Source organism: Aotus nancymaae, unplaced genomic scaffold (assembly GCF_030222135.1).
Source record: "Aotus nancymaae isolate 86718 unplaced genomic scaffold, 86718_ANA_hifiasm-v0.15.2.pri h1tg000049l, whole genome shotgun sequence".
In the NCBI taxonomy this organism is placed as follows: domain Eukaryota; kingdom Metazoa; phylum Chordata; class Mammalia; order Primates; family Aotidae; genus Aotus; species Aotus nancymaae.
In genome coordinates this window covers 34246337-34490129 of record NW_026988463.1, presented here as the reverse complement: position 1 = coordinate 34490129, position 243793 = coordinate 34246337, and the positions used below count along the sequence as shown (strand labels likewise).

At 45.6% G+C, this 243793-nt stretch overlaps 6 protein-coding genes and 2 pseudogenes across 14 annotated transcripts; 3 read left to right on the top strand and 5 right to left on the bottom strand.

Annotated features, from left to right (window-relative positions):
- Nucleotides 1-22026: 22026 nt before the first annotated feature.
- Nucleotides 22027-24231, bottom strand: LOC105718436 (beta-hexosaminidase subunit beta-like; annotated as a pseudogene).
- A 6315-nt stretch (nucleotides 24232-30546) lies between these two features.
- On the bottom strand, nucleotides 30547-133502 carry LOC105718472 (protein HIRA). Of its 3 annotated transcripts, XM_012454168.2 has the most exons (25): nucleotides 133209-133502; nucleotides 112274-112336; nucleotides 110095-110205; nucleotides 108804-108894; nucleotides 107107-107201; nucleotides 98978-99073; nucleotides 97776-97936; nucleotides 95351-95518; nucleotides 93422-93535; nucleotides 90189-90259; nucleotides 89426-89531; nucleotides 87373-87591; nucleotides 85801-85886; nucleotides 80819-81016; nucleotides 78621-78782; nucleotides 64574-64778; nucleotides 64110-64214; nucleotides 62238-62386; nucleotides 59735-59896; nucleotides 59104-59162; nucleotides 58633-58738; nucleotides 56902-57024; nucleotides 56261-56424; nucleotides 54207-54295; nucleotides 30547-31405 (listed from the first exon to the last, which is right to left on the bottom strand). In XM_012454168.2, the coding sequence occupies exons 1-25, from the start codon at nucleotides 133243-133245 to the stop codon at nucleotides 31289-31291; spliced, it is 3057 nt and encodes a 1018-aa protein (XP_012309591.2). In that variant the 5' UTR covers nucleotides 133246-133502; the 3' UTR covers nucleotides 30547-31288. The 3 variants fall into 3 exon arrangements, with proteins under 3 accessions (XP_012309591.2, XP_012309590.2, XP_012309592.2); XM_012454167.2 differs by lacking the exon at nucleotides 54207-54295 and having other exon boundaries at nucleotides 133209-133286; XM_012454169.2 differs by lacking the exons at nucleotides 54207-54295; nucleotides 112274-112336; nucleotides 133209-133502 and having other exon boundaries at nucleotides 109886-110187.
- Nucleotides 133503-134249: 747 nt separating this feature from the next.
- On the top strand, nucleotides 134250-138138 carry MRPL40 (mitochondrial ribosomal protein L40). Its single transcript, XM_012454170.2, has 4 exons — nucleotides 134250-134365; nucleotides 135038-135121; nucleotides 136800-136958; nucleotides 137701-138138. The coding sequence occupies exons 1-4, from the start codon at nucleotides 134313-134315 to the stop codon at nucleotides 138023-138025; spliced, it is 621 nt and encodes a 206-aa protein (XP_012309593.1). The 5' UTR covers nucleotides 134250-134312; the 3' UTR covers nucleotides 138026-138138.
- Nucleotides 138139-141193: 3055 nt separating this feature from the next.
- CUNH22orf39 (chromosome unknown C22orf39 homolog) lies at nucleotides 141194-149745 on the bottom strand. 2 transcript variants are annotated; one of them, XM_012454172.2, is made up of 3 exons: nucleotides 149722-149745; nucleotides 149411-149578; nucleotides 141194-143880 (listed from the first exon to the last, which is right to left on the bottom strand). In XM_012454172.2, exons 1-3 carry the CDS (start codon nucleotides 149743-149745, stop codon nucleotides 143830-143832), a joined length of 243 nt encoding a protein of 80 aa, XP_012309595.2. In that variant the 3' UTR covers nucleotides 141194-143829. The 2 variants fall into 2 exon arrangements, with proteins under 2 accessions (XP_012309595.2, XP_012309594.2); XM_012454171.2 differs by lacking the exon at nucleotides 141194-143880 and adding an exon at nucleotides 145321-146526.
- A 2877-nt stretch (nucleotides 149746-152622) lies between these two features.
- UFD1 (ubiquitin recognition factor in ER associated degradation 1) lies at nucleotides 152623-181463 on the bottom strand. Of its 2 annotated transcripts, XM_012454173.2 has the most exons (12): nucleotides 181369-181463; nucleotides 177744-177876; nucleotides 177346-177378; nucleotides 174366-174487; nucleotides 170348-170478; nucleotides 167297-167369; nucleotides 159599-159667; nucleotides 158702-158767; nucleotides 158428-158475; nucleotides 157561-157649; nucleotides 156612-156693; nucleotides 152623-152744 (listed from the first exon to the last, which is right to left on the bottom strand). In XM_012454173.2, the coding sequence occupies exons 1-12, from the start codon at nucleotides 181369-181371 to the stop codon at nucleotides 152670-152672; spliced, it is 924 nt and encodes a 307-aa protein (XP_012309596.1). In that variant the 5' UTR covers nucleotides 181372-181463; the 3' UTR covers nucleotides 152623-152669. The 2 variants fall into 2 exon arrangements, with proteins under 2 accessions (XP_012309596.1, XP_012309597.1); XM_012454174.3 differs by lacking the exon at nucleotides 181369-181463 and having other exon boundaries at nucleotides 177770-177859.
- Nucleotides 181464-182090: 627 nt separating this feature from the next.
- Nucleotides 182091-225483, top strand: CDC45 (cell division cycle 45). 4 transcript variants are annotated; one of them, XR_001107777.3, is made up of 21 exons: nucleotides 182166-182285; nucleotides 182420-182479; nucleotides 183227-183319; nucleotides 184577-184714; nucleotides 186417-186548; nucleotides 196484-196539; nucleotides 198149-198197; nucleotides 199533-199594; nucleotides 202803-202853; nucleotides 209520-209639; nucleotides 211275-211406; nucleotides 211652-211750; nucleotides 212348-212509; nucleotides 218512-218650; nucleotides 218728-218811; nucleotides 220182-220300; nucleotides 220472-220548; nucleotides 222449-222514; nucleotides 223971-224029; nucleotides 224874-224950; nucleotides 225372-225483. XR_001107777.3 is itself a non-coding variant. In XM_012454175.3 (19 exons), the coding sequence occupies exons 1-18, from the start codon at nucleotides 182235-182237 to the stop codon at nucleotides 222511-222513; spliced, it is 1689 nt and encodes a 562-aa protein (XP_012309598.1). In that variant the 5' UTR covers nucleotides 182166-182234; the 3' UTR covers nucleotide 222514; nucleotides 223971-224099. The 4 variants fall into 4 exon arrangements, 3 of the variants coding, with proteins under 3 accessions (XP_021529614.1, XP_012309598.1, XP_012309599.1); XM_012454175.3 differs by lacking the exons at nucleotides 224874-224950; nucleotides 225372-225483 and having other exon boundaries at nucleotides 223971-224099; XM_012454176.1 differs by lacking the exons at nucleotides 224874-224950; nucleotides 225372-225483 and having other exon boundaries at nucleotides 182197-182335; nucleotides 223971-224099.
- LOC135269185 (5S ribosomal RNA) lies at nucleotides 207628-207746 on the top strand (annotated as a pseudogene).
- A 1208-nt stretch (nucleotides 225484-226691) lies between the features above and the next one.
- Nucleotides 226692-231475, bottom strand: CLDN5 (claudin 5). Of its 2 annotated transcripts, none has more exons than XM_012454177.3 (2): nucleotides 230133-231475; nucleotides 226692-228199 (listed from the first exon to the last, which is right to left on the bottom strand). In XM_012454177.3, the coding sequence occupies exon 2, from the start codon at nucleotides 227910-227912 to the stop codon at nucleotides 227256-227258; it is 657 nt and encodes a 218-aa protein (XP_012309600.1). In that variant the 5' UTR covers nucleotides 227913-228199; nucleotides 230133-231475; the 3' UTR covers nucleotides 226692-227255. The 2 variants fall into 2 exon arrangements, with proteins under 2 accessions (XP_012309600.1, XP_064218901.1); XM_064362831.1 differs by lacking the exon at nucleotides 230133-231475 and adding an exon at nucleotides 228707-229038.
- Between the last annotated feature and the right edge of the window lie 12318 nt (nucleotides 231476-243793).

Sequence of the window (243793 nt, the reverse complement as noted above, 5' to 3'; positions counted from 1 at the left end):
TCATTGTAGAAATGAGAGGCTGAATATCTTTTTCTAATTTTGCTTTTGAAATATAATTGTATTTTGGAGAATTGTTACATTGTGGTTTTCTTGGCATTCTGGTTTCTTTCTAATGAGCTAAAGGTTTCTACTCAGGCTTCTGATCTTCTCTCAGACCTTCGGAAAGCTCAGGGGTAGGAGCCTCCCTGCCCTCCACTCTCATCAGTGTGCACACTCCGTGGGCAGTCGCATCTGGGCCTGTCACATCAGCTCCCCCTAGGATACTGCGCCTTAGATGCAGCTTCAGACCCATGCACAAAACCACCTCCCAGCTGCCCTTCCTGGACAACCCACAGGTACCTAATTTACTGGGTGGAAATCCAGGCTCACCCTGCATCTTCTCCCCCGTCTTCGCTACTCTAGAACTAGAAGGTCCTGTGTCTCATCCAAAGGCGCCAGTCATCTGCTTTCCCTGTTAGAAGCCCAGGACTCATCCCCAAGGTCTCTCCCTCACTCCACACACATAGGGAGACACGAGTCCTGTGGGTTCTTTCACATGAGTCTCACCTGATCCACTTGTTCCCACCTTGGAGAAAGACTCCACTGCGCATGCCTGCATCTCTACTCACACTGGTTCACCCTCTAAGCAGTACCTCAATCTGCCTCTCTCTCCATTCTCACTCTGAAGCCTCAGCAGGGCCCTGTTCTCTCCTGCCTGGATTGGTCTGATGGGCTTCCCAACTACTCTCTTTCTCTCCCATCCATCCCCTCCACCCCTGCTAGCTAGGGCTATGCTAGGAGGCCAGTTAGATCACATCAATCTCCACACAAGGTCTTTCAGTGGCCCTCACAGCTCCAGAGCTTAAATCAATCAGCACACATGGCTCCTTTGGTTCTGGCTCTGCTTCCTGCCTAGATTCACCCCATGCTCCCCTCCAGCTCTTCACCACATCTCTACTTATTTATATAAATTGTTTTGAGAGGCGTCTCATTCTGTCACTCAGGCTGGAATGCAGTGGTGCAATCACAGCTCACTGCAGCCTTGAACTCCAACCTGCCTCAGCCTCTGGAGTAGATGGCAGTATAGGTACACAGCATCACAACTGGCTTTTTATTTTTTCTGTACAGACAGGACCTCACTATGTTGCCCATTTTACCCAGGCTGATCTCCAACTCCTGTCCTTTAGCAATCCTCCCACCTCAGCCTCAGCCTCCCAAAGTGCTGGGATTATCATATATATACTTTGCTTCTCACTTTTGATTAGTGTAAAAAGCCTAGACTGGTTAGAAATTCTGAATTTAAATCCATGCTCTGTGACACTGGATGTTCACTTTTCTTTTTCTGAACTTCATCTGAAAACTTCATTTTCTTTTTTTTTTTTTTATTGCATTTTAGGTTTTGGGGTACATGTGAAAAACATGCAAGATTGTTGCATAGGTGCATACGTGGCAGTGTGATTTGCTGCCTTACTCCCCTTCACCTATATGTGGCATTTCTCCCCATGCTATCTGTCCCCAACTCCCCACCCCCCGCTGTCCACCCCCACTCCCCACCAACAGACCCCAGTGTATAGTGCTCCCCTCCCTGTGTCCATGTGTTCCCATTGTTCAACACCTGTCTATGAGTGAGAACATGCGATGTTTGATTTTGTGTTCTTGTGTCAGTTTGCTGAGAATGATGGTTTCCAGGTTCATCCATGTCCCTACAAAGGACACGAACTCATCGTTTTTCATGGCTGCATAATATTCCATGGTGTATATGTGCCACATTTTTCCTGTCCAGTCTATCATCGATGGACATTTGGGTTGGTTCCAGGTCTTTGCTATTGTAAACTGTGCTTCAATGAACATTCGTGTGCATGTGTCCTTATAGTAGAATGATTTATAATCCTTTGGATATATACCCAGTAATGGGATTGCTGGGTCAAATGGAATTTCTATTTCTAGGTCCTTGAGGAATTGCCACACTGTCTTCCACAATGGTTGAACTAATTTACACTCCCACCAGCAGTGTAAAAGTGTCCCCACTTCTCCACATCCTCTCCAGCATCTGTTGTCTCCAGATTTTTTAATGATTGCCGTTCTAACTGGTGTGAGATGGTATCTCAATGTAGTTTTGATTTGCATTTCTCTAATGACCAGTGATGATGAGCATTTTTTCATATGCTTGTTGGCCTCATGTATGTCTTCTTTTGCAAAGTATCCATCCATATCCTTCGCCCATTTTTGAATGGGCTTGTTTGTTTTTTCTTGTAAATCTGTTTTAGTTCATTGTAAATTCTGGATATCAGCCCTTTGTCAGATGAGTAGGCTGCAAAAATTTTTTCCCATTCTGTTGGTTGCTGATTCACTCTATTGACTGTTTCTTTCACCGTGCAGAAGCTGTGGAGTTTGATTAGGTCCCATTTGTCTATTTTGGCTTTTGTTGCCAATGCTTTTGCATGGTACTGGTACCAAAACAGAGACATGGACCAATGGAACAGAACAGAGGCGTTGGAGGCAACACAACATATCTACAGCCATCCGATCTTTGACAAACCTGATAAAAACAAGCAATGGGGAAAGGATTCCCTGTTTAATAAGTGGTGTTGGGAAAACTGGCTAGCCATATGCAGAAAGCAGAAACTGGACCCCTTCCTGACACCTTACACTAAAATTAACTCTAGATGGATTAAAGACTTAAACATAAGACCTAACACCATAAAAACACTAGAAGAAAACCTAGGCAAAACCATTCAGGACATAGGCGTAGGCAAGGACTTCATGACCAAAACACCGAAAACTTCATTTTCATCTGAAAAATGGAAATACAACCTGTCACCCAGGAAAGTCTTTTAAGGACTGAAGATTTGTTTAAAGCATGTAGCTCAGAGTAGGTATACAATACACAATGGCCATCATCATCTTATTAGTCATTACCCAATGATTATGAAGCTTCGCTTGTTCTTCTCTCGAGATAAGTTAATTTGAGCAATATGTTTCCATACTGCCCGCTCCCCATGTCTCTCTTTTCTGATGTCATCTCACATACTCGGTGATGGTGCTGGTCAATTGTGAGTGTACATTCACATCTGGGTCTTTAGCTCCAGTTCTTCAGCCACCTCTGTGGCCTGGCATAAAAGATTCATAAGACAAGGTGGGTGAGGTTGGGTGCAGTGGCTCATGCCCATAATCCCAGCACTTTGGGAGGCCCAGGCAGGTGGATCACGAGGTCAGGAGATCGAGACCATCCTGGCTAACACTGTGAAACCCTGTCTCTACTAAAAATACAAAAAAATTAGCTGGGCGTGGTGGTAGGAGCCTGTAGTCCCAGCTACTTGGGAGGCTGAGGCAGGAGAATCGCTTGAACCTGGGAGGCAGAGGTTGCAGTGAGCCGAGATTGCATCACTGCACTCCAGCCTGGGCAACAGAACGAGACTTTGTCTAAAAAAAAAAAAAAAAAGAGACAAAGTGGATGAAAAGATGTGGCACCAGAGGCATAACTAATCCAGAGAAAGGCCACTGGGAGCACTTCTGGACCTACCAAGTACACAAAATTGTGTATTCAAAAAAAGACTAATCAGAGACTCAAAAGAATGCAACCATTTGTCTTATCTACTTATGACCTGGAAGCCCCCTCCCACGATTTGAGTTGTCTTTCCTTTCTGGACAAAATCAAGGCACATCTTACACATATTGATTGATGGCTCACATCTCCCTAAAACATGTAAAAGCAGGCTGTACCCCAACCACCTTAGACACATGTCCTCAAAACTTCCTGAGGGTATGTCACGTCCATAACCTTGGCAAAATAAACTTTCCAAATTTATGGAGATCCGTCTCAGATATTTTGGGTTCACAGTGGAAAAACTTACTCTCGAAGTCCTCAGCCTCCTGCTGGACAGTGCTGACTCAAGTCTTCTTTGGTGATCCCAGGGAGTTCTCATCAGACCCCTTCCGGTGGAAGAGCACGCGGGTATTCAGTATCTTCGGCATACACAAGTGTGTGTGTTTGCTTTACTGCATGGCATTAAGAAGTCTAAATAAAAGAGGTTTTCTTTTCTTGACAATCTAAACCAAATGGTCCGTGAATCCTGCAAGTAACTACTCACTAAATGTGTTATGTGCAAAGTACAGGTAAAATGAGGGTCTTTTCAGGGTATTGCTTAGAGTGGAAGTCAAGGGACCTCAGCTCTGGCATTAAAATTGATCCTTCATTTGGAGGGTGATACTGGGGAGAAGGGGCAGGAAACAAGAGAGTTGTTCACTAACAGCATGAGGGAAAGAGGGTAAATATCCTATGGAAGGCAAATTTCAGCAAATGGCAATTAATATTTAGAAGTAAGTTCTGTGGCACTAGGTGGGATCAACCCTGGCCTCATTTGGCCATTTCTGCAGACCGGCCAAATCTAGGTAAATTCTGGCAGTGATACTCTGTGTAATCCTTAAAATTTACCACCATCGAATGCCTGACTACAGAGGCATGATCTAGAACTCTAATATAGTGAATCTAATATGGTGGACATTTGGAAATGCCCCTAGAATATCTCAAAATTAGGCTTCAGATAGCAAATTGTGGTTGGTTTTTTTGATGTACTTTCCCTCATACATTTTTCGTCCTGGGAGTGGGGGGTTTGGAGGTAACGACTGCTTTGCCACACTGATGAATCAATACAGTGGTAAAAGGCAGGTGCTAAAAATAGGTTCTCTAATTAATTATGCTCCTACATAAGTTAAAAAGAAATCTGAAAATTTTAGTGGACAACTACTTCTTCTGAAACTACTTTTAAGGTTAGATTTCTTTATTAGTTTCTCTTTGATACTCATTTCATCCCTTTACAGCATGCCTCCCCTCCCCCACCTACTCATGGTTCCACAGCTAGAGCAGCAGTACTAGGAAAAAATAAAGTCCATTCCATTTTCAATTTAAAGAATCCTACTTCCAATTTTATGGAAAACTAAATTAAAAACCAAAACTAATGGAAACTATCCGTTTGTAAATCCTTACCTTGATCATAAACTTGTGCTCTATTTTCTTCGCCAAAGCATTCACACTCCAGGGTCTCATCATTTAGGTCTAAGTCTTCTGTAACTGTGTCATTCAATTTATAGCACTTTCCTTTTCCATGCCCCATAGAACCCAGAGATCAGACAAACACGATAAGGTTAAAAACAAGCAACCTCATCCCCACCTTTTATTTCTATGCTCTGTTTACAAATAAAGCAGCTACCTACCATTTTAAACATCTAAGAAAAATGTAGCAACAATTATTTCAATTTATAGAATAAACTTTTCAAATTGAAAGGGTAACCAGTTACATCAAGCTTGAAAAACTGAGAATGAAATGAGGTCAAAGAACAAAGCCAATGTGTCCTGCACCATAAAGGTGAGTGTGGATGATAAGGAAGGCAGAGAGAGCAGGGGAGAGGCTGCTGGCTGGTTAGATGAGTGCACACCATCTCCCAAGATCCTCCCAACCTGTCCTTCATGAAGGAATAGCAGGGGCCTGTGTGTGCTGCCCATTGTATATAATGACACTAAGTGCGTAGTTTTCTGAGGGTATCTTTTTATTTTTGGGGACCCTCCACCTTTCTGGATCTACACTTGGCCCATCGTCACCAATTTCCAAAGAGGAATTCTGCCAAGCCATTCCCGAAACTGTAAGGCTAATTTTTGTATTTTTAGTAGAGACAGGGTTTCACCATGTTGACCAGGCTGGTTTTGAACTCCTGACCTTGTAATCCTCCCACCTCAGCCTCCCAAAGAAAAGTTACCTTTATTTGTTCATCATATTTAGTGGATCATCTAATCTCCCAGTCAAATCCAAATCTCATTAGGTCAATTACCAAGACACCAGGCTAAGGCTTAATGTAGGTCCTTTCCACTGAAACAGAATTCACAGACACAAGCAAATACAAAGAAAAAAAAACTCACCAACCCCAATCTATGACGTAACTTTGAACTTGATAAATGAATGTGTAAAGGTGATTTTAATGAATTATTGTATACTACTCCTACTGCACGTATCTTCATCTTCCTTCTAAATGGTCATGACCCCAAATCTCCTTCCTGGTTATAAAGTGATGTGGTAGAAAGATTCCTTTTGTTTTTGTGGCTTTTTGACTACAGTCCCCTGAAGAGACAATACAACGCTCATTGCATTTTAGGGGTCTCTTCCCCAGAACTAACCTTTGGAGGGCATTTATTGGAATGGCAAATCTTCCTTTAATTAGAGTGGATGTGAATACTGAAAACACCTATATGCATAGACTCAAATGTGAAGAACAACAATTTTCAAGTGTGCTTCAACATCTTTGAGGCTTCTAGGCCTCAAAGGGGCCCCATGAATTCCCTTGCTCCCTGCCTGGTTTGTTCCTCTGTTGGCTGAACCAGTGTCCCCTATCAATCCTCAACCTTACGTGTCTCCAGCCCCTGCCAGCCCATAACACAAACAAGCCAACCACATCCTCCCACAGGCACCAGAGGCCACCACACCCCCTTGTTCCTATAAAGCCTGCCTCTGTGTCCCTCCGCTTTACTCTGTTCCTGAATGCACCCCTCATGTGGCTCTGCCTGGTGCGTAGCCATGAGGATATGTCACTCACAAACTGCTGTTGATGACATCTGTCTAGTGCAAGTGTCATGTTTTCAGCTACCTTGTGCTGCTTAGGGTGGGGCATTCTTCCTTCACCAGCATGGTGAACGATGATGATAGAATGGGGTGCAGCTGGGAGCCACCAGCAGCCAGGTGATGGGTAAACCATTTCTAGAAAGGATCTTGGCAAAGCACCACAGTATTCACTAAAGTTAATCCCTTCCACTGCACAGATCAACTTGTTTTTGACATGAAGTTTGTTTCATTTGAGAAAGCACTGGATCACTGAGTACCAAGTAGATTCTTCCCTATGCTATATTGCGTGGCAGCAGGCTGACCTCCCACTGATAATCAGAGTCAATTTTCCCTGCAGGTTGTGAATTTTTCTCTTCTGAATAGTTTCTTGGCACCAGAAATAAAAGTGATCAGGCAGCAACTATAGCTGAAAGTTCAATGAGACTCTTAGGCCCACTGAATTTCCTTCTGGAAGCTGGGACCTCTTAACATGTAGAGCTTGAAATTGCAGGGACCAGAGCACAAATTTCAAGTGAGTCACAAAGGGTCATGAAGAAGGTAGTACCGTCTCTATTTTCCATCCCTTACACCAAGTGAAGACACAGCAGTGTTACGTAACAATAATTGATTTAAGGTGTATACTCTATCTTGGAAAATAATACCCATGGTAAATTAAAAATGGCTGAAGATTTTTTGCTACTGGTCCCACTGAGATGTCATTGAGAGGGAGAGTCTATTTTCCTTCCTTCTGAATTTGGGTCAGGTCTGACTCGTGCAGTTAATAGTGTGCTACAAAAGTGATACCCCACGAGGCTGGGCACAGTGGCTCATGCCTATAATTCTAGCACTTTGAGAGGCCAAGGCAGGTGGATCCTTTGAGTCCAGGAGTTCAAGACCAGTCTGAGCAACATGGTAAAACCCCATCTCTACAAAAAAATGCAAAAATTAGCCAGATGCAGTAGCAGGAACCTGTAGTCCTACCTAATCAGGAGGCTGAGATGGGAGGATCACCTGAGCCTGGGAGGTTGAGGCTGCAGTGAGTTGTGACTGTGCCGCTGCACTCCAGCCTGGATGACAGAGTGGGAGGCTGTCTCAAAAATTTAAATAAATAAATAAATAATAAAACAACTGATGAGATAACGAAAATCTATTATATACCACAGAACCCTATGCAGCCATAAAAGAAAGGCACTTCCTTGGCAGCAACATGGATGGAGCCGCAGGCCATTACATAAGTGAACTAAGGTCCTAACAGAAAACCAAATGCCGCACGTTCTCACTTACAAGTGGAAGCTAAACTATGAATACACCCGAACATAAAGAAGGGAACAACCGACACTGGGAATAACTACCAGAACAAAAAAAAAAAAAAGGGAGGGGGAGCATGTGCTGAAGACCCACCCTGTGGGGTCCTCTGTTGGGATCCCAAGCCCTGAGGCAATCAACAGATGTAACTAACCTGCATGCGTACCTATTTATCTATAATAATAACAGTGAAGAGCATTAAAAGAAAAAGTCAAAGTTAGAAGCAAAGAAAATAATAAATGAAAAAACACAATCTATAATTATCCAAACAATTCATGACTGTCACAAACACAGAATGAGGACCCAATAGACAGAATGAGGCAGCCAAATACTCAACCCAACATGATATGTAGGGAACATGTTTTTCAAAACACCAAAAAGATACCATAATGGGAAAGGGAGAGTCTGGTTTAATCAATGATTTTGAGAAAACTGAATATCCACAGGCAAAACACTGATATAGGACCCTTACATTGCACAATACACAAAATCAGCACAAAATGAATTAAAGACCTAAATTCAATCTTGAAACTGCAAAGGTCCTATAAGAAAACATAGGTTGGGCATATATTTTAGAAAACCTGTATCTACACACTTGGGCTGCAAAAGGTAAAAATAATCATAACACTAAAGGGAAAATTAGGGGAACTACACCCATAGACAATGCAGTGGCTTGGCTCTGTGTGTGTGTGTTTTGTGGGGGAGGAGGTTTGGATTAAAAAATTACTGCTAACATGCAAATATAAACAATGACACTATTGACACTTTAGAACTTCTACGGGGGAAGGAAATAATGAAACGATGCATCCTAAAGACTGGGAGAGAATTATAAAAAATTCCACCTCTGAAAGAGGTTGTTATCTAACACCTACAATAAACTGACACTACTGAGTGAAAAACAACAAAAATAACAACAAATACCCAAGCTAAGAGGATCTGAATAGACATGTGTTTAAAGAAGACAGGAAATTGAAATTGACTCACAGGTAACAGCTTCTGAATATGACTAATCTTCACAAAAATGTGAGTCAAAACCATACTCAGGTACCATATAATTCCACTTAGAAAGAATATTATAAAAGACAGAAATCAAAATTGTTGAAGACAATGGCTGGTGTAGACTTGCAGAAAGGAAAACTCTTGTACCCTCTTTGTGGAAATGTAAATTAGTATACATGCTATGCAAAACTGTTGGAGGCTCCTTATGAAAGTAAAATTTCAAAGTAAAACTGCCACTTCAGGTAGCAATCCCACCACTGGGTACACATTTAGAGAAAACGAAATCCCTGTGTTGAAGAGGTATCTGCCTTCCCATGTGTCTTGAAGCACTAATCACAATAACCAAGATACGGAATCAATCGACCTATCCATCCACAGGTGAAGGGATAAAGAAACTGCAGTATATATACACGATGGAACATACTTCAGTCATATCACTTCAGGAAATCACATGATCTGCAGTCATGTGGAGAAACCTGAAGACAATTAGGTGAGATGAAATGAGCCTGCTAGAGAGAAACCCACGCTGCATGACATTAGGCAAATAGAATCCAAAAAAACACTGTCTCCTAGAAGCAGAACTTTCAAGAGGGGTTACTAGAGGCTGGAGAGAGGAGGGATTGGTAACGGGTACAGAGTGACACTCAGAGAAGAGGAATCCACTGCGGTGTTCTATTCCACAGCAGGGTGAACACGGTCAACAATGTCTAAGGGAATTTTTCCAAATCAGCTGGAAAGGATGGTTCTGAATGTTCTCTCCACAGAGAAACAGTAACCATGGAAGGTCACAGACATGCCAGATGCTATGATTTGATCATGAAACTGCGTATACATATATCAAAATGTCCCTTGCACTCTCTGGTTATATACATATACTCTACAGCAATGAAACTGCCATCAAATCTTGGTAGTACTCATTCTAACTGGAGTGAGACAGAACTTGAGTGTGGTGTTCATTTATGTTTTTGTGTGCAGTAGCCGCGTGGAGAATCTTCTCTTTTACCTGTGCATCAACCTTATGTTTTCAGGTCCTCTACCCAGTTTTACACATCAAATTAAAAACAAATTCACAATAACTTGGCAAATACAACTAATCACACACACACACACACACACACAATCAAAACCACCACTCAGATTCCATCTCACTCTAGATGGGATGCATACCACAAAAAAAGTTGAAACATATTAAAAGACAAAAAATGATGGTGTAGATTTCCACAGAGGGGAACTTGTCTTCACAATTTGTGGGAATGTAAACAGTATCCACACTAAAGAAACCACTTGGAGGTTCCTCCAAACCTTAAACCTAAGCTATCATTTCATCCAGCAATTCTACTACTAGGCATATATACAGAGTACATGAAAGCAAGCCACGGAAGAGATCATCTGCATTCCCAGGTGGAATCCAGCTCTATGCAGAATAGCCAAGATAAGAAATCAGCATACCTGTCCATCCATAGATGAAAGGATAAAGGAACTGTCCCATGCGTAGACACTGGAATCCTCTTCAACCAGAAAAATGCAATGAAATCCCATCATGGGAACTAATGGTTGCACCTGGAGGACATGATGGTAAGTGAAATGAGCCAGGCAGAGATAGACAACCTTTGCATCCTCTCACTCATGCAGAAGCTGAGAAACTTTACCTAAAAGACCTAGAAAGCATAATCATGGTTACCAGAGGTTAGGGGGAGGAAGGGGAATGGGCAGGGATTGGAAATGGGTACAAAGTTCCATATAGATGAGAGGCAGGAAATCCTGTTCTTCTATTCCACAGCAGGGTGACCAGGGTTAACAGTATCATTGCATCTTCAAAACAGCCTGAAGAAGGATATGGAAGCTTCTCGCCACAAAAGAATAAACAATGGTACAAAATAACAGAGACACTAAACACCCTGATTTCATCATTCTACAATGTACGTAAAGACCAAAACATTGCACTCTACCCTCTCATTGTATTCCTTTACTGTTTGGCAAATTTGTTTAAATAAATATAAATACATGATGCTAAAATTCACATGGGACCATGAAACACCCTGAATTTCTTCCAAAGCAATCCTGAGACAACCAGACTACATCAGATATATCTCATCCACTGATTTCAAATTTCATGGAAAACCTGGGGACCTGCTTCCATACATAATGGTGGAACACAAGAGTGGACCCAGAAGTAAACCCACACACCAAAAACTATCTGATCCTCAACAGAATCCACAACAATAAGCAATGGGGAAAGCATGCCCTATTCAATCAATGGTGCTGGAATAAGTGGCTAGCCATAGGCAGAAGACTAACGCTGGGCCCCACCTCTACCAGGCACAAAAAGAAACTCCAGATGAATAAAATATTTAAATGGAAGACCTCAAACTATTAAAATCCTTCAAGAGAACATACAAAATACCTTTCTCCACATAGGCTTTGGCAAAGAATCTATTTGGCTATGTCCCCAAAGGAAATCACAACAAAAATTGACAAGTCAGGCTCAATACTCTAAAGAGCTGCTACCCAGCAAAATAAATTAGCAACAGAGTAAACACACAGCCTACAGAGTGGGAGAACATGTGCCCAAACTGCATCTGACCAAGGTCTAATATCCAGAATCTTCAAGGACCTTATGCCAATCATTCAGCCAAAAACAACAAAAAATCCCATTAATACATGGGCAAGGGATGAGAACACACACTTCTCAAAGGACAATGTGCAAGTGACCAACAATGAGGAAAGCATGCTCAAACTCACTCATCAACAGAGAAATGCCAAGCAAAAGCAGGTCGAGACACCATCCCACACCACCCAGAATGGCAATGACTATGCAGACAAACAGAACAGATCCTGATGAGGCAGCTGAGGAAAGGAAATGCTGATATAGTCTTGGTGGGGAGGCAAACTAGTACAGACACTGTGGAAAGCAGTTTGGAGATTTGTCAAGGAACTAAGAACTACCATCCAACCCAGCAATCCCACTCCTGAGGATCTACCCAAAGAAAATATATCCTTCTATCCAAAAGACACAGGCACTTGTATGTTCACGGCAACATCATTCACAATGGCAAAGAAATGGAAATCAACCTAGGTACCGTATATACCATAAAACACTACACAACCACACACACACAAAAATCACTTTTTTGGCAGCAACATGGATGGAGCTACAGGTCATTATCCTAAGTGAACTAAGGACAGAACAGAAATCCAAATGCTACACATTCTCACTTATAAGTGGGAACTAAGCTATGAATGTTCCTGATCATAAAGAAGGGAACAACAACACCAGAATGACCACCAGACCAAACAGAATATGCAAATGGGAGGGAGGGGGCGTTGCATCCTGAAGACACACCTTGTGCATCCTCTGCTCGCTGCCTGGGTCATGGGATGGTTGGGACCCCAAGCCTCAGTATCATACAATCAACAGATGTAACTAACCTGTGTGTGTACCCTTTAATCTAAAATAAAAGTAGAAATTATTACACACACACACATACACACACAAAGAAGCTTAAGAGCTACATAAACAACAACAACAACAACAATATATATATAAATATGTAAAACCTATAGTGATCCAAACAATCCCTTACTGGCAAACACACAGAAAGACTAACTTACGGACAAAATGAGAAAGCCAAAAACAGCCCAAAATTTCATATGGTGAATGCATTTTTCAAGAGAACACCAAATATCACAACAGTGAAGAGAGAAGTCTGTTCTGTAACTGTCTTTGAGTAAAATGAATTTCTACCGGCAAAACAGTGAAATGGGCCCTCATGTTACACAACACACAAAAATCAATATAAAGTACATTAAAGATCTCCAAACCCAAAAACGCACAATTCCTAGAAGAAAACATAGGGTGAGCGTTTACTTCAGTGAAACTTGAATCTATGCACACAGATTGCCAAAAGGAAAGAAAACAAAAGGGAAAAGCAGGAGAAAAAACCCACAGACAATGTAATCTTTTTTCCCTTTTTTGTGATGAGACACCAAAATCACTACGTACACACGCAAATATAAACATGTAGGACTATAGAAACCTTTAGGTTTCATTCATGGGAATGAAACCAATGAACTGCAAGAGAAGATTTCCTACAGATTTGGAGACAGATTTGAAAAACTGTAACTCTGATAGCAGTTGTTATCTAACATGTCCAAGAAACTAACATCACTGTGTCTGGGGGGAAAAGAAAAGACAAAACAAAACAAAACAAAACAAAAAAAACAACACTAATGCTGAAGCTAAAACTGGGCAAAGGCCCTTAATAGACATTTCTGAAAAGATGACATGAATTGACTAACAAGTCAAAAAGAAGTTGCTCAACTTTATCATTTCTCCCACAAAGGTAAGTCCAAACCACAGATCCTCTGGGATCCTGGAGAATGTGAATTCTGACTCAGTAGGTCTGGAGTGAGCCTGCGATTCTGCATTTCTAAAAGGTTCCTCCCCACCAAAATCCACATACGTGTATTAATTACCAAGTTAATACAAACGGTCAAAAATAAAAGGGGAAGCCATTAGGAGATAACCTCAGTCTTCCTCCTCATCCTCCTCCTCCACTGCATAGGTTAAAGGATGGTCCTCAGCATCTTGATCCCCCAGGTCACCAATACCAACTCCAAAACTCATACCAGGAATGTCCTTCCCTTTTCTCCTTCCTTCAGGCCATAATGGGTGTCTATTTTTCCAGCATCTTTCTCCCAACCTGTCCCGATTCAGCCAACCTCTGTATCTGCCTCCCTGGGACAAAAGGTCAAACTCACATGCACCCCGAGCAGGAGAAACAGCAGCTGCCACGTAGACTGTCCCCAGCAGTGCTCAGCGATGGGCACCAGGTTCACGATGCCAGTGGGGAGTGGCACTGTTATTGCATCCTGTGAGGATGGAGTGGTTGTCCAGGCACAGACAGACAATCACACAGCAGGAACAAATGCACATGCTGAAATTTAACCAAGATAGAATTATGGACACTTGGGGAATAAAGGCCACAATTGCAGAAACGAGTGCCTCAATAATTAGAGAACTGAGGCTGTCTCTGCCATAGCCAGGATTCCTCTCTCCTTCATCTTCCTCAGTTATCAAAGAGATTCTATTAGGGTGTAATCAAAGGATGCTGGGGCCTGCTACTCACTCCCAAAAAACAGCAGCAAGCATTTTCCTGGGGAGAAAAAAAATGCTCAGAAGGATGGTGTTAGATTTAGCCATAAACTAGATTGTGTGGCAGGAGGGAGTTACTACTCTGGCTGGTACCAGCAGGCCATCCCCCTTTAATCACTCAGAAATTGGGGGAGCTAATCTGGGGAAAGGTACCAACACCTGTTCATCAATGTCTCAGTCCTGTGTGGTCACAGGTCTGTGTGAGGTCTCAGCAGCTGCCTCCCTCAAGGTCTCCCCAGGGTGAACCCGGGGGCAGGAAAAGAGGGGAAGTTGATTTGCATAAAGAACTTTTTTATCCTGTTGGGTCTGGGGAGGCATGAAAAGGCCCTGAGGAAAAAAAACCCCTGCTGAGAAGCCTGAAGACACTTAGCCTTCGTGAGTGTCCTCACCATGGCCTGGACATGTAGTCACCATGCTTCTCCTGGGACTACTTGCTTATGGCTCGGGTCAGGGAAAGGGACTCTATCCTTGCGGGGACCACAGAAAACAGGGTCCAGGTTACTCTCATCCTTATGATAGCAACTGTGTCTCTCCTGTTGGTTTTAGGGTGGATTATCAGACTGTGGTGACCCAGGAGCCATTGCTCTCAGTGTCCCCCGGAGGGACAGTCACACTCACCTGTGGCCTTAGCTCTGGCTCAGTCTCTACCCAGTCACTACCCCAGCTGGTACCAGCAGACCCCAGGCCAGGCTCCACAAATGCTCATCTACAGCACAAACATTCACCCTTCTGAGGTCCCTGATTGCTTCTCTGCGTTTATCCTTGGGAACAAAGCTGCCCTCACCATCACAGGGGCTCAGGCAGATGATGAATCTGATTATTACTATATGCTGTATATGGGTAGTGGCATTTCCAACCTATGAGGAAGTGCAACTAAAACCTCTTTACAGAACAGTTCAGCCCTTAGAGAGGAGGGAAAGGGAGAGAGTAGAAATGGTCAACGCCACCAGCGAGGAGTCCCCTTGCTCCAATCTTATGCAGGGGTTCACTGCCAAGTGCCTCATCCAGTCTCTCCCTGGGTGTGTCCACCTCCCCAGTGTGACTTTTCCATAGCTGTGCTTCCTCTCTTCCTCTCTACCTAGAATAATGTGGAAGGAGAATTATCTACAAAATATATAAGCTCACAGCGAGTCAGAGAGACCCCAGTGCTCCTTAAGTAAGACACTTCTTATTCAAAGAGAATTAACAGGTACATGCTCATTCATTAATTTGACCATGGAGGCTGACTTAATATTTTATTTATCAATGAAGTGGAAGCATTTTCAGGGGGCTTGTTAAAAAATGCAATTCTCGGTTGGGTGCAGTGACTCACACTTGTAATCCCAGCACTTTGGGAGGCTGAGGTGAGTGGATCACAAGGTCAGGAGATTGAGACCATCCTGGTCAACATGGTGAAACCTCATCTCTACTAAACATACAAAAATTAGCTGGACGTGGTGGCGCACATATCTAATCTCAGCTAATTGAGAGGCTGAGGCAGGAGAACCCCTTGAACCAGGGAGTCAGAGGTTGCAGTGAGCTGAGATCGCACCACTGCACTCCAGCCTGAAGTCAGACTGAGACTCTGACTCAAAAAAAAAAAAAAAGCAATTCTCCAACCTAAACCTACTAAGTCAGAAACTTGTGTTGGTGCCAGATAGCCAGTATTTAACAAGCTGTACATGAGATTTTTATTAGCGTTAATGTTTGGGAAGAACCTACTTTTATTATTATAAAAATTATTCCTAGGTATCTCTGTTTAAAATGATCTCAGGTAATATTCCATGATCCTACTCTCCTAAATTCCCATTCAAGCCCCGCCCCCATCAAATACTCAGAAACAGATTTAACATCTCAAGCCAGAGCAAAAATTATAACTTGATTTATGCAGAGTTGGGAGGAATTTCTAAAAGCATACATTCTTAGGTGCCAGGTGTGGTGACTCATGCCTATAATCCCAATAATTTGGGAGGCTGAGGCAAGAGGATTGCTTGAAGCCAGGAGTTTGAGACCAGTATCTTCCACATAGCAAGACTCTATCACCATGAAACAAAAAAAAAAAGATATAAGTACCTTCAGGAATTTCAAAAACCTGTTACCTTAAGGTATATTTAGTGGTGCACATGAATATCTGTTATTGAAAACCATCCCATGGAGGACTGGCTTCCAGAATCCCTTCTTTCTCCCACTGAGCTCACCTACCTGTGGCTCTGGCTCTCAGGGTCTTTGTAGGACACAGGGCTCAGCCTTTCCCATCCTCCACCTCTTACCACAGACCACAGATTGTTCCACAGGATCACAGTTCCACTGAGATCCTCTCAGCATAGATATGTACTTGTTCTGAACAGTTTCTCTTAACATAATGCTGGCAAGACGGGAAGGACTGAGGGGTGATTGGGCCTTGGAGCCGCCATAAGATGGCAGTGACCTCACTGCTGAGCTTTGCCAGGCCAGACTCAGGCTCCCACCCTCCTCCCTTCCTCTGACTTTTTCTCCTGGCCACCAGGGGTCCAGGAGCTTCCTCCACTCAATCTGGACGTTGGGGTCACCTCAGAGAACCTCTCAATAAGACAGAGGAGGTGCTTCAGGGACTGTAACACAAGTAAAGGCAGATTTTAAGACTGTCCATTCACAGAAAACCCTGTGAAAAGAAACAAACCAACCCTACTTGTGTCTGTGCACCTGAGTCCTCAGGACTGTTTTCCTGATCTCCTGGCTGTGTTGAGATTGCAAATTTGTGGTTTATTATCCAGATAAAGAGAAACCCATGACAGTTTATGAAGACAAAGACAACAACTACCCTATCTACTTGTCACACAATTAAGACACTGGCCTTAGATCTGTCAGTGCCCTGAAACATTCTAGAAGAAGACCTGAGTGACAGAGAGAAACTCCATCACACACACACACATACACACACACACACACCCCTTCTTACTTATCAATTCTGGTTCAAAGCAAGCAGAACGATGAAAATAAACATAAGAACATAAATCAATGGAAATTGAGACCAGGTACAGTGACTCACACCTATAATCCCAACACTTTGGGAGGCCAAGGTGGGTGGATCACTTAAGGTCAGGAGTTCAATACCAGCCTGGCCAACATGGTGAAACCCTGTTTCTACTAAAAATACAAAAATTAGCTGGATGTGGTGGTGCATGCCTGTAATCCCAGCTACTTGGGAGGCTGAGGCAAGAGAATCGCTTGAACTTGGGAGGCGGAGGTTGCAGTGAGCCAAGATTGTGCCACTGCACTCCAGCCTGGAGGACAGAGTGAGACCCCATCTCAAAAAGAAAATTGAAAGCAGAAAAGATTTGGAAAATTAAATTAAAAGCTAGCTCTCAAGGAGCAATAAAATTGACAAACTTCTAGCATGACTGACAAAGGGAAAAAGAGTGAAGAAAAAATTAATAGGAGTTATCAGTACAAATCATGCAGACATCAAGAAGATAAAGAAATACTACAAATAGCTGTACAAACATCATTTAACATCTGAGATGAAATGGACCAATTCCTCAAAACAAAACAAAACAAACTATGACTTCCCATCTATTATAAAATAGATAATCCAGTTATATAACTATTAAAGACATTGAATTTGTAGTTAAATAATTCTTGAAATAGAAATCTCCAGCCCCAGATGGTTTCACTGGATAATTCTACCAATTGCTTAGATAATTAACACCAATTCTAACAATCTCTTCCAGAAAACATAAAACAAATCACTTCCAAATTTATTTTAAAGTTAAGAAAAATAGTACATGCTGGGTGTGGTGGCACACACCTGTAATCCCAGCAGTTTGGGAGGCTGAGGTGGGCATACCACTTGAATTGAGGAGATCAGCCTGGGCAAGATGGCGAAATAATGTCTGTACAAAAAATACAAAAATCATCCAGGAATGGTGGCATGCACCTGTAGTCCCAGCTACTTGAGAAGCTAAAGTGGGAAGATTGCTTAGAGCTAGGAGGCAGAGGCTTCAGTGAGCTGAGATCATGCCTCCACTCTCCATACTGATGATAGAGTGAGACTGTCTAAAAAAAAAAAAAAAAAGAAGAAAGAGTAAGAAGGAGGAGGAGGAGGAAGAGGAGGAGGAGGAGGAGGAAGAGGAAAAGGAAAACAATACAAAGAAAGAAAACTATAGACCATCATGAGTCATGAATATATGTGTAAAAATTCTTAATAAGATAATATAAATGGAATTCAGCAATATATAAAAACTATTATACACCATTACTAAGTGGAGTTTATCCCAGGAATGTAAGGCTGGTTCAATGTTCAAATATCAATCAATCAATGTGGTTCACCATATTAACAAGCTAAGTAAGAAAAATCACATAAGATTATCAATTTAATTCTGCAGAAAAGGCATTTGACAAAGTCCAACACCCATTGATGATAAAAACTATCAGAAAACTTAGAGAAGAATTTCTTCAACTGAATAAAAAATATATCCAAAAACCCCTGTGGCTATCATTATATTTAATAAAGACTGAATGCTTTGTCTCTAAGATCAACAACAGGGCACTCATCACTACTATTCAACAAAACACTGCAAGTTCCAGCCAGAGCAATAAGGAATAAGAAATAAAAGTTACAACAGCCAAGATTTAGAATCAACCTATCAACAGACAAATGGATAAAGAAAATGTGTTACATATACACGATGAAGTACTATTCAGCTACAAAAAAGAATGAAATCCAGTCATTTGCAACAACGTGGATGAAACTGGAGAACATTATGTTAAGTGAAATAAGGCAGGCATGGAAAGACAAACTTCACATGTTCTCACTCATATACAGGAGCTAAAACTTTAAATAAGTGAACTCATGGAGAGTAGAACAGTGGTTAACAGGGGTTGGGAAGAGTAGTAGCATTGGGGTTGGGGGGAGTGGGAATGGTTAATCAGTACAAAAATATAGTTAGAATGAATAAGATCTAGTATTTGATAGTGCGACAGAGTGACTACAGTCAATAATAGTTTATTGTACATTTAAAAATAACTAAAAGAGTGTAACTGAAATGTTTGTAATACAAATGATAAATGCTTGAGGTGATGATGGATATCCCATTTACTCTGATGTAAATACTACACATTGAGTGCCTGTATCAACATAAGTATATGGACCCCATAAATATATACATCTTCTATGTCCTCATAAAAATTAAAAATAAATTTTAAAAAGAATTAAAAAGCATACCAATCAGAAAAGAAGAAAAAATTGTCCCTATTTACAGATGATATGATTGACTACATGAAAAGCCCAACAAGAAACTCCTAAAACTAATAAGCGAATTTAGCAAGGTTGCAGAATACATCAACATATAAAAATTAATTGTATTTCTATATACTAACAATGAACACGTGGACACTGAAATTAAAATATAATACTATTTGTAATTGCTCCACAAAAATACTTTGGTGTGAATCTGACAATACAGGTGCAGAACTTATATGATGAAAACTAGACAGTGCTAATGAAAGACATCAAAGAAGATCTAAATAAATGGAGAGGCATAGCATGTTCATGGATTAAAAGACTCAATTGTAAGGACACCAGTTTTCCCCAAATGGGACACAGTTTTAACATTATTACTATCAAAATCCAAGCAAGTTTGTTATTGTTGTAGATGCAGACAAGCTTATATCAACATTTGTTTGAAAACATACAAGCCCTAGAAATATCCAAAAAGTTTTGAAATAGTTCCACTGGATCTTTCACTGCCTTTGTAGTTTTACCTTTTATAGAATACCACTTAGGCAGGGCACGGTGACTCACACCTGCAGTCACGGCACTTTGGGAGGCAGAGGTTTTTGCAGTTTTGAATAAAGCTGCTATGAACATTCATGTGTAGGTTTTTGTATGTATATAAGTTTTTAACTAATTTTGATATATACCTAGGAGTGAAATGGGTAGGCCATATGGTAAGGATATGTTTAGTTTCGAAGGAACTACCAGATCATCTTCCAAAGTGGCTGCATTCTCAAAAGCAATAAGTGAGCATTCCTGTTTTTCCACATCCACATCCTTGTCAGCATTTGATACTGTCAGGTTTTTGGATTTTAGCCTATCTAATAGGTGTACAGTGGTTTCTCATTGTTGTTTTTATTTACTTATTTGTTTATTTATATATTTATTTATTTTAGAGATGGGGTCTTACTCTGTTGCCCAGGCTGGAGTACAGTGGTATGATTATGGCTCACTGCAGCCTCAAACTACTAGATTCAAGTGGTTCTCCTGCTTCTGCCTCCCAAGTAGCTGGACTACAGGCACATGCCATGATGCCCAGCTAATTCTCATTATGTTTTGTATTTGTAATTCCCTAATGACATATGACGTAGAGCATCTTTCCATATGCTGTACATCATATGTCATTAGGGAATTACAAATTCAAAACACAAAAAGATGACGTAAAGCACCTTTTCATATGCTTATAGTCATATGTATATCTTCTTTGGTGAGGGCTCTGTTCAAATATTTTGTCCATTTTTAAACTGGGGTGCTTATTTTCTTATTTTTGCATTTTAAGAGTTATTTGTATATGTTGAATATAAGTCGTTTATCAGAAAAGTTATTTGCAAATATTTTCTCCAAGTCTGTGGGTTTTCATTCTCTTAACAATGATGTTCTCAGAGCAGCAATTAAAAATGTCTGTCTAGATTCTTTTTTTTATTTTTGCATGTGTAAAATGCAAAACTTCCTGAGCAGCTGGGACTACAGGTACATTTATTAGAGCACCATTTATTGAAGACTGATATTTTTCTATTCAATTGCCTTTGCTCTTTCATCAAAGATCAGTTAATTTCATTTGTTTGGATTTATTTATGGGTTCTCACCTCTGTTCCTTCAGTAATGTCATGTTGTCTTGATTACTGTAGCTTCACAGTAAGTCTCAAAGTTGAGTAGTGTGAGTACTCTGGTCCTACTTGTCTTCAATATTGAGTTGGTTATTCTGCATCTTTTGACTTTCCACACAAACTTTAAAATTTGTTTGTCAATATCTGCAAAATAACTTGCTAGAATCATTATTGGGATTAAGTTGAATCTATAGATTGGGAAGAGCTAACACATTAATGTTGAGTCTTCTTACTCATGAACATGGAATTTATCTCCATTTATTTATTTAGATTTTTTATTTCTTATATCAGAGTTTTATAGTTTCTCTCATATAGAATTTGTATTTTGTTAGGTTTATACCTAAGTATTTTGATTATTTGGTGTTTATGTAAGAGGTATTACATTTTCAATTTCAAATTCCAATTGTTCATTGTTGGTTTATAGAGAAGCAATCAACTTTCATATATTAACCTTATATTCTGTAATGTAACTATAATAACTTACTAGTTCTCAGAGTTTTTTTGTTGATCCTTTGGGATTTTATACATAGACAGTCATGTTTATCTGCAATTTTTTATACTTTTATTTCCTTCTGTCTTATTGTGTTAGCTAAGACTTGTACAATATTGAACAGGAGTGGTGACAAGAGACATCCTTGCCTTTTCCCTGATATTAAGAGAAAAGCATCTATTTTTTTTTACCATTAAGTACTGTATGATGCTAGCTGTGGAATTATTGTAGATGTTTTTTATCAATTAAAAAAGTTCCCTTCTATTCCTAGTTTGCTGAGAGTTTTTATCATGAATAGGTGTTAGACTTGTCAAATGCTTCTTCTAAATGTATTGATACAATCACGATTTTCTTTTTTAACTTAGTTGATGTGATTGATTACATTAATTAATATTCAACCATTAAATAAATATGCATATCTGGAATAAATCCCATTTGGTCATGTTGTATTTTTTTCATACAATATTGGATTTGATTTGCTAATATTTTTATCATGGATAAAACGGGCATTACATTACAATGGAAAGTGAGCTAGTAAAGGAATTTTTTATATATAATAAGAGGTTCAATCAATAAAAATATTTTATTCAAAAAAGCCTAATATCTTAATTTACATGATTTCAAAATGAAGTTGATTGTAGTACAGATTGCTATGGACTTTTTCCCCCTCCATTTTTACATGTTCTCATGGTTACAATATCCAGCAAAAAGAGTTTGTGCAGCTATTCCACATTTGACCATTCTGCAGCGGTGCCTTGTCAGTCTGTCATGGGCACAGAAATACCATCCATATTTCTGACATCTTGGGAACTCCAGAGTCTCTCACCAACAGCACTTGCCCGAGGCCATAATCTTGGAGTGAGGGTAGTTGCATCCACATATTCTCCCCATAGACAAGCTTCTCCACCAATGACAAGTTGTTTCTGTTCCTGAGTACCACCAAAATCAGGAGGTCCCACTTTATAGTATTTTCTCAAATCTTGTCCATAAATAATCATACCAAGAAGCAGAAAGGATTACAGGGAAGCCAGACGCTGTGACTCTACTGAGTTCCTCAAGATACCCACTGTCTTTCCACATTTCAAGTATTGTGCTCGGCTCAAGCTTCACTTTATCATCAAAAACCTCCTGCCAGACAACAGATCCCTTGTTTATGGTTGCAATAATATCGAAAAGCTTTTGAATGTAGAAAGATTCTAGTTTTTTAAAATCTGTGCCAAAGCCTTTTTGCCTCATGAAATCTTGAATTTTTGGATTTGATTCCCAACACTTAAATTCCACTTCATCTTCTCCCAAATGAATGAATTGATTTGGAAACGCCTTACTAATTTCTTTGAAAAATGCAGTAAGGAAGCTGTATGTTGTATTCAGAGTAGGGTTTATAGGTTCAAAGGAGTTCAACTTGTTTTTTCTACTGTAACATGGAGTCAGGAGGGCTTTCTGACCTTTTCCCCAAGGTAGTGTATCCCCCAGGGGTTTCAAATTCTGTCAGGACTGGAATTCCTCATAATCTGGCATATTCAATCACCATATGGACATCATTTGGCATATAAACTGGAGACAAAGAATAGCTTTCTTTATTGCTTAACTTAGGAAAAGCGATGCTCTGATAGGGGAAAGACTGGTCATCAACTATGTGCCAGTGAAGAATATTAAACTTATTAAAAGCCATGGCATCCAGAGTTTTAAGAAGAATCTTAACTGGCAGATAGTGTCTGGATGCATCAACTAAAATTCCTCTATGAGAAAACCTTGGAGAATCAATAATGGTGGATCCATTGATGGTGAAAATCCCATAAGAATCTTGAAAAATTAACTGGCAAACCAAACTCTGTTTGTTCCCCAAACTCCGTTGGCCTTAAGGACAGCCACTGGTTCTTTCATAAGTAAAGTATAGGACTCATCTGCAGATATGTTGGGGAAAGCATCACACTCTGACTGAAGGATGATAGAGACAAGAAGTTGCTGAAGTTGGATTCTAGCCTGGAATTCAGCAGGTTTGTGATGCCACTTGTAGAAACCAAAAATATAGTTCATAGAACTACTCTACGCTCAAAGGGAGCATGATCCCTGTGACAAACGGATCTATTCTTTGAGAAGACATGACATAAGCTTGGCATTGTGGCTCACGTCTGTAATCCCAACATTTTGGAAGACTGAGGCAGGAGGATCACTTGAGTTCAGGGGTTCGAGACCAGCATAGGCAACACAGTGAGATCCTGTCTCTACAAAAACAAAAAATTTAAATTGGCCAGACATGATTGTGCCTACCTGTAGTCCTAGTACTTAGAAGGCTGTACTGGGAGGATCGCTTGAGCTTAGGGGGTCAAGGCTGCAGTAAGCTGTGGTTGCACCACTGCACTCCTGCCTGGGTGACAGAGTGAGACTGTCTCAGAAAAAGGGGGAGAAGACATGAAAATTATTGTATTTCATTGAAGATTTATGAATTGCAAATAAGCACATGAAAAGATGTTGAGCATCATTAGGTATTACAGAAATGCAAACTAAAATTACACCAGTCAAGATGGCTAAAATTAATAGTGACAACAAATGCTGATAAGCATGTGGAAAAACTTGGTCACTCATCCATTGCTGGAATGTAAAATGGTACAGCTTTGTGGAAAATACTTTGTCATCTTGAGAAAACTGCACATGCAGCTACCATAAGACCCAGTAATTGCCCTCTTGGGAATTTATTCCACAAAATCAAATGCTTATGTTCACAAAAAAATTTTAATTTCAGGGTTTAACTGTAATCACCAAAAACTGAAATTAGCCCTGATATCCTGAGCAGATGAATGGTTAAATAAACAGTGCAGAAAACCATGAAATACTCATTAGCAATAAATAAATAAAATAAATAATAATGAAGTAATAATACAAACAACAACTTGAATTAACTCCAGATAATTATCCTGAGTGAAAAAGAAAATTTCAGTAGGTTAGGTAGGCATGGCATTAACATTAACATTGTTGAAATGAGGAAATTACAGAAGTGGAAAACAGATTGGTGGTTAGCATGGGTTAAGAAAGTGGAATGGTGAAAGACAAGCGGTGTGGCCATATGTGAGCAACACAGCTCCACTTAAGTAGAATACACATCTTCTCAAGTTGACGTGGAACATTCTCCAGGGTACAGCATATGCTACGCTGTAAATCAAACCTCAGTAAATGTAAAGGGTAAAAATAATACAAAATATTTTTTAAAACACAATGGAATACAATCAGATCAATAACAGAAGGAAAGTTGGGAAGTTGGGAAATTCACAAAGGTGTGGAAATTTAACAGCACACTCTAAATGACCAACGGGTCAAAGAAGAAATCAAAAGGGAAATTAGAAAATACTTTGTGCAGCCAGGCGCAGTGGCTCACACTTATAATCCTAGCATTTTGGGAGGCCAAGGCGGGCGGATCACCTGAGATCGGGAGTTCGAGACCAGTCTGACCAACATGGTGAAACCCTGTCTCTATTAAAAATACAAAATTAGCTGGGTGTGGTGGTGCATGTCTGTAATTTCAGCTACTCAGGAGGCTGAGGTGGGAGAATCGCTTGAACCCAGAAGGAGGAGGTTGCAGTGAGCCAAGATTGAGCCATTGCACTCCAGCCTGGGCAAAAAAAGAGTGAAACTCCATCTCAAAAAAAAAAAAAAAATTAGCCAGGCGCAGTGGCACATACCTGTAATCCCAGCTACTTGAGAGGCTGGGGCAGGAGAATTGCTTGAGCCAGAGAGACAGAGGTGAGCTGAGATGACACCACTGCACTACAGCCTGGGTGATAGAGCAGAACTCTGTCTGAATAAATGAATGAATGAATGAATAGAAAAGAAAATAGTTTGAGATAAATAAAAATGAAAACACAATATATCAAAATTCATGGGTTACTGCTAAGGCAGTGCTTAGAGGGAATTTATAGCTTTAATCATGTAATCTTCTACTTAAGACACTGGAAATGAGGGGCAAACTACACCTAAAGCAAGCAGAGGAAGGAAGGAAATAGAACATTTCATGAAATAGAAAATAGGAAAACAATATAGAAAGGAAACCAAAAGCTGGCTATTTGAAAAGATCAACAAAATTGACAAACCTTGCTATATTGACCAAGCAAATGAGAGAAAACTCAAATTATTAGATCAGGTGTGAAAAAGAGGACATTACTATCCACCTTACAGAAATGAAAAGGGTTATAGCTGGGTATGGTGGAGCAAGCCTGTAGTTCCAGCTACTTGGGATGATGAGGTGAGAGGATTGCTTGAGGCCAGGAGTTAAAAGTCCAGCCTGGGCAACCAATCTTAAAAAAAAGAGAAAGGATTATAAAGAAATATTATGAAAAAAATTAATTAAAACAATTAAAAGAAATATGTGGAGAATGAGGGTTAAAAATTATATGTAGAGAATGAGGGTTAAAAAAAAGAAGAAATACTATAAACAATTGTAGCTTAGATGAAATGAATAAGGCCGGGCGTGGTGGCTCATGCCTGTAATCCCAGCACTTTGGGAGGCCAAGGCAGGTGGATAACCTGGGGTTTGAAGTTCAAGACCAGCCTGGCCAACATGATGACACCCCATCTCTACTAAAAAAAAATACAAAAAATTAGCCAGGCTTGGTGGTGGGCACCTGTAATCCCAGCTACTCGGGAGGCTGAGGCAGGAGAATCACTTGAACTCGGGAGGCAGAGGTTGCAAGTGAGCCAAGACAGCATGATTGCACTCCAGTCTAAGTGACAGAGTGAGACACTGTCTTAAAAAAAAAATCAATTAAGTAGAATTAGAAGGGAACTTCCTCAACGTAATAAAGTTCATCTGTGAAAAGCCCACAATTAGTATAATACTTAATGGTGAAAGACTGGATGCTTTCCTCCTGAAATCAGTATGAAGACAAGAATGCCCACTCTTAGCACTTCTATTCAATATTGTACTAGAGGTTTTGGCCAGAGCAATTAGGCAAGAAAAAGAAAAGGCATCCAGATAGGAAAATAAGTAATACTATCTCTATTCAAAGATGACATGATCTTGTATAAAGAAAATTCTCAAGAGTCCAGGAAAAAACTACTAGAACTAATAAATGAGTTCAGTAAGATGGCAGGATACAAGATCAATATACAAAAATCAATGTATTTTTATAAACTTGTAATGAACAATCTGGAAGTGAAATTTTAAAAACATTTCCTTAACCAGGCGTGATCGTGATGTGTGCACCTGTAGTCCCAGCTATTCAAGAGGCTGAGGCAGGAGGATTGCTTGAGCTCAGGAGTTCGAGAGTAGCCTGGGCAACATAGCAAGATTCCATCTTTTGAAAAAATAAAACACTTCCACTTACAATAGCCTTAAAAAGAATAAGATACTTGAGAATGGATTTTACAAAAGAACTATAAAACTTGTGTTCTGGAAACTTCAAAATATTGTTGAAAGAAATTAGAGAAACCTAACTAAATGGATAGATGTTTATGTTCATTGATTGGAAGACTTGATATTGTTAAGATAGCAATACTCCCGAGATTATAGATTATCACAACTCCTAGAATTGCAGCTGATTCCTTTACAGAAATTGACAAATTAATCCTAAAATTTATAAGGAGACTCAGAGGCCCCAGAATAGCAAAAACAACCTTGAAAATAACAACTTGGTTGGAGGACTCACACTTCCTTATTTCAAAACTTTCTATAAAGCAACAGTAATCAAGACAGTGTGCCATAGACATATATTTCAACAGAATACAACTGACAGTCCAGAAACAACCCATGTGTCTGTGGTCTTCTGATTTTCAACAAGTGTGCCAAGACCATTCAATGGGGTAAAACAGTCTTTCAACAAATGATGCTGGGACATTTGGATGGCCACACACAAAATAATGACGTTGAACTCTTAACATCACATACAAAACCTTAATGGACCTGTGTTCTCAATGTAAAAGCTAACATTATCAAACTCCTAATAGAAACATAAGGGTGAATTTGTATTAACTTGGATGTGGTAGTGATTTCTTAAATATGAGACCAACAGTGGGAGCAACAAAAGAATACATTCAGATAGGGTCTCAGTCTGCCACCCTGGATGAAGTACAGTGGTGCCATCATGGTTCACTGCAGCCTCAACCTCCCAGGCTCAAGTGATCCTCCCCGCTTAGCCTCCCTAGTAGCTGAGACCACAGGCATACACTACCATGCTGGATAATTCATTTTTTTGTAGAGATGGGGTCCCATTATGTTGTCCAGGCTGGTCTCAAACCCCTGGGCTCAAGTGATCCTCCTGCCTTGGCCTCCCAAAGTGTTGAGATTACAGGCACGAGCCATGACACCCAGCTGATAAGGAATATTTTTATGTAGAATGATAAAAACTCTCACAAACTCAATGATAAAGACAATTCAATTTAAAAGTTGGCAAAGGATCTGAATAGACATTTCTTCATATAAGACACACAAGTGACTAATAAGCACATGAGAGGTTGCTCAACATATTCAGTCACTAGGGAAATACAAATCAAACCACTCTGAGACATCACTTTATATCCACTATGATGCCTTTACTTAAAACAACCTGATTGATAGGCTGGATGTTGTGGCTCACACCTGTAATCCCAGTGCTTTGGGAGGCCAAGGCAGGAGGATTGATTGAGCGCAGGAGTTCAAGGCCAGCACCGGCAACAGCGAGACCCCCTTCTTCATAAAAAAATATAAATAAACATACACACATACTTGGCAATAGGAAGTGTTGGCAAAGATGTGGGAAAATTGGAAACCTCATACACTGGTGATATAAATTTAAAATGGAGCAGCCACACTGGAAGGCAGAATGGCAGTTTGTTAAACAGTTATCATACAACTCAGTCATATGAGTCATAGAGTCATCATACGACTCAGCAATTCCACTTCTAAGTCTATATATTATATATCCAAGATAAATGAAAACACATTTCCACATAAAAACTTATACACAAATGTTTATAGTACCATTATGCATAATTCTCAAAAGGTGGAAACAATCCAAATGTCCATAAACGGATGAACAAGTAAACAAAATGATGCATACAACGGAATATTATTTGGTCATAAAAAGAAGTGGAATAGTGGCACATGCTACAACATGGATGAACCTTGAAAATATTATGCAAAGTGAAAGCAGCCAGACAAAACAGCAATATTCTGTGATTCCATTTCTATGAAATGTTCTGAATAAGCAAATCTGTAGAGATGGAAAGCAGATTGGTGGTTGCCTCAGAATAATGGGGATTGGGGTACAGGGTATGATAAAGTGTATGGGGTTTCTTTTTAAGGTGATGAAAAGATTCTAATAATGGCTGTGGGGATGGCTGCACATATGATGTGACTACACTGAAAACCATTAAAGTGTAAATTGCATGCTGTTAATTATTTCAGTAAAGCTGTGTTTTTTTTTAAATGCATCATAAGCATGAGCCATCCTTTTTTTTTTTTTTTTTTTTTTTTTTTGAGACAGAGTCTTGCTCTGTTGCCCAGGCTAGAGTGCAATGGCATGGTCTCGGCTCACTGCAACTTCTGCCTCCTGGGTTCAAGCAATTCTCCTGTTTCAGCCTCCTGAGTAGCTAGGACTACAGGCATCTGCCACCACGCCTGGCTATTTTTTTAAAAATTATTTTTAGTAGAGGCAGGGTTTCACCATGTTGGTCAGGCTGTTCCTGAACTCCTGGCCTCAAGTGATCCACCTGCCTTGGCTTCCCAAAGTGCTGGGATGACAGGTGTGAGCCACCACGCCTGGCCTGAGCCATCCTTCTCTGAGGGCTGTTGGAAAAACCAAGACTTAGGAATAGAGTACATAGGTTATATAGCAAGTGTATGTTTAATTCTATGAGGAACTATCACACTGTTTGTCAAAGTAACTATTCTGCCTACCAGCAATGCAAGAGTTCCAGTTGCTCCACATCCTCACTAATATTCATTATTGTCTTTTTAAAAAATGTAAGCCATTCAAATAGACATATGTTGTTACTGTTATTTCTTTTGCTGTATAGAAGCTTTTTAGTTTGTCTAATTTGTCTACTTTTTTGTTGTATTTGCTTTTGAGTTCTTAGTCATAAATTTTTTTTTTTGAGACAGTCTTGCTCTGTCAATGCATGCACACAAACACAATGTGCTGGCTTTGTTTGGCATGCACACATCCCTGGGTCTCATCTAGCCACTTGACATCCGAGGGAGGCATGGAGTGGAATGGCTGCTAGGTGGGGAAGCAGCCAGAGATCAGTGGTCAGTTACCCAGGCCTCTGACTCCAAGTCCAGGGCTCCTTCCACACACAGGGTGGTGGTGACAAAGATCAGGACCCAGGAGTGGGTGGTGCTCATCCCTCGCTGTGCTTCAAGATTCTGTGATTCTATCTCTTCTCCTGTAGATCAACGTCTGGACCACTTTCTAAGAAAACTGCAACTTTCCTGATAATTATCCAGTATACCCAAGATTGTATATACTGATTTCCTTTCATGAAATTGTCCAGTCAGCTGCAGCCCTTGGTGCACAGTATGATCTGGACCTGGAACATAGCAAGACCAGAATCAAGAACCATGACACCTCACTTGGGAGATGATGTGTGCAAAGTGACCTATGGTGCTGCATGACCACAGAAGTGACCCCTCTATACTGTGAAATGAATTTCTACATGGGAGGTATATTAGGGCTCTCTACAGGGACAGAATGAGTAGAATACATAGAGTTTATTAAGTATTAACTTACATGATCACAAGATCCCACAATATGCTGTCTGCAAGCTGAGGAGCAAGGAGAGCCAGTCCAAGTCCCAAAACTGAAGAACTTGGGAGTCCGATGTTCAAGGGCAGGAAGCATCCAGCACGGGAGGAAGATGCAGGCTGGCAGGCTAGTCATGTCTCATCTCTTCATGTTTTTCTGCCTATTTTATATTTGCTGGCGGCTGATTAGATGGTACCCACCCGATTAAGGGTGGGTCTGCCTTCCCCAGCCCTAATGACTCAAATGTTAATCTCCTTTGGCAACACCCTCACAGACACCCAGGATCAATATTGCATCCTTCAATCTAATCAAGTCGACACTCAGTATTAACCATGACAGGGGGGGAATCAGATGACACAAAAGATGCCTTCTGGCTCTCATGTTCTGTCACTGCCTACTTCAGGAGAGAGATGCACAGTGTGGAGAGGATGAAAGTTAGAAGGAAAAGGCAATAGAAATCAGGAGGGTTTGGTATCCAATGCGTGTTCATTTATTTTACACTTACAAAAGAAATTGCCCACCCCTTTGCCCCATTCCCCCAAAACAGTCTCTTTTTACAAACATTTAAAAATTAAAATCAAATGAAGATAGACAAGTTAATTTCAGTACAATTATTTTTCAGTGTAGCTGTCATAATTAGAGTTTAAATCTCCTACAAGTAACCAATGTCCAAGTGACTTATAGGGAAATCCTGATTATCGGCCAAAGGAAATTCCATATTACAAGTTAGCAAATTCTAGTACAAAAATAGTCCGTGTGTTGGAACGGCTTTCCTTTTACATAGGTGTCAGGTCAGTCTGCTGACTGCGTAATACCTAACCGCTTTCAGATTCTCTCTCACAAATGGCTCAATCATCACTGCTGAAGCAGCACAGTGCCTGCAGCAGCAGGGGCTAGTGTCCACCTTGGGGCCGTGCTGGAGACAGCAGGCCTGGGAATGCCTTGCTGGCCCCAGGGCACCTGGGCAGAGCTCCAACCCCAGCTCCGCATAGGGGGCCTGGAGGGAGGGAAGAGCTTCCCCCTCTAGAGGCAACGTCAGGCCCATGACACAGGGCACATCTGCCCAGAGAGCTGGGCTGGCGCTGGTGCAGGACAGCACATCTCCTGCCAGTGTCTTCTTCCCCTGCAGCCTGGCCAGGTGAGAGGAGGCCCTGCGTGTCATCAGCGGCAAGAGTGTGGCCCTGCACTTGCTGCAGCCAGGGCAGGCCGGGGCAGTCTACTTGTCCCTCAGGATGTCGAGCTGTTCCTGACACTCGGTGAAGAGGCGCTGGAATCGGAGGTTCTGCCCGATGACTGGCAGCAGCTCCTTCAGCAGCTCCCTCTTCCGCAGACCCTGTGGACACAGAGTGACAGCTGAGTGCAACTGTCAGTGAGGACACCTAGATTGTGGGGACATTCCTGGCCTGGCAGAGAACCTTGTGTCTGCCCACGGAAGACAGAAAGAACCAATTCCTCTGCAGGTGAGAAACTGTGAGAGAGCTGTGGGGCAAATGCCAGGATGAAGTGGCAGGTAGAGTGGAAGCAACACAGTATGGGGATAAAGGAGGATGAGGCCAGTGCAGGGTCTGCTCCTCCATCTGTGGGCACAGTCACTGCTGATCTTATAGTGACTGGGAAGTGGCCTGAGCATCCAGGGCAGGATGAAAGTAGAACATCAAGACTGAGGGTCAGGTGGCTGGCCATTCAGGAGCGGCTGTTCCCTCATGCTGATGTTTGCCAGGGATTTGGGGTAAAGCCCCAGGGTAAGGACGTGCCTGAGGCCCAGTGGCCAGCTTCAGTTTTCCAGCAAGATAAATGAGGTGCCACTATCCCCGATGTAGTGGATGTTTGGACATTGCCCAAATTACGTTTAGTTGCCCAAACATCCTCCACATCAGGGCACAATGGCACTACAGTTTGAAACAAGCATTGCCTGGTGAGGGTCTCTGCTGCACAGACCAAAAGAGCAGACTCCTGAGCAATATGGCTGGTCCAAAGGGAAAACTATCAGCCAGACAACTTTAACAAGTTGTCTGGAAGAGAAGGCTTTAAGATCTTGAATTAACAGTGACAGATACACTTGCAACAAGACTAGAAGTGACAACAAAGAACAAGTGTAAACATAGGTTTGAATAACACAGAAGTTGCTAGAGATGGGATAAGCAGGAGAATGAGTGCTGTGATGACCAAGTCTGATGGAGGAACAGCCCATGCTCCAACAGGGAGGCTCTGACACCAGAGTGCCACAGTCACAACAGACATTGGATGGATTTGCAAAGCCTGAAATGTTTACTATCTGGTCCTTTACAGAAAAAGTTTGCCAACTCCTAAAACAGATCATGTTTTCTGACTAAAATAATTGAGTAAAACTCATAGGTCAAAGGGGAAATTAATTCTAATTAAGTGAAATTAAAAATGACTTACAAGAGAATGGTAATAAAAACACAAAATACTCCAAAACTGATGAGACTGAGCAAAAATGGGCACTTTAGAGGCACTTGGAAACAACAGCTTATACTATATTAAAGAAATGAAAGAATGAGAAACCAAGACTCCAACCTAAAGGCATCAGGGAAAAGGAAAAAAAAAGAAGACTAAAGAAAAAAAGGATATCATCAGAAAAAAAATTTTTTTAAAGGAGATGATAATAAAAATTGAAAAACAAAGATTTATTGTAGAAGATTTATAAAAACAATCTTTTTTTTTTTGAGACAGGGTCTAGCTCTGGTGTCCAGGCTGGAGTGTAGTAGTGCAATCATAGCTCACTGCAGCCTCAACCTCCCAGGCTCAAGTGATCCTCCTTCCTCAGCTACCCGAGTAGTTGGGACTATAGGTGTGTGACACCATGCCTGGTTAGTTTTTATATTTTTAGTAGAGACAGGCTTTCACCATGTTGGCCAGGCTGGTCTCAAACTCCTGAGCTCAAGCGATCCTCCTGCCTTGTTCTCCCAAAGTGCTATGATTAAAGGTGTGATCCACTGTGCCTGACAAAAGTCATTTCTTGAAAAGACTAAAGGAAAAATCTCTAGCAAGATTAATCAAGAGAGAGAGAGAAAGCTTAAAGAAATAATATCATAAATAAAAAAGTGGTGGATGGTGGGGGTTGAAAAGAAAAAAAATAATAAAATAAAAAAGAGACATAACTACAGATATAGAAGAAAAAGATATGATTACTATTAACTTTATGCTAAGAACTTTGAAAATTTAGAGAAAATGGAGAAATTCCTAGAAAAACATAATTTATCAAAACTATCTCAAAAAGAAATAGAAAGAGTTAATTACCACAAAGAAAACATCAGGTATACTATTTTAAAACTAACATCTAAGAAACTTCCAAGGATAAGATTTTCTCTTTGTCTTTCCTCTCCCACAATTTGACTGTGGGAGTCAGTGCAGGTTCCTTTGGGATTTTCCTACTTACGAGTTCATTGAGGTTTTGTATTCGTAGATCCATGTCTTTCCTCAAATTTGGAAAATTTCAGCCAGTATTTCTTCAAATAAGCTTTCTACTCCTTTATCTCTCTTACACTTCCAGAACTTCCATTATGGATACATGGGTATACTTGGATGGTGTCTGATAAGTCCCTTAGGCTCTGTTTGCTTTTCTTCATTCTATTTTCTTTTTCTTCTTCATACTCAGTAATTTCATATGATCTGTTTTCAAGTCTGCTGATTCTTCCTTTTGTCTGCTCGAGTCTGTCGTTGAACCCTTCTAGTGAACTTTTCAACTCAGTTGTTGTATTTTTAATCTCCAGATTTCTGTTTAGCTCTATTTTTGGAATTTCCATCTCCTTGTTGATACTCTCATTTTGCATTTTGTTCATATATTTTTTTCCTGATTTTGTTTAGTTGTCTGTATTCTCCTTGAGCATTTTTAAAGACATTTATTTTAAAGTCTTATGTCAGCCAGGCACGGTGGCTCATGCCTGTAATCGCAGCACTTTGGGAGGCTGAGGCAGGCAGACTGCTTGAGGCCAGGAGTTTGAGACCAGCCTGGCTAACATGTTGGAATCTTAGCTCTACCAAAAATACAAAAATTAGGCCAGGCGCAGTGGCTCAGTACTTTGGGAGGCTGAGGCGGGTGGATCTCTTGAGGTCAGGAGTTTGAGACCAGTCTGGCCAACATGGCGAAACCCCATCTCTACTAAAAATCCCAAATCAGCTGGGCATCATGGCACATGTCTATAATCCCAGCTACTCATGAGGCTGAGGCAAGAGAATCATTTGAACCTGCGAGGCGGAGGTTGCGGTGAGCCGAGATTGTGGCACTGCACTCCAGCCTGAGCAATGAGAGTAAAACTCTGTCTCAAAAAAAAATTAGCCAGGCCTGACTTCAGGTGATCCACCTGCCTTGGCCTCCCAAAGTGCTAGAATTACAGGAGCCACTGTGCCCGGCTGTCCTTTTACTTTTAAGCTATTATGTTATTATATGTAATCTGGGTTTCTCATTAGCAGCATACAGCTGGTTGTTTTTAAATCTAATTTGATAATCTATGCCTTTTAATTTAGACTTATATTTAATGATTAATGACATATTAGGGTTTAAATCTACCATCCTGACTACGTATCTGTTTTTCTGCCTTTTGAATGAATTTATTATTTCTATCATTCCATTTTGTTCATTTGTTTTTTAAACTATGATTCTTTTTACTGTTTTGGGATTTGTATGTGTATGAGTTTTGTTTTTTGGTCTTGGTGGTTGCTCTAGGGCATATAACATATAGTATATGTCTTTACTTATCATAGTTTGTTTTCAAGTATTATGTTACCACTTTGTATAATGTGTAAACATTTATTTTATTTATTTATTTATTTATGGAGACGGAGTCTTGCTCTGTTGTTCAGGCTGGAGCCAGTGGCGCGATCTCGGCTCACTGCAATCTCCACCTCCCAGGCTCAAGCAATTCTCCTTCCTCAGCCTCCCAAGTAGCTGGGACCACAGGTGCAGGCCACCACGTCCTGCTAATTTTTTTTTCTTTTGTATTTCAGTAAAGACAGGGTTTCACCGTGTTGCCAAGGCTGGTCTTAAACTCCTAAGCTCAGGCAATCCACCCGCCTCGGCCTCCCAAAGTGTGGGATTACAGGGGTGAGCCACTGTACTCGGCCAAAAATCTTTTAATGATATACTTTCATATCCCCACTCCTGGTCTCTGTGATACTGCTGTCATGCCACTTCACTTCTACCTATGTTATAATTACACACTGCATTTTCATTATTTGGCTTAAAAAGGTAGAACTTTTTGACTTTTTTTTTTTTTTTTGAGATAAGGTCTCACTCTGTTGCCCAGGCTAGAGTGCAGTGGCATGATCTCGGCTCACTGCAACCTCCACTTCTCAGGTTCAAGTGATTTTTGTGTCTTAGCCTCCTGAGTAGCTGGGATTACAGGCATGTACCACCACACCCGGCTAATTTTTGTATTTCTAGTAGAGATGGCGTTTTGCCATGTTGGTCAGGCTGGTCTTGAACTCTTGGCCTCAAGTGATCTGTCCACGTTGGCCTCGCAAAGTGCTGGGGTTACAGGTGGGAGCTACCATGCCCAGTCAGAACTTTTTAAAATTCTTAACCCTTTGGAGGTGTATTTTTATGAACTGAAGATCTACTTTTACTTAGTTACATATAGATAACCAGTTTTTCAAACTCCATTTATTGAATAGCCCCCATTTTCCCCAATGTATTGGTTTTGTCTTCTCTCCCATATAGCAAAGTGTGGGTCTAAATTACTCCTGCTTCATGATAAACTCAAATATCTGGTAGCATAGTGAATGTCTTAACTATTCTTGGCTTTTTACTCTTCCATATAAATTGTATAATTAGCTTGTCAAGTTTCATTGAAAGCAGGCATCTAATTAGAGATGCACTGAGTCAGTAGGTCTATTTAGAAATGATTGGTGTCTTTACTGTACTGCACTTTCTCATCATTTATCTAGGTTTTAATGACTTTAAGTAAATGTTTATAATTCTTAGCATATAGGCTATGCACATCCTTTGTTAGATTTATTATTACTCTATAATTCTCAAAAGAGACAATCTTGAAAGCAGCAACAGAAAAGTGACTCATGAGAGATTTGAAGTTTGTGGAGAACTACACCCACAATTGCTGGCTTGAAGACGGAGGAGGCATGTGGAAAGCTAAGGAAATGAATTCTACTATTCCAATAATGACTGAGCTTGGAAAAGGACCCTGAACTCTAGGTGAACTCAGCCGGCCAACAGTTTGAGCAGAGAACTCAGGAACCACTGCAAAAGCATACCAGGAAAACCGAAATAAATCACAGATCCTTTGAAAGAAGTGACAGTCTGCTGCAAATTCCACAAGACAGGCGAAAAACTCTGGTGCTCTCTCAAAAGTGCCACCTCATGGCTGGAGGCCAACCAACTCAGGACATTACAGCAACCTATAACAGAACAACCCTGCTCCAAGGAAGGAGAAAACAACAGCTAATTCCACTGCCTGCAACATCCTTGCTAACCAGTGGTCCTCAGTGTGTCCACATGACAACTTCACTGCTAGCATAACCAGCATTTGAGAAAGCCTGCACAGTAAATGTATCTACAAACAAGGACTCTCACAGAGTCTACTCCATTCCCCCGCCACCTCCACCAGAGCAGGTGCTGGTATCCACAGCTAGGAGATCTGAAGATGGATCACATCACTGGATTCTTTGCAGACATTCCCCAGCACCAGCCCAGAGCCTGGTAGCCCTGCTGGGTGGCTAGACCCAGAAGGGCAATAATAATCACTGCAGTCTGGCTTATAGGAATCCCCATCCCTAGAGGAAAGGGGAGTGAACCAAATCAAGAGATCACCCTGTGGGACAAAATAATCTGAACAGCAGCCCCTGAGTTCCAGATTTTTCCACTGAGATAGTCTACCCAAATGAGAAATAATCAGAAAAGTAATTCTGGTAATATGACAATACAAGTTTCTATAATACCTCCAAAAGACCACACTAGCTCCCCAGCAATGGATCCAAACCAAGAAGAAATCTCTGAACTGCCAAAGAATTCAGAAGGCTGATTATTAAGCTACTCAAGGAAATACCAAAGGTGAAAATCAACTTAAAGAAATTTTTAAAAATGTATAGGTTACGGATGAAAAATGCTCCAGAGAAATTGATAGCATAAAGAAGAAAAAAATAAAAATTTCTGAAAATTAAAGACACACTTAGAGAAATATAAAATGCACTGTAAAGTCTCAACAGTACAATCAAACAAGTAGATGAGAGAGCTTCAGAGTTTGAAGACAAGACTGAATCAGACAAAGACAAAGAAAAAAGAATTTTTTAAAAAACAAACAAAGCCTCCAAGAAATCTGGGATTATGTTAAACAGCCAAACCTAAGAATAAGAATAAGTGGTATTCCTGAGGAAGAAGAGAAATCTAAAAGTCTGAAAAACATATTTGAGAGAATAGTTGAGGAAAGCTTCCCTGACCTTGCTAGAGATCTAGACACACAAATAAAAGAAGCTCAAAGAACACCTGGGAAATTTATCACAAAATACTCATCACCCAAGTACACTGTCATCAGGTTATCTAAAGTCAAGACAAAGGAAAGAATCTTAAGAGCTGTAAGCCAAAAGCATCAGGTAACCTATAAACAAAAACCTATCAAAATTTTTTTTTTTTTTGAGACCAGAGTCTTGCCCTGTCACCCAGGCTGGGGTGCAGTGGCATAATCTTGGCTCATTGCAACCTCTGCCTCCCAGGTTCAAGCGATTCTCCTGCCTCAGCCTCCCGAGTAGCTGGGACTACAGGTGCCTCCACCAGGCCTGGATAATTTTTGTATTTTTTTTTTTTTTGAGACGGAGTTTCGCTCTTGTTACCCAGGCTGGAGTGCAATGGCGCGATCTCGGCTCACCGCAACCTCCTCCTCCTGGGTTCAGGCAATTCTCCTGCCTCAGCCTCCTGAGTAGCTGGGATTACAGGCACGCGCCACCGTGCCCAGCTAATTTTTTGTATTAGTAGAGACGGGGTTTCACCATGTTGACCAGGATGGTCTCGATCTTTTGACCTCGTGATCCACCCGCCTCGGCCTCCCAAAGTGCTGGGATTACAGGCTTGAGCCACCGCGCCCGGCCAATTTTGTATTTTTATTACAGGTAGAGGTTTCACCATGTTGGCTACGCTGGTCTTGAACTCCTGACCTCAAATGATTCACCCACCTTGGCTTCCCAAAGCATTGGGATTACAGGAATGAGCCACCCCATCCGGCGAGAATATCTATCAGATTAACAGCAGATTTCTCAGCAGATACCCTACAAGCCAGAAGGGATTGGGTTCCTATTTTTAGCTTCCTCAGATAAAATAATTGCCAGTCAAGCATTTAGTATGCAGCAAAATTAAGCTTCATAAATGAAGGAGACATCAAGTCTTTTTTAGACAAACAAATGGTGAGAGAATTCACCACTACCAAGTCAGCACTACAAGAAATGCTACAAGGAGTTCTAAATCTTGAAACAAAATCTTGAAATACACCAAAATAGAACCTCCTTAAAGCATAAAACTCACAGGGCCTATAAACAATATAACACAATGAAAAAATTCAGGTAACAACAAGCATGGTAAATAAAACAGCATCTCACATCTCCATACTAACATTGAATGTAAATAACCTAAATGCTCCACTTAAAAGATACAGAATAGCAGAATGGATACAAATCCACCAATCAAATATCTGCTAACACAAAAGACTCCCACAAACTTAATGTAAAGGAGTGCAAAAAGATATTCCGTGCAAATAGAAACCAAAAGCAAGCAGAAGTAGCTATTCTTATATCAGATAAAACAGACTTTAAAGTAACAATAGTTGAAAAAGACAAAATGGGACATTATATAATGATAAAAGGATCAGTCCAACAGGAAAATATCACAATCCTAAACATATATGCACCTAACACAGGAGCTCTCAGATTTATAAAACAATTAGGGCTGGGCGTGGTGGCTCAGGCCTGTAATCCCAGCACTTTGGGAGGCCGAGGCGGGTGGATCACAAGGTCAGAAGTTCAAGACCAACCTGGCCAACATGGTGAAACCCTGTCTCTACTAAAAATACAAAAATTAGTCCAGGCGTGGTGGCTCACGCCTGTAATCCTAGCACTTTGGGAGGCCGAGGTGGGTGGATCACCTGAGGTCAGGAGTTCAAGACCAGCCTGGCCATCATGGTGAAACTCCATCTTTAAAAAGAAAAGAAAAGAAAAATTAGCCAGGCACGGTGGCAGGTGCCTATAATCTCAGCTACTCGGGAGGCTGAGGCAAGAGAATTGCTTGAACCTGGAAGGCAGAGGTTGCAGTGAGCTGAAATCATGCCACTGCACTCTAGCCTGGGCGACAGAGCAAGACTCTGTCTCAAAAAAAAAAAAAAACCCAAACACAACAACAACAATTAATACTCGACATAAGAATCGAGATACACAGCAACACAATTAACAGTGGGGGACTTCAATACTCCACTGACAGCACTAGACAAGTCATCAAGACAGAAAGTCAACAAAGAAACAATGGACTTAAACTATAAGCTAGAACAAATAGACTTAAGAGATATTTACAGAATATTCTACTTAACAACTGCAGAATATACATTTATTTCATCAGCACATGGAACATTCTCTAAGAGAGATCATATGATAGGCCACAAAACAAGGCTCAATAAACTTGATATAAATCAAAATTATGTCAAGTACCCTGTTAGACCACAGTAGAATAAAATTGGAAACTAACTCCAAAAGGAACCCTCAAAACTATACAAATACATAGAAATTAAATAATCTACTCCTGAATGATCTTTGGGTAAACAATGAAATCAAGATGGAAATTAAAGATGGAATGATAATAATGACACAGCTTATCAAAACCTCTGGGACACAGCAAAAGAGGTGCCAAGAGGAAAGTTTATAGCATTAAATGCTTACATCAAAAAGTCTGAAAGAGCATGGTGGCTCATACTTGTAATCCCAGCACTTCTGGAGGCCAAGGCGGGAGGATCACTTGAAATCAGGAGTTCAAGACAAGCCTGGCCAACATGCTGAAACGCTGTCTCTACTAAAAATACCAAAAAATTAGCCGGTGTGGTGACACGCACCTGTAGACCCAGCTACTTGGGAGATTGAGGCCTGAGAATCACTTGAACCTAGGAGGCAGAGGTTGCAGTGAGTTGAGATGCACCACTGCACTCCAGCCTGGGTGACAGAGTGAGACTTCATCTCAAAAAAAAAAAAATCTAATTAAGCTAAATTAGAAACAGAATGTAAGATATTACAATGGATACCACAGAAATAGAAAAGATCATTCAATACTATAATAAACACCTTTATGCACACAAACTAGAAAATCCAGAGGAAATGGATAAATTCCTGGAAATATATAACCCTCCTAGATTAAATCAGGAAAAAACAGAAACTTTGAGCAGACCAACACAAGTAGCAAGACTGAAATAGTAATTTAAAAATTGTCAACAATAAAAAAAAGTCCAGGACCAGATGGCTTCACAGCTGAATTCTACTGAACATTCAAAGAAGAATTGGTACCAATCTTACTGAAGCTATTACAAAAGATACAGAAAGAAGGAATCTCCCTAAATCACTCTATGAAGCCAGTATCACCCTAATACCAAAACCAGGAAAGGACATAACAAAAAAAGAAATCTACAGACCAATATCCCTGGTGAACATAGATGCAAAAATCCTCAATAAAATACTAGCTAACCAAATTCAACAGTGTATCAAAAAGATAATGCACCATCATCAAGTGGATTTCATACCAGGCATGCAGGAAAGGCTTAACATAAGCAAGTCTATAAATGAGATAAATCACATAAACAGAATTAAAAACAAAAATCATACTATCATCTCAATAGATGCAGAAAAAGCATCTAACAAAATCTAGCATGCCTTTGATTAAAACCCTCAGCAAAATCATCATAGAAGGGTAATACCTCAAGGTAATAAAAGTCATCTGTGACAAACTCACAGTTGACTTTATACTGAACAGGGAAAAGATAAAAGCATTCCCCCTGAGAACTCAAACAGACAAGGATGCCCAGTCACCACTGCTATTCAACATTGTACTAGAAGTCCTAGCCAGAGCAATCAGATAAGAGAAAGAAATAAAGGGCATCCAAATATGTAAAGAGTAAGTCAAAATATTGCTGTTTGCCAGTGATACGAACATATACCTAGAAAACCCTAAAGACTCATCCGAAAAGCTCCTAGATCTACTAAGTGAATTCAGTAAAGCTTCAAGGTATAAAATCAATGTATACAAATCAGTAACACTGCTGTACAATGACGACGACCAAGCTGAGAATCAAATCAAGAACCGTTTATTACAACAGCTGCAAATAAATAAAATACTTAAGAATATATGTAACCAAGGATGTGAAAGATCTCTGCAAGAAAAACTGAAAAACAGTTTGCTGAAAGAAATCACAGACAACACAAACAAATGGAAACACATCCCATGCTTATAGATGGGTAGAATAAAAAATGACCATACTGCCAAAAGCAATCTACAGATTCAATGCAATTCCAATCAATATACCATGATTATTCTTCACAGAACGAGAAAAAATAACCCTAGAATTCACATGGAAACACGGCAGGGTGTGGTGGCTCATGCCTATAATCCCAGCACTTTGGGAGGCTAAGGTGGGCAGATCACTTGAGCCCAGGAGTTCCAGACCAGCCTGGGCAACATGGCAAAACCCTGTCTCTACAAAACACAACAATTAGCTGGATGCAGTGGTGTGTGCTATAGCCCCAGTTACTTGGGGGGCTGAGGTGCAAGATCACTTGAGCCTTGGAGGCAGAAGTTGCAATGAGCTGAGATTATGCCATTGCATTCCAACCTGGGTGACAAAGTGAGACCCTGTCTCAAAAAAAAAAAAAAAAAAAAAAATTGTGTGGAACCAAAAAAGAGCCCACATTGCCAAAGCAAGATTAGGCTGGAGGCATCACATTACCCAACATCAAACTATACTGCAAGGATACAGTTACCACCAAAACAGCATGGTACTGATAAAAATAGGCACATAGACCAGTGAAACAGAATAGAAAACCCAGAAATAAAGCCAAATATCAGCCAACAGATCTTCAACAAAGCAAACACAAATATATCTTTATCTTTTCCCTGTTCAATATAAAGTCAACTGTGGGTTGTCACAGATGACTTTTATTACCTTGACGATTTCCCACTCTAGGGGAACAAACAACTTATTCAACAAATGGTGCTGGGATAATTGGCAAGCCACATATAGAAGAATGAAGCTGGATCCTCATCTCTCACCTTATACAAAAATCAACTCAAGATGGATCAAAGACTTAAATCTACGACCTGAAACCACAACAATTCTAGAAGATAACATCAGAAAAACTCTTCTAGACTTTGGCTTAGGCAAATAGTTCATGACCAAGAACCCAAAAGCAAATGCAACAAAAACAAAGATAAACAGATGGCACCTAATTAAACTAAAAAGCTTCTGCACGTAAAATAAATAATCAGCAGAGTAAACAGACAACCCACAGAGTGGGAGAAAACATCTGCAAACTATGCATCTGACAAAGGACTAACATCCAGAATCTACAAGAACTCAAAGAAATCAGCAAGAGAAAAACAAATAACCCCATCAAAAAGTGGGCAAAGAACATGAATAGACAATTCTCAAAAGAAGATATACAAATGGCCAACAAATATATGAAAAAATGCTCAACATCACTAACTATCAGGGAAATGCAAATCAAAACCACAATGACATACCATCTTACTCTTGCAAGAATGGCTATAACTAAAAAAATAAAAAAATAACAGATATTAGCATGGAGGTGGTGAAAAGGAACACTTTTACACTGCTGGTGGGAATGTAAACTAGTACAACCACTATGGAAAACAGTATGGAGACTCCTTTTGGAGATGGAGTCTCACTCTGTCACCCAGGCTGGAATGCAGTGGTGTGATCTCGGATCACTGCAACCTCTGCCTCCTAGGTTCAAGTGATTCTCCTGCCTCAGCCTCCTGAGTAGCTGGGACTATAGGAATGTGCTACCACACTTGGCTAATTTTTTGTATTTTTAGCAGAGATGGGGTTTCACCATGTTGGCTCCTGACCTCAGGTGATCTGCCTGCCTTAGCCTCCCAACATGCTGGGGTTACAGGCATGAGCCACTGTGCCCAGCCAGAGATTCCTTAAAGAACTAAAATAGCACTACCAATTCATTTGATCCAGCAATCCCACTACTGTGTATTTACCCAGAGGAAAGTAAGTCATTATATGAACAATACAGTTGTACACATGTTTATAGCAGCACAATTTGCAATTGCAAAAATACAGAACCAGTCTAAATGCCCATCAACCAATGAGTGGATAAAGAAAATGTATATATACACCATGGAATACTACTCAGTCTTAAAAAGGAATGAAATAATGGCATTCACAGCAACCTGGATGGAGTTGGAGACCATTATTCTAAGTGAAGCAACTCAGGAATAGAAAACCAAACATTATATGATCACGCATTTATAAGTAGGAGCTAACCTATGAGGATGCAAAGGCATAACCATGATATAATGGACTTTGGGGACTCAGGGGGAAGGGTGGAGGAGGCGAGGGATAAAAGACTATCCATTGGGTAGAGCGTACACTGCTCAGGTGATGGGTGCACTAAAATGTCAAAAAAAAAAAGAGAAAAGTGACTCATGTAAATAGGATACTCAGTAAGATTATCAGCATAGTCAGTGGGATGATATATTTAAAGGAAAGAAAGAGGCCAGGTGCACTGGCTCATGCTTGTAATCCCAACACTTTGGGAGGGGTGAGGTGGGTATATTGCTTGAGCTCAGGAGTTCAAGACCAGCCTGGGCAACATAGCAAAATCCCACCTCTACCAAAAATACACACACACACACACACACACACACACACACACACACACACACACACAATTAGCCAGGCATGGTGGCACACATCTGTGGTCCCAGCCACTCAGACTCAGGAGGCTAAAGTGGGAAGATAGCTTAAGCCTGGGAGGTGGAGGTTGAAGTGAGCTGAGATTGCACCAATGTACTCTGGCCTGGGTGGCAGACTCAGATTCTGTCTCCAAAAAGAAAAGAAAAAAACCAGGAAGAACAGAAAGAAAAGAATCCTGACAACTGAGAATACTATATTCAGTAAAACTATACTTCAAAAATGAGGGAGAAATTGAGATATTTCCAGATAAACAAAACCTGAGGGAGTTCATTGCTACTAGACCAGCTCCACAAAAAGTGTTAAATGGAATCCTTCAAGCTGAAACAAAACAATGCTATACAGTACATAAACTTCTCCAGCAAATAGATGGATTAAATATTAAAACCTATGTTATAATTTTGGTTGGTAACTCAATTTTTTTTATTTCATAGACTCTAAAAGACAAAAGCATGAAAATGGTTGCAAATCTGTTAATGGGTACACAACAAAGATATATATATAATTTATTACATCAATAACCTAAAATATTTTAGGCGGGGTGGAACTAGAGGAGCTAAAGGAGTAGAGTTCTTGTATGCAACTGAAATCAGTTTAAGATAGACTGTTCTAACATTAGAAATGTTTTATGTAATCTCTACGGTAACAACAAAGAAAGTACCTGTAGAATATACACAAAAGGAAATGAGAAGGGAATCAAAACAAGTCACTAAAAAAACACAAAGGAAGGCAGACAGGGATAAAACATGGGACAAAAAGCTACAAAATATACAGAAAATAATTTTAAAATGAAATACTAAGTCTTTACCTATCAGTAATTACTTAACTGTAAACAGATTAAACTCCTCAATCAAAAGATATAGATTGGCAGAATGGATTAAAAAATACGATCAAATTATATGCTATCTACAAAAGACTCACTCACTCATTTATTTAGGAGATAGAGTCTTGCTCTGTAGCCTCAGTTGTAGTGCAGTGGGTGCAATCACGCCACACAGTCATGGACGCAAGGTCATGGCAGCCTTGATGTCTTGAGCTCAAGAAATTCTCCTGCCTCAGCCTCCTGGGTAGCAAGGACCAGAAGTGTGTCCCACCATGCCTGGCTAAGTTTTTTAAAAAGTTTTTTGGAGAGACAAGGTCTCACCATGTTGGCCAGGCTGGTCTTGAATTCCTGGCCTCAAGTGATCCTCCCATCTCAGACTCCCACAGTTCTAGGGTTACAGAGGGCTCACTTAGATCTAAGGACATGCACAAGTTGAAAGTGAAAGAATAGAAAAAGACATACCATGCAAATAATAACTAAAAGAGAGCAGGGATGCAATATATCATCAGACAAAATAGGCTGTTACACGACTGTTATGTCAAAAACTGTTATAAGAGACAAAGAAGGATATTACATAATGATAAAAGGCTCAATTTACCAAAAGTCTCAATTTACCACATATGTTTAAAATGTAGACAGAAATATGTAGCTCTACAATAATAGGAGACTTTAATATCCTACTTTCAATATTGGGATAGAATGACTAGACAGATAATCAATAAGGAAACAGAGGACCTGAACACTAGAGGCCAAATGGACATAACGAACATATACACTCCACCAAACAAAGCACACATATTTTCCTCAAGTGCATATGAAACATTCTCCAAGAGAGCCTATATGTTAGGACACGAATAAGTCTTAGTACATTTTAAAAGACTGAAATCATATAAATTGTCTTTTCTGATTACAATGCAATGAAACTAGAAATCAATAGAAGGAAAAATAAAAAATCTACAACATCATGGAAGTCGGAAAACAGGCTATTTTAAATTTTATGTATTTTTATATAAAGAGATGGAGATGGTTGGGTGTGGTGGCTCACGCCTGTAATCTCAGCACTTTGGGAGCCTGAGACGGGTGGACTGACTGAGCCCAGGAGTTTGAGACCAGCCTGGACAACAGGGCAAAACCCCATCTCTACAAAAAATACAAAAATTGGTGGGGTGTGGTGGTGCACACCTGTAGTCCCAGCTACTCGGGAGGCAGAGGTAGGAGAATTGTTTGAGCCAGAAGGTTGAGGCCACAGTAAGAAAAAGAGAGAGAGAGAGAGAGAGAGAGAGAGAGAGACAGAGAGACAGACAGACAGACAGAGACAGAGACAGAGACAGACAGTGACAGTCTTGCTATGTTGTTCAGGCTGGTCTCAAACTCCTGACCTCAAGTGATCTTCCCACCTCAACTTCCCAAAGTGCTGGGATTATAGGTGTGTTCGAACCACCACGCCTGGCTGAAAAAAAAACACACTATTAAACAAAGTGAGACAAATGAAAATAAAAATACAACATACCAAAACTTATGGTGTGCAGTGAAAGCGGACCTCAAATCAATAATCTAACATTATACCTTAAGGAACTAGAAAAAGAACTATACCCAAAACTAGCAGAAGGAAATAATAAAGATAATGCAGAGATAAACAAAATAGATAACAGAACAATAATGGAGACAAATCAACGAAACCAAGAGTTGATTCTTTGAAAAGACGAACAAAATTGACAACATTTAGCTAGACTACATAAGAAAAAGAGAGACGAGATCCAAATAATGAAAATAAAAATTGAAAGAGGGTACATTATTATCAATACCACAAAAATGAAAAAGATTACAAGAGAACAGCATGAACAACTATATGATAATAAATTTGATAACCTACATAAAATGGAAATAAATAAGCTATCAAGACTGAATCATAATGAAATGAAAAGCCTAGGATTGACTGGGCGCAGTGGTTCACACCTGTAATCCCAGCACTTTGGGAAGCCAAGGCAGGTGGATCCTGAGGTCAAGAGATGAAGACCATCCTGGCCAACGTGGTGAAACTCCATCTTGACCAAAAATACAAAACTTAGCTGGGCATGGTGATGCGTGCCTGTAGTCTCAGTGCCTCAGGAAACTGAGGCAAGAGAACTGCTTGAACCCAGGAGGCGGAGGTTGTAGTGAGCCAAGATCGCACCACCCTGGCAACAGAGCAAGACTCTGTCTCAAAAACAAATGCCTAGGATCATATAGCTTCTCTGATGTATTCTACCAAACATTTAAAGAAGAATTAACACCAATTCTCCTTCCAAAAGCTTGGATAGGTAGAAATACTTTCTATTTCATTCTATGAGGACAGCATTACCCTGACAAAGCCAGACAAAGATTCTACAAGAAAACTATTAGACCAATATTCTTTGTAAACAGTGATGCAAAAATTCTCAAAAAAATGTTAACAAACAGAATCAATAGCACATTAAAAGAATTATACACCATGACCAAGTTGGATTTGTTCCTTGAATGCAAGAATGGTTTAATATATGAAAACCAATCATTGTAATACATCACCTTAAGGAAATAAAAGAAAATTTTTAAATGACAATGATGATCTTGACATAGAAAAACATCTGAGAAAATTCAACACCCTTTCTTGATAAAAGCACTCAACAAACTAGGAATGGAAGAAAATATAATAAAGACCATAAATAAAAAGCCCACAGCTAACATCATACTTAACGGTAAAAGACGAAAACCTTGTCCTCTAACATCAGGAACAAGAGAAGGATGCCTGCTTCCAGTACTTCTATTTAACATAGTATTCAAAGTCCTAGACAGATTAATTAGGCAAGAAAAAGAAATAAAAGGCAACAAAATTGGGAAAAAAGTAGTAAAATTATCTCTGATCACAGATGACATGATCTTATATATGAAAAACCCTAAAGATTCACCAAAAAACTACTATAAACAAAGCCAAACATTCTGCCTGCCTATGGTATTAGGAAGAAGCTGCAAGAGGACATGCCCTCTGGTCTGAAGTCAATACGAAGAGCAACCAAGTACTATTAATATTTCCTTACCCCTCGGCTCTTAGTAAAGGATGGTTTTCTCCATTGTTTCAGGATGTGATGTACAGCTCTGTATGGCCTGCAACACACAACTAATCACCACCTCTCTGGCCACGGCCACAGGTCTTACAGCAGCAGTCCCCAACCTTTTTGGCACCCAGGACTGCTTTTGTGGAAGACAATTGTTTCACAAATTTTTCAGACAATTTCAGCTGGGGAGGGAAGATGGTTTCAGGATAAAACTGTTCCACCTCATATCATCAGGTATTAGATTCCCATAAGGAGCACACAACCTAGATCACTCGTATGTGCAGTTCACAATAGGGTTCGTGCTCCTTTGAAAATTTAATGTTGCTGTGATTGGTCTGTGGCCCAGGGGTTAGGGACCCCTGTCTTACACTGAAGACCACAGCAAAGGGAGGCTTCCTAAGAGCAGGGCCTGGCTGGGAAGGCTGGAGTCAGAACAGAGCTCAGGAACCTGAATGGTGGTTGCTTAGTGCCCCAACCTTCTGCTTACCATTTGCCTCCCGTGCACACTGAACTATGCAAAGGATCCTTGAAATTGAAAGAAATCTGAACCTTTGGCATCCCTGTGGTGCACTGGAAGCTCAAATCAGAGTATATAGAGAGCTCCTATAATATATAGAGAGTACCTACAAACCAATGAGAAAAACAAATGGCAACAAGTATTTCAACAGATAGTTTAAAGAAAAGGAAACATAAGCAGCTCTTTAACATATGAAATGATGCTCTCCTAACAAGACTTCTTGGGAGGGCTGCTGAGTCAGCATGGCTGGTTGGAAGTCAATCCTCCAACCATAGCTATATTTTCCCAGTTATTTGAAGAATCAGTTCCATTTGAATGATCAATTCTCACCATAAGAGTGTTGATAAATATGGCTGGGTGCGGTGGCTCATGCCTGTAATCCCAGCACTTTGGGAGGCTGACGCAGGCAGATCACTTGAGGTTAGGAGTCCAAGACCAGTCTGGCCAATATAGCGAAACCCTGTCTGTACTAAAAATACAAAAATTAGCTGGGCATGGTGGTGCATGCTTATAATCCCAGCTACTCGGGAGGCTGAGGCAGGAGAATAGCTTGAACCCAGGAGGCGGAGGCTGCAGTGAGCCAAGATCACGTCACTCACTGCAGTCCACACTCTAGCCTGGGTGACAGAAAAAGACTCCGTCTTAGAAAAAAAAAAAAAGAGTGTTGGTAAATAAACCCAACAAAAGCACAGAAGGCTCACGCTGACTCATCTCCTCTGCCTCAATATCTAGATGAAAAGACTGTAAAAATACAGAAAAAAAGGAATAAATTCAGTATAGTGTTGAGATCAGGAGAGGATCTGGCAGACACTGGGATTGGCTATGTCTATGTCTGCTCTAAATCCTCTTCTCCTACATATTCTTTGTACAGAGGTAGAAAAGCTGCTCATTTTCCCAGCCTTCCTTGCAGTAGGGGTGGGTGTCCAAGTGATTTAATGGTTGCCTGTGAGGCACAGACTAATTTCTGGAAGACTTTTTTTTTCTGATGAGAGGGTGAATGTTGCTGTTACCAGATTTCTCCTTTTCTCTCTCCTTTCCTGATCTTGGACATGGAAGCCACCTTGGGACCATGAGGGAAGGGCCAGGAGACCTTTACAGAGGGTGGAAAGTACACACTGACAGGTGACTCTGGGTGGGGAACCACAAATTCTCCTTCTTTACCACTTACTGCCTCAGTGAAGTGTCCTGTTTGGAGTTGGTAAGGAATGAGGAGGAAAAAAAAAATTATGGCCATTAATTGGTAGCCTGTTTGTGGCTCCTTCTGTCTGTACCACCAAAGCCCAGAGTGATTACTTTCAGGCTGAGAAAGAGAACTACTATGTTGAGCTTTGGATAGCATCTTGGGCTAAGGCTGACAGAATGAGAGCTGGATCAGATTGAAGCTCCACAACCTAACCATGAGGAGTCGTCTGCCTGCCTCCCACTCGAGTAGATGGCCTGCCCTGGAGGTGAGATGTGCTGAGCAAACAGCTGTACTTTTCAAAAGGAAACCTGAGGCAGGGCACAGTGGCTCATGCCTGTAATCCCAGAACTTTGGGAGGCCTAGGCTGGCGGATTACCTAAGGTTAGGAGTTCAAGACCAGCCTGGCCAACGTGGTAAAACCTCATGTCTAGTAAAAATACAAAAATTAGCTGGGCGTGGTGACATACGCCTGTAATCTCAGCTACTCAGGAGGCTGAGGCAGGAGAATTGCTTGAGCCCGAGAGACGGAGGTTGCAGTGGGCCGAGATCGTGCCATTGCACTCCAGCCTGGCCAAAAAAGCAAGACTCTATCTCAAAAAAGAAAAAGATAAGAAAACTTTCGTCAGCTACCAATCTGGGTCCTTCACTTATAACTTACAACCTGATAACCAAAGATTTCCAGATAGGGTAAAATGTTCTAAAGTAAACACCACAATGAACAAATCAAAGACTGAACCCAGAAAAGGCAGATAATTCAGGAAACCAGTTATATTAGAAAATGTTAGCATCTGCAGCTGATATCTGAGAAGATATCACAAGTCTTTCCTTCCATTAACAGACCACACAATTCAGAACAACCTTCCTCACTGACAACAAAGAAAAAAGATGGACAAATAGAAGCAAACTTCTGAGAGCTAACATGTTAATGACAAATGACTGAACCATGGTGTGGAGAAGATAGAAATCCAAAGAGGGATACTTTGCTTTGGAAATATTTACCCCTAAGGAAGAGGCTAAGCAGAACTTCTATCAAATCTGAGGGCCTGGGTCGGCCACAGTGGCTTACACCCATCATTCCAGCACTTTGGGAGGTTGACGCAGGTGGATCACCTGAGGTCAGGAGTTTGAGACCAGCCTGGCAAACATGGCAAAACCCTGCCTCTACTAAAAACACAAAAATTAGCCGGGTGCAGTGGCGCATGTCTATAATCCCAGCTACTTGGGAGGCTGAGGCAGGAGAATCGCTTGAACCTGGGAGGTGGAGGTTACAGTGAGCTGAGATTGTGCCACTGCACTCCAGCCTGGGTGACAGAGCAAAACTCCATCTCAAAAAAAAGAAAACCTGAAGGCCTAGGGGGACCAAAGCAGGGGCTAGGGCCCTGGCTAACCTACCCCTCATTTGTCCTAGTATTCCAAAGGTATGCAAGTATAAACTGGAAGTAAACCAGCCTCTAAACCAGCTATCACCCAGCTTTGAGTTCCAGGCAGCCTAGAAAACCTCAGTCCCTGAACTGGATCATGGTGTCCCTACAGTGCTACTGCCAAGAAGCTAGCAGAAGCAACTGGAAGTGTTCTGCAGAAGAAGATAACATCATCTTAGGCCTCAAACTATTTCTACAATAAATTTTTCAAATATTATGTCCACCAGACAGTAAAAAATAAGCAGGTATATAAGGAGATAAGACAATATGAATGAGAAACAGCAGAAATATTTATAGCCAATGGAAATAGATCTGCAAAGGCTCCCAATACTAGAATTATCAGACATAAAACTTTAAAATAAGCTTACTATGCTAAAATAGATAAAAGACTGAATTAAAAATCCATCAGAGAACTGAAAATATAAAAAATGATACAGCTGATTTTTTTTTTTTTTTTTTTGAGATGGAGTTTCACTCTTGTAACCTAGGCTGGAGTACAACGGAGTGTTCTTGGCTCTGCCTCCTGGGTTCAAATGATTCTCCTGCCTTAGGCTCCCGGGTAGCTGGAATTATAGTTGCATGTCACCACGCCCAACTAATTTTTGTATTTTTTTAGTAGAGTCAGGGTTTCACCAAGTTGGCGGGGTTTGTCTCGAACTCCTGACCTCAGGTAATCCACCTGCCTTGGCCTCCCACAGTGCTGGGATTATAGGCATGAGCTACCATTCCTGGCCTGATACAGCTGATTTTATTTTTTTTTATTTTTCCTTTCCTTGAGATGGAGTCTCACTCTGTCTCCCAGGCTGGAGTGCAGTGGTGTGATCTTGGCTCACTGCAGCCTCTGCCTCCCGGGTTCAGGTGATTCTCCTGCCTCAGCCTCCTCAGTAGCTGGGATTATAGGCGTGCACCAAGATGGCTGGCTAATTTTTATATTTTTAGTGCAGACGGGATTTCAGCATGTTGGCCAGGCTAGTCTTGAACTCCTGACCTCGGGTGATCCACCTGCCTTGGTCTCCCAAAGTGCTGGGATTACAGGCATAAGCCACTGCACCCGGTGATACAGCTGATTTTAAAAAGGGAGGATATTACATCTCTGAGATGATGGGGAAAATGAAAGGGAAGAAATAATCAAAAAAGAAAATCACTGGTTCCTTTCTCTATTTCCACAGAATGAATGAGCTTTCTGAATCTTTAAAACACCGAGCTAGAATCCCAAAGTACTTACAAAGCAATGGAAATTAGATTTACGATAGTTTTTTTTTTTAGCAATAACACTAGCTGCAAAGTCTATGGAACAATGCCTCAGCAACCTAAGGGGATTTGACTTTGAATCTAGGATTCTATTACTTAAGTCAATTAAGGAATACCACAGTCAAATTTAAAAATGGAATAAAAAATTAGGCCTCTGTACACACCAAGGCCTGTGAAGGCTGACCCTCCAGCCTTTTTGATGTCAACTCCTTTCGCCCTTCCATTACCATTCCATTGGGCTGTTCCTTTTAAACTCCAAGCTCTCCTACCTCAGGCCTTTGTACTTTCCCTCTGCCTGAATGTTCTTCTCCAAAATATATGGATGGCTTCATCCCTCACCTTTTCTGGTCTCTGCTTTTCTGTTAGTTTGGCCTTTCTTAATTGCCTAACATGAAATAGCATCCTGCCAGTATTCTGTAACTCCCTGTCCCCACACCTTTTTTTTTTTTTTGAGACAGTCTCGCTCTGTTGCCCAGGCTGGAGTGCAGTGCGCGATCTCGGCTCACTGCAACATCCGCCTCCCGGGTTCTTGCAATTCTCCTGCAAGTAGCTGGGACTACAGGCGTATACCACCACACTCAGCTAATTCTCTGTATTTTAGTAGAGATGGGGTTTCACCGTGTTGCCCAGACTGGTCTTGAACTCCTGAGCTCAGGCAATCCGCCCACCTCAGCCTCCCAAAGTGCTAGAATCATAGGCATGAGCCACCGTACCCAGCCCCCTGACCTTTTAATTTTTTTTTCTTTTTAGTCTGAATCTAGTCTGAAAGTATCTTGTTGACCAAACTGCCTCCTTGCTTATGTGTGCATCCCTACAGACTGAGTTCCATCACCACTCAAGACACTACAGATACCACTTCTCATGTGCTTAGTCTGTCTCTCTCCATAAGAAAGCAGATCCACGAATGTAGAGACTCAGTCTGCATTATTCACTGCGGCCTGCCCCATGCCTATAACACGCCGGCCAGCAGAGGCTCCCCATCGGTAACTGCTCAATGATTGAATGAAGCTGTGAGCTAACTCTTAGATCCATACCTTCTCCCATCCCCCACCAACATGTTCCTTTCTTGATTTAATCAATGATTCCAGCATCCATTTTTTTTGCAGCTGAAAACAACTGGTGGTGTCACATGTTCATTATGCTCTTTCCTTCCACATCCAACCACCCATCAAATCTTATTGGTTCTGCCTCCAAAATACATCTTGAATCTGTCTCCTTTCCCTTCTCCACGGCCACCACACTGATCCAAGCCACCTTCATCTCTTCCTGGGACTGTTACAGAAGGCATTCCCTGACTGTTTATTTTAGTTCGAGACACTTCTGCACCAACTCTGCCAAGAAGAAAACACTAGCTCCTCGCAAGGCTCTGTGGTCCACCTCTTGCCTCATCTCACACCACCCTCTTCTTTTGCCTTCTTTATGCCAGTCACAGTGGCTTCAGGCAGATCAAGCACTCTGCTTTTACTCTCACCTCTACTAGGAAACGCTTTCCCCAGGTCTCTGTATGGCCATCTCACTATTCTCCTTGGGTTTCACCCGCAGTATCCTCTTATGAGGCCTTCCCTGGTCACTCCTTCCCAGGCACTCTCATCTGAAGACCCTGCTTACTACTTCCTTCTTACTCTGAATCTAGTCTGAAAGTATCCTGTTGATCGAACTGCCTCCTTGCTTATGTGTGCATCCCTACAGACTGAGCTCCATGAAGGCAGGGAAGTACTTTCCATCTTCACAACCAAACCCAGAGCCCTGCAGGCAGCCTCCCTCAGCACAGGCATGTGGTGGAGCACTCTATGGCTCCGGATGCTGGGACCTGAGGCTGGGTGCTAGAGAAGTCTAATGGGACAGAATTTCAAAGCACTTTGGCTTATTTAAAAAATCTCCACCTTCACGTTTCAAGAAAGAATTCTTGCAGCAACAATGAAAGAAGCACCTACCACTACTGTTGACTCCCACTGGCTTCCAGTGGAGTAGTGAACCGGACCCAGTAAGTCCTTGCATATTTCTCGAAGTCGGTATTCAAACCCTAATTATAGAAAAACAAAAAAACAAAACAAAAAAACAAAACAAAACAAAACAGAAATAGGAACACATTACAAAAAGAAATAAAAATCAAGAATATGCTATGTTGTTGTATCTATCAAATCAGAATAAATACATGAGTATTTTATTGCCTACTATGAGCAAAACACCCCTGCCTGTCTCTCAGTATGGGGCACTGAGATCCATAATCACAGATTTTCACTCACTTGCTCACTCCCCTGACAACATCTGTAGTACCTCCTCTGTGTACTGGGCCCAGAGGAAAAATGAGATGTGGCCAGTTCTGTGATAAACTCCTTAAGGTGATGGGAAAATATGGGAAATTGTGGGCTGGTGAGATCTGTCTTTGAGAAGATGGGGTGGCAGCTGGTGTTGAGAGGAGGTCGGAAGGGTGGGAAGGCCAGCCTGCAGGAGGTAGAGATGGCAAAGGCACGACTGAAGAGGGGCAACTGAGTGGAGAAGGCATAGGCTCATCAACTCAAGCGTTATGGGCACCACCCAGTAGGACTGCCAGAAAGACTGGAGGCAGAGCGTGGGGGACTGTCAGCACTTCGGGCAGCTAAAGCAATAGGGAATGGATTCAATTATCCAAAAAAAAGGGTAGAGAATAAGAGAGATGAAACTGGAATCTGAGGAATTTTGGAAGTGAATGGGGTCCACTTTTACACTAGATTCCTCCTTTTATAGCCAAGGAAACAAGGGACAGAAAGGAGGAGGGGTGACTGGTGTATGGACACTGAACAGTAGTATGGAAGACAGAGAAAGAGAAGCAAGCAGCAGAAGTGATCCCAAGATGGTTGGCAGGGTCAAGAGGGGGTGGGGACTTGAGGCAGGGCATCAGGACAAGTCCCAGTCAACACCCAGGATAAAGCAAACCAGAGTGGAGTGAGAGGAGGGGCTCCCAGGGAAGATGAGACTACAGCACCACAGGAGAGGTATGAGGGCCTGGGAAGGCTGAGTATTCAGAAAAGCTGGGACCACACATAATGGCAACCACATAGACCTATTGGAAAAGGGTAAACATCAAATTCATCATTGCAGCTTGCAGGGAGGGAAGCGAGGCTTCAAGCTGATCAGTAATATTTGCTGTCGTTTACAAGTGTACACACACACACACTCATATTTACATAGTCAGAGGCACATGTGACATGTTAGTTCTGGGAATTATATTTGTGAGGGTTTGATATGATTTTCTCTGTCTTTTCTGTACTTAAATGTTTTCTAAGTTATAATCAAAATGGGGAGGGTGATAACAAAAATAAAGCAAAAAGGCCAGGAAGCTGTACAGGAGGAGCTCTGGGAGGGTCTGCCCCATGCTGTACCCTGGAGGCTGCAGTCAAGTGGGAGGAAAAGCTGGTAAGGCTATTGGAGTCACTGTGAGGACACTGCAGCCACCTCTTCCAGCACACCTGACTTTCCGCAGGGGAGGCTGCAGAGGGGTGAGAGCTCTGGTGGGGAATGCCAGGAACGGAGGGCCTCAGGAAGTCCAGGACAGCAGGCAAGCCTGTCCAAGGTAGGAGAGGCTCGGAGGAGGAAGAGAGACGAAGAGAAACACTGCTACAAGATGCCCTCACAGATTAGCAGCACTGCCACGGTGTGGTGCGGGCAAGAGCCAGAATGTAGAATCTGCTCCTTTGGGCCATGTCTCTCCACTCAGGCATCTATCCCTCCCTCCTGCTGCCTGTCCTGCTGCTTCTCTGTGGGAACACCCTCAGGGCCACTCTACCCAGAGCCTCAGAGCCTATAAGGGGCTGGGTGCCTGCTGAACTGCCTTGATTGCAGCTCAGGCTGGGAGGTAGAGGCCGCGGGGCCCACCTTGTTGATGTGAGAGCAGTAGGCTGGGATCTGGGCCATCACACCTTTTCCCTGATTTCACAGGGACTGAGCCAGGCCTGGGAAGATGAAGGGGCAGAAGGAGAAGGTTGCTCAGGGCTGTTAGGAACCTCACCTTCATTTACAAGGTACCGTGCGTAGAGGAGGAGCCAATGGCGGTACTCGTGGCTGGACTGCAGGGTGAGTGCTGCTGCCACCTGGTTCTCTAGGTAGGCCAGGGTGGTTTCTTGCTGCACCACATGAGGCACGGAGAAGAGCCGGGCAGCCTGCCTTCCCGAGCTGCAGAGACCAGGAGAGTTTCCATGATGAGGCAGCAGGCACTACAGAGTCAGGAACTGCCCCCATGTGCCTCAGGCAAGGAGCTGGCAGGGGAGGCAGGCACTAGGGCTGTCAAGGCCTCCCGTCCACCAGCCAGTCTGTCGGCAGATGTCAGAATCCTTGTTGTCTGCCCATCCCCACATCCCAGCCATGTGCCTCCTGGCACCATTGGGGTATCTCAACAGCACCTGCCTTCTGGGCCCCTGAAGTGACAGGGCCAGTGACTGCTCCCCCCAACCCCAAGAAATTACCTGACACAGGCCCACTACCCTCAGCACCCCTAGTCCGTCCTACCCAGCGTGCCTATGCTGACCAGCACCTGGGGCACAGGGGAGGGGCAGGTAGAGACCAGGCCTGGGTGGGACTGTGCATGCACTGACCCAGTCACTTCCCCAGGGCAGGACTAAGAACAGTGGCCATGGCATTCAGGTCACGTACTTGGAGGTGCGGCCCTGGATTATGGCTAACGGTCCTGAGCACAGCATGGCATCCTGGGAGGGCAGGCTGCTCCTAAAGTCTGCACACTGAGCCAGTGAGTCCTGCTTGTCAGAAACCAGGTTCCTGGGGAGGCAAAGGCAGGAACAGAGCTCAGGAAAACCAGAGATCTACCAGAGGAAGCTAGCAAGGAGGCCACAGAGAAGCAGCCCCTGGCGACACACGGGCAGGAAAGCCAGCAGAGGCTGAGCGCCCCTGCACTTTGGCACAGGTGCCTATCACCACAGCTTTCATGATAATGGGCCTGACAGATCATTGTTCCAAAGAAACAATGAATGAAGCGAAGTCTGTGGATAGGGCCCTTGCTGTGAACATTTCAGCTCCATATGTTGGTTCATGATGACTGCAGGCCTCTATGTGCTATGAGCTCTGATGCTTAGCTCAAACACGGCTATGGTCTGCCCAGGGGCCCATGTGGCCTGGGCCCTGTAGCTGGCAAGCAATGCTAGGCCTCTACCTGCTTGTACTTCTACAACTACCCCAGACTGGCAGTCCTTCCACCTTCTTGGGACCCTTCTCATCTTTGTGAAGAAAACACTCTTCACACACTTTTAGAACAGCTAGGTGTCTTTGTAAATGTGTCCAAAATACAAAGATGTCTCTAGTCAATATTTCTCTTCTTAAATAGTCAGCTTATTTCCATTATTACAGCAATCGGATATAATAGACAACATTTTGCAATTTGGGGAAGCAGGCAGTGGAGATTTCTTTTTTGAGACAGGGTCGCACTCTGTTGCCCAGGCTGGCATGCAGTAGTACGATCACGGTTCACTGCAGCCTTGACCTCCTGGGCTTCAGTTTCCTAAGGAGGTGGTACTTCAGGTGTGTGCCACTGCACCTGGCTTATCTAAAAAAAATTTTTTTTTTGTAGAGACAGTCTTACTATGTTGCCCATGCTGGTCTCAAACTCCTGGGACAAAGCAGTCAGTCCTCTCAGCTTCGCACCGTGCTGGGATTACAAGTGTGAGTCATCGTACCCAGCAGATTTTTTTTTTTCCAAATTCAAGAAACAAGTCTCTTTGTGAATATAAACTTCTGCGTGGCAGTTCTTAACAGAAAAGGGGCTAGAAGGTAGCAAGCTTTGGTTCTTAAGGACAAAAGGTAGAGATAGAAGAAAAGAACTTGGAGTGGCTAGAACACAACAAACATATTTCATGTGGCTGGGTTAAGAGCTCTGTTGTGTAAATTATTTTGCAAGTACAGAAAAGAGCTCTAAATTCCACAGTGGACAGAGGAAAGTTATAGATCATCATGCCTGGATAAGTGGATGAGCATCTTACGAATTCACTGAGGAAGTCTGAAGTGCTCACTAAACTCACAAAAATTGACTAGTGCTGGTAAGGTTCTTGTACATCTGACTCACCTATGCTCATGGTGGCTAAGGGGGCCACAGCAAGAACCATACAAATTTTTGTCCTTTTTCAAAAAGTGGCTCCTGAAAATAATGCAAGAGGACAGTGCTCCTGCACATAAGTTCTAAGGGAGAGGCCACAGGCTGCAGTGTCCTGCTAGGACAGGGGAGCATGCATGGATAGTCACTACAGCCTACACTCCAGGGCCTGACTCTCAGGAAAAGCAGGGCTAGGCAGCCCTGTAGGCCATGACCCTTTACTCTGCTGTCTAAAGTAGACAGACACTCTTCTAGGGAATAGTACTGGGGGTCAGCTTGCTTACCATGTAGAAAGTGACGGATTAAAGCAGTACGCCTTCCCATCGGACAAGTTCATTACCGGGATTCCATGCTGCGTCAGCAAGATCTGTGATACCGTCATATCACTTCCTGGGGGAACAGCACAGGAATGAGTTCTAGGTGTGTTCTGATCATCAAGTGTTTGCAAACACACCAAAGGAGAAATCTGAACTCTAGCTCCCACAGTCTTAGCAGCAAATATGTTAACACTGCCTTGGCAAAGAGGGAGGGCAAGCCATTCTCACTGCCACACACCAGGCTCTTGTTACCTCTTGGGGACCCATTTAAACATGCCCCCAGAAACTGTGTGTCTCCTGAAGCACAACCGCACCTCCTGCCTCACTGGGAGCCTTGGGCTGAGGCCAGAGCCTGGCTCTCTGAGTGGGGCCCTTCTGCAGCATCAGACAGGAACTTGGGCCCCCAGGAGAGTAGGGGCAGCCTACTGCCTGGATTACCTGCCAAGATGGAGTGTAGAGACTCTTCTTTCACCACAACCACCTGTCTATGAACATCCCTAGGAGGGAGACAGGGAACAGTTTACTCACCAACCTAGGTAAACACATCAGACTGTGCCTAAGTCACTCAGACATCCTGGTCCCTACTGCATGTGCCTCTAACCTGGCCTCTCCTGGTGAGAGGGCTCTGGGCTATAAGTAGCTTCTGTACCCCATGCGCCCCTACACTCCCTGTGCCTAAGGTTGCAGCACAGAGCCCGGGTAACAGGGCCATGGGGAACCTTCAGCACCCACACCACTTTGGGGGAAGCCAGGCCACAGCAGCGACATCAGGAACATGGCCACAATCTGCCAGCTAAGACTGCATTTCTGATGAACCCCGCCTAGGACCCTGACAGTGCAACTGGTTGCATGGGCCACAGTTGCCTCTATTCCCCTTGCACACCATCCTTCAGTCCTCAGCCTATCCAAGGCACCCAACACAAGCACTATCACTAACTGCTCAGGGCCTCCTCTGGGGCCTGATGGCCAGCCTTCTCCATTGCCTTCCCTGCCCCTGCAGTGAGGTAAGGCCTGCACAGCCCTCTCCTGCCCTGCCTGGAGCCCACTCCACCCTGTGCCTGCCTCTCACCAGACGGACAGTGTGGCTGCAGCGGTGAGCGCCATGACGTAGGAGCCTGTGCAATGCAAAGTAGAGATCGGGGACGGCAGGAGGATGGGAGAGAGGAGACGGCGACCACAGGTGGAGAACACTGACAGCATCCTTTTTTCACAGGCTACACACACCACGTCACTGGGAAGGCAGAAGTGGGGGAAGGTGTTATGGGGGTTGGGCGCTGCAGCCAAGACAGCAGCCCTGGAAGGTACAGAGCTTTTCCTCTGCCTGGGCCCAACAAGGCCCTCCCCTGAGCAGGTACAGCCAGAGGGGGAGGTGGATTGGGCCAGGGTGGGGCTGGTGGGGCTGTTGGAGCCTCCCTGATATCTTGGATAAAAAAAGACTTCTGTCCCCTTGCCCAAAGGCTGCCCGGGCTTTCCTGAGTTCACACTGATGCTGACCAAGAGGTGTGGGGGCTTTGGAGAGCCAATGCACCTGATGATCACCCAGGAAGCATGTCTTGCTCATTGGATAAAGCCACTTAGTACCCACAGGACAGTCTCCTGGCTGCAACTAGCCAGACCAGTTCTGAGAAGGTCTCTATCAAGGCAGCCTGGGAAAAGTGTGGGGATGATGGCATGCACCTCTGTGTCCAGGAGGCTGCCTGGCTGGTGTAGGAGATATATGTCGCTCCCAAACAAGGAGTGCCTTACAGAATAGTCTGGACACTGTCCAGTTTCTGTCCTGAGTGACCACCAGGGTCCTGGGTGGGCCCTGCACAAGCAGGCTGTTGCCTTTCCAGAGAGAGCCCCGTAATGCCCAGCCACAGGCCCAGGGTGAGGCTGGAGCTCAGACCCCAGGCAGTGGTAGCAGATGTGCAGCCAGTACAGTGAGATCCTGGCCACAGCAGGCCACTCAGAGCCACGCTTTGTGTCACTTCTATCCTGCTGAGCCAGTGACCCCAGCAGGCTCAAGGAGGTCAGCTAAGGAAGGAGCTCTGCCAACTGCTTTCCTAATGAGACACTGTTGCTACTGGCTCCAAACATGGAGAGGCAAGTGAGATGCTTTTGTTTACAAATGTTTACTTGGAGAGTATGAATCAGAGAACACTCTACGCAGCATGGGCAGCAGGGAACTCTCTGTAGGCTGTGACTGAATTCTTTTTTTGTGTGTGTGAGACAGAGTTCTTGCTCTGTCACCCAGGCTGGACTGTGGTGGTGCAATCTCGGCTAACTGTAACCTCTGCCTCCCCAGTTCAAGCGATTTCCTGCCTCATCCTCTCAAGTACCTGGGATTACAGGCACACGCCACCACGCCTGGCTAATTTTTGTATTTTTGGTAGAGATGGGGTTTCACTATGTTGGCCAGGCTGATGCTGTGACTGAATTCTATCTGCTCATCTCTGGTGGTCAGAGCCTGCCTCAAGCCAGCCCACTGCAAAGAAAGCCATCATTTTTGGGTTGCAGCACTGGGGAGCAGGTCTGCAGGCTGGGCCTGGACTCGGCAGGACTGAGCAGGAGGGGAGGTCTCAAGTGGCCCAGTAGGCTTGCCCAACAGCTGCTATGTCACTGTGGGAAAGGCTGTGCTGACACCCCTTAGCCCTCAGCTGGCCAAGCCACCTGCCTTGGGGCAAGGAACAGAGAGTAGGAGCCCACGGCAGCATCTGACACGTGGGCGCCTGGGATTGGGAGTTTAGTTGGCTCATCCCGAGGGGGGATTCGAGGGAGGAACAGAATAAACAGTAGGGTTCCCTAGGCCTAACAACACAAAACTCACTAAGGGCTCACAAGAATTGTGGTCTAAGACCTAAGGCCATATGCTTTGACACAAGTAAAAGTATCTACACGGGACCTCGTGGCAGATGATTAAGGGTATAATTACGATGACTGTATCTAAGTGGTCATGTCTGTAAACCTCTGCTGAGTGTCTCCCACGTAGTCCTGACTGGGACGCTACGCCAGGCAGGAACCTGAGGAGAAACACTGGTTCTCCTTCCACACTGAACACAGGCAGGGAGAGGGCTCACGTATGGTTCCTGGAGCCCAGGGGAAGACACTGGGTGACTAAATCAAGGTCCACTGAATCAAGGTCCACCCCACAGTACAGAATCTGGAAAGGGCTGGGATGGGGACTTCAGGGACAGTCAGAAACCCATCCTGACCAATTTGGATGGAAATCTGGGATCCAGAAAAGGAACCAGCTCAAGTCAAAGTGAGCCAGGCACACCTCAGTGTGGAACTCGAGATTCTGGGGATCTGGCTGGACAAGGAAATCACACCATCAGGTTCAAAGCCTGGCTTGGGTAACCCTCAAGGGCTCAGTTTCCCCATCTGTAACATGGGGATACTGATGCTGACCTTGCTGGGTGCTGCAGGGACTGAGATGACAAGCACATCAGGCCTGGAGTGAAGCTTGATGTGAACCTCTATGGGAGCTGGAGCTCCCAGGGCCATGCACCTCCCCTAGACAGGCCCAGGACCAGAATGATGGCATGTGTGCCTGTGTCACCTGGGCCGGCTGAGGACCTGCCCACCCTTACCAGCTGCCCGCAGCAGTGAGGATCCGGCTGGTGAGCACCGTCTCCCACTCCTTCCCTTCCCGGTTGCACTTCAGGCGGCTCAGCTTCACGCCCCCTACCACTGTCACTTCATTCTCCACCTCAATGTACATGGAGGGATCGGAGCTGACCTGGATGAAGTAAACACACGGGCCTGCTCAGACAAGGGCCGCAGCCCAGGTGACATGCTCCAAGGCTCTGTAGTCCAGGGCCCCAAGGCAGCAGCATGACACAGAGGCAGACTGACTGGCCAAGAGAGGAGGGAAAGGGCAGGTGGGGCAAAAGGGCTGAGTGGGAGGCCCGGAGGGCCGGACATGTGGCCCCCAGGGCAAGGAGAATGCTGGGAACTGGTTTCTACCCTGTCATCCGTGTAGTTGAACAGCCAGAGAAGAGAAGCAGTGCCAGGGCTAAAGACCCCAAAGTCTCCTAACCCCACCACCTCATCTCACAAGGGAGTGACGTGCCCAAAAGCACACTGCAAAAGATCAAGCTGGGAGTGAGACTTGAGATTCCAGCCTCCTACTTGAAAGAGCTTCAAAGACGGCAGTGTTTGGCAAGAATAGAGCCCATGTCAGTGCTTGGAGGGAACATCTAGAAAACCCCAAAGGGGGTCTCTAGTTCCTGTGGCAGTGAGACTTGGTCTGCTCAACTGACACTAAACTGGCAGAAGTGTTTCTGGCACAGCATGTATGAGAAGCAACTAGTTTAGTGTCTGGCACCAAATGGGCTCAGTCACATGCGTGTCTAACCAACAGATTTTTCCCTTTGGAAAAGTAGGCAGAACCACCAAACAGTCTGTGCTCGTGTGGTCACACAAATGGGTGAGTTGGGCCAAGGGCCAACTGCCATGTCCCAAGCAGCGCTTGGCAGGGAAGAGGCCTAGGGGAAGGGCTAGAGGAGTTTGGGAGAGTTCTGTGCCGAGAAGCAGGGCACCCAGGAGGGAACCTGCGTTAGAACACCTGTGAGTGCAAGAGCACATCCAAGTGCTGCTAACCACTGGAGGCACTTGCCTCCCCTCACACCAGCCATAAGAACAAAACCTGTGGGTCCCTACCCTTCGGCTTCCCTGCTTCATTCCTCAGTACTGTGGCCCAGAAGGACCTATGGTGGGAAGGGCTGACGCCGGCTCTCTGGTGCCCTGTGAGGACCAGCTGGGGCTCAGAGCACTGTGCAGCCAGTGGGAAGTGACCTGCACACAGGGTCCAAGAAGGCTGCTTGAAGACGTGCACCTGAGCTGAGGTACAAAGGGTATGCAGAGAAGCAGCAGTGTGTGTGACGGTACCACAGCGGGAGAGGCCTAGATACTGTACTGGGCCAAATGACCAGAGGGCTCTGGGTATAAAGGATTATTTGCTCCAGAATTGTGTTTTGGATAATCACATGCTTACAAGCTTCCATTCCAAGAGCCCAAATAACTCTGAGGATGACTGTGCTGGACACTGAGAAGGAGATAAAGCTAGCAGGATAGTTGGTAGATAGATCATGACCACAGAGTCCCACTGACATCAAGCCTGAGGTTGTCCAGGGCTGTGTGTGGAGACAGAGGTGGCTTCCAGCAGGGACACCTGAGAGGAGTCCTGAAGAGCACCAGAACATGTGGTGGTAATGGCAGCCCAAGCAGCTGGGATCCCAAGTGCAAAACTAGACAGAGGCTATGGATGGGTGAGAGTGGAGGCTGGCAATTTTGCTAAGAGTTGGTGGGTACCCCGATCACCTGTGACTTCCCCCAGAAGGTGATAGAGAGTCACCGGAAACCAATCTCCAAGGAAGTGACAAGAGAGGGTTTATATGGGATAGGTGACAGAGAATCTCTGGGTGTGCCTGAGGGAGAACTGGCAGGGTCCCAGCACTTACCTGGAGGGTGAATGCTCTCTGAGGGCCTGGAATTGGCAGCTTCAGTGCAAGTGCTGGTGCAGACAGACACATGGCCTCCTTTTCTGCGGTTAGGGTAGCTGGAGACTGGAAGAGCCAGAAAAGTTCCTGAGCCTTGCTCTAAGACTACAGGGTAAAGGCAAGTCACCCAGAAGTGAGGCTGGGCCTGTGGCCAGGGCATTTCCACCTTGGGAGGGAGGAAGCAGAGGGGAATGCTATAGGATCCTCACCTTACGGACAAGCCAGTTGATGCCATGGAACCTGCTCAAGGGCTCTGGGTGGGTCAAGGGCAGGTCTGAGGGGAAATGTGGTCAGGGGCTGCATGTCTAAGCCAGCTGGCTCTCAAGGTGCCCCACCCAGCTGAGGCTCACCACGCACCCAGGGCCTTCAAGCTTTAATTGCAGAAAGGTAGGCTAAAGAAGGCAGGATGGGCCCACTGGCCTCACCTGGACAGACAGAGACACGGGCATGAGACGAGAGTCCTTCCGAGGCCGCCCTTTCTTCTTCTTCTCTACCGTCTCTACCTCAAGCTCAAGTTTTCGCTTGGACAGTGAGGAAGGCTTAGTCAAAGGGACCTTCTCATCACTGTCACTGCTGCTCTCCAGGAGGTCTCGCGGCCTCAGCTCTTTCACAAAGTTCTGCTCTTTTAACCTGCACAAAAACATTACATCACACTTCCCTTCAGAAATCATTCATGCAAGAAAGAGTGAAGTGAAATTAAAGTATTTAAACAAACCTCCTGCCAACCTAGAATTCTGCATCCAGTGAAATTATGCCTCAAAAGTGAAGGAGAAATAATGACTTTCTCAGACAAAAGTGTATAAACAAAGAGACACCGGAATCTGTTGCCGGAAGACCTGCCTTGCAAGAAATGTTAAAAGTCTTTCAGACAGAAGATAAATGATGCAGGCCAGAAACTCACATCTGCATGAAGAAAGGAAGACTGTTAGAGAGAAAAAAATGAACATAAAATAGAATCTTTTATGTTTCCTATTCCCAACTGATCGGAGAGACAACTTTCTATTCAAGCAAATAACAGCCGCCATGTCTTGAATGATTATAGATTATGAATGAGTGAAATAAGTGGTACCTATGTCATAGGGCACAGAAGGAAAGAGTGGGGAACTCTCTCTACTACCCACGAAGTGATATAATATTATTTGAAAGTAGATTTAGGTTATAAATCTTCATTGTAAACTCTAGAGCAATCACTAAAACATTTTTTAAAAGCATAATTAATAATGCTGAGAGGATGGAACATCTATTTTTATTTTATTGTTATTTGTTATTGGAGATGGATTTTCACTCGTCGCCCAGGCTGGAGTGCAACTGCATGATCTCGGCTCCCTGGAACATCCACCTCTTGCCTCAGCCTCCCAAGGACCTGGGATTACAGGTGCCCACCAACACGCCCAGCTAATTTTTGCATTTTTAGTAGAGACAGGATTTCACTATGTTGGCCAGGCTGGTCTCAAACTCCTGACCTCAGGTGATACACCCACCTTAGCCTCCCAAGTGCTGGGATTATAGGCATAAACCACCGTGCCCAGCTGAGAAAATTTAATCATATAAAATATTCAAAACCAGAGAAGGCAAAAAAAGAAGATAAAAAGATTTTTTAAAAAAAGAATAAGGCCGGGCGTGGTAGGTAACGCCTGAAATCCCAGCACTTTGGGAGGCTGAGGCAGGTGGATCACCTGAGGTCAGGAGTTCAAAACCAGCCTGGCCAACACGGTGAAACCCCGTCTCTACTAAAAATACAAAAATTAACTGGACATGGTGGCAGGCGCCTTTAATCCCAGCTGCTTGGGGAGGCTGCGGCAGGAAAATCACTTGAACCCAGGAGGTGGAGGTTGCAGTGAGCCGAGATGGTACCATTGCACGCCAACCTGGGCCACAGAGTGAGAATCTGCCTCAGAAAGAAAAAAAAAAAAAAGAATAAGTGCTAAAATATGGCAGATATTAATACAACTACATCAGTCAACTTTAAATGTGAAAGCTCTAAATATGCCAATTAAAGACACAGACTGACAAAACAGATTAAAAAAGGAAAATGTTTTTAAGAAATGGGTTTATGTGGCCGGGCGCAGTCACTCATGCCTGTAATCCCAGCACTTTGGGAGGCTGAGACGGATGGATAATGAGGTCAGGAGATTGAGACCATCCTGGCCAACGTGGTGAAACCCCATCTCTACTAAAGTACAAAAAATTAGCTAGGTGTGGTGGCATGTGCCTGTAGTCCCAGCTACTCAGGAGGCTGAGGCAGGGGAATCACTTGAACCCAGGATATGGAGGTTGCAGCGAGCCAAGATCAAGCCACTGCATGCCAGCCTGGTGACAGAGCAAGACTCCATCTCAAAAAAAAAAAAAAAAAAAAAAAATGGGTTTATGTTTTCAAGAATTTAATTTTAACTACAAAAGACAAAGATAGATTAACAGTAGATGGACACAGTGGCTCATGCCTGTAGTCCCTGCTACTTGGGAAGCTAAGGCAGGAGGATTGCCTGAACCCAGGGGTTTGAGAGCAGCCTGGGCAAAATGATGAGACCCCATCTCTAAGAATAAAAAATAAGTAAATAAATAAATAGAAGAAAAGTGATGATTCTAACTATGTGACAACCTGTAAAAGGCAAAACTATGGAGACAATAAAAAGATCAGTGGTTCCCATGGGTTGAGGGGAAGGAGAGTAAATAAATGAAGCACAGAGAATTTTTAAGGCATTGAAACTATTATGGCTGGGTGTGGTGGCTCATGCCTGTAATCCCAGCACTTTGGGATGCCAAGGTGGGCAGATCACTTGAGATCAGGAGTTTGAGGTTGGCCTGGCCAACACGGTGAAACCCTGTCTCTACTGAAAATACAAAAATTAGCCAAGTGTGGTGGCACATGCCTGTAATCCCAGCTACTCGGGAGGCTGAGGCAGGAGAATTGCTTGAACCCGGGAGGCAGAGGTTGCAGTGAGCCAAGATCAACTATGCCACTGTACTCCAGCCTGGGCAATATAGCAAGACTCTGTCTAAAAAATAAAACCAAAAAACAAAAAACAATTCTGTAAGATATAATGGTGAATATATGTTATTATACATTGGTTAAAACCTATAAAATGTACAACATTAAGAGTGAATCCTAATGTAAACTATGGACTTTGGGTGATGATGTGCCCCACTCTGGTGGGGATGCTGACAGTGGGGGATGCTGTGTGTTGGGGCAGGGAGCATATGGGAACTCCTTGTATTTCCTGTTTAATTTTGCTGTGAACAAAAACTGCTCTAACAAAGTCTATTTTTTTTTTTACAAAAAAGCAAGGAATGGAGAAAGATATGCCATGGTAACACTAATCAAAAAAAGCTGGAGTAGTTACATAAGCAAAGCAGGCATCAGAGCCAGTAAAGTTATCAAGGATAAAGAAGGATATATAAAGTGATAAAGATGAAGGAGTCAATTTTTCAAGAAGACAGAATCCTGAATAAGTACACAGGCATACCTTGTGTTATTGTGCTTTACCTCACTGTGATACTACGTTTTTTTACAAGTTGAAGGTTTGTGGTGACCCTGCATCAAGCAAGTCTATCAGCGCCATTTCCCCAATGGCATGTACTCACTTCATATCTCTGTTACATTCTGATAATTCTCACAATATTTCAAACATTTTCATTCTTATTATATCTGTTTTGGTGATCTGCCATTAGTGATCTTTCATTTTTGTACTGTAATTGTTTTGGGGCACTGCAAACCATACCCATTTAAGATGGTGAACTTAATCAATAAATGGTGTTTATGTTCTGACTGCTCCACCAACTTGTTGTTCCCTTGTCTCCCTTCCTCTCCCCAGGCCTCCCTATTATCTGACATACAACAATATTGAAATTAGGCCCATCAATAATCCCACAACGGTCTCTAAGTAAGTGTTCAAGTGAAGGAAGAGTTGCAAGGCTCTTACTTTAAACCAAAAGCTAGAAATGATTAAGCTTTTAGAAATGAGGAAGACAGGTTGAAAGCTGAGACAGGCCAAAAGCTACACCTCTTGCACCAGTTAGCCAAGTTGTGAATGCAAAAGAAAAGTTCTTAAAGGAAGTTAAAAGTGCTACTCCAGTGAACACAAGTTTGAAAAGAAAGTGAAACAGCCTTATTGCTAGTATAGAGAAAGTTCTAGTGCTCTGGAGAGAACATCAAACCAGCCACAACATTTCCTTAAGCCACAGCCTAATCCTAATCCAGAGCAAGGCTCTAACTCTTTTCAATTCTATGAAGGCTGAGAGAGGTGAGGAAGCTGCAGAAGAAAATCTCAAGCTAGCAGAGGTTGGCTCATGAGGTTTAAGAAGCTGTCTCTATAACATAAAACTGCAAGGTGAAGCAGCAAGCGCCAATGTAAAAGTTGCAGCAATTAGATCATCTAGCTAAGACCACGGATGAAGGTGGTAACACTAAACAACAGATTGTCAATGTAGGTAAAACAGCCTTCTATGTGAAGATGTCACTTAGGACTTTTCTAGCTAGAGAAGGGAAGTCAAAGTCTGGCTTCAAAGTTTCAGCGGACAGACTGATTATCTTATTAGGGGTGAATGCAGCTGGTGATTTTAAGTGGATGTCAATACTCATTAACTATTCCAAAAATCCTAGGGTCCTTAAGAATTATGCTAAATCTTCTCTGCCTGTGCTCTACAAATGCAACAAGAAAGCCTAGATAACAGCACATCTGTTTAGAGGATGGTTTACTGGATATTTTAAGCCCACAGCTGATACCTACTGCTCAGAAGAAAAGATTCCTTTCAAAAGATTCCTGCTCACCAGCAATGCACTTGGTCACCCAAGAGCTCTGACAGAGATGAATGTTGTTTTCATATCGACTAACACAACACACATTCTGCAGCTCATGAACAAGGAGCATTTTCATCTTTCAATTTTCATTATTTAAGAGGTACATTTTTGCCTGTAGTCCCAGCTACCTGGAGACTGAGGCAGGAGAATTGCTTAAGTCCATACGTTTTGAGCTATAGTGTGCTATGCCAATCGGGTGTCCACACTAAGTTTGGCATGAGTATTGTGACCTTCTGAGAACAGGAGACCACCAGGTTGCCTAAGGAGAGGTGAACTGCCCAGGTTGGAAACAGAGAATGTTAAAATTCTTGTGTTGATTAGTAGTAGTACTGTGCCAGTGAATAATACTGCACTCCAACCTGGGCAACATAGCAAGACCCTATCTCTTAAATAAATTAAATAATAATTTTAAAAAATACATTTTGTAAAGCTATAGCAGATTCCTCTGGTGGATCTGGGCAAAGTAAGTTGAAAACCTACTGGAAAGGATTCACCATTCTAGGTGTCATTAAGAACATCTGTGATTCATGGGATGTCAAAATATCAACATTAACAAAAGTTTGGAAGAAGCGGATTCCAACCCTCATGGATGACTTTGAGAGGTTCAAGACTTCAGTGGAGAAAGTCATTACAGATGTGGTACAAATAGTAAAAGAATTAGAATTAGAAATAAAACCTGAAGATGGGACTGAATTGCTGCAATCTCATAAAAAACTTGAACAAATGAGGAGTTGTTAGGGATGGGCAAAGAAAGTAGTTTCTTAAGATGGAATCTCCTGGTGAAGATGCTGTGCACATTGTTGAAATAATAAGAGATTTATTTATTTTTAAATTCCATACATAATTTTTGAGACAGGTTCTCATTCTGTGGCCCAGGCTGGAGTACAGTGGCGAAATCTCAGCTCATTGCAACCTCCACCTCCTGGGCTCAAGGGATTCTCATGCCTCAGCCTCCCGAGTAGCTAGGAATACAGGCGTATACCACAACAACTGGCTAATTTATTTTATTTTTAATAAAGACAGGGTTTTACCATGTTGGCCAGGTTGGTCTCAAACTCCTGACCTCAGGTGATCCACCTGCCTTGGCCTCCCAAAGTACTCAGACTACAGGTGTGAGCCACCATACATGGCCTTTATTGGCATACACTGAAATATCATGCTACTGAAATCTTTGTAAGGTTGGTAGTAATGCCCCTCTTTCATTTCTGATTGTATTTGTTTATATACTAATCATACTTTAACTGTATGTCCTGCTTTTTTCAAATAACATTCCATCTAAACTATTTTTCCATAGTACAGTCATCCTTTGGTATCTGCAGGAGGATTGGTTCCAGGATCACCAGTAGATATCAAAATCCAAGGATGCTCAAGTCTCTTACATAAAACGATGTAGTATTTGCATATAACATAGGCACAGCCTTGTATATACTTTATTTATTTATTTATTTATTTTTGAGATAAAGTTTCACTCTTGTTGCCCAGGCTGGAGTACAATGGCATGATCTTGGCTCACTGCAACCTTTGCCTCTTGAGTTCAAGCGATACTCCTGCCTCAGCCTCCTGAGTAGCTGAGATTACCAGAAGCACGCCACCACACCCGGCTAATTTTTGTATTATTAGTAGAGACGAGGTTTCACCATGTTGGCCAGGTTGGTCTCGAACTCCTGACCTTAGGTGATCCTCCTGTCTCAGCCTCCCAAAGTACCAGGATTATAGGTGTGAGCCACCATGCCCGGCCTACCTTTTTTTTTTTTTTTTTTGAGACGGAGTCTCACTTTGTTGCCCAGGCTGGAATGCAGTGGTGTGAGCTCGGATCACCGCAACCTCTGCCTCCCAGGTTCAAGTGATTCTCCTGCCTCAGCCTCCCAAGTAGCTGGGATTACAGGCACGCACCACCACACCCAGCTAATTTTTGTATTTTTAGTAGAGACGGGGTTTTGCCATGTTGGTCAGGCTGGTCTCGAATTCCTGACCTCAGGTGATCTGCCTGCTTCAGCCTCCCAAAATGCTGGGATTACAGGTGTGAGCCACTGAGCCCGGCTAGCCTCCTATATACTTTAAATAATTTCCAGATCACTTACAATCCATAGTACAATGACTAAAAATAACTTCATTTGCATGGATTCAATGTATTTGGCATGTAGCAAATTTAGTTTTTGCTTTTTGAAACTTTGTGGAATTTTTTTTTTCCCAAATATTTTTGATCCATAGTTGGTTGAATCCATGGATGTGGAACCCATGGATACAGAAGGGCAACTGTACATTAGTCTTTATAAATATTAAAGAGAGGCTATATAATGAATAGCTTACTTCCTCAACAGCTCTCTTTTGAAGAAGTTGGGTAAATGTTTTCTCATAATGCTGTGTTAAACATCTCTAAATGTGACAAACTCCCTGGATCACAGGTGCTATCACTATTTCCTCAAGGAGTTCACATGAATCATGCTCCTGTCTAGTACGCAAGAGCCCTCCTCTCTGCCTGCCTTCCCCGTTAACCAGCCTCTGGCCTGTTAACCCCTCCTCTGGGCGCTGTCTTCAGCTGTTTTCCCTGCTAGTCACCCCAGGTCACAGAAATGTGGGCAGGTACACCAGTGTGTAGAATCCTGGATCCTTTTCATTTGTATCCATGTGAAAAACTGGAAAAACAAGAAGTTTTGCCTGTGTCCTTGACACTGCTCTGTGAAACCAAAGAGCCTGTTCTCCTTTCTTCTAATGTCCCATAACAGGGCAAATCGTCCACCTGTGGGTGTAGTTAAATGTTCTGGAAGCCGTGAATCAGTGCTCCTCAAAATCCTTTTTAATTATTATTTTTTTAAATGTCAGACATTTGCCTCTCCAAAGAGCTTGTTTTACTATGATAAAAATCAGGTCATGTACATTTTCATATTAAATTTTTTGTTGAATAAACTTTTGTTAACAGTCAAAAATGCTTTCTTTCAGATGTTCTGAAAATGGAAATAGAATATTAGCTTGTTCTAATTTTTTCTAACATGAATTGTCCTGGTTCAGACTGATCTGAAAGGGTTTCATGTATTAAAATGGAAGAATCCTATTGTGAAACATGGGCAAAAAGTCAGACTTTCATGTAACTATCGTTTTGTAAAATACAATAAGAATGTCATGGCAATGCCCAACTATCATCTAAGTTTCTAGGGAGTGCAGTGGCTTCTTGAGCTCACCACAGTACTGGCCCATGACGTTCGCTTGCTTGGCACTGCCAAGCTCCAGCTGCTCCAGGACCCGAGAGCCCTTAGGAGTCTCCCCACGTGCCTCTGCCAGATGCCCCATTCAGGGACCCTGGGGCCAGTGGCCCACTGGGAACTGCACCTCCCCAGCCTGCATGTGGGCTTGTACCAGTTGTTACAGTATCCCTGGGAGCACCAGATAAATGGATCTATAGTAGCTGTCTAATGGGTCCAGACATCTGTGAAGGAAGAACATAGGTGACCAGGGCTTCCCCACTTACAAACAGTCTCCATCCTAGGTTCTGTCTCTGCAGGCCTACTTGCCCTGTAGTCAGTCACTTACCTCAGGTCCCTACGTGCTTCTACCTAACACCTGGCCCTAGGACAGGGTGGAGCAGAAGACCCACAGGTTGACAAAGGACAGCTACCCTGTACCTGAGAAGCTAGCATTTGGCTCCCAACCCACCTGAGGCTCTTGGCTGGGAAGTGCCAGTCAGGTTGCAGGGGTCTCACTGCCCAACTACTGTGATGTACAATGAAGGAACAACAGCAAGAGCTGACATGTGCTGCTCACCATGAGACAAGGACAAAGATACACTTTACAGGCCTAATGCTTAAGGGATACCTCCTATGAGGGTTCTCCTGGGAGGTCCATTATGCCTGAAAGGAGATGGACTCAGAAAGACCATGTGTCTCAAGATCATCCCCGCTACCTCTTTGAGGAAATGGGGACCTGGGCCTAACCTGCATGGTGTATTACTTTGTGCACCACTCCCAACCACTGCATGACACTGTGCCTCAAAGAAAATCTCCACTGAAGGCTGGATGTGGTGGCTCACGCCTGTAATCCCGGCACTTTGGGAGGTTGATGGGGACAGATCACTTGAAGTCAGGAGTTCGAGACCAGCCTGGCCAACATGGTGAAACCCTGTCTGTATTAAAAATACGAAAATTAGCTTGGTGTGGTGGCACACACCTGTAATCCCAGCTACTAGGGAGGCTGAGGCAGGAGAATTGCTTGAGCCCGGGAGGCAGAGGTTGCAGTGAGCCAAGATCGCACCACTGCACTCCAGCCTAGGTGACAGAGTGAGACTCCATCTCAAAAAAAAAAAAAAGAACAACAAAGGAAAAAAAAATCTCCACTGATGTGTGTTTTGTTTTTGCTTTTGCTTTTTGAGACGAGTCTTGCTCAGTTGCTTAGACTGGAGTGCAATGGCACAATCTCAGCTCACTGCAACCTCCGCCTCCCAGGTTCAAGCAATTCTCCTGCCTCAACTTGTCGCCACCATGCTTGGCTAAGTTTTGTATTTTTACAGTAGAGATGGTTTCACCATGTTGACCAGGTTAGTCTTCAACTCCTGACCTCAAGTGATCCTCCCGCTTCAGTCTCCCAAAGTGCTGGGATTACAGGCATGAGCCAATGCACCCAGCCTGCTTTGTTTTTGAGACAGATTCTCACTCTTGCCCAGGCTGCAGTGGTGTGATCTCTGCTCACTGGAACCTCCGCCTCCTGAGTTCAAGGAATTCTGCTGCCTCAGCCTCCCGAGTAGCTGGGACTACACGCATGCACCACCACACCCAACTAATTTTTATATTTTCAGCAGAGATGGGGTTTCACCATGGTAACCAGGACCAGGATGGTCTCAAACTCCCGGCCTCAAGTGATCTGCCCGCCTCAGCCTCCCAGAGTGTTAGGACCGATTACAGGTATAAGCCACTGTGCCAGCCCTTCACTGATGGGTGTTTTAAAGGGCTCCTCCTGGCTTTCACTGAGAATCAATATAAGAAAATGGCCATATCAAGAAAGTACCTGCATTTTCTGTAAGGCCTTTGTTAAAGACACTGGAACTTGTTTTATTTCATTTTCCTCATATGAGGATCCAACCCAACCTCCTCTGAGAATTCAGCACCAGAATCCTGGAAGCTCACTACACTCATTCTGTCTGGAAAGCAGGAAGCTCAGCCCCAAGTGAATGCTCACTCACTGCCACTTTCAAGTGAGAAGTTGAGAATGACAAATGTGATAGCCCCTTATTATACAGATCTTGCTAGCGCTGTATTTATGGCTGGATGGTCTTGTGAGACCCTGGGGACACAGCTGCTAAAGGACCAACCCTTGTGGCAGCAGGACCCAGGATGTGGAGTCAAGATTTTGCCTCCAGAAGCCAATCCAAGGGCTATCCTCCAGGCTTCTCATTCAGGGTATGCACTTCCTGAGACATAAGGGCCACAAAAAGCCACAAAGCAAACATGAGTGTCTTCCTCAATAAGCAGGACTTTCTGTCTGTGGCACACCGTAGTTTCTCTCAGGTGGAGAATTGGTTTTATTTATTCTGTTCAGAACTTGCTCCATTTCCAAATCTGAGATTTTTTTCACCTTCTGGTAAGCCTGTTAACTCCCTCTTGACAACTGCCCTGCAGCATATCCTCTTGGGGGGACTCTTCCCTCTTGCCTCATCTTCAGCTGCACCTCCTCACCTCTGTGGCACTTTGGCCAATTCTGTAGACTGAATGTTCTTTTCAGCTGGCTCTGATCTGCTCCCTGAAATGCTTGCTGACTTTTAAACTGAAATGATTATTTTTCTTTTCTAAAAGTATTTTTTCTTGGTTCATTTCCAAATCTGTCTGGTCTTTTTTGATGGTTTATTATTCTTTTAATTTTTATTGAGATATAATACATATATCATAAACTTCGCCACTTTATAGAATTTATTAGCCTTTAGTATATTCATAAGGTTATGAAACCATCACCACTGTCTAATGCCAGAACATTTTCATAATTCCAAAAAGAAACTCTGTATTCACTGGTAATTACTCCTTCTCCTCCCACTCCCAGCCCCACTATTATTCCACTTTCTTTCTCTATGGATTTTCCATTCTGGATATTTCCTGTCAATGGAATCATACAACCTACGATCCTTTGTGACTGGCTTCTTTCTCTTAGCATAATGCCTTTAAGGTTTACCGTTACTGTAGCACGTGTAAACATTCCATTCCTCTTATTGCTGAATAATATTCTATTGTATGGATAGACCATATATTGTTTATCTGTTCATCAGCTGATGGACCTTTGGGCTGTTTCCACTTTTTGGTTACTATGTACAGATGTGAACATTTATGTATGAGTTATTGCATGGATATACGTTTTCAATTCTCTTGGGTATGTATCTAGGTGTAGGAACTGCTGGGTGAGATGATAACTCTGTATTTCACCATTTGAGGAATTTCCAGACTGTTTTCCAAAGGTGCTGAAAGACTTTACATTACCATCAGCAGTCTATGAGTGCTCAAATTTCTCCCTATCCTCACTAACACTTCTTATTATCTGACTATCTGATCTTTTAATCACAGACCTCCAAATGGGTATGAAGTATTAGTTTTGCTTTGTATTTCCCTGATGGCTAGTGATGTTGATTGTCTTTTTATGTGCTTGTGATTTGTACATATTCTCTGCAGAAATTTCTATTCAGATCTTTTGCTCATTTTAAAACTGTGTTATTAGTCTTTTTATTTTTGAATTGTAAAAGTTCTTTATATAATTTGAATTCTGGACTTGAGATAAAGTTTTTCTCTTTTGCACAGTCTAGAGTGAAGTGGCATGATCTCTGCTCACTGCAACCTCTGTCCCCTGAGTTCAAGTGATTCTACTGCTTCAGCTTACCAAGTAGATGGGATTACAGGTGCTTGCTACCACATCTGGCTAATTTTTGTATTTTTAGTAGAGATGGGGTTTTATCACATTGGCCAGGCTGGTCTCCAACTCCTGACCTCAGATGATCCGCCCACCTTGGCTTCCTAAAGTTTTAGGATTACAGGCATGAGCCACCACGCCTAGCCAAGCTTTTAATTTTTAAAATGTTTTGTAGAGATGAGGTCTTGCCATGTTGCTCAGGCTGGTCTTGAATTCCTGGCCTTTCTGTCTCAGCCTCCTGAAGCGATAGGATTATAAGCATGAGTCACTGTGGCCAGTCAAAAGTTTTAAATTTTGATGAAGTCCAATTTATTGATTCTTTCCTTTAGTTGCTTATGCATTAGGTGTCATATCTAAGAAACTGTTGCCTAATCCAAGGTCACATAGATTTCTATCTATATTTTCTTCTAAGAGTTTTATAGTTATGCTCTGACATTTAGTTCTTTGATCCTTTTGAGTTAATTTTTGTTTATAGAATATTTAATCTTTCCTCATATTTTGTTTTAGCTTTCATGTCTTTCAAGCCTTAAGCATATTTTATAGCACCCTCTGACAATTCTATGATAACAGATTTATAGGAACCTAAGTCTCTCAGTGAGTACATCTCCTGACATTTGTGTACGGTAGACTGTTTCTTCTTGTGATTTTGGATTTTATGCTCACCTAAGCAGTGCTTTATCAGTGGTAATGCTGTATACCCTGGGCCAGGGAATGTCCCTGCAGAGTGGATACGCATCTCTGCCAAATGCCTCTGGATGTCAAGTAGACCACGGTCTCCTTTGTTTCATTTCTCAGCTTGGTGATTTCTAGACAACACAGGTAGTGTTAAACTGGCCCTGAATCCACATGAGGGCTGGCCTGTGGTTACATAGCCTCAAGGGAACACTGTTCTCCCAACTCCAAAACAGGCTAAGACATTCCAATTTCTCTGCTAGTTCTTGAGCTGCCAGCTGGGTTTTCCTAGTGTCTGCCTCAGTCCTTTTTTAAGCAGCTTGACTTTATGCTGGTGACTTAATTCCAACCCCTTAGACCCCGAAGCTTTGTCTCAACTCGGTATAAGACATTAAAATGCAAGGTCCTCAGTCAAGACCCCCAGCTTTGCAACCATGGGGCAGTCCTGCCTGCTACTCTGGCTTTTTTGTTCACTCTTAAATTTTAGGTTCTGGGGACTGCCCTTTCTTGTGAACTAGTCATTCATTTTAGGGACAAGAATTGCATTTAATCCAGTACTTCAAAGTATTTTAGAAGCAGGGAGGCTGAGGCGGGTGGATCACCTGAGGTCAGGAGTTTGAGACCAGACTGGGCAACTTGGTGAAACCCCATCTCTATTAAAAATACAAAAAGTTAGCCAGGTGTGATGGGTGGCACCTATAATCTCAGCTACTTGGGAGGCTGAGGCAGGAGACTCGATTGAACCTGGGAGGCAAAGGTTGCAGTGAGTAGAGTAGTTAGGACTATAGGCATGTCCCACGACACCTGTATAATTTTTCTGGTAGAGATAGGGGTCTCACTATGTTGCAAAGGCTGGTCTCAAACTCCTTGCCTCAAGCGATCCTCCTGCCCTGGTCTCCCAAAGCATTGGGATTACAGGCATAAGCTACCACACATGGCCCACATTGAGCTTTTAATTACCAAACAAGCATGATTAGATCACAACAGAGTAGACTACAAGATTCCACACCAAGTTTATAGATACAGCATCAAACTTTCAGAAAGGGTCCTCCCATGGTAGCTTCCAGGAACTGTTTTCCAAGGAGAATAAATCTTGTCCAGACATGCAGCTTTGGACAGGGCTTTTCATAAGCAAAGCCCCAGAGACAGCATGCTGTAGCTTTAGCTCCAAATCACCATCTACTGCAAAAACAGATCAAATACAAATGTTCCTTTTATTGGGTACCTGCTGGCTGTGTGGCTACTGCAAGTTTCTGACCAGTGACCTTGTACTTGGCTGATGGTGGCACAGGCTAGGGTATGCCTGCCCAGGGCTGCTGAGCCCTATGAACCTTGCACTGGGATGCAACTCTTAAGGGACCGCTCTTAAGCCTCAAGAGGATAGCCTACATCTACCTCTCCTCTCCTAGGCTCTGACTCACTGGGATGTGAACTGAGCTCCTTGTTGTGGCAGGCTTGGAGGAAGGGGCCCTCTCAGGAGGCAGAGAACTTCAGTGCCAATGGCAGAGGCTGTAGAGATTCACTCTGGCCACCTCAGGAGGAGGTACTACTGCAAACTCCAAGAAATAAAGAACTACAGCGTGCACAATGTCACAGGTGTGTTTGAGGGGAGGCCCAGGGAATGGACAAGTAGCATAGCGTCCACAAGAGCTCAGAAGCCAATATGACTTGACAAAGACCTCACCTACATCATTTTTATTGCAGCTCTCTACCTCTGGTCAGTTTCTGAGTGGAAGGCCATCACTTCCAAGGTGTACCAATATCAGAGCCTTCCACCTCTCCAACTAATCTCTTGCCCTCTTCCGGGCAAACTCTGGGCTCCATTCAAACACCATTATTCTCAGTCCAGCCTCTGCACTGACTAATTCTTGTGTCTTTGCCCTTGTGGTTCTTGTGCTGTGTCTTCCCCCATGGCTTCCAGCCACCTTCCCACTTGAAGCAGCCACCCCTTTCTCCTCAGAGCTGGCAGCTCACTAAGGGCTCTGCAGTCTTGCTCCCATGCATTGAGTGGCTAGAGTCTTTTCCCCAACAGGAAGGCAGGCTGCTTGGTAGGAACATTGCCACTGCGCTATTGACCCATGCCTGCACCCTCCCTGGCCCTTCAGGGTCCTGCAGCTACCACCTACCTTTCCATGGCTGTTGGGGTCACGCTGGTAAGGGCAGGAGCACCTGGAGTGGCTTTGGACCGCTCTGTGAACCGGGAGTCAAACGCTTTCATGGGTTCAATCTTGGACGGGGTCGTTAACACAGAAGGTGACAATGCAGCAGGAGTAGAGGTAGCATTCATACTGGGGTGAAGAAGAGGGGAGGTATGTCAAGCACAATCCTAAAAGGATCTGGAGGTCTAGTATTTGCATTATTTGGAGACTACTAAAAAAGACACAAATATCAAACTTTCATAAACACAAAAAATTTCAAGATACAATCTACTATTCCCATTTCTTTAAAATGTTCATGTGTTAAAATTCTGGACATCTAGAAAGTTTTGAGCAAATGCATTCACATCTCCCTCTTTGCATTGTTTTGACAGCTTTTGGGAGTGGCATGAGGCCTAGAACATGGTTCTTACAACCCTTTTCTCTAGTCATACTACCCTATCTCCACAACTTGAATATAGCATCTCTACTCCAAACCACTCCAACCACTCACATTTCCCACTTAGAAAATGAGTCTCGTGATATAAGCCTGCACCTGGGTCCTGAAACCATGGTCTACTCCCGACCTTTACCCTCAGCCAGGCATCCTCCATCCTGGGTGCCCCTCCCATCTCTCCCTGTGACAGTGTCACATACTTAGCATTATGCTCCAAGTACTCATCACACAGCTTTCATCTTCTATTTCAAAGATAAAGGAGAGGCCAGGCAGGAGCCTGCCTGGTCCATCCTCCATGGCCAAGCCCACATCACATGCTGGGACCAAGGCCACTGGGCCTCCTCCTGTGCACACCCAGGCTAACACCTTCCAATCACATCTGCCCAGACCCTACACCACATGCCTGGTAGTCACCCTGGACACCCCGTTTCTCTTCCTCCATGACCTGTGGCCACTAGAATAGGCCATCCCCAAAGCAGTTCTCAGATCTGGCATGGTCTGTCCTTCCCAGGCCCCCTTCCTCACAGGATGCTCTGCTTCCTCACTGGTCTTGCTGCTCAGTCTTCTCTTCCTACCCTCTGAGGGTTCCCTCAGGGCAGTGACCTAATGTTTGGGCATGCCCTCCACAGCCACGGTGCTAGCACCCAGAAGTAGAAGGCCACAGTAACACAAGACTCCATTACACCAATGAAGAATCACTCTGATCAGCACAGGAATCAGCTGTATGTGCCAGGGAGTGGCTAATTTGGGGCACCACTGCCTACTAGAGTCACTTTCATAAAATGGAGGTCTCAAAGCTTTCTATGTCTCCACTCTGGGGAAAAGCCCAGACTACTTGGTCCAGCATAGACATCTAGGCCTTCTGCCCCTTTTTGGCCTTCCTCAGGGGATTAGGGGGCTGCTATCCCTAATCCCCATGCCACATCCCCTGGTGGGCCTGTATGAGCCGTGCACAGGGCACCCTCTGAGGCAACTCCCTGATCCCTGAGACATCAGCCCCTCTTCAGATGGCTAGCCATTTCTACCCAGGGGATCCGGAGGGCCACTTGCAACTCTGTGGCTGCCTCTCCCCAACCAGCCTACACACTCCCTGAGGACGAGGACCCATCAATTAAGCCCCTGCAATGCCTGGGGCCGAGCACGGCATGTAACCCAAAGCAAGTGCTAGGCAAATGTTCACTCCTGGCTCTCATTCGTGCTTGCCTGTTTTTTTTCTGATTTCTAATTTTGTTTCCAAGTAACGAAGGGTGATGACTCAGGCTCTCTGAGTGAATATAATTCTGAGAGTATGAGGGGAGTCTGTGACCTCCCACAGGAGCGCTCTACCTGGGATGAATGCTGTGTGATGTGCCCAGCAGAGTGAAGTGGACGCTGAGGCCCCAGAAATGTCAAGTACTTCCAGTGTAGAGCTGCCAGAAGGTGGGACTGACCCTGCTGCACATAGCACTTTACAGGTAGTTCCCACCTGTAGCAGCCTGACCCTCAGTCAGCCTTGATACATTCTTTGTGAAATCCTCATGGTCCTGTGCATCGGATCCTCATGGTCCTGTGCATCGGAGACTCACTAAGTAAGTCCTCCCCTCTGAGAAGTCCCCATTTCATATCACACACTTTTTTCTTCCTTTATTCATTGAAGGGGCCACAAAGCGCAGAGTAAAATTCTCTATCCCCAAAATTATGTGCAAACCTGAACTTTCCCCAGGGACGGGAACAAGCCTTGGCACCCACTAACCTGTCTTTATTGACAGAATCGCCCGCAGGTCTGGCACTGGCAGCCACCACAGGCTCTGTACAAGGCTTCGAGGCGCCGAAGGAGTTAGGTGTGCTGGAGTCCAGTGGCAGTAGCTGTGGACCGCTATGAGAAGAGAGCATGGTGCCCGCCAGGGAGCCCGAGAGGGGGATGCTGTTAAAGAATGCCGTGGAGAAGTCCCTGTCATCAAGTAAGAACAAAGGTCAGCCTTGAAAGTCAAGTGCCACATCCAGTAATTTATACATTCAAATAACTTTCTTTCTAGGTCCAAAGGCAATGTTTTCATGATAGAAAATTTACAAAGTTACAGAAAAGTAAAAAGAAATTTAAACCCACTTAATATACTATATTTAATTGAATCTAGGATTTACAGGATCTATATGTACTACTAAGAAAGAAAACAATGCTGCTACTTGTCAGATGCCATTGATTGTACAACACACCCTAATCTCAGAGGTGTTAAACTATGCAAACACATGTCGTAGGAGCTGCTGTACCAGGATGTAAGGTATTGTAGTGTCAAAACTAAGGATTCTGGGACAAACCAGCCAGGTCTGACTCCTCTGCCATTTGCAAGCTTGTGACTTGCTCCAACTACTCTTGTCTGCAAAATACAAAGTGCCAGGACTCTCCCCATGGGGTTGCTATCAGGACTAAAGTAGTTAGTGTAGTACACTCTTAGAACACATATTGGGTGCTCGAAGAATTATGAAATTCTAATAATTGTCATTACACCTAAGATTCACATAATACATGGGATAAATTCCTGGAAGTGGAATTGTAGCAGCGAATGGAATGTTCACTGATGATTTGGAATAAATATTTCTAAAGTGCCCTCCTTAGAAGTTTAAATTACAAGGCATGTGTGAGAGTGCCTATTTCCCCACACAGGCGCTTGGTAACAATTTTATCAAATTTCTTGACACTTAACAATCTGAAAGATGAAAAATGGTATCTTACTTTAACTTTGATATAAGTGATGTTGACATTTTTTCAAATAGAAATACTTGATTTCCAGCTGGGCACAGGCTCACGCCTGTAATCCTACCACTCTGGGAAGCCAAGGCAGGTGGATCACTTGAGGTCAGCAGTTCGAGACCAGCCTGGCCAACACGGTCAAACCCCATCTCCAATAAAAATACAAAAATTATCTGGGCATGGTGGTGGGTGCCTGTAATCCCAGCTACTCGGGAGGCTAAAGCAGGAGAATCTCGTGAACCTGGGAGGCGGAGGTTGCAGCGAGCCAAGATCACGCCTTAATTAAAAAAAAAAAAAAAAAAAAAAAAAAAAAAAATATATATATATATATATATATATATTTGATTTCCTTTTTTTGGTGTGTGAACTGCTTGTTCATAAATATTTTCCCTGGGATGTTGTGTTTCAACTCTTTATGGCCTTTTATTTATTTTGTTGTTGAGATGGATTTCTCACTCTGTCACCAAGCTGGAGTGCAGCGGCGCAATCTTGGCTCACTACAACCTCCGCTCCCAGGTTCAAGCATGAACCACCATGCCCGGCTAGCCTATCTTTTAAATCCACTAAAATTTTAAATTTTTTGTGTAGTCTAAATTGTCATTTACAGAAAATACTTTTTTGATCTGAGATTATAAAAATATTCTTCCAGGGAATCTTCTAAAGTTTTAAATAAAAATATTTTAAACAAAAAAAAAGTCAAATATTAAAAAAAAAAAAAACAAAAAACTAACTCTGGGCTGTTTAGAATGTACGTAATGGTAAATTGTGAGGTTGGAACCCAACATTGTTTCTAGAGGGTACCAGGTAGTAATGACTTTCATTTACTGAATTAGATAAGTTTTATCCTGATGTGAAATGCTACCTTTAAAATTCCCATAACTATTTGGGCCTATTTCCTGATATTCTATCATATTCCATTGCATTATCTACTCATGTGTCAGTGTCTCACTGTTTTAAGTATGATAGCCTTTAAGTTCTGGTGGGGCTAGTCTACCCTGATTAATCTTCTTTTTCAGAAATATTTCAGCCATTCCTATTTTTTTTTCCACATAACTTTTTTATTGATTGACTGACTGATATGAAGTCTCACTCTGTCACCCAGGCTGGAGTGCAGTGGCACGATCTTGGCTCACTGCAACCTCCCAGGTTCAAGCAATTCTCCTGCCTCAGCCTCCAAGTAGCTGAGACTACAGGCACACACCACCATTCCCAGCTACTTTTTATATTTTTAGTAGAAATGGGATTTCACCATGTTGGCCAGGCTGGTCTCAAACTCCTGATCTCAGGTGATCTGTCCACCTCGGCCTCCCTAAGTGCTGGGAATACAGGCATGAGCCACTGTGCCCGGTGGATTTTTCCACATAACTTTATAGAGTTACCTTGTCTAATTCCAAAAATTCCTATGGTTATTTGTACTGGTTAAATCTATCAGCTACAGGACAGCTCACATCTTTCTGATGCCAACCTAGCTAAACAATGGCACGAATTTCTAGTTATTTCTTTTGAGTTTTCCTTGAGGCCTCTCAGTAGGGTTTTTAATTTTTTCTTCATTAAGATCTGCATCTCTGGTTGCATCCTAAGTCTTTTATTTGTGAATATGACATTTCTTTATGGGCTCTGAGGGTAGTTGCTGCTACCTGACTTCATGTTGATTGTATCCAGCCACCTGACTGTCTTCTTTCATTGCCTATGGCAGTTTTTCTAGTTAATTCTCTTACAAATTATATCATCCTTAAATAATTATCCTTTTCAATTTGCTCTTTCCCTTGACTAACTACACGGGCTAGAACCTACAGAACAATGTTAAATTGTAATTCCAAGAGTGGGCATTTCTTTAGTTTTTGAACTTAATTTGAAATAATTTATCGAGTTAAGGAAGCATCTACCTACTCCCATTTAACTGAGTTTTAAAACAAAATGGCATTGAATTTTACCAAAATGCCTCTTAAGCATCAATAAAAGAGATCATATAATTTTTTTCTTTTGATCTACTGATATGTAGAATTAAATAGTTACCTAAAATTTGAACCTCCTTACTTTCCAGAAACAAACCTCACTTGGTCATGTATATTAGCCTTTTAACACGCAGTAAGGTTCTGTTTGTTACTATTTTACTTAGGTTTTGCATTGACATTCAGAAATGAGACTGATCTGGGATTTATTATGTTTTATCCTTGTTAGATTTTGATGTAAATATTATGTTCATTTCAAAATAAAAACCTGCACATTTCTTCTCTATGAACTAGAATATTTAAAATGGTATTAACAGTTACCTGTTCCTTAAAAGTTCCTGAGGTTTCCCCGTGAAGCAGTCTAACTCTGGTGACTTTGGTGGAGTTAATTCTGTGACACTGTCCTCTATCTCTTCTACAATAATTTTTTACTTTCATTAATTTTATTTTCTTTAAAAACCATGCACTTTATGTGCAAATTTATTTGCACAGAGTTCAACAAAGAAGTTTCTCAACTTTTTTGTCTGCTATTATTTCTCACTTATACCTGCTTTGCATATTTATGCTTTTTCTTTTCTTTCTTGATTAGCTCAGCTAATAAGGACCTATTCTATTGCTACTTGTTAGAACGTGGGAATCAGGAGGCCAAAAAGCTTTTAACACCAAAGGAATCCGGTCCTGGTGCCAGAAATATGCATCCTATGTCAGAAAGTTGGCCCCAGACCACCTAGAAAGCCAGCTACACCTTCTCACCAGGTAAGGCCTGGAAGGATCCACAGTACCAAGTGTCACCATCACTACCTCCCCGTCCCTCAGACCCAGTGTGTTTAGAGCTCAGCCCCACACTGGGTCTCATTTGGTCCTAGTAAAAGGTAGGCAGGGGCATTACCTCCTATAGGGTCACAATAGGAAAAAGACTTAGTCAAAAGAAAATGACTGCTCTGGGGGAGTCAGTAGACCTGGTTCTGGCTCTACTCGCAGGGACCTCAGAGCCTGCACATCTAGGACGAGGAGGTGGATCTGTACACTGTACAAGTGAAGGTTCTTCAGGAAGATTTGGAATAGCTCATGGATAGACAACTGCTAAATGCAGAGGCCTGATGTGTGTGGTTTCCATGAAATGCTTACTGATGCCCTGAGCAGATCAGTGGTATGAAAATAAAACCCAGAGTGAACTGCCTTGACAGTGGGGGTCTACTTTTTCCACCCAGGGCCTTATCATTTTTTTTTTTTGGAATCAACACACATCATTTTGTGGAGAATAACCAATTCAAAAACAACCTGCACTGATGTAAGACAACAGTAAGTGGTGAATGAGTTTCTTCCCCCATCTCTGTCCCCCAAAGGGAAATGCGTTTCAGAGCCCTACCCTCTGCCCAATAATTCTACTTGTACAAGTTATCCTGCGAGAACAACCACAGGTGAGCTCAAAGACTCATTTACAATCACAAGAAACTGGACACAAATACAAGTCCACAATGAGCTGGCTAAGCAAATCCTAGGATGGGAACCTGGATAATCAGATAGCAAACGCTTCAGAGGACTGGTTATTAAAATGGATGAATGGGCAAGAAACAGTAACAAGTGAGGAAAAAAAGACTGGAAATAGAGATATCAAATACAATGACTGTACTAGAGATACTGGATTATGGATTTTTTTTTCCTTTGGGCTTTTACTATTTTCTAAATTTAACATGTGTAAACATACCTTTCATAATAAAAAAAATAACATTATGAAAGACAAAAAAAATCAGCCTGATTGCTTTCCCTGTGTGTCCTCTGGTGCCCTGGCAACAGTGAAGTGCAGCAGATGTACCTAGCACTCCCACCCACCACATGATTCAGTTGTGCATAAGGGTTCCAGGAGGAGTGTGGGCTTTGAGACTGCGGGAAGCTGGGCTCAACTTCCTTGCTTCCACATTCTACCAGTCAGATTGTGAAGGGCCTGTGAAGATCCTCACTGTGAAAGCATTAACCGCTAAAAGACAGGAAGACCTTGCTAGATAAAATCATAAAAGGGGAATGAACCAGTACCCAGTGTCCAGCTGTGCTATGCAGAGAGGTGTGATTCTTCTCCGACCATCTGCCGTCCGAGTCTCAACTTGCTTCTTCAAAAGATTCTGGCAAAGCAGAGTTACATAAATGCAAAGTTTCTGCCGACTATTTTCAAATATTAAAAAATAAAGTCTCTTTTTTTTCCTGGTGATAACAACACGTAGCATAAGATCTATCCCATTAGCGAGGTTTTAAGTGCACAGTATTGTATTGTGAACTATAGGCACTATGCTGTAGGGGAGGTCTCTAGGACTTAGTCATCTTCTATACCTTAAACGTTATACTCTTTGGCTAATAACTCCCATTTTCCTCTGACCCCCGTATTCACCATTCTATTATCTGCCTCTGTGAGTTTGACTATTTTAGATTCCTCATATAAGATGAATATCATGCAGTACTTGTCTTTCTGTATCTGGGTTATCATTACTTTGTACACAATAAGTATGTATAACTTTTTATATGTCAATTATACCTCAACATAGTAGGTTTAAAAATAATAAGGCTTCTAAGGAAATATATTCTAAATTCCCCTTCTAAGCCCTTTTGGTACAACTAAACTAGCCACCCAAGCAAAGAACAAGCCGGGGGCACATGCTGCACTGGCCGCCCCGCACAACAGCCATGGGGCCAATGAAGGGGTTAAAGCACTGAGCCTTGCACCTGTAAGCCACATGTCTGTCACTGAGCTAAGGATTTTCTTTATCTTTCTCTTTTTTTGAGATGGAATCTCATTCTGTTGCCCATGCTGAGTGTAGTGGCGCAATCTCGGCTCACTGCAACCTGCGCCTCCTGGGTTTAAGCAATTCTCCTGCTCAGCCCCCCATGTAGCTGGGATTATAGGCATGCACCACCATGCTCGCCTAATTTTTTTTTAAGTAGAGACAGGGTTTCACCATGTTGGTCGGGCTGGTTTGGAACTCCTGACATCAAGTGATCCATTTGCCTTGGCCTCCCAAAATGCTGGGATTAAAGGTGTTAAGTCACTGCGCCTGGCCTGAGATAGCGATTTTCAAACTGACTTTCAAAATAGAATCCTTTCTTCCATAGAAAACTCATAACTAGGGGTTTTCTCTCATACTTTATATCTGAATTGCCTGAAGGAGTTTTGTCAGCCTACATATGGTACTGGAGATGGTTTATACACCCCAGGCAATAATGTTCCTTACCCTTTTCCAATCCCTTTTCATGAAACATGGCTTCCAGATGAAGAAGGGGAGCCCACAGAAGTCTCCTACGGTCAGAGCCTGAAATCCACTATTCTTAGCATCTAGGATTTCCTAGAAAGGCAGGCAGGCTAAAGTTTGTAAGTTCTTTCTAGAGATGACCTCCTCTGGGCTCCTGGATATATGGTGGCCTTTGATAAAGGGGATCCAGGCCCCATTACTATGTCATGAGGCGGTAGGCAAGGAGCCAACAAGCCTGAGGCTGGCTGACCCACAAATTCCATGCCACACTAAGCAAACACCCTCTTTACCACCACTGGTGTCTGCCCCTCACCCTGTCCCCTGGTCATGTGTCTATGTCTTTAGTACCACCAGGCAGGGCTCTCACCTTCCTAATATCTTCAAGACTCTCCCCATTGACGACACCTGCAACTGAGGAGGCTGAGCCTGTCTCCCTGGTTGAGGCACTTTTCTGGTCCAGCTGCTGCTGCTGCTGCTGTCTCCGCTGGTACTTGAGCATCTCAGGGTTTTCAATGACGGCTGTGGAGAGCTGGGCCTCAGTCATGATGGCCAGGCTCTTGCCATAGGTAGACTGGTGAATGCGGCTCTGGGGAAGCAAGGAGAGGCACAACATGGCAGTGTAAGCACCAACATGGCCTATGCTGCCCACAAGTGGGCAAACTAGAGTAGAGCTCTCCTGGCTCTGAGCGGAGAAGGGACCCAAGGCTAACTTCCCATCGCCTCCCACCCTATTCTGCTTGTCCCTCACTTGACAGCTCTGTTGATGTCTCATGCCCTCCCTTGATGTTTATGGCCTCCTTTGTATCTGTAGCTGGGATGACAGTAAATGTGACAGCCAAGAAGACAACACCTGCCCCATAGTCTGGTGCAGAACAAATGACAATCCAGTGTCCACAGTGCTTCAATGGAAAGGAAGATACTCAAGTTGCTAACTTAAGCCTCTTAAATCACCCCTAGGACCCAAATGCATTTGGGAATCAGATCCTAGAACAAGAGTCTACTTTCACAGCTCATCTGCAGCCATCAGTCCTGTGGATGGAGGTCCCCATGGGCCTGCTTACAGTGTCTCTAAGAGTATGGGAAGGCCTGGAATAGCAGAACTGGGGAGCCTCCTTTACCCCTACCCCTCCTAATATGTCATCATCCTCCCCTCCTCCTAGGTGCTTGTAGTCTTGGGCCCTAACAAGCTAGGCAGGAGCCCCATGAGAGCAGAGATGGTGTCCCCAGCACACTGTAGTGACTGCTGTGCATGAAAGCGCATGAGGAACAGACTTCTATGGGATGTGCAAATGTCCAACGCGGGATTCTGCCCAAGAACAGGGACTGTTCTTGGTTAACAGGATATCTGCTTTACACCAGAGCATGGGTTGAAAGGCAGTGTTCCAAGAGAGATGCCTTGGGACTCACTCCTGCAGGACTTGATGTGTCCAGGAACCTCCTTCCCTTGCCATCTTGGCTCCTGACCTTCTCTCCTGAGTCTATCCCCTGCAATCTCCAGGCAGAATTCAATGTTTGCCAGGTCTTCCCTAGTGTTCCTGAAACATGGGGTTCCAGTCTGTGACTTGGGAAATGTAAATGCAGTCAGCAAGGCAGACCTCTGCCCCAAAGGGGTTCACATTTAGTGGAGAGGTCACACTGCAGGTTAAGAGGAAGCTTCCACTAGCAAATGAGGTCATATGGGAGAGCCGCCAGCCTGCTCTAGGCTTTCACAGAACTCCCTTCAGACACATACATACATCCCACTAAGTGGCAGCAGGTTTCTAAGCCTATGGTAGGTGAAGCAGGGCTTTTCGCAAAGCTTGGCAGAAGAGCACGGAGACCCCATCCCCCCCACAGAGCACAGAGGGGAGGTGGCCTGGCCCAGAGGCAGTAGGCCTGGTTCACTCTTCTAACCTAAGGCTCACGTACAGACTGGGCAAAGGGCCATGCTATTTTCTGAGGCTTAGTTTCCATATCCACAAAATGGATGAGCTCTGCCTTGAAGGGTTTTAGGCAATTTAAATGAAATTGTATGTGCAAAACACATTCCCAGAGCCTGGCATACAATACGTGGTAAGAAATGACCAATATTACTACCATGAAGGGGAAAGTGATGTTGGCAGAGGCCTTTGAGGAGTCATTTCAGCTCTTTCTCAGGGCAAAAACTTCCCAGTAGATGGCCTATTATCAGCTCAAGAAGAGATGCCCAAAATAGTTCTACTCTTAACTCCAAGACTTATTTCTAAAATGAACAGAGACTCGTTTTTAAATTAATCTATGCTGTAAAGAAGGATTACAACCTATAAAAGATGAATATCCCATTACATGTTAAGAAATGACGCTTCTGTGTATCCCACAAGAAGAGGGTGTAGTAGGGGTCTCTCAGAGCTACTGTAGCTATGGCCCCAAAGCACCCAGCAGCACAAGGGCTATCAGCCTACCTTCTCCTCCTCGCTTAGGGGATCTCCAAGCTCATCCTGGGAGAAGTCAAGGAATGCCACAGAGCCATCCATGGAGCACACCAAGATGCCAAGCCCATTCAGAGTCCTGAAAGACACGGTCATCAGCAGCCTGGTAGCAAGAGCCCCAGGCAGACAAATGTCACAGGAGCTGGCCTATGAGGATAGTGGACCATGTTTCTAGGGAGATGCTGGCAACTCCTGGTTCCCTTCTGTGGCCTGAGGGTGGTGGTGGGGAGGGTGACAACTGTGTCCCATAGGGCCCTGGTGTTCTTTAGTTCTAAGCAGGTATACAAAGTATCCCTTACCATATGTTCTGTAAGAATTTTCCATTTTATTTATCTTACTTTTGAAACCATTAAGAAAAAAAACACAACTTGACAAAATATCCATACAAATCAGGTCACTGAGAAGCAGAAGGTGTGCTTCTCACTTTGTTTCATCCAATGATGGAATAAAGTGGAGCCTACTAGGATCACATAATTCTCTTTGTCTTATACAAATCCTGAGAAGGCATTTTCCAGTAGCAAATCCTACACAGGCAGGACATTCTCACAGCAGCAGGCACACCATTGCCAGTTCCTGAATCACAGGCAAACAGCACTCTTAGTCTGTGCCACTGTGACACCTGGGGATGGGCCACTGGCCAGCCACCTGACCCTAGTCACATCCAGGAAGCCTCATGTTCTAATGTGTGGCTTCTCCTTTCTTTCTAACCTATTCCCATAAGTAGAATCCACCTTACCAGGAAATGTCCATGATGGATTTGTCAAACAGTTCATGGATGACCACCAGCGGCCGTTTCAGACATGTAAGCTGGAAAGAAAGACACGGCCAAGGTTAATGAAATTACTCAAATCCGCTTTTGCATTCAGCTCAGTTAACATAGCCAGCCTAGAAGCCTTGGTCAGAGTGGCTGCTGATATTTAAGGCATCTTCAACTCTATTCAAAGTGTAGCTGTGGAGATTCCAAACTATGGGAACCAAAGCCTGCCAAAAAAGTACATACTACCTAGAGTGGACCCTGCCTCCAGGGCTTTCTGTGGTCTGACGGGGAGACAGCTTTAGACACAGACAAGCAGCAACGGAGAAGGCAGAGTGGGAGTGGGTTTTTGAAGGGCTATGGTCTGAGCAGAGGGACAGTTCCAGTGTGGCCCTCTGAGAGGGTCTATGGAACAGGAAACAGGATGCCAAAGCCTAGACAGGGGGTGAGGCACCCTGAGAGAGAACACAACACATCTTCCCTGGGCCCAAGGGACTCTGGTACACATTTAGCGAAGGCTCATTCTACACTATGTGCAGGTAATACAGAAATACACACTTGGGCCCTTAATCTAGGCACAGTTACCTACTATTAACACTTTGATGAATTATTTCCTTCTATTTTGTGCAAATATTTATTTTATTTTTCAAAGTAAGGCACATGGTTGTGGCTGCTTTTTCATTTAACACACAGTAAGTATGTCATTAAATAGCCTATAAAAGTCTCTTTTGGATGACTGCATAACATGCACCATGTACATATTCTCTATTGAGTCACCCAATTGCTGGCATGCACGCTGACTCCACGTTCCCACAACTATGGTAGGCTCTTCCTCTCGTGCACAAGTGCCTGGCTACCCTGCTGGCTGGCTCTGCACTGCAGGATGGTGGGCAGGGAAGAAACACACTTCCTCAAGGGATGGTGGGCTCCCTTAGGTGCTGCTGCACCTTCTGGGAGACTGTGCTGCTGAGTGTCCCAGTGCAGCCTGAGAGTGCCATGTGGGGAAGGAGAAGCTGTGTCCACCCTAGTGCTGGAGAGGGGCCTAGTGCTGGAGAGGGGTCTAGAGTCTGAGCTATCTGGAACCCACATTAAGAATCTTGCTTCCACCCTAAATCCACTTCTAGAAAAAGCTGCCTTGTACCTCCTCCCATAAATGTGCCTACAGACCCTCAAATCTGTAGGCTGTGTGACTGCCTGACCTGAGCATTCTAAGAAATATGGGTACCACAGTCAGTGATGTTTTGGTTGCAGCACCACAAACAGGGCCTCAGGCTGGGAGGAGACAGGGAAGGTGCCCTGAACGGCTCTCTGTGGTACTGTGGTTCAGGTTCCAGAATGGGTGTTAAGTGAATACTGGGCCTAAAAAGAAAAATCACAACACACACAGTAATAGATTTCTGTACAACAAACTATAATAAATGCAGCCAGAGGATAACCTTCAAAACCAGAACTTCAAACTTGCTCAGCTTATAGGGAAACTTTTTTACAAAGTGAAAAAAAATTAATGTGTGTGCACTTTGCTTTATCAAACTTTAAATACATTGGCACCTCGATGCTCAGCAGCAAGGCTGCTTCCTGCACTGCATGCGGAGGTGTCTCTCACCACACAGTCAGGTCACAGCACACCAGCTCCTGGCAGTAAGAAACTTAACCCTTCAGGAGCCCTCACTTACAAACCACCACAATACTTACCCTTGGGTTCTCACTCACCAACTACCCTTGAATAACTCTGCTGAGAACCTGTTCTGTGGAGGGCACTGAGTTAGGAAGGTGAGGGGAACAATGAAGCTGAAGACACATCGGGCTGGGTGCGGGGGCTCATACCTGTAATCCCAGCACTTTGGTAGGCTAAGGTGGTGGATCACCTGAGGTCAGGAGTTTGTGACCAGCCTGGCCAACATGGTGAAACCCCATCTCTACTAAACTTATAAAAAAATTAGCCGGGTGTAGTGGTCTGTAATCCCAGCACCACTGCACTCCATCCAGCCTGCTGGGTGATAGAGGGAGACTCCATCTCAAAAGAAAAAAAACAAAGAAGGTGAAGACACAGATTGCATCATCTCAGGGGCTCCTGCAAGTGAGGACTACCAGGCTCATAACCTTACCCGTCACAGCATCGTCCAGGGGTTAAATGGACTAATAAATCGAGGTATCAGCTTTCTGTGTCTTTTTTTTGTGTGGACATAAGCACTCATCTGTCTTGGTTATATGCCTAGGAGTGGAAGTGCTCTAGATCATATGCTTAGCTGTGGTAGAAACTGCCAAACACTCTTCCGAAGTGCTCACGCCAGCATAAACACCTGTCAGCAATATATCACTTTCAGCTTATCATGTCCTTGCCAACACTTGGCTCTATCTTTTTTTAACTTTAGCATACTACTCCTAGGTATGTACTCACAAATAAATGAAAACATATGTCCACATAAAGACTTATACAAGAATATTCACATCAGCTTTAGTCATAATATCTCAAAACTGGAACAATCTTAATGTCCATCAATAGGAGACTGTATAAACAAACTGTGATGCATTCATACAGTAGAATGCTACACAGAAATTATAAGGAATAAAATACTGTTAAGTGTAGCAACATACAGGAATCTCAAAAACACTATGCCAAGCAAAAGAAACGAAGACACAAAGAAGCAAGCATCAGACAACTGCATTTATATGAAGTTCAAGAGCAGGCAAAACTCATTAGTATCTGTTATACTGTCAGTATACTGTTATACTATCAGTATCTGCCATTAGAATGGTTGCTTTGGTGGTGAGGGAGGTCTTGACTCGAGAGGGACAAAGGTACAAAAAGGAGTGCTCTAGGCAGTAATGACGCTGGTATGTAAATATGTATGACAACTCACCAAGCTGTACCTTTCAGGCGAATACACTTTATATAAAGATTTTTCTAATAGGAAGCAAGCCCAACATGCTGCCCATGGCATTGACCACTGAGGGTGCTGCCTGAGTCTGGACACAAGAGCTGGTCTAGCTGGGGGTCAAGGTGCCCTCTCCTGGCTGAGCACAGACCCAGTCTTCAGCCCTTCCTTCTGGGAGAGCAGGAGAGCCTGTGAGCTTCCAAGGAGGGGCTGACCCCAGGTGCAGAGTAGAAGGTACACTCTGAGCATTACCCAAAGCAGGTCTCTCTTTCCACTGCTCACTACTTCCCCAACCTATACCTCGCGTCCTGCAACAAAAGCTTAGGGTGGCAGGCTCACCCAGACAGAAAGCGAGCGGTCCTTGCTGCCAACAGCGCAGCAGCAGTATGGGCAGCTGGGCTTCGCAGAACTCCCATTCTTCTGCTTCTTTTTGAAGATTTTTGGGTTGAATTTCTAAAGCCAAATAACAAATGTTAAAAATAATTGATCAAGCATCAGGCATGTCCCCTGTGCCCAAGTCCCAGCCCGCTGAAGGGAGTCTCCCACAGACATTCTCTGAGCCCAGGCACTAAGCATGCATTATTTCCCATCTTCCTGACCAACAATGAGGCATCTGGCTGATGATGGAAAGGAGGCTTAGGGAGGTCAGAAAGTATGTGCAGAGGTATCAAATGAGTAAGCTGGGAAATGCAGATGTAAAACCAGCACTACCAAACTCTCCCCATTTCTGCAGTCTGCCAAGTAGAGGGGATGGATAACTATTGAAACTAGCCTTCTCAACTCCCTCTGGCCTGGCAGGGCCATCCCTAGGACCTGTGGAAAGGTGAGCCTCCAAGGGGGCTTCAGAAACAAAGACCTGCTCGTTCCCTATCTCCTAAGAGAGGCCAAGGGAATGCGCAGAAAGGCTGTGAACCTCTGAATTCCTTCTTGACTCACTGCATTTGTTGTTTGGTCATAACTGTCTAGCAGAGATCCACTCAGTCAGAGTCATTTGTGATCTCCCTGGGCCAGAGACCAAGGCTACATGACACAAAGGTGCTTCATTTGGCTGCTTAGACCAGGGAGCTACCTCCAGAGTAACTTCTCTTTGTTTTTGGAAAGGATGGAAGCATATACTGAGCTCCCAGCCACCTTTCTGGATTTAAAGGGGATGGGTGCTCTGGGAATCCCCAACCTAGGGAATCTGAGGGCAGAGGAAAGAGGGTTCCGGAAAGCCTGGTGTCAGGTATAGAAATATTTTAATTCCAGAGTGCAGGCAAGAATGACCAGGAGTGCACAGAGACTGGAGAAGATGGAACCCAGAGGCATGTCCCCAGGATTACAGTCTCTAGTACCAGGAGGCTGCAGGGTCTTTCAAGCTCTGTGAGCCAACGGCAGGCGTCATGATCTCCCAGAACAGCTCTAAAGTGGTTGTGAGGATTGCATGGGAGAATCATGTAGAGCACTAACCATGAAGCAGTGATTTCCAAAGACTTTAGCAACAAAATTCTCGTTCAAACAAAATCCTATATGGACTCCAAAACAAAAAAATTAAGTAAGTAATACTTTATTCATACAAAACTTATGTTTTAAGGTACACTATATGATGCTTATTATCTATTTAAACACAGGCAAAAATAAGCCCGTTTTCATCAGGGTCTTCGATGATCCTTCACTTTTATCAACGTTAGCCCACCAATCTGTTTATTTGGCTACCCAGTGTTGAGAAAATCCTGGTTCTCACAGATTACTTACAACTACTTAACAGCTTGCCTGGGGTTCTATTAGAAGGGCTCTTTAATTAAATTCATGGAGAAGCATAAGAGGAGTGACCAGACACCTCTCCTGCCTAAGGACCCACAGCAGTTCACGCCTCTGAGCTCTTCACCTGCTGCAGCAAGATCTGGCAGCAGCTCCTAACTCAGTGATCCATGGCACGGCCTTCCACCTGTGATTGATGCAGCCAGGTATAGGGACAAGCACAGTGGTTGGTGGGTGCACCAGAATCACACCTGTATTCACTGGAGCCAGGTGAGGGGGGCACTGTGCTCGGGCACCCACGAGCATACCTGAGTATGTAAAAGGCTGATGAGGAGCTACAACGTTCCTAACCCAAGACTGATTTTGTTGATGTTCACCATGTTAAAGTTTGCCAATAAATCAACCAAGTACATACTCTATTATCTAAAATTAGTTTTAAAATATTTAAGCATAACTACTTAAAATAAATCAAGAATTAGTATGTGCTGAATCTTGAAGCCCATCCCCCTCAGTTCCCTGGGCACTCACCACAACAGTCACAGCTTTCCGGTGCCCTACAAAGTCCATGTTGGTCTTCCATCCCTCCCTTTCAATGATCTGGGCAGTGGGGCCTGAGTTGTTCATGGCATGGGCAGATACCAGGTAATGCCCATCAGGTGACCAGCTGAGCCGCAACACATGTGTCGTTCCTCCACACTGAAAAAAAGCATCTGCACTTGAAAGGAGCTCAAGGCCACCTTTGTGACCAAAACTCTGGCCTCAAGGATAAAGTCAAACTTCAATTTATAAATGTGTGATGGTGGAGCATTCACCCCAAGCTTCTGGCTACACTGACAGCTTCCGTCTCTCCAGATGGCCCAACCAAAAAGGGCTCTGTGAAATGAATTTCGAAACTGCAGTATCCTACACTCCCCCGGAGCAGCTGAACAAAGAAATATAGTTCAGAAGTGTAGGCCCTGAGGAGCTCTGCAAGAAGGCTACCTGTTTGAACCACAGCCTCTGTGTGGGCCAAATCTCTCTGGTCACTAACCCAATTCTTCTGTACAGCACCTGTTAAACCTACCACATGGCATCTGCACAGCATCCTCAAGGTATACTGTGGTGGAGAAAAAGCCCTTTTAACCCAGGAGCCTGGCAGAGGCCAGGCTGTAATGTAGCTGATGACCGAGGCACCACCTATTATCTTGAGTCTGTTGCTTCACCCAAAGGGTAGTGAGGACACCCACAAGGGAGAAGAGGTTTGTAACGTCCTTATAAACTGTAAAAGAACAGCAGAAAGGCACTGTTCCCCCGACCTGGACTGGGGGCTGAGGCAGGGCATCCTTTCACATTATTCCTCCTGCAAAATGAGATGACATGGGTCTAGAGCCAGATTCCTGAAGCTCAAGGTGGGCCCAGGGCAGCTCTAAAGACTTAAGGGTTAAGATCATGACCTCACAGCTCTAGAGCAGGACAGGACAAAGCAGGGCCCGAGTGTAGTGAAATCACCCACCTCGGCTCCCAGCCTTAGGCCATAGATCTACCCCCTACCTTGAAGGATGGGCCCACTCAGCAGAGGCTGAAGATTACTGCCAGCTCCTGCTGGTACTCACGACACTACTAAAGCCGTCCCTAGGAGTCCAGCTCACAGGACCCCACTGCCTGGCAGTCAGCCCTGAGGAACTCCAGAAGGAGCAAGTTCCTTAGGGCAAGACTAAGTAAGGTAAAAAACCAGTACTCACATATCTAGCCCAGGAGCTGCTGTCATGTGGGGAGAACTGAACATATGACTATCACTTTACTTTTGCAGCCATCCTGACCAGTAGACAAATGCCTGCTCTTCCTGCAAACTTTCACTTATGTGTCCCTTGTTCTGTGAAGTCTTCCCTGATGCACTCACCCCTCCTTGGCTGTTTCTGCACTCTGGACAACTCCATCATCATACAATTGATGAGAATGCCTGTCTTTCCTCGGGACTTTAAGCTTCAAGAGGAGAAACTCCATCTCAATCTACTTTTATTTCCCTGTGCCCAGTATTGCCTTCTACACAGTAGACATTTAATAAATGTCTAATGAGCAATGGTGATCTTGAACTCTCATTCCATTTGAAATCAGAACTCAAAGGAAGAGAGAGTAAAATACTACAGACGCTACTGCAGTCTGATCTCCAAACATGTGCAAACTGTACTGCTAACTCCAGCCAGGAAAGAAGGCCCCTGAACTGCAGGGTGTATATCAACAACACAGCACAGTCAGGGATGGCCCGAGAGACTCTTCCATCCTGCCCCGGCCTCCACCAAGCTGCTCTGCAGGAGGCTCAGTGTAAACTCCACAGTCTAAGAAGCAGTTTTATCCACGTCTGTGGCAGTGAGCTGGGTGACAGAATGATGTGGAGACATCTCTATGGCTCACTTCAACTTTAAAACTATAAATCCGAGCCAGGCACAGTGGCTGATGCCTGTAATTCCAGCACTTTGGGAGGCTGAGGCAGGCAGATCACCTGAGGTCAAAAGTTTGAGACCAGCCTGGCCAACGTGGTGAAACCCCATCTCTACTAAAAATACAAAAATTAGCTGGGTGTGGTGGTGGGCGCCTGTAGTCCCAGCTACTCGGGAGGTTGAGACAGGTTCAAACCTGGGAGGTGGAGGTTGCAGTGAGCTGAGATTGTGCCATTGCACTCCAGCCTGGGTAACAAGAGAGAAACTCCATCTAAAAAAAAAAAACCAAAAACTATAAATCCTTTCATTTCAAAGTCGGAAATTAAATGGCATCTCAGAAATGAAGGATTTTGTATTATTTGACTCTTAGGGCCAGAGTCCCACCCAAGAGAGCCTCAGTGAATCTGCTCAGACCCCTGGACTCTGTGCATTCCTCATGTGGCCTGGCCCATGGCCAGCTCCCTCTCTGCACAAAGAAGTCAGGAAGCGGTTGGGGCAGCTGATGGGGCTCAGCTTCCTGAGCTGTTCCCACTTACCTCATCAAAAGGCTTGGTGATGCTGGTCTCCAGCTGCCAATCCAGCGTCCTCCACACCTTTAGGCTGCGGTCATCAGCTTGAGAGGCTATGTATTTACCAACAGGGTCCCACGTCAACCCTTTGACCAAGCCAGAATGACCTCTCAGAGTAGCTAGAATTTCTGTGAAGAAAAAAGGAACGTGGAGAGGTGTCATCTGGGGAAAACATAACCTGCAATCCACGAGCCATGGGATAGATATCCAAGAGAGCGGACCCAGCAGTCTGCCCTGACCAGCCTCACACCAGGTAGAAGCAGAAGTGCCTCCTCATTTGATCTCCACCAAGGCAAAAGCCAACTGAAGAAATGACTGCATTAAGAAGGCAGGCACCAAAAGGCCAGTTCTAATCCAGGTCTTGTCTGTAGCTAGCAGCCCTGCCCGTGGCTGCCTTTCCTAAGCTGTGACACCAGCACTTCTGACGTTAGCCTCCCTGGCAGCTCCCTGATAAGGAGGAGGCCTACTAGCTCAAAGGGGCAGACAGTGGCTGAGTCTTTTGTAAATTATGGCTGAAGACAAAGGTGTGTATGATGGCACCCCATACAGATCTGTAATCCAAATGCTACTCCAGTCTCTAAAGTTGCCCTCTCCACGGCCAGACTGAGTGTCTCCACACTTGCTGGTGGTTTTCAAAGAGTTAAAATGACCTGGATCAAAGAGGAAAGCATTCTTCAAATACAGAGCAGAAATATGCGAAGAATTTTACTAGTTATAAACTGCAGCACTGTGCCAGGTTATGTCATCTGTTGTGACTTTAAACACAATAAATAAGAAAAATCAATCTTTTGCAAAACTGGGTTTCTGTTAGTCCACATCTGCTCAAGGGTTTCATAGAGGAGATGGTGACTGAGCTGAGCCCAGAGCCCAGTGGTGGGGGTGCACACAGCATATGTAGGAGCACCAGAGTCCCCAATAACAGCTGCCTACTCACTACCCTCATGATCTGTGGCATGCCATGCCAGCACTCAGTTACTATTTTTCTTAAGGATTAATCTCTTTAAAGCTTAAACAAATGTAACTGATAAAGAAAAACTGACAAGACACATAAATCCTAGGCCACTGTAATACATCCACTGCCACCAAGACTAAGGAGACAGCCCAACCCCTGCTCCAGACACCAACAGGTAGTATTGCTTGCTATTAACCAGTCAGAGGAGGTCCCAGACCTGGGAACTTTACAGCATTCCAGATGACGACAGTGTTATCCACACTGCACGAGGCTAGCCAGGCGTCATGGGGAGACCATGCTACATCCATCACATCTGAAAGAAGACAGAGGGTTCTGGTGAGATCTCTTACCTGGAAATGCCCTTGTCTATTAGCTGGGCCAGTGCCCCTGGGACCTGGGACCATCATAACCAGTCTGGTGTTTTTTAACCAACCTGAAAAAACTTCCCCCCAAAATTTTTCAATTGGGCATAAATTTAAAGCATCTAACTGACCTCTGTGCCCCACTCCTTTTATAGATGAAGCAACTGAGGGCACAGTTCAGAGCTTGGGCACCATATGGCAACTTACCCACGCATGAGAGCCTGCTACTTCGTGGGTCTGTGGCCTGGAGCATGCTCCTCAGCCCTGCTGACTTGCTTTGCCAATCATAACAGGGCTTTCCTCTGAGAGCTTTTTGAGCATGAGACACAGTGGGTAAAGCACCTGGCAGAATGCCTGGCACAGTCAGAGCTCCAGGGCTGCTGACACCTAACACAGGTCATCTTGAGGCCCTTGTCTGGTTCATGGACAGGGTCTCATCTCCCAGACCCTGACAGGAGCACCCCTTCACTACAGAGCCTCCAAACAGAATTAATTACATTCACTTCTTTGTGACTCTGTTTTATCGTTTGTCAAGTGCAGATTAAAATACAAAATCGGCCAGGCACGGTGGCTCACGCCTGTAATCCCAACACTTTGGGAGGCCAAGGCGGGCGGATCACGAGGTCAAGAGATGGAGACCATCCTGGCCAACATGGTGAAACCTCATCTCTACTAAGAATACAAAAAAATTAGCTGGGTGTGGTGGCGCGCACCTGTAGTCCCAGCTACTGGGGAGGCTGAGGCAGGAGAATTGCTTGAACCCGGGAGGCAGAGGTTGCAGTGAGCCGAGGTCACGCCACTGCACTCCAGCCTGGCACCTGGTGACGGAGTGAGACTCTGTCTCAAAAAAAAAAAAAAAAAAAATCTAGGCCAGGTGCAGTGGCTCACACATGTAATCCCAGCATTTTAGGAGGCTGAAGTGGGCAGATCACTTGAGCCCAGAAGTACAGTACCAGCCTAAGCAACATGGCAAAACCCCATCTCTACAAAAAATACAAAAAAATGATCTGGGCATGGTAGCACATGTCTGTATCCCCAGCTACACCAGAGGTTGAGGTGGGAGGATCACTTGAGCCTAGGGAGGTCAAGGCTACAGTTAGCCATGATTGTGCCACTGCACTCCAGGCTGGTGACAGAGTAAGACCCTGTCTCAAAATACAAACCAACCAACCAAACAAAAAACCCCAAAACCTATTCTCATAGGGTCACTGTAAGGATTATATGTGAGAAACTGCTGCAACACCATGCCAGGCACACACCAAGGCATCGATGAGGGTCTGCTATGATGATGGTGCCAACCTTGCCTATCCTGCCATCAGGGGTGAAGGGCGCACTGCTAGGTATACAGAAGAATGATTGGTGAGTTGAAGAAACAAACACAGCAGCAAGGTAATAGCTATCAAGTCCTTTATTTGTACAAGAGGTTTAAGCAAAATATTCCAAATGTCTATTGTATTTTTTCTAGTTTTAAAAAATCTATAGTGACAGCTTAACAGTATTTTTCACATTGTCTCACATGCTGTGGTTCACATATTGTATTCTAAATGCCTATGTGATCTTCACAGCTTCTTTCCTTTTTTGCCCTGCATTCTATGTGGTTGAGGCATTCACTATTATTAACTGACCTAATTTAACACTGAAGGTTAGCTGGATTACAGATTTTTGGGCCCATGTGTGTATGTGTCACTCTACACTCCAGATTATTTCTCTGAGATGCATACCCCAGAGTAGGAATCCTGGGCAGAATATCTGAGCACCCTCATAGGTCTGGATTCTCATAAAACTGCACACTGCTTTTCCAAGTTCTCTGTGGTTTTACATTTCTACATGAATACTGCTTGCTTTAAAACTCCCTTATTGGCAATAGGAGGACGACTTTTCCCCCTTCTGACTTATTTATTAAGTACATTTTTATATTTAAAATTTTTTTAATTAGATTATTACTGAAAGTAAAGATTTTTCACATTTGTCTCTTACCTAATGTCTTTTTGGACTAATTGCTCACTTATCGTGACTGTTTACGATAAGTAAACTGGGGAGTCTTTTGGGCAGTGGGTCTAACAACATCAATGCAGTATCCACAAAAATAAAGAAAACAACAACTTTCTCTAGGAACTGAGAGTACCGGAGGGGCAGACATGCAAACACACCAGGACAGGAGGGGAGTGCCCACATCCTAGAAGAGAGAAGATGTGGTCAGGTGGGAGCCCAGAAAGGAGATGGCATTTCCTTAGCAATCTCCAGACACATATAATGCAGATATTAACTGCAAATTTCACCTCTTTACCTTTTTATACTGTCGGAGTTTTATAGAGTAAAGTCTATTATTCTCCTTTGTGATTTTTTCTGTTGCCTTGTTAACCTTGAAAAATATTCTCTCTGCTAGAGGTCTGGTTCAATTCTATTTTTTTTCAATTCCATTTTTTCCTTTTGTAGTTAATTTAAAATGTTTATCTCTTTAATATCTGGATTTATTTTGGTGTGTGCTGTATTCAGTGAGGATCAAAATTAATTTCTCCTCACTAACTGCTTAATAGTTACTACATCACATGTGAGGAAGAATACATTTTGTTAAGCGATGACTCCTCTCACAACACACCAACTTCTTAGGTACACTGTAGCCTCTTTCAGTGTTAAAAGTTTACCCTCAAACCCATGATGCTTCTATTACTGGAACTTTGAATGTTTTCATCTATAACATTCTTATCCTTCCAGATGTCCTTTAGAATCACTGCTGAGTAAATCCACATACATGACATAATTTTCTGCTAAACTCCCAGTTTGGAGTTTCTGTCTTCAGTCTATACAGTACCTCCTTTTTGTTGTGCATCTACACACACTGGAGACCCTCCCCTCACTTGAAGATTTACATTTCTGGCCATGATTCTCACCATCATTCTTGGTGATTCCAAGAGGATGATTCTTCTAACACCCGAGGTTCTTGGTTCGTTAAATTCCTCCTTTCCTTCTGATGACCTTGGCTTCCACTACTTTCACCCCACGGTCATGTCCGGAGACCTTCCATGACAAATCACTGCAATCTGTCTCAATTCCAACCTTCCCACAGGCCAACCATCAGCCCATGCTCCTAGGTCACCCTCAGCTCCAACAGCACTTTCACACCACCACGAGCTCCGATCCACTGATGCTGCTGTCCTCCCACCACTTGCCACTCCCCAGTCCTTACCCCTCTCCTCCAGCTGAGAGCCCACCACCACTCCCCGTTTTCTTCTCCTCCATCTTCCTATGTGCCTGACAAAGCTCAGCTTGGTTCAATCCAGGTCTATCCTCCCCTAGTGTTTTCTGAGTACCCTCCAATGACACCTTTGGCCCAATGACACCACATGAATATTGTACTTGCCTAGGCCCTGAGCAGCCTCCCTGCTGTCAAGCCTAGCAGTCCATCCTTGGTCCTCATTTTGCCTCTCAGCAGTATGCAACACGCTGCCTGTTCCCTTCTCCTTCAAACACCCTCTTTACTGTCTATTTTGTTGTTGTTGAGACAGGGTCTCACTATGTTGCCCAGGCTGTTCTTGAGCTACTGGCCTCAAGTGATCCTCCTGCCTCAGCTTCCCAAAGTGCTGGGATTACAGGCATGAGCCACCATGCCTTCTTTTCACTGTCTTAACTGGACCCTCTTTCTAGCTTCTTTTGCTGGAAGGATGAGTCCAAGGCTCATCCTTGGACTCTACTCCTACCCAGAACCTCGTATTTCCAAGACTCATATTTCCAAATGTCTACACAGTACCACTTACATTGGCAAACTTAACATGTCCAAAGCCAAACTCCGAAACATTTTCCTTAACAAATATTTTTGTCCCACCTGCAGACTTCCTGCTTCAGGTTACAGCCACTGCATCCTTCCCACTGTTTGGACCACAGTCCAGGAAGCCATCCTGACTCCTCTGCTTATCTCACATCCCATAGTGAATGCATCAAGAAATCTGCCTCTTTTCACTTCTTACCACTTCTGTGTTATGACCCAGGTCCAAACCACCATCATCTCTCCCTACTTTGTCGGAGCGGCTCCTTTACTGGTCTCCCCAGTGCAGCCCTGAGCCCCACCATGGTAGACTCCATACTGCTGCTGCAGGTCTCAACTCCTGCTGAGCCTTCCTGTTCTTGCTCAGAGAGGAGCCTTTATCATGGTCTTGCAGGCACACTCCCTTCCGCCCCCTCCAGCTCCCAGATTCACTGGGCACACTGAGCGCATGTCCATGCTCCAGGGCCTTCGCACTGGCTGTCCCCTCACCACTGTCCAGTCTCCCCTCAAATGTCATCTCCTCACTGAGCCCCCAGCACTCACCTTCCAACTCCTCACAGCACTCTGCCCTCTGGGCTCATCTTCAAATCTCCTATACTACTCACTCATCAGTCTCTTTTACAAGAACAAGACTCCTTGAGAGAAGAACAGTGCCTGGAACATGTCAGGCACTCAATAAATGTTTGCTATGTGGATGAGTAAATATTAATGTGGGAAAAAATGTATTTCATTTAGCCTTTCAATTTGTGAAGTCATTTTCTCTCTCAATGTCATTTTATATCTTAAAACATTTGTGATTTAAATCTTAGGAATCTAATTAATTTCTTGGTAAGATTACTTATTTCTGGATATTGATAACTTTTGATCCCACTATGTATAATTCTCTTTTTATCATTAGCTATTCTAACTGGCTATTACTAGCAAAAGATAAATAATTTAAAATTATTCTGTTATGAGGCCAATATAAAGACTCCTTTTATTAGTTCTAAGTATTTTTCAGTGCTTTATTAGTTCTAAGAGCTTTATTATTTTATGGTTTTTCTTAATATGAAATAATGTCACCTTCACTTCATTTTTGCCTTGTTTTCCAGTTTCTATTTAACTGTGTTGCAGAAATTCCAGAGCAACAAATTAAATGATAGCACACATCATTGTCTTTTCTTGATATAAACAGTAACCAGAATTAAATATGAACTGTAATATTTGAAAAAGACTAAGAACTCTACCATGTTAAGGAAATAGCTTTAGACCAGCTATGGTGGCTTGCACCTGTAATCCCAGCCCTTTGGAAGGTGCAGACGGGAAGATCGCTTGAGCCTAAGAGTTCAAGACCAGCCTGGGCAACATAGTGAAACCCCATCTTTACAAAAAATAAAAAAAATCAGCCAGGTATTGTGATGCACACCTGTAGTCCCAGCTACTCGGGAGGCTGAGGCAAGAGGATAGCCTGAGCCCAGGAGTTCAAGGCTGCAGTGAGCTGTGATTGCACCACTGCACTCTGCCTGGGTGACACAGTGAGACACAGTCTCAAAAAAAAAAAAAAAAAGGAAAAAGAAAAGAAATATCTTTCTATGGGCATTTTTTAAAAACCATTTTTATTAGGAACTGGTGTTGAATTGTCTAATATTCCTTTCTAAACACCTAAGATGACTGTGGCCTTTCCTATCTAACTTCCTAGTATGTAAAGTTATATTGATAGATTCCCTTGTACTGAACTTTTATTACAAGTCATATTTAATCATAATGAATTACTGTTTTCAAATGTTGTATTTGAAAATATAGTATTCAAATGTAGTATTCAAATTCAAATGTAGTACTGTTTCTGATTTTTCTATCTTTATTCATATTATTCTATGCTTTGTTACATTGCTACTTTTCTTAGGTTTTCTTTTTTTTTTTTCTTGAGACAGAATCTCGCTCTGTCCCAGGCACCTGGAGTGCAGTGGCGCAATCTCGGCTCACTGCAACCTCCACCTCCCAGGTTCAAGCGATTCTCCTGCCTCAGCCTCCCGAGTAGCTGGGACTACAGGCATGCACCACCACGCCCAGCTAATTTTTGTATTTTTTAGTACAGATGGGGGTTTCACCATGTTGGCCAGGATGGTCTCGATCTCTTGACCTCGTGATCCACCCGCCTCGGCCTCCCAAAAGTGCTAAGATTACAGGCATGAGCCACCACTCCCAGTCGGCTTTCTTAGGTATTTTCCAGATATAACCCTGGCTTACATCTTCCTTTCAAGAATAAATATTGGTATGTTCTGTATAATTTTTCTTAAAAGCTCAAAAAAATGCATCCACAAATAATTGGACCAAGAAGCATTTCTGAAGACAGCCTTCCATTTCTTCATTGGTAATTATTCTGTTCAGTTTTTCCTAACCCTACGGTATCAATTATGAAAGTTCATATTTTCTAGAAAATTATTTTTTAGTATTTTAATTTTTTAGCTCAATAGTACAAACATCATATTGTACTGTTTGATTTTTTTCTGCCTGAGTTAAACATTTTTCAAGATCTTTAACCTCTAATTTTGTCTAGGTTTTTTTCTTCCCAACTGCCAAGTAAATATACCAAGTATATATTTCTCACACTTTGCTTTTCAAAGAGCCAGTTCTTTCTTATTCATTTACTTCTGCTTTTCACTGATTTTTCTTCTTGTATGGGTCTGCCCACACCTGCTACTAGGACCAGTGAGTAAGGTGGTCAACCCTACCTGTCTGGTCAAGGAGCCCCACTGAGGGATGGGGCAGGAGAGAGAAGGCAAGGCTCTGGCTGGGCCTGAGGCTCAGGTTAGAGCCTTGTAAAAGTCCTCACTTGAGGCCCACCCCATGCTTGGGCACCCTTATAGACATGTGCACCAAGTTCCAGAGAAGCCCAACTAGACTTCACTGTTAGTATTGTGACACAAATAAGGGCAAACTACACAATTGTATTACCAAGCAATAACACAATGGTACCTTATTAGCTTCCACAAATGTGGACTCAATCAGTGGCCACCAAGATGGGTTTGTTCTCCTTTAAACCATCTATGGAGAATCTGCTAAGCATACACTACCAAAGGATTACAGCTGATGCCAACTCCCACACCTCTCACTCCTGCCCTGTCTGCTCCCAGAGCTCCAGGCTCAATTCCAAGGTTTCTTGACATTTCCACCCCTACCCCTCAAGCCAGGGGCACCCCTTTCTGAAATGGTATACATCCCCTTAAGCCTGCTGTCCTTAGGGTCTCAGCAGAGGATACCTCTGACTATCTAGGCACCCAGCCAGGAATCTATCTCGTACCTCCCTGTGTCCTATCCTAAGTATTCCCAAGTTGATCTCCTCTTCTCTACCTCAATTATCACAGGCCTAGCTCAGGCCCTGACAGTGTCCATCTGAACCACTGAAAGAACCTCCACTTCACTGAGCTGTCACAATGACCTCTGTTGTGCTTCAAAGTTTTTAATGGGTGCCTATCTCTTCCATGATAAGGTACACCCTCAGTAACAAGGAGCACAACCTTTCCATGATCCAACCCTGGCACACCTGACCAGCCTCACCTTGTGCTGCTCCTTGCCTTGTCTAAAAGATCCAGCCATAGTAAAACGCCTCCAAATCTCCATTCATAACAAGACTTTCTCACTTATGTGGTACCTCCTGCCTGGAAAATCCTTTGGTCCATTTCTGGACTGGATCACAGTCTCCTGAGTCAAGTCTAAATTGCACTCAACCTGATATACTTGACACCTGAGTGTATAGTGCATGGGCAACCTTCCCCCTCTAAATTTATAAAATGTGCTTCGCTTCTTTCCATACCAAGTTTACTTAAAACACATTGCAAACATACTCAAGGTCAAGTTGAGAAACTTTTCAATGGGCATCTGCGAGGTGATTCCTGGGGAATAAACAAAGCGTGCTTATGGACTTAATGATCCACTGATGAAGATATTGATTCTGTTCAGCAGGACAAACAGCAGAACGTGGGAAGTTCTACATTAAAGATATAAACATACACCCCATGAGGGCACGAGTGGGGAGACTGAATGCAGCTAGAGACAGGTAGTGGAGCCGGTGACTGCACAGATCTTAAGGAACAGGCAGGGTGTGACTGACTGTGATGGGGAGGGACAGCCCAGACACAGGGCTGCTTTAGGGACCAAACAGTCCCACAGGGGATGTGGCGGTGCTGCGGATCTGACTCAGGTATTAGGGGCCCGCCCACCCCAACAGGCAGCCCAACTTACCGCCTGAATGATTCCGGAGGATGGAGACACATCGCCACTGCTCCACATTGGCAAGCTTACCACTGGAGCCGAACACAGTGCTGGGGCCAATGTACCTGTGTGAAAAAGGGGCCAAAAAGGCACTCATGGAGTGCTCTGGGCACTGCACAGAAATGTTCCCTGCAGCCAGCTTATCAGGGCAGACAGAACAAAATAAAAACTGGAAAGCAATGAGTTGTTGAATAAAAGGGGCTGATTAGGTAAATTATGATCCATGCACTTGATGAAATACTACATAGCCATTACAAATCTTGCATGGGAAAATGTTCACAATAAGTGAAAGAAGCAGGCCACAGGATATCACATACAATATTATACCACTTATATAAAGGAAAAAACCATATGACATAGATAGCATCTGTGCATGGAAAATGGATCAGAAGGACACACATCCCAAAATGACAAAATATTAACTGTAGCTTTTTTTTTTTTTTTGAGACAGTCTCACTCTGTCACCCAGGCTGGAGTGCAGTGGCACGATCTTGGCTCACTGCAACCTCCGCCTCCCAGGTTCAGGCAATTCTCCTGTCTCAGCCTCATGAGTAGCTGGGATTACAGGCGTGCATCACCACGCCCAGCTAATTTTTTTGTACTTTTTTTAGTAGAGATGGGGTTTCACTACATTGGTCAGGCTGGTCTTGAACTCCTGACCTTGTGATCCGCCCACCTCAGCCTCCCAAAGTGCTGAGATTACAGGCATGAGCCACCACACCAGGCCAACTGTAGCTTTCTTTAGGTGGTATGATAATGAGGGATATTTTTTCTTTTGTATTTTTAGTTTTCTAAATTGTATACTAAATGTTATTTATGTTGGCTATTTAAAGAAACAAAATCAACAGTATTTTATTTTTAAGCATCTCAAAATGTATCAAATGGCTTTGACATCTGAGGCAGAGAAACCACATGATCTACAGCCCCCATTAAAGGAGCCAGAGGAACATCAGTCACCTGGAGCCTGGTGGAGGCAATGCTGACACACCGATGCTCAGAGCATCTGTTAACACCCTTTGCTCTTGCAGAGTTCCTCACAAATCCACAGAGCGTGTGCTGAGACAGCCAAGTAGGCTGAAGAGACAGTCTCTGCCTCTGCTCTGGAAGCCACAGCCCCAAGGGCCACTCTTGGTGAGCAATGGTCCAGGGTCTAGTGCCCCAGCCTAACTGGCCCAGAGACCTGGGAGCAATAGCTTTCCAGGTGATGGTTAGCTCATTTTGAGAGGAGAGCAGGGGTTGCCCCAGGTGGAGGCCGAGAGAGAATAAAGTAATGCCAAAAAGGTTAGACTCTGGATTCCCTGCCCCAGATCCCACCAGAGCACCCTGACTTTTAATCATTTTGTATATTGGGTTTCCATGTGAAATTTCATTTGAAAAAACAAAACCAATGAAGCCACCCACATCAGTGCTAGAAGAGATTAGCCTTTCCTTTTCAGGTGAGAGCCTGAAGTCCTGTGAGGGGGCAGCTGACTAGGTCACCAGGCAGATCCATGGTCTCCTGAATCCCTGGTCAGGCTCCACCTGCTCCTGATCTACATGCACTTCCTGCTACTCATGAGGTTAGGGCTATGGGAACTTCAGTGACGGGGTGGGGAAAGCCAACTTTAATAAAGACCAGCAAAGAAGCTTCTAAAAATAAAATGTGAAGAAAGGAAAATGATGCTTACGTAGCCCGCTTCCACACCATAATCAGTTTGTCATCTCCCCCAGAAGCTAAATACATCCCACTGTTTGACCACCGCACACAGTTCACACATGCTGGGAAGAAAAAAAAATAGGGTGATGAAAATCCAATAGTCATGCCCATTTGCTTTATGTAGAGTTTGGCAAGATGTAAAGGGTTTATAAAAATCTAATCTATCTAATCTATTTAAGGCATCTACTGTGTGAGAGCCCCAGAAAAACAATTCAGTTTAAGCACTAACCTACTTGTGCTATAAAAACAAATTACCAGAACAGTCTGGAGGGGGAAAATACATATTATCTGAGACTCGTTAGTGCTGAATGACATAGTCAATAGAAGGCTTGTTTCCAGGAAAATAAAAAATGATAACCAAATCTCATTATTTCAAAAGGGCCATCTATTGATGAGACATATTTCTGAGTAGAGATTATTCTCAAAAACAGAGTATGTACTAAAAAGGGTCAGATGTTTTTTCTAGAATTTTCAGGTGAGCAGTCTGTTAGAGTATAAAACTCTGACTTCATCTCATCTGTCAAGAGCCAGCCCTTTCACATTCGGATTTTCCAAACTTGCCAGCACTGCAGATTGATTGACTATGTGCTTATAAGCTAATATCAGCAGAAATTCCCCCAGGCCCCTAATGGGCCAGAGCACTCACAGCTTGGCCTTTGGGATACCTGAAAGATGGCTATCAAAGTTGTAGCCACTACATGGCTTGTGAGTAACTTATGCTCCAGGTCTGAAGACACTGAGAAGCATGTTGAGAGGACAAGAACACACAGAGCAAAGGAAGGAGCTGACATCCAAAGGACAGTAACTGTTCACTGAGCATCTCAGGGGTGGGAAACTAAGGCACTATAGCAGGAAAGGAAACCATGACACTATCTGACGGCCACGAGGGTCCTGGCAGAGAGCCTCAGAGTGACAAAGTGCCAACCTGAGATGTTTTGGCAAGTTGTCTCTTACACACCCTTCCCCAGAACCCTACTGTGTCCAGGTCGCTGGCCCCAAAGCCCCATGGAATCAGGCAGTAACGACTCATGAGCAGGAAATCACCAGAGGTACCTGCAGACTGTCCAAAGATGGTTCTGTGGGCGGGCCGAGTCTTCTGCCGAATAACTCACCCAGGTGTGCAGCCAACATCTGTGCCTTCAGACAGCAGGCCGAGGGGAGTTACCGCCGCACGGGGCCTTATCTTTCTAATTACAAACACATGTGCTAACCTTGGGCACTCTGCCAACAAGCAAAGCCTGCAAAGGGCCACTCTGTAATACCTAAGTGATTGTCCATCTGGCAAAGCATCTTGGGAATATTTTCATCCTTCTCATCATCCTCCTGGAGGACTGGAGACATATTCCAGATCACAACCTTCCCAGAATCCTGCCCTGGAACAAACGAGCAGAAATGGCTGAATGTGCAAGGAGTAGAAATTTGATATTAATATTTAATATCAAATTAAATATTATAGGAGAAGTCCTCATTTAGCTTCCATAAATCATAATTAACTAGATCTAAGGAGACCGAATTTAAATTACTAATTTAAGTTACAGGAAAGATCATAAGTACTCATAGGGACCAAACAAAGCGGACTTGACAGTCAGCAGAAGTCAACCTGACTTTATGAAAAGAACTCTGAACTAGCAATGAGGAGGGAACTGACCTCTGGTCTGGCCTCTAACAAGGATCCACCAGGGGTCCCTAGGTCTTCTCCCTTCCTAGCACCTAGACTCTGACTCCTTGACTCCTCATCTATTAAATGAGGAGAAGGGAAAGTCAATGTTGTAGGACCTTTTCCAATCTGTGTATACTCTAAAAAGCAAACAGAAAAGCACACCCTAGTGGGGCTTCCCTCCCCTTCCAGGTGCTACCTGGAATCCAGGCTGTTCCAGAGCTGACTGTTTTGAGACCTAAATGTACCCTGAACACAAAAAAAAGGGCTCATTATCTTGTTATCTACCCTTTGCAGTTACCTACAGACAAGAAACCAACCAAAAGAGGGTAGGGCTCCTGTGGTCATGAGTTGATGTATCGCTCAGCTGAAAAATATACCCATGCCTTTTAGTAATGATTTCTTTGTTTTGAGATGGAGTCTCGCTCTGTCTTCAAGGCTGGAGTGTAGTGGCGCAATCTCGGCTCACTGCAACTCCACCTCCCAGGTTTAAGTGATTTTCCTCAGCCTCCCTAGTAGCTGGGATTACAGACGCATACCACAACACCCAGCTAATTTCTGTATTTTTAGTAGAGGTGGGGTTTTGCCATGTTGGCCAGGCTGATCTCAAACTTCTGACCTCAGGTATCCGCCTGCCTCGGCCTCCCAAAGTGTTGGGATTACTGCGCCTGGCCTTAGTAAGGATTTCTAAGCTTTCCATCACTGATATCTAACAAAGTTTAGCCCCTCAGTTAATTTTCTATTATAATGGGGTCAAATCCAATGAACATGCCACAATTACCACGAAGCATGTTTGAAACTGCCTCTTGGCCAATATATAAAAATATTTCCTAAACCAAGGTGGCAAAATGTGTGTCTTCTGGGAACAGGCACAAACCCTCTGATTCCTCCAGCTAAGTCCATGTGTTCTCTCTCATGTGCTGCACCTCCTCCTCTCCAGTACAGTCCACAGCATGCATGAAGGAGAGAAAGGCTTCCCTGCCCACAGCTTCCCTGCACCCCCTTCCAGCTCCTTGACTCTGGGTAGAAGCATCTGCTGGAAACTCACTCTGCAGCACCTGGCCTGAGGACCCAGAGCTCACAAAGGCACTCTCTAAGTGTTGCCTGGGGAGGCCTGGTTGGAGGGAGGCCCTGCTCTGGGGTAAAGATGCCAGGGGGCTGGGTTCTGTGGAACGCTACATTGTGTTACTACATATACATCTTGGTGTCCTGGCATGAAGAACAGCTCTTATCTTTCCAAATAGAAATATGCAATGTTGCAAAAGATGCTGGCTGAAGCACAAGGGCAATACTAGGAATAACATTTTCGAATGGTATGGGCTTTCTTACTTGTCCACAGTATACTTTCCCTTTAACCCAGCTGAATGCCTTTGACCAGAAAATGGGCCTAATAATTACATGATTGCTTTAGAAGCTTAAACCACCCCCGTTCCCTTTTTTCAGAAGAGAAAAATGCTGACAAAGCCCTTGCCTCTGGGGCTGGGCTCTGCCCACTGGACCACCTCCTACTCTCCATGCTCAATACGCTTGGAGATACAAACTGATTTTAATATTAACTCAATAAACAGAAATTACGATGATAAGCCTGCTGCCAAAATATTTACAGAGAACACACTAAAGCCATAAAAGGATTTTCAGTATGGATGTGATGCTATTTAAAATGTACAGCATCACATCCATACTGAAAAAATAGCAAGTATTCCCTCTACAGCTAAATGGAGAGCAGGAGAAGAGCGAGGTGTCAGGGCTGTTAAGCTTTACCTTTCTTTATTCCATAAACATACCTTGTCCTCCAGTTGCAAACTTGGTCCCGTCAGGGTGAATATCAACTGAAAAAATCGGCTTGCCTGGAAACAAACAAACAAAAAAACATACAATATCTAAATTAGCTTTTATTCACTGAAGCGTATCAAAGTCAAAATTTTAAAATATTGGTTATCTAAGTAATATCTCTAATTTCTGCATGTAGGACAAAATAAGAGACTATACATAAATTACCTATGAGTAAGGGTTGAGTGCTCTAAAGGATTCAGTTAAAGTCTAAACTGCTAGAAGATTCTCCAAACATCAGACAGCTGAAAGTCCAATAGTGGGAAAAAGCATTCCATCACTGAGAATGGCTGAGCCCACAGGATGCCTGAGCATTTGTCTGCCATCTTGCAGGGATTTGTGTTTATAAAGGCTATGAGCTGTTCATGATTAAAGTTCTGAGTCACAGGTACTTAGTGAAAAGAGAACACAGCTATAACTCCAGACATCTTCCTATTGTACAGATCCGTACTTGACTGGCAGCCTGGACAGAAGGAGCACTATTTGTCTTTTCCAACTGGCTGGCTGACAGCTGAGCAGGACCACAGCTGGCTGCAACCAAGGAGCACTGCTTGACTTGTCATACTTCTGCTTCCAGACAGTCCTCTTTTATGTTTGTGGTGTGAAGTTCACATAAAACCTGCCATCTCAGCATCTCCTGTGGCTGAACCTCCTTCACAGCGTGTACTCTATGTTAAATTAGCTGTTCAATTCCTCCAGGAGAAAGGACTGTGGCTATTAATTCTGAGAAGCCCCAAAGGGCCCAGTATGGGCCTAGGCTTTCACTGGGAGCCCCTGAACTAGCTGGCTGGCTGGGTGGGTGGACCGGACTGGTAAAAGCACTGTAGGAGCTTGAAACCCAGTAGACCATAGAAGGGACTCATGCCTGATGGACATTTGTCCGGCTCCCTGCTTCTAGACCAAAGGTACAGGAGCTATAAGTGGCATGTCAGTTGCTGTTAAGTTCATCACCACACCTTCAGCCTCTAGCACAGTGCCCAGTGCATGATAGTAATATTTGTTCAGTGACAAAGGAGACGCATGACAATAAACTAAGCATCAACAATTGCTGATATAGACAACGGGCTTGTTGCCAAGTCTCTTAATTGAACATGTTCTGCTCTGTCACCCAAGAGGAGGCAATGTGGACACAGAACCAGAGTCACCAGCTCTAGAATCACTCAGCAAGCACTGGGGTCAGGGGTGTGTGGGCAGGCAGTGGCTGCCTGAGAATTGTGAAGTCCTGTTAGGGCTCCCATGCAAGTGCTGAAAATCAAATGCTGGTGCCCAAAAGGCAATGCCCAACATGGGACCCAGGCAGCACTCAGCTGTGGAGAGCCACAATCATGCAGTCAAATCAACCATGAACTTGAGAGAAAATAACACTTTCCTTCTTACTGGTCATTATGTAGTATAGGTTGAGTATCCCTTATCTGAAACACCTGGGATCCATTTTAACCAAAGGGAAATGACAAAAGCAATGTTGCTCCAGTCATAGCCGTTAAGTCTAAAGAAAGAGTCTAGCAGTTCAACTTTTGCTCTCTGGAGAAATCTAGTTGCCATGTGAGAAGACCAAATACCCTGAGACCACCACGTTTTGAAGAGGCCCAAGCTGGCCATACATACGGCATCGAAAAGCCCAGACAAGTGAGAATCAAGGCCCCAGACACAGGCCTGGTGAGGTGTTCTATCCCCAAGCTATTCGAGCCATCCCAGCAGATTCCATGGAGCCAAGATGAGCTAGACCTGCTATGTCCCAACAAGCTGCAGAATTATGAGCAAATAATAAAGTTGTTATTGTTTTAAGTCAGCAAATTCAGGGGTTTGTCATATAAGAGATGACCCAAAATGCCAATTCATTTGCTTTTCTGCTTAAGCCAACTTAAGCTGGGCATTTGTCATTTTGACAAAAAATGTTCTAGATGACAGCCTCAGTCCTTGAGGGTGGAACATTCCCCTCCCCTTGGAGTACTTTTCAGTTCCATGTGTCTGTGAGACATTGTATGATATCAGTCCCTTCAAGAAGCACATCAGAAACCCTTACCTGCAAGTCACAGGTCCCCCAACTACCCAAGAGCACACACAGGGTGAGCAAGGCCATCCTGAGGGCTCAGCTGCACAAGTATCAATTAGAGTCCATGTGCTTTAGATCATGCCCACTCACAGCATCAACTGCATGTTGTCTCCCTTAGTCTTTGCAGATTTCTACTATGAGCCAGGCATTAGGCTAAGCATGAGAAAGTAAAGATACATAATCATACAAACTCCCCTAGTAAGAAGTTCACTGAGGGACACTTCACAAGTAGAAAGCCACCAGACTCGGCCTGGGGCTTCCTGCAGAAATAATAACTGAATTGGGTCCCAAAGGTTGAGTAGGAGTTAGCCAGAAGATTGGGTGAGGGAGAGGAATTTCATGCTGAGGGGATGCACAGCACGGAATCAAGAAATAGGCTGATGTGCTGCTGCAGAGCAGAGTGCAGGTATAGAATGTGAGACAAAAGAGGAGACAAAGATGGTCAGGGCTCAGCAAGCAACAGTAAGGAGCTCAGACATTTCTCTAAAGGTACTTCTGAGGCAGGGTAATGCCAAGGTCACATTCACATTCTGGCTCCACAATATCAGTGTGGAAAATGGGGATGGGGGCCTCACAGCTCCAGGGGAAGGCAGGGATGGAGGCTGCCAACAGGTTCGGGTTTTGGCATTAAACATCCTGGGCTGAATCTTCAGCCCTGCCACTTACCAGTTACAAAGCATTAAGGAAATTATTTAATCTCCTCTAACACTTGTTTCTTAATCTGCAAAAATGTGGAGGACACATTCACCATCACAAACACCTTGTGAGACATATTAAGATGCTGTGTCACATTACTTCTAAGATGCATCCATTTCACATGATCAGGACATACCGTGGTGGAAGGTGTGCCTGGTTCACTGGCACCATGTTTCCTTTCTTAGTGCTGTGCAGGAGATTAGATGAAATATGATAGGGGACTTACACAGACACCAGTGCAGTGCTGGCTCCCCACTTCCTCACAGCACTAGGCCTTTCAGTCTCAAGAAAAGCAGTCACTCACATTCCATCAGCGGGAATAAACCTCTTCTAAAGGGCTCTCTGAGGTGAAGCTGAGGAAAGAGGCCTTCTGGCTGAGCTAGTTAGAGAACTCTTCCTGTGGCACAGCACGATGATGACAAAGATGAATTCCCAACTACCTCCAGTGTCTGGCCTTTCTTTATAACAGAGACAGACAGAAAAGACAAATTAACACACCCTAGACTCTAGAGACACCAAGCAATCACCTATCCTTAGATCAACCCCAGATCAGAATGCTATCCCCACACAGCCAATACAGAGCCAATATAGTCACCCACTGTCTACTGTCCGGAGGTTTGCTGATTTGACAACAGCAGCACAAATGCTTTCCATCTGGAAGGGAATAAAGAATACATTAAGGAAGCTGGGATTATGACAGGGCATGCTTAGGTAGAATCGTACCCTCCTTCACACCAGGGGAAGATTCCTAGAGGAGGCCTAAACAGGGGATCCTAAACTCTGAGCAGAGAGAGTTGGCCGGAGGCAAAGCAGAGAGGGCACAATGCAGAACAGCTTGCCCTTCTGTCTCAGCAGTCCCACAGACCTTTGGTTTTGCTCGAAAAAGTCTCTGGGCTTTTATGCTATGATAGTTCGTTGGGTAGAGCTGATTGGAACACATGTGCATATGTCCTTTTGGAATGAAGCTTGGGAAAGTTGAGGCCTTTGTCCAGTGAATGTTGCTCATGGGAACACTTTTCCCACACTGCCCAACAGAACTTGGTCTTAACCAATGTTGACAAATTTAGAATTAAAAATAAGAAAATGTTTGCAACATTTATTATATGAAACAGTTACAAAACAATATTAAAACATAAGGTGGGGGCGGGCACAGTGGCTCATGTCTATAATCTCAGCACTTTGCGAGGCTGAGGCAGGTGGATCACTTGAGGTCAGGAGTTCGAGACCAGCCTGGCCAACATGGCACACCATTGCACTCCAGCCTGGGTGACAGCGTGAGACTCTGTCTCAAGAAAAAAAAAAAAAAAAATATATATATATATATATATATACACATACACACACACATACATATATATATGTTGGGTGCAAACAACACAATCTTTTTTTTTTTTGAGACAGAGTCTCACTCTGTCACCTAGGCTGGAGTGCAGTGGCACGATCTCAGCTCACTGCAACCTCCACCTCCCAAGTTCAAGCGATTCTCCTGCCTCAGCCTCCCGAGTAGCTGAGACTACAGGTGTGCACCACAACGCCTGGCTAATTTTTGCATTTTTAGTAGAGACTGGTTTTGCCATGTTGACCAGGCTGGTCTCAAGTGATCCATCTGCCTCCACCTCCCAAAGTGCTGAAATCACAAGCTTGAGCCACGCCACGCAGCCACAAACAACATAATCTTAAATGTATAAAATCCTAAAGATTCCACAAAAAAACTGTTAGTGCTAATAAATGAATCCAGCAAAGTTGCAGGATACAAAATCAACAAATAAAAGTCAGTTGCACTTCTGTACACCAACAATGAACAATCTGAAAGGGAAATTAAGAAAACAATTCAATTTACAACAGAATGAAATGAATAAAATTCGTAGGAATAAACTTAGCCAAGGAGGTGAAAGACTTGTACACTGAAACGATAAAACATTGCTGAAGGAAATCAAAGACACAAATACATAAAAAGACATCATGTTGTGTTCATGGACTAGAAGATTTAATAACTTTAAGATGTCAAAACTACTAAAAGTGATTTGTCGGTTTAATGAAATCCCTATGAAAATCCCAGTGGCATTTTCTGCAGAAAAAAAAAAAATCCATCCTAAAATTCACATGGAGTCTTAAGGGACCTTGAAAAGTCAAAAGAACCTTCAAAAAGTACAAAATTGGGGATCTCCCACAAAGCTACAGTAATCTGAACAATGTAGTACAGACATAGATAGACACCTAGAACAACAATACAGGGCCCAGAAATAAACCCTTGTGTATATGGTCAAACGATTTTGACAAGGGTGCCAAAACCATTCAACGGGGAAAGAACAATCTCTTTTACAAATGATGCTGGGAGAACTACACATGCAAATGAATAAAGTTGGATTCCTATCTCATACCATATGCAATTAACTCAAAATGGATCAAAGAACTGTATATATACCTTAGAAGGAAACATAGGAGGAAAGCTTCACAAGATTGGATTTGGCAGTAATTTCTTTTTCTTCTTTCTTTCTTTCTCTTTCTTTTTCTTTTTGAGAAGGAGTCTCACATTGTCACCCAGGCTGGAGTGCAATAGTGCGATCTCGGTTCACTGCAACCTCTGCCTCCCGAGTTCATACAATTCTCCTGCCTCAGCCTCCCAAGCAGCTGGGATGACAGATGCACACCACCACACCCAGCTAATTTTTTGTATTTTTAATAAAGACAGAGTTTCACTATGTTGGCCAGACTGGTCTTGAACTCCTGACCTCATGATCCGCCTGCCTCGGCCTCCCAAAGTGCTGGGATCATAGGCATGAGCCACTAAGTCCAGCTTTTTTTTTTTTTTTCTTTGAGACAGCACCTCATTCTGTCATCCAGGCTGTGGTGCAGTGATGTGATCTCTGCTTACTGCAACCTTGACCTCCCAGGCTCAAGCAATCCTCCCACCTCAGTCCCCTGAGTCGCTGGGACTACAGGTGTGCACCAACACGTCTGGCTAACTTTTGTAATTTTTGTAGAGATGGAGTTTCACCACGTTGCCCAGGCTGGTCTCAAACTCCTGAGCTCAAGCAATCTGCTGCTTTGACCTCCCAAAGTGCTAAGATTATAGGTGTGCGCCACTGCACCTGACCATGGATTTGGCAATAATTTCTTAAGATATGAGACCAAAGGCAAAAGTAACAAAAGAATAAACTGAACTTTAACAAAATTAAAAACTTTTGTGCATCAAGGAAAAATATCAACAGACTAAAAAGGCAACCCATAGAATGGGAGAAATATCTGCAAATTACACATCTGATAAGGGATTAATGTCCAGAATATATAGAGAAATCCTAAAACTCAACAACAAAACTTCTCAGCAACCTGACTCAAAATGGGGTAAATAACTTGAACAGACATTTCTCCAAAGAAGATATACAAATGAGGCCGGGTGCAGTGGTTCACATCTGTAATCCCAGCACTTTGGGAGGCTGAGGCAAGTGGATCACCTGAGGTCAGGAATACAAGACCAGCCTGGCCAACATGGTGAAACCCTGTCTCTTCTAAAAATATAAAAATTAGCTAAGCATAGTGGTGGGTGCCTGTAATCCCAGCTACTTGGGAGGTTGAGGCAGGAGAATCGCCTGATCCCAGGGGGCAGAGGTTGCAGTGGGCTGAGATCGCGCCATTGCACTCCAGCCAGGATGACAGTGGGAGACTCTGTCTCAAAAAACAACAAAAAAGAAAAGATATACAAGTGGCCAACAAGCACATGAAAAGATGTCAACATCACTCATCAGTAGAGAAATGCAGGTTAAAAGTACAATTAGATATCACCTCACATCCACTAAGATGGTTACTAAAGGCCAGATGCAGTGGCTTACCCCGTAATTCCAGCACTTTGGGAGGCCAAGGCAAGTGGATCACCTGAGGTCAAGAAATCAAGACCATCCTGGCCAACATGGTGAAACCCTGTCTTTACTAAAATATGAAAATTAGCTGGGTGTGGTAGCGTGTGTCTATAGTCCCAGCTACTTGGGAGGTTGAGGCAGCAGAATCATTTGAACCCAGGTTGCGGAGGTTGCAGTGAGCTGATATTGCGCCACCGCACTCCAGCCTGGAGACAGAGCAAGATTCTGTCTCAAAGGAAAAAACAAGAGGCCACTAACAAAAACCTCAGAAAATAAAAAGTGTTGGTGAGGGTGTATAGAAATTGTAACCCTTGTTAAAAATATAATTACCATATGATCTGGCAAGTCTACTTCTGGGCATATAACCAAAAGAAAGAAGAGTTTTGGGCTGCGCACAGTGGCTCACGCCTGTAATCCCAGCACTTTGGGAGGCCGAGGTGGGCAGATCACCTGAGGTCAAGAGTTCAAAACCAGCCTGGCCAACATCGAGAAACCCTGTCTCTACTAAAAATACAAAAATTAGCCAGGTGCAGTGGTGGGCACCTAGCTACTCAGGAGGCTGAGGCAGGAGAATTGCTTAAACCTGTGAGGCGGGGGCTGCAGTGAGCTGAGATCATGTCATTACACTCCAGCCTGGGCAACAGAGTGAGACTCTGCCTCAAAAAAAAAAAAGAAAGAAGGGTCTTGAAGAGCTATTTGTATACCCATGTTTACAGCAGCATTATTCACTACAGCTAAGAGGTGGAGGCACACAAGTGTCCACTGACCAATAAATGAATGAATAAAATGTGGTATATATCCATACAATGGAATATTATTTAGCCTTAAAAAGGAAAGTAATTCTGATGCACACTACAATGCGGATGAACCTCAAAGACATTATGGTAAGTGAAATAAGCCAGTCAAAAAAAGACAAATATTGTATGATTCCACTTAGATGAGCTATCTATGAATAGTCAAATTCATAGAAACACATAGCAGAATGGTGGTTGGCAGGGTCTGAATTGAGGGGAAAATAGGGAGTTGTTGCTTAACTGGTATAGAGTTTAGCAAGATGAAAAAGTTCCGTAGATTGGTTGCACAATAATGTGAATTGTGACACTAGGGAATTACATAGTTAAAAATGATTAAGATAGTAAATTTTATATTGTGTGTATTTGACCACAATTTTAAAAATGCTAATAAAAAAATAAACAAAACCAAAAATAAAAATAAAGTGGGGGAGTGTAGAAGGGAGGTGGGTGTAATTATAAAAATTGTTGGAACTGTTCAGCATCTTCACTGCAGTGGCAGACACATGAAAATGCAGAGGTGACAAAATTGTGTAGAACAAAACATACAGATGCACAAATAAGTACAAATAAAACTGGGGAAATATGAATATAATAGGTAGCATATGTCAATGTCAACTATAGTTTTGCAAAATGTTACCATTGGGAGAAACTGGGCAAAGGACACAAGCGCCTTCTCAGTATTTCATACAATTGGGTATGCATCTATAATCATCTCAGTAAGAAACACACACACACACACACACACGGCCTATTTTTAAAAAACAATATATACATGTGTATACTAATATATAAGGCAGCAGAAATACATATCCAAACACCAGAGGTTAGGTAATAATAAAATTGATTCTTTTCATGTTCAGGTTACAATATGCACACTCTATAACCAACTATCCCTCTGGAGAAACTCATCAGCCAAACACACTAATGTGACCTATATACAAGTAACTCCTATAGCTGAAAATAAATACTTGTTGCTGTTGAATGGCTAGAGAAAGCTCATGGCAGACGCTTCACTATGATCTCTATAATGGTCTGATCTTTCCACCAAACCTGCTCTACCCACTGTCTGGCCCAACACAGTTAAGGACAGACCTTGAGAAGAGAAACCTACAATCCCTGCACAATAGCCACTCCACCCCCATGACTTTTCTGACCTAATCTCCTACTAACCCCCACCATCACTGGTCTTACTCTTTTCTTGGACTGTACCAGGTGCACTTCTGTCTTGGGACTTGCACTGCTCTTCCTTGCCTCCTTCAAGTCTTTGCTCAATGTCACCCTCTCATTGAGGCCTACCTTAACAACTCTACTTAAAAGAATTATTTTCCCAACGTGGCACAACAAATACCCTTAGTCCTTATCTATTTTTTTTTCTCAGAAATTTCTTATGTACTAATTTCCTTTATTGTATGTCTGTCTACTCTGCCCACTAGAATGTAAACTCCAGCTCTTTCGTCTGTTTTATTCACTGATTCATCCCCAGGACCCAGCTCCGTGGTTGGCACATAAGAGGCACAACAATAAATACTTGTTGCTGTTGAATGGCTGGAGAAAGCTCATGGCAGAAGTGCTACATTCAAACACACCTTCAGTATCACTGGTGTAACAATCTTTGGAAGGCAGGCTCCTGATCTGCTGTGGGGACTCAAATTTCGCCAACCACTTGCAGGTGGGAAGCTCACCCTTGGTTGGTTCGCAGAGCCATCTGCTGCTGTTATCTCTACCACTTTTGACCACAAATACTTATCCCCATCTTCTCTAGTAAGCACGACACAATGACATCTCACAGGTGTCAGATGTCTGAGAGACTGAAAACACAGCACAGGAAGGAAGTTGTTGCAACCATACAACCATTGTGTGTGTGTGTGTGTGTGTGTGTGTTTGCCACAAACTAAAGTGGAAAAAAAGTCACAGGTATATCATTTAGGAGACCTTAATTACTTCTCCTGAAGCATCTGTCTGAGATTGGGCATGGTAGCTCACTCCTGTAAATCCCAGTACTTTGGGAGGCAAAGGCAGGTAGATCACCTGCTCTGAGGAATTCAACACCCCCTTAGGGAACATGGTAAACCCCATCTCTACAAATTAAAAACAAAAATTAGCCAGGAGTGGTGGTGCACACCTGTAGTCCCAGCTATTCAGGAGGCTAAGGTGGGAGAATCTATCGAGCCAGGGAAGTCAAGGCTGCGGTGAGCTGGGATCACACCACTGCACTCCAGCCTGGGCAACAGAAAGAAACTGTCTCAAAAAAAAAAAAAAAAAAAAAAAAAAAAAAAAAAAATACACACACACACAAAATTCAAAAACAAAAAAAGTTTTGAGAAAAGGCATTTTTGTTTCTTTATACTTCTTTCCCATCTCGTTTTGCGGAACAGGGGTATTCCCTAAAAGCTATCTGCACAGGAGGATTGCTTGAGCCCAGGAGTTCAAGGCTGCAGTGAACTATGGTCATGCCACTCCATCCTGGTGACAAAGTAAGACCTTGTCTCTTAAAAGTTATCTGCAAGGGTACAATATATATTATTCAGGTGATGGTTACACTAAAAGCCCAAAACTTCACCACTAAGCAACATAGCCATATAACAAAATGACACTTATATTCCTTAAATTTAACAACAAAAAGTTGTTTGCAAAATGTACTCCTAAAATTCTAGTCCCTTCCACCTACTTCCATTAGAAAATTAAAAGCTACAGTTCCATCAGGGGAAAATCTGTTAGCTCAACAAAAACTGCAATTAAGAAGACAACAAACCTACAAGACTAATTAAGTGAAAAATGCACAGCAGGCCGAGCATGGTAGCTCATGCCTGTAATCCCAGCACTTTGGGAGGCAGAGGCAGGTGGATCACCTGAGGTCAGGAGTTCAAGACTAGCCTGGCCAACACGGTGGAACCCCATCTTTACTAAAAATACAAAAAACTAGCTGGGCGTGGAGCACATGCCTGTAATCCCAGCTACTTAGAAGGCTGAGGCAGGATAATTGCTTGAACTCCAGAGGCAGAGATTGCAGTGAGCCGAGGTTGCGCCATTGCGCTCCAGCCTGGGCAACAAGAGCAAAACTTGTCTCAAAAAAAAAAAAAAAAAAAAAAAGCACAGTAATATTTTAGCTATTTCAGTTATCTGTACAACGCAAGGTCTATAAGGGAGGCTACACGTCAAAAAACATTGGATTTACTTTGGTGACTGATGGGGATTTGGCTAAAGTCTTAATAAAATTCAGACACTTAAAAACTAAAAATAAAAAAAATAAAAATAAAAATAAAAATAAAAAACTAAGAAAATAAAAACAAAAAAAAAATTCAGACACTTGTATAATGTGCACACACTAAATGTGTTGTCTAAAATAATAGTCACTCAGTTGTTTTTTTTCCCAAATGGTCTGAAAGACCACATTAAAAGTTTAGTAATATGTTTTCCTTTGTGTGGTTTTAAATTTTTCCTAAGGACTTTCACAGTCTTACTGATCTCATTAGACAGCAACTCTGCCCTGACACTGGAACTCATCTTTCTGTTCTCTCTTATCTCTTTTGTGCGTGTGTGTGTGTGTGTGTGTGTGTGTGATGGAGTCTTGCTCTGTCAGCCAGGCTGGAGTGCAGTGACTCGACCTCAGCTCACTGCAACCTCCCCCTCCCAGGTTCAAGCAATTCTCCTGCCTCAGCCTCCTGAGGAGCTGAGACTACAGGCACATGCCACCACACCCGGCTAATTTTTGTATTTTTAATAGAGACAGGGTTTTGCCATGTTGGCTAGGCTGGTCTCAACCTCCTGACCTCAAGTGATCTGCCTGCCTTGGCCTCCCAAAGTGCTGGGATTACAGGCGTGAGCCACCATGCCCAGCCTGTTCTCTCTTATCTCATACCCCATATTTGACCCTGTTGACCCTACCTTCCCAACAAATCCATAACCCAAACTGTCTGGGGAGATGCAAATGTTCCTTATCTTTATCAGGGAACAGGTTACAAAGTACATTAATTTGTCAAAATTCAACACATTATACATTTAAGGTCTGGACTTTTATTATGTAAATTATACCTAAAAATAATGTGTATTATGTATATAATACACACATATACATATTAACAAATATATATATGTATTACATGAACACACACACACACACACACACACACACACAGTCTCCCCACTAGCTCCAACCATTTCTTGCCATCACAGCCATCACCATCCTTATCCAGACTATCTCTCTTGCTTGGATTACTACCAGTAGCTAGCGTTACAACTGGTCTCCCGGCTTCTCCCTCCTCCTGACACCCCACAACCAATCGAGTCTTCATGCAGCAGTCAGAAAGACCTCTAAAAGCCACATCAGACCACAGTAGTCCTCTGCTCCCCTTGCAGTGAGAATCAAGGCCCTCTAGTAGCCTACTAGACTCTCCCAATCAGTCTGTTATTCACTCTCTGGCCACCACTCTCAGAGCCCTTGCCTTGCTCTAATCACAATGATATCCCTGCTACTGCTCAAACCCTCCAGGCAAGTTCTGGCTCTTCTTTCTGCCTGGAATGATCTTCCCTCAGATGGCACCTTCCTCATTCCATCAGGCCTGTAGTGGATGCTGTGGTATCATGGCAGGACCCTAGCCTCCAGGAACTGAAGCACACTCCCACAGCTATCTGTGGAGTGTTGGCAGCCCGGACAGCTCCCTGCAGAGTCCTTCTGCAGGTAGGACCTACCCTCAGTGGAAGAACTCCTTTGGCAGGGTCCGGTCTCCTTCCCAAAACAGCCTATATCCAGACTGTGGACACGGAAATAAAGGGCCTGGATCTTCCACCCCAATCTGGGACAACTCTGACGGGGTTCCCCAGCTCCAGAGCTCCTAACAGGGCTGGCTGCGGCTTTCGCTGTGCTTACATCACAGCTTGCCTTCTCCCTCTGTATGGTCCTGCTTCTCTCACTCCTTCATTGGTGTGGATCCCAAGAGTCCTCCCCAATAATTCTGCATGCAAAAATCTCCAGCTCAAAATTTGACTCCTGCAACAAGGTCTTTGCTCAAATGCTACCTTTCACTCAGGCTTTGCCAAAGCATCCCATTTAAACCTGCCCATCCCCCACCTCTGCCTCAGCATTCCTCATCTCTAAGTCTGCTGTTTCCCCATTCACAGGCTCTTTTTTTTGAGACGGAGTTTTGCTCTTGTTACCCAGGCTGGAGTGCAATGGCACGATCTCGGCTCATCGCAACCTCCGCCTCCTGGGTTCAAGCAATTCTCCTGCCTTAGCCTCCCGAGTAGCTGGGACTACAGGCATGTGCCACCATGCCCAGCTAATTTTTGTATTTTTAGTAGAGACGGGGTTTCACCATGTTGACCAGGATGGTCTCGATCTCTTCACCTCGTGATCCACCCCCCTCGGCCTCCCAAAGTGCTGGGATTATAGGCGTGAGGCACCACGCCCGGCCCTACAGACTCTTGTTTGTGATTTGACTGTGTGTCTCACGAGGAAGCTCCCCTCCCACATCTCCTCTCTTCCACATACACAGGACACCCTCAGAAGATCCCATCCCAGTCTCACTGGCCAGGATACATAACAGGATGCTCAAGAGTCTGGCACGCTGCTTGATTCACTGGTGTTTTAAGAGCTGAAAACACACACACACACACATACACACACATTCTCTCTCTCTCTCACTTTCAGCTCTTAAAACAGTAGTGAATTGGCCGGGTACAGTGGCTCACTCCTGTAATACCAGCACTTTCGGAGGCCGAGGCGGGCAGACCATGGGAGTTCAAGACCAGCCTGACCAACATGGTGAAACCCCATCTCTACTAAAAATAAAAAAATTAGCTGGGTGTGGTGGTGCATACCTGTAACATCCCAGCTACTGGGGAGGGGAGGCAGGAGAATTGCTTGAACCCGGGAGGCAGAGGTTGCAATGAGCCAGGATTGCACCACTGTACTCCCACCTGGCGACAGAGTAAGACTCCGTCTCACACACACACAAAAAAAACCCAGCAGTGAATTTATCAAGTGTCTTTTCTTTGTAAGATCTTCTGTTAGAGGATGCAGCAGACCTGGAGTCCACTCCAACGTAGGTCTATCACTGGTCCTCAAATAAGGCCTGCTGTCCCTTCTGTCTGGTTTTCACCACAGTGGCTTTTGCCAGGGTAGCCTCCCAGGGAATTGGCCTATCCTAGGTTCGTTAATGCATCGAGGCAGATAGTGCTTTTAGGAGCAACATATGTTAATCTAAATGGGTTTTCCTTTTGCCAGGAGTGTTTTAAAACCATTTTCTATCGGTTTCATCCACTTCCTTTCCTAAAATGGAAAGCTCCAGAAGACAGAATCATATAAATGAACTCCTTAGGTGAGGCTTGGACAGAGTGCTTCCCCTTATCATTGGAATTGCCAGCAGATTCACCAGAAAGAGCCAGCCATTTGAACAAGAAGTTTATTTGCAGTACATCAACTCCACCAGCCAAAGGCAACAGACACTGTTAGCTGCCTATCCATCAGCCACTTTTCCACCATCGCCTTCCAGCACTCAGTACTCCTTCAGCATTTACTGAGTGACTACTATGGTGTGTACTAGACACCATTTCTGGCCCTGGGAACAGGGCACGAGCAAAGACAAAATCTGTCTTCCAGAAGCGTATGTTCCCCGGGGGAGGTGTCTAACAGAACCTCCCTATTTTATTCAGATATCCACCCTGCCCCTTATGTAAGCCAGTAGGCAATGATGATCGGATGCAAGAGAGGGCACGTGACCTAGTTGGACCAATCAGGCCAACAGAAGGGGAGCCTCTCCCTTCTGCTCCTCTCTGAAAATATTCTCGATACCCCACAACCAGAGAACTCTTGAAAACCAAATGCCAGAGAAGGCTCACCAAGTATACCTCAAAAGACACCTACTAGGTTAGAAGCCCCAAGGTACTCAAAATGGCTACAGAGGCAGTCATAGGACAAGCTCCAGGCGGGAGAAAACTCTTGGTCCCATACTGTACCACATGGTTTCTGAAAGCTGTCCTTCTGAGGAGGAAATGGGCCTGAAGCTCTCCAAGATAGAGTGGCCAGCCTCAGCACAGAGACCAGTGCTTAGCAAATTAGAATGAGTAAGCCTGGGCTTGAGCTGGAGTCTAAATGTGACTCTCAACACATCTCCATCACATCTAGTGGAATCTTGGTGGCGGGGGGGTCACCTCATCTCACTCAGCCACAGTTTTCATCTGCAAACTGTACTGCTGCAAGTCATAGAGATTTCAAGGGTAATCTTCTATCGTATATAACAAGTCCTGAGATAGGTCAGTCTCAGGGTACATTAATTGAGCAACTTAAAGAGACATGTCCCTCTGTCTTCCTCTCCTGTCATCAGTATCAGCCCTCTCCTGTCATCAATATCAGTCCTCAGGGTCAAAAGCTAGCTTTTACATGCAGACTTAGTAAAGTCCAGCAGAAGAGATGGGCCTTTCAAGCATCTCCTCTTATCTAATTCTCTAGGAGGTCCCAGGAGATGTCTCCTCCTAGTCTCAAGGGCTGGAATGGCATCACAAGGCTGTTCCTCAACAAATCCTTGGCACTCACCCACACAACAGCTTAGGGCTATCAATAGCTTGGCCTGCAGAAGGCAGACTCCTGAAAAAAAAACTTGGGGTCCTGCTAACAAGGAACAAGGCAGGCAACCCTACAATATCTGCAACACTCCCTTTGTGCTATTTGATAATATGCACACTGTTCACCCCCCACTCACCTCTAGGTGTTGTTGCTGACTTTGGCAGGATGATAAAATGTGCTTTGCATAAATTTTTGGTTCCCAAGGCTCATTCCAGATCTCTGGTTCATGTGCTAGATACCTCTTCACTCCACAGGCAAAACATCCTGGATGAACAGAACATGACAGCAACCTCTGGGGGAAGGGAGGGGTCAAGCCAGACACAGAGTATCCTCTTCCTGGTCACTCACAGGACCCAAGATCAGCCCAGTGGCAGCAGGTCTCCTACTTGGTCTCAGTAGTCAAGGCCAGATGCTCCCCAGAAGTCCTTCCCAGCTGTGTAACTATGATTCTGCTCAAAAAGTGAAAATAGCTTTTCAGCCACTTCTTAGAGTAAAACAAATGTTTAAGAAAATCCCATTTCCTAGTCTTCATCCATAGTCTTTCTCCAGCATATTAAAGAAATAAATTCAGAGAGTGGCTGGGCACAGTGACTAACTCCCATATTTTGGGAGGCCGAGGTAGGTGAATCACCTGAGGTCAGGAGTTCAAGACCAACCAGGCCAACATGGCGAAAATGTGTATTAAAAATACAAAAATACTAAATACTAAAAATACAAAAATTAGCCAGGTGTGGTGGCATGTGCCTGTAATCCCAGCTACTTGGGAGGCTGAGGTAGGAGAATCACCTGAACCCAAAGGCTTAAGTTGTAGTGAGCCAAGATCATGCCACTGCACTCCAATCTGGGTGACAGAGTGAGACTCTGTCTGAAATAAGTAATAAAATAAATAAATTCAAAGAGACACAAATCTACAGTCACCTGCCTATATGGCTAAGTCCCTTAATTCTACCTCTGCCTTGTCTTTAGTGCCTCTGTATTCTTTCTTACCTCTACCACCTGTGACCTCCCTGTCTCCCTGAACATCTGATCAAGACTGGAAACTCCTAACTCCTCCAGGGCCTTCCTAAGACACAGGTTGGGTGTTTTATCCAGCTTCCTTAGAAGCCTCAATGATCTCCTCCCCTAACCCTAAGAAGGAAGTGCAAGCTCCTAGCAAGGTGTTCCAGGCTCTGTCTCCCAGCTCCATTCTCCTTCTTGCCCTGTTTAGCCTCTCTCCTAGCATGTTCTATGTGTTTTCCTAAATGCTTTCACCCTCTAGCCTTTTCTCCTGATGGTCTCATGTGCTGTAGCACCTTCTCTGCCATCACAATTCTAGTCACATCAAGGTTCAGTCCAAGGACACATCCACAAACCTGACTCTGCTGGAGAAGTGCCCTTCCCCCTCGGGCTATCATGCTTATTCCTCTAGCTCCTGTTTCCACTGCCCTGCATTCTAGAATATGGTTTGTATGTCAATCTCTCCCATCTATCTTCCACACAGCTTTCCATTCAGAGAGAGAGCCTTATTTACCTCTGGTCCCCACAGAACTCTCACCAGAAAGGTTCAATGTCTGTTGCATAAATTAGTGAAAACTCCACATACATATTGTCCAAAGCAAAATCTCACCCAGTTTTCTTCGGCCTCTTCAGATGTACTCTGGTTATTTTCCTAAATCAACCTATCTTCAGGCATAAGTTAGGAGAGAAACTGATGAGAGAATTCGCATTTTCTGAGCTATCATACAGAACAGGTGAAGCAAGAATTATTGACTTCACTGAACAGATTAGGAAAAGGATGGAAAAACCTTTTATGTCACATATTTAGCACACAGCAGGACACAGAGACTTCAGAGCAGGATATCTGATTCCAAAAACAGAAGACAAAATTCTTGCCCTCAAGAAACTTATGGTCTAGTTGGAACTATAAGACAAATACAACAAAAGGCAAATAACTTATCCAGAGTGGAGTTTCTCACCCTTACCACTATTGATATTTGGGGCTAGATAATTCTCCATGTGTGAGCTGTCCTACATGCTATAGGATGTTTAACAGTAGACCCGTCCTCTACCACTTGATGCCAGTAAGCGCTCACTCAGCCCAACCCTGTTGTGACAACCACAAATGTCTCTAGACATTGCCCTGTAGAACCACTGATCTACAGCAACTGCCAAGTTTATCTCTCAACCACTGCAATCATATAACCTCACCATTAGGATTGTTTCCCTATCTATTCTCAGACACAGGTCTGCAATGCCCTCCAGCAGCGTGCTGGACCTTACCCACCCACCCAACTTTATCATTGTACAATTCTGCCTACATTTTCCCTTCAAGGTGAATTATTTTTCATGCTGATGTCTCAGTAGAACATCTTCAAATCCTTTTCAGAATGACACAAGGTAGGGGTAAAAATAATCCAATCACAGGACAGGAGAAAACACACATAAGGCCATGTGATTAACCAGTGAATTATCCTATTATTGAAATCTTCCCAAATCCCTTTTCATAACACTGCTATCAAAGTATGAACCAGAGGCCAAAGGTGGACAAGAGCTATTTCAGTCCTGGCCCTCTTGGTTAGAATGGGCTTTGCCAAAGAGCTGAGCGTAAGAACTACCTGCCCAGGTGTGAGAATTCCAGAAAAAACTCAGGAGTCAAGGGCCAGAGTTGGGAAGAGCCATGAATCTCAACAAGATTTTCTAAACATACAGACTACATTTTTCTATAAACTTTAAAACCAGAAACCTTGTTATTTTCACTTTTTGACATAAACCTAACTCAGAAATGAAGTTTATTTTGGTCAATTCTAAAATAAAATATACAAAAAATATTATATCCAAGAACACAGAGTAAAATGTATGAACAATACCTGGCACATAACTTCTATATAAATGATAGCTATTATTATATATCTTAATTTAACAATCTTTTATATTTGGTCACAGGGTAAAATGGAAGAGGAAGTCTCATTTTACCAAGGCCCAGAAGTAGAGTTATAAGTCCCAAGAATTTACAGTTGGTAAATGATGCAGTTTTGAACGCAGTCTGATTCCATATTCAAGGCTCATTTTACTGCAATGTGACAACTTCAAGATTAACTTATTGATAAACTTAGACAAGTGCTTCTCCACCGGGGGTGATTTTGACTATCAATGGATATTGGTAATATCTGGAGATATTGACACAAATAGGTGGTAGTTGTGAAGTGCTACTAGCATTTGGTGGATAGAGGCAAGGGATGCTAGAAACATACAACATAGATGACAATCACACAATTTTATGGCCCAAAATGTCAACCTGATGAAGTTGGGAAACCCTATCTTAGAGGTTTTTCTACTTTCAGCCAAGAAAATGAAGACCAAATTACACCTACACTTCAACAAGTACTTTTTCTCCTGTTCTAGCTACCCTCTCCACTTTGAATGGATTACCTGCCACACCACAGAAAAATGTTGAGCTCTCCGCTACTTCCCCCATTAGACTCTAGAGAAACGAAAAAAGTATGTTCGTGCTGACTGCAGTGGCTCACAGCTGTAGTCCCAGCTACTTCGGACGCTGAGGCCGGAAAACCCCTTGAGCCCAGGCATTTGAGTCTAGCCTGGGCAACACTGCAAGATCCCATTTCTATTAAAAAAAAAAAAGTTATGTTAATGTGTCACAAGATAGGAGACATGATTACAGAGCGAGGAACCCAGAAAGTGCAGTGATGGGCTTTCCAAAAGCAAGCACAATTTTACTGGCCACTACCCACTCCTCAGGCTTCTGGCTGAGCAGCCCCTGCTTCCAGCAGCCACCAATATTCCTATAGCCGCCTGCTCAGCAGTGATTCCGGCCAGCATCATTTCCTCTAGGGCAGTGGTAATTTACCTCTGACAGTCCTTCTGAACATTCCATGAGATTTTAAAAGAAATGAAATTTGACAAAGAACAAGTTTAAAAGAAGTTAAATCCCATCCTGCCAGAGTCTCCATATCTTTTTATTATTAGTTATTATCTCAGATTTCTAAAGCACTTTATGGTTTGGGAAGGATTTTTATATCTATGCCCCCAACTGACTATCACAAGCATACTATGAAGTAGGTAGAGCAGATATTATCATGCTCCGTTCTAGGGCTGTGGAGAGGCCCTCAGCAACAAGGGCCACTATTGCACTTGCTCCGCCAGGCTGATGCACTTGGCTGCTTGGCTGATCTTAGTGTAGTCTCTCATTCATTTGTACCTAAAGCATCTTAACTTATGTTTACATAGCATAAAACTTTTGACCTACAAAGGAGCTTATCAAAAAGGACAAATTATATGATAGACAGTAGTAGAGAGGCTGGAGAAGGGTAGACTATACACACAAACTGATTTATGTAAGGCATTTTAAAATAAAAATTCCATCAGACCTTCACACAGTAAACTAGTTCATAACAACATTTTTCCTTTCCTAATCACAAGCATCATAATTCATCATTACAACATTTGCCCAGTTCTCCAGGGAAAGATCTGCACAGTACACATCAGGAAATGCTCTTGGAGATCAACAGGAGAAATGAAACTAAAACTCAAGGCTTCTGCTTTCATGCACAGTAAAACTTCATCTTGATAAATATTATGAAAACCTCAGCTTTCTTAACCATTTTAGCCAATATTTCTCACATATCTCATCATGTGGAAGAGGTTGCTCAATGCAGCAGGGTATACAGAGGGGATTGAGGCAGTTCCTACCCTGGGGGTGTATGGAAAGTACCCCCACCCCTTCCATGCAAGGCAAAGCACAGAGACAATGATATAGGAAATCTACCGGGTTAACGGTGGACGAACGGTTTCAAAAGAAACACATGACCTCACCTAATCCCTGAAAAAATGGGAAAGATGACACATAAGAAGATGGAAGGGAAGAGAGGTGGCAGGAGGTGAACACAGACATTATCAATTCAGTTTAGTTGTGGTAGTAGAGCGCATCCTGGGACCAAGTTCAAAACAAAAAAGCCTCATGTTCACCTATCTATTCTTGCTCTTAAACAGTAGCACCCTCTAGTCACATTGCAAAGTAGAAATGAGGAACAAGATAGCATCAGGGTGACGCTTTGCCTGTCAGCAGTCAGAGACAGGCCAGAATCAGGCCCTGGGCTGGAGGAGCCTCCCTGGGTTGCTTTCTGTGCTACAGTGCTGTCAGTAGAGTGGTGAGGAGGAGGGGGAGCGCGCTTTTTTCATCTCCCTGGGGAGCAAACACCAACTCCTGCAGCAGTTCTGCCAACAAGGCAGAACTATGACGAAACTGGTTACCACGGGCTTCTCTGTATCAGAGTCAAGATAGAGGGTGGATGAGTCTGCTCCCCAAGGGTGTGCTTTGAGGCCACTGCTGCAGAGCTAAGGAAGCCCCTCTCTTAGAACACACCTGTGCCTTATCCGCCTGATGCCCCAGCTCAGCATTAACCGTGGTCCTTCCGCGTGGTCCCTCCTAAGACCTCCTATTCAGGGACCACAATTCCCCAACTCGTGGCACTGTCACCAGATCCAGAGGGGCAGTAATAGTCCCTTTTGAAGATTTCAGATCTTCACCCTGCCACTGAAAGGCCACAAGGGGGATTTCGTCCCGCTTTCACCTTCAGGACCATCTAAGCACTTCCCGGACGATGCAGACCAGTGGCAGGAACTGGCCGGCACCAAGGCCCGCTCCTGGGCGCCAGGCCGCGGCCCCTCCGAGGACCACAGGTGGACAGCGGAAGGCTCAGAACCAGGGCCCGGGGAGAAGATGGCCTTCGCTGCGGTCAACCCGGAGCACGTGCTGGGGCTCACCGGCCTCCCAGCGCTGAGGACAAAGTCCGCTCCCGTCAGCTGCTTGGTTTGGGCACCGAGTACCGGGCGTCAGGGAGGAGGCAGGCAGGGCTCGCGCACGCCCCGACACGACTCCAGACCCGGACCCGACTCCGGGCTCGGCTTCCCGCGACCCCTGCGCGCACTCACCATTGTGGTTGACCCAGGTCGGCTTCAGGAGCTTCATTGTTCGGCCGCTGCCGCCGCCGGGCTGAGGCGAGAGCCGGGTCCCTCAGCGCGCCCGGGCCATGGAGCCACCGCTGCCGCTTCCTCCCGCTCCGCCCGCCCTCCGGCCGCCGCCAGCCCCGCGCCCTCAGGGCCGTCGTGCCATCGCCGGCCCGCGCCCCCCTCCGCCGCCACAGCCGCCCCCCGCGCTCGGCCGCCGCCGCCGCCACCACAGCCGCATCCCCTGCGCCGCTCCTCCTCAGGCGGCTCCCGGGCAACGCCGGAAGTCACGGCGCGCACCTGCCAAATCGCCCCGGCGGGAAACCGCTCCCCACGCGGACTGGGCCGCCCCGGCTCCTCGGCGGGCAGGGGCTTCGGGTAGGGCCCGGGCCCGGCCGCCCAAGAAGGGGCGGTTTGCCTGGACAGCGGACAGCGAGCGGAGCCTGGAGTTGCAGCCCGGGCCGGACGCAGAGACAGGCGGGGCCCAAGTGGCGTGGACCGCCCCTCACCACCTCTGCCTCGCCAGTCTGTCTGACTTATTAACCAGCTTCCGTCATTCATCAACACGCGCTATCGGGTATCTCGCGAGCGCCAGGCTCCACGCCGGCGCTGGGATGCGACCCGGACTTCGGACTCGCCGAATGCGGGCGACGAGCCAACCTTGGTGGGGGAGGTTGGGGCGGGCGCATTATTGTAAGATCAGGGGCGTTTGCATAGACGTGAACATTTGGACTCCGACGAGCAGAGGGACCGCCCCTTTGGCCACTCCGGCTGCACTGTAGGGCCAAGGCTCGCACGAGGGCGCAGACCGACCAACCGTTTAGGAGCTAACTGGCGGGACTGTGCCCGCTGCAGAAGCGCGCTCGCAGCCCAAGGCTGGGACGGAACGGAGGACTCCGAGCCGCGCGAAGCGCAAGGCTCCCGAGTGTGCGCCGCGGGCGCCCGAGGCGGGGCTGCGTCGGGGGCGGGGACAGGCGCGTCTCAGCCCCCGCAGCCGGAACGCCGGAGCGCAGGGCGGCTGGACCTCCGCAGGAGGCACCGGGGGCCGGACTGTGGAGGGGCGCACGCCCGGAAACGACAAGAGTGGCCATGACTACCTCCGTGCTGCGAGGCGTCTCGCTAGCTCTGCGCCCGACGAGCGGGTGAGTGCGGACACCAGCCGGGTAGCCGAGTGCCCAGGGCGCATACGGGGTTTCCGCGTCTGTCGGCCGGGACTTGCCTGTGCTCCCTGCTCCCCTCCCAGTGCACGAATATCTCAGGGATGAGCCATGTGATCGTGACTCTTATGGCTAACAATCTGAGCACCCTGGCTAGCAGGGGTCCTGCCCAAGTCTCAGTGGTGTGAACGAAAGACTTTGAAAACTCTCCCACGTTGACCTTGCTGTCACACGTAGTTACAAGTGCCCCGGGTTCGGGGGCATTGTAATTTTTTCTTTTCCTGTGAAGTGGGAGAGAGTCTTATTTATTTATTTGTCTTTTTATTTATTTATTTGAAATGGAGTCTCTCTCTGACGCCCAGGCTGGAGTGCAGTGGCACGATCTCAGCTCACTGCAACCTCTGCCTCCCCAGTTCAAGCAATTATCCTGCTTCAGCCTCCGGAGTAGCTGGGACTACAGGCGCGTGCCACGACTCCCGGCTAATGTTTATATTTTTAGGAGATGGCGTTTCACCATGTTGCCCAGGCTGGTCTTGAGCCCCTGACTTCGTGATCCACCTACCTGCCTGAGCCTCCCAAAGTGTTGGGATTACAGGCGTGAGCCACTGCGCCAGCCCTCGAGAATCAGGTATTTATACATACTTTTGTATCTTTCAGGCTTCTGGGAACTTGGCAGACGCAGATTAGGGACGCCCACCAGCGAGCTTCATTGTTGTCCTTCTGGGAACTTATTCCCATGAGGTAAAATTCAACCGCGGGCCTGATCTCTGGGGGTGCACATGTCAGATGATGTGTACAGAACAAAGCAAGACTGCTGGATGTGTGGTTTGCAGTTAACACCCTACAAAGTTTCTCAGTTAAATGTAGGCCGATGCTTTTCTGTCTTTTCAGCCTTTTGCATACCATAGATGGCTGTTGGTAATTTTTAAAATTTGGGCAGTTTCAATAAGTAATCTCCTTGAAGGGGTTCTTGTGTTTTATTGATTGATTGATTGAGACAGACTCTTGCTCTATCGCCAGGCGCCAGGCTGGAGTACAGTGGCGCAATCTTGGCTCACTGCAGTCTCCGCCTCCTGGGTTCAAGCAATTTTCCTGCCTCAGCCTCCCGAGTAGCTGGGACTACAGCCATGCGCACCACCATGCCCAGCTAATTTTTATATTTTTAGTAGAGACGGGGTTTCACCATGTTGGCCAGGATGGTCTCATCTCTTGACCTTGTGATCCGCCCACCTCAGCCTCCCAAAGTGCTGGGATTACAGGCCTGAGCCACCGTGCCCGGCCTCTTGCGTGTTTTAAAGGGCACAGCTTAAATTACTGTTTCTCCATGAGTCTTCCTCTTCCCTGCCCATTCTGAGGCCCTGGAGAGTGTGGGGAAGGTGCAAGCCAAAAAGGTATTTCCACCTGGCACTCTCGCCTCTTTCTGAATCTCTTGATTCAGTCAGTCTTGATGGTAGGGGATTTGATTATTCTTTTTTTTTTTTTGAGACAGAGTCTCACTCTGTCGTCCAAGCTTGAGTGTAGTGGTGATCTCAGATCACTGCAACCTCCATCTCCTGGGTTCAAGCAATTCTCCTGCTTCAGCCTCCCGTGTAGCTAGGATTACAGGTGCCCACCACCACAACTGGCTAATTTTTGTATTTTTAGTAGAGATGGGGTTTCACCATGTTGGCCAGGCTGGTCTCAAACTCCTGACCTCAGGTGATACCCCCACCTTGGCCTCCCGAAGTGCTGAGATTACAGGCCTGAGCCACCTGGCCCAGCCCACAAATCAATTTTAATCATAATGAGCTTCTAATCCAACAGTTTGGTATTTTCACTTTTCAATGTAATCCCAAGGGACACCTGAATCCCAGCACTAAAGATGAACACTTCCCCTGAATTTATACCCTGATGCCCCACGTTGCTTTTGTACTTTTTTTTTTTGAGACAGAGTCTCACTCTGTTGTGTAAGCTGGAGTGCAGTGGCATGATCTCATCCCACTGCAGCCTCCACCTCCCAGGTTCAAGTGATTGTCGTGCCTCAGCCTCCCAAGAGCCTCCTGAGAAGCTGGCGTTACAGGTGGGCGCCACCACACCCAGCTAATTTTTGTATTTTTAGTAGGGACAGGGTTTCACCACGTTGGCCAGGCTGGTCTCGAACTCCTGACCTCGTGATCCACCCGCCTCGGCCTCCCAAAGTGTTGGGATTACAGACATGAGCCACCACCCCTGGTTGCTTTTGTACTGTTTCTTGTAGTTGATGGCACCCACACAGTTCTTACAAGTACTCTGGGATGGAGTACCTACCTCCTCACCACAGAGTCAGTCACACACAGCTCCCTCCCCCAGTGGAGAGCTCAATATGGGGTACTTACCGTCTTGTCTGTCAGTAGGTTCATGAGACTGAAGAGGAAAATATTTAACATTTTTTATCTATTAGATCAGAACCTATTCGAAAGAAGAAGAAGGTAGATCCTAAAAAAGACCAAGCAGTAAAGGACCGCTTGAAAAGGAGGATCCGAAAGCTGGAAAAGGCTAGTCAAGAGCTAATTCCTATTGAAGATTTCATTACCCCTATAAAGTTCTTGGATAAAGCAAGGTAAGGATCCTTCTCTAGGGACGAAGTCCTCAGGGCAAAGGAGTTCTATCAACTTCAGGTAGTTGTGTCTGTAGTTCACACCTGTGATAGTAATGGGTCAGTAGGCTTGAGCCGACTAGGCCCTGATGAGTTCTTGCTCCTTTTGGGAGCAGGAGAAAGCATTCTTGGGTGGTACTTTAAATGGCTCTAGGTGGGAAGGAACTTAAGACAACTGATCATCCAAGCCAGATGCTTAAGCACTGCTCTGGAGTTCATGTCACTGTCATGCATGAGAAGTCTTGGCTGTTTCTGATCCCTTGGTCCTTGAGTCTGAAGCTCTCACCTCATCCTGACAGAAAACCCTTGGCCTCTTGTTTTGTCATGCAGATACCTTTAGTTGGTATTTGTTGGGATTGGACTGTGTTCAGGGTTAGCAGCTCCTGCTGCCCTTTTATAAGCAGTGTACACCATCTATAAAGGGGCAGGTGTCAAAGTCATCTCTCACCGAAGGTAGTATTTGCCTGGGGCAGAGGAAGTGCTACCATAATCTCCTCAGACCATCTGTTCTTCTGACAGAAAGCAAATGACCTGGTTCCCAGCATCAGTTGCAGCTGCAGCCACATTCAATATTCCATTTCTTAATTTGTTCAAAACTTGTTTTATTTCCTAAGTCCAGTCTGTGTCTGGCAATGGGGATACTTGTGTCAGCTGCAGTCACAGACTTCCATGCCAGTGAGGTTGGTAACCCTTAGCTTCTTTGCAGACAGAGGCCACAGGTGGAGCTCTCCTTTGAGGAGACTGAGCGGAGAGCTCTGCTTCTGAAGAAGTGGTCCTTGTACAAGCAGCAAGAGCATGAGATGGAGAGGGACACCATCAGGGCCATGCTAGAAGCCCAGCAGGAAGCTCTGGAGGAACTACGACTCGAGTCCCCGAAGCTCCATGCTGAGGCCATCAAGCGGGATTCCAACCTGTTCCCCTTTGAGAGGGAAGGGCCACATTACACACCACCAATCCCTAACTACCAGCCCCCTGAAGGCAAGTATAGTGACATTACCAAGGTGTACGCACAAGTGGAGTTTAAGAGATAGACTTGCAGGCAGCCGTCCTTAACGTGCTGCCCCTGAGAGTAGGAATGACCAGGTTCCAAGTCTGCTTTCCAGAGAATGAGGCACACTGTCAATAAATACTGGTTTAATCAAAATGCTCCTTTGTCTTGTGTCAGAATTATTTATTTATTTATTTAATTAATTTATTTTTTTGAGACAGAGCCTTACTCTGTTGCCCAGGCTGGAGTGCAGTGACTCCAATCTCAGCTCACTGCAAACTCTGCCTCTCTGGTTCAAGCAGTTTTCCTGCGTCAGCCTCCCAAGTAGCTGGGATAACAGGCGTGCACCACCACATATGGCTAATTTTTGTATTTTTAGTAGAGACGGGGTTTTGCCATGTTGGCCAGGCTGGTCTTGAACTGCTAACCTCAAGTGACCTCAAGTGATCCACCTGCCTTGGCCTCCCAAAACAGTGGGATTACAGGCATCAGCCACCAAGCCCGGCCAGAATTAAAAGTAATAATTCACCTGAGATGGATTGGGGTGACAGATGCTATCCCTCACCAGGTAATGGGAACAGGATGACAAAGACATCAACTGCTGCTCTCAAATGGGAGGCAAGATAGTGAAACCCTGTCTCAACTGAAAATACAAAAAAATTAGCCAGGTGTGGTATGTGCCTGTAGTCCCAGCTACACGGAGGCTGAGGCAGAATTTCATGAACCTGGGAGGCAGAGGTTGCAGTGAGCTGAGATTGCGCCATTGCACTCCAGCCCAGGCAACAGAGTGAGATTCCGTCTCAAAAAAAGGAAGAGCCCAAAGGTATAGTGAAAATACCACCAACAGGAGTCACAGTAACAGAGGAATGTTGGGAAAGGATGTGCAGGACATTGCCAGCTAGAAAGGTGTGCAGAGAAGCAGGGCATTCCCGGTGGGACAGACTGAAGAGCTACCTTTGTGTTTTCAGCTGGAGTTGTGGGGAGGCAGAAGATAGTGAAGCAAGACAGGGACATACTAGTTAACAAAGATGCCGTGGCCCCCAAGAGGGTGTGAAGCCTGGCTGGGGCAGCAGACTCTGTCTCAAATGCTTAGTCTGAAATGGTGAATGTATTAATCTGCTCATGCTGCCATTACAAAGTACCATAAAAAGTGTGGCTTAAACAACAGACATGTTTTTTCTCAAAATTCTGGGGGCTAGAACACCTAAGACCAAGGCACCAGCAGGCTTGCTTTCTGAGCCTTTCCCCTTGGCTTGCAGATGGCTGCCTTTTTCTTCACATGGTCATCCCACAGTCTGTGCTAATTTTTTACACAGACACCTGTTATACTGCAATAGCGCCCACCTAATGACCTCCTTATAACTTAACTATCTCTAACAATGCCACCTCCAAATACAGTCACATTCTGAGGTATGGGGTCCGGGGAGTGGGAGGGCATACAGGCAGGACCTCAACATAGGAACTGTAGGGGACACAATTCAGCCCGTCGCAGTACAGGCCCAGTGTATGAATACAGCCATTTTCCCCAATGGGTTGGATCATAGCTTCAGAAAGGGTTTTTGTTTTTTTTTTTTTCCTGAGATGGAGTCTTACTCTGTCACCCAGGCTGAAGTGCAGTGGTGTGATCTCTGCTCACTGCAACCTCCGCCTCCCGGGTTCAAGTGATTCTCCTGCCTCAGCCTCCCAAGTAGCTGGGATTACAAGCACCAGCCATCAAGCCTGGCTAGTTGTTTTTGTAATTTTAGTAGAGATGGAATTTTACCATGTTGGCCAGGCTACTCTCAAACTCCTGACCTCAGGTGATCCACCCACCTTGGCCTCCCAAAGGGCTGGAAATTACAGGCGTGAGCCACCGCGCCTGACCAAGAATTTTTTTTTTTAACCACCTTAGTGCAGGTAAACCAGGGAAGAAGTGAGATTGTTTTCCTACTGCATGGTTCGCTTTTTTCCCTTTTTTTAAAATTGTGGTAAAATACACATAAAATTTACCATCTTCATCCTTTCTAACTAACTGTATGGCTCAGTGGTATTGAGGACATTCATACCACAGACCACCATCCATCCATCTCCAGAACTCTTCACTGCAAAATTCAAAAGCTAACCATTAAACTGTCATTCCCTATTCCCCTCTTCCCCCAACCCCTGGCAACCAACATTCTACCTTTTCTGTGATTTTAACTATTCTTGTGCCTCACAGAGGTGGAATCATAGTGTTTGTCTTCTTGTAATTTGCTTATTTCACTGAGCATAATCTCCTCAAGGTTCATCCATGTTATAGCATGTATCAAATTTCCTTCCTTTTTATGGCTGAATTAATGTTTTACTGTATGTATGCCACATTTTCCTTACCCATCTGTTGATGGACACTTGGGTTACCTTCTGCGTTTTACTATTGTGAATAATATTGCTATGAACACAGGAATACAAATATCTCTTCAGGACTCTTCTTTTAGATATATACCCAGAAGTGGACCATATGTATCCAGATACATACTGCTGGATCATATGATGATTCTATTGTTAATATTTTGAGGATGTGCCATACAACTTTCCGTGGCAGCTGTACCATTATATATTCCCACCAACAGTGCACAGGGATTCCAATTTTTCTTTTTTTTTGGAGTTTTGCTCTGTTGTCTAGGCTGGAGTGCAGTGGCATGACCTTGGCTCACTGCAACCACCACCTCCTGGGTTCCAGCAATTCTCCTGCCTCAGCCTCTGGGGCTGGGACTACAGGTGTGTGCTACCATGCCCAGCTAATTTGTTTTTTGTATTTTTAGTAAAGATGGGTTTTCACCATGTTGGCCAGGCTGGTCTAGAACTACTCACCTCAGGTGATCCACCGGCCTTGGCCTCCCAAAGTGCTGGGATTACAGGTGTGAGCCACTGCACTCAGCCAAGGTTCCAATTTTTCTACATCCTTATCACACTTTTTTTTAAATAGTAGCCATCTTAATGGGTGTGAGGTGTTATCTCATTGTGGTTTTGACTTGCATTTCCCTAATGGTCAGTGATGTATCTTTCTATGTGCTTTTTGGCCATTTGTATGTCTATTCAAGTCCTTGCCCTTTATTTATTTTATATATATGTGTGTGTGTATATATATATATATATATATATATATATATATATATATATATATTTTTTTTTTTTTTTTTTTTTTTTTTTTTTTTAGATGGAGTTTCATTCTTGTTGCCTAGACTGGAATGCAATGGTCCAGTCTCGGCTCACTGCAACCTTTGCCTCTGGGTTCAAGTGATTCTCCTGCCTCAGCCTCCCAAGTAGCTGGGATTACAGATGCATGCCACCACACCTGGCTAATTTTTATATTTGTAGTGGAGATAGGGTTTCACCATGTTGGCCAGGCCGGTCTCAAACTCCTGACCTCAGGTGATCCGCCCGCCTCAGCCTCCCAAAGTGCTGGGATTATAGGCCTAAGCCACTGTGCCTGGCCCCTTGCCTATTTTCAAAATTTTTTTTCTCATTGAGTTTTAGTAGTTCTCTATACTTCCATTAATCCCTTATAAGATATATGATTTGCAAATATTTTCTCCCATTCTGTGGATTGCCTTTTTATTGTCGATGTGTCTTTTTTTTATTTTTAAGAGATAAGACCTTGCTCTGTCACCCAGGCTAGAGTGTAGTCGTGCAATCATAGCTCACCGTAACCTCAAACTCCTGGGCTTAAGCAATCCTCCTACATCAGCCTCCTGAGTAGCTAGGACTACAGTCATGCACACCCCAGCTACCTTTTTTAAAAAAAACTTGTAGAGATGGGGTCTTGCTATGTTGTCCAAGCTGGTCTTGAACTCTGGGTCTCAAGCAATTCCCTTGTGTCAGCCTCCCGAAATGCTGGAATTACAAACGTGATCCATAGTGACTTGCCTGATAATGTCTTTTTTAAAAATGTCTTTCTAGAAGGAATGGAGACAATGTTTTACTATGTTGCCCAGGCTGGTCTTGAACTCCTGGGCTCCACTGATCCTTCCACCTGAGCTTCCCAAAGTGCTGGGATTACAGGCATGAGCCACCACACCCAGCCAATAGTGTCTTTTTATGTGAAATTTAGTGCCTTTAATTTTCATGAAGTACAATTTCCCGTTTTTTTTATTTTATGTTAATGATTTTGGTGTCATATCCAAGAAACTGCTACCAAATCCAATGTTGTGAAGATATTCCCTATATTTAATTTTAAGCTCTTACAGTTTAGGTCAATATTGAGTTAACTTTTGTATATGATTTTTGGTAAGGTTCCAGCTTCACTCTTGTGGATATCCAGTTTCCAGGCACCAACCACTTGTTGAAAAGACTGACCTTTCCATAGCCTGGGTGATCCTCTTGCCTCAGCCTCTCAAGTAGCTGGGACTACAGGTGTGGGCCACCACACCCTACTTTTTAAAAACACTTTTGTTTTAAAAACTCTTTATCAGTCCCAGATAAAGATGTTGCCTAAGGAGTCTAAGTCCTTTGGTCCCACCTGAGCCAAATGCTGAATGGAACCACTTTTCATGAACTCCACTGCTGCCTGAGGTCCACCGATCTGTCCACACTGGGTATAGCCATCCCACCCCTTCTCTACATCAGGTTCCTCAGCCTTTGTGGGTCCCTTTCTCTGCCTAACAGGAGTTGAGCCTCTTCATCCGGGTTTGGGCTCAGACACTGAGGCCTTCCCCACCTCCCTGCCCCAGGTAAGCGTCCAGCACAAGTACTTGATAGCAGTGGGTTTCTTTTTTTTTTGAGACAGAGTCTCACTCTGTCACCCAGGCTGGAGTACAGTGGCACAACCTTGGCTCACTGTAACCTCTGCCTCCTGGGTTCAAGCGATTCTCCTGCTTCAGCCTCCCGAATAGCTGAGACTACAGGTACATGCCACCACACCCGGCTAATTTTTTGTATTTTCAGTAGAGATGGAGTTTCACCATGTTAGCCAGGATGGTCTTGATCTCCTAAACCCGTGATCTGCCCGCCTTGGCCTCCCAAAGTGCTGGGATTACAGGTGTGAGCCACTCCGCCCAGCCAACAGCAGTCCTTTTTAAAACAGTAGGTTTCATCTGTTAGGCTGTAAAATCAGTACAGTAGGTCATGGCCTACAGTTTTGTTTTCAACTTTTTATTTTGAAGTAATTATAGATTCACAGGAGGTTGCATAAGAGGTCATCCAGGGAGGTCCTGCATATACCCTTGCCCCAGCCTCCCCCAATGTTAGCACCTTATACACTATAGTACAGTGTCAGGACCCAGAAATTTGACATTGGCACAGTCTACAGATCATACTCAATTTCCCCAGTTATATCTGCACTCCTTTGTGTACTTAAGTCTACACAGTTTGAACTTCATGTGTAGCCCTGTGTAACCACCACAGTCAGGCTGCACGGATGGTTTTCAACACCACAGGACTCCCTCATGTGACCCATCCCCCTACCATCCCTAATCTAAACCAGATTAACTTTTGTTTCCCATCTCTGTAATTACATTTCACTAATATTACATAAATGGAATCATGCTACGTGTATGTTTTCAAGATTGGCTTTTACTCTGAATAATTTCCTTGAGTTTCATTTGAGTTGCTATGTGTATAGCAGTTACTGAAAATGGCACTATATCACATACAGTATGGATATATATTGTTTTGTATTTCAACAATAAACTGTACATAACAGTCTATGCCAGATAATAATGTAATATAATACTTATTATTTCTGTGGGGTTTTGTCCAAAACATTTATTTTTATTTTTAAAATATTTATTTAGAGATGGGGTCTTGCTCTGTTGCCCAGGCTGGAGTGCAGTGGCATGATCATAGCTGACTGCAATCTCAAACTCCTATCCTCAAGTGATCCTTCTGGCCTCAGACTCCCAAGTAGCTGAGATTACAGGTGTGAGCCACCACACCTAGCTCCTGTCTAAAAAGTTCGAAAGATACTGCTCTTATTACAGTATTCATTTTCTTCATAACACCACCATAAAAAAAATATCCAAACTGCTGCAGAAATGATCACCATTTTATTTTTACTTATTTTGAGACAGGATATCACTGTGTCACCCAGGCTGGAGTGCACTGGCACGATCATGGCTCACTGCAGCCTCAAACTCCTGGGCTCAAGTGATCCTCCAGCCTCAACCTCTCAAGTAGCTGGAACTACAAATGCGTGTATTTTTTGTAGAGATGAGGTCTTGCTGTGTTGCCCAGGCTGGTCTCAAATTCCTGAGCTGAAGCAATCTTCCCACCTCAGCCTCTCAAAAGTGCTGGGATAACAGCCGTGAGCCACCACACCCAGCCACCATTTAAAATTCCTATTTATTGATGTTTAATGCCTGTCTTTCCCCCATACTACAACAGAAACTCTTTGAAGACAACTTGTCCATTTCAAAACTGTGGTCTGTAAGCCTCAAACCCTGTCCAACATGTGGACACTCAAATGTTGTGAAGGAATTGACACAGGAACAAATGCAGGAACATCCTGTCCAGGGAGATTATCTGTTGATGTGGAACTTGAGTAGTGAAGAAAGGCAAAATATGACAGTCACACTACAGAGGCAGAACTTAACGCTTCCTAACAGAGCATGCAGCCACACACTGTATACCTTGCTAAACAAGCAGGTGGCAGGGAGCATGGCTGTACTGAGGGGAGGCCCTCATGGGCTAGGGTGCTGGCTGGCATGCCCTGGCCTTTCCTGCACTCTCCAGCCTTGCCCCAGGAACCTGAAGGTAGCTGCTGAAGGTAGCTGCTGCAATCCTAGGCATCACATGCAGACTGCAAATTCATTTATTTATTTTTGAGATGAAGTCTCATTCTGTTGCACAAGCTGGAGTGCACTGGCGTGATCTCAGCTCACTGCAACCTCTGCCTCTTGGGTTCAAACGATTCTCGTGTTTTAGCCTCCCGAGTAGCTGGGATTACAGGTGGGTGCCACCACACCCAGCTAATTTTTGTATATTTAGTAGAGGTAGAGTTTCACCATGTTGGCCAGGCTGGTCTCGAACTCCTGACCTCAAGTGATCCACCCACCTTGGCCTCCCAAAGTGCTGGGATTACCGCAGACTGCAAATTCAGATGCCCCTTCCCTGTGTTTAAGAGTGAGAAAAACCTTGTAGATCTCTAGCAGTCTTCCTCTCTTCCCTCACTGGCTGGAAATGCTCATTATTAAACTAGCCACAGCCAGGCTGGAGGCACCCTGGTTGCCTTTGACACATCAATATTCCCCTGATGATGGGAGAACGCTGGCTCCTCTTTAGATGCTCCTGCTCTTGGGATCCCATGAGCACCCTCCACCCACCACCACCGTTCGCAGACCCAGAAAGGGGCTCTTAGGGAGCACAGGAGAAAACACACTCAAGCAGGGAAATACTATTCTTTAATGGACACACTTCTGAAGTGATTGATTATTCTGTCCCAAAGAACAAATTAAAAGATGTTCAACTTGCTGCCTGTGTCCAGGAAGAGAGCAGGAAGGGTGCTGGGCACGGAGCCAGCCTAGCCCTCAGCATCACACAACAGGGCCTGCTGAGGATGCAAAACCATTCTTAGTAATAAAGAGACTTCTTTGAGAAACTGTGTTTTTGGTGGTTCATACATTTTAAAACACCTACAAGAGAGTAAGCATACAAAATTCTAAAACTGTCCAGGTACAACACTGTTATATATGAAATCTAACAAATGTGAATTTAATTTTCAGCTTCTATTTGAAATCAAATGAAATGGCTTTTTATACATTAACCACCGTGGAAACTTTGAGGGAAGGAGTCCTTAATTCCACGTCTTGGGCTTGGATTTCTTAAGCTGAGTCCACAAGCCCTCTTCACGCAAGGTTGTGTGTTCTGTAGCTGTGTGCCATTCCTTAAAAACCAGAGTCTCCAGGGGCTGACCTGGGAGCCGAAGAAGAGAAGCCTGCTGGTGCAGAAGGGCCTGCCTGCACATGCAGTAGAACTAAGCGAGGGGCTGGAGCACAGGGTGAGCACTCACAATGCTCACCAAATCAGGACGTGGCAGGCGGTTTCCCAACGACTAGCAAAGGCATTCACAGTGGCACAACTGTTTAGCTACCTCATTATGACCCACCTGTGCAGGGCTACCCTTCAGGAGTTTACCTGAGAACCCTAGACCTCAGGACCGCCATCTCCTATGCTACTGTGCCCAGCCTGACCTGGCTGCTCACAAGTACCTGCCATAATGCTTGGCCTCCTGGAAGCTCTGGAGTACAATTGTCCAGCAGAACATCGCAGTGTCAGGGCGCCCCGCATGTAGGTAAGGGGTGGGCAAGTAGGGCTAGCAATGTCCTGCTCCATGTTCCAAGCCCGGCAAGAGCTCACAGCGAGCCACTACACTGTGTAGGCTAGTCAGAGTCCCCAAGGCTGTGCAACAGCAACTTGAAACAGACCGAGGGAGGAAGCTGCACAGGCCAATGGCAGGGGTGCTTGTCACTCGTCCTTCTCCTGCGGCAGAGGGAGATGCCAGTCTGCAGGGGGGCTCTGCCTCAGGGCCCACACCAGGATGTGCTTCCGTGCAGCCTGGACTCGTGCCCGCTCGCTCTCACAGAGGGATCGCTGTGCAAATGAGACTCTAGTCACTCCCCAGGGCTCCGAGCACCCTCAAGACCCCTGCACCTCCCTTCTCATCACCCTCTGAAACACAGTTGGACAGGCAGGGGCCTATGGTACACACCACTCTGCAGCTCAGCTGCTTCCATCTATTATACCTTGGTGATTGTTCCATATTAGCTGTGAAAAACTACTAAATAGATCATCATAATTTGAGGAATATTAAAATATCTTCTGGGCCTCAGGCCTCAATGGCTTTGGTTGACCTCATGAATTTGGGGCAGACTCACCTGCTGAAAAGAAGCCTGGGAGTGCTGAGTGGAGAGGAGAGACGAGTCTGAAAGAGCAGCTGTGGGGAGCTGCAGGGAGGAGTATCGTAAGAAAGAAGGGAGGAAGACAGGCTAGAAATACATGCCCAGGGTACCCTGGAAGGGTGGGAACAGACAGACCTGAGTGGTGCCACAAGTGCCACTCAACCCATCAGCTTCTCTTGGTTACTGTCTCCCAATACAGACACAGGGCAGTGTATCACAACATGAGTGACCTTTGCTGTGGGCCCTTGGTAGGTATCAGGTGCTATGTGAGCCTCTTTATACAGATAATTTGTCTATGTGTCTGTCTTTGTTCAAGCTCTATTGCCTCAAATAAAATATTTTGATCTTGTCTAGAAAGATATCAGAAATATAGCACAGAATATGAAAGATTCCCAAACGTCCATTCCCGGTGCTTGCAGTTAACAGCTTCCCTTTCTGGTCCAAATTTTAGAGCTAACTTACGTTACCCTAATGATAGGACAATCTTCTGCCAGCTAGTCTACTTCCTACTTTTTTCACCCAACAATGCACTGTGGGCACCTTTTCATACCCAGCTAGATGACTGACCATTCTTTTCAAAGGCTAACCGGTATTTCACTTGGTGGAAAAAGCTATTTGATCAAATGTCTGTTAGTGAAATTTAGGTTGTTTTCAGCTTTTGCAGTTTCAAAAACATAATGAGCATTCTGAACTTTTAACTACACTGTTATCCAATTACTTCCCTAGGATAAAGTTCCAGAAGTAAAACTTAGGGGTCAAAAGTTATGCATCTGACATTTAGATAATCAGAACACCTGACACTCCCACCAACACTGCACAAATACCCAGAATTCTTCAAACCCCTATCAACACTTCCAAATTTCTGCTGGGCAAAACCTGCTCTTACTGTCATTTAGACTTAGACTTACGTACCTGACACCTGCCATTTGTTTTCTTCTTCTTTTTTTTTTTTTGAGATGGAGCTTTACTCTGTCACCCAGGCTAGAGTGCAATGTCGCCATCTCGGCTCATTGCGTCCTCCACCTCCCAGGTTCAAGTAATTCTCCTGTCTCAGCCTGCCAAGCAGCTGGGATTACAGGCGTGCACCACCATGCCAGGCTAATTTTCTTATTTTTAGTAGAGATGAGGTTCTGCCATGTTGCCAGGCTGCTCTTGAACTCCTGACCTCAGGTAATCTGCCCACCTTAGCCTCCCAAAGTGCTAGGATGACAGGTGTGAGCCACCATGCCCAGGCTTTTTAATCTTTTTTGTTATTTTTATAAAGATGGAGTCTCACAATGTTGCCCATGGCTGGTCTCAAACTCCTGGGCTCAAGCGATCCTCCTGCCTTGGCCTCCTAAAGTGCTGAGATTACAGGTGCCGACCACCATGCCAGCCGGCTTTCTTTTTTAATGAATTGCTTCTTTGTGTCCTTTGCCCATTTTTCCATTCTGAAATAATCCCTTTATATTTTGTATTGATATGTAAGAGCTCTTTATACACACACACACACATAAATATACATTAAAGTTATCAATCTCTTGCTATACAGGCTGTCAGCTTTCTCCCATTTTTTTGACCTTCACATATTATGGAATAGTCTTCTCTTTTATACAGCAGTCTGGTTTCTACGTCAGTTTATCTCTTTCAGATCACTGCATACACTTAACAATGCTGAAGTGTTAATCCGTTCTATTGATTCTGATTCTTGGGCACTCCCCATGAGCCTTGCACCTTTTGGCTGGCTTCTCTCCCACAAGGGGTCCATCACAGCACTGTATTCTAGAGTGTGGGTGCCAGGAGGGCAGAGACTCTTCTTATCACTCGTGCATCTCCAAAAGCTCCCATGTAGTACATATTTGATGGATGAATAAACAACTAGAACCACCTCCTTACCGGTCTCTCTGCCCCTGTAATATACTCTTTATACCCTAGCAAACAGATTGAACTTTTTTTTTTTTTTTCCTGAAACAGGTCTCCCTCTGTTGCCCAGGCTGGTGTACAGTGGTGCCACCATAGCTCACTGCAGCTTCGAACTCCTGGGCTTAGGCGATCCTCCCGCCTCACCCCCAAGTATCTGGGGCCACAGGTGCACGCCACCACACTTTGCTAACAGACTGATCTTTTAAAGATATAAATCAAATTATGCTTCCCAGGACACTTTAAATTCCCTATCAAGGCCCACCAGGTCCCTAGTATACCGTTCTCCAACAATCCACCCGCCCTCTGCTCCAGGAACCCAGGCCTTCTCTGTTTCTCAGCGGTGTCTACCGGGGCTGGATGAAGGATGGCTCCTGGTCACACAGGACTCAGCGACATCAACTCCAGCATAGTCCAGCTAATGACCCTAACATAGGACGGTTGCCCTCTTCCCTCTCTAAACCGCTACACCCTCCTCACAGGCCTCCTTAGTTAGCGCCCTCTGAACGTCCTGCTCATATGCTAATTTACACAATCTCTCAACAGAAAGGAAGCAGGAGGAGAGTAGGGACCCCGACAGTCCCAGGCTCGGCGACGGAGCCTGGGGCGTGGAGGGGTGGGGAAAGCTGGGCCCTGGAAGGCGCTCCCGAGCGCCGCCCCGCTCCCTCCCGGCGCACCTGGGCCTCGGCGCTCCGGCGCTCCTCCCAGTCGCGGCAGCTGGCCAGGTCGCGCCGCCACTGTTCGCAGGCAGGCCGCTCGCCGTGGACGTAGTAGTGGTGCAGGAAGTGCCTGGCGCTGCGGCAGAGCTTCCACTCGGCGCGGTAGGCCTCGCAGGGGCGCGGCGGCTGCGGCAAGAGACGACACCTGAGCTGGACCCGGCGGCCGCGCCGCACGCCGCACGCCCCACGCCCCACGCCCCACGCCCAGAGCCTGTCCCGTTCCCTCCCTCCGGAAATCCCTGGTAGTCCCCGGCTCCGAGCACACCGACCTGCCAGTGGCTGCAGTCGGCCATGTCTGGGCGACCTGCGCGCCAAGCCCGCCCCCAGTCCGCCAGCCAATGAACAATGAAGAAAGCGACCCTGGTGTTCAACTGACAGATTAATAAGCACAGACGTATTCCATTACATCCTCGCCCCGCCTCTTCGAGAAGCGCCGACACACAGGACGAGCAGCCAATAGCAACAGAGGGCGGCTGCGCGCGCGTAGGGCCGGGTAGCAGGTTAAGTCCGAGGTTAGGCCTGACGCGGGGCCTGCGGGGCCAACGCGACAGCAGCCACCCTAGGCCAGGAGGGCATCCTGGGCCGCGCAGCCACCTTACGTCAGCCATCTCTAAAACTTCACGGCTCTGGCCAGTTCTTTTCAGCAGCTTTATGAGATTTTTTTCAAATCTCAACAGTCCGGTTTATTTTCAAAAGTTCATACTGAGCATCAAGTCGGGGCAGCGAACCTCCCAGGTCTACAGCTCCAGCGGTCTCGCCTTAGCGACCGTCCACTTAGGATGGAGGTGAACTCGCAAAGTAACCGAGGTTGGTTGGGCATGACGTGTGTTGGGGCAGTGGTAGATCTAGGGCTGGATACCCTCCCCAGGGAACACAGGCTTGAAGTGAAGGCCCAGAAGATCGGAGCCCGGGCTATGGCCCGTCAAAGGCGGTGTGTAGCATGGGTGAGCGGGGCAGGAGTGGCTTGGATATCTATAGGCTGTCTTCTAAGGGTGCAGGAGACATGGAACATTTACCTATTTTTCCAGACGGGGTCTTGCCGTGTCACTCAGGCTGACCGGCAGTGGTGTGGCGTAATCATGGCTCACTGCAACCTTGAACTCCTGGACTCCAAATATCTGGGACCACAAGCATGCACTGCCTCACCAGGCTAATTTTTTTTTTTTTTCTTGGTAAAGATGGGGTCTTGCTGAGTTACCCAGGCTAGTTTGGCCTCAAGTGATCCTCTCACTTTGGCCTCCCAAAGTGCTAGGATTAGCACCCACCTGGCTGGAACATTTAAACAAAGCAATGCACAAGAGGCAACAAAGGCAAAAGGAGGCTGGTGGGCTTGGAGAAACGCCCTGCAATACCTATGCAGAGGTTCTCCCACTTTAGTGATACAAATCCTCTACTGAGGAACCAGTTGCTGGGCCAGTCGCAGGAATGACACTGGGACAGACTCCCTGGAGGTGGATCATAAAGCTGCAGTTTTACCAGGGGTCCTGCTGTTGAGGCAGCTGGCTCAAGGACCAAGCCCAAAGAAGACACTGAGAGGAAGGCTGCAGGCCAGGGTATAGGAGTAATGACCAGGATCGGTGCACCAACTGGCCCCACTGTGTCATTAAAATGCCCTGCAGTGGAATCCATCCTGGTCCAGGCAGGGGAGTGTGCCTCCAGCAAAGGACCAGGTGTTTCACTGCATATGCAGCAGGTGTTGCTTAGTGAAGACAGAAACCCAGAGCCAGAGGTACTGTAACATTCTTCATTACGCATAAAATGACAAGTTTGTTAGCTGATGTGATCCTGCAAATGAATCTACCCACCAAGGAGGGTTTCTCCCTCCGCTAGTAAAACTGAGACCTTGTCACGAGAAGGTCAGGTAAGTCCTCACAGTGCTCACACCTTCCAAAACCACACCTATTTCCAGTAGTGATGGTTTGTGCCACAGGCCAAGTCCTGAACATCATGACGCTCAGACACTCTTCACTGAAGACAGGTGGACAGACACTGGGGCCACCATCCTCTCCTCTCTGGAGTGTTGGAGGAGCCCTGACCAGAACAGGACCCCCATGCCTATAAGCAGGGTGAGCCCTGGCTCATGGGGGACCCTGCTGGGCTTGGCCATTGCCACCTAGGGATCAGGTAGCCTTGTTTCTTCCTACTTTCTCCAGGAGAAGAGAAAACTTTTCTAATGGTGAGATGGAGCACAGGGCACCTGCCAACAGGCCTTCCTTCAGTCCTGGTCAGAGGCCCAACCACCAGTCTGTCTTAGTACCTAATCAAACATTTAGATTTAGGCTTTAGATATTGCCTGTTTTTACTTGAAATTCTTGACTAAGAATTATTCCCAATGGGGCCAGGTGCAGTGGCTCATGGGAACAAATTTAAAATAATCAGATTAGCATGTCAAAAGATCTCACATTATAGAAAGTGAAGATCCAAGACCAAATAAATACTGATCAAAAATAAAGACAGGCCAGCAGAAGCTTGGATGATTTAATAAATTAAAATTGGGAGTGGGGGAGTAGGATAGAAGGAAAAAGAGGAACATCTCTTTAGCATTTGTTCATTCTAACATTCACATGTTTGCTTCTCCATGGAGTTGTTTCACTATGAACAGGTTCACTAAGGAGCCACTTATGTCCATATGAAATGAGAATAAAAGTGCAAACTCTTTCAGATCAAGTTCTTCTGAGGAGTGGTGCTTTTGAAAAAAATATGTAAAATAAAAATAGAAACATTCTTTGTCAAATACTTAGATTGAAGTCACAGTAGTGGGACAGCCACTATTTATAGAACATGTCTGTTTAAACCCTTTTTTAGGCCAAAGACTGACACCTATGCAACTGACCTAGGAAAAGAAAAGATAAGTGAAGAAAGAGAAAGAACACTTCTTGTTAGACAATTCAGTCACCTCCATTGGTTTTGACAGAATTAGGGACTCAGAATTGCTCCTACCGAGGCAGTGGGAGCCCCCCTCAAGATCAAAGCATGAAGAGGTAAGGAGGCATAGGCCCACAGGGACAGCTCTTTCTTTTTCCCCGAATCAAGCATACAACTACAAAGTCCTGCTGCTCCACTTCCAAGTCAAACTTGGTAATTCTTAGGTAACTCTATATAAATCTTAAGTAACAGCATTCTCTGATGAGGCTCATCCCTGTCAGTGCCAGTAACTAAAAGCCAAGATGTTGCAATTGATTATTTTATTATTTTCCAATCAGCCAACAGTCCTCACTTAGGGCTTTCTTCCCTTTTTACGCAACGACTGTCCTTCTCCAGAGAAAGCGACGAATCTGCCTCCAGCTTCATCCTAGGTATGAAGAGAAGATACTATTTTCAGAAACTCCCTGGAGGTTTACAATAAATACCTTACTCTGTGGACTCATGTACCATCCACATTACTCAAATGTCTCAGGCTGGGCACGGCAGCTGACACCTGTAATCCCAGCACTTTGGGAGGCCAAGATGGGAGGATTGCTTGAGCCCAGGAGTTCAAGACCAGCCTGGGCAACATAGTGAGACCCTATCTCTACCAAAAATAGCTGGGTGTGATATGTGCCTGTGGTCCCAGCTACTTGGGAAGCTGAGATGGGAGGATGGTTTGAGCCAGGACTGTAGTGAGCTATGATTGTGCCACTGCACTCCAGCCCAGATGGCAAAGCAACAGGGCAAGACTCTGCCTCAAAAAAAAAAAGATTATCTGTAAGTTCACCACCCAAAGACAACATTTCAGGTCACTTTTCTGTACATGCTTATAGAAACTGTTTTCCCACTTAATTCTGAAGTCTCATGCCAATGAACTTCGTATCTAGTATACTCCCAAGGCTACAGAGCTGAATTCTGTAGAAAAGAATTCCATCACGTAAGAGAGCCAGTTTTCTACCAGTGGACATTGCTGTGGTAAGCAGCTTAATGTGTTTGCATACAGCTCTGATTTTTTTTAGAGTTCAAATTTTTGGGTCAAAGTGGGTATACATTTTTAATGCTTTTAACATATAGAGACCAACCAGCCCTCAGAAACATTTTACTAAGCTATTCTTCCAACAACAGAAAGAGGACTTGCTTTTTTCCAAGACTTTGAAAACAGTGCATATTTTTTTCACATGCTTTTATTGCTAGTCAGTCTGAGGAATTATCTTGACTTTTCCCTAGGAAGAAGACGATTCTGCAATATTCAACACACATTCCTGCACCTGACTCCCCACCAACTGCATGTCCTACCTGCAGTAGAACACCATTTAGTATTTATGTGGTGACATTCATGTAAATTTGAGTCACAGCTGCATTTAGTCTTCCTCTGCTGCACAGCCTTCCATTTATCCTGGTGTCAATAACTGTGTTTGGCTTCTTTCTCTATACATTCAATCACAGCCTGTATCACATGGAGTTCATCTGTTTTGACAAAGCTGTGTCTCCTTGGCCTTCACCCTGCTGTACCTGGACTGGTTTTTCTCTAGGTGCCGTGCATGGTAGTGGGAGCTCCTTATTTCCTGGATTCTATGACTTTCTTATTTCTACCTTATTCTTTCATTTTAGTGAGGGACACCTTCTAGGAGCTTCCTGAGAAAAGATGCATGAAGAGTATCTTCTTGTGAGATCCTTTTTTCTACTCTTATATTTCATTGATAGGCTGGTTGGTATGTTATTCTGTTAGGGCTGCCATATAAAATGCTACAGATAGGGTGGCTCAAACAACAGAAATTTATTGCTCATAGTTTTGGAGGCTAGAAGTGAAAGAGCAAGGCATCAGCAAGTTTGGTTTCCTCTGAGGCATTTTTCCTTGACTTGCAGATGGACGTCTTCTTGCTCTGTCCTCACATGGCCCTTCCTGTGTCCAAATTTCCTCTTCTTAAAAGGACACCAGATTGAATTAGAGCCAACTCTAATAGTCTCATTTTAACTTAATTGCTTCTTTAAATGGCCCTATCTGAGTTACTGGGCTTCAACACAGAAACACTGGAGGGACACAATCCAGCTCCTAAGAGCTGGTACAGAATTTTAGTTTGGAAAAAATATCCCCTCAGAATTTTGAGGCTATTGCTACACTATTTTCTAGTTTCCTCTATATGTCCTGCTAAGACGAAGTCCCTTTTTTTGGGAGACAAGGTCTTACTGTTACCCAGGCTGGAGTGCAGTGGTGGTATCTCAGCTCACAGCAGCCTCCACCTCGCAGGTTCAAGTGATGCTCCCAACCCAGCCTCGAAGTAGCTGAGACTAAAGGTTTGTGCCACCATGCTCAGCTAATTTTTAAAATTTTCTGTAGAGACAGGGTCTCCCTATATTGCCCAGGCTGGTCTCAAACTTCTGGGCTCAAATGATCTTCCCACCTCAGCCTCCCAAAGTGTTGGGATTACAGGCATGAGCCATGGTGCCTGACTAATGATGTCCTTGATCTGTGGTGATGCCTCTGTTCCTCTCCAGAAGCTTTAAGATCTTTCTTTGCCTCAAAGTGGGGCTATTTTTATTCATTTTGCTAGAACTCAGTGGACCCTTCAAATCTGCAAACTTGTGCCTATCTTTGGGAAAACTATTTCCCTGATGATTTATGCTCCTTTGGTTTCTCTGGTTGTTCTTCCCACAACTCCTCTATTATTTAGATGTTGAAATAAGAAGGTTTCTGACTGTGGCCTTCACTTCAGAGGTAATAGTCTAGAGACCTACTGTGATGCCTTTTCTAGAAGTACAGCCTCAGCCTTCTGGGTGGGGGAAGGAGGATGATGCAGCTCTGACTGCTTAGTAACAGAAGTCTGTCTGTAGTTCCTCATTTCCAGAGGTGCCTTTTGAGAATTCTACAATCTACATACAATCTACACAGAGCTGCTTCTAGACTTTCTATGGTCTACTAAGTTACCCTGGCTTCCAAAGCCTTTTCGTTGCCTCCTCTTCGTTGATCTTACCTCATGATATTTTGCCACAGCCTTAGTGGGGCTGCAGGACGGAGCAGAGCTAATATGTCTTCAATCCCATCTTTAAACATATACTTCTTAAATACATATTTATGGTCAAACAGGCCTGCTGTGCCCACCAGCCTCTCCCACCTTCTGTAAATTTGCAACAGTTGGGTCACAGTCAGCCTGGAGGATGTTCCATGATGAGGCCTTAGGTCTGAATCAGGTACTGGCTTTTAGTGAGAAAGGCAGCCTGTAGCTGGTGAAGCCTGGACAGTGCCTGAAGGAGGAGCTGGAGGATGAGGTCTGATTGGCCACTACGTTAGCTCCTCTGAGCCTGGAAGGTCCCAATGATGTGTCAATTTGAACACTGACACAGAAGTGGTTGTGAGTAGGACAAGGTGTACAAACTGCACAGTGGTCTCTGTCTCCAACCACCCCAAGTGCTAGAGAGAAGAGTTTAGTAATAAGTATGGGATAGGGATAGGTCCTCTGTAGCAAAATGGTCCTCTGCCCTACTCCTGGATCCTCAAGGGTCCAATCCTTTGAGAAAAGGAACCAGGAAACCAATGGGTCTGAAGAACTGGTTTTCTAGAAATCCCCATCACACAACGGTGACTGCATTCTAGTTGCTGGGCCTGGCTGCATGCCCACAAAGTGCCCATGTCTACAGGATGCTCAGCCCTTGCCACCCTCTGTCCCTCCAGCACTCTGCTCAGCTAGAAGGTGCTGCCTATATTTGAAGTTGGCTCTAGAGCAAGACAGAGCTCCTGACCCCCATGCTGCAAGTCCTCTTTCACACATCCCACACCATCTCTACAGAAAAAAAACAGGACACCAGGAAGCAGAGTGACCCCAGGAAAGAGAAAACATAACACACCTTGATGTGGTTTACCCAAATCTCATCTTGAATTCCCATGTCTTATGGGAGGGACCCAGTGGGAGGTAATTGAGTCATGAAGGTGGGTCTTTCCCATGCTGTTCTTGTGATAGTGATCTGACGGTTTTACAAGGAGGTGTTTCCCTGCACAAGCACTCTCTCTGCCTGCCACTATCCATGTAAGACATGACTTACTCCTCCTTGCTTTCCGCCATGATTGTGAGGCCTCCCCAGCCATGTGGAACTGTAAGTCCATTAAACCTCTTTCTTTTGTAAATTGCCCAGTCTCAGGTATGTCTTTATCAGCAGCGTGAAAATGGATAATACACACCCCTACTCAGAATGGCAAGAACCTTAGTCATCACTAGCAAATAAAACTTCTCATTACCAACCAAGGAAATACACTCACCTCTTCAACCTTTTTGACAAGGGGACGTGAATTTCTGATGAAAGTTATCTTACCAAGTTTAAACTCATAATTGGGAATTCCTCTGTAAGAAGAGAGACAAAAAGAAATGTTATTTCCAGGAAAAAAGGACCAAAATTCATTTCTGACAGTCAAAAGGAATGCAGAAAACATGTTGCTGTACCCCACCTGGGCCCTTTGGTGCTTCCTGGCATCCTCCCAGGAGGGAAGCAGAAGGTAACTGGCTTCCTGGTTGATATCAACATTGGGTATAAGGCCAGGGACTTTAGGCTCTGGACCTGCCTATGGAGAGGGGTCATCTGAAGAATTGGGAAGACCTCACTGTCTCTGTCCTGAGCTTCACAGAACCCCCTAAGGCAGTAAAACTCTTACTCCAGTTTTCTTCTGATTTCACACACATAATAGACAACTGACACACCTCAGGCCTGCCCCTGCCATGACGACCACCAGAGGGAAGGGTCTGCTGTGGGTCCCTGGACCCAGCAACAGAAGCACATCTAACTGAGGTAGCACTTCAGGGAACTTTCAGGGGAACTGAGATAATGTGACCTGATTAATAATTCAAAGTCACAAAACAGGAAAACCAGGCAAACCAGGCAGATCACCAAATAGGGACCAGAAAGGTTTTGAGTAAGACACAGATCTGATCAGATGCACATCTTAGGAAAGCCACTGGGGGCAAGAAGAGGCTGAACTGGAGGTATGGAGAGAGGCTGGACCACAGTGGTACTGGGAGTGGCACTGTATGGAAGGAGGGACACGTTTTGCTCCACCCCACCAACGAAAGCAGGTAATGGTTTTAGTCCCCTGGGAGCCTGCTGACACAGGCTTTGTCTCGAGAACTAGAGTGAAGCTGCCTGACCCCAGGAGGGTGGCACAGATCCTCCTTGGACAATGACAAAGCACCTGAGCAGAGCCAGGACAGACCTACCTTTTAATATCTCCTGGCTTGATTGGGGAAGGGCTGGGCTCCACCCCTTTCTTCTTTCCATCCAGTCTATTGCCAGAGCCGGAGAAGGCCTAGACAGGAAGCAGGAGAGTCATACAATGAGTCCAACAGTGAGCACAGATGTGTCCTTTGCTCGGAGATCACTGTAGGGGTGTGAGCTAGGAGTGCTGCACAAAACCCCTCAGGACTGAAGCCCTCACTCCTCAGCTACTGGGGTGCTGGCAGCTGAGAACTCTGCCCAGTTCCTCGGGGGCACCCATGAACTGAAGAGAGCCACCTGGCCAAGAGCAGCAAGCAGTCAGTGTTGGTTTGAAAAGATTCACCCCTGCCTCTGCAGGGCCACCCAGTTAAAGCTGTGTGGGTGGGTCAAGGCCACTGTTGTGACTGCCCCATAGCTCAGCTTCCCATCATTCTGCCCTCTGCTGCTGCCTGGCACCTCCTGCCACCTCCACCTGTTTCCCAGGGAGCCTTATGCTAAGGGTCATGTTTGCAACCTACATGGTACAGGAAAAGAAAAAAGGAAACATGATTTACAAGAGAGAGAAAGCAAATGTAATATTTAGTGAACCTAAGGGAAGAGTATATGTCTACTGTACTATTTAAACTCTTCGGTAGGTTAGAAATTCTTAAAAATCAGGGCTGCCTTATGGAGCTGTTGGGAAGATTCCCAGAGAGTGGATATAAAAGGGTTTAGTAACTGAGCAAGTGGCAGATTTGCATGTGCACAGATACCCAGAGACCCAGCCCCTGATGATGTTCATCGAGCAACACGGAGAACAGCTTGAGTGAGTGTCCTAATTCCAAGGCACAGAGGGCACAGCAACATAAGTCGAGTGGTCTGGTACTCACACGGAAGCCCAGCTCTCCAGCATAGCCACTGTGGTCAGCCTCACCTTCCTGACAGAGAGAGAAAGAAAAACAGGTGAGCTCCTCAGCAAGGACACCCAGCTTCCCTCCCGCCACCCCCGCCCTCCAGGCTAGGATGTCCCCCAGAAACATGGCTGGAAGGGAAGCAGAAGTCATGACTACACCAACACTACCAGAGGCTACCCATGAGCTGCTGCCAGAAACTCACAAAGCAGCATGCAGCAGGACAGCAAAGGACACTGTAGATAACACTTACTGTCGACTCCTCATGCTGGGCTTGTCTTTCAGGTTCTTTGTAGCCCAAGGGAGCATCAAAGTCCACCTGTGTTTCCAGGATTTTAAAAGTAAAATATTGAGACATGGCCACCTTTGGCTTTATCTTTTTTGTTTTTAATTGAGACAACTGTAGATTCACATGCAGTTGTAAGAAATAATACAGAAAGATGCCTTGTACTCTTGCCCAGTTTTCCCAATGGTAGCATATTACAAAATTAAAGTTTTGCTGCTATGATATCAACACTGGCACCACCCACCATTCTTATTCAGATTTCCCCAGTTTTACATGTTTTTATGTGTATTTTTAGTTCTATACAATTTAATCACTGTGTAGGGCCATGTATGCACCACAGTTGAGATGTGGAATGGTTTAACCACCACTAGGATTGTCCAAGTTGTCTTTTTATAACAATACCCAGCTGTCTCCCAGCCCCCTCTGCCAGCCCTAACCCCTGGCAACCACAAGTCTGTCTTCCATTTCTAAAGTTCTGTTACTTCAAGGACGTTATATAATGAAGCAACTTTTGGGGACTGGCCTTTTTTGCTCAGCAGTATTCCCTAGTAATACAACCAGGATGCCGTGTGCATCAGCACTTTATTCCTACTCAGAAGGCTGAGTACGCTTTTTTAAGAATATTCACTCCTCAACAGGTCAGAGCAGACCATGGCAACACTGGCAGCAAACTCTGTTGTCCCAACTGGCCTGTAGATAGATAGGTCACAGTTTTCTCATGATGTTCTAACAGCATCCTCCTCCTCTTTACCCAAAGAGTCCCAGGGGCTGTTGGATGCCCTCCTGACGCCCTGGCCTGCAGTGGTCACCAACTGCCCATCCTCCCAGGGCCCAAGCTCACCGTAACTTGACAGAGCCACTTACATTCATGTCACATTCAATGATGGACACTGCCTTGTCGGGTTTGGTCTCCATCACACGCAGTTCATAGATCTGTTGGGCAAACATAGAAATCAGTTGGGTGGTCTCCTGGCAGCACTGGAGCGTCACTGTCCATATTACTCTAGCTCTACTGGCTCCTACGAACGACACATCATTCACACCTGTGACACAACCCACAGCTGCACTTCTTGCTGTAACAACAATGTCATAGGGGATAGGCTGCCCTGTGCCCATTGCTGAAGAGATGCTGTTCCCCAGATGTGGTTCAAATTAGACAAGGTAGTTATACAGCAAACTGCAAAAGACACCAACAACACTTAACCCAGAAAGTTCACTACTTCTTGAACTTTATCATTTATTTTATTTATTTTTAGACTCTTGCTCTATCACTCAAGCTGGAGTGCAGTGGCACAATCTCAGCTCACTGAAACCTCCGCCTCCTGGGTTCAAACAATTCTCCTGCCTCAGCATCCCAAGTAGCTGGGACTATAGGTGTGCAAGACCATGCCTGGCTAATTTTTGTATTGTTGTAGAGATGGGGTTTCACCATGTTGGCCTGACTGGTCTCAAAGTCCTGACCTCAGGTGATCTGCCCACCTCAGCCACCCAAAGAGCTGGGATTACAGATGTGAGCCACCGCGCTTAGCCTTGGAAATTTATTCGAAGAAAATAACTAGCTAAGTACCCAATGAGAAAATTCTAAGAATCCTCATACCAATGTCGCTAATACTAGTATACAGATGCTCCTTGACTTACGATGAAACCAAGTCCCATAAACCCATCCTCAGTTGAAAATGCATTCATACTCCTAACCTACCAAACATCACAGTGCAGCCTGTCTTAAACCATCTAATATAAAGATTTTATAATAAAATGTTGAATAACTCATGTAATTTATTGAATACTGTACTGAAGATAAAAAACAGAATGGTCGTATAGGTATTCAAAGTATGGCTGAAAGTATATCATGTCTGCATCATCATAAAGTTGAAAAATTCTAGGTAGAACCATGGTCAGGGACTGTCTGTATACTCAAAATGCAGCTGAATTATATTTGTTTACATATAAATTTATAGCTATACAATGGTATACTATGCAACAGGAAAAAAATTTTAAAACCAGTCATGTTGCTTGTATCTAAGATGACCTTGCATATATAAAAAATGCACATAAAAAATGTCCAGAAGGATAGAAGTTAAAAGTGGTGCTATCTACTTTTTCCTGCATCATTTCAGCTTCTTTGCTTTTATCTAAAATGCCTTGCTTTTTTTTTTTTGAGATGGAGTCTTCGCGCTGTCGCCCAGACTGGAGTGCAATGGCGTGATCTTGGCTCACCATAACCTCCGCCTCCGGGTTTCAAGCGATTCTCCTGCCTCAGCCTCCCAAGTAGCTGGGAATACAGGTGTGTGTCAACATAACCAGGCTAATTTTTGTATTTTTAGTAGAGATGGGGTTTCACTATGCTGGCCAGGCTGGTCTTGAACTCCTGATCTTGTGATCTGCCTGTTTCAGCCTCCCAAAGTGCTGGGATTACAGGCGTGAGCCTCCACGCCCAGCCAGTATGTCTTGCTTTTACAATCATTTTAAACAGTCTGGATAGTTCCACCATTAAAAAAAAACCCTAAGCAGCGTCATATCTACTTTTAAAAGTATCATAATTTTTGAATAGACAAGGAACGAAAAAGGATCTGTCATTGTGTGGCTATACTACCATTTATCCACTCAGCATCTGGCCTGTTCCCAATCATTTTGCTATGTTAATGACCCTACTATGAACATTCAAACGTGTCTCCTAGGGCTCGGCTCATACTTCTCTATAGTTTTCATATTGCAGGCCACAGCCAATCAGTGGGTCATACAACCAACTGAGCTGTAAGCAGAACTGCAAAGAAAAGAACTGGGCTGGGCACAGTGGCTCACACCTGTAATCCCAGCACTTTGGGAGGCCAAGGCGGGTGGATCACGAAGTCAAGAGATCGAGACCATCCTGGCCAACATGGTGAAACCCCATCTCTACTAAAAAAAATACAAAAATTAGCTGGGCATGGTGGCACGTGCCTGTAGTCCCAGCTACTCAGGAAGCTGAGGCAGGAGAATTGCTTGAATCCGGGAGGCGGAGGTTGCAGTGAGCCGAGATCGCACCACTGCACTCCAGCCTGGCACCTGGCAACACAGCGAGACTCTGTCTCAAAAAAAAAAGAAAAGAAAAGAAAAGAAAAGAATTGGAAGACAGTACACTAGAAATACCAGAATATACTGCATTTAGTAAGGATAAGTATTCCTGTGACATTTTCCATTTACTTTTATGTACTGGCATAATATTACACACTTTTTTTTTTTTTTTTTTTTTTTTTTTTTTTACTATGGGACCACTTTTCTAGGTTGGGGCTCCTCAAACTATCTGAGAAGACCTAGTTTTTAAAAATGTGCAGTCTGCTGGACTGCCACGTGGTCCTTCTGCACAGAAGCAGGACACAACACACACTAGACCCCAAGAGCTCACCAGGACAAGGACTGGTTCTGTGGCCATGTAGAAGTGGAGGTTACAGCAATGCCAAATTACTGTAAGTTTCTAAAGATTCACTTTTGATTCCTGCTTCCCCTAGGCCCTGGCAACCACCATTCTTTCTTTCTTTCTTTTTTTTTCCTTGAGTCAGGGTCTTGCTCTGTCCCCAGGCTGAAGTGCAGTGCCATGACTATGGCTCACTGCAGACTTAACTGATCCTCCCGCCTCAGCCTCCTGAATAGCTGGCACTATAGGTACATGCCACCACACCCAGCTAATTTTAAATTTTTTTCTATTAATTTTTTGTAGTGACAGGATCTCACTATGTTACCCAGGCTACTCTCAAACTCCTGGGCTCAAATAATCCTCTAGCCTTGGCCTCCATGCCAAGGTGTGAGCCACTGTGCCCAGGTGATTCTACTTTCTGTCTCCATGAATTTGACTACTCTAAACCTCATGTAAGTGGAATCATAGTATTTGTCTCTCTGAGTCTGGTTTATTTCACTGAGCAGAATGTTCATCCATGTGGTAGCATGTGTCAGAATTCCCTTTCTTTTTAATGCTGAATAATATTCCATTGTAGGCCAGGCTAGGTGGCTCACACCTATAATCCCAGCACTCTGGGAGGCTGAGCTGGGGGGGATCACCTGAGGTCCGGAGTTTGAGACCAGCCTGACCAACATGAAGAAACCCCATCTCTACTAAAAATACAAAAAAAAAAAAAAAAAATTAGCCAGGCGTGGTAGTGCATACCTGTAATCCCAGCTACTCGGGAGGCTGAGGCAGGAGAATCGCTTGAACCCAGGAGGTGGAGGTTGTAGTGAGCTGAGATCCGCCATTGCACTCCAGCCTGGGCAACAAGAGCGACACTCCATCTCAAACAAACAAACAAACAAAAATTCCATTGTATGCATATACCACATATTATTTATCCACTCATCTGCAATTTATTTTTGACTGTGGTGTGAGTTAGGAACTCAATTTGTTTTTTCATCTTAGGAATGGTCAATATCCCAGATTCCCCAACTCCAGTATCTCCTTTGCCTGGTGACATCAATGCTGCCTCAGTGGTGGACCAAGGTTCTTTGTATATAAGGCTTTGTTCCACTGGCCTACTTGTCTACTCTACCACCAGCATCATATGACATCTTAACTACTGGAGCTTTATTACACTTAGCTGCCATATAGAATCTTCCTTATATATGACTAGATTCTTTTATCAACATTTTATCTACAACCTATAAATCTGTATCAAGTGACAATGATCTGTAATTTACCTTTCTCCTACTATACTTGTCTGGTTTTGGTGATCAAGGTTATACAGACCTCAGAGAATGAACTGGAGAATATTTTCTCTTTCTATATTCTTCAAATATCCAAGAGCAATTTATTTCTTGAATGTGAGGAAGAACTTGCATATATAACCATCTGGGCCTAGGTTTCCTGGATTAAGATTTTTCTGATTCAATTATTTGGCTATACAATTATTTAGGCTATTTTTTTCTTTAGTCAAATTTCAATTACACTTTTTTCTGGGAAAGAATTTATCAACATCAAGTTGTTTCATTTCTTAGTATAAAAATTTTTCATAGTTGTTTTATCTTTTAAGATATCTGATTTTATGCTTTTTTTTTTTGAGACGTGTTTTATCTTTTAAGATATCTAATTTTATGCTTTTTTTTTTTTTGAGACTGAGTCTCACTCTGTTGATAGGCTGGAGTGCAGTGGCATGATCTCGGCTCACTGCAACCTCCTTCTCCCGGGTTCAAGCAGTTCTCCTGCCTCAGCCTCCTGAGTAGCAGGGATTACAGATGTGCACGACCATGCCCAGCTAATTTTTGTATTTTTAGTAGAGATGAGGTTTCACCATGCTGGCAGGATGGTCTCGATCTCCTGACCTCATGATCTGCCCACCCTGGCCTCCCAAAGTGCTGAGATTACAGCAGTGTACCACCGTACCCGGCCTATACTGTTTTTAAACATTCAATATGTATGTACACTTTTCAGGGTTTGCTTTTTTTTGAGGCAAGGTCTTGCTTTATCACCTAGGCTACCGTGCACTGGCACAGTCACTGTTCATTTTAACCTCTGCCTCCCAAACTCAAGCAATCCTCCCACCTCAGCCTTCCAAGTAGCTGGGACTACAGGTGCACACCACCATGCCCAATTAATTGTTGTATTTTGTAGAGATGGGGTTTTGCCGTGTTGCCCAATCTGGTCTTGAACTCCTGGACTTAAGTGATCCGCCTACCTCAGCTCCCAAAATGCTAGGATTACAGGTGTGAGCCACCGCACCCAGCTTCAGTTATCTTTTTTATTACTTTATTGAACTGTAAACAGAGAACACTTTAATTCTAAACAACTCTCTCAAGAGAGTAGGCGGTGGCTCATGCCTATAATCTCAGCACTTCGGGAGGACGAGGCATGTGGATCACTTGAGGTCAGAAGTTCAAGACCAGCCTGGCCAACATGGTGAAACCCCATCTCTACTAAAAATACAAAATTAGCTGCATGTGGTAGCACATGCCTGTAGTCTCAGCTACTCAGGAGGCTGAGACAGGAGAATCTCTTGAACCTGTGAGGGGGAGGTTACAGGGAGCCGAGATCGCGCCACTGCACTCCAGCCTGGGTGAGACACAGCGAGACTCTGTCTCACAAAAAAAAAGAGTGAGTCTAAAGACTCACTCTTTTCCAATGTTTTGGATGTCATTTTTAAGGCTCATACATTAAACATTATTACTGCTTTATATGGCAACATTTACCCTGGCTTCATATTTGTCAATTTATTTATTCCCTATTCCTTCTTGCTTTCCTTCTAGGATAATGCTTATTCCTAAAGTCCATGCTTTTAAAATTCCATGGTAAATAACCTCTCTCAGAGTTGGTTCATCTGAAAATATTTTTACTTTGCCCTTATTCTTTAAGGAAGGTTTTGATGATAGTCACTTGATTCTGGCTGTAACTGTTATTCAAAAGCCTGCTTGCTGTTCTTCTATAGGTACTGTGTTTTCTCCCTGCTTAACTCTATTTGGTATTTTCTACCTGTAGCTTATTCTGTTTGTTACACATTATTAACTTCCTGTAATGTTGGGCTGACCACCAATTCTAAATCAATTTCAGTTACCATCTCTTCAGATTATTACAATTCCTCCATTCCTTCCTACAGGGATAGCAATGGGCATGTTTGACTTTCTCAGTGTCTTCAACATCTCAAGCTCTCAAATGTTCCAGTTCCTTGCTCCTCTGTGTGAAATTCTGCTACTTCTTCAGATTTATCTTTCATTAAGTCTTTTATAGCTGTTGTTTAACATTTTGTGTTTCAAATCTTTCTGGTTATTTCTGATAGCCTTTCGTTGCTTGCTATTATAATTCCATTTTTTAAAATATTTTTGTTTTGTATCTAATTATTTTACATTTGTATCTAGAAATTCTAATACTGATTTCCTTAGGGATCTAATTTTTATTGTCTCTGCTTTGTATGTCTGGTGGTTTAATTATGCATTCCTGTTTGCTTGTTCAATTGACAGCAATACCAAAGACTTAAACTGCAGTGCTTTTTCCAGAGAGGCTCTGAGTTTATTTCTCCTGAGACAAGGACAACACCCTCCTCTGTGTTTATTTGACTGCTTTTAAGGGTTCCAGTTCAATCCCGATCTCCGATTCAGATCTCCCACTAGAGCACTGGTACGGCTATATGCCTCAGGGCAACCTGCTGAGTCTTTAAAATCCTCTATAAGCACAACAGTACCTTAATCAGTAGGGCCCATTAAGAGTATCTCGTTTTCCATACTTCTAAAAGTGGAAGTTCAAACCTGTGTTTCAATTTTATGCAACTCTATATAATCTACCCTCCCTTACAGTGCAAAGTATCAGTACTATCCTTTATCATCAGTTTAAGAGTTACATTTAGTATTACTACCTTAACATTAAAACAGTAACATTAAACTGCCTATAATTAATTTTAAAAGCTTAGCATATTCAGTTAAGATAAACGATACCTAAAATGTGCCCCACAAAGCTAAAGGCAACAAGAGTATTTCTTAGTTTATTAAAAGGAAAAAAGAAAGTGTGATTCGAAACCCACAAAACTGAAAAATAAAGATTATCAGTATCAGATGCCTCAAATACAAGGAAACTACCAGAGAATAAACTGGATCCCTGCACCGACATCAAGGAAGTAACGGCTAAACCACAGGCAGCTATGACACAGCTGTCAAGGCCCAGTCTCTGAGGGAACCAGAGAGTGCTGTGAAGGAGCTAAGTGCTAGCTTCAGGGAAAGCCCAGCCAAGCCAGGCTGCTGTCACTCCTGAACACTAAGGCCAGCCCTGGCAGCAGTTCTGTGGGAGGGTCAATTGTCAACAGCTACAGTGAACAGGGGCACTCATATTACTGTGCTCCACACCTGTGGTAGGACAGCCTGATGGCAGGATTGCCAACTATTACATCCTCCCTCAGACATGTTCCCATAGTTAATGGGAAAGTGAATGCCATCTTGAACTTTGGAGGAAGTCCTGTCATTTCACTTTACAGTTAGTTGTCTAGACCCAGAAACAAAATCATGGATTAAAACAGAGGCATTCAGACCTGAGAGACTGTGTCAGAAAGGTCAAGCCCAGAGGAGCTGCTAAGTGAAAACAGAAGCTGAAGAAAACAGGAGGAAGAGGAAGAGGATGTGGGCTCCCAGGAGAAGGAGAGATGAGCCCAGGAGGTGTTGTCCTAAGGCAGAGCCAGGCTCTGCTTCTCAGATGCCACATAGCACTTGACCCCACTGCAGGGCCTGTCTGCTTCTGTGGGGCAGGAATCCCAAGAACAAGGACCCAGCGGGCTGTTTCTGTGTCTCTACAGCCCCGCAAAGGGCTTAGCTCAGATTAGAGGTACAGTGGGGACCTTTCAAACCAAGATAGAACCAGCAGCCTTGCCACCAAGGTACACAGAGGTATGACTAATAAGTCTATCAGTGTTCCCCTGTAAATGCAATCTATCCTCAAAACAGAGTCACCAAATGAATTAGGGCTCTAAATATGAACCCAGGAAAACTTAATAACCAAACAGTAGGCAGTAATTAGGTGATAAGATCCAGGCATATCCTGCTTAAAAAGAAGCCCCATTCAAACGTCCAAATGGACACTGCAGGTGGCTCTTGCTGGGCATGACCTGCATGAACTGGGCTCACCTTTTCATTATAGTTGATAGCAATCACATCCCCGGTGGTCAGACAGGCAAAGTTCCTCAGTGCGTTTTCTAATCTGCAGACACACTGTCAAGGCAACATGGCAAGATGGATACCTTAAATCTGAAACAAGTTTCCAGGAAGGGTTAGATGATTACTAATAGGTAGAGACTGTACCATGCTGGTACTTAAAACACGAAGCTTTAATACAACGAAGTACTTGGCAACAGGGAAGGATGGAACTCCTAACATGCAGTAATATGGATGACTCTCACAAATACCAACCTAGGGGAAGGGGAAATAACCAACCACAAAAGGGCAGTGAGATTCCATCCACACAGAACCCTGAGAAAAACTGATCTATAAAGATAGGAGGTAGCCGAGAGGTTTCTGGACCAGAGGGTCAGCTGGAAACTGGCAGGAAAGGACCTTTAGGGAACATGGAAATGTTCTGGTTACATGGGTGTACACATTTGTCAAACTGGCTGATCTGTGTGCATTTTATTGTATACAAATTATACCATGGGATTTAAAAACTACAGGAGTACAAAAGAAAAAATTTAATGAATCAGATAGGTCCTCTCAAACATTCCTCAAAATAAAAGATGCTTTCATTTATACTTTTGTTGTTTCTACTTTTTGAGCTGGTAAATTTAGAGTTAATAAAAATTAAAATTAAAAAAAAGAAACCAGCAAGTACTTTTTATAACAGTTAAAAATAGTAGAACCCAAATATCCACACAAGGAAATGTCTATTCATGTGGAATATTTTAACCATGTCTTCATCAATTTGCTGAATTACTTTACATAAAAAGGTCACATGAAACATAGCTCCAGAGCCTGCCACTGTGAGAGTCCAACTCGAGGGTGAAAGAGTGAGGCTATTAGGTTCACCTCGCTTGATCTAACAGCTTTTCTTTTTTTTTTTTTTTTTTTTTTTTGAGACGGAGTCTCGCTCTTGTTACCCAGGCTGGAGTGCAATGGCGCGATCTCGGCTCACCGCAACCTCCGCCTCCTGGGTTCAGGCAATTCTCCTGCCTCAGCCTCCTGAGTAGCTGGGATTACAGGCACGCACCACCGTGCCCAGCTAATTTTTTTGTATTAATAGAGACGGGGTTTCACAATGTTGACCAGGATGGTCTCGAACTCTCGACCTCGTGATCCACACGCCTCGGCCTCCCAAAGTGCTGGGATTACAGGCTTGAGCCACCGCGCCCGGCCGATCTAACAGCTTTTTAGAACCACAGCAGCTTTGTGAAAAGTGCTTTATGTGATGGACACTTTCTTTGCTCCCACACATGAAGTGCCATGGTACAGAGTGTCCTTCCCTCCACTCCTCCAATGACCCTGCCAGGGCCTCTTCTCTGACTTCCACTGCAGCAGCTGGAGGAGAGGAGCCAGAGCCCTCAGGTTGGAAACACAAGGCCTCTGTGGTGGGGCTGGCTCCCCACATGCCTCTGCATACTCTGGCACCTGCTGTGCCACCAGCTTCCCCACTTTCTCTGCTTGAAGCCAAAACTGCTTTCATCCAGATCTCAGCCAGACCAGAGAACACCAGGCTGACTCTAAACTGACAGAAGTTGACGCCCTTTCTCCAAACACTAACAAGTTAATTGTGCTGACAGCATCTGAGATTAACCTAATAAGAAGTCTGCATTGGGGCTGGGAGTGGTGCCTCCCGCCTGTAATCCCAGTATTTTGGGAGGCTGAAGTGGGTGGATCACCTGAGGTCAGAAGTTCGAGACTGTTTCAGCAACATGGTCAAACTCTGTCTCTACTATAAATACAAAAATTAGCCGGGTATGGTGGTGCACACCTGTAATCCCTGCTACTTGGGAGGCTGAAGCAGGAGAATCGCTTGAACCTGGGAGGTGGAGGTTGCAGTGAGCTAAGATCATTCCACTGCACTCCAACCTGGGCAACAAAGTGAGATTCTGTCTCAAAAAAAAAAAAAAAAGAGCCTACATTGCAACACATGTAAAAACCCTAAGAAAATTAGAAGGGGCTACAGCCACAGAGGCAGGGCCCATTCCTGGTCACTGACAGCCAAACAAGCACCTCTAGGTCAGAGCTCTGAAGAACAAGTTAACCAGCTCTTCCCATAGGATATTCCCCCGCCTGTGGGACCGAAGGCTCAACAAGACCATCATGTCCAGGACATGGGCAGCAAGGACACACATAGCCCATTTGCATCCAAAGCACAACCAGCACTGCCCTGCTCCTAAGAACACACCTGGAAAGAGGGCTACTGGGGAGGGAGGCAGCTTTTCTTAACTTTCTACCTGTCTGTATTGTTCAACTATTTTTTTCCCAAGTATGCATTACAGAAAAAAAAAAAAAAAAAGTAGACTGGAGTGGTCACTTACACCATGATCTTTTTTTTTCTTTTTTTTCCCTCACTATCATTACATTGAGAATAGGGTTTCACCATGATCTCTACAAGGCAAATTGGGCCCATGGAGCTAGAGATCTCAATCGGTGTACACAGCACCATCCCATACCTGCACTGCCTACTTCCTGATGCTGTCAACACATACACCTGGCTTCTGGCTTAAGTTCAGAGGTGAACATAAAAAATGAACTAGAACCTGACACCTTTGCTTTCTGCTTGCTGACACGGAAATTGCAGTCATTGGTACCTATTGGCCTGGAGTGAATGAGCTCTCAGGTTGGCATGCAGTGAGGCTAATGGGCCAGTGCATGGCTGGGAGGGGGTGCTAGGGAGCCAAAGAAGGGGCTGGAGCTGAAGGCAGATGAGCTGCTCCCTCCTTTCATTTGTGCCAGGTGACACAGACCAACTGAAAAAAGGACTTCATTGTGGTCTCCAGGAAGTGTCTGGAAAGTGACAGAGGCAGCCCAGACAGCACACAGTGCACTTGGCCAGAGCAATGCAGATGTGTTAGCTGAACCCCATTATTCTCAAATCACAACTTGAATCACAAACAAACGTGTGATCCCCAAAGCAGGCACAGAGTCAATAAAGTACATGAAGTTTAACAACCACCAGCACACTCTCCTTTGTCTAGAAGAACTCCGCTTATTTGAAAAGGATACACGGCTTTGGGGTTGGTGATGTCCAGGAAGTCAGGGCTCTGAGGCTGGAATTTGGAATACGTGGCCACTTGTAGGTTGACACTCTCTACCTGGACCAGGCCCCCTTCTTCCAAGAGCAAGTTCTGCATCATCTGAAAGGAAAAAGAGGTTACATGAGACTCGTAGAGATGACGTATCCTCCACAACCACCACTCCATATACACTGGGCAGGCCAGTCTTACTTGGGTCCTTGGAAGAGGAATCTGAAGCAAGGTAAGTAATTTGTTATACTATGTCAGGAAGGAGGGAAAAAAATCAAGTGATGTGGAAGGAAGGAAGCCAATAAAGGGGTGCTACTGAGGCTGCTGCAGCACACAGTATGAACACATCTCTGTAGGGCCACCTGGCTGCTCACTAGTTCCAGGTCTCCCGGGGCAGAGCATTTTCCTGGGACAGTCACCCCCCGTACTTCCAAGGTGTCCCACAAGCAACTTATAAGGTCCTGGGGCAAGAAGGGCTGCACTTGAGGTAGGACAAAAGCAGCACAGGCAAGGCTGACCAAGCAATGCAATGGCACACCATAGCTGAGGCCGAAAGATGGTGACAAGGCCCCAGAGGTGTCTGCTGTGTAGGTTATAAAAATCTGACAAAGCCTTCACATGCCTCTATTCAACAACCCAAAAAGGTAGACGATGGTTGAGGAGTGAGAGGGAAAGAGATACACAATGCCCATGAGTATAGGGTGTGCAGGGAGCCCAGACTCGGGTCAGGGGCTCTGTGTCCTGGAATGAAATTTTGCTTGTCTTATCTGAAACCGCCTTTTTTTTCTGAGACAGCGTCTTGCTGTGTTGCCAGACACCAGGCTGGAGTGCAGTGGTGCAATCTCGGCTTACTGCAACTTCCACCTCCCGGGTTCAAGCAATTCTCCTGCCTCAGCCTCCTGAGTAGCTGGGATTACAGGCGCACGCCACCATGCCCAGTTAATTTTTGTATTTTTAGTAGAGATGGGGTTTCACCATGTTAACCAGGATGGTCTTGATCTCTTGACCTCGTGATCCACCCCGGCCTCCCAAAGTGCTGGGATTACAGGCATGAGCCACCGCGCCCAGCCCATCTTAAAAGGAACATCAGACATATAAAGAAGTAGAGACAACTGCACGAGAGCCCCCACGTGACCAGCCCTGACAGTTGACAGTGCTCACAACATGGCTCAGTCCATCGATCAGCAACCCCTCTCTACCAGTCCCAGGTCACACTAGATGCCCTGAAACAAATCCCAGGTATCACCTCTCTTCAAGAATGTTTCATCGGGAGTGGCAGTGAGAAGGAACAGACAAAAGAAGAGGGGGCTGAAGGCTGTGTCACAGATGAAAGGGAGCTCATGAGGAGGCGGAGGCATGCTGAGGCCAAGGCTGTGTCTAGGAGGCTGTGCCTAGGCCACAAGGGAAGCCTGAGTGGTGGATCCTGTGCAGAGGCATGCAGAGGATCCCAGGCACTCACGCTGACAGCTGACTGTCAGGCCAGGAAGGGCAGAAATAGAGGGTGGTCACTCTACCAGATGCCACAGGCAGGCACAGAAGGATGCAGAGGCAACTGGCTTTGGTAACTGGAGTCTGGTATACCTGGGAGTGATGTTCTAACAGGAAGTACTCTAAGGCTCAGAGTCAGCCAGCCACAGGCCAGGAGCACTGTCCCTCAGGGAAGATTTATGTGAGAAATCTGTCAGTGAGGGGAAGGATACTGGGCTGCAATTGCAAGCCTGAGGGAAGTCTGGCCAGGGATGGGGGTGGTTTCCTCAGCCAGAGGCAGGACACTACCACAGGTGATGTGAGGAAGAGAGGCAGAGGTCAGACTAGGGCTTGAGGTGAGAAATGGGCTGCTGGAAGAGGCCTGAGAGCAGTAAGCAGGCAGGAGGAGCTGACGCCTGGCCCTCCCCATGCAGCATTTTAGAGCATACAGCACAATGTGCAGCCAGGTAGATCTTGGCTGTAAGGAGAAAGGCCAACACCTGTTCCACACTGGCTCGCCCTGAAGTAGCTTGGGAACATTGGTGGGATGGAGCCCACCAGCCAGCCCAGAAAAAGCACTGGTTCACATGCCCTCCAAGACAGCAGATGGGGGACACCTGGTACCCGTCTGCCCATGCCAGGAGCTGGAAGGTCAACTCAGGAAGAGGTGGCCTGGTCGCTTCACACCCCAAGCCAGCCCCAGGCTACCTAAAGAGGCTTTCCAGGGAAGAAAGGGATTCAATTAGTTTCCTGGTCTAAAGCAGTCTAACAGCTTGGACAAGTGGCCACCCAAGCTTCAAGTCTATGGGTTAAAGGAGAACCCCAGTATCACCACCTCCTCTTATAGGTGAGCCACAGAGGGGACTGGGCAAGTAGTCATTGCCTGACACTTCAGCTACCTAGAATGGCTTCAGTGACCAGGCATTCTACCGGATGAGCAGAACATGGCCTCAGGCCCCTGGGGACACCTGCAGACAAACACAAGAATAGTAAGGGGTTAAGTAGCAAATACTGGGGAGGGCAGGTAAGTCAATCTGGGCTTTGAGGCATAAGAGCCCCCACTATAGGCCAGGGTGGGCAGGCCTGGTCAGGGGAGGTGAGGAGACAGTATGGGAAGGCGAGGCACTAGGTGTGATGGGAGTGCAGGGCTGCTGTGGGGAGACAGTGGCCAGGCCCAGACTTTGGGAAGGGCCCTGGGACCCAGGCTGAAGAGGACGGCCACTGCCACTGCAGCATGGGCAAGATCACCTGCTACAGGAGGAAAGGGACTTTCAGAATTTCAATTCATATTATTCTTTTTTTGAGACAGAGTCTCACTCTGTCACCCAGGCTAAAGTGCAATGGCCCAATCTTGGCTCACTGCAACCTAAGCCTCCCAGAATTCAAGCCATTCTTCTGCCTCAGTCTTCCAAGTAGCTGGGATTACAGGTATGTACCACTATGAAGGACTAATTTTTGTATTTTTAGTAGAGACGGGGTTTCACCATGTTGGCCAGGCTAGTCTCAAACTCCTGACCTCAAGTGATCTGCCCGCCTCAGCCTCCCAAAGTGCTAGGATTACAGGCATGAGTCACCGTGCCTGGCCAGAATTCCAATTCATATTTAATCTCAGAAAACATAAGTTAAGGCCATCCCTTTTGAACATTTGGTGTTCACCATGATAGGGCACCAGCAGGAGAGGTGGGCTGTGCTTCAGAACACCTCCTTGGTGGCAGCCAAGCAAGCACTCGAGAGTTCCCAGCCCATAGCTCACTGTGGGGTCCCTCAGTATGCCTGATGTAATTCAAGCACAAAGAGAAGGATAAGCAGGTCCCTCTGTAGACTTCCCTAAAATGCCAGAGCAGAGTGAGGAAAAGAAGGAGCCAGGTGGGCCACAGCTACCTGTGTGGAACTCTCACTGCTGTGGGCTCCTCCCTACAGCACTAGCATAGTTCTGCTCACTTCTCTGGGGGTATAGCCTCGAGGGCAGGTTCTGGTGGCTCTTATGCCCTGGATATCCCAGCCCAGATCTGCAATGACATCCTTCAAATCAACTTTCCACAGAGAGCCTGCATGTAAAGAGAAAGGGCGTCATTCCAATGGCAGCTCAGTTGAGAGATTTGGGAGACTCAGTTAGACGTCTGCTCTGACAGACTACTAAAAGTCGGGGGGGAAGCATAAAAACCTCAAACACCCTACTTACTAGACCACCTAAAAAATACTCTTGTGCTCCATTATTTTTAAAAAAAGCCTCACTCAGGAAATCATAGATGAACAGCTCAGCTGTGGTTTCTAGGCAACCAGTTGTGCAACTATCAAAGAAAAGGCTGCCCCCATAGCACAGTGGCCCAATGGTGCGTCTAGAGCCCAGACGCCCACGTAAGGCACAGTGCGCCACTCTGGATCCCTTCCCTCCCGCTGGGTCAAGTCAGGCTAAGACACTGAGCAGGAGGAGCAGGCTGGGTCACCTGCTCTGGGGCCAGAACTCTCGAGTGCAGGGGGTGTCTCTGTCTTAGTGGCTGCTCTCCAGAGACCCTGGCAGCCCCACTCACCCAGTGTGGGAGGTAGCAGATGCCCTCATCAGCCACAAACTCCAGCACACCACAGTGCGTCATGCGGTCCGAATTCTTATTGGTAAGTTTGAACAGCATGGGATAGGTAATGTTAAGTCGGCCTGAAAAGAAGAGAGAGGCTATGAGGCACAATTCCTATGAAGGGGAACTTGTTCAGCGTGCCTTCCCATAAAAGGAGCCTCCCCACAACCCTATCCCTCAAACCCCACACTCCTCTGGCAGATGCATTCCCCTCTGTGAGAGCACAGTGCATGGCTCAAGGAGGAGCCTGGAAATGTTTGGCAACTTGGTAACACAGCCCTGGCATAGACTTGTGATTTTCTGAAGTCAGCATTTTAAAAAGTGATGTGTTCATTCATTTATTCATAAATCATTTCAGTGCCCAACCATGCCCTGGACGAAATCTCTACCTTCCAAGGTTTCTAGTTTGAAGGTAGAACCCTAACAAAGAAAACAAGCACACCCAGATGTTGCAGGTACTGTGGGCGGGAGGGGGTAGAGCTACTGGGCTAGGCTCCTGGAGGCCGAGTTCTTTAGGCTGACCACTGGGCGGGCAGGCCTGGGAGGAAATCCAGGCAGAGGTGGCAGGCTGAGCAAGGGCATGGAAGGGAAGAGGAGCCCAGACAGTTCAGAAATGGTGGGCAATTAGGCAAGATAGGCGGGGGACAGATGTGGGAGTAGTTGGGAAGGGGAGGGACACCACATGGGGTAGACCCTAGGGCCCAGGTTCAGCAGGCAGTGTAGGCTCTCAGCAGGGTCATAACACAGGATTCCTCCTCTCTGAGGATCCTTGAGGTGAGGGCTCAAAGCAGGGCAGAGGCAAGTAAGCAAGACTGCTGGCATGCTGACCCGAGAGGTCCACAGGCACAAAAAGGAGGGGCTGGCAACAAGAGGCAGGAAAACCCTGGAGACACAGGGCCCTGGGGGAGGACTGAGAGGGAACTGATGGTAGTGATGGTGTTTGCCATGTGTAAGGCCCTTGTTCAGTCTTCCCAGAACAGTCAGGTAGGTACTATCATTATTCCCTTTTATCTATGGGGAAACCAAGACCCACAGGTTAAGTAACACGCCCAAGACCTCACAGCACACAAGTGGTGATGCCAGGATTCAAACCCAGGCTGCTGGCTTAAGTCCAGGGATTCAACCATCAAAGCAGAATTCAGCTTGCTAGTTTAGGCAAATATGCCAATAAAAATCACATTTAGTGTTAGGAGGTAATGCAGATTCCACTTGAAATCTCCCTAAAAATTCTAATAAAGCAAATCAAGTAAAAAGCTTGGGCAGGAAGCTACAGAGAACCTCTGGGAGCAGTGTAGAGGTACAGTAGGGGTGGGCACTCCTTCCTATCACCAAGGGTGACTCTCACACTGGCAGTAAAGGGGCCAGGACCTCCATCCCAGTACACCTCCCAGCTACAAAGCCATGGAGTTGACCTACAGCTGGTCCACAGTAAACTAGATTGGGCCTAATGAAAGAGACTCCAATGTCCCTCAGTCCACTGACTCTCAAACTGCATTTTGTGACTTAGAGGCTCCAAATGCCCTGGGGCTCCCAGTCCCTCTGTATCCCCTCACTTCCTCCAACCAGAGCAGAGACTCTTATTTTATAAATTAGAGGACTTCCTATAGGATTTGGACAGAAAGTTTCCCCCATCATTTAAAAGATTTGAACAACACCGATCTGAGCTACACCTCAATGACCCAGCCCGAGTTTCTTCTGGACACCTGTGCCAAGGGTCACATCTGGTGTCTGTCTCCTGGTTCAGCACGTCCTGAAAGGAAGACCTTTCTAGGGGGCCTGTTCTCTCCTCTGTAATGACAGGGTCTTCGTGAGAACTTGAACTCCATGGCACTCTTGACCTGAGCTGAGATTGGGCTGAGGCTTCCACTGGGTAAAGCCATAGCTGGTGTTGGCTCAATGGCCACCTCCCACCTTGTGGTTGGCATCAGACAGCTTGGGTTGTCACAGACACTGTAGCACTTCTGATGCACAGACACCGTGGGTGTCCCCAGTTAAAGAAGAGGACACTGAGGTTCAAAGAGGTCAAGCTGCTACTCTAGAGTCAGGCTGGGCAAAGAGCCTGAGGTGAGTTACACCATAGCCAGCACCTGTTCTCTGCTTGCTGCCACCAGAGGCCCCTAACACCAAGCATGAACCTGTCCCCCTGGCCAGCCTCAGTCTCCTGGCTCACAAAGGAAGAATTCACACCAGAAACACTCTTAGGTGTGGAAGGCAACGACTGCATCCTTGATTAGGTTGTCCATGATTGAGATTTTCCATGCCTGTGTAGTATGAGGCTAGGGCATGGGTTTCCAGGTTGCTCTCATGGGATAAAGGGTCAGAGAAACAACCACTGTGTGCCTATCTCACTCCTGGTAAGAGGCAAGAGCCCAGTAAAGAGGAGTGGCTTCTGGAATGGAAGACAATAGCTCAGTTTTTGACATGCTGAGGATGCAGTGGTGCACTGGGGAATAGAAATGGAGGTCTGGAGCTCAGGAAAGATGTTTGGTGAGGGGATGAGAAACCTGCTTTATAGTAAGTACCCTCTTGTGAGCCGACCAATTCTTCCTTTAGGAAAAAAATCTAGTGAGCCGAGCCAATGGCATCAGCTGCCCTGGCACTGTCCAAAGCACTTGATACTTGTACCTTCATTTAATCCTGACAGAATACTGAGAAAAGTTGGGGGAGCGGATGATCAGGAAGAAGAGGGGAATTACCTTCACAGAGGAGAGACCTGAAGCACCCAGGGCAGTGATGAAGCTGAGCACTGAGAGGGCCTGGACTTGCCCTAAGCACCTGGGCCCAGGCTCTCCCAGCCCAGCACATGCCCTCCAGGAGCAATTCACAACCAGATGTTCACAAAGCACACTGGTGTCTGGATGTACTAAGGAGCCCATGCTGACTCCTGGTGTCCATATTTATATTATCTAAGTTCTTAAGTCACTCAGAAGATACTTACTGAGTTGGTCCAGGGCTGAAGGCGGCATAATTACTGTGGAAAGAACATTTAAGAAATATTAAAAAAATAAAATAAAAAGGAGAGACCAAAGGCAAGATGCAGTTTCTGTTATATCTAATAAAAAGTTTTAAACTGTTTTTAGAGTAGCCAGAATGTCACAGTGATCTTTCATAAAGAATCTTACTTGGTGTAATTTATTTTGGGAACTGAATGGTTATCAGCCATAAACCTAACCATAATTAGCACCCCACCCCAACAAAGCAAGACTGGGATAAGCACCATTATTACAGTAACACTAGTTTCTGACTCCCACATGCAAAGTAAGTACTGTTGAAGGCTACAGCATTGCAGACTTAGGGCAGGAAAGGTTACTATTCAAAATAAAAACAAGCACATACTCTTCCCTCCTTTCTCCACATCTGACCTGTCATTAGGCCCTGCTAGCATGGATACAGAGAAGCAGCGGTACTGTGTGGAGAAGCGGTTTTGGAAAACCCTGGGAATCGGGTGGTCGAACATGTTGAAAGAGAACTAGAAGGAGGAAAGAGAAACCAGTATTAGAACAAAGGTACATTTATTCATGTCAAAACCCAAAACATGTCAGAATAATTAACGGTGCTAAACATTGTCAAAGAACACAATGTACTGAAATCGTCAATGTAATCTTACTAAATCTAAAAGAGGCAACGTCAAGCCTGCCCTGAACCTTTTTCAGGGCTGTGCTCCCATCTTCATCCTCAGGATCAAGGCCAGACCTCTTGCATACCTCAGAGACTTGTACTGACAGCCCCACAGACTTCTAAACTCCTGCCTGGGCTAGTTGCTCTGCATTGAACACTTTTCCTATTATCATTAATCTAAACAATATTTTTTTATTGAAACATCTCTTTATTGGGTGCCTATTATCTGCCAGGCTCTGACCTGAGCACAAGGGAAACACCACTCTAGTGAGATTTGTCCACTAACAAAATAGACACCACCTCTGTCCTGGTGGAACTGACACTTAAAGCAAGGGAGATATACACAAGAAAACACATGTGTGCCCAGCAGTTCTAAAGACAAGCAGCAAGGTAAGAAGACAGAAGGCTCCTGAGAATGCTATTTTAAATAGGTAGTTAGGAAGGGACTCTCTGCACAAAGACCTGAATGCTATGAGAGGAAGCCAGGCCAAAAATAGGGAAAGGCATTCCAGGCAGCAGGAAGAGCAGGTACCTGGTGTTTCCACCCCTTCCCCTGGCTTCCAATTACCAACCTTTCCTTTCCCCAGGAAGCCTCCCCTGCTCTGCTGAGGGTCAGGGCTAGTGCCCCTCCAGTGTGCTCTCACAGGACAGAGCAGATACACATCACGCTATGTTGTGGTGCTTTCTTACATCAACAAGCAAAGCTAAAACATGGTGCCATTAAAAAGGTAAGATCCATACAACTACTTGATCACAACCAGTTACAGATTTCTTTGTTCCTTCTCCACTCCCACTGCTTCACTTGACTAGCCTTTAAAAAAAAAAAAAAGGCTTAGCAAACAGACATCAATTTGGTGTCTTCTCAAAGTACAGTATTCCTCCCATCACCCCCTCATATCCACAGGGGATATATTCCAACATCCCCAGTGGACGCCTGAAACTACAGATTTACCAAAACATATATATGCTTTTTTCTTATACATACATATCTACAATAAAGTTTAATTTATACACTGGGTGTGGGGTCTCACGCCTATAATCCCAGCACTTTGGGAGGCAGAGGCAGGTGGATGACCTGAGGTCAGGAGTTTGAGACTAGCCTGGCCAATATGGTGAAACCCCCTCTCTACTAAAAATACAAAAATTAGCCGGGCATGGTGGCCCGTGCCTGTAATCCCAGTTACCCAGGAGGCTGAGGCAGGAGAATTGCTTGAACTCAGGAGGCAGGGGTTGCAGGGAGCAGAGATAGCCGCCACTGCACTCCAGCCTGGGCGATAGAGCAAGACTCCAATTTAAAAAAAAAAAAGTTTAATTTCTAAATTAGGCACATTAAGAGATTAACAAGTACTAAAACAATTATAATGATATACTGTAACAAAAGTTATGTGAATGTGGTCTCTATTTTAAAATTTTTGGACCATGGTTGACTTCCGGTAACCGAAACCATATAAAATCTCACAGCAGAATATATATTCAGAAGAACTGGAGGCAGAATCAAGAAGAGATTTTTGTATACCACATATTCATAGCACAATTATTCATAACAGCTAAAAGGTGGAAGCAACCCAAGTGTCCAATGACAGATGAATGAATAAGCAAATTGTGGTATGGTACATACATACAACGAAATATTATTCAGCTTTGAAGATGAAGGAAATCCTGTCACATGGATGACCCTTGACGATTTCATGCTAAGTGAAATAAGTCAGTCACAAAAGGACTTATATTTTATGAATCCACTTCTAGAAAGTCCCTAGCGTAGGCAAATTTATGGAGACAAAGTGGAACAGGGGTTGACAGGGGCTGTGAGGAGTAGAAAATGGAGAGTTACTGTTTAATATGAGTAGAGTTTCACCTTTGCAAGATGAAAAAGTTCTGAAAATCTGTTGCTCATGAATGTACTCAACACTATTTAACTATAGACTTAAAAATGGTTATGATAAAAATTTGTTTTAACCACAACTAAAAAAAAAAATCTCTATTAGAGAAAATTTCTTGACTTGATTCCAAATATATATTTAGTAGAAGGAAGGCCACCTACTGACAAAGCAGTTTACTAGCAACTCCAAAATTAGCAAGCTGAATTAGCTACCTCCTAAAATGCAAATATAGCATGCTCCCGCCTAAAATCTTGGATGGCTCTTCACTCCCTGGCACCCTAGCACAGTAATTTTCAATCTTCTGCCTTCTTCTTTGAAGCAGCAGAATTCTGTTCAACTAATCTTGGCCAGAAGCATAATAATCTGAAAAGCGTTTCTGGGTGAACAAAGCCAGTACAGGGTGGTGGCTTCCCCTGAGTGCTTCTCACTAGCCACCCTATCTAAGCCATTTCTTCTCTTTGAACATAAAAGGTAAATCCGCACAAAGGGGCAACATACTTAACAACCTGCCGGCAGTTTACCCATGAACACGACCTTCTGCCCCTTCTGTGCTACTCCTGATCCCATCTCTCACTTTCCTTTTCAACCCCCAGACCTAGCACATTGACTGGAATATATCAGGTATTCCTGAGTGGATGAACTCAAGAAGAGAAATAAGCCAGAGTTTGACAGTGACATGCTTGGGATAAAATGTAACAATCATTTCTTGTCTTTACTAAAATAAACAGATGACAGGAAGACAATACCACAGAGTGATTTGCAGACAGAGAGACTTGGCTTCAACTCTCCACTCCCTACTTTTGTGACTCGAATAAAATATCTGTAAAAGTTAGTTTTCTCATGTTTAAAATAATGATCATCCTTGCTTCCAAAGGGGTTGTAGGGACTAAAAGAAATAAGGCGTGATGAGGGATTACAGGTGTTAAAAGCTGAGTAACAGGAAATGTACTAGCAGGTATTAGCTCCCATCGTTATCATTACCGAACACAACACCGCTGTACATATCCAAAGGTAGGAACCCGTGGGCACGGAGCTCACGGAGCTGGGGCAAGAGCTGGGTGTCCCCCAAGAGCGGGGATGCCCGCTACGGATTCTACTTGGGGAGAGCCTGATTCTGTTCCCATCCCCAACAACCTTGCAACTAACTTTGGGTTTATGGAAACCTGTTGCGTGTCCAGCACTTGAGAAACCCATGAGTGGACACAAACCTTCCTTTCTTTTGTCAAGGAGGGAAAGTTGGGCTAAGACGGAATGCAAGCCATGCTCAGGACCCGTGGACGCGACCACAGGCGGTTAGTGGTCAAGGATCCTGCCTGTGCCCGGCGCGGCCGATGAGTCCGGCGCGGACTCAGGCCCCAGTGACTCGGCACCTCCGCCGCCGTCCCGACCCCACCCGCCCCGCCTGGCCCTACTTCTGGCCCTGGTCCAGGCCCCAGCCCCCTCCCGCTGCCCGGCGCGCTTACCATGATGGACACCCCCTCGCAGACGCCGCTTCTCTCGGGGAACGCGACGATGGCACCCCACCGCCGCCGCAGCTGCTGCTCCAAGTCGGTACGCCCCAGAGGCTCACCGGAAGTGCCGGACCCGAAACCCGGAGGGGGGTGCCCCAGGCCAGGCGTCGGCTGCAAAGAGAGAAGGCCAGGCGAAGGCGTTAGGTTCTAAAACACCGTCAGCAGAAGCATTAAAATGCCATTTCCTGATTTATTTCCCCGTTTATAGGTACTTCTTAAAGTTATTTTAAAATTACGTGTTGATAGTATTCCCCTCCAAAAGAATTTAGTAGGGCCCATTGTCCTTGCGACTACATTACCCAGAATGCACGTAAATCTGTCGGCCTCTGCTTCAGCCATCGAGGACTTGGGCGGAAGTAAGCTAAAATCCTTTTTTCGAACCACACCAAGAACCTATTGCACACATAACTGCTGCCCAATTTGGTATGTCTTTGAGTTTAATGTACGGCTAAAGTGTACTTTCCTTCAGGGTTCCCAGTGGGAAGCAGTAGGTTTTCTTCCCAAAGTAAAGATGTCCGCCGAGAGTCGCGTTTCCGGGTAAAAGCGAGTCAGAGTTGAAGAGGGCAACAGTGTTTGCGTTCGGCCTCAGAGATGACGCTTCTTTCGGGCGGGCTGGAGTTTTCTAGCCGAGAATGGCAGAGCGCTAATGCCCGCCCCCAATGTGGCCCAATCAGAAAGAAGGGAAGGCTGGGAACTAAGAAGCTATTGGTTGGCGATCCCTGGACCAATCAGAGGAGCCATGATTTGGCGCGAGTCTTGACCGCCGTCGGGGCTCTTGATACTTCAGCGCTAGCGCCAGGTGTTCGGCCACTGTGGCTATGTTCGTGTCCGATTTCCGCAAAGAGTTCTACGAGGTGGTCCAGAGCCAGGTGACTCCCAGTCCGGGAAGCCGAGGCCTTGCCTAGGGGAAGGGATGAGGGTGAGCGGCCGTGGGTGACCGGGAGGCAGGGGAGGGCCGGGGTTCGGGTCGCCGCATTCACCCCGCCCGCTCTTGCCCCGATAGAGGGTCCTTCTCTTCGTGGCCTCGGACGTGGATGCTCTGTGTGCGTGCAAGATCCTTCAGGTGAGTCCTGCGGGGCCGGCGCGAGAGGTGAGGGTGCTGCGTAGGCGCGGGCTGGAGGTGGGGGCGCAGGGCGGGCAGAGAGTCAGGATGGGTGCTGAAGGCTTAGAGTGGGAGAGGGAGCAGGGCGGGAGGTGAGCAGCAGGTGAGAGGAGGGAGACTCGGAGGAGAGGTTGCCTCCTTGGCCCAACGTGGGTTAAGTGAAAGGCAAAGAGACTAGTTTGTATGTTTGCAATAAACTGTTACTATTAATAAGTGAACAAAACGGTTGCATTTGGGGGAAGCTTTGGATCTGTAGCGGCCTCTCAAATGGGAGATTTGAGAGAAAGGAGTCTGTGACAACTGTGGGTACAGTTGTGTCGTAAGTGTTGCTGGGAATATGGGCGTCCCTGGTCTATTAGGGAAGATCTGTTAGTTTGGTTTTGAATAGGGCGTATGTTTACATTGTTTTGGTCAGGCCCTTGAATCAGCAACTTTTCAGAAGGCCTAGAAGTAACATCCTCCTCGATGTTTTACTTTGGTAATTTGCAAAACTGACAGAATAATATGGTAAACACTCATATTCCTAGCACCTAGCTTTTCCCGTAAACATTTCACTGACGTTAACGTTGTCCCGTGTCTTTTGTCTCTCAACCCGTCTCATCTACCTCAGGTTCTTTTCAAGGTAAATTGCTAATGTCCTAAGGTTCTTTTCCAGGAAAATTGCTAATGTCCTAAATAAGACAGGCTTTGAAAACACTCTCTCCCCAGGCCTTGTTCCAGTGTGACCACGTGCAGTATACGCTGATTCCAGTTTCTGGGTGGCAAGAACTTGAAACTGCATTTCTTGAGCATAAAGAACAGGTATTGAAGATGCATTTTAGAATAACGTGGCTTTTTTACTCAATTGTAATATCTCGACACAGCAGTCTTTCCACAATAGATTAAGTGTGTTAAGTATCAGCTACATTAGGCAATACAGAAGAGAAAAACATGCTATATATACTGATGACTTATGCCCAAGTTGTAGAAGCAAAATTGACAGCACAAAAAGATAATAAATGTGGATAGCCCCTAACTTTGAACTTGTTTTGCAGAAATTTGATTGTAAAGTACTTGGATTCTCGCAGTTTTTAATATGGTCTAGTTAAAATTATTTTATTTTATTTTGGTTTATTTTATTAATTTATTTTTGGGACGGCCCTCTGGGTTCAAGCAATTCTCCTGCCTCAGCCTCCTAAGTAGCTGGGATTACAGGAGCCCGCTACCACACCTGGCTAATTTTTGTATTTTTAGTAGAGATGGGGTTTTGCCACTTGATCAGGCTGGTCTTGAACTCCTGACCTCAAGTGATCCGCCTGCCTTGGCCTCCCGAAGTGCTGGGATTAGTTAAAATTACTTTAGAATACACTACTATCTTACATTATTTCTCCAAGAAAATGCATCCTGGTTTCCAACTTGAAATCCAGGAATGAATTTAAACAATAGAGGCCAGGATTCCTCGCACCTCTGCAGGGGGCCAAATAAGAAATGGGACATTGTGGACTCCACAGATAGGGGATGGAACATGGAAGAGGGTCCCTGGAGTGCTTAGCCATATCTAGGATTATTTAGGCAGAGACAAATCCTTTTCTGGTGTTCCTGTCATTATGTCAAGGACCCATACCAGTTTGGTATTTATAAGGAAAGAACATGATATGCTAGTGATAGAGTGTGATAAAGGACTTAATATTTAAGTACCCATAAAGTATTTGCTAAAAACTTAAACCTGTACAATGCCATTAGCCTGGAGAGGCACACAGCACTGTACTATGAGGTCTGAAGAGAAACAGTCACATGCTTAAAGTCTTGGTCTGCTTCTCATGAGCTTCTTGAGCTTGTCCATGAAATTTGGGCCTGCTGAGTCTCAGCGTGCTCCTGGGGAAAGTTGGGAGCCACAGTGTCACCATGCTAAAGCACTTAGCATGGCAGCCTGGCTGTTTTTGGAGTCCCTTGCCCTGTGGTCCTCACCACACGTCAGAGACTTAGTGAGTTTCAGCAGAACAACTCAGAGGCTTAGTGCAATGAAGGGAAAGGGGCCTCCTTGGTACAGCTACTTTACAATATCTTCCTTTTTTTCAGTTTCGTTACTTTATTCTCATAAACTGCGGAGCTAACGTAGACCTATTGGATATCCTTCAACCTGATGAAGACACTGTATTCTTTGTGTGTGACACCCATAGGCCAGTAAATGTCGTGAATGTGTACAACGACACCCAGGTACTTTTTGTGATCTGCCTGCCCTCAAACTGTCTGTACCTTTTATCCATCTATAATGTCTCACCTGGTGTTCTTGGTAAGGGGTATGTATTACTACCCTCTGGGAGTGGGAACAACCTGAAAACAAGAACTTGGTCTTTGTCATTTTTTTTTTAAGAGATAGGGTGGAATACAGTGGCACAATCATGGCTCACTGCAGCCTCAAACTCCTGGGTTCAAGTGATCCTTCTGCCTCAGCCTCCTTAGTAGGTGGGTCTACAGGCACATATCACCACACCCAGCAAATATTTGTTTTTATTTTTTGTTGAAATGGAGTCTTGATCAGGCCTAGTGGCTCACTCCTGTAATCCCAACACTTTGGGAGGCTGAGGCAGGTGGATCACTTGAGGTCGGGAGTTCAAGACCAGCTTGACCAAATGACAAAACCCTATCTGTACTAAAAATACAAAAAATTAGCCAGGTATAGTGATATGCGCCTTAATCCAAGCTACTCGGGAGATTGAGGCAAGAGAATTGCTCAAACCCAGGAGGTGGAGGTTGTAGTGAGCCGAGATTGCACCACTGCACTCCAGCCTGGGCAACAGAGCAAAACTCTGTCTCAAAAAAAAAAAAAAAAAGAGAGAGAGAGAGAAATTCAATCTTGCTGTGTGGTCAGGCTGGCCTTGCACTCCTGGCCTTAAGAGATTCTCCCGCCTTGACTTCCCAAAGTGCTGGGATTACAGGCATGAACCACTGTGTCCAACCATGATTTTGTCCATCTTTAACAAGAGATGTGACACCTAGCCCTTGGAGTTGCTCAGAATGCATTTGTGGAATTGACTTGACTTGGGAGGTATGGGACCAGAACCCTGTAACCTAGAAAGGCTCTACTGTGCTTACTCTTTGAACCCTTGAGCAGCAAGCATACAGTTTGAAGGTGCACCTAAGCATTCTCCGACTTGATCTCCCACCCACAAGGTGTTGGGCTCCCAAATTCTTATATCAGGAACCTCTCCCAGAAAAATCAGCCTGGAGGCCAGGTGCGGTGACTCACACCTGTAATCCCAGCACTTTGGGAGGCCAAGGCAGGCAGATCACTTGAGTTTGGGAGTTTCAGACCAGCCTGACCAACATGGCGAAACCCATTTTTACTAAAAATAGCAAAATTAGCTGGGTGTGGTGGCATGCACTTGTAATCCTAGCTATTTGGGAGACTAAGGCAGGAGAATCACTTAAACACGGGACGCAGAGGCTGCAGTGAGCTGAGATTGTGCCACTGCACTCCAGCCTGGGTGACAGAGCAAGAGTCAGTCTTGAAAGAAAAAAATAAAGAAAAATCAGCCTGTCTTGGAGTTTTATTGACTTAGGGGTTATACATCTTCATGTCCTTTATCAGAGGCCAACTTGTGGGGCATTCATTTTATTGCTGTATGGCATAAGAGGATGCTGTGTTTCCAGACTTACATAGACTAGGTGGTTTTCAAAGAACTGTTTTCAGATTTTCATAATTTCTGCATACCACATATGGTGTAACTCTGGTGCCTCACTGGTAATGAGAACAAGAAAATTCCTAATAAGCTTGGAACTCTTGTTAAATAGGTAGCTATTTGTATGTACAGAAAACTGAGTCAGCTTATTAGGAAATAAGATTCTGCAGAAGAACATATTGTATAGTTTTCCATAGAAAGAGGAGAGACTTAATTCCTTTTTGTTTTGAACTTAGATCAAATTACTCATTAAACAAGATGATGACCTTGAAGTTCCTGCCTATGAAGACATCTTCAGGGATGAAGAGGATTCAGGAAGTGACAGTGATGGGTCAGAGCCTTCTGAGAAGCGCGCACGGTTAGAAGAGGTGTGTTTGGGTCTCTTACAGCATCCCGGAGGAACATACACTTCCAGAAGTCAGAGGTCATCCTGAAGCCTGCCAGGCCCAGGTGTAACTGAGGGCAGTGGAAAGTGGAGAAGTTAGCAGGCATGGATGCTGACCCTGGGCTCTACTGTCCCCTGGCTGTGTGGCCTCAGGCAGGAGTGGCTTATCTGTCCAATAGGATCCTGTCAGATTAAATGAAATTTAGGACAGCTCAGCTCTGCAGCTAAATAGCAAAAAAATGATGTAGAGAAACAATAAATAGCACTTACTGCAGAGGCGCAAAGTGGGTCTGCATCCCTTGGCCAGACCCAATCCCAGACAGTTACTCCAGGGGAGGCATCCTATATGTGATGATAGCAGTAGTTTTTACCACGTGGCCCTTGGGTCTGAGCTGCTTAGTGATCTGGGGCAGGGGTCAGTTGCCTACCCAACGCTACAGCTTCTGCTAGATGTAAAATGACAGGCTAGAGGTGGTTGTTCCTATAGCACGGAGGGCCATGTGATGCTTTTGAAGATGCCCTCTGGCTCCTGATCATTGGTGTGTGACCTAGAATTTGCCCCCGGAATGTTCTAGGGTCTTCCCTTCATCCTCAGCCTGACATTTCCCAGTAATGTGCTTTCGGGAAGCCTTTTTGAGCCATATTTGAGACATTCAGGACATTCTCCATTTGGGGAAGGGGCAGTGCCCTTCAAAGTGAGGCATGCTGCTCTTTTCTTTCTCACCTTTGTCACCCCTTTCACTAGGTTTGGGTGTCTCATAGGGAACTTCTTGGACCCACTGTTGGATTTTCTTACCTCTTGCCCAGCTCTTTGTTCTATTTTTTGGAAGACTTTTTGGTCTTTATTTTTTTATTTTTATTTTTTTCCATACAGGGTCTCTCTATGTTGCCCAGGCTGGCCTCAAACTTCTGGGCTCACTCGATCTTCCCACTTCAGCCTCCCAAGTAGCTAAGACTATAAGCACATGCCACTACACCTCGCCTGGTCTTTATCTTCTAATCTTTGATTTATGGGAGGTCTTTTTTGTTCTCTGAATGCTTTTTTTATAGCATTCTTTTAACTATTGATGAGCTGCGTTTCATTGGTTCCCAAATATCAATATCTAATGGGATTTTCCCTGGAAACATTCATGTTCTACAGATAATTCTTGGAATTTTCCACTCTGACTAATAAGCAAATATCTTTTCAGCACTTACTATGTACCAGGTACCAGTTAGGCCCCAGGGTACAGGGATGAGAGCAAAGTCCTGCCTTTGCAAAACTTTCCAGTGGGTGAGACAGATACTGATGATGCAAATGAGCACAATTAGGGAAAGCTTTCAGGTACCAAACATGAATGAGCAGGGGATGGAGCCAGGAGGATTCTTAGGCAGAGCATCCATAGACACTGTGGCTCTGAGGTGGGAAGGAAAGTTTCAAGGCAGGTTTGACTAGCAGTGCCAAAGAAACAGGCAGATGAAAACAGACCAGCGGGTTTGGCAACAAAGAGAGGGTAGGTTGTCTTTGCAAGAAAATATCAGCACTTCTATTTACATACTTAACACATCAATTTAAAATCTGTGTTTGTAAATGTTTAACATAATATTAATGGAATATAATATGCGTAATTTCCCACCTTTTTATTTGAGGCAGGAGTATTAATTAAGCCCAGAAATTTAAGACCAGCCTGGGCAACATGAAAAGACCCTGTCTCAAAAATAACAAAAACAGTTTTTCACATTTGCCACATTTGCTTTCTCTCTACATATTCTTTTTTCTGTATCATTTGAGAATAAATTGCAGAAACTATGATATTCTTCTTTTTTTTAGAATTCTCATCTAAATTTTTTTCTTCTTTTTTTTTTAGAATGATATTCTTTCTTATTTTTAATTTTATTTTTTCTTAAGATGGTGTCTCACTCTGTTGCTGAGGCTGGAGTACAGTGGCATGATCTCGGCTCCCTGCTACCTCTATTCTGGGTTCAAGCAATTCTCCTGCCTCAGCCTCCCGAGTAGCTGAGATTATAGGCATGTGCCACCTCACCCAGCCAGAAACTATGATATTCTACACATTCCTTCATAAGCAGCTCCTAAGAATAAGGACATTCTTCCTCATAAACACAATGCCATTGTCGTACATAAGAGATGAATAATGTCATAATATCATGTAATATTCCGCCCATATTCAGGTCTCTTTAATTGTTCTCAAAATATATTTTGCAGCTATTTTTATTTCTGAACTATCCTCCAATTAACGCTGACACATTTAGCTATTTCTCTTTACTATCTTAACCTAGAACAGCACCTTACCTCTTTTTTTTCTTTTGAATGTTTTTAATGACATTGGAAGCCGGTCCTCTTTTCTAATACTTATTACTTGTTTCTTCATGGAGTACTTTAACTTGCTTCTCTATCCCTGCATTTTCTGTAATCTGTAAATTAGGTCTAGAGTCTTGATTGTAATAACATTAAGCATTTTTAAGAAGAGTACTTTTTATATGATTAAAACCTGCACTTGACTGATAACTAAGTATGTGTATATTAGAGGTATATTCTTAGAAATATTTTTACCAGCCTGGCATGGTGGCTCACACCTGTAATCCCAGCACTTTCGGAGGCCAAGGCGACTGGATCATCTGAGGTTAGGAGTTCAAGACCAGCCTGGCCAACCATGGCCAACATGGTAAAACCCGGTCTCCACTAAAAATATAAAAATTAGCCAGGCACTGTGGCACATGCCTGTAATCCCAGCTTCTCGAGAGGCTGAGGCAGGAGAATCGCTGGAACCCGGGAGGCAGAGGTTGCAGTGAGCCAATATTGCACCACTGCACTCCAGCCTAGGCAACAGAGCAATACTCCATCTCAAAAAAGAAAAAGAAAAATATTTTTACCAGACTGGACAACCTAGCAAGACACTGTCTCTACAAAAAAAATAAAAATTAGCCAGGCATGGTGGTACAGTCCTATAGGCCCAGCTACTTTAGGAGGCTTGAGTAGAAGGATGCCTTGAGCCTAGGAGGTTGGTTGAGGCTGCAGTGAGCCATGATTACATCACTGTACTCCAGCCTGGGCAACAGAGCAGGTCCTCATCTCTTAAAAAAAAAAGAAAAATGTTTTTATTAATTAGGGGTACACATTCAAAGAGGTTTAGAGACAATAGGTTATAAAAAATCTTTTCAAAGGGTTCTGCTATAAAGAAAAGGAGACATGGGGTCAAGAATCATTTTTTCTTGTCTTTTTTTTTTTTTTCCTTGTCTTTTAAAGATGGGATGTTAGAGTTGGATCCCAGCAAAGATGAGATTACTCTGTAAAAATAACCATAATCACCCTTAATCTACAGGTGCTGTGATATCCCGGCTCAGGTCATGGGGTTCAAATTTTGTATCTGCTTTAACAGCTTTGTGACCTTAGGCAAGTGACTTAACCTCTGTGTGCCTTTGTAAAATGAGGATAATAACTGGACTTAACTGTTTTGGTTCCTACTGATGTTTAACAAATTACTCCAGAACTTAGCATCTTAAAACAACCTTTTCCTTATGCTCATGGATTTGTAGGTTAGGAATTTGGGCAGAGCCCAGCGAGGATGACATCTTTTTTTGCTCTGTGTTATCTGGGCCCTCAGCTGGGAACTCAATGGCTGGGAACTGGAAGCATGGGAAGTCATTGGCTCAGACACCTGCTGGGATGACTCAAAACCAGGAATACTGAGCCAAGCACCTGCAGGGTTTCTCCATTGCATGTGGCTTCCTTACAGCATGACTGCCCAGGCTTCCAGCATGAATATTCCAGTGACCTGGGCAGGCACTGTGTGGCTCTCCTGACCAGCCTTAGAGTACCTCTGCAGCCTGTAACCACAGGGAGGGGATAGTACCCTACCATGCATTGTGGGAGGGTGAAAGAAATCTTAAGCTGTGGGGATTTTGTTACTTTATTGAGGCATAATGTCTACACAATCCACTAGGTGGTACAATTCAGTGAGATTTAACAAATGTATGAAGATACAACCACCACCCCATCATGATAGAGAAACAATTCCATTACCCCCAAAAAGTACCCTCACCAGAACCATGGCTTTTTAAGGTTTTTTTGTTTTTTGGTTTTTTTTTAGATCATTATAGATTCACATGTAGTTGTAAGAAGTAATATAGAGAGTTCACTTATATACTTCCCCCCCTTCCCCCAGTGGTAACATCCTGTAGTATAATATCATAGTCAGGATGGGAGGCCGAGGCAGGTGGATCACTTGAGCTCAGGAGTTCAAGACCAACCTGGGCAACATGGCAAAACCCTGTCTCTACAAAAACTACAAAAAGTAGCTGGGTGTGGTGGTACACACCTGTGGTCCCAGCTACTCAGGAGGCTGGGGTAGGTGAATCACCTGAGCCCAGTAAGTCGAGGCTTCAGTGAGCTGTGATCAGTGAGCTGTAATCGTACAACTGCATTCCAGCCTGGGCAACAGAATGAGACTGTTTTTGAAGAAAAGAAAGTCTCCTTCCTAAATTTATAAATCGTGTAATTTTTCAGTTGGCATTCTAAAGGTTAGAAATCACTGTGAAAGTTCTGCCAGAAACTGAATATGTCTATTTCAGTTATGAATTCAGAAACTGCAGAAATAACCCATGGGTATTGCTTTAAAAAAATAAGTACACACACACACACACACACACACACACACACACACACACACCATTTCCATCACTATAAGGATCCCTCTATTGCCCTTTTATAGACACATCTACTCGTCTGCTTCCTGGTGCCCTCCTTAGCACTGGGTAACCACTAGAGAGCTCCATTTCTGTAATTTCATTTCAACAATATTACATAAATAGAAATGGAATTATACAGTATGGAGCCTTTTGGGATTGGCTTTTTTTCACTTATTGGCATAATTCTTGGAGATTCATCCATGTTTGCTTGTATCAGTGGCTCATTCCTTTTTTCGTCCATCAGCACTGTACAGTTTTCAGTGTACAAATTCTCTATGTGTTTTGTTAGATTTATACCTATGTAAAAACATAGAAAAATCTATTTTATTTCTGTGTACTTGCTATAAATGCATGGACACCAAAATTTAAAATACAATAGCATTTGCAGTCACTCAAAAAAATGCAGTGTCAGCCGGACGCAGTGGCTCACGTCTGTAATCCAACACTTTGGTAGGCCAAGGCAGGTGGATCACCTGTGGTGGGGAGTTCAAGACTAGCCTGACCAACATGGAGAAACCCCATCTCTACTAACAATACAAAAATTAGCCGGGCGTCTTGGTGGGCACCTGTAATCTCAGCTGCGTGGGAGGCTGAGGCAGGAGAATTGCTTGAACCCGGGAGGTGGAGGTTGCAGTGGGCCAAGATCAAGCCATTGTACTCCAGTCTGGGCGACAGAGCGAGACTCCATCTCAAAAAAAAAAAAAAAAATGCAGTGTCTGCTGTTGTTGGGTAGAGAGTTTTGGAAATGTCGATTACATGCTTCAAGTTGATGGTAGTGTTGAATTCTGTTTGCTTACTGCTTTTCTGGCTATCAATACTTTCAACTCTTCAGAAAGGGGCATTGAAGACCCCAACTCTTGATTATAGATTTGTCTATTTCTCCTTTCAGTTCTATCACTTTTTACTTCACGTATTTATAGCTTTCTTGTGCACGCACATTTAGGACTGTGATGTCCTCTTGGTGGATTGACCTTTTTATTCACTTAGTGTGCCACTCTAGCTCTGTAATTTGCTTTGCTCTGAAATCTGATTTATCTGATATTAATATTGCCACTCCTGCTTTCCTTTGATTAATGTTTGCATGATATATCTTTTCCCATTCTTTTCCTTTCATCCTGCCCATATTGTTACATTTGTAGTGAATTTTTTAAAACAGTATATAGTTAGGTCATATTTTTAAATCTTGTTTTTTAAAGCCATTCTCTATCTTTTAATTGATAAACTTAGCTCACTTACATTTATTTTAATTCTTGATATGTTAGGGCTTAAGTCTGACAGTTTATTTTCTGTTTCCTTTTCTCTGTTTTTTGATTCTGTTTTCTTTTTCTCTCTTTTTTTTTTTTTTTTTTGAGACAGAGTTTTGCTCTTGTCACCCAGGCTGGAGTGCAGTCGCATAATCTTAGTTCACTGCAACCTTCACCTCCTGGGTTCAAGCAATTCTCCTGCCTCAGCCTCCCAGGTAGCTGAGATTACAGGTGCCCGCCACCTTGCGGCTAATTTTTTGTATTTTTAGTAGACACGGGGTTTCACTGTGTTGGGCAGGCTGTTCTCAAACTCCTGACCTCAGGTGATCTGCTGGCCTTGGCCTCCCAAAGTGCCGGGATCGTAGGTGCGACCGTGTCCAGCCTGTTTTCTTTTATTTTTTTTTCCTCAAGTGTTTGTGAGTGTATCTCTTTGTACAGATTTTTTTAGTGGTTGTTTCAGGTGATTACATTACGTATTCATAACTTATCACAGTCTACTAGTATCATCATTTTACCAGTTGAGTCACATGTAGAAACCTTACCTTCCTTTTTTTTTTTTGATCACCCAGGCTGGTGTACAGTGTGCAGTGACACAATCTTGGCTTACTACAACCTCCACCTCCTGGGTTCAAGCAGTACTCCTGCCTCAGCCTCCCGAGTAGCTGGGACCACAGATGTGTGCCACGTGCCCAGCTATTTTTTGTATTTTTAGTAGAGACAGGATTTCGTCATGTTGGCCAGGCTAGTCTCAAAATCCTGACCTCAGGTGATCATCCACCTGTCCCAGCTTCCCAAAGTACTGGATTAGAAGCATGAGCCACCGCACCCATCCTTATCTTCTCTTAATGTCCTTTACTCTGCCCCATTTATAATATAATTTTCTTAAATATTTCCTCCACATGTATAGTATTATGATTTTTGCTTCAGCAATCAAGCATAATTACAAAACTCAAGAGGATAAGGAAAGCCTATTGTATTTACCTCATTTTTGCTTATTGTATTTTTGTCTTCCTTCCCAGTGTTCCAAGATTTCTTCCTTTTTCATTTCCTTTCTATTTAAGAGTCTCATTTTGGGGAGATCTGCTGGTGATAAATTCCCTTAGTTTTCCATCATTGAGAATTTCTTGATTTTCCTTTTATTCCTAAAAGATACTTTTACTGGATGTAGAATTCTGGGTTAATACTTATTTTCTTTCAGCATTTGGAAAATACTGTACCACTTACTCTGGATGCCATGGTTTCTCATGAAAAATCCTCTGTCATTCAGGCTTTTTCCCTATTATTGAAGTCTCATTTTTCTTTGGCTGTTTTTTAGATGTTTTGATTTTTTTTGAGTGTTCAGAAGTTTGAGTAGGATGTTAGGATGTGTCTTGGTGTGGATTTCTTTGTGTTTATCCTATTTGTTTCTTTTTTTTGAGACAGAGTCTTGCCCTGTCGCCCAGGCTGGAGTACAGTGGCACAATCTCAGCTCACTGTAACCTCTACCTCCCATTACCCAGCTTTTTGAATATGCAGGTTTATGTTTTGTTTGTTTGTTTGTGTGTTTTGTTTTGAGGCAGAGTCTCACTCTGTCTTCCAGGCTGGAGGACCTGCAACCTCCGCCTCCTGGGTTCAAGCAATTCTGCCTCAGCCTCCTGAGTAGCCAGGATTATAGGTATGTGTCACCACTCCCAGCTAATTTTTTTGTATTTTTAGTGGAGATGAGGTTTCTCCATGTTGGCCAGGCTGGTCTCAAACTCCTGGCCTCAAGCAATCTGCCCACCTCAGCCTCCCAAAGTATTGAGATTACAGGCATAAGCCATCGCACCCGGCCAGCAGGTTATGTCTTTTAACAGATTTTCAGCCATTATTTCTTCAAGTGTGTTTTCAGTGTCCCCTCTTTCTCCTCTCCTTCAGGGCACTGATGACGTGAGTGTTAGCTCTTTTGTTGTAGTCCCACAGGTCCCAGAGGGTGTAGTTTTGGTGGTCTGGTTTTTTCTCTGTTTTTCAGACTGGGTAATTTCTGTCTTTCTGACAGTTCACTAATTCTTCCCTCTGTCCCCTTCATTATGCTCTTGAGCCTATTCGCTGAGTTAATATTCCAGTTCTGTTTTTCAGTTCTAAACTTTCTTCTGTATATATATATTTTTTATTTCTTTCTTAAACTCTGTTTAGAACACCTGTCTCTTGATATCTTATTTCTTTGCTGAGACTTCCCAGCTTTCATTTGTTTCAACCGTTTGTCATCGCTCGTCGAAGCATTTTTATGATGGTTGCTTTAAAATCTTGGGCAGATGATTCTAACAACTCTGTCATCTTGGTGTTGGCATCGGTGGGTTTCTTTTTTCATTCATCATCCTAGTTCTTGGTATGATGAGTGATTTTCAAATGAAACCAGGACATTTTTCTATTATATTATGAGACTTCGTGTCTTCGTTAAGTCTTCTGTTTTAGTTGGCTTTCTCTGACACAGCTCTGGTAAGGAGGGAGCAGTGATGCCAGGTGGAGGTAAAAGTTCAGGTTCCCCACCTGATGTCTGTCACCTGGGGCAGTGAATCGCCAGGCTTCCCACTCTGCTACCTCTGACACCCTCCTAGCAGGGAGGGGAGGAATTTCTCATTACCGGAAGGTGGGGGTGGAAGTCTAGGCTCTTCCATCATTGGAGCAGAGGTGGGATATGGACTTTTTACCAACCAGCAGGGGTGGTAGTCTCACTTCCCTCTTTGGCCTCTCTGACACCACCAGACAGAGGGGTTGGGGTGCCTTGCTACAGCTTCACAAGGATGGGAGCCTAGGCTCCCACTGGGTCTTTGCTGGGATGGATATATGAGTGTTCTTGGTGGTGTTGGCTAGGATAGATGGGTTATTGCCTAAAATCTTTCTGTCTTGGGAGGCTGCTCCTTCCCAGTCCTTTGACTAGACAGAGCAGCTTTTGTGGGGGTTGGCTGCACCTGTTGGTGTTTTTAGGTTGCTGGCTTTTCAGCTCCAAGTCTAGTATATATGATCCAGAAGGAAAACTCAAGGAACACACCGCTGTGTTATTCCTCTTGTCCCTGAGTCCCCAACTGGTCTGCCTTCACTTCTGCCTTTCAGAGTCTTACTTTGTTTTGTTTGTTTGTATGTTTGTTTGTTTGTTTTTGAGGTGGAATCTTGCTCTGTTGCCCAGGCTGGAGTGCAATGGCGCGATCTTTGCTCACTGCTACTTCCACCTCCTGGGTTCAAGCAATTATCCTGCCTCAGTCTCCCAAGTAGCTGGGATTACAGGCATGTGCCACCAGGCTTGGCTAATTTTTGTATTTTCAGTAGAGACAGAGTTTTCCTATGTTAGCCAGGCTGGTCTTGAACTCCTGACCTCATGTAATCGCCTACCTTGGTCTCCCAAAGTGCTGGGGTTGCAGTTGTGAGCCACAGCGCCTGGCATTCCTTTGTTTGTTTGATCTATGATGTGGAAAAGTTTTCGGTATATTTAATGAATTTATGGGGAAAAATATATCTAGTCCATCTTCCCAGAAGCAGGAGTCTTGAGACCATGGATTTCTAAACCCACCACATTATTCCATGCCTTTGTTGTGAAGATTAAATGACGTTGTGCTTGTAACATTAGACTAGATGCTAATACGTGTAGAATGTAAGAAACATTAGCTCTCATCCATCCTGCCATGGAAGCTGATAGAAAGTGGGTGTGAGCTTACCTTGGATCCTATAGTGCTGTGGGTGACAGCAGCTAGGGTGGATGAACACAGTTTTACCTGGAGCAGGTGCTTGGGAAGCTCCCACTCTTTCTGCCCATGGTGTCTGCAGAGCTGGGAGCCAGAAGGGGGCCCAGCCATCCCCTGCCTCCACGCTTCTCTTCTGTAGGAACAGGCTGTACTCAGGGCACTGGTGTGACCATGTTCTCTCTCAGGGGTCTGAGCCTACTGGCTTCTGCCAAATCGGAACCTTCTCGGACTGTGGGGATAAATTCCTAGTGCATTTGCTCCACCTTTTGTTCTCTTTGTCCCTGTATCAGGAGGTAGTGGAGCGAACCATGCGGAGGAGGCAGCGGCGAGAGTGGGAGGCCCGGAGGTGAGTCTGTGCTTCCAGCTGCTCCTGGCACCAGGAGCCCCTTTGCCTGGGGGTCTGTCATGCCACCCACACCTCTGACTTTCTGTCTCAGGATAATTCATTCAGTTTAGAACCTCTGGGCCAGTGGCTCTGGGAGTGAACCTTTGGCCGCTGCATTGGAGAAGAGCTCCAGGTTGTTCCCCAGTCCCATGAGTGACAGGACAGCCCCAAGATCTCCCACATACATGCCATCCATTAGGGGCCATGGCCCTGGCTCTTTATTTTTATCAAGTTTTACCAGCGTAGATACTTTGATTTACAAATTCTTTATAAGAAGTGCTCTAAAATGGAAATATTGGAAAGGTTATTCTAGCTTGAAGTGAGTATGCAGCAGTGCCCTTGAGGTGGGTCCTGAGGGAAGCCCTTGCTGGATCCATCACAGAAGGTCTCCCAGGCCATCCAACTAATGTTCCCACTGTTTCAACTGAGGGCATGCACTCCTGCCACTGCCACAGAAGGAAGGCCGCCCCCTTGGATAAGGACAATGTAGGACAGGTGTGGTGGCTCACGCCTGTATTCCCAATATTTTTGGAAGGCCTGGGAGGAGAATCGAGGAGAGTTCAAGGCTGTAGTGAGCTATGATTGTGCCTCTGCACTCCAGCCTGTGTGACACAGCGAGACCGTGTCTCTGAAAACAAACCAAAAAAGGATAGTATAAAACCATTTCAGGAAGTATAAGGAAAGGAAAGTGAAAATAATCCATAATCATACTGCCTAATTCAAAGAGATTCTGGGTTTGGATTTCTATTCCTGGGTTATACATACTTGTGCATATTTTACGTGATATACATCTGATTTGGTGTCTTTCTACTTAATATAACCATTTAAAATAGTTCTGAACAGGCTTTCTAAAGAGCATAGTACTTAATTGGCAGTTTCCTTTCTTTTTGAAATGTAGGTTACTTCCAGTATTTTGCCATTATAAATAAGGCTTCAGTGAATTACTTTGTACACACAGCAAGTTTTGTCTTGCTTTTTCCTTTGAATTGTAATTATGGGACAATTTCTCTGAAATGGAATTCTGGGACTATACCACTTTACATCATACATTGCCACTGGCAGTTTGTGTTAATTTCCCAACGTTATAGTTATACATTCCACTGAAGAATCAATAAGTGCCCAGGTGTGGTGAATCATGCCTGTAATCCCAGTACTTTGGGAAGCTAAGGTGAGAGGATTGCTTGAACCCAGGAGTTTGAGACTAACCTGGACCACATAGTGAGACTTTGTCTCTCTCTAAAAAAAATTTTTTTTAATTAGCTGGGTGTGGTGGCACATGCCTATGACCCCATCTACTTACGAGGCTGAGGTAGAGGGATCACTTGAGACCAGGATGTCAAGGCTGCAGTGAGCTGTGATCACACCACTGCACTTCAGCCTGGGAGACAGAGCAGGAACCTGTCCCCTCACCAAAAAAAAAGAAAAGGAGTCAATATGTGAAAACAAATAGTACCATGATTTAGTTTGCATTTCATTACATTGAATGCTGTCAAGTTTAGCATTTTTCCAAAACATTTGGCTTCCTGTACTGCTACTTCCTGATGAAGACCTGAATTTTATGTCGTTACAGAAGAGACATCCTCTTTGACTACGAGCAGTATGAGTATCATGGGACATCGGTAAGTACGAATAGGTGGAACGGACCATAAAGTTCTGACTCCAGGGGTCAGTGTCCTCAAATGTGAGGAAGAAACATAGATTTTAGAGCTACAAAAGCCTGGTTTGAATCGGAGCTCCATGGCTTCCCATTGTGTGACCTTAAACCTCTGTCTTATTAAGATGGTCATTTGCACCCAATAGGTGATCAAAGAAGAGCAGCTTTTATTTTGTTCATCATCAAGAATACAGAATGAGTTTGTACTAATCTCTGTGCAAGAAGATAAAATGCTACAGACTTATAATGGCATATCACTGTGTCTTTTACAAAACAGAATTTAGGTAGAAAACCTGTGCTGATAGTGTTAAGCAGAGCTCAGGGCCTTAAGGAGCCCTAGAAAATAAGTTTCAATAAAATATCCTGTATTTAGTCTTAGAATTTAATACTGGGACCTTGAACTCTTAAGCACTGTTTTTCCAGTGTCTCTTTTATTGTCAAGGTTCCATTGTCCTTTGAAGGATTATCCTTTTGCTCTCTCTGCTCAGTCCTTGCAAATGGAAAATTCTAAGCAGTTGGTGGGGAGGCTGTTGATACTCGCTTAGAGAAGATATCTCCCTAATTAAAAAAAAAAGAGAGAAGATATCTCCCTCCTGATATATGGGGCCAGTTCCCTTGGAAATTCTCTCCCTGGAGGAAGCCCAGCATCTCACAGCAAAGGGGATTTTACGGTCTTCTGATCAGACACCAGTCTTCCTTGAGGTCTCTTACCAAATCCAGACCCTCTGTTTAGGGGAGTCCTCCAATGTGGACAGCCCTGTTGGAAAGACCCTCCTCACACGAGGTCCTGAGGCCCCTCCCTCTTTAATATTCAAGTAATTGGACCCAGGGCCCTCCCTTCCTCACCTGGCCTTCCTGGGAATGTGTTTGAGGATGCCAGCCAAGCAGGGCAGGAAGAGTGTGCAGATGCAGAACCAGGCAGGTGATGGTGTCTCCTGGCTTCTGGGATTCAGTGCCTGCCTTGGGCATCACTGAGGAGCCCAAAAAGATGCAAAGAGCTCCCAGCCAGTGCTGCACATCTGGGCTGCCCCCATGAGGTGAATTCTTCCCTTGCTGCAGGATAAAGTATACAGACAGTAATGATTTTAGCTAGCAAAGAAGTTACTGTCAGTTCTCCTCTCAGTTTACCATATACTCATCCCACATGTCGGACTGGAATCCACCCACATGCCCTGGCCGAGCAGATCCTCCATCGGCAGGCATTTGGTCAGGCCCTGCAGCCTCAGGTCCAGCTGGCTGCGTGGCCTAGCCTCAACATGTGCCCCTTCTGTGAGTCTTAGACTTCTCTGCTTCCTTACAGTCAGCCATGGTGATGTTTGAGCTGGCATGGATGCTGTCCAAGGACCTGAATGACATGCTGTGGTACGTAGCCCCTGCGGTAGCTGTGTGGGAGCATTACCTTGGTCAGTGCCACATAAGCAGCTCTGTCCTCTCACAGGGAGAGCAATTCCCTCATCCCCACCAGAAGTGTCAGACAGAGCCCCTTTTTGGGAATGTGTGTGACCCTGGTCTTCTTACTAACTATAAAGCTCTGGGAGCTTCATACAACAGGAGAAGGAAGTGTAGGAAGAGGATACAGCTTCAGCCTCCCCACCCCTGCTGGTCAGCCTGTGCTCAGTAAATTCAGGTGACAGAAGAGTGTGAGGTTTGAAGGAGGCAGCCCTTGCAGGGGCTCACATCCTAATCCTACATCCATAATCCCAGTACTTTGGGAGGCCAAGGCAGGAGGATCACTTGAGCTCAGGAGTTTGAGATTAGCCCGGGCAATGTAATGAAACCCTATCTCTTAAAAAAAAAATTGGCTGGTCACAGTGGCTCATGCCTGTTACCCCAACACTTTGGGAGGCTGAGGCATGTGGATCACCTGACATCAGGAATTTGAGACCAGCCTGGTCAACATGGTAAAACCCTGTCTCTACTAAAAATACAAAAAGAAATTAGCTGGGTGTGGTGGCAGGCATCTATAATCCCAGCTACTCGAGGCTGAGACAGGAGAATCGCTTGAACCCAGGAGGCAAAGGTTGCAGTGAGCCAAGACTGGGCCATTATACTCCAGTCTAGGCAACAAGAATAAAACTCCCTCTAAAAAAAAAAAAAAAATTAGCCAAGAGTGGTAGTGTGTACCTGTAGTCTAAGCTACTCAGGAGGCTAAGGCAGGAGGATTGCCTGAGCCCAGAAGGCTGCAATGAGCTACAATTGTGCCATCGTACTCCAGCCTGCACAATAGAGTAAGATGCTGTCTCCAAAAAAAGGAGGCAGGGCTTGCTAGGTATCCTTGCAGCCCTGGCAGGTGGAGGCAAAATTTGATTTAGGAAGAACCATCCTGCCTCTGAGTCTGCTATGTGGGCAGCACACAGGGCACTTGGCACACAGACAGGGATGCTGGTCATTTTCTATTTGGGTTGATCTAGAAATGAAATCTGCAGAGTCTTTCTGAGGAAAGAGAATGTAGACTTGCCCTGGTTTTACCACCTCCACATTCTACCGGGAGTCCTGGTTTTCTCCTCTGTGAGAGGTGGTCTGGCCAGGGCCCCTCCAGCTCTGGACATACTACTGTGGGGATTGGGATGCTCTGCACAGAATTAGGGCCTCAGGGCATTTGTGGGGCCAGTGTGAAGCAGCCTCTAGAACTGGGGGTCCTTTGTTATCACCTCTATGTGAGGCTGTTGGACTGTTGGTCTCCACCAGTCCTTACCTGTGCTCCCTGGACTGCAAACCAGCACCTGGCTATGTACCCACTGACTGTCCTCAGCCAGGTCACTCAGTCCTTTTCTCTGTTGTGTGGAAGTAATAATCCCCATGCCCCAGAACAAGGATCAGGATCTCTCATCAGAGGTCTCGTGGTAAGGTCAGGTGGTGACACAGTGTGTGACTGCCACATTGTTCTAAGAGCCCCATAGTAAATGAGTGCTGGCAACCCTGCCCTCATGGGAAGTGACGGGAGCTGGACGTGCTGTTCACAGTGGGCCTTTCACAGGATGTTTCTTTTACCTGGCAGATGGCCTGATGCCGTGTTGTTCAGCCCATGAGAGGGGTCCCTCACGTGGGAAACCTGTTTATGCTGGCAGACACCTTGCAACTCTTGTCTGACCTGTGTCAAGTTACACTGGGACCTGACCTTATGTTCTTCCTGGTGTCCCAGGGAACGGCCGTCCTGGGGACCCCCTGGTTCTTCTGATGGAAGGTGCAAGATCAACACACCACCACAACAGGAAGCAAATTCAAAGATTTTTACTTTACAGATCCTGGGCAGGGAGGATACCATGAATTGGGAGGGCAGCCCTCTGTTCCCAGGTCACATAAGGCAGGAATGAAGGGTCAGACAGAGAGATAGAGGAACACATGACAGCTAGCAGCATATAGGGAATAGGATGTGGCCACTGAGTTCATGGGCAAATGCCTGGATGGGCCCTTTAAAGGAAGTGGTGGGAAAGTGGGAACTCAGCCTGCTGGGTGGAGAGAGGCCTCTGAGTTCTTATCTCTGGCCACAAGCTTGAGCCATTTGAGTGTAGTGTTCTAATGCCCAGGCAGCAACCTTTACTGTGTTACCCCTGTTACATGCATCAGCATTGGGGAAGGGGTGCCTTTAGTGAGCGCCAGCTGTGTGCTCAGCAGTGCCCTTGACAGCCCTCCCTTTACAAGCTTTTTAGTTTAGTGGTGATGTCAGAACACCCCAGAAACAGCACAAGAACACATATAAAAAACATGATGCAAAAATGCAAACATGGAAGACCAACTGAGGTGGGGCCCCTCTGAGGCATGCCACACTGGGAAATGTGATGGGGTGCTGGGGTATTTTGCCAATCCTAGAGGAGGACCTTCCTGGGCTTCCCTGCCTCACTGCGCACAGAGCATCCTATGCTCCCCTCAACAGTGATCCCAGAGGAGGTCTTGAAGGATGGCACCTGGAGACCTGGCATGACTGAGCACAGTGGGCCTAGTCACTCTTGCTGTGGGCTGGCCATCCTGCTGGGGAAGCCAGACCTCACCTGGGTTTCACAGGTAAAAGATGAGCCTGGAGACAGGAGCCTTGAAGGCCAGAGGCCTAAATGCTGCTACTCTATGACCTGCCACTTTATGCTGCAGGATGAGTAGATGTGAACACGACTAGGGTCCCCTGTGCTGGGGGCAGGTAACATGAGGGGTTCAGAGAGGTAAAGTGACACCAGGGTCACCAACAGCTGAGCACAGGCTTCTGCCATCTTCCTTCATTAACTCCACTCTGAGTGTTGGGGTCTGGGGTACAGGACAAGAGCAGGGCGTGACCTGGGAGTGGGCAGGAGTGCTGGTTCCTATCATAGCTGCCATGGCTGTCCTGGGAGGTTTTCTTCCTCTGAGTACCTAAAGCTCCCACAGTGGCAGACACTGCACAGCGACTCCCCAGTTATCCTTCTAATCTCCACCTCAAGGAGAGAGGCCACTTGACTGAGGCAAGCTGGGGTCTGGCCCCACTGGCAGGATGTTCCCAAGAGTGGTGAGCTTGGGTTCTATCACCTCACTCCATCCCCCAGGCCTCATTGAGCCCAGGTGGTCTATAGGCTGGCTTCACTGCCTTCTCCTCTCCCTCCAGGTGGGCCATCGTTGGACTAACGGACCAGTGGGTGCAAGACAAGATCTCTCAGTAAGGACATGCTCCCTTGGCTTGCAGGGTCAGCCCTGTGCTATGACCAGGTGCACAACCTGACAATAGCCCCCAAGTTTTTAGCAGGGTCCCCATAGGGTCCTATTGAGAAGGGAGGGCTGGCCTTCCTTCTTGGGCCCAGGCTTTTGTTACTGAGGAAGGGCTAACTAAGTACCTGCTGAGTGACCGTGGCCCTGTGTGACCTCTTCATCAGGCAGGTGGAGCCAGCCTTCCTGGTTCAATCCCAGTGCCCTGCTTGTGCTGGGTGCTATGGGCAGGACCAGGCTTGGAGAAAGGTGCTGAGGTATGGCCCATGCAGTAGGTGAGGGGTTGGGGATAAGTGGCACAGGAGCAGGTGGGGGGCAGAATGAGAACCCCTAGTGAGGACCCTGGATGTCCTGCCAAGGAGTAGGGGTTTGACCTCAAAGGTAAGGGGAAGGTTCCAGAGGATTTTAAGGGGGCTGATGTGAAGCAGAACCCCTCTTTGCCCTCAGTGGTGGGCTCTCCACCTGATAGACTCTGACGGTGAGCTGCGAGTCTGCCTCAGAATGCAGATGCTGCAGGGTGAGGTGGGGTCAGCTTCTTTTATCCCCTCTCGTGCAGGAAGTGGTCCAGCCTTCTCTAGTGGCCATCAGGCAGAACCTCTTAGGGACTGGCATGGACCTAGACTCCAAGATGCTGGCCCTCTTTTAGGGGACCCATCCAGATGTCCCCAAGTTGTCACCTGACACAGCCCTATGCACAGCCTCCACTTGGGTGCTGGTCTTCTCTTGCAGTTTGAATAGGCCCCATGCCACTATTTCCTGCCTCCCTAGCCCTGCCCTTGTCTGGGTCTTGCAATGAGGCCCACAGGACAGAAGCCCAAGTTTCATACCTGGCGCCGCTGCCTGGACACGTCACCTTGGCACAGCCCACTGCCCTGTTGGGCCTCAGTTCCCTCCTGTGTTAAGAGTAGCATGGACTCTGTGCACAGATAATGTAGGAGCTAGAAACACCATAGTGCATGCACTGTTAGGCACTGTTCCTCGTCTGTAGCTGTCTCTCAGGTGAGGCCCCACAGTCACTGTCCTGGTTGGTGGCCCTTGGGAACCTAGAGTGGGGTCTTCCTGCTCTCATTGTGCTCAGTGGCACTTCCTGTAAAGGATCTGTACTGAAATTCTCCCTATAAACTTTACAGAATTAATGAGGGCAGCGGGAGGGGAGAAATGAAAATGCACCCAGCTCATAGCACATCAGCGTCAGTCACTAGGTCGGTGTGTTCTCTGATGGATTCCTTATAGCTGCTTGGTGTCTGTTGCCTCAGAAGCACACAGACCCTGTTACAAGATTGTAGTTTCCTTAACTGCTCCGTAGATCACAACTGGAACCTTAGGAAATGCTGTTTTCCCTTTGAGATATTGCTTTGGGTCCTGCAAACTGATGGGGCTACTGACTTAGCTGTTCCAAAGGACCCCATGGGGAGCTGACTCACCCAAGAGTGCAGTTTGCACATCCTGATGATTTCATCCGCCTTGCTCTGCCAATCAACAGTCCTAATTTTCCAGCCCCTCACCCTCCACAGTCCCCCTAAAAACCCCAGCCCAGAAGATGATAGATTTGAGGGTCTCTTCCCATCTCCAGACTCAGTGCCCTACAGTCATGAAACTTCTGCTGCTGCAAACTCTGTTGTCTCAGAGTAACAAGTCTTACTACACAGCGGACATATGAACCTGCTGGTTCTTTAACACATTATGGTGAGCCTAGCCTGGAGCCCCTTGTGGGCATTTGCCCATGGCTCAGTGCCTTTCACCTTTGGGACAAAGGACCCAGAGACAACCCCAAGTAGCCACTGGGTTCCACTGAACTCTGGTCTGTCGCTGGTGCCCTGCCTATCGATGGGGCAGTGTCAACCTTTGGGACATAAACTGCTCACAGCAAAGACAATTTCTGGTTTTGAAAGGCATCTTAGGTAAGTTTTCTGCATGCAGCCAGCACCCCTTTCTCCTCTGATTTGCTAGGCTCCTTGGAGGTCCTGTGCCCTCTTCAAAGGTCTTGTGGCTCCCTCTGAAGTCTTGTGACCTCTTCTGAGGTCTTGTTAACCCTCCCTAGTAATAGAAAGGGCCTCATTTGAGGGAACTTCCTCTACATTGGAAGGAGAACAAAGGGCACTGCTTGGAAGAAATCCTCTTGACTTCTAAAATTTGAAACTTTATTTCGGAAGGCGTTTTGTTTGTCTTTGTCTTTCTATTTATGTTTATGAAAGGGATCCCTGAAAGAATTGCTGGCAGAAGCTCAGCAGGCCTAACTCAGGTTGACCATGCACTTTTTCATCTTGCCCAGAGACCACCCACTGAACTCCTGGTTGAAGGTAATTCCTCCCAACCTTGAGTAGATCAAAGGTGCTGGGGGCTGACAGGCAAGTGTGAGCCTTGCCACGTCAAATCTGGACACGGAGTGGAGTGATTAGTGTCTGCATTTTTGTTGTGTGTATATTGTCTCAGCTAGAATGAGAAATACTGATTTGGTTACTCTAAGCTGGGTGCTGGGCTGCATTTTGTTTGAAATTGGGAAGACAAGAAACATATGTCTTCATCAGGTTAGTGCAGTGGGTAACTTACCCGCTAAGGGAAGGAATTCCTGTGGAAAAACTATGGGAATATTTCTGTCTGCTTTCTTTTTTAAAAACAGGGTCTCACTCTGTTGCCCAGGCTGGAGTACGGTGGTGCAATCACAGCTCACTTCAGCTTTGACCCCCGCCACCCCGGGCTCAAGTAATCTTCCCACTTCAGCCTCCCAAGTAGCTGGGACCACAGGCGTGTACCACCATGCCCAGCTGGTTTTTTATTTTTGTAGAGAGAGGTTCTAACTATGTTACCTAAGTTGAATTCCTGGGCTCAAGCAATCCTTCCACCCCCACAAAGTGCTGGGATTACAGGGATGAGCCGTCATCATCCCTGTCTCTTTTCTGCCTGCTTTGAATCCGGTGTTGTTAAGCTAGTGATATTGAGATAAGACTCACTGTTTATGGTACTAATTCAGGGCTACTTGGAGATTTTGTTTTGCTTATACAGCTCAGCCAGTTGTAGCTAAAATGTCATCATTGAAAACTTTTGAAACTGGAGAAAAAAAGAAAGGGTAAAAGAAGTTTTTAAAATCAAACTGCTATAGAAACTGCTTTATTCAAAATTTTGGTTCACAGCCTTCATAGAATTACCTACTGGGATAAACAAAGTTTATTCATATGAATGGTTCCAATTTTGTCAGAAATAATTTGGATCCAGCCCTCTTTTAGAAACTGGCGAGTTTGTATTGCTATCTCATGGCTAGAGTACTGCAGTAACAGCTGTATCTTTGTGTATGTATGTGGGTTAAAATAAATTTAGATATATGTACGTGTGTTATATGTTGTGTCCATATGGTACCAAATTGACTTATAAATAAATAAGTGCTCATAAATGAAGTAAATAAGTTCAAATATTTTTCAAGTTCATGTGACTTAAATGATCTTTAGTAAATAAACTGGCTTTAAAATTATTGGTAAAATAAAAATAGGAACATCTTCAGAACTATCAGCATATGTCTTTTTTCTGAGTTTATTGACCGATTTTATATTTGTCTCTGCTGGATATTTAGGGTGTCAGGACCTTACACAAAAGGTTATAAGACTATAAACCTAAACAAAACCAGAAAGATCTTTGTTTGTATGATTTTTTTGACAAATAAGATTAATATTATTGGGCGTTATCAGCAAAAATACTCATTCATTTAACTTTAAGTTTCTTAGGTGAACATCTGATGCTCACAGGCTATTAAAATGATTAAGAAGTCCAGGCGTGGCAACTCACATCTGTAATCTCAGCACTTTGGGAAGCTGAGGAGGGAGGATTGCTTGAGCCCAGGAGTTTAAGACCAGCCTGGGCAACAAAGTAAGACCCTGTCTCTACAAAAAAAATGAAAAAAGTTATCCAGGCATGGTGACACAGGTGGTCCCAGGTACATGGGAGGCTAAGGTGGTAGGATTACTTCATCCCAGGAGGTCAAAGCTGCAGTGAGTTATGTTCATGCCAATGCACTCCAGCCTGTGAGACAGAGCAAGACCCCATCTCAAAAAAAGAAGAAGATTAACAATGAAATAACTTGAAATGATGACTAGTTTTGTCTAACAGCTCAGTTTTCATAAGTAATCTAGGCAAACTTAAAAATGAGTGAAATGATCCCAGCACTTTGGGAGACTGAGGTGGGCAGATAACAAGGTCAGGAGATTGAGACCATCCTGGCCAACATAGTGAAACCCCATCTCTACTAAAAATACAAAAAAAATAGCTGGGCATGGTGGCACATGCCTGTAGTCCCAGCTACTCAGGAGGCTGAGGCAGGGGAACTGCTTGAACCCAGGAGGCACAGATTGCAGTGAGCTGAGATAGTGCCACTGCACTACAGCCTGGGCGACAGTGTGAGACTGTCTCAAAGAAAAAAGAAGAGTGAAATGTAAATTGTATGAATGCTTGTAGGTAAATTTTGTCTCCCTCCCCACCCCCGCTTTTTGTGGAGATTGAGATCTTGCTATATTGCCCAGGCAGGTCTGTGTAAATTTTCTATATAGCTTAAAATCCTAAAATTATTTTAGATGCTTTTTGGGTGTCTGGGTCATTTCCAATTAAGAAAGGATTATAATATGCCACAAGATTCCGAGGGGACCACAAGACCTCCAAGGAGGCCAGCAAATCAGAAGAGAAAGGAGGTGCTGGTTGCATGGAGAAAATTTTCCTAAGACGCCTTTCAAAACCAGAAACTTGTCTACGGCCATACCATCCTGAATGCGCCTGATCTTGTCAGATCTCAGAAGCAAAGCAGGGTCAGGCCTGGTTAGTACTTGGATGGGAGACTGTCTGGGAATACCGGGTGCCATAGGCTATAAAAAAGAAAAAAAAAGAAAAAAGAAACTTACTTTGCTGCAAGCAATTTATGCACCGAAAGTTGACCTTGCCCTGTCAACAGGCAGGGCACTGGCGGCAGCCTAAAGTTCAGTGGAGCTCAGTGGCCACTTGGGCTTGTCTCTGGGTCCTTTCCACAGAGTGGCGAAGGGTACCAAGCCAGGGGCAAATGCCCACAAGGGGCTAGACTCTCCATAATGTGTTTTTGTTTGTTCGTTTGGGGTTTTTTTTTTTTTTTTTTTTTTGGTTTTTGGTGTTTTTTGTTGAGGCAGTCTCACTCTGTCGCCCAAGCTAGAGTAATGGTGCAATCTCGGCTCACTGCAGGCTCTGCCTCCTGGGTTCAAGTTACTCTCCTGCCTCAGCCTCCCAAGTAACTGGGACTACAGCTGTGTGCCACCACACCCAGCTAATTTTTCTATTTTTAGTAGAGATGGGGTTTCACCATGTTGGCCAGTCTGACTCGAACTCTTGACCTTAGGTGATTCCCCCCACCTCGGCCTCCCAAAGTGCTGGGATTACCGGAGTGAGCTGCTGCGCCCAGCCTCCATAATGTGTTATAGGACCAGGAGGTCCCTATGTCCGCTGTGCAGTAACAGACTTGTTACACTGAGACAGGGTTTGTAGCAGAGGAAGAGTTTCATGATTGCAGGGCACTGAGTGAGGAGATGGGAGGAGACCCTCAGATCTATCTCCTTGAAAAGTTCTGGGCTGGGGCTTTTTTTTTTTTTGAGATGGATTTTTGCTCTTGTTGCCCAGGCTGGAGTGCAATGGTGCGATCTTGGCTCACCGCAACCCATACCTCCTGGATTCAAACAATTCTCCTGCCTCAGCCTCCCCAGTAGCTGGGATTACAGGCACGCACCACCATGCTGGCTAATTTTGTATTTTTAGTAGAGATGGAGATTCTTCATGTTGGTCAGGTTGATCTTGAACTCCCGACCTCAGGTGATCCGCCTGCCCAGCCTCCCAAAGTGCTGGGATTACAGGCGTGAGCCACTGCGCCTGACCTGGGCTGGGGCTTTTAAGGGTACTGTGAAGAGTGAGGGGCTGGAAAATTAAGATCATTGATTGGCAGGGCAAGGAGGATGAAATCATCAGGGTGTGCAAACTGCACTCTTGAGTGAGTCAGCTCTTTGTGGGGTCCTGCGGAGCAACTGAGTCAGTAGCTCCATCAGTATGCGGGACCCAAAGGAATATCTCAAAGGGAAAACAGCATTTCCTAAGGTTCAAGTTGTGATCTATGGAGCAGTTAGGGGAACTACAATCTTGTAACCGGGTCTATGTGCTTCTGAGGCAGTAGACACCAAGTAGCTATAAGGAAGCAGTCAGAGAGCACACCAACCTGGTGATTGATGCTGGTGTGCTGTGAGCTGGGTGCATTTTCATTTCTCCCCTCCCCCTGCCCTCACTAATTTTGTAAAGTTTATAGAGACCATTTCACCTGCTCTGCTGTGGATTCCTGTCACTTCTGGAGTCTGTCATCTTGACTGTGTGGGCTGTGGGCTCTGCAGTGCCCATTCTCAGGAGGTGTGAGACCCATGAGGACAGGAGGTAGGCAAGGCCAAAGACCACATCCCCCAGCTCCATCCAGTCATATTTTCCTGGCTGCTTGGTTTCTATACAGGCTGCATGTCATTAGTCTTTGCATGGGAGCAGCTCCTGTGGTGGGCAGGCCCCTAGGAAGCGTAGGGCCAGGCTACCTGATAAGGGCTGGAGGGAACCAGCCAAGGCTTGTGCTGCTTTTTTTTTCCAGAATGAAATACGTGACTGATGTCGGTGTCCTGCAGCGCCATGTGTCCCGCCATAACCACCGGAACGAAGACGAGGAGAATACACTCTCTGTGGACTGCACTCGGATCTCCTTTGAGTATGAGTATCCTTGTGGCCCAGCCTGAGGGAGGATAGGCAGCACTCCCGCCTCCAGGGTTCTGCTCAGTGGGCCTTGTTTGCTTTGTCACCCTCTGTGGGCTCTGGCCCACATGCCCAGGAGGGAAAGAAGGTGGAACAGGAAGCTTTCGGAAAAGGGGCTCTGGTGTGCCATCCAGCTCATCTGTGTGGCTTTGGCTTCTAAATGCCAGAGCTGAGTTTGGAAATATCACCCTTCTCCAGCGCATCCCTGTAAAGTGCTTATTGTGGGCCTGGCTCTGGACATGGTAGCAAGTCTGCACCAGGCCCCCCATACAATGTGGGCAGTGGTTCATGCAGTCGGGAAAGATGAAGGAAGCTGCCATGTAATCACACAGTGTGATATTTCTTTGAGAAGCACATGGGACATTGGTGGAATGCTCAGGAAAGACTATGGGGAGGCCACATCACACACATGCCACTCAGTGTGGCAGCTGCTGTATTGAGCACAGGAGGTGCTGGGTGACTGGCTGGGGTCAGGTGTCAGGAGGCCAGAGCAGGGAGCCTTGTGAGCCAAGGACAGCGGGAGGCTGTGGAGTGACCAGAGTTTGAGTCAGCGTTTTTAAAAGGACCCTTGGCTGCCCAGTAGAGGTAGGTTGGGGACGAGGAGATGGTCACAGTTCTCCAAGGCCACACAATAGTGGCTTGGGTCAGATTGCAGCAGTGGCTATGAGCAATCAGGTAGCATAATGTCAGGGATGGAGCTGCCCTGTCTCTGCACTGTGATAGCTGGGGAGGAGGAATAGTGAGTGTGGACACAACAGGAGTCAGGTGGCCATCAGAGCCTGGGGAAAGGGGCAGGGCTAGCTGAACTCCCAGGGAGGGGAGCTGCTGTGCACAGGAGCCCATTCCATCATGTGATGGTAGGGTAGGCTCACTTGTCCAGGGACCATGGGAGTTTGTGACTGAGGCAGGAGGGAGGGAGTCGGGGAGCTGAGGACGCCAGGGCTAGACGGGAAGCTGCTGGAGTGTGGGCAGGGAGCGTGATCGTCCGAGGGCCTGAGAGTCCCCAGGAGTTAGGAGGGGCAGTAGTGGGGACTGAGCATACTGAGAAAGCAGGCAGGACCAGGCTTTTGTCCTGTAGAGAGGAAGTCCACTGTCGTGGGGGGTGGTCCACACACAGCTGTGCTCACAGTGCCAGGAGCAGTGATGGATATGTTTAGGAAAAGGGCTGAGGATGAGGGGCTTCATGGATGGGGTCCCAGTGGAGGGCTCTCCAGAGGAACAGGTGGTAGTGAGGGCTGGGCTAGATGGAGCCGGAGGGGCAGGACAGAGTGACGCCCAGCCTCCCACGTCATGTGTGGCCGTGACTGCTCTGTGTGACCACAGCACATGGGCTCTGCAGACCCCTGTGCTCCAGATTCTCTGCCTGTCAGACAGGGATGGTGGTCTGTGCCAGTCACTTCACAAGCTCTTTGTATGGGTCAGCTTAAGCCTTCGGTCAAAGAACTCCAGGTCACCCTTGGAATACCTGGTCATACAGGCAGGCCCGGCGAGGAAGGGCCCCGCCATAAGAGTGGCCCATCTGCTGGAGTTACAAGGGTGGGACTCTGTGCTCAGGGTGACGAGAGGGTGCTTGCATGCTCCTTGACTGCAGACCAAGCCTCCGCCTGGCACTCTACCAGCACTGGTCCCTCCACGACAGCCTGTGCAACACCAGCTATACTGCATCCAGGTTCAAACTGTGGTCTGTGCACGGACAGAAGCGGCTCCAAGAGTTCCTCGCAGACATGGGGTGAGTAACTGCCTGGGCCTGCAGCGCCAGCCCTGGCCACCCCCAAGGGAAAAGCCCCTCTGCTTTGTTGTGACCAACTTAGTTATAAAATGCAGCCTATTCTGCCATAAGCTCCTCACCCTAGATCCCAGAATGTTGTACAAATGCTGATGCGGGGACATCCTCACTTACCCTTGGTTTAGGTTTCTTTCCACCTTTCGGTGTGTGGTGACCTCGCTCATGTGGCTTGGGCTTGCTCTTTCTAGTCTTCCCCTGAAGCAGGTGAAGCAGAAGTTCCAGGCAATGGACATCTCCTTGAAGGAGAATTTGCGAGAGATGATTGAAGAGTCTGCAAATAAATTTGGGTAAATGCACTTTTCTAGATTTAGCTTTTTTAAAGTGAAGGGTTCTACTTTAACTGTGCTCCTAAAATGATGCAAAAAAAAAAATGTACAATTGAATGTTATCCAAGTCTGGCTATTCCTGAAGTCTAGAGTTCTTTTTGGGTTAAAAATACGATGACTTCAAGCTTGTGAGATTTAGGATCCTTGGATCCAGGGGCTGCTGTGGGACCTGTGAGGTCGACCCCAGTCTGTTTCACTGTAGACAGCAAATGGGCCACAAAACCAGGTTAGGGTGAGTTCTGCTCAACTAAGTCCATGGGCACTCCTAGAGGCCCCTGGCTTCTCCTACCCTGGCTAGCTGGCATGCTAGGGTGTGGAAGAGGACCCCACACACTCCTAAGCCAGCTGAGCAGCTGTTGACAAGAAGGTGCCCAGGCACACTGGGCAGCAGGGCTGGTATGCCTGGATGTTCTGACCTGCCTCATCCTCTGAGCAGCATGGTCATGCCAGAAGCATTAGCTCAGGCCTGTGACAGACATTAGCACATCTGTTGGCCTGCCTGGCCGTGAGAGCATGGCCACAATTTGAGAGTGACAACTGTGTTTGCTCCTGTGACAGGATGAAAGACATGCGCGTGCAGACTTTCAGCATTCATTTTGGGTTCAAGCACAAGTTCCTGGCCAGCGACGTGGTCTTTGCCACTATGTCTCTGATGGAGAGCCCCGAGAAGGATGGTTCAGGGACAGACCACTTCATCCAGGCTCTGGACAGCCTCTCCAGGTAGCAGGAGGGCTGTGGGTTTGCCATTGCCTCATGGGGCCACCACTGGTCCTCACTGCCCAGGGAGGTCAGTTAAAGGGACCCCAGGGCTGTGGGAGTGACTCTGTCCTGCAGGAATTGCTTGTGTGAACTGGAATCACAGTGCCAGCGTGGCATGCACCCGACACATTCCCTGCCCGTCTTCAGTATTTGTCACTTTCTCTTGAATCCTTTTTGGTTCTTTTTTCTTTTTGAGTTTTAAAATTTTCTCATTATTTGTTATGTATATTCATTCTTGGGTTTAATCTTCTAGTTGTCGCTTCTCAATATTTGAATTGTCCAATTCTTTCTTATCTCACTTCCTGAGATGTCCTGTATTTTTCCATGTCTTTTAGCTTGTTTTGAAATAGAATGTAACAATTTGGATCTTTTTTTTTTAAGCATGTCTTTCTAGTGTCAGACTAAAGACCTCAGAGAAAAATATCTCCAAATACATTGAATTTATTTGGGAATTAGAAAAGAGGATTATAGTCCGCAGTGCACAACTATGGTAAGCCAAATATGCATCCAAAGAGAGGAGGCTAAGGGGAAGCTTTTATTGGCAAAAGGAGAAGTTCACATAAGCTAGCTTGGAAACAATTCATTGGTTTCAGAGACTCAAAGCCAGAGTTGGCATCAGTTCATTGGTGGAGATGCATTACTGGGCAAGTGTTATTTTAAGAGCATCTTATCTGAATTGCTGCAGTCCTAAAGAAGGGATTTCTTGTGGTGTTATTTAGAAAGCCCTTGAGTCTTTATTCTAGATGTGCAAGCAGGAGCTCTCCTCCTTGGTGCTTTCCCAGCTTTAATTTGTTTGGGGCTGACAAAAAGTGATTTCATCCTGGGATGTGCAACTTTCACTTAGCATACTTTTGTTGTCCAGAGAGGTGTTATTCTGTTCCTTATTCTCTTTTTTCTAATAGCGACTTTGAGGGTATTTGACCTTGCTACTTCTCTCATGCTCTTTATTTATAAATTTCATTTCCCTGACTTTTTAGGAGGAGGAGGCATGATTTGGACAGCTTTTCTGATTTCACAGAGCTGCCACTTCTGTTGCTTTTGTACAGTGGTAAAGATGCATATATATATATATATGGGGGGGGCCTCCTTTCTGGGATTTCTTGTTTCTGCTCCCAAGCACGCTTTTTCTTCCACAGCTTTGTTGAGATATAATTTGCATGCCATACAATTCACCCATTTAGAGTATATAATGTGATGGCTTTTATTTATTTATTTTTTACTTTCGCTGTGTTGCCCAGGCTGGAGTGCAGTGGCATGATTATAGCTCACAGCAGCCTTGATCTCTCAAGTAGCTGAGACGACAGGTACATGCCACCACACCTTACTAATTTTTTAATTTTTTGTAGAGATGTACACTATGTTGCCCAGGCTGTTCTCAAATTGCTAGGCTCAAGTGATTCTTCCTCCTTAGCCTCCCAAAGTGCTGGGATTAATAGGCATGAGCCACTGTGCCCAGCCAGCAATGACTTTTAGTAGGTTGCAGTTCGGTGTTGCAAGGTTGTGCAGCAATCACCACTATCTAATTTTAGAACATTTTCATTGCCCCAGAGAGATCCTCCCAGCCTCTGGCAACCACTAATCTCCTTTGTGTCTTTATGGATTGGCTGTTCTGAGCATTTCATACAAATGGGATCATACGAGATGTGGTTCTTTGTGACTGGTTTCTTCACTTAGCATCATGTTTGCAAGGCTCGTCTATATTGTAGGATGTATCAGGACTATATGTCTTTTTTTTTCTTTTCTCCAAGACGGAGTCTTACTCTATCGCCCAGGCTGGAGTGCAGTGGTGTGCTGTCGGCTCACTGCAACCTCTGCCTCTTGAGTTCAAGCAATTCTCTGCCTCAGCCTCCCAAATAGCTGGGATTACAGGTGCGTGCCACCACGCCTGGCTAATTTTTGTAGTGTTAAAACTAAGACGGTGTTTTACCGTGTTGGCCAGGCTGGTCTCGAACTTTGACCTCATGATCCACATGCCTCAGCCTCCCAAAGTGCTGGGATTACAGGCGTGAGCCACTGCTCCTGGCCAATGTCTTTTTATTGTAAATAATATTCCATTGGATGGATATATTGTATTTCATTTATCCATTCATCAGTTGATGATCGTGTGGTTTGTTTCCACCTATTGACTATTGTGACTAATGCTGCTATGAACCTACATGTACAGGTTTTTGTAGAGTCATGTCTTTGTTTCTTTTGGTTATATACCTAGAAGTGGAATGCTGGGTGACATGGTAACTCTAGGTTTAACCTTTTGAGGAACTGCCAGACTGTTTTCTACAGCAACTGCACCATTTTACATTCCCACCAGGTAGGAGGGTTCCAATTTCTTCACATCCTCACCAATGCTTGTTATTGTCCATCTTTGGGATTACAACCATCCTAGTGAGTATGAACTAGTATCTCATTGTGGTTTGATTTGCATTTTCCTGATGACTAATAGTGTTGAGCATCTTTTCATGTGCTTATTGGTCATTTGTGTATGTATCTTGTTAGGAGAATTGACTATTCAAGTCCTTGGTCTTTTTTTTTTTTTTTTTTTTTTTTTTGAGACAGGGTTTGACTTTGTTGCTCATGGCTGAAGTGCAGTGGTACGATCATGGCTCACTGCAGCCTCAAACTCCTTGGCTCAAGCCATTCTCCCACCTCAGCCTCCTGAGCAGCTGGGACTACAGGCATGAGCTACCACACCTACTAATTTTTAAACTTTTAGTAGAGATGAGGTCTTGCCACGTTACCCAGGCTGGTTTCAAACTCCTGGGCTCAAGCAGTCTTCCCACCTTGGCCTCCCAAAGTACTGCGATTACACATATGTGCCACCGTGCCCAGCCTTAAACTTTTATACATTCTACATACAAATCCCTTATCAGATAAGTAATTTGCAAGTATTTTCTCCCATTCTGTAGGCTGACTTTTCACTTTTACAGCATCCTGTGAAGTATAAAATTTGTGAATTTTGATGACATTTAAGTTATCTACTTTTTCCTTTGTGTCTTTGGCTTTTGGTGTCATATCTAAGAAACCATTGCCTAACCCAAGGTCATGAAGGTTTCATATTATTTTTTCTACTAAGACTTTTAAAGTTTTAGCCCTAACATTAGAAATGATTCATTGGAAGGTTTTTTTGCTTTTGTTTTTGTTTTTGAGACAGAGTCTTGCTCTGTCACTCAAGCTGGAGTGAAGTGGCTCGATTTCCACTTATGTCAACCTCCGCCTACCAAGTTCAAGCAATTCTCCTGCCTAAGTAGCTGGGACTACAGGCACACGCCACCATGCCTGGCTAATTTTTATGTTTTTTGTAGAGATAGGTTGGCCAGGCTGGACCCCTTACTCTTTACTGCAGTCTCCTTATACTTTACGAAGGCCCCTTGCTCTTTACCAGGATCCTTTGCTGTTTAACAGGACTCCTTGCTCATAACCAGGACTCCTGGTACTCTAGGGAGACCCCTTACACTTTCCCTTGGCCCACTGCACTCACCTGCTCTTGCATAGGGCAAAGCTCCTCTCAGTTTGGGCCACTGCTCTCCAGTTGCCTGGAGTTTTAATTCTTCTTAGGTCTCACGACATCTTAGCTTTCTCCTGCACTGATGTAGATAGTATACCTGTTTTGTGGCTGTTTATGGTCTCTTTTCACCTGCTTACATTTTGGGGTTTGAAGCATTCCCTTGTTCTCTTAATTTGTTGCAAATATGGGTCCTAAGTTTTTAGTTCTGTAATCTAGTTGCTCTACTTTATCTAGAAATTTGGGCAAGTCCAAAAACTATCCTACCACTGTTGCTGCCATCATCCCAGCTTTGTTGGGTAGGCTTTAGACATTGTCTACCAACTTCCTGCTATGACAAAGAAGCATTAATCCCACTCTTGTCCTCCTTTCCTCGTGTTGGTACAGTTATGCCACTATTTTTAACTTCTTCTTTCATCACCAGTGTCTCGTCTCCCTACTTTGTAAGAAAAGGATATTTAAAACGGTCTTAGTCCATTTTGTGTTGCTACAAAGGAATACCTGATGCTGGGTAATATAAGGAGAAAAGGTTTATTTGGCTTACAATTCTGATGGCTGGAACACTCAAGATTAGGCATCTGCATGTGGTAAGGGCCTCAGGCTGCTTCCACTCATGGCAGAAGGGGAGCCAGTGTATGCAGAGATCATGTGGTGATGGAGGAAGGAAGAGAGAGATGGCAGGTACTAGGCTCTTTTTAACAACCAGCTGTCACAGGAACTAATAGAGTAAGAATTCACATATACCCCTAATATCAGGGAGGGCATTCATCTATTCCTGAGGGCTCTGCCCCCATCTACCAAACACTTCTCATCAGGCCCCACATCTAAGACCTGGATCAGATTCCAACATGAGGTTTGGACCGACAAATATCCAAGCCATGGAAACATCCTGACTTTGCTCTTTAGCTCTTCCTGCACTCTCTGAAATCTGTGCTTTTACATTTTCAAGACTGATAACAATCTTGGGTAAGAGAAAATGATATAAATTGTCTTATCTTCAGCTATAGGTTGATTTTAAAAGATGAAAGTCAACACATAGTTTTACTTTATTGTGCTAATAAACTATTCCAGAGACAATCATGTATAGTAATAGATTACTTTCTGGCACAGCTCTTTGTTTTTCCTGGTGTTTTTAATTGCCTCCTTTATCATATGCATTTTTTTCTCCCCTAGATTCCTTCCAGCTGTTATTCTCTGAGCCCCTTTTTACTGGAGAGTCTGGAGTTCTGTCTTCCCACCACAGCCTGGACCTGCAACTGTCTAGGCCTGCTTTCCACTGTGCTCATGGATGTCCAAATCTTGGCTGTGCCACTTAGTTAGGTCCAGTGTTTCTTGGGATCCTCATCTTTGTTTCATGTACTCTCTCATTAAATTAGAGCACAGTTCTCAAGTAACATTCAAAGAAAGAGTGCATGTGAGATAAACTTTCTGAGTTCTTATATATCTGATGCAATATCTTTATTTTACTATTTCTTTACCAGTCCCCCCACAGACAACATCTGTGTTTTTTAATTCTAGCTTTCCAGGCTTCCTGGAATGATGCTCTGTCTTATATTTTTGCCTTACATTTTCTATGACTTTGTCTTGTTATCTAAGTTGAAGAAGCTTTTCTTGGCTTATCATCTGGACTTTCAGTAGATATTTTATCTTTTGCAATTGTTTTAATTTCCATCAACATTTCCTTATCTTTGACTGTTCCTTGTTCATAGCATCCTGTTCTTGGTTTAGGAATCTAATAGTTGTGCAAATCTCTCTGAGGATACTTATTAGAGTTCATTTTAGTTTTCTTTTGGTCTCCAAATTATCTGTTTACTCCAGGGTTATTTTTTCAGGCCATAGCATTTCTCAAATGGTCTGATGTCTTTCATATTCAAGAAGGGGTCTGTGAACCCTTCTTGGTTGAGCCATGGGTATCTGGGCACAGCTCGCTGGTCATGAAACATTGCTTTACCTTAATAGGCAGGAGCCAACTGTGACACTTTGGGACTCCCCATTGTAGGGCCCAGGGGCTTTGCTTGAGGACCCTACTTATCCTCAGAGGGTACATTTCACATACTCAGAGGGGAGCCCTCCCGTTTTGGGGAGAAGAGTAAAAATTTATCTATTAGGTTTGAGGGAATACCTCGTCCAACCTCTAGGCTTTGCCCAAGCCTCCCCTGTGTCAGAGCCCTCCTGGCCCCTTCCTGGGTCCTCCTGTGTGGGATCTTGCCTCTGTTGGCTTTCAGTCTCCTGTCTTCTGATACTTGCACCCCCCGACACACCTCTCTTTTGCATTGCTGTGGGTTTATACATTTTAAATAATTCTTTCCTTTCATGTGAAAGAGAACTCAGGAGGGAGAGAAGATAAATCCTTATCCCCAAACCTCTTCTTGAACTGGGAACCAAGCAATCTATTTGTGACTTTGGTATTTTACCAAGAGTTCCTGACAAGCACCACCGAAGCCATGTGTCTTCCCTGTTACAGGAGTAACCTGGACAAGCTGTACTACGGCCTGGAACTCGCCAAGAAGCAGCTGCGAGCCACGCAGCAAACCATTGCCAGCTGCCTTTGCACCAACCTCGTCATCTCCCAGGGGCCTTTCCTATACTGCTCACTCATGGAGGTCAGGCTTCCCACAGACAACAGGTGCCAGGCCACAGCACCGGTGGCCGCCTCTGACTGTCCATCTCCCCTCCGTAGGGCACTCCAGATGTCATGCTGTTCTCTAGGCCAGTGTCCCTGAGCCTGCTCAGCAAACACCTGCTCAAGTCCTTTGTGTGTTCGGTAAGGGGCCAGGTGGGCACTGTGGATACGGGAGGGCAGGTGCTTGGAGAACACCCTGGACTGGGAGTTAGACGCTGGCCTTGGGGTGCCTGTGGCTGCTCACCAGGGTCTAGGCACATCCATTACTTTTCTGAGCTGTCTTCCTCAGTTAACCCCTAGGAACCTTCTAATTCTCAAGTTCTGGCTGTCCAAGTCACTCAGACGAGTAGGGAGGGGCCCTTGCAGAGTGAACAGGGCTGGGGCTTGTGTCCTGTTGTCTCAGGTCAGGGAAAGCGGGATGGTTGCAGCACAGACTGGCTTCCCAGTAACAGCTTTTCCACTAGGCTGATTTCCTGTGCCTGGCTTTGTCTTCTCTGTAGCCTAACCCCCTCTTTGCTTTGGCCTGGAACACACTCCTAACTTGGCTGGCTTTAGGGCAACGGTCCTCACCCAGCCGACATGGGACTCTTCCCAGATGTGACATTTCAATAATTGATGTCCTCCTCTGCTTTGAGGATGAGAGTTTATGCTGGGGGCTATTTCAAACAAGATGTGCTAACAGGAAGTTGAACTTCTTTTGCTGCTGAACTAACCAATAAAATGATGACAGATGATATGTGTTCTGTCAGTCAGGTAATGTCAAAGATGAACTAGGGACAGAGCATGGGCCTTGAAGTCCTTTAGGCTGGGTTCAAAGATCACCCTCCTCATTTGCCAGTTGTGTGACATGAGGTAGATGATCTGGCCTTAGCTTCAGTTTCCTCATCTGTGAAATGGGTGAACACATGCCCACTTTAAAGGATCCATTTATTTATCGGACACATGTTGAACATCCACCAACTGCCCAGCCCTATTGTGGAGTGACTGCCCATCCTGGTGCACATCCTGGGACACCCCTCAGTCCTAGACACACCAGGAATGCTGGTCACCTGGGCTATAGGGTGTGGGTGCTACAGGCACAGCAGAGGAGGAGACCCTGAACCTCCATCCTGAGGAGCATGCTGGCGAAGGGGGGACAAGGAGTGGTGGCTGTGGTTAAGATGAGGGTATGTGCTGCCAGGGGATGGAGCAAGACAAGGTAGGGTGGGCTGGGGCCTCCTAGAGAAGGTGGCAGCTGTCACAGGACCTGAAGGAGGTAAGGGAAAGGACAGCAGGGCAGGCTCCCTGCAGCAAACAGCCAAGGAGCAGTGGGGCTGGGCTGGTGCACAAGGAGGCTCGGGGATACAGCATCATGGCCTGGGAGTGGTTGGATGGGGACCAAGGTGTCTTCTCTGGTGACAGTCCCTGGAGGCTTTGGGGTGTGCAGTGACTGGGTGCTGTCGGGCTCTGGACTCTGAGTGGTGAGCTGGAGCCCTCCACACCCTGACAGAGGGTGCTCTCCGACTCCACAGACAAAGAACCGGCGCTGCAAGCTGCTGCCCCTGGTGATGGCTGCCCCCCTGAGCATGGAGCATGGCACAGTGACCGTAGTGGGCATCCCCCCAGAGACTGACAGCTCGGACAGGAAGAAGTGAGCAGCTTCCACTCATGCTGGGACTGGAGGGTTGGCGGTGTTGGGGGTGTCAGCTCACTCGCCCTGCTGAGTAGAGTGGTATTTGCCTCTGGTGTCTGTCCTGGGGCCAGGGTTGGGAAGGATTCATTGCAGGTGGCCTGGTCCCCGACATATCTTGTGTGTCCGCAGCTTTTTTGGGCGGGCGTTTGAGAAGGCAGCAGAAAGCACCAGCTCCCGGATGCTACACAACCATTTTGACCTCTCAGGTGAGAGCATCCTGCCACTCTGCCATGCTTCCCCACCTGAACCTTCAAGGCCACTGCAGACCCTGGAACCAGGCAGATTGGCATGGCTGGAGGAGCCTGGCCAGCAGCCATCTTGACCTTCCAGATCCAGCCCTGGGTCAGGCTGCTCCTGGTGGCTCAGGGAGCTCTGGTTAGCCTCAGGCCCATTGGAGAGGGAAATAGTGTTTCCCGGGGAGTGACAGGCCTGGCTCTGGCCTTACAGCCAGCACTAAGGATCACTTTCCTGGCAAGCCTAGGGGACTGGCCACCCGGACTCCCAGGCCCCAGGCCTCACCTGTCAGGGTTGGGTTGTTTCTGTTTCATTGGGTAAGGGAACAGCAGGTCCTGTGATGACCCAGGACATTGCCCTGTGCTGCGCTAGCCACCTCTACACAGACCAAAGGTGTGTGTCGTTAATAGGTGCTACCTGTAAGTCGTCTGGGACACTGGCCCCACATATGTGTCAGATGAGCCCAGAGTGGATGGGCCTGCCCACCCGTTGCTTCCCCAGACACCAGCACAGAATGTGGTTCACATTTGGCTATGTTTGCCTTCTTATTCTTGTTGATAGGTTTTAAAGTAAAACAGACTAACTGATACTTCACCCTGGGTTAGTTTGTTAAAGTTGCCATAACAAAGTACCACAGACAGGGTGGCTTCAACCACGCGTCTCCTCCCAGTCCTAGAGCCGAGAAGGCCCAAGTCAAGGTGGGGCAGAGCTGGCTTCTCCTGAGGCCTCTCCTTGGTTCACACAGATGGTGACCTTCTTGCTGTGTCCTCACGTGGTCTTCCCTCTGCACACCTCCCTGGTGTCTGTGTCCAAACCACTTCATCTTCTAAGGACACCAGACAGATTGGATTAGAGCCCACTCTAACAAACCCATATGAACTTAATTACCACAGCCACATTCTAAGGTCCTGTGGGTTAGGGCTTCAACATAGGAATTTGGGGAGGACCATTCAGCTCCTAACAACCTCAGTACTTCCTGTACCTCTGAGAAGGACATTTTCTTGCCTCACCACCACGGACTCCTTAACGATGATAGACATTGTCATGGGAGACCCAGCCTTTGTTCAAGTGGCCTCAGCCATCTCAGAGCTGCCTTCCTTCAGCCAGACCCAGCCATGACTGTGGCACTGTGTGGCATTGGTTTACCCTGCACAGCAGACCCTGCTAACTGTTCTGTGCCTGTGATGGGGAGATCTGGAGGACGCCCACGGGCCTGCAGAGTATCTGGCCTTCAGTATACAGGGAGGATTTGGGCTGGGAGCTGCCTGGGTTTTCCTGAGAGTGGAGAGCCAGGGGTGGGGGTGCAGAGTGGGCTGTGGCCAGTGCCCACCTGCATGGGCTGGGCCTGGGGTTCTCGGGGCTATGGCTGGTGGCATAGATGGCTCCCAGGGCCAGGCCATCCCCATCCTGGGGCCTGGTTTTGCTTTGCGGTGAGGGTCTGTGTGCTCGGCTGAGCCTGAGGGCCTTGCGAGATATGGGCAGTTTGCACTGTGGTGGCCTCCCCCACCCAAGGCCTTCCACAACTCACTCAGGATGAGGGTCCATGCCAGGCAGGGTGGACAGGCCCATCTCTGTCCAGGTCTATAGGGTCCCTCCCTGTGTCCCCTCTGTTGGCTTCCCAGGGCAGGGTTCTCCCTGCAGGCCCCAGCCCTGATCTCTCTAGCAGTGCAAACAGCAGTTCTGAAGATGAAGTACAGTGAGACAGAGACATACAACCACTGAGTGCAGATTACCCCAGGCCTGGAGGAACCACGCACTTTGGAATGTGGTGGAGGCCTGCTCCAGAGTGGAGGGCAGGCTGGGGGAGTTCTATGCCCTGCCTTGTGTTCCCGCTCCTCCCTTCTCACAACTGTTTTTCTTTCATTACTTCAGTAATTGAGCTGAAAGCTGAGGATCGGAGCAAGTTTCTGGATGCACTTGTTTCCCTCCTGTCCTAGGGTGAGTTGGGGGTTCTGCAGAGATGGAAGAAGTGGCCCCGCTCCTCAGAGCCCGACCGTGATGCCCTGCTCTGTCCTCCCTCAACAGAGGCTTTTACTTGGATTTCAGACCAGAGCAGGGTTCTTGAGGAGATTGGGGCCAACACATTTTTCCCAAGTACATCTGTCCCTTAGGCTGTCAGCAGGGCCACAGTGGGGCATTTTGAGGCAGCTAATTTCATTAAGTCCCTGCGAACCCTTCAGAAAGAGCTGGTATTCACCTGCTGACCGCACTCTGGGGCTGGGCATTGCGTGTGACACATGTCACACGAAGACTCCCTGGTGCTGCCCTCAGAGGCCCCCTGGAGCCTCCTGTCAGCCTTTGGGTCAGGCCCTGGGCAAGATCCCGCAAAGCAGGCATCTGAGCTTTTGTGTGCTTGGCTTATGAGAAAGCAAAGTGTTGGCAGCCGCTCAGCTGGGAATTCCAGAGTGCTGGTTCTGCTGGGACCTTCACCAGCACACAGCTGTCCTGAGGGCCCTGTTGGGAGTCACTGGCAGGCCACTGACCCGGGACACCTCTCACTGCCCCATGTGCTACCTCTTTCTTAAGGGTTCCTGGGAAATAGGTCTGCCCTGTGTCTTTGTGACCATCTCTCAACCCAGGGTCCCCACAGGGAATGCCACATCCAGCCCTGCATCTTCCCGAGCCCTAGCCTGGAGGCTACAGCTGTGGCAGATGGGCCCTGCCACACAGCTCTGTTGCAGGAGGTCCCTCGGGCCAGGCCTGGGGTCCTCCCCACTCTCCATCCGTCCATTCATCCAGGGGCAAGCACCTGTTCTCCTGTTGGGGCTGGAGTGAGGGGGTTCTGCTGGGAATAGCATAGGGGTCTCAGGGACCCCACAGTTCCTCTCAGAGTGGCCTGAGCTACACAGGGCCCATGTTGGGGGAGGGGCTCTGGGTCAGACCCTCAGGGTTTTGGGCAAGTTCTGTAGGCTCATCAGCAGTGACCTTGGGCCAGCCACCTGATCAGGCTTGGCCTGTCTCCAGCAGCGGAGTGGGCACTGGCAGCAGACCTCTCACCTGCAGTCTGCTTGGTGATGACATTAAGCTGTTGTGTGTCCTGCCACTGAGGCAGGGGTACAGGTTGCCTGGGCCAGGAGGGCTGAGCAGCAGTGCTGAGGGATGGAGGGAGAGACCCCATGGGAGGGAGCCAGGGGTCCCGCTGAGCAGCTGGGTGGGGTCCATGAGGTGAGAAGGTGCCCAGGCCAGCAGGCAGGAGCTCTGATGTAGGACAGCTCAGCTCAGGCAAGGGGTGCTGTGAGGATAGCAGGGGCCTCTCAGTCTGGGGTGGCCTTGCCCTCACGAGTAGTCCCGGCTACTCAGAAGCACTACCCAGAGGGAAGACCTGGGCAGTTTGTTTAATTTGGTGACACATCAACATTGTTTGAAACTTGTTTTTTCTTGTTTTCTTTTCTAGAATTTGATTTCATCAGGAATAACCTTCTTCTTATTTATATACCCGGTTTCATTTAGATTGTAAGTTATGGACATGATTTAAGATGCAGAGGCCATTTTTTATTAAATAAAATGCTTATTTTAGGCTCTATTCCCATCGTGATTCTGATCTCGAGGCCAGTGCTTGGGTGTGCCTTGAGCCTTCTGTGGTTCCAGGGAGCCCTGGTCCTGGGCCCCAGGTGCCATCAGCGCCTGGCAGGAAATTAGCATGGGGATTGGCCCCACGGACAAGATCTCCTCACTCTGTCGTCCAGGCCCTCCAGGTGTCAGTGGGCAGAGATCAGGACCCCTCAGCACCCCGCCTCCTGAGAGCACCTGAACTGGCCACTGCCCAGTGGTGCCAGCCAGTACCTGGCTTTGTTCACCTACCACTTTCTCCTGTCCACCTGGCCTCAGCCACATAGCAAGTCTACTCTCTCAGCCATTCCTCCACCCGTGGTTCCCCCCACCTCCACCTTGTGTCACTGTCCAGCACTCATTCAGGTGCCCCACCCTGCAGGCACACAGTGGACACACGACACCACAGAGGAGGGGGATAGCAAGGGGAAGGCCTCAAGCTGGGAAGGCCCCAAGCTGGGAAGGCCCAGCTGGCTAGGGGTGCATAGAGGGAGACACTGTGCCCCCTAAGGCCTCTGGTCACAGGAAGTCCCACCTGGACAGGACCTTAGTGACCTCCATGGCCTTCAGAGCAGTGAGGGCTTCCCAGTCAGGGGAGTTGTGGAGTTAGCTCGTCCCACCCCCTGCAGACATTCCCCAGAACATCACTGAGTGTTGGGGGTGGGAAGGGAATGAGGTTTCTGCCCTTCCTGGTGGGGAGAACTGTTCATTGACTGGGGCCATCTCACTCTGTCATCTGGGGACGCAGGTGCTGAAGCAGCAGGCAGGCTGGGGAGGTGTCCACCTGTGTGAGGCATGAGGCTACTGGGCCAGCAGCTGCACTAGGTAAGGTCTTTGAGGGCAGGAGTGATTTGGTTAGGTTTTAAGTCAGTGGTGAAAAGCTCAGAGTGGCCTGGAAAATTGCACACAGGTGGGTGGCTCTGGTCTTGGTGCAGCCCTTGGCAAAAGGCAGTGAGCACAAAAGGGTCAGAGTTGGACTGGAGGCCGGGCTCCTCCCCTCGCCTCTGATGGTTTTCACCACTCCCAGGGCCTTTGAGCTGCCCACTCTGGCCATTTGGGAAAGTTCAGAGGCTGTGCAGTCGCCTTTCTTTGCTCTTACTTTCTTAGAAAAGGGCTTGCATAGGATGCAGCTGTCCTGGGCAGCCTTGGGCCTCAGCTTCTGACCAAACGCATCAGACCCAGTACTACCCAGCTCCACTGACCAGGTGCAATAATGTAGACTTTCCGTTTCTGTCCATGGCCACAGCTCTGGTATCACACACTGCCAAGCTTGGGGACTGTTCTTGGTCCCTGCTATACAGGCCCAGGAGGGGCACACATCAGGCCTGCTGAGGACCTCTGCACCGTGGTGCTCCTCCCCCTGTAGCTCATCCCACCCGCTGGTTCCACAGCAGCTCCCAGGTAACTGCTACACATTCCAGCGACTGTCCTAAGCACCTCTGAGCCCACATTCTTGGGGTTCTCCCACTGCCCCATGGCAGTCTGGCCAGACCTGGGAGACTGCCTGCCACTAGATGTGGCCTAGTCATTTCTGGGCAGGCCCCCCAAGACCAGGTTGGGGAAGATGCCAAGTCTTCCTGTCGGCTGGGCTTAGAGCTCCTTCCTGTAGCACGCCCCCTTCATCAGCTGTTCTCTTCTGCTTCTAGCTTTATGTCAAAAGTTAAAAATGTATTAATTCAAAGTGCCTAGAACAAGGCTAAAAACACTCTCAATGGCTATGCTAGATGGCTCTGGACACCCCACCCACACCCCAAGGTGCCTGGCAGGGGCTAGCACTGACTCCCAGGCCATGCAGCCTCTAGAGGAAGAAGGTTACCCAGGGTGCCCCCAGCAGGGGCTAGCACAGGTGCTAGTGGTCAGCACCAGTCTGAGCAGGCTGCCAGGCCACTAGAGTGGGCACAGGCTCTGTATGGAGCTATGCTGGGACTGGCAGAGGAGTCAGGACGAGGGGCTGAAGCCAAGCAGTGCACTCCAGGCAACCAGCTGCCAGCACTTCCTCCAATGGCAACGCCACTGTTGTCCGGTACATCCTGCATTCATCCCTGTTCCTGCCCCACGCATCATTGGAAAGGGCCTGGTCGGGGGTTCTACAGACCTCTGTGGCCACTTGATGGGACCTGGGACTAGGCAAGCCCTGAGAGCACAGTGGAAAACCTCACCCTAGGCTGAATGGGGCTCGGCCCTTTCTGGGAGAAGCCAGGAGCGTAGCTGCTCATCCCTAGCACTTCTCCCATCACAGGACCCCCCACTCACCATCCTGTGTTGAGGGCGCTTCACCCTGCATCTTCTGCTGGGGTCTGCCACCGCTCCCACCCGTCCCATCCTAGGCCCCCTGACGCAGCAGCGGCTGTTCTGACTGCAGATCCCACCTTTCTGGGCTGTAGTAAGTGGTGGCTGTGTCTCCTACTTGGTGGGAAGGTGGCAGGGAGGATGGGAATAAGGGCCCCAGCCGCCATCCCTGGGAGGAGGTCTCCACGGGAGTCCCTGGGAGGGCAAGGCCAGTGGGTGATGAATGGGGTTGCTGGACACAGAAGATGGCTGGACAGAGAACAAGACACAGGTAGGAGAGAGTTCAAATCATTTACTAAGCAGATTCTTAGCCTTCCCGCTCCCACCCGCTCTCAAGCTCCGGTGCCCACAAGCCTTGCCTGGGGAGATGCTGGAGTGAGACCGGGAGGTCCTGGCCAAGTCACTGGTCCCTGGCCTCAGGCCCCGCCAATGGGGTAAAGACCAGCTGTACAAATGTCTCTGGTGGAGGCCCTGGGCTCTCCATCCGCCCCTCCAAAGTCAGCAGGAGCCTCTAGGAAGTAAGGCAGCAGCCAAGACCCCCAGCGTCTTCGGGGGAAAGTGGCATCCTCAGTCTGACACCGGCTCTGCCTATGGAAACAGCGCCGCAAACAGAAAAGGAAACTAAGTCCATCTGTTCAAGGTAGGGCCCGGCTGGTGGCGGGAGAGGGCCGGCTGTGGGCGCAGGCAGGCCAGGAGCCGCGTCTGGGTGCAGAGCCGGACGTTCCGCGGAGCCTGCGCGAGGTGCGACCCAGCAGAAGCCGTGGTCCCTGCGGAGCTCCCCAGGCTCATCCAGTGCATCGCAGGCGTGGCTGGCAGGAGGGCCCCGCCATGCCTAGTGCCCTCAGACGTAATTCTTCTTGTCGTAATCGCCGGTAGCCGTGGGCCTCCGCGGCGCCGAATACTTCACAGGGAAGCTGAAGTCAGGACGGCCGGTGCAGACCCAGGCGCCACAACACAAGAGGCCCCCGCCTACCATGAGCAGCGCAGTGGCTGCCCAGCCGATGTACAACGCTGCACCCAGCTCGTACTTCTGCGACACGGGCACAGTCGGGTCGTAGAATTCGCGGACGACAATGTTGGCGAACCAGCAGAGCGGCACGAGCGCCAGCAGCCCACAGAGCAGGTAGAGCACGCCGCCCGTGAGCGCCACACGCGCCTTGGCCGGGCCTGGGGCCACGCAGGTGGTGCATTGCGCGCCCGCCAGGGTCACGAAGAGCGCAATGAATGCCAGCAGCACGGCGCCCACGGTGAGTGCCCGCGCCGCCTGCACCTCAGTGCTCAGAGCTAGCACCGAGTCGTACACCTTGCACTGCATGTGCCCCGTGCTCTGCACCACGCACGACATCCACAGCCCCTTCCAGGTGGTCTGCGCCGTCACGATGTTGTGGTCCAGGAAGGCGGTCACCTGCCACATGGGCAGCCCGCACGCCAGGATCAGACCCCCCCAGCCCACCAGGCACAGCACCAGGCCCAGGATCTCCAAAGCTGCCGACCCCATGGCTAGAGGCGAGACGCGCGCCCGACGGCCCCCAGAATCCCCAAGGCCGTGTGGCACGGCGCCCTCGGCGGGCCCTGGTGCCTTTACGCCCGCGCTCCCGGCTCCTAGACCCAGCCCGTTTGCCCCGCAGGTCAGTCGCACCTTCTCGGTCTGCCGGCTCCGGCCGGGAGGTACCCTCTTTGAAGGTTCGGGGGCGGATTCTGTCCCCCGGGCCCGGCCCCCCGGCCCGGAGCAACCAATCCGTGTGCAGGCCGTCGTCCTGCAGCCAATCACAGAGCCCCTGGCAGCTGAAGTTAGGGAAACAACGGCGTTTGGGGGTAGCTGAGGGCGCGGGACAGCTCCCCGCCCGGCCGCCGCCCCCAGCTACCCCCACCCCCACTCCCCGTGTTGTCCTAGTCGCGGCCGAGCGCATTCTGTGGCGCGCTTCTCGGGCCGCCTCCCTGCGTGTCCCGGCCCCGTCGCTTCAAAAGGCACTTGATCCCCAGACCGCACCACCCCGTTCACCCCCACATCCCCGACTGAGCCCTATGGTCTCTTCCACCGGGGCCCAATCCGCTCCCTGACCAAGGTTTGCAGGAGTCCCCCGACCCCATCACTGCTGAGGAGGCCTGCGTAGGGGGCTCTCCAGAAAGCCCGCGCCGGAGTCCAAGCCCCACCCAGGCCTTTTCCAGCACTCTCTCTCCAGCCCCGCTCTGAGTCCCGGCACTGTCTCTCCCACCCCATGGCAAACAGACGCCAGGCAGTCATGTGGAGGTCAGGCCCAGAGCCCCAGCCTCACCCCCCACACCACTCACTGCCTCTCTGGAGCCTGAGTCTCTGGCACAAAGTGGTGGCAATAGGGGCTTTCCAATGCCTGGCGACCCCCACTCTCCCAAGCCGCAGGGGCTTCCCAGACCTCTCAATCTTCACTGGGGCTGCTCCTCTTCCTGCAGTATTGCCCGCACCCCATCCTTGGGGGCCCAGCTCAGGTGACACCACTTCGGGAAGTCCCAGTGACCCAGCACACTAGATGTGCACCCAGGGGCAGTGGTGGCCCCAGGCCTAGCAGCCTGCTCTGGCCTTCAGACAGGAGAGACAAAGGGACACAGAGGGGCTGTGCCCTGCCCTCCCACCAGTGGCGATGGTGTCCCTGGCACCCCAGCCCCCAGGCCAGCCTCCGGAAGCCAACTTGGAGTTTCCTGGCCAGGAGGAAGAGCCCCCATCCTTGCTGGAGGAGGGAGGCGCGGGATTTCCGGGCATTCTTCTGCACAATGGCCCAGCCATTTCTCGAAAAGTCCACTGGGGTGGACACTCCGGGCCCCCTGAGGCTCAGGTGGGGGCACCAAAACCCACAGCCCCATGGGGGTACCAGCTCCTTTCTGGCAGTTCCCTCCCCAATCTCTGTCGGCTCCTTTGTTTCCAGTAAAGTTTGGACTCCAGGCCCTGGACTGAGGCCACTGGGTGCCCAGTTCTTTTATCTGGTCCGTGCTCAGTTCCAGTGAACAGGACCCCCATAGAAAAAGTATGGCACTGAGGCTGGTCACAGATGTGGGGGCTTTGATGACTCTTTCCCTCCTAGGGCCGGGCTCCCTTCTCCCTCTTCAGGTGGTTTTGAGACAGTAAATGAGATAAGGCCAGCGCCAGGGCCTGGCTTGCCCAGCGTGGGGAGGCTCTGAAGGCAAGTGTGCCCGGCTCTAGGGCTGGAGGGAAATCCTACCCCCTTTGCTCAGCCCCACGTGGCCTCTCCCTACCAGATATGGCTCCAAGGACCACTGCCTTCTCCCAGCTATCACTTCAATCACTGCTGTCCTCCTGCGGCAGACCCATGGCCCACGCCCCTTCCTCTGCAATCTCCTCCTCTGTCTACTCCAGGGCCCAGCTAACCCACCCACCCACCCTCTCACTCTTAGTACCCACTCCCAGCCCTTCCATGCCACCATCTTCCTGGGATGACTGCTTTGGCCTCCATCAGTGACCTGCCCTTGCCCAGCTAGGCCACCCTGGCAGGCCCCTCTCCTGGGCCTCACCCTACCTAAGACCCTCAATGGCTCACATTGCCTATGGACCATGAGCCAACTCCCAGAACAGCCCGGATTGATGTGTACCTGCATGCACAAGGATTGGCCAGTCCAGCCACCAGGCTTGGCGTGGCCCTGAGCACACACTCTACTCCAGCAGACTCACCTGCCTGTGAGCCTCTTCTGCCTGCAGTGTGGTTCTGTCAGGTTGGGTCCTGCTTACCTTCTAAGTTGTGTTGCTGAGGTCACTTCCAGGAACACCTTGCTGCACCATCCCCCAGCATTGCTTTTAGAGGCTTGAGCTGGACCTGTCCATTTGCTTGTTGACTTTCCCGACCAGTATCCAGGAATAACCTCCACAGGGCGGCTGTCTTCTTGCATCCATCCCACACATGAGGCTGCCTGTCACCCTCTAGCCAGCTTGAGGCTGCAGCCAGCCCAAGGCTCTCCCTCCTCACCTGACTACTTTTCTTTTCTCCTAGCTGGCACCCTAGGGTGGCCCCAGCAAGCTCATGTTTCTTTGGCAGCAGCCTCGCAGCATCTGAGAGACATGGTAGAGGAGTCTCGGGCTTGACCTTTCACAGTCTGATTTCTACCCCGACCTCACTGTGTTGGTGGAGGCCCCAGGCTGCAGTGGAACCAGTCCCAATGCAGAGAGGCCCTGAGAGGGCCTCAGGGGCTGACACTACCCTGGACAAACCCACCTCAGATGGAGCCTGGCCTCTGAGTAACCTAGACCAGACTCAGGAGAGGCATGAGGGTGCACCCACCCTTCCTGCCACTCATGGAGGGTCTGCCTACCTGCTGTGTGGCAGGCACTGTCTCTAGGCAGAGTATACAGCACAGGAAACTCCTGTCCAGAGGAGCTGAGAGGAACCCATCAATGAAGAACTGGGCAGGAAAGAGTGGCGAAGGCCTCTCTTAAGAGGTGACATTTCACACGGATCCAGGGAAGAAGTTCCAGGCAGAGCAGAAGCAATAGCCAAGTGCAAGATTCCAGAGGTGGGAAGGGGCTCAGCATCCAAGGGGCAGAAGGGCCTTGTGTCCAGAGTGCCACAGTGGTCCAGGGCCTGCAGGTAGAGGTCGGAGGTGTCCTGGTTGGACAGGGACACAAATCCCTGATCTCTGGCGAAGGGCCCTTCGGGCAGAGTGCTGGCCAAGGCCACCTGCTCACCCCCAGCCATTGTTCTGCTTTCCCAGGGGAAGTATGGCAGGATCTCATTAATTGTGTGTGAGAAAAGCCTGAGTCTGCAGAAAAGCCAAGTTTATCTTGAGCAGCTGCTGGCTGACCCTGCCCGAGGGTAATCCGGTGACCTTCCAAGGATAAGCTAAGTTTAGGCTCCAGATTCCTGGGACTGGGGTTTGGGAAACTCCTAGTTAACAGATTTGATTTCAGGGGAAGTGAAGAACAACGTTTCTTCTATCTTTCGGTTTTAAACAGTTAAGGATGTTTCCTTCCATTTCCACAGATCTTAGCATGGAGTGTGGCCTAGTGCCCTTTCTTGACAGATGCCAGTACTCCTACAGGCCGAGAACAGCAGCTGGGGTCCTCCTGCATCCCTGAGCACTGCACCAGCTGCCCGGGGCACCCTGCGTGGGGTCCCTGAGTGGCTGTGATGATGTGAGCAGCAGCATCCAGAGTAGGCAGCGCCAGACTCGGTGGCTTTGCTGGCATTGTTGTTACTCTTTGTGGTTAAGCACAGGCATGGAGTCAGATTTGCCCCCCACGACAAGAAACTTTCTGGACTAGTGAGGCGGCCTCTCTGCCTTAGTTCCTCATTGGTTATGAAGCCCTCCAATGTGGAGGCTGATGCCAGTCCCGATTCTTTTTTGCCATTCCCGAGTGCCACCCACACAGGCTCTCTGGGCCTTCACAGCTCATCCAACCTCAGCCCTACCCCTCAGTAGGCAGGCATCGATGGCTGTCAGTCAAAATTGGAGGTCACTGTAGCTTTAACTTCCCCAGCAGGTGAGGGAGCAGAGAGCTCCGGTGGGATCCACAAAGGTTCAAGGGGTCTATAGAATGGCAAGCCAGGCCAGGCACAGTGGCTCACGCCTGTAATCCCAAGCACTTTGGGAGGCCGAGGTAGGTGGATCACTTGAGGTTGGAATTCGAGAACAGCCTGGCCAACATGGCGAAATCCCGGCTCTACTAAAAATACAAAAAAATTAGCAGGGCATGGTGGTGCGTGCCTGTAATCCCAGCTACTCAGGAGACTGAGGGACAAGAATCACTTGAACCCAGGAGGCGGAGGCTGCAGTGAGCTGAGATTGCATTACTGCACTCCAGCCTGGGAGGCAGAGTGAAACTGTTTCTCAAAAAAAAAAAAAAAAAAGAATGGTGAGCCATGAGGTCCTATAGATCCCTTGACCCTTCGTGGATCATACCAGATGGTGATTTCTGAGCTCTGCTTGGTCAAGAGCCACCCAGCAGCCAGGGGGAAGCCAGTCAAAGCCCTGGTAAAATGGCAGCAGTGCCCCCCGGGGAAGAAGCAGCTCTCCACCCCCATCATCCCTCCTGCCTACACTGCCTCAGTGACTTTTCTGACCACCCTCCTTCCCCCATTTCTTCTCTGCATGCTGCATTTGCAATAAATTTTTTTTAAACAATGTCTCACTCTGTCACCCTGTTTGGAGTGCAGTGGCATGATCTCTGCTTACTGTAACTTCTGCCTCACTGGCTCAGGTGATCCTCCCACCTTATCCTACCAAGTAGCTAGGACCACAGGCACATGCCACCACACCCGACTAAGTTTCGTATTTTTTGTAGAGACTGGGTTTTGCCATGTTGCCCAGGTTGGTCTCGAACTCCTGGGCTTAAGCAGTCCTATCATGTCAACTTCCCAAAGTGCTGGGATTACAGGCATGAGCCACTGTGCCCAGCTGCAAATGGTAGCTTAATTCTTTGGAATAGTAATGGGAGTTTCTTTCTAATTTATATTGGTCACTTTTATTTCCACTTTGGTGTGTTATCTATGCACCCACATAAATACTGAGTGTTTTTCTCACTTTCTATGTTAGAAACATTAACTTGCTGTCATGTATGTGGCCGATACCATTGGCTGTTTGCTCCTTATTCTGTTTGCTGGTTTGTTTCTGTTTTGAGATGGGGTGTCATTATGTTTCCCAGGCTGGTCTCAAAGTCCTGGGCTTCCAGCAGTCCTCCCACTTCAGCCCCTGAGTAGCTGGGACTAAAATCATGTGCCACCACATGAAGCAAATTATTAGGATGTTATAGAAATTTAAATTTTAAATATTTGAATCTATTAAGGCTTTCCCTGTGTGGTTTCTATCTTTATTTTTGTAACCACTAAAATCGTCTCCCATATCCAGAAGATCCAAATTAACTTACATTTTTGCGTTTTTCTCTTCTGCTTATTTCATGGCAATGAAGGCTTCCAATTCTGACTAAGATGGATAAGATTAACAAAGGATTAGAGTTTGCAGAAGACAAGAAACATACAAAGGAAAACTAAAACACATTTTTTAAAAAAAAGGAGCACAATATTAGTGAACTCTGGGACAACCTCAAACAACTTACACACATATAGAGTCCCCAAAGGTGGTTGGGGCGGGGAGAGAACAGAAAAAAAATACTTTGAAGAAACAAATTGAAATTTCACCAAATTTGTTGAAAATTATAAACCTATACATCCAAGATGTTCAACAAATCCCAAGCACAAGAGACATGGAAAGTCCACCAAAGTGGCCGGGTACAGTGGCTCGTGCCTGTAATCCCGGCACTTTGGGAGGCCGAGGTGGGTGAATCACCTGAGGTCAGGAGTTTGAGACTAGCCTGGCCAACATGGTGAAACCCTGTCTCTACTAAAAATACAAACATTAGCTGGGTCTGGTGGCACACACCTGTAATCCCAGTTACTTGGGAGGCTGAGGCGGGAGAATCGCTTGAACCCAGGAGGCGAAGATTGCAGTGAGCCAAGATCACACCATTGCACTCCAACCTGGGTGACACAGCGAGACTCCCTCTCAAAAAAAAAAAAAAAAAATGTCCACCAAAGTACATCATAAACCAATTTTCATAAAACAGGTGCTAAAGAGAAAGTCTTAAAAGTATGGAGAGGAAAAAGACACATTGTGTGTAGAGGAATCAGGATAAGATTTCTTGTTGGAAACAATGCAAGCAAGAAGATAGTGTAGCAATATCTTTAAAGTACTGCAAGAAAAAAATTCCCTGTAACCTGAGATTTTCTTTTTTTTTAGACAGGGTCTCACTTTGTCACCTAGGCTGGAGTGCAGTGGCACAAAGATGGCTCACTGCAGCCTCAGCCTCTGGGCTCAAGTGATCCTCCTCCTTCAGCTGCCCCAGTCCCCAGATAGCTAAGATTACAGTCATGCGCCACCACAACCGGCTTTTCTTTTTTTGTGTGTGTATTTTTTGTAGAGATGGAGTTTCACCATGTCGTGCAGGCTGGTCTCAAACTCCTGAGTTCAAGTGATCCGTTCACCTTTGCCTCGCAAAGTGCTGGGATTACAGCATGAGCCACTGTGCCCAGCCTTAACCTAAAATTCTACACTCATCAAAAATATATTTCAAAAATGAAGGCAATACCACATCCATGAATGAGCATGAAAGAAATAAATGAAGGCAGCCAGGTGTGGTGGCTCACGCCTGTAATCCCAGCATTTTGGGAGGCCAAGGTGGGTGGATCACCTGAGGTCAGGAGTTTGAGACCAGCCTGGCCAACATGGTGAAACACTATCTCTACTAAAACTACAAAAATTAGCTCGGTATGGTGGCAGATGCCTGTAACCCCAGCTACTTGAGAGGCTGAGGCAGCAGAATTGCTTAAACCTGGGAGATGGAGGTTGCAGTGAGCCGAGACTGTGCCCCTGCACAACAGAGTGAGACTCCATCTCAAAAAATAAAAAAAATAAATTTTTGATGAAGACAAAACAGACTTCTGCTTCCTAGAAGACAGACACATGTTTCCCTATTCCGTCCACAAATAAAAACCCTGAACATTATAAATAAAACAAACATAAGAAGATTCTAAGTGTTACAAAGAAGGCAGACAAGTTAGAGACTTAGAGCCAAGGATGAAATGGTAGTTGTTTCCCTGGGTTGTTTTTTGTTGTTGTTTGTTTTTTTTGAGACGGAGTCTTGCTCTTTTACCAGGCTGGAGTGCAGTGGCACAATCTTGGCTCACTGCAACCTCCGTCTCCTGGATTCAAGCGATTCCCCTGCCTCAGCCTTCTGAGTAGCTGGGACTACAAGTGCACGCCGCCACACCCAGCTAATTTTTTTGTATTTTAGTAGAGACAGGGTTTCACCATGTTGCCCAGGCTGGTCTCAAACTCCTGAGCTCAGGCAATTTGCCCGCCTTGGCCTCCAAAGTGCTAGGATTACAGGCGTGAGCCACTGTGGCTGGCCCAAAACATCCTAATTGAACTTCTGAAACCTAAAGATAATGCAGCCAGAGAGAAAAATGACACCTCACCTATAGGGGAAGAAAATGAATCAAATGACAGAGGACTTCTCTTCAGAAACCAGGGAGACCAGAAGAAAGTAGCACATTTTTTAGGTGCTAAAAGAAAAAAAAATTCTCAATCTGGAATTCTATGTCTAGTGAATATATGATTCAAGAATGAAGGGGGAAAATATTTTTTTAAGTGAAGGAAAGCGAAGAGAATTTATTGTCAGCAGTATATGCTGAAAGAATGCTAAAGGATGTTCCTTAAACAGAAAGGAAATGGTAAAATAAGAGTCTTGGAACATCAGGAAGGAAGAAAGAATATGATAAGCAAAATACTGGTAAATATTAATACAATAGACTTTCCTCCTCCTCTTGAGATTCCTAAATTATGTTTGATGGCTGAAGCAAACTTTTTTTTCTTTTTTTTTGAGACAAAGTCCTGTTCTGTCGCCCAGCCTGAAATGCAGTGGCAGGATCTCAGCTCATTACAACCTCCGCCTCTTGGGTTCAAGTGATTCTCCTGCCTCAGCTTCCTGGGTAGCTGGGATTACAAGCGTGCGCCACCACGCCTGGCTAATTTTTGTATTTTTAGTAGAGATGGGGTTTCACCATGTTGGCCAATCTAGTCTCAAATTCCTGACCTCGTGATCCACCTACCTCAGCCTCCCCAAGTGCTGGGATTACAGGCGTGCGCCACCGTGCCTGGCCTGGCTGAAGCAAAAATTATTACACTGCCTAAAGTGGTTCTCAATGTATGCAGAGGAAATATCTAAGATAAATAATTATATTATAAATGGGAGAGAGTAACAGGCCATTAAGGGAGGTAAGGTTTTTACACTTCATTCCAACTTGTAAAATGTTGACACAAGGAGACTTTGATTATATAATATACATTATATTGTGTGTGTGTGTGTGTGTGTTGTACAACCACTAAAAAGCCATACAAAGATATCAAGAAGGAAAAAATAATAATAAATGCTGGGGTGAGGTTGCAGAGAAAAGGGAACTCTTATACACTCTTGGTGGGAAAGTGCACCCACCTAGTACTGTAAACTAGCCTAACCACGATAGAGAACAGCATGGAGACCAGTCTGGCCAACATGGTGAAACCCTGTCTCTACTAAAAACACACACACAAAAAATTAGCCGGGAATGTTGGTGTGCACCTGTAATCTCAGCTACTCGGGAGGCTGAGGCAAGGGAATTGCTTGAACCAGGGAGGTGGAGGTTGCAGTGAGCCAAGATCGCACCACTGCACTCCAGCCTGGGCAATAGAGTGAGACTCCATCTCAAAAAAACAACACACAAAAAAAAACTAAATAGCTTAAAAAGGATATTGAGTATTTCTAACATGAAGAAATAACGTTTGAGATGATGGATATGCTAATTACCCTAATATAATCACTAATATATGCACCAAAACATCCCTATGTATCCCATAAATATATAAAATTATTGTGTGTCAATTTAAAATATATTTAAAAAGAGTAGATCTATATGCACTGACCTGGACATATCTCTAACAGATCTTATTTAGTGAAAAATCACTCAAGTTTGGCACATTACACATATCATGATACTGTGTAAACTTAAATTCCCACAAAAATATAACTATGGACTGTTGTTGTTGCTGTTGTTCTGGTGAGACAGAGTCCCATTCTGTCACTCTGGCCGAAGTGCAGTGGCATGAACATGGCTCTCTGCAGCCTTGACTTCCCAGATTCAAGCAGTCCTCCCACCTCAGCCTCACAAGTAGCTAGGGCGACAAGTGTGCATCACCACGCCTGGCTAATTTTTTTATTGTTTTGTAGAGACGGGGTTTTGCCATGTTGCCCAGGCTGGTCTTAAACTCCTAGGCTCAAGCAATCCTCCGCCTTGGCCTCCCAAAGTGCTGGGATTGCAGGCGTGAGCCACCTGGCCAAAACTATGTACTTTTTTATGTTTATCTTTATGAATACAAATGCACAGATAAAAGTCTAAGGCATACATACCAGATTGATATCTATTATTGTCTTTGTGCAGGAAACTCTGGGATTTACCGGGGGAGATATCAGGGATTTTTTACTTTTTTTGTATTCTGTATTGACTTTCTATATTGTTTAAAATTTTACAACATGAATGTATTTACATCTTACCTACAAAATTATTATTTCTTTAATGAACAGTTGTAGCTTATATATACTTCCTTCAGAATAAATAAATAAAAGGAAGGAAGAACATGAGGAAAAGCTATATGAAGAGACACACTCGAAAATACTCTGGACAACTCAAAATGTAATTTTAAGGAATACTGAAGTAAGCCACAGGAAAGCAGGGAAAAGAAAATTTTTTCTTTATTCTGTTAATGTAGTGATTCACACTGTGTAATTCTATACCAACCTTGTATTTTTGCGATAAACCCAATTTAGTTATGATGATTTATCTTTTTTTATACATTATTGGATTCAGCTTGCATCTCTGTTCAGGAGTGAAATTTACCAATAATTTTATTTTTTGTCCCGTTCTTGTTCAGTTTGCATATCAAGGTTATGTGTTTTGTAAAACTGAAGTGAGACCGTTTCTCACTTTTCTATTCTCTGAAATAATTTGTACAAGGTTGGAATTATCTGTTTCTTGAACGGCAGAATTTGCTTACAAAGTTATTTTAACGTTTTTGGGGGAGGAGGGGAATATTTTAAATTACTGATTACATTTCTGTAGTTGTTGTTAAGACAATTGAGGTCTATTTCTTTTTTATTCCATTAAAAGAAACCTGTGTTTTTCCAAGAAATTACCCAGTACATCTGTTTTCAAATTTGTTGGCATAAAATTGATTAAGAGCCTCTTATGTTTTCATATACTTGCTGACACATCTAAATTAAATCTCCTGTTTCTTTTCCTGGTGTTTTTTATTTGTGCCTCCTCTCTGATTCTTCCAGAAGCTTGGCTTTATATTTGTATTTCCAACAAATCAATGTTTGACTTTGCTGCCTTAAATTTTATTTAATCTAATATTGACCCAATTAACAAATTTTCTCTTGGTTAGTCTTTGCATGGTATATCTTTCTCTCCCTTGACATTAATTTTTCTTTTCTTTCCTTTTTTTCTTTTTTTTTTTTTTTTTGAGTCACCAAGGCTGGAGGGCATTGGTGCAATCATAGCTCACTGTAGCCACCAACTCCTGGGCATAAGTGATCCTCCCACCTCAGCCTCTCAAGTAGCTGGGACCACAGGTGCACACCACGACACGTAACTTTTTTTTTCTTTTGCAGAGACACAGTCTCACCATGTTGCCCAGGTTGGCCTTGAACTCCTGCCTCAAGCAATTTTCTGCCTTGGTCTCCCAAAGCGCTGGGATTACAGGCATGAGCCACACCTGGCCAATTTGGGTTTATTTGTGACATTTTATATCCAACTCTTGGACCCATTCCTCCTTTGTCCTATCTTTCCGGGGTGGGGGGAAGAGTGAGTGTGTGTGTGTGTATCTTGTATTCCCTGCTTTCCCTCCTGCCTGTTTAGCACTTATATCTACTGTGCCTATTTCATGGCTGCCCTCTAAAGTTAATGTCCGTTTTTGCCTCCTCCCATTCCAATGGGTATTCTCCCAAAACCAGAGCCTTAGCATGTGTCACCTGCTACCAGTTCACATGCTATTGTTGCTGAGCGCACGTGCTGGGTGTGACTGATGTGCAGCGTCCAATGGGAGGGCTGGGAGAAGTTCCCCCGACCTCCCTGCCCTCCTCAGACTGTGGCCGCACCCAGCTTGCCAGACGGAGAGTCCAGGAGCAGGAAGCCAGTGTAAACACAGGGCGGGCACCTACACTGTTCCCAGGAGCCAGTCCTTAGATCCTATCTGGCTCTTACCCTGCCTTTGTCAAGCCCTCAGGACTTGGCACCCAGGCCTGGCTTGGGTGGAAATTTGTCCAAACAAGAAGTGAGCCAGAGCTGGACATCCAGGACCAGCCCAGACCACACAGAGGGCATAGGGACACTCTCCCAGGGCGTGCAGCCCTTCCCGGGGCTGCTCTTGGCGGCCCAGGCACCCTGGAGGATGCGCAGTGCCTCTCTGTTCACCTGCACCCCTGGGGGGCCGGCAGGACCTGGAATGTGGGTGGACATACAGACACATACACATCTAGCCCTTGGCTCTTTTCTTTGGCCCCCTTCAGACAGTCCTTTCTCTTCACACTATTATGGAAAGGCACCAGTGGGGATGTCTTGCCCTGTGACTGGCTGTGGCTGGCCTGGCTCCTGCAGCACACGCTGGTAGAAGAAACGTCCACATTGCAGAAGGCACTGCTACAGACTCATTCTACCCACAGGCGGACCAAGCCTGGGGCAGGGGGACAGGCCCCACACACTGAAGTGACAGGGGATGGAGAAGGGCTGGGCAGAGGGGACACAGCCACCTACCTGGCAAGCTAAGAGGTTGGGAAGAGTAGCTGCCCCTTAAGTGGGTTTAGAAAACACAGCAGGAGTTCACCAGGGTAAAGGGAAATGCGAGACCTGGCTAAGAGCAGGAACAAGTACCAGCAGGAGGGCAGGAGCAAGGGCAGGACCCCAGGGAGGGTCAGTTGGGGTGCAGTGGGTGGAGGCCAGCCAGTGCCCTGTAAAAGAGCTCGCAGGACTGAAGCCCAGAGCCTAGGTTGCTTCGAAGTTTCCCAGAAGCAGCTGTTCAACAATAGTCACACGGCCACATCTAGCTGGGAGGAAAGGTGAAACGTCCTTTAACTAGGTGGCCCCCGACTAGCAACACACAGAGCCTGTATTCTTGCTGGGGAAGTGAGCATCCTTTGCCACATGCTGGGCTCCAGGCAGAGGGTTAGGGGCTTTGGGCAGGGAATGAGCCCAGGAGAGCAGACAGAACCCGCATGCTCCCTCCCTCCCTCCCCAGTCCCATTTAATCAAACAGCGAAGACAGTGAAAACTAATAATCCCACAGCAATAGGGGAAATACTTGAGACTGTCATCAGTTCACCAAAAATTTTGGATGAGTTTGATGAGTTTTTGGAAGAGAGGAAGCAGACAGGATCAGGGCATTGATAAGGGTATGCAGGCAGGAGCCACGGCCCTGAAGGAGCCCCCAGCGTGGGCAGGGATGGCTGCCATTGCCAGCCTCAGCCCTGAGAGCCGCTTTGTGAGGCAGGCGGAGCAGTTCGCTGGAGGGCCCACCACAAAGGCCAGAGAGGCAGCAATGAGCTCTGCTGTGCAGCTTTGGGTGGAAAGGCAGGTCCTGCCAGGACAAAAACCAAGTGGAGTCAGTTAAAGGAGATCTCTTGGTGGTCCTAGGGTGTTGTGGGGGAGGTTAAGAACAGGTCTCTCACATGCCTGATGAGAGTATGAGGTGACACAACCACTTGGAAAATAGTTCTCTCACAAAGCAGAACAAGTGCCTAGCCCATGAACCAGGAAACAAGGACCCATGTATACCAGAGCCGTGGTACCAGAACATCCATGGGAGCATAACCCTTAATCCCTTAATAGCACTAACGAGAGTGCACCCAAGTGTCCATCAACAAGAGGCTGGATGAATGCACTGTGACATAGTCACACTGACACGGTGCAATACATGCAATGTACAGCAACACACGGCTTGTATTAATTTTATGAAACTAACATCGGTGAGAGGCACAAGACCCCAAACTGTATATTGTATGATTCTGTGGCAGATTGTATTTTCCAAAGATGCCACCAAATGCAGAGACATTAAAAGATAGCACCATTGCACATTCATTTTAATTTTTTTAAAATGGCGGGTGGTGGTGATGGCTGTACAACAATGTGAATATACTCATTGCTACTGAACTGCATACTAAAATGTTAAGATGAGGCCAGGCACATTGGCTCATGCCTGTAATCCTAGCACTTTGGGAGGCCAAGGCAGGAGGAGCACTTGAGGCCAGGAGTTTGAGACTAGCCTGGACAATTTAGCAAGACACTATCTCTACAAACAAAACAAAACAAAATTTTTTTTCATTAGCCAAGTATGGCGGCACATATCTCTAGTCCCAGGTATTCAGGAGGCTGAGGCAGGAGGATCACTTGAACCAGGAGGTCAAGGCTGCAGTGAGCTATGATCGCATCATTGCACTCCTGAGTGAAATCCTATCTAAAAAAAGAATGTGGTAAAATATACATGACAAGCAATTGACTTTTTTTTTTTTTTTTTGAGACAGAGTCTCCCTCTTTCGCCAGGCACCAATCTGGAGTGCAGTGGTTTGATCTCGGCTCACTGCAACCTCCATCTCCTGGCTTCAAGCAATTCTCCTGACTCAGCCTCCCGAGTAGCTGGGACTACAGGCGCGCACCACCACGCCCAGCTAATTTTTGTATTTTAGTAGAGACAGGGTTTCACTATGTTGGCCAGGATGGTCTCAATTTCCTGACCTCGTGATCCGCCCACCTAGGCCTCCCAAAGTGCTGGGATTACAGGCATGAGCCACCATGCACAGCCTTACATTTTTTTTAAATGGAGTTTTGCTCTGTCGCCCAGGCTGGAGTGCTGTGGCCTGATCATGGCTCACTGCAGCCTCAACCTCCTACACTCAAGCAATCCTCCTATCTCAGCTTAATGAGTAGTTAGGACTACAGGCGCCACCATGCTTTGCTAATTTTCTTGTATTTTTTGTAGTGATGGAGTTTTGCCATGTTGCCCAGGCTGGTCTCAAACTACTGGGCTCAAGCATCCACCCACCTCTACTTCCCAGAATGCTGGGATTACAGGTGTGAGATACCACACCCAGCCCTTCATTCCTTTTTTTTTTTTTTTTTTTTTTCGTGAGATGGAGTTTCACTCTTATGTCCAGGGTGGAGTGAAGTGGCATGATCTCGGCTCACTGCAACCTCTGCCTCCTGGGTTCACACGATTCTCCTGCCTTAGCCTCCCGAATAGCTGGGATTACAGGCGCTTACCACCACGCCCAGCTAATTTTTGTTTTTGTTTTGTTTTGTTTTTGAGACAGAGTCTCGCTGTGTCCAGGCACCAGGCTGGAGTGTAGTGGCATGATCTCGGCTCACTGCAACCTCCGCCTCCCGGGTTCAAGTAATTATCCTGCCTCGGCCTCTCGAGTAGCTGGGACTACACACACGCGCCACCATGCCCAGCTAATTTTTTTATATTTTAGTAGAGACAGGGTTTCACTATGTTGGCCAGGATGGTCTTGATCTCTAGACCTCGTGATCTGCCCGCCTCGGCCTCCCAAAGTGCTGGGATTACAGGTGTGAGCCATCACGCCCGGCCTGTATTTTTAATAGAGACAGGGTTTCATGATGTTGGCCAGGCTGGTCTCAAACTCCTGACCTCAGGCGATCCATGGGCTTCAGCCTCCCAAAGTGCTAGAATTACAGGAGTGAGCCACCTCACCCAGTCCCTTCATTCCTTTTAAGGCTGAGTCATGTTTATACATTCATCTACCAGAAGTCCACTTGGGGCTAGGGATGGTAGCTCGGGCTAGGGATTGTAGCTCATGCCAGTGATCCCAACACTTTGGGAGGCCAAAATGGAAGGATCACTTGAGCCCAGGAATTCAAGACCAGTCTGGGCAACATAGTAAGACTCCATCTCTACAAAAAAAAAAAAAATTAACCAAGCATGATGGTACATGCCTGTAGTCTCAGCTACTTGGGAAGTTGAGGTGGGAGAAACACCTGAGCCCAGGAGTTCAAGACCAGCCTGGGCAGCATAGCAAAATCCCATCTCTACAAAAAAAAAATTAGCCAGGCATGATGGTGCACCCCTGTAGTCCCAGCTACTTGGGAGGCCAAGGTGGGAGGATTGCATGAACCTGGGAGGTTGAGGCTGCAGTGAGTACTGATTGCATCACTGCACTTGAGTCTGGGTGACAGAGTGAGACTGCCTCAAAAAATGTTTTAAAAAATAGACTTGTCGAGAGATCCAAGATGGCTGATCACTAGCAGCTTGGGATTGTAGCTCCCACTGAAAGCGCAGCAAACGAGAGGACGTCACACTTTCAGATGAATTTTTGTTGCTCACAGACCAGGAGATTCCCAGCAGAGGAGCCCCACGGGTCACCAGCGTGACTCTTTTGGCCAGTGCGGCAGTTTTGCCGGCGCCTCAGCGCGGTGGTTCTTGGTGCAGAGTAAGTGAGACTGGGTCCCCTTTTGGCCGACGTTTGGAGCTCCGGGAAGACAGAGTCGCCTATTCAGCTGATTGAAGGATGGACTCAAGAAGGGAGCTAGACCGGAGAGTCCCGGGCAGAAAAGCACCATCAATCTTAACACCGCTGTTTTGGCCAGCACAGTGGATTGCTCAGATTTCGGCTCTGGAAATCAACAAGTTGGATGTCCACTCAGAGACCTAATTTGAAAGTCGGTAATCACAAAGATGACAGGTGGATAAATTTACAATGATGGGAAGAACCAGCGTCAAAAGGCTGAGAATACCCAAAATCAAAATGCCTCTCCCTCTACAGGGGATCACAGATCCTCATCAGCAATGGAACAAGGCCTG

Bases quoted from the DNA above. Each gene is read 5' to 3' on its own strand.
- LOC105718472 (XM_012454167.2), bottom strand. From the start codon at position 133,245: ATGAAGCTCCTGAAGCCGACCTGGGTCAACCACAATG. The intron at 89,532-90,188 runs GTAAGGTGGATT...CGTGTCTTTCAG, and splicing joins TCCATCATGGACATTTCCTG to GACTCTGAATGGGCTTGGCA. The intron at 59,163-59,734 runs GTGAGAGGCAGG...TCTCCCTCCTAG, and splicing joins GCAGCCACACTGTCCGTCTG to GGATGTTCATAGACAGGTGG.
- MRPL40 (XM_012454170.2), top strand. From the start codon at position 134,313: ATGACTACCTCCGTGCTGCGAGGCGTCTCGCTAGCTCTGCGCCCGACG. The intron at 134,366-135,037 runs GTGAGTGCGGAC...TGTATCTTTCAG, and splicing joins GCTCTGCGCCCGACGAGCGG to GCTTCTGGGAACTTGGCAGA. The intron at 135,122-136,799 runs GTAAAATTCAAC...TTTATCTATTAG, and splicing joins TGGGAACTTATTCCCATGAG to ATCAGAACCTATTCGAAAGA.
- CUNH22orf39 (XM_012454171.2), bottom strand. From the start codon at position 149,745: ATGGCCGACTGCAGCCACTGGCAG. The intron at 149,579-149,721 runs GTCGGTGTGCTC...CTCTTGCCGCAG, and splicing joins CCGACTGCAGCCACTGGCAG to CCGCCGCGCCCCTGCGAGGC. The intron at 146,527-149,410 runs GTGCGCCGGGAG...TCATTTGCACAG, and splicing joins GCCGGAGCGCCGAGGCCCAG to CGATCCCTCTGTGAGAGCGA.
- UFD1 (XM_012454173.2), bottom strand. The intron at 167,370-170,347 runs GTATCCTTTTCA...GTGTGTCTGCAG, and splicing joins ATCACCAACCCCAAAGCCGT to ATTAGAAAACGCACTGAGGA. The intron at 158,768-159,598 runs GTAAGTGGCTCT...CTGGAAACACAG, and splicing joins TCATTGAATGTGACATGAAT to GTGGACTTTGATGCTCCCTT.
- CDC45 (XM_012454175.3), top strand. From the start codon at position 182,235: ATGTTCGTGTCCGATTTCCGCAAAGAGTTCTACGAGGTGGTCCAGAGC. The intron at 211,407-211,651 runs GTGAGTAACTGC...TGCTCTTTCTAG, and splicing joins GAGTTCCTCGCAGACATGGG to TCTTCCCCTGAAGCAGGTGA. The intron at 211,751-212,347 runs GTAAATGCACTT...CTCCTGTGACAG, and splicing joins GAGTCTGCAAATAAATTTGG to GATGAAAGACATGCGCGTGC.
- CLDN5 (XM_012454177.3), bottom strand. From the start codon at position 227,912: ATGGGGTCGGCAGCTTTGGAGATCCTGGGCCTGGTGCTGTGCCTGGTG.